We start from the raw sequence: 256,472 nt of genomic DNA, 5'->3' as shown, positions 1-256,472 counted from the left end.
CGATCCCTGGTTGGGGAACTAAGATCCCTCATGCCTCAGGATAACTAGAGAGAAATTAACACACTGCAACTACTAAGCCCTTGCATTTTAGAGCCCGTGCTCTGCAACAAGAGAAAAAAAAAAAAGAATGAGAGAGAGGCTGGATGCTTTTGAGTATTGGCTAGAGTAGGTACAGGATCTGCCTCCCTTCTTAAGCAAGTCTCTGACCCTCAGCAGAGAAAACTACAGAGAGGGGAGTTAGGAGGGGCTTTCCAGGTGGTACTAGTGGTGAACAACCCGCCTGCCAATGCAGGAGACATAAGAGAGGCGGGTTCGATCCCTAGGTCGGGAAGATCCCCTGGAGGAGGAAATGGCAACCCGCTCCAGTATTCTAGCCTGGAGAATTCCGTGGACAGAGAAGCCTGGTGGGCTACAGTCCATAGAATCACAAAGAGCTGGACACGACTGAGGCGACTTACCACACAGCACATTCTTCCCTGTGACTTTGGTTTTCCCTCCCTCGTTAAAGAGGCTGCGGAGGGTACCGGTTTCTTGCCACCCTCCCAGGTCTCTTGCCTGCTACTCCTGCAGGATCTGGGGGACTCCAGCACATGCAATTAACAACATCCAGCACCAGTCACTGTTCTAAGCGCTGAGCACATAGCAGTGAACAAGTCAATCTCCAATGCCCTTTGGATTACATTTGTTAACAATAAAACAGCCAAGTTATTTTTACCAGCAAAATGGATTAATCCAGGAGCAGCAAAAATCGCACTTTGGGATGTGCAACTGTTGCAGGAGAACGGGAGACAGAGAATGGTCACATTCCAGGTCTCAGGCAAGTTCCTGGGACCAGCCTCACGTGAGGGTCTTTGACTTTGCATAGAAGAGAATTCAAGAGTTAGCCATAGTAAAATGAGAGCAGGTTTATTTAGAGAGAGATACATTCCATAGACAGAAGATGAAGTGTCTCAAAATGCACCGTTTTTTTAAGAATAAGACAATGATGAAGTCTGCTGGCTCTTCCTTTCATGGAACGATTTCTCTGTAGCATGCAATCCTGTTTGATAGCACCCTTCCCACAGTGGAACTTCTTTCAGAACTGGAGTCAATTCTGTCAAACTCTTCCACTGCTTTCTCAACTAAATTTATGTAACATCCTAAATCATTAATTGTCAGGTCAACAATCTTCACAACACCTTCATCAAGAGCAGGTTCCCATCTCAAGAAACCACATTTTTGGCTCATTCAGAAAAAGCACCTCCTCATGCATTAAAGTTTTATATTGAGGTTGCAGCAATTCAGTCACATCTTCAGGCTCCACTTCTAATTCTAGTTCTCTTGCTCTTTCCACCACATCTGCAGCTACTTCCTCCACTGAAGTCTTGAACCCTTCAAACTTATCCATGAGGGTTGGAATCAATTTCCTCTAAATTGTTAATGTTGATATTTTAACCTCTTCCCACGAACCACAAATATTCTTAATGGCTCTAGAATGTGAATTCTTTCCAGAGGTTTTCAATTTCCCTTGTTCAGATCCATCAGAGGAATCACTATCTATGGCTGTTACGGCTATATTTCTTAAATCATAAGACTTGAAAGTCGAAATTACTCCTTGGCATGAAAACAATACACCAGTCTCATTGTCCATCTCCATCAGCACTCTTGGGTGACCAGGTGCAGTGTCAATAAGCAGTAATATTTAGAAGTGAATCCTTTTTTTCCGAGCAGTAGGTCTCAACAGTGGGCTTAAGATATTCAATATTTGTAAACAAATGTACTGTTATTCCAGGTTTTATTGTTCCATTTACAGAGCATAGGCAGAATAGATTTAGCATAATTCTCAAGGGCCCTAGGATTTTCAGAATGGTAAATGAACATTGGCTTCAATTTCAAGTCACCAGCTGTGTTAACTCCTTACAAGAGAATCTTTGAAGCCAGGCATTGACTTCTCCTCTCTAGTTATGAAAGTCTCAGATAGCGTCTTCTTCCCTGAGAAGGCTGTTTTGTCTACATTGAAAAATCTGTTGTTCAGTGTACCAGCTTCATCAGTTATCTCTGGTAGATCTTCTGGATAACTTGCTGCTGCTTCTATAACAGCACTTACTCTTTACCTTGCACTTTTATGTTATGGAGCTGGCTTGCTTTTTAAGACTGTATGAGCCAACCTCATCAAAAGAGCCTCTTGATGAAAGTGAAAGAGGAGAGTGAAAAATTTGGCTTAAAGCTCAACATTCAGAAAACTAAGATCATGGCATCTGGTCCCATCACTTCATGGCAAATAGATGGGGAAACAATGGAAACAGTGACAGACTTTATCTTTTGGGGCTCCAAAATCATGGCAGATGGTGACTACAGCCATGAAATTAAAAGACGCTTGCTCCTTGGAAGAAAAGTTATGACCAACCTAGACAGCATATTAAAAAGCAAAGACATTACTTTGCCAACAAAGGTCCAGGCAGTCAAAAGCTATGGTTTTTCCAGTAGTCACATATGGATGTGAGAGTTGGACTATAAAGAAAGCTGAGCGCCGAAGAATTGATGCTTTTGAACTGTGGTGTTGGAGAAGACTCTTGAGAGTCCCTTGAGCTGCAAGAAGATCCAGCCAGTCCATCCTAAAGGAAGTCAGTCCTGAATATTCACTGGAAGGACTGATGTTGAAGCTGAAATGCCAATACTTTGGCCACCTGATGAGAAGAACTGACTCATTGGAAAAGACCCTGATGCTGGGAAAGATTGAAGGTGGGAGAAGGGGAAGACAGAGGATGAGATGGTTGGATGGCATCACCGACCTAATGGACATGAGTTTGAGTAAACTCCAGGAGTTGGTGATGGACAGGGAAGCCTGGCGTGCTGCAGTCCACGGGGTCACAAAGAGTTGGATACCACTGAGCAACAGAACTGAACTGAGCTGATCCAACCTCTGCTAGCTTCAAATTTTTCTTCTGCAGCTTCCTCACCTCTCAGCCTTGACAGAACTGAAGAGAGTTAAGGTCTTGCTCTGTGTTAGAATTTTAAGGGAATGTTGTGGTTGATTTGATTTTCTAACCAGACTAGTGAAACTTCTTCCATATCAGCAATAAAGATGTTTTGCTCTCTCATCATTTATGTATTCACTGGAGTAGCAATTTTTTCTTAATTTATTTAACTGAAGGATAACTACAATATTGTGTTGGTTTCTGCCATACATCGACATGAATCAGCCATAGGTATATACATGTCCCCTCCCTCCCAACTCCTATCTCATCCCACCACCCTAGGTTATCATAGAGCATCGGATTTGAGCTCCATGCATCATACAGCAAATTCCCACTGGCTATCTGTTTTACATACAGTAATGTATATGTTTCAATGCTTGGAGAAGCAATTTTTAAAAATACTAATTTATTTGGCTGTGCCGGATCTTAGTTGTGACATGCAAGACCTTTTAGTTGCGGGGTGTGAACTCTCAGTCACAGCAAGTGGCATCTAGTTCCCTGAACAGGAATCGAGTCTGGGCCCCCTGTGTTGGGAGTACGACATCTTAGCCACTAGACCACCAGGAAAGTCCCTGGAATAGCCATTCTAATTTACTTCTAGAACTTTCCCTTTACATTAACAACTTGGCTAACTGTTTGGCTCAGGAGGCTTAGCCTGTAGCCTATCTTGGCTTTCAAAATGACTTCCTCACTAAGTTTAATCATTTCTAGCTTTTTTTTTTCATTTCTAGCTTTTGATGTAAAGTGAGAGACATGCCCATCTTCCTTTCACTTGAACACTGAGAGACCATGGCAGCGTTATCAGCTGGCCTAATTTCAATATTGCTGTGTCTCAGGGAGTAGGGAGTCCTGAGCAGAGGGAGAGAGGTGGGGGAATGGTGGTTGGTGGAGTAGTCAGAACACACACATTTATTAAGTACACCATCATACATGGGTGTGGTTTCTGGCACCCAAAACGATTACAATAGTCATATCAAAGATATCAAAGATCACAGATGGCCATAAAAAACATAATAATGAAATAGTTTGAAATATTTTAAAAATGAGCAAAACGTGGCACAGAGACACAGAGTTAGCAAAGGCCACTGGGAAAGTGGCACCAATAGGCTCGCTCCTTGCAGGGTGGCCATGCCGTGCCGTCTAAGTCGCTGCAGTCACGTCCAGCTGTTTGTGATCCTATGGGTCGTAGCCCACCAGGCTTCTCTGTCCATGGGATTCTCCAAGCAAGAATACTGGAGTGGGTTGCTGTGGCCACCAGCCTTCAATTTATTAAAAAAAAAAAAAAAAAGCACAGTATCTGTGAAGCACAATAAAGCAAAGTGCAAAAAAACAGGGTATGCCTATAATCTGTTTTCAGTTTAATTCTCAGGCTGCAGCCGCTGAACCTAAGAGGAGCAGAAGACAAGCGTTGTCTTGCCTACCCGGACTTCACAAAGGCACTCAAGGCCAAGAAGGCTTGCTCATGGGACTTCCCTGATGGTCTAGTGGATAAGAATTCACCTTCCAAAGCATGGGGCAGGGGTTCACACCCTGGTAGGGGAACTAAGATCCTCCATGTGGAGGGGCAACAAAGCCCACACCACAAAACTACTGAGCCCACGCACCTCAATTAGAAGCCCTCATGTCACAACTAAACACCAGCGTAGCCAAAAATTAATTAATTAATTAAAAAAAAAAAACTTGTCCATCACTCAATGTGCCCTTGTCTCCACTTGGGCCCTGTGTTCATGCATAGCCTTCTACATGTGTGGTACTCCTCCACCCAGCCAGTGAAAAGTCAGTGCAGCTCTGCCAGGGCCAATCCAGCCCCTCACATTACACTGAAACGTTAGCTCCACTCGGAAGGGTCTCACCTGTGTGGCTCTTGTGACCTCTGCCCCACTTTACACCTTTCTTAAGGCCCGTCTCCTGTTCCACTTCATATTCTTGTTCTTTATATATTTGTCCGGTTCTCCCCTATCAGTCCCATCAGATAGGAAGCTGCTGAGCTGGCAGATGAATTTTCCCCTGAAACACCCAACACTGTCTCTGGGCCCTTAAGAGGCCTTAAATGTTTGTTGGGATGGATTAAATTGAATGATGGGACGTTATCTCCCTGAAGAATAAACAGTTCACTTTGTTCTACATCTCTGTGATTCACAGACAAAAAATTTTTTTCTCTTTTTTAATTGGAAGATAATTGCTTTACAATGTTGTGGTCTCCGCTGTACATCAACGCAAATCAGTAATAATTATATATATTCCCCTCCCTGAAATTCTTTAAACTAGAAAAAAATTGGTGAGAATAGTACAATCAACTTCAGTATATATATCCTTACCAGGTGTCTGTTGAGTCATCATTTTGCTAACATATGTTACATTTGCTTTACTATATCTCTCTCTAGCTAGCTAACTATAATTATCACTATTTTTAGTTACTGAACCATTTGAGAATAAATTAGACATTGTGTCTTGCATCCCTTTACCCCTAAATACTTCATTGGTACCACCTAAAAGCAAGAACATTCTCTTCTTATACAATGATCCGATGAAAGAAATTCAACACTGATAGGATACTATTATCTGCATGGTCAGTCGCTTCAGTCACGTCCGACTCTTTGCAACTCCGTGGACTGTAGCCCTCCAGGCTCCTCCATCCATGGGATTCTCCAGGCAAGAACACTGGGGTGGGTTGCCATTTCCTACTCCATAATTATCTCCATGTACAGTACCTATTCAAATTTCCCCAGTTGTCCCAATTATGATCTTTAAGCTATTTTTTTTCATTCTCATTGTCTGTTGAACAAAAAAATGTATAACCTAAAAGTTGAGAATTATGTTTTATTCCAAGGACTTTCTGAACACTCAAGCCCAGGAGGCAGCCTCTCAGAGAGCTCCGAGGGACTGCTCTGAAGAGCGAAGAGCCAGGTTATATAGGAGTTTAGCAACAAAAACCAGGTAGTAATCAAAAGATTACTGTTAGCAGACCCCCTCTTGGTCTTGCCAGCAGCCCCCATGCAGTACACTTAATAAATCTCACTTTCTAACTTAAAAAAAAAAAAAAAGATGACTGTTAAATAAAGAAAATCAGACATCTCAATTAATCTAGTGCTTGTGTATATATGGGAAGATGCAAGAGTCTGGGCTCATTGAAAACATCCTTTATCTGCACCTTAGCTGTCAAGGGCCAATATCCAGTTCTTTCCCATCCTGGATTCCCTCAGGGCTCACCCCCGGGGATAGCTGTAACGTGAAGGTTGCAGCCTCCTTTGTTACTGATATGGCAGGTGATGTTTTCCATTCACATCATCTATGCATTGCATTTAGTTATTGTATCATTTAGTCTCATAATGTGGAACAGTTTCTCTCTCTTGCATTCTTGAGCCATGCTAGTTATTTGTAAAATAGCCTTCGACTTGACTTTGTCTGCTGTCCCAGGTTATGCCTTTGGGGGACAGGAAGGCTCTGGGAATGAGGTTGTGCCTTTCTCAGAACATGGCAGCAGGAACCCACATGAGGTCAATCTGTCCCATTGTCAGTCACGTTAATTTTTTTGTGGGAGGCTGCAAGGCTTGCCTGTGCCCCGTGGGTCCATGCTCAGTGATGTTCAACTCTTTGCAACTGCAGGGACTGCAGACTCATCTGTCCATGGGATTTTCCAGGCAAGAATACCGGAGGGGGTTGCCATTTCCTCTAGGGGATCTTCGCAGCTCAGGGATTGAACCCACGTCTCCTGAATCTCCTGCACTGGCAGACGGATTCTCTACCCCTGCGCCGCCTGGGAAGCCCAGCTGCAAGGCATGTGCTCTCTTAATTCCCCAAACAGAGATCGAACATGGGCCCTCAATAGTAGAAGTGCAAAGTCTTAACCACTGGTCCGCCAGGGAAGTCTGGGTTAGGTTAACTTTGATGATCTGGTTAAGGTGGTAACCGCCAGGTTTCTCCATGGAGCAGTTGCAGTTTTTCCTTTTGTGCTTATAAGCAATCTGTGGAGATGACTTCGTATTTTAGAGACTGTGGAAATACTCTGTTCCCAATCTGATGATGATTCCTGCCTGATGAGCCTGCCAGTCATTCAAGGAAAGTGGAGCTGGCCGGCAGCCTGGAGCTGGGGCTCTGGAGATCACAGCGCCAGGATGCGCAGAGAGAGAAACACCGCAGGGACAAAGAACTGTGCGGAGAGCAGGGCAGGCAGTCTGAGGGCTATGCTGGGAGCAGCTGCAGCTCACTGCGGTGTAGGTGGCGGGCACGCCACACCAGGCACCTCAGGACAGCCCCGAGGGTACAGGCCCTTCACCGGAATCAGGACTGGGAGAGGGACCAGTTTGCTGGAAGCAGGAAGACCATGCTATTGTCCTTATTCCCTGGTGGCCCCTGGTGCTCAGTGCAGGAAATGCCTCAGAGGCATTAGTTCCAGAATATTTCCAGGGGTTCCCAGTGAAGGTGAAGGGATCCAGACCTCTGGGCCGGGCCTGGCCCTTGCAGCCAGGCTCCCCCACACCCCACCCCCGCCCCTGACTGTTTGCTCCACTCCTGACAAATATTTGCTCTGCTGTGGTACACAACCCCGGGCTGGCAGTCACAGCGGCATGTAGGCAGTGCGTGCCCACAGGACACACACAGCCCCGGACCAAGTGGCCACGACTTGTGTGCTGGACAGTTCCTTTCCTGTGGCTGCTATAACCAATGGCCACGAGTGGGGTGGCGTAACACAACAGGGATTTATTCTCTTCCGGTTCCAGAAGTCTGAAATGGAGGGGTCGGCAGGGCCGGGCTCTTTCTGCAGACGGTAGAGGAGGATCTTTCATCTCCTCTTCCAGCTTCTGGTGACGGCTGGCAGGCCTTCGCTTCCTGGCTGCATCCTCTAGTTTCTGCCACTGCGGTCACTCTGCCTCCTCTTCCTTTCTCTTCTAAGGAAACTTTTTCTTGGGTTTTGGGCAGGATCCTAGGGACCCCCAGATGATCCAGGATGATCTCCTAGTGAGACCCTTATTTACATCTGCAAAGATCCTTTTTCCACATAAGCTCACACTCACAGTTCTGGGAGTTAGTGCATATCTTTGGGGGGCCACCAGTCACCTCGCTATGAAAGGAATTCATGTCTGCTCTTCCACTCTGCACAAATATTAGTTTTCCATATGTTTCTCCAACAAATTCTGTACTTTGTTGATGGTCAGGCATCATTAAAGTAGTCCCCAATGGCTGTTTCGGGCCTACCCAAATACTTCTGTCCTCCCCCTGCCACCCCCATACACACACACACACAATAACATTGAAGAAGGAAACAGACAGAACAGGCTCCATCTCGAAAGCAGGACTCCATCTTGGGCCGGACTGTGGACTTTGAGCTCTGTGCCCAGTACCTATGGAAACGACATACCAACTGGAAAACCAGGCCCCTGGATGGAAGAGCCCCAGGACTCATATCTAGACTCTCTGCTGCCTAAAAGAATACCTTAATTATCAGTGTAACCAAATAGAATCATACATTCTATTAAGCTTATTGGGGTATGACCACAGGCCTATTGATAATTGTCCACTGTTAACTACCTAGGCTTAAGGCATATGAATCACGGGTTAACTTTGATTGTATCTTTCTTTTCCTTTGTTCAGACTAGTTCCAGGGAATTTGGGGAGGTGGGTTTGGGCATGTACACTTAGGGTATATAAGTTTTTCAGAAAAACTGGTCGGGGTCCTTGGCTAAGAGGAGACTCTGCCTTGGGCCCGCCGCCGTAATAAACTGCACTCCACTATCTGCACTGTCCTTCTGAGTGAGTGTGTTTCCCAGAACGCGTGGCTACAACAACATATCTGCGCACAGGTGGTTGCACACTGTCCCCAGGTCCTTGTGTAGGAATGTGCGTGTGTGCTGTCCTTCACTTGACACGCATTTGTGCTGGGCCCTGCGGAGGCACTGGGAACACCGTAGGGAACGAGGCGGCAAGCCCACGCCTTGTTTACATTCTGCTGAAGTATTTACACGCATACATGATGATGTATGTAGACGCAGAGCCCACAAGGTTTTTCCATGCCCGGGGCTCCCAGAAGGACTAAAGTCAGCAATTCCAGGCCACAGGCAGCAAGGGGATGTGAAGGCCTTTAATGCAAATAAACCAAGTCACCAGGAAGGTCATTTTTAAAACAACAAATCCTTGATTAAGTGAAACACTTGTGGGCAAGGGTGAACTCCCCATTTCTGAAAGCTCAAAGCACTGTTATGGAGGCGCTTGGAGTTCTGGGGTGACAGATGGAGGAGCCTGAGCAGAGGAACCAGCTGGGCCTGGAACAGCCGGCACATGCTGGATTTGAGGTCAGCCCCAAGGACAAGGCGTGCTGGGCCACCTGGAGGGGAGAGAGCATGACCACAATAGACACAGCCGGGGCTCAGCCGTCAGCGACGATCTGCAGGGTAAGGTGAGACTAATGACTATCTCCTAGCATTATCCACCCAAACCGGCACGCATGCTAGTGCAGTGGATGCGTGATGTGGTCTACAGACTCCCAAGTTCCCTTTCCAGTGGGACTCCAGTTAGGGTGTGCTACCAGCGAGACTCTCTCATGAGTCAGAGGACAGAAGGAAGATAGGAGCTACTGTGTAGCTCACACACAGTTCTTACCTGTAATTCACTCAATTCTCTTTCCCCCTGGATCTTCCTTCCTGAGTGCCTGTGCATGAGCTTGTGCCTGTGGGGCTCTAGCTTGCTTGTGACCTTCCCTTCTTTTATTGAGTGAAAACTGTGGGTGGTATTCTGCCGGTTTTTCTTTATTTCTGACATTTTTTAGAAGTCACATCTTCAATGAATAAGAAGAGGATCATTTCATACCCCAGAGCTTCCAGAACTGGCTGATATCTTGACTCTTCTTGGCCCTTTATATTTTCATATAAATTTAGAATTAGCTTGTCAAGCTCTATTTAAAAAAACATGTTGAGAGACAGACTCACAGACACAGAAAACAAACTATAGGGTTTGTTACCAAAGGGGAAATGGAGAGGGAGAGGGGTAAATTCGGACTTTGGGATTAACAGATACATACTATTATAAATAAAATAGATAACCAACGAGGACCTATTGTATAGCACAGGGAGCTATATTCAATATCTTATAATAACCTATTTTGGAAAAGAATTGGAAAGATATATATATATGGGCTTCCCAGGTGACGCTAGTGGTAAAGAACCTGCCCTGCCAATACAGGAGACTTAAGAGATGCTAGTATGATCCCTAAGTCAGGAAGATCCTCCGGAGGAGGGCATGGAAACCCACTCCAGTATTCCTGCCTGGAGAATCCCCATGGACAGAGGAGCCTGGCAGGCTACAGTCCACAGGGTCGCAAGAATCAGACATGACTGAGCGACTATGTGCATGCATACACACACATACAAACACACGTGTATAACTGAATCACTTTGCTACATACCTGAAACCAACACAACATTGTAAATCAAATACACTTCAATAAAAAGTTGTTTGTTTTGGGGAAAAATAGAAATAAAAAAAACAGAAGAATATAATCATTAAAAATTATAAATAACCTTTACAAAATAAATAAAAATCAAAATATAAAAACAAAACAAATACAAAAAAAAAAGATTGAGACTTTGATAAGGATGTATATAACCTAGAAATCAATCTGGGGAGACTAAATTCATGAGTTTTCCAATCCATGAACATGCTGTATTTCTCCAGACTCATAGGTAGATTTAATGAAAACAAGAGAACACATCAAAATGGTGGGATGGTTGGCTCAGTGGATACCCCATGGGAACGAGTGGCTGGCGCTACTTGTTCTTGCTTCCTGCTTCCAGGCTGCCAGGTTTTCATGTGACCTTGTCCTCTGCCCACAGCTAACTGACTCAGGGGAGGGGAAGGCACCTGCCCCAAACTGATGCAGTGAGTGCTTTCTCCCAGAATTTTTGGACCAGAGACTGAAAGAGAGTTGAAACAGACTCTTTTTGGTGTCTGAGGCTGTGAAAACATAAAACTTAGGTGCTGTCTACAATCATGTTTCAGATCACGTGAACTGGAGGATTACAGGCAGCTGCATTGCTGAGAAAAAAAGAGTGGCACTCAGAGGGGTACAGAGACAAGACAGAGAGGCTGGTGGTGTTTGAATCTGTGGTTGCACAGAGTTTCTGAGTGCCAGCTGCACTTGCTCCTGGGTTCCAACAGACCCATGTTCCAAGATAGCCATTGATTCCAAGGGTCCATTGTTCCTTAAAATAAATCCATCTTCAGGCTTAAGCTATTTTGAGTTTCTACTGCCCACAACCAAGGTACCTACCTACTGCAGTTGAGTGGACTGAAAATGGGTGATTTCAGGTAAGCAAGCCTCAGCACCTGGACTTAACAGGCTCACAGTTCGGACTGCATTCTGGTGCCCCTTTCGAGCACTCTTTATTCCCTTCTTCTGCAAGAATGTTGCTGCCTCTCTTGGGATAATTAATCAGAGGCGAACGCTCTCCTCCTCTTTTTTATGCAGGATTTATCTATTCTAAATACTTGTCCTATTTTTATATATTGATGCCAAACTTTGGTTCGAATTTAATTACCATGTTTGTTCACTAAGATCACCTGGATGATCACTCTTGGGCTGTTATAGGCCTGACTGGCAAGTGTTGCATAGGTCAAGATGTCGAGAGGAGCCCCCTCAAATAAGATGCAAGCACCAGATGGAACTTCAAAAGAAATACTAAATATCTTAGAAATACTGAATACCACTTCTGCCTTTCTTGGTAAAGACCCTATTCACTACAAGGCAGGGGTTGTTATGATGACAGGAGAATAAGGTTCTGAGTTTTCAGGAGATTGAAGGAAGAATTTTGAAGATAACTGTGCTGCAGGGAAAAAGTATGTCATATATATATATATATAGACAGTCCACAATTTTGCTAATTTCAAGTCTTAGTCTACACTTTCGTATGTTTCATACACTATATTCTGACAGTCTGAATGCAACTTTCAAAGACTGAATTTGCATTGTATCTCTCAGCTGACTCTGGATGATTTCAGGCTAATTCCTGGGGTTGTTATATAGCTGCCAAGAGTTCCATTTCAGCATCACCAGTTGTCTTCAGTCTTAGAATAGCAACTGATGTCATTATTTAAATATTTAATTGAATAGAAAATACAATACAAATGACATTGTCGATCAGTGATAAGAAACAAAGATCTCATGAACCTGAGTTGAGACAAAAGTGGGGATGATTAGCTAAGCTAAAATTTGTGACTTTAGCTTCGAGTCAGGTGTTTACCACACTGAAACTAGATAATTGCATGTTTATTTGTGAAGGAAAATAACTAACTTTTGTAGGATGATAAAAGACCCAGTTGACTAGGAAAAATGTATTCTTTTGGACAGGGCCTGAAGTATTGTATGATCCACTTCTATGGCTCTGAGAAGCATAACAGAGATAGTTAAGGGACTTCCCTGGTGGTCCAGTGGTTAAGACTCTGTGTTTCCAATGCAGGCAGCTCAGGTTCAATTCCTGGTGGGGAACTAGGATCCTATATGCTGTGCAACATGGCAAAAAAAATTCAAAAAATAAAATGAGCCTAAAAAAATATATATATAGTCAAGTTTTCTTATGTTCTAAAAGGCAGCGTATTCTTGGCCTTTTCTATGTAACTTTGACAGCTCCAAGAAGGTTCTGGCCACCACACTTTCAGTTCAGTTCAGTCACTCAGTCGTGTCCGACTCTTTGCGACCCCATGAATCGCAGCATGCCAGGCCTCCCTGTCCATCACCAACTCCCATAGTTTACTCAAACTCATGTCCATCGAGTTGGTGATGCCATCCAACAATCTCATCCTCTGTCGTCCTCTTCTCCTCCTGTCCCCAATCCTCCCAGCATCAGGGTCTTTTCCAATGAGTCAACTCTTCGCATGAAGTGGCCAAAGTATTGGAGTTTCAGCTTCAGCATCAGTCCTTCCAGCCAACACCCAGGATTGATCTCCTTAAGGATGGACTGGTTGGATCTCTTTGCAGTTCAAGGGACTCTCAAGAGTCTTCTCCAACACCACAGTTCAAAAGCATCAATTTTTTGGCGCTCAGCTTTCTTCACAGTCCAACTCTCGCATCCATACATGACTACTGGAAAAACCATAGCCTTGACTATACTTTAACAGGTTTTTAAAAAATGTAACATGTTCCAAACTTTCTAAATCAAGGTTATATTACGTTTGCTAAAAACAAGATAAGACAACAGGTCCAAAATGGAGTCACTTAGGCTAAGCCCCATGTCACCTAATTGATACTTAATTCTAGTTTTGGCCTCTCCTGGAAATGGAGTCTTAAATCAGTCAACGAGGAATTACCTGGTCAGCAGTAGTGAGGACTCTTACTCTCCCCTAAAGAAAGGTGACCTTGTCACAACCAATCCACTCTTTGCTAGTTTAACTTCCTTACCCTGTTCCTTCTGCCAGGAAGTCTTCTATTTTGTACAGCTCCTGGGAGCTCCTTTCTGTCTACCAGGTGGGATGCTGCCTGATTCATGAATCATTAAATAAAGCCAATAAGATCTTTAACCTTTCCTCAGTTGAATTTTTTTTACCACTTTGTAATATAAAAATCTCTACAACTATCGATCTATATCTAGATGATGATAAGAGATATATAGATAGACAGGTGATAGATAGGGAGATATTCAATCAGTTAATCTTAAAGTAAATAAACCCTGAATATTCATTGGAAGGACTGAAGCTACAATACCTTGGCCTCCTGATGCTAAGAGCTGACTCATTGGAAAAGACCCTGATGCTGGGAAAGATTGAAGGCCAAAGGAGAAGGGGGCAGCAGAGGATGAGATGATTAGATACCATCACCGACTCAACGGACATGAATTTGAGCAACTCTGCAAGACAGTGAAGAACAAGGGAGCTTAGAGTGCTGCAGTCCATGGTGTTGCAAAGAGTTGGACACAACTTAATGACCAAACAACACGAAGGGAGATATTTTCTGAGACTAATTGAACCCTTTAGTCAATGATGTCTCGGTCTGATTCTCTAGGAGAAAAAGGATCCAGGACTGAAGACGGGGACTCTAGACTTTCTGAACCGAGGAGTTAAAATAGCTTAGGAATGTGCTGTCTGTTGGGAAATAGCCACACAAAGACACATTTTACTCATTAATGCTGATGCAGGCCAGATTGCTTTCCAAGAAAGCCTGCCCTGTCACTTTTTCCAGCCATTCTTGTCTGAGGACACAGAAGAAATTGAGAAAGGCTGGGTATTCTTGGAAGGAACGCTATGCCTGAATTTGGTGGCCAGAGTTTCTGCAGGGGTGTGTGCAATGCAGGGTGTGATGAAAGAAGGAGCAGCTCCCTGGGTCCTCTGGGCAGGAGAAGGGGATTCGGCAACTGGCCACTTCCAGAGACTACACTCCCCAGGTTTGGAGGCCTGAGAAGAATCCACTCCAGAATCCTAGCATGATCCTATTTCCCCTCTGCTTCTGAAACGTGGCCAGGGCTCACTTGACAGCCAACTATTCTATCTCAAGAGACTTTTTTTGGCCATGCCGCACGGCCTATAGGATCTTAGTTCCTGGACCAGGGATCAAACCCACACCCCTGCACTGGAAGCACAAGTCTTAACCATTGGACCACTAAGGAAGTCCCTATCTCAAAAGATTCTGCAACCTGAATAACTGATTTGGAAGAACTCAGTATCCAGTAAAGGTAGCCCAGGGGATCTTAACGGACAGCACATCACCTGGAGAGGTGTTTCAAAATTCATAGACACTGGATGGCCGATCTTAACCCACAGAATCAGAAAATCTGGGGCTTGGGCCCATGCAGTTTGAGAAAGGTTGTGGAGATTCTACCACAAGCCACAAGTGAAGGATTAATGCAAGAGAATATGGTGCCAGTAAGGCCAGGCCATGGCCTTGGTACCTTTGTCTTTTTCAGGACTTCCCTGGTGGTCCAGTAGTTAAGACTCCGTGCTTCCACTGCAGGGGTATGGGTTCGATCCCTCGTGGGGGAAGAAAGATCCCACATAACGCAGTGTACTAAACCAGGCTTCTCATTTGAATGAGCACACAAATCACACATCTTGTTCAAGTGTAGAGTGTGATTCAGCATGTCTAGGGTGGAATCTGGTAATTTACATTTCTAGCAAGTTCTCAGATGATGCTTATGCTAATGGTCCATGGTCTACACTTTGAGTAGCAAAGGGGAGGGGTCAGTGGTTCTTAACCTGAAGCAATTTTGCCATCAACACCCCCAGGGGACATGTGGCAGTGAGAAATGTCTGGAGATGTTTTGGCTTGCCAACTGGGGAAGGGGAGGGTGTTAACCAGCAAGCTGGTGCCAAGGATGCTGCTAAACATCATACAGAGGACAGGACAGAATTCACAGTGAAGAATTATCCACCAAAGTGTGATTCTGAGGTTGAAAAACCCTGGATTAGACCAAATGCAGAATTTATCAGGTCTCTGAAAAATAATCAGTCTTAACTCCGTGCCCCATCAAAGGTACAAAAAGGTTGGCAATTGGATTTAAGGAGGAAATTTTTTAGAGAGAATTTTCTAGGAGAGGTGTGTTTGCTCCACACCCAGTGACTGAGAAAAAGGATGCCTCAGAGAACTCATTCAAAGTACCCAAAGCTTCAAAGAAGGGACTTTGCACATCCAGTAAATCTGAAATCTACACACAGCAGAAATGTTCAAGTAAGAACTTTCCCACTTCCGTTTTCTCTCTTCCCAGTTTTGGGAAGCACTCAGAAGTTAGCTACTTGGAACTATTTCCCCATTTCGGGCTTCCCACCTGGGTTTTTGATGGACACTTGGGTTGTTTCCACCTTTTGGCTCTTGTGACTAGTGCTGCTGTGACCATTTGTGTGCAAGGTTTTGTGTAAACATGTGTTTTAATTTCTCTTGGGGACGAACCTGGGAGTGGAACTGCTGGGTCATATGGTGACTCAATGTTTAGTCATGTCAGGACCTGCCAGGCTGTTTTTGCTGTGGCTGCACCATTTCACACCGCCACCCACACCCTGAGGTTCCCACTTTCTCCACATCCTCAACACTCATGGATATGAAGTGGCATCTCACTATGCTTTCGATTTGCAAGTCTTTGATGGCTAGTGATGGTGAATATCTTTTCATGTGCCCTTTGACCATTTGTATTTCTTCCTTGGAGATGCCTGTTCAGATCCTTTGTCTATTTTTTAACTGGATCATTTGCTTGTATTTGGATTCCATGGCAAGAGTTCTTTACGTGTTCTGCAGATAAGTCTGCAAATCAGACATAAGATCTGCAAATATTTCCTTCCATTCTGTGAGTTAGCTTTTCACTTTCTTGAGAGGCAGCAAAGACAGCCCATAAAGGAATCTTAGATTTGGCAAAAAAATACCCAGGCTTTAGTATCCCTGTCATACATGGTCATGGTCTGGGGCTGCCCAATCAGAACTGGTCCCAGTGTGAAGGCTGAGTCAAGTCATGAGATGCAAAGAGCTGAAGGCTGCCAGCTATCTGTACTCCTGGCAGCTAAAAGACACATTTCTTCTTTTTTTTTTTTAATATTTATTTGACTGCCCCAGTTCTTAGATATGACACGCAGGGTCTTCAATTTCTGTTGCAACATGTGGGATCCTTAGTTGTGGCACGTGGGTGGGATATAATTCCCTGGTCAGGGATCGAACCGGGGCCCCCTGCATCGGAAGCACATCTTAGCCACTGGACCACCAGGGAAGTCTCAAAGGGCACGTTCTTTCTTGAGGGAGATCCACCTGTCACATCGTGGCTCTGTGTCTTTTATTTCCGAAAGGATAATCCCACAAAATATATTTCCTTTCTTTTTTCTTTTTTTCAGAAGCAAGATGAGGAGAGGCAGTGTTTCATCTTCAGCCTGGGTCCTGCGAGCCAAGGGTGTCTGGAATGTCCCCTGGTGGTGGTTCCAGGATGAAACTACACACCCAAGAGAGTAGCTTCGAATGGAGGGCAGATGGGAAACAGACCTGGAGTCCCAAACATACCAAAGGCTTTTAAGCACAGGTGCCTCAGAGCAGAACGTTTAAGAAAACTGCAGGCCTGGACTGTGGGTGAAGACAGAAGAGGACAGAACCAATCCCCACATAAACAAGACACTGTTTCCTGTCTTCTTTCCCACTGCTTCTTCTAGTATCTTCTTATCCCATCGTTTCCAAACTTCGTATGTGCATGCTAAGTCACTTCAGTTATGCCCAACTCTGTGACCCCATGGACTGTAGTCCGCCTGGCTCCTCTGTCCATGGGATTCTCCAGGCAAGAATACTGGAGTGGGTTGCCACACCCTTTTCCAGGGGATCTTCCTGACCCAGGGATCGAACCCATGTCTCTTATGTCTCCTGTGCGTTGACAGGTGGGTTCTTTACCACTAGCGCTACCTGGGAAGCCTGCCCAGCTCCATATCAACACACTATTCTGTAAATTCATGGTGGACGCTGGGATCCCCCAAAGGAAATGAAGATCCCCTTTCAGGAACGAAGCACATGTGACCTCAGAGTGACCCTCACAGATAAGCCTCAGCCACAGTCAAGAAGAGCCTCACTGAGGAGAGCCACCTCACCCAAGGTCACACCCTCACATCAGGCAGCCCACGTCTAAGGACTGATCGACATAGGAGTATAAAGGTCAAGCCCTCTCACTCCCCCTCCCACTTCAAACCAGCTCTGAAGGTTGGTCCCGGCTTCAGCCAGAGGCAGCTCAAGGCTTCCACGGAAATATCAGGAGATCCTGCTATTCTTTGTCTCACTCCATCCTGCTCCACATCAAAGGACTCTCCCATCAGCATAGTTCTCCAGTCTCAGAACTGGGTTTGGAATAGTCCATCCAAAGCTCTGGGTGAAGCCAAAACTGCAACACAGAAGCTTAGAGCAGAAGTCAGTTCAAGGGGATGCCAAACACAAGAACTGGCCTGGATGCTGCTTGTGGCGCTCTGCAGATCCAAGAGCCCAGGAGCAGGTGAGGAGGAGAGAGAGATGCCACCCAGAGTGTATTGCACTGCTCAGATTGCTCTTCTGGAAAATTTAGCCCCAAGAAAGCCACCAGCTTTCCAGCTGTAAATCAATTTCAGTTATTCCTTCTTTCCCTGCCTCAATTTCTCTCCCCTCCTCTCTTTCTTTCTCTCTTCTTCCCTCCCTCCCTTCTCACCTTTCTTAGCTTTCTTCCTGTTCTTCTAACTTAATTTTTTCCAATGATTAAAAAAGAAAACCTATTTATTATAAGCATTTTAGAATGCAAAGTATTAATATGGAAAGAAAACTATCACTCAGAGATAATCACTAGTAACAATCTTTAAAAAATTTTTTTTTCACATGGACCTTTTTTAAAACCTTTATTGAAAAAAAAAAAAAAACCTTTATTGAATTTGTCACAATGTTGCTTCTGTTCTATGATTTGGTTTTTTGGCCTGGAGGCATATGGGATCTTAGCTTCCCCACCAGGGATTGAGCCTGTATTCCCTGCATTGGAAGACAAAGCCTTAACCACTAGGCTGTCGGGGAATTCCCATCACTAGTGACATTCTGATAGTTCCTTTTGGCCTTACTAATGTACAATTTTTAAAAATCATAGATGAGAACATACTTAAGGTAGACTCTTGCAGCAAAGACCTTCCATTGGTGCCTGATTCCTTCTATCCAAGCCCTTGACTGATGCCCTTCCACGCTGACTTTGAGCTTGGTCATCCTGACTACTTTGGCTAACATTGATGTAAAGGCCTGGATCTAAGTCCTTTCCCCCAGTACACATATACATATATATATATGTAAATATGACAAGTATACCTCAAATATTTATCTATTCTCATTCTGGTATCACACATTATCACAGTTTGACGATGCATTTTCTACATCAGAGAGAATGTCTCTAGTATTACTCTTATTTTTTTGTAGATTTCTCAGCACTTAACAATGTTGATTCTTTCAAGTAACCGTGTGTTGGACACTTGCCACGTTTAGGAACTGCTTCTTTAGAGCATCTTTGCTTTATGAACTCTGCCTTTTCCCCATCTCCCAAGAGAGAAGCCAGGAAATGTGATTTCCCTGCCTCCCTTGCAGCTAAGGAATGGACATGTGACCAAGGCTCCAGCAATCCCACCCATTCGAATGAAACTTTAGAAATAAACAACATGAGCAAGTGTGCTCTGTGTGGAATCTGTTTGCGAGGGTGACAACTGACATCTAGCTTTGACAGCCAATAATAGCTGTGAGGTTGGGTTTCAGGCATCAGTGTGGCATTGTTGCTGGTGGCAGTACTGGTCACAGTTGGCATGCGTGCCTGGCATCAGTGCTGATGGGTTCAGTGCCCAGCAGTGGGAAGGCTGGTTCTCTCATGAGATCAGTTCTGCAACGTGTCTGGGCACTGTTCCTGGGAGCTCAGTGCCAAGGGGTTCTGAGAGCTCCCCAATGTTGATTCACAAATACCTTTTCTGTGCAGACAAGCTAGAGGGTGTTTTGATATTTGTAACTGAGAATCTTGACTGACACGCTGGGCAGAACTAAATTAGGGGGAGAGGGCACTGTCTCCAGAACGAATTGCAGAACTTTTCTGAAGTCTAGATTAACCCTTGACATTTAACATGTGACCTGTGTGGACTAGCAGCATCCGGAAATTTGTTGGAAATGCTAACTCTTACCTCTACTTCAGTTTAACTGAATCCAAACTTGCTTTATAACAAGATCTCCAGGGAAACTGTAAACACAGAATGAGAAGCACTGGTCTAGCAATTCCCAACACTGGCTACACTTTAATAAAATCACTTATTTTTTATATAAGGAGGAGGGCTTCCATGGTGGTTCAGTCATAAAGAATACCCTGCCAGTGCAGGAGACATGAGTTCAATCCCTGATCCAAGAGGAGCCCACATACCTCAGGGCAACTAAGCCTGTGCACCACGCCTATTGAGCCTGTGCTCTAGAGCCCAGGAGCTGCAACTATTGAAGCCCGCATTCACAAAAGCCTGTGCTCTGCAACAAGAGAAGCCATCACAATGAGAAGCCCACATATCTCAGCTAGAGAGTAACCCCTGCTCGCTGCAATTAGAGAAAAGCCCACCTAGCAACAAAGACCCAGTACAGCCAAAAATAAGTGAATAAGTAAAATTATAAAATTGCTCAGGGGCTGTTTTAAACACTGATGTCCAATTACATCCTACATGATAACAATTGATTCAGGAAAGAATCATCAATGGAGCCAAAACCACAGGGCAAAAGCTTGTTGGTTTTTCTGCACAGCTCAAAGAATTTCTCCACAGATGACTTATTAATTATAAAGTGGGGGAAATGACCTTTACAGCAGAGAAACCTGGCAGACACTATGTAAACAAGTGATAAAACATCACAAATAATTAGTCAAAATGACGGCACGAGCCTCCTAATAAGAACATGATATCACCTATGCACAATTCATGCCAAAAATGACTAACCTGAATCCCATACTGCAGTTGCAAACCCCAGACAAATCCAAATGGACAATCTGCAGAACATCTGTCCAGACTCTTCAAAAAAAGCTTCATGAGAGTCTAAAAAAACTGGGAGTGAAAGAAAAGTGAAAGTGATGTTGCTCAGTCATGTCCGACTCTTTGCGACCCCATGCACTGTAGCCTACCAGGCTCCTCTGTCCATGGGATTTTCCAGGCAAGAGTACTGGAGTGGGGTGCCGTTGCTTTCTCCAGGGGCTCTTCCTGACCCAGGGATTGAACCCAGGTCTTCCACCTTACAGGCAGACACTTTACCGTCTGAGCCACCAGGGAAATTACAAAAACAAAAAAAAAGACTGGGAACTATTCTAAATTGAAGGCAACTGAAGAGAGATAAGTAAATGCACTGTATAATCTTTAATTACAAACTGAATTGGGGGGGGAAGGCTAAGAAGATCATTTTCAGGACAATTTTGGGGAAATGTGGATGTTAGTCAGTAGAATTAGATCAGTGTTAAATACTCTAGGTGTGATCATTATAATGTGGTTTGTGAAATTAATTCTTAAAAACTCAGTTCCCCAGACCCACTACATTTCACTACCCATCACCCCTTTCAAGGAGGGTCAAGAGCAACATGCCAGAGCCACACCCAGGAAAAGTCACTATGTGTAGTTCCAGCTCGCAGCTTTACTGGCTGAGCTCAAGGCAGATTTTAAGGCTCAGACCACAAACTGGCTGCCTATGAGCCAAACGTAGCCTGAGGATTCACTTGTTTGGCTTGTGTGGCATAATTAAGTTCTGAATTAGGTACTAACGTCTTAAAAGAAGAGATTTCACATAAAAACATGTATGTCTGACTTAAAACAACCTCGCCTATCTGGCTAGGGGGGTCTCCTACTGACCATCTTTTTTTTTTTTTTTTTAATTTTTTTACCATCTTTTTAAAAAATGGTGTATCTCAAAACCTTTATTGAGGTATGGTATACATACCCAGGTGGTGCTAGTGGTAAAGAACCCATCTGCCAATGCAGGAGACATAAGATCCCTGGGTGGGGAAGATCCCCTGGAGGAGGGCACAGCAACCCACTCCAGTATTCTTGCCTGGAGAACCCCAAGAACAGAGGAGCCTGGCAGGCTATAGTTCATAGGGTCACAAAGAGTCGGACACAGCTGAAGCGACTTAGCACATACATACCATAAACTGCATATATTTTAAGTGTATATAGTTCAGTGTGACTTGACGAATGTATGCTTAGTCGTTCGGTTGTGTCCGACTCATATGACAAATGTATATACCTGTAGAACTTCCACTGCCATGAAGACAGAGAACATTCCTATCATTCCCAAAACTTCCTTGTGCCCCCCTCCCACTACTGGCCCAGGGAACCACTGATCCACTTTCTCAGTGTAGTTTTGCCTTTTCCAGAATGTTATATGAGTAGAATCACAAAATATGTACACTTCTGTGCTTAGCTTCTGCTCAACATGTTTTTACCCATAATGTTTTGTGTACTGGTAGTCTGTTCATTTTATGGCTGTACAAAATTTCATTGTATGGACATACTACAATTTGTTTATCCAAATTCCTGTTGATAGACTTGGCTTATTTTTATTTTTGTCTATTTATGACTAAATCTGTTATGAATTTATAATAAAGCCTCTTTATTAAAAAACAACAAACTTTGCTAAACTGGAATTGGGACAGGCCTGTAGGAGGAGCCCTCATGACCATGATGCATCATCAGTTACACCAGACAGGAAGAGACCTCACCTACATCTCTGACAGGAAGGTGCCTCTACATTATGATCCATCAAGAGGAAGAAAACATCTTTCCACTCCATGATGGCCCAGCTAATCAGACTGTAGAAGACCAACCAATAAGAAGCCACCATACTTTGGATTCCCAGCTTCTTCCAATGGACTCTTTGGTTATCACAGCCCCTCTCAACTCCCTCCTTTTCCCCATAAAAGCAAGTTCCTTTTCCTTGGGCTCTGCATTTGCCTATGGTGTGCTGTCATTCACTTATACCAAATTGGAATTCCTCTGCTATCAGTAAATAAACTCACTTTGGCTGCTAAAATAGCTGGCTACTGTATTACTAGTTGACATACTTGGTGTCAGAAGTGGGATCCAAAGGAGGTGGACATGAGAGATGATGGCTCCCAGAACTGAATGAGGTACCTGCAAAGTCCTTTATGCTCATTGGTTCTGTGGTCAGCACCTGCTTTCAGTCTGGAGTCTCATTTTGGGTTCCAAGCTCCACTCTTTTTGCACTTGGAGCTCCTGGACTTCATCTGGAATCTGGAAAGGTTTTGTTCTTTCTGGATCAAGGCTTCTTCATTAGTGAGTATTAAGTTGTTTTCTGGAGCATGGTAGTGAGGTTCTCTTTTGAGGACCAAGCTAAGTGGGATCTAAGAGTTTGTTTTATTCCTTTTGGAATCTGGGCCAGGACTGCAGCCTTAGAATTCTAGGCGAACTCAAGAAAATAAGACCCTGGCCATCTAAATGCCCTGAGGGCAGCCCTCCTTTGGGGATTCCAGTTGGTTTCATGTTAAAAACTACAGGCTCCCCACATGTGCATTTTTTAACAAAGTAGGCTGAAAAACCTAAAGGTTACTCAGAATTACCATGGCCATTATGAGGAATTTCCAATCTCCCTAAATTCATTCTTAAGATCACATTGGAGGATTGTGATTTTAAAATTAAAACAAACGGCATATTTATTTTTGTTAGTACCGATAAGCTTTCAAATACAATCAATACTCTAAAATTGGTTCTTGGCAAGGTACTCTTTCTAAATTGGCAGAAACAACCAAAAAACTAGATAAAAAAAAGAACAAAATGACTTCCGAAACCTCCTACTTCTTATGTTCCCCGCCCTCTGGCTTCTTTGTCTTAGGGCCCTCTTGTGTATCTTCCTTGGCTCTTCTGACTCAGGACTCCACCTTGTACTCTGGCCCCACCCCCGATGCCATCTTCCCTCTCTCCTCTGTGAAAACCAGCCCCTTTAAAACTGAACTATCATATGAGGATCCAAACATTAAACCCCCTAGTTACTGTTTCTAAGTTAACTGGAGCAAATACACAACAAGAAGGAAAGATTTAAATAGCAGTTGCCTTAGATTTTTGGTATTTCTGTCTGTTGAAGGGTTTTGGGAATTCATCCATCCTGTTCAAAAGGGGGAATCTTTGTTTTAAAAAAGTTCACCTTAAGGAGCACTCCTAAAAGAGAGAAGTCCAAATCCTTAGGGAGCCAATGTAATGCATTCTTTGATTGGTTTGCAGAAGCTTCTAAAAGGCAAACTGACTTCATAAAGAGCTCTAAAGCATCCTTACAGTATGCCAGAAACACAATTTGGATCTAACTATTCTTTTGAGTTTGATCTGAGACACGGCTGAAATTTAAAACAAACCTAGAAGGTCCCTGTTTCCGTCTGTCTGTGTTTTCATGTCTGTAAGTGTGTGTGTATATACATGTGTTATAGATGTGCTTTTTTCATTTCCTACCTGCTGGTGGTATTGCTAAAATTGATTTGCAGAAGAGCTCTATTTAATTGGCTTAAAAACAAGCAAGCAATGGGACTTCCCTGGTGGTCAATGGTTAAGACTTCAAGCTTTCACTGCGAGGGGTTGGGGTGGGGGGATGGGAGTTGATCCCTGGTCTGGGAACTAAGATCTCACAAGTCACAAATCACAGGCAACCAAACCAAACCAAACCAAAAACAGCCCAAAGCATTTATACCAGTTGAAATGTAACAGAGACTGGATCCAGAGCTTTTCAGGTTTACATGATCTGAGATTAATTCTGGTGTATTAAAGCAAGTTTGGAGTTTTTAAGTAAAACAAGCATGTCTTTAGAGCTATCAACACTGAAAATAATGCAGGCATACAACTTTTATTCTCCTTGAGTTTACTGGTCAGGTAAGTTCATGTTATCTTTGTTACAAAATTTGTTGGCAAGAAAAGTAACTTGGTATGATAAAAATTTTTGTGAGTGATCGTAAACTGGATGTGAATGAGATAGAGGTTAATAGGCAATGCTTTTAGGTAGCTTCCTCAAATCTTTTGGGGGAATGTTCTTATGTACTTTTTTTCCTACTTTTTTTTTGTTTGTTTTCAATACCTATGAGAAAATAGAGAAGAATTTTCAGCAATGATTTTCAAACTACAACTCGTAAATCAGTGAATCATGAGATTAATTGAATGGAGGCACAATCTGCTATCTGTTTAAAAGGAACAGACTAGAAAATAATGAGACAATATTGCACATAATAAAAATTGCATCATAAAACTTTTTTTCAGTTACATATATATGTCCATATGCTGTTATAAACTGTAGCTTTCGCTGTTTTAGTGAGAAAAAAAAAATTTAAGCTTTGACCCAGAGGACAGGATAGACTGAGGGACTGACAGCTCCCCATTCCCATTTGGACTCAAGAATGCTGACACCAAGGATGAAGGGAAACTTGTTATACTGGGTTGGTCAAAAAGTTCCTTTTTTTTTTTAATTAGTTAAATTTATTTTAAAAATTTAAAAGTCAAATTTAACATGTGCAAAAGGAAAACTAATTGAGGGTAAGAGTCATGAAATGATGGAGGAACTGCCTGGAAAAGGAGATAGAAATGCACTACTGCTTGCTTCAGGTGGCTACTGAGATGTCTACAATTCAGCACAAGGGAACACTTTACTGACTTTACTGTTGGCTAACTACACCTCAATTTTTAAAATGTGCAAAAAGTTGTATGTGCTTTTTCAAAATTGTTTATTGAGGTATGTTAGCAAAAATGTTGGATATCACTGTTCTAGGCACTTTACAAAAATAATCGTTTCTCTGAATCACACAACATAATCTACTTTATACATTAATTACTTGTTTTTTCATCGATAGCTTTAATATCTTTCTAACAGTCACCTTGGATTTTGATGCCCAAGAACATTCCCTACCAGAAAAGAACAGTAAGAAATTAAATTAAATAAAGAAATGATTCATCTTCAGGTAATTTGGTAAATGAAAGAACGAATGTATTTCTATTTGTACTGCTCCCTCCCAGAGCCTCATCTTTGGAGACAGAATGATTAACTTCTCTTTTAATGTTAATAGTCTCCATACTGATAATGTAGTTCTAAAGAACTTATTCTCAAATTCTATAAGTTTAGAGGTAAAAATGGCTTAGAACATAAAAGTTTACAAGAATAAATGAAAGTATGAAATGAGTCACCCTGCGTAGAGATGCTCAATACTGATATTTGGATACATGACCAGCTCTGTTAATATGTGTCTGTAATTCACCGATTCAGCTATGCTACGAAAACCTTAATAACCAACTGAATCTCTTTCTTGCAAATAGGACAAGAAGCCCCAGCCTTCTTTAGTCTTCTAGCACAATGAAAACAAGTGACAAGATGGCCTGTCCTCCCGTGAATGATGTTTCCGTCTCGTGGTCTTTTCTCACACAGACTACATGGCTTCAAAAGATTCTGGCAATCCTCCATGTTTTCTGTATCTTTTCTCTGTTCAAAAAGGTTATCTGATTGTTCTACCATGCTTGATATGGTCTCTTGGCTTTCAGAACTATGAGCCAAATCCAAGAATTCCACCGAGTTGCAAGGATCAAAATGTTCAGAGTTTTCTTCCTTTATGTATATATCTTTAGGTCTAACAACTGGAGCTGATACAGTTCTTCTGCAGTCAGGGACATCAATTCCTTCACTTTCTTGCTTTTCAGGTATGGCAGTGATAGCAGATGTGGAGAGAGAATGGGTTAACTTGGAACAATCTGAGTACCAATCCTTCCTCAAGGCCCAGCAACGAAAACAGTACCTCTTGCTTGGAGAGTTAAATTTCTTGCACTCAGTACACTGCCACTCATCCTCAGAGGTAACTTCTGTGTCGGTATCATCACTTATGGATTCAGGGTCCACCAGGTCATCATTTTTTCCCATGTCAACCACCTTTTTGTCTCTCACTTTCCCTACTTCTTCACTTGTTTGTTCAGGATCAGCAGCTTCAACTTTTATCCCAACACCGAATTGCTCTGACACTGATTCATTCAAAAACCACAAGTCATCTGTGGTGTCTGAAACAATGGCAGTACCTATATCCTGATTTGTCTGTAAATCAGTTTAGCCATTACTTCTAGGTGTATAGATATTTCTCAAGTTTCCCAAAAACCACCAAGGCAAGCCAGCTACATCCCACTCCTCAAACCCGAGATCCAGTCTTGACGTCTCTTCTTGAGTTAAATTTGCTACCAAGTCTTCATCTGCTCTAGAACTTCTGCATTTATACTGTGAGGTAGGCAGTGTGGGAATATTGCCTTCTTCAGTTCTTTTCCTGGAACTGAGGCTTTCCTCTACATTTTGCTTCAGTCAGTCTTGACTTGGAATATCCATACTGTGCTCCTGTGCGATAGCCAGAGTCTGAGCAGCATCTGTAGTAGCAGTAGCTAGTGTGACAAGATTCTTTCTTAGCATATCATAGAGAGGGCTTGGATCTTTCACAGAGAAGCTCTGATGACCCAGTAGTTCTCCCAAAAGATCTCCACCACAATATACCATATGCTGCTCCTGCTGATCATAAAGCTGCTTCACCATTATATACTGGCCTAGATAATGCATAACCTCTTTAACAGTGAACATTTCACCTTGTGCACCTGCTGCTTGCAAAATCTTCAAAAGAGGCAGTTTTGGTCGTACCTGATTGGTTTGTTCTGAAGAGATCCTGCAAGCACTGTCAGATGCTGAACACTGGGCAGAGGTGGAAAATGATGTCATTTTGGCAGTGAAGTGATGTGAAGTCTGCTCACGGCCGTTCCATGAGTCGCTTTCCGCCGAGCCCGGGGGTGAGGGGGCATCACTCAACTGTCCCTAAGGTCTTAGCAGCATTTTGAAACGGCGAGTAGTGAGAGTTCCTTTGATTTTTAAATAAAAATAAGACACATGTTCACTTTCACCAAGAACTTTATTGAATAACATATTCACTGTTTTGTTCCATAACCTGCTGCCATTTTTCAGGCAACTTCATAATTCCACCTTTCCCAAACTTTTTATCTTTTTGAGCAAAGAACTGTTACAGGTGCCTTTTACTATAGGGCACTGAAATTTTTTTGCCATTAAGATAATTTTGGAAAGACCAAAATAAATGGAAATCCAAAGGTGCAATGTCTGGTGAACACTGCAGATGAATCAGAACTTCCTAGCCAAGCTGACCAGTTTTTTTTGCCTGGTCATCAAAGAAATACGGAGTTTTACATTACCTTGATGGAAGATTGTGGGCTTTCTGTTGACTAATTTTGGACACTTTTTGTTGATTCCTGCTTTCAGTGGGTCTAACTGGGAGCAGTACTTGGTGGAAATAATTGTTTGGTTTTACAGAAGGAGCTCATAACAGAGGACTCCTTTCCAATCCCACCATCTTCCAACATCACTTCACCGGCCTCTGGTGAGGTTGGTGGTGGTTCATTTTGCTTGCCCACGATCTCTTCTGTTTCACGTTATTGTACGGTGTCTACTTTTCATTCAGGGCTTCCCTGGTGGCTTAGAGGGTAGAGCGTCCACCTGCAATGCGGGAGACCCAGGTTCAATCCCTGAGTCGGGAAGGTCCCCTGGAGAAGGAAATGGCAACCCACTCCAGTACTCTTGCCTGGAAAATCCCATGGACGGAGGAGCCCATGGGGTCGCAAACAGTCGGACACGACTGAGCGACTTCACTTCTACTTTTCATTGTCCATCATAATTTATTTTAAAAATAGAAAGTTTTTGTTATGTTTCAGTAGAATCGCATGTGGAAATATGGTCAAGGTTTTTTTCACTTCACTTATGGAGAACCCAAATTTATCAAAGCAATTAACACAAACAAACGGGTTAAAGTGATTTTCAATGCTTGATTTGACTATTTTGAGCATGTCAGCTATCTCTCAAGTGGTATAATGCTGACTGTTCTATTAATGTCTTGACTTGATCAGTATCAACTTCAACTGCTCTACCCAACTGTGGAGCATCACCCAGTGAGATCTCCAGCCTGAAACTTCACAAACCACTTTTGACATGTTTGATCACTCACACCACCTTCTCCATATACTGCACAAATCTTTTTTTGTGTTTCAGCTGTGTTTTTCCCTCTCTTGAAATAATAAAGCACAATATGCTGAAAATCTTGCCTTTTTCTTCCACCTTCAATATTAAAACAGCTATACAAAAATTTACTAATTTTGATAAATTTTTAATGCACACAAGTATGACAGGTGTAATAATATAACCTAACAAAACTGTTTCAAATGAAGTTAAAGACAACTGTTACTAGAACCGTCATACAGAAAAAAAAAAAATCAAAGGAACCTTTTGGCCAACTCACAGAATCTGGTCACCAAAGCATGACAAACATGACTGAATGGTGGACTGTCCCATCCTCTTTCCTGTGCCCCATCTTCCATCTAGGCTGCAGAGACAAGATATCCTAAAAACTCCATTTCCCTGACCCCACTGCAGCGAAGCGCCAGATGGGAGTCAGCACTCATCAGGTGTTATGGTAGATTCAAGATTGCTTGCATCCCTAACCCTAACTCTACTCCTCCCACTGAGAAAGTGAAAGTCACTTATTCGTGTCCGACTCTTTGCGACCCCATGGATTATACACTCCATGGAATTCTCCAGACCAGAATACTGGAGTGGGTAGCCTTTCCCTTCTCCAGGGGATCTTCCTAAGCTAGGGATGGAACCCAGGTCTCCCTCATTGCAGGCAGATTCTTCACCAGCTGAGCTATCAGGGAAGACTCCCACTGAGGGGTGGAATCTAATTCCTCTTCCCTGGAATCTGATCTGGCCTTGGATATTTGTTCAGCCACAAGAATGCAGCAGCAATGACCTTCTCAAACTCTGAGTGTAGTTCATAAGAGGCCTTGCAGCTTCCATCTAGGCCACCCTCTTGGAATGCTTGCTCTAGGGCATTTGCTATGTGAGAAATCTGACTGCCCTGGGACAGCCATGCTGTCTGCAACCCAAACATTCTGAAGACCCTGGAGGATGAGAAGTATGTGGAAGTGCTCATTACAGGCGTGAAGAAGCTGTCCTGGAAAGAAATCTTTCAGCTGTAGCTGCTTCCAGCACAGATCAGAACCACCCAACCAAACCCTCTCCTGACTCACAAAATTATGATCAAAATAAAACGGCTATTTACGCCACCAAGTTTTGAGGTACTTTGTTACATAACAATACATTAACAGAAAAGATTTTTCTTCTCAAAACTTGTGTTTGAAATTGTGTTAAACAGAGAGACAGTGGCATACTTTGCTCTTAGGGTGTCTTGAAGTAGATCTCTGATAAACAGGGTACTTTATTTCAGGCCTCCACCCTCACAGGTGTCAGAGTAGGGCAAGTTCTAGGATGGGACACATGAATCAAGAGCCATCACGCTGAGAGGATCCAAAGGCTAACACTTAGGACCACAGGAGAGCCAGGAAGAGCTTGGGTACAAGGTCAGAAATGAAGCAAGACAGACAAACTCAGACAGCTAACATTTGCTGGACACTGACCATGTCAGGAATATATTATAGCCCCCCCCACTACTATCCCAGGTTACTCTGATTACTCACATTTCATAAATGAAGAAATCAAGGCACAAGGAAGTTAAGTAATTTCACAAAGTCCTACAACAGGTAAATGGCAGAGCCTGGATTCATCTGGCCCAAAGCTGGTACTCCTGCTAGCCACTCACCAGTATGGCTCCCAAGAGCCAGGGCCAGGTCACTCAGAGGGCAAAAACCAGTTCTTGAAGAATGCAGTTTTCATCCGAGAGAGGGTTGGCAATCCTCCAGACGAGGAGCTAGGCGAGGTGACCCCAGCTGACAGGACAAAGGGTGAATCCCCGGTGATGGAGGTGAGTATGGGCCTTTTGGAGACGCCCAGTTGCAGCTGGAGAGGTGAGTGTCCATCGTGAAGCCTGAGCCAGTAGGGCACCCGGGACTGAGGCACACACCTGCCTCATGCATCCCCGCGATCATCCACCAGGCTTAGGCCGCTATCAGCCCTCAAAGTCAGCCTCCCACAGTGGAGAGCTGCAGATACAGGTTCAGCACCTCCTCCACCAACCTCATGTGATCCTAACCCAGTAGAGCTTGTTCGTGGCTCCATTTCTGACCGAAAACCCTCCTGTGGCCTCGCCCGCTTCTGGTGACTTCTCCCTCCTGCCGGCACTCAAACCATGGCTTCCCTCCAGGTTTTCTGGCTAAGCATGCCGTGCCCTGGCTCTGACTCCATGGTCTTCCTATGATTCAGGGCTCTGGCTTCCTGCCCAGGACCCCACCCTCCCTATGTTCTGCTCCTCCCAGCTAAGGCCTAGAGGAGAAAAGAATGGGAATGTTTACCTCAGAACTACTAGCTTACGAAGACCCTGCACCCTTACCACTGAACCAACAACTTGGGCCTTCTGGTTCTGTGAACCCAGCTACTGACCCAACCACACCTGCAGAACACTGTGGATACACAGTGACCCATGAAGCTGCAAGCAGGGGATCAGCCTGAGTAGCTGGTACTCCATCAGGGAATTGGCTCCTCACTGCAGAACACACCCAGCAGGTCACAGCCCACAGCCCTGAAGTCTGCCTGTCCTACCGCATCTCGAGGTTGCGGGTGTTCAAGCAAACAGGCTTGCTCAGAAACAGGCTTGCTCAGCAGATCTGATGCCTAGAGTCCCAAGTCTTTAGCTAACACTTGCTTCCCAAGCTCCAGCACATGAGCTTTAGTTCAGTCCAGAGTCTACGCCCATTTCTACTTACTAGGAGCCCTTCCAGCGTTGTATGACCTCTTCAGCTTCAGTCCCCTCATCTGTGACATAGGGAATAATGCATGGTAAACACCTAGGGCAGTATCAGGAACACAGCTGATGAACAAAAATAGGAGCCATTGATTCAAGAAAGAATCATCAACAGATGCTTAAGTTAATGAGTGAAAGTTTGATGAAGAACAAGATAGCTATATAATCTTAAAGATGTTGTTGTTTCGTCAACTAAACCATGTCTAAATCTTTTACGACCCTGTGGACTGTAGCCCACCAGGCTCCTCTGTCCATGGAATTCTCCAGGCAAGAATACTGGAGTGGGTTGCCATTTCCTTCTCCAGGGGATCTTTCTGATTCAGGGATCAAACTCGCATCTCCTGCATTGGCAGACAGATTCTTTACCACTGAGCCACTTAAGCCCAACTTTAAAGTATCTCTACACAAATTACTTATTAAAGGGAAAATAATCAAGAGAGCGAAAAAACCCACAAATGAGAGTAAATATTCGCAAAGCATACATATGACAAGGAGTTAATATTCAGAATAAAGAACTATATTTCTACAACTCAACAACAACAAATGCAATTCAAAGGACTCAAATAGACATATCTCCAAAGAAGAAATACAAGTGCTCAATAAGTCCATGAGAAGATACTCAACATCCCTAATTACTGGGGAAATGCAAATCAAAACTATAATGAGATACCACTTAAAACCCATTAGGGGAGCTATCGTTAAAACAAAAGCAAAACAGAAAACTACGTATGTTGGCCAAGGATGTGGAGAAACTGGAATCCAACTGCATAGCTGGTGGGAATATAAAATGGTGCTGCCACTGTGGAAAGACAGAAAAGTCACTGTGACAGTTCTTCATAAAGTTAAAAATTGAACTGCCATATAAATCCAGCAAATCTACTCCTACATTTATACCCAAAAGAATTGAAAGCAGAGATTCAGATACTTGTACACCAATGTTCAGAGGCAGAAACAACTGAAGTGTCCATCAATAAATAAAATGGATCAATAAAATATGATATACATACAATGGAATCTTATTACCTGTTACAACATGGATGTAGTAAACACTATGCTTGGTGGAATAAGGCAGACACTGAAAGACAAATATTTTATGATTCCACTTGCACTAAGTACTCAGAATAGGCAATTTCATAGAGACAGAAAGTAGAATAGAGGTCACCAAGGGCTGCAGAAAGAGGGGTAGTGGAGTGTATTGAGGTAATAAAAAATGTTCTCAAACTAAACGGTGGTGATGGCTGCACAACTGAATATACTGGGTTGTTAAATTTAAAATAATAAACTTTATATGTATATTTTATCATCATTTTTTAAACATAAAGGGTGCTCAGGTCTGAAGCAGTATGAAGTCCCTTTGAACTCTCTAAACTGACTGGTGAGGGCTTGCTTGACAGTGCCCCACACTGAGAAGACACATGTGGGATAGAGTTAAAATTGAGCAGAACAGGAACAACAGACAAAGAAAGAGAGGTCTAAATCAGGGTCTTAAAGGGCTCGGCAGTAACATTTGGGGCTTGTAGGCTATGGAGTCCACGGTGCAACTTCTCAATTTTGCAGGTTTGGCCTGAGAATACCCATAAACATACACAGATGAACGAGCAGGGCTGTGTTCTAATCAAACCTTGTTTATGAAAACAGGAGGCTTCTGCCAATCCTTGGTCTACATAAAAGTGCAGGAGGGGAAGAGGGTTGGCAAGGCATCATGTTTTTGAATATTATATGAACACAACAAAGAGGGAGCCCTGTGAGGTTAGGGAAACCATCCTGAACCACACAACTCCTTCTAAAAGTTCCAGGAAACTAATTTCATATACAAATAAACAGCAGAAAATTACTAAGGTCAAATCTCATTCAAAGTTATTATTTAAAAAAAAAGAAAAAAAAAGAGAAGTATAACATTTCTGTAAGATGAGACCACACCAGAAATATATGCATATAAAATAGCTCTAATTACAATCAACTATTTTAAAACCAGTGCTCGCTTCGGCAGCACATATACTAAAGTCTTTTAAAACCAGCTAAACATTAATAAGAAAATGATACATGACATGAAAGAACCACGGTAAATGAAATTAGAAAAACTCATAAGAGTTATACTTTACTCAAAGAAACACTTAGAAGTAAAAGGGGGAAAGACTAAGACTAAATTAGAAGAAACACAAGACCAAATAAATGCAATTTTAAAATGCCTTTAGCAAAACAGGAGGAAAATTTTTAAAGAAATCACAGAAGACAGTAAAATGACTTGAATGAAAATGACAATATGGCAGATTAGCAAAGAAGAATTGATACAGAATATAGAAGCTTCTGAAGCAGAGAACTGAAGCAAGTGAACAAAATACAAAAAAATCAAGAAAATATATATTAAAAAATCAAGGTATACATATCCTGGTATAAAATCAAGAAAATCTGTAAAAACTTACAGGAATGTTCTCAAATTGAGGAAAAAATAACTAAAACTATATATACACCATGTATCCATGTATCTAAGAATACTTAAACAACCAATACCAAGACACATTCTAGTAAATTTACCAGACTTTCAGGAGAGAAAAAATCCTTTATGCATCTAGGGGGGCGGAAAAAGAGGCAAGTGGCTTATATGAGAAACAAAAGGAGGATATTGTCAGGCTTTTTAACACCAATGCTTGATGCCAGAAGAAAATAATAGAGTAATTGAGTATCTTAAATCCAAGGGAAGTAAAATGTGACTCAAAAGACTTTGTATCCAACAAAACTGACGTTCATATATAAAAAGCACATGCTATTATCAACATGCAAGAGCTCAGGGAGGGCCTTCTGGAAAATGGCAGATATGAGCCCAAATCTTGAGTTAGAATCTGCGTACTGGAAGAAGGGGTACAGTATAAGCAGATGGCATAATATAAACAAAAGCATAGAGATGGGGAAACAAAGAATATTTTCAAGGATTGTTCTCTCTTTCACTAACTTACTCATCCTTCAAGTCTAAACATTACTTTCTCAGAGAACCTTTCCTGACCCTACCCGACTAGGTGAGGTTCTCTGTAACATGCTCTCTTAGCTCATTCTTGTTTCTAATTTGAACCACTGTTATAACAAAATAATGAATTGTGAAACTGGTCATTTACCATCTCCTCCCTTAGAACATAAAGCTTTCTGAAGGCAGGGACTCAGGATGACAGAGTCACATCATAACCCCACTGCCCAGCCCAAAGCCTTGCATCACAGTCACTCAATGTGCTGAGTTAATGAATGGGTGGATCCACTTAGCTGGAACGGAGGGTTGTACACGAGACTACAAAAATTGGAAGTTTTACTGGGAACCAAATTGTGAATGACCTAGAAAGCTAGGGTTAAACACTTGGATTTTTCTTCTTCTTGCTTTTTAAATTTAAAAACAGTGACGATTTAGCAAAGGATATACTGGGGAATTAATTCTCTCATCCCTCACTAGGGTAGAAGCCTTGATAGCTGGTGTGCTCACACAGTGATTGACTGGGAGAACACCCCCCATGATTTTATAAACAAGCCCTGAATAAATGGCAAGTTCTCTGAGGTGGGAGTGGGTACCATTTAAGCAAAAAGAGGCAAAGCAATTATTGGGTTGGCCAAAAAGTTTGTTCCATAATGTCTTATGGAAAAACCTGAATGAACTTTTTGGCCAAGCCAATATTTGGCTAAACCTCTAACAGTGAGTCAGCTTCATCTTTCAAGAGCTCAGTAGTACTTTCTTAAAAGATCAACTTCCCTCAGTGCTGTGTCTCCCAGAGTGACTACATTGGGTGTCAGTCTCTACGTCTGGGGACATAATTTAATTATGGACTATACCTTTAATAACTTTCAGAGGCCAAGGACAACAGGCAAATAAGCACAAATTTTTTTTCTTTTTAAAGAATAAAACAGCCACCCAATCAAAAACTGAAGCCGTACGGAAGGATATAAAGTGAAAAGCAAGTCGCACAGACTCTCAGCTCTCCTTCCCAGATGATCCTGGTTAAGTTCCTTGTGTAAATTTTTATTTCTAAAATGTGGATTATTAATGCAACAGGAGTACTACACAGTCCATATTTCTTATGAAGGTTCAATCTTCTAGATCCTGTTTGACTTAATCAGAGGCAAAATTCAGGTCCCAAATAAAGAAACTGAAAATTTTACTGAAATTCAACACAAAATTTAGATCTAAATAGATTCAACTTAAGGAAAAAAACCAAACTTAATAAGTATATATTAATTTTTAGGTCAGATTTCATTTTATCTCTTACTACCCATGGTAAAATAAACTCTTCTTAGATTTTTTAAAATAGTGTAAGTTGGTAGTCACCTGGAAACCATTTACTAACTAATTAAACCCTAAATCCATGAAGAAAAAGTACCAAATGCACTCAAGGTCAAAATGAAACAAGGACATAAACACCTGTATGCCTTGACAAAACAACAGCTCCTGGTAAAATTCCTGATACTCAAGAGAGATTTAAAAATAAATGTCCTGTTAATTTCAATGTTGCCTGTAAGTAGATCTCAACTGATCCTTAGATGATAAGGTTAAGGTAAACATAACTGCCTACTGTGGGGGCTGAAATAACCTGGGAATTGTAAGAGGTGGGAAGTAATCCAATTAACAGAAGCATTGAAAATATGTGATCTTACAACAAAATGAGTACGAATTTGAAAAATGTCTATGGGCATTTTATTCTCCAAATAGAGAGCAGAGTGAATATGGGGAATTAATTTTTAACAATACTTCTAGGATCTAAGGCAACCACATGTCTGGGGCTACTAAACTCTCCAAAGCTTGAATATTAACAAATTCCTTGCATGGTAATTATTCTAATATTTTAAATTAAAAAACTAACACAACAGTCAACAAATTCAAATTCTTATTAATCAGCCTCTAGTTCTTCATACTCCAGCCACAAAAAGAGCTACGAAATTGTGCCCTCTTTGTTTAGGGTTTCTTTTTTTTGGGGGGTGGGTGCCACAGCTTGCAGCACATGGGATCTTAGTCCTTACTACAGATGAAACCCACACCCCCTGCAATGAAAGCACTGAATCTTAACCCCTGGACCGCCAGAGAACTGCCCTTTTTAAAAGATGCAAACCATTTGCCCCCCCCTGTGCAAATGAAGCTCACCTGGTTGCAACAGGCTGCACCTGTCACAAGGCAGAAAACTGAAGGTGTTCAGAAAGGCAGGTGACACGGCCATTCAGTCTGCCGCTGCTGCTAAGGCGTTTCAGTCGTGTCCGACTCTGTGTGACCCCACAGACAGCAGCCCACCAGGCTCCTCTGTCCCTGGGATTCTCCAGGCAAGAATACTGGAGTGCCTCTTTCCAACTGCAGGGAGCTAGTGTCCTAACATTGAAGACTAACTAGTGAAACCGCTAAACAAAGCCCATGCCAGTAGAAAAGAGGGGCCTTTAGACCTGATGAAGAGTTGTCCAGGCCGTTCTTTTATTTAGTTATTTTTAAAATATTTATTTGGACACAGGATCTTCGATCTTCACTGTAGCATGCAGGAATCTTTTTTTTTTTTTTTTCTGAGTTGCAGCATGTGGGATTTAGTTCCCTGACCAGGGATGGAACCTGGGTCCCATACATTGGGAGTGTGGAATCTTAAGCCACTGGACCACCAAGTTCCTAGGCCAATCTTTTCCTATGTCTATTGTTATTAAGGAAAAGATTCCTCTAAGGTGAGCCAAGCTCAGTGGCTCATTATAACTTAGAGCAACTATTTGCTGCTTCAAGAGTTGTCAGCCATGTAACAGGATTGTCCTAAGTCAGCTCTCATTCCAGCAGTGCTCTGCATCCCTGCTTGGGAAGCTCTGAGGGAAGCAGATGAAATTAATTAGGATACAGCCCATTAAAGCCAAGGCAAGTATTTTACCAGCTGTGTACAGAGACCTTCCCACAACCATGGCAAAGGCCACAGAAGAAATATTTTTACCACTGAGAGTTCCACAGTCCTTGTCCTTTTTGACTCACTCCTCCTCTCTTTAGCTCTCTGCCCTGACCATCTCAGCCAGTACACCATGTTTGTTCTCCCAGAGGCACAAGGATTTCTTTTAAGATTATTTTTGTGGTTTACCCAACTAACCGGGAAATGAGGCCTGTTGGGACAGAAGGTAATATCAAATAAACAATCCTCTGAATGTCTGGGAAACGGCTGCTGGGCCTTCAACTTCAGGAGACACTCGGGCCAGCTGTGCTCTTCTACGCGGGGTCCTCCTCATCCATCGCCACATCGTCGCTGGTATTCTGCTGCTGTTCGGCCTCTGGCCCCGCGGGGAGGATGCTTGTGACAGTGTGGAGCAGAGCTTCGATCTGCTCCTCTGTCAGCCGTTCCTCACTCTCCTCCACCATCTGCAGAAGGAAAGAAAACCCTCCAGGACTTACAAAGAGCCTCACAGACTGAGCCCACCCTCCCCTCCCCATGTTGTTCCTGGTCTCGGCCCAGCCCCTCAGCACAGCGCTCAGGGGCTGGCTCCTGAGCCGCTCTGGGTCTCCAGGCCCTTTCCGCCTTAACTCCCCAGGAGGGAGAAGCCTGCTCAAATGCCAGGGTAAGCCAATGTGGCTGCTCCACACGAGTCAGTGAAAAAAGCAAGTTGCAGGTTAGCATCTTTTCTTTAAGAAAAAGCAAACCCTAACAGTTCTCTACCCATCCACATACACACAAAATACGCTACATATACAAAGAAAACTCACCTGAGTAAAATGGCATTTTATATACACTTTGGGGTATCACAACCAGCACATCTGTTAACTTATGTACTGTATCAGCAGCTCAGTCGATGGCTGCCCACTATGTGCCAAATAGTTTGTTTACTTTTTCTAATCCTTACTACTATCCCACTGACAACAGCTCCTGGGCCTGGCACTGTGTCTTGCACTTCACACCCATTTTCTCTTTTAAACCTCATGACAAGCTCAGCAAAGGGCAGATCTAGAATCCCAAGCCAGACCTGTCCATCTCTGACTCCTACAATCTAACACGTACCCTGGGCCATGGTCATCTCCTGGGGATACAGAACAGGAGCCTGAGGAGTGACGACTGGGAAACAATCTCTCACTGCCCCATCAAAGATCCACTTATAGCCCAGTTTCTGACACAGTCCTGGACATCTGAATGCACAGATGAGATCCGCACTTTCAAGCCTAACTCTAATCCTCCATGTTAATAAACACAAACACAATGTCATCAACCATCTTGTAAAAGCATCATGCAAGCAGTCCAGTTACTTAATCATGCTCACTTGCAGGCATTAGCCATCTGTCAAAACAGCTTTCTCAACTAAAGGTGTCCAGGGTCCTGTCCTATGGCATTTCCCAGTAACAGTCTCTGAAATCTGGCAACTAAGACCAAAAGGAGTTCCAGAAAGAAATCCTGGCAGATTTAAGTACAGCATGATGACAAGCTAGGCTTACAATCCTCAAAAGGACTTCAGTCTGACTGCCTAGCCGCACAAACAACAGTGCAGAAGCTAAAGAAGCCAGGTGACATGCCCAAGATCAAAGTTCTGGCAAAGCACTACCCTCTTCATTCACCTCAGTCCAAAAATGTTTCCACAACTAGAGAGTAACACTGGGTGTTCTAGAATAAAGATTCAGAGTGAGAAAAAAAAAAAAAGATCCAGAGTGAACCAATGGAGCTACTTATCATTACGTTGTGAAGTAAAACAACTACACTTTATAAAGATTCACAGGCTCCATGTAACTTTTCTACTGAAAAAGAAAAAACCCTCAAAAGCCCACTTTTAAAATCAGCCATGTAAAATTACAGTCTGTAAAAGGAAATATTCTAACATGCACTGCCTCCAAAGAATGAAGGGGGAGGAAGGAGACATATACCTGATTTGATAATTTAATCTTGAGGGAAAAATGATCTCTATTCGGGAGAACAATGTCTCCCAGCTCATGAATAACTGGCACACATAGTTGCTGATGAACTGTTTCCTGCCTCAGGTGAAGAATGTGAAAGAGACTGTTGCGAGACCAGTGACAACCTCCCATCATTATCAGCATTCCTTCTCACAATCACTGCACCAGAGCTTCTCAAGGCCACTGAACGTAAAGCAAGGACAATCAACAGACGGGTACAAGGAGGCTCAGCACCACAAGGAAACGGATCTGATCTCACAGCAAGCCGGGCAAAGTCTCTTGAGACTTCGAATCCCAGCTCCTTCTAGAACTCCATGGCCTCCAGTAGGACGTTTCAATCAACTCCTCTCTTGGAGACACTGGATGGCACACCAGAGTCCACTGGTTTGAAATGGTTTGGTTATATGAGTTCTGAGGGGTCTTTTTAGAAAACCAAACAGGGAGGATTTCCACAGGCCACCTTCCTGCATCCAGTCTCTGGGTCTGACAGATCTGGTTTCAGCTAGGTGTATTCTTGGCAATAGGGCTGACAAGCTTTACTAACTTTTGGCCAAATTTGCCAAGAGCAAATGCTTTTATTAGCAAACAACCCTCAGGAACAATTATAGTCAGGAAATTTTCTTTCCCAGTCACAGAAGAAAATATGAGCTGTATTAAGCAAAATGAAATATAGACAAAAAAGAAACTTGCAGGAACGAAAAACTTACTAACCCCCCTTGGATCGCTAGAGTAAAAAATAATAACACTACTCTTCAAATTTTCTCTCTAACACAGAAGTAACAGAGTTCAAATAAAGAAATGCAAAGCAGTGTCTACATTCCAAAATATCAAAGGGTTCAAGTTGTTCAGAACATAAGGGCAAATGAAATGTAAAAAAAACAGTATCTGAGGGGAGTCAACATAAACGATAAATTTTTTATCATACGTGAAGATTATATTAGTTACCAAGGGCTGTCAGACTGGGCTGCTGTACTCCAAAAATGTCTCTCACTCTAAGTTGCCAAGCCTAACTTCCTACTCTGCTCAAAACAACTAAAAACCTAGTAACAACAGGCACTTCTAGCTATTTGACCCAGAACAGTTCACTTTACCTCTATAAATTTCAATTTTCTCTAAAGTAAAATTAAAGTAATGCCTATAATAAGGACCAAAAAAGGACATACATTTCAGTGTTTCATAAAGCAGGAAACTATATGATTCAAGCCTTTTCATAATCACTAAACTACAACAGGCACTGATGGTAGCGCTGATTAGGACCGTGGTCTGTGAGGTCCGGGAGTTCACAGTTCTGTAACTGCGAGGCCAGTGTAACTGTGAGGCCTGACTCTGTCAGGCCAGAGGTCACAAACGGTCCCAAATGAAGACACAAAAGGGCATGGCAGAAGTCTCGGAGCTGGTGGCCTCCCATTTCCTCACACACAGCAGGCAGGCAGCTGTGGATCTGAGGATCACAACAAACCATGGCTGAAGGATTAACCAGGATAATCGAAAAAGAGAAGCTTTTCGGCCTCCAACACCAAATCCTGACAGATGCTGGATGTTGGGATTACTTCTGGACCTAGGGAGAACACACGGCTGTAAAGCTAACATGGGGAAATTCTCAAGTTCTCTGCACCTTCCCATCTAGGGAAAACCTCATTTCTTATCCCTTTCTGGTGAGAAGAGACATTGCTACACACCTTGGTAAATGATTTACTACCCTTTATGGCCAGATCCCTGGCTGGGAAAAATCTGGCCAAAAAATGCTGGGAAACAACATAGACAGCTTTTAACAAGGTCTATCTACCTGTGGAAAGGAGAAGAGGATGAACATAGCCTGAAGAGATGTCAGAGACGTTTCTCCTCACCATGCAGCAGCACAGGGCTTAGAGGAAGGATAGGGCTTCTGAATCAGACAGACCACTGGGGCACTCACTAGCCGAGACTACGGTGAGGGCATTAAAGGTGATACACACAAAGTTTCTGGCACTGAGTCTGGCATAGAGCAGGCCAACTTAATAGCAGCTAATCCTACCAAGTACTAAGAGCCTTCTGCAGGCTCCAGGATGAGGTCACGCTAATCCTCCTCATCTCTTCTCTCCATCTGTCATTAAGCCATGAATAACATATGTTGCTGATTAAAGTTGGAGGAGACATGACATGTGATCTTTAACCCAGAGGGATGGGGATTATTTTCTTGCTGTTTTGTTTTTTTCTCTTTTCTAAGCTGAATTTCCAATATAGTCGAAAGCATCAGAATAATTGAGGGTATTAAAAAAAAAAAAGTATCTCTATTTAGCCTGAAGACCAGTTCCCCCTAAAAGGCACCCTTTATGGAAGGAATTCTTCTAATTTAATTTTGGGTGCATTTTAAAGGGTAGAAACAAAATGTTGAGAGGACAATTAAACTTTTAGTCAAAAAGTAAATATCCCAGGACTCTCTTAAAAAGGGTTTGGTTTTGTACTTTTTAAGCGACTCTTAAATATCAGAGGTATTTTCTGCCATTTTCTTTCATATTTTTCTAAAGGAAATTTGACAAAGAGCTAAATACTTCTAAAAGTGACTTTGAAAACTGCTTTATTTTCATTTTATTAATTCTCCAGCCAAAGTTTTTCACTCGCAATTGAAGGGCCTGCCTAATATTTAAGAGCTTAACAGTGGCCTCCGCCAGGGACACGGAAGGAAAGTGCACCACACGGCAGGACGGCAACCGCTCAGCCTGCAGCCCTGGGCCTCCGCCTCTCATCCTCCTTCCATTACCTCTGCCGTCTGCCCTGGCCTGTGTGTGCGCGTGCTCACTCACTCAGCGGGGTCTGATTCTTTGCGACCCCATGGACTGTAGCCTGCCAGGCTCCTCTTTCCATGGGATTTTTTAGGCAAGAGTACTGGAGTGGTTGCCATTTCCTCCTTCAGGGTATCCTCCCAACTCAGGGATCAAACCCACATCTCCTGTGTCTCCTGCACTGGCAGGCGGCTTCTTTACCACTGAGCCACCTGGGAAGCCCTACTGTGGCTTCCCCAATCCTAAAACTTAATGCTGTGCTTGTGGTTTAGACTCTCTAAAGTATTGAACGGTTACATGCAAAGGGAAACTAGATGATCACATGTGTGGTTTTAGAAAGCAAACTATGATTGTGGTATGGAAGATGGGCGGGCAGGGGCTGGACTGGAGGGAGGAAAACAGTGAGAAGACGACTGTAAGAGCTGAGCAGAGAAATAACGACAAGAATTACTGCAGTGCAGCACGGGGAGAAGAAAAAGCAAGAGGCGGGAGAAGGAAGAGAAGCCGGGACTGACCGACTAGGAGCTAAAGGGAAACAAATGACTTCCAGGCGTCTAGCTTGGGACACTGGGCCAGGAGGGTGAGAGCGTGAGCCTGCGGAAAGTGCACACATGCTCCATTAATCGAGAGAAGAAACAGAGGAAGAGGAGGTCAAAAGTGTGTGTGGGGGGCTCTTCTCCGGTGGCTCAGTGGTAAAGAATCTGCCCACCAATGCTGGAGACTCGAGTTCGATCCCTGGTCAGGGACGATCCCACATGCCTCAGAACAACTAAGGCCACGCCCCACAACAATTGAGCCCGTGCTCTAGAGCCCGGGAGCTGCAACTACTGAGCCCACATGCCGCGACTACTGAAGCCCACGTGTACCCAGAGCAAAAGAAGCCACCCCAGAAAGAAGTCCACACTCTACAATGAAGACTAGCCCCAGCTCACTGTAACTAGAGAAAAGCCTGAGCAGCAACGAAGACCCAGTGCAGCCAAAAATAAATTTTAAAAATTCATTAAAAAAAAAAAAAAAAAAAGTGTGTGTGGGGCGGGGGCGGCGAAGGGGGAGGATAAACTCCACCAGAGCCATGCTGAATCTAACCCTACAGAGAAGCAATGGCCAGAACGGTGTAGGACATGGGGAGACAAAGAGCTGCCAAGTCAGATCCCCAAATCCTACAGAAGGATGACATTTCTCCAATCCTTCCTTTTCCCTAAGTCCATAGTAACTAGGATCAAACTGCTGAGGTTTCTTTTCACTTATAATATGGATGGTCTAGCAGTCCTTTTAAGTAATGACAGTTTCTGGCTTGTCTGAGGTCAGCCTTTAGAACCCATTTTACATCTCAAACCCAGAAACTAACCCATCCAAGTTCAACCCTCCTTCACTCACCAGCTGGATCTCAACAGCAGTCACAGGCCTGTGATTCAGCAGCTGAAGCTTTTCAGCTCTGTCAAAAGAAAAGTACAGAGCCTTCAAAACTCTTATACTCCTAAGGATTTTGAATCTTCACCAAGCAGTTTAGAGAACACTTTGTCAGATAACACATGGAAGAACAACTTGGAACATGGCCCCCAGTTTCTTCAACTGTGAAATGAAAGAATGAGAATAGGAGAGTCCTGGATCAGTGACTCTTACTCAAGAGCACAAACATGGATTAGAATCCTAAAGGGTCCGGAGGCTTGGGTTATAAGAAATGTAACAGACAGTACCGCTGCAGTTTTAATAAATTGTATTCGGGAAATCAAGTTAATTCAAATTATAGTAAAGATTGACAAAATCATCTTGGTTGTTCATCACTTACAAATGGTTGAAAATTCCTTTTTGAGGTTAAGACTAAATGTTACTCAGACTTGACCTGTTATCTTAGTAAACAAAACCAAAGACTCTAAGGAGGCAGGAGGTAATACACGGTAGTATAAGACAAAGTTTTCTGCCCTCAAAGAGCTTATAATCCAGTTGGGAAAAGAAGACAAATAAAAGCAAATTTTAACAAAAGATTCACAATGAAGACACCAGTTATCTGCCACAAGACAAAATATAGCTCATTGCTGCAGGGGTGATTGAAATGCATGTACTCTCAAAGATGACAGAATTTGTGAGAGGTATGCTCAAGAGGGAGGGGACATATGTATACCTATGGCTGGTCCACGCTGATGTACTGCAGAAACCAACACAACATTGCAATTATCTGTTAACTAAAAGTAAATAATGTTTTTTTTTTTTAAAAGCTAGGACTTGGAAAAAAGTGGCTTCAATGATTGCCACCCCCGTGCAGGTGACAATTTCTGCATTTCTCTCTCTGACCCTGGAGCTCTACAGCTTCCTCTTTTGAATTCAATTCAATAAACCTATTCTGGAATAAAGTGATGAATAAGCCACAATTTCCAGAGTCAGGTGTCTGGGGAAGCAGTAGTTACCCAGTTCTCCCTAAGCCTTGGTTTCATCACCTGTCAAACAGGTATGACTACAATACTTACCTGTCTCATGAGGAGGTTACAAGAGACAAAAATTTTACCATTTAGAGTGAGAGTGGCAACCACTTATTGCTTACTTTCCATATGGCAAGCACATTTAACCCTCAGACTTGACGCTGAGACGGTAAAGAAATAATTTGTCCATGGCTACCCAGCTAGTAAATGGCAGAGCTGAGACTGCTATCCTAGCTTATGTCCGGAACCATCTGCTTCCAAAAGTATTCAATGTTCATAAAGACGACTCACACAGTCATTTCCCCATAAACGGAAGCAGGATTAAGGCAATGCTGTCAAGTTCTACCCCTCACAAGCCCCCAGACATGCACTCTAGCCTTGAAGGAGGGCATGGCAGCCCACTCCAGTATTCTTGTCCAGAGAATCCCATGGACAGAGGATCCTGGTGGGCTATAGTCCCTAGGATCACAAGAGTTGGACATGACAATGCTTTCTTTCTTTTTCAGAGAGAAGTCTAGGGCTCTTAAGGATTTTCTAGGCAAAAAGGATGAGAGGAATGGGCAGTCAGGGCAGGAACAGCACATGCAAGCATCCAGAAGAACAAACATTCATGGAGTTTTAGGAAATGGCTGCAAGAGAGGCTGTGGGACTCAGGTTGAAAGAGTCAACTGGGACAAGACCACAAAGGGCCTGCACTACCAAGATGCTACTCTAGAGACACTGGAGAGCAACCAAGAAAAGGAGGGGACTTGCTGGGTCTGGAAAGCCTGGGAAAATGGAGGCAGAGACACTGTATAAAACTCCCGGATGAGAGAAAACAGAGCTGAGTACTTAGGTGGTGGCGGCGGCAACAGCAGGGATGGCAATGAGAGTCTTGAGCTGCTCCTGGTCACCCTCAGGCACAGTCAACAGGCCCTGACGACCGCCTGGGCTGGGGGTGTGGGGGGTGAAAGGAAGGGGAGAGCTAAGGTTTCCTGTCAGGTGTTTAGCCTGTCTGGAAATACTGTATTAACTGAAATCTGAATTTGAGTTTGTGGTACTTTGGCAGCCACAATGAAGAACTCACCCAACACTTTCTCTAGTCTTAGTTCTAGTTTGGTCTAGAACTGGAGAAAAAGATCAGAGCCGGCTTTATTATGAAGGAGTTATGTGAAACCAGGAGAGTGGATATCACAGTCCAGAGGCCAGCTGCGGAGGAAGTGAAGCCCCACGGCAGACACTGTAAGGCACCTCTACTCCCGGGGCTGGGAGAGAAGGCCGCACAGGAGAAAGGAAAAGTTCAGGACAGAGGCTATCATCAACAGTGTCAAATGAGGAAGAGAAGAAAGTAGGGTGATGGTAGAGAAGTCACTGGATTTGCCAAAAAGGAGGGCACTGGTGGCCTGGTCAGGTAGCTCAGTGGAACGATAGTTACGGTGACAACTGTACTGTGAGGACTGGGGAGTAACTGTGGCGGAAACTCCTTTTTCTTTGTAAAGCAATTCCATCACTTTATTCAAATCTTCCAAATAGTCTTTGGTCTACACTTTTAGTATAAAAACCCCACAAGATAGATGCACCACAGTACAGCTACAGACATACAACACAAGTTCCGCAACAGTCAAATATAACATGTAGAGAGCACAAAATTTAGGTGAACTGAAATTATAAGATAAAGCAAAATCCAATTTTGGAAAACAAAAATTAAAAGATTAAGGATCCCAAAATATTCTTAGCCCTAATGAGCTTTCACTGGACTCAAGTCATTTTGGAGGGAGGCGTTCACAATGTGACCCCATTAACCCAGCTTAGGAATTCTTGGGAGCCATGAGTGGCCACACCAGGCACTCTGACAATAAATGGTAACCAGTTTGTGATTTGAAAACTCTAAAAATTTGGCTCTAAATTAATTTTTCTCTAAAGTCACCAGGCTTTTGAAAGGCATCCTTCTTGTTGTCCTCATATTTCAAACTGTTTTCAGTATGGTTTATGTTGATATGCTTTGATATCAGACAAAGCTGTTTTTCTGGCACCAAAGCAAATCTGGGTTTGGTTCATGGATATGGAGATGGTCTCTGAAGAGGGTCCAAAGGCACTCTCCGCTTCTGTCTAAGGAGATCCAAAGTAGAAGTAGTGGAGTTGGTGCTCAGGGCACAGAGTGGGTCTCGGAGGATCCTTGTGAAAGACTAGGTAAAAGACGACAAAGGAGCTTCCCTGGCACTCCAGTGGTTAAAAATCTGGCCAGTCAATGAGGGGTGCACAGGTTCGAGCCCTGGTCTAGAAAGATTCCACACGACGCAGGGCAACTAAGCCCGTGTTCTGCGAAACGAGAAGCCCAAGCACCTAGAGAGGAGCCCCCACTCAACACAACTAGAGACAGCTAGTGTGCAGCAACGAAGACCCAGTGCAGCCAGAAATAAATAAATTTTAAGAAAGACAAGTGGGAGAAGTGCAAGCAGAGAAGGAAATGGGTCTGACTGCTTTCTGTCCTGCACCACAGAGTCAATGGAGACCGCTGGGAGGGAACACTAGACTAGGGTTAAGGGTGGGATTAGGGCAAAGGGTGGAAAGGAAAGGGCAGACAACCAATGTGTTTCATTCGTAACAAGCAATATAAACAAATATAAATCAAAGACTTAGAGGAGATTAAAGATTAACCAGAATAATCTGGCAACTTTAATTAGAAGATCGAAGTCCTCTGCAAACCTAATGTCATGTGTTATTACTAAAAGCAAAGACCAGTATGGTACAGTATTACTCCACAGGAACTAAAGGAAGATCCCGAGGGCTGCATCAGCCACATTCATTTTATTAACAGGTACCTCCTTCACCTCAACCTTCAGGGAGGTACTGCCACCACAACATACACGCCCCCTTATTAAGTTTGAAAAGTGACTTAATGTTCGGGCACCAGAAAGATACCCCAACAACATGTGTCTAAACCGCAACTGCAGGTTAACGTGACTAAAGAAGTTACATTATAAGAAGCTATGTGATGTCTTTTGCTGGCACAGAGGTGGCCTTGGTTCCTCACCAGATGGTGGAACCACCCTCTGAGCAACCCATGGAGAAACTTCCCGTCTGCTGAATTACAAGGACCCAGGCTCCCTTCAGGACTGCAAGCTGAGCAGCACGGGGCGGACTCTCTGGCAGTGGAGGAGGAACGCTGCCAGCAGTAGCCTCGGTATCGAATCTGGCACCTGAATGATACCCTCCTCTCACTGGCACGAAGCCATGGGGACTGTGGAGCCTAAAGGGCCAACAGTCACAGACTAGGCCACAGGCAGATACCACGAGGTGCCAGGAAAAGCAGCGGGCACAGCGGGGGCTGGGGCAGCCCCTGGTGCATAAAGGTCAGACGACAGACCTCGCAGCAGGCAGGTCAGGCAATCAGACCAACCAAGCAAGTTCTCTGCTCTGCACCCCAGGAGCTGAGCCCAGCTGAAGTCAAGTCATAGGACCACATGAACTGCAGGCACCATTTTCGGGGATGGGGGTTCCAAACATTCCCCAGACTTCAGAGGCTCATTTTTATCATCTCTACTTTCTCTCCTTCATTGAATTCACTGTACTTCAGCCCCTGCCCCAAATGATCACCAAAACTGTTCTCATTTGAGGGCCCAGAGAGCGCCACACCGATCACTCTAGAGGGCTTCTCTGCCCTGCCCTGCCCTGTCTCTGTGGCAGCCAGCACTGCTGGTCACTCCCTCCTTAAAACTACCCGCCCTTGCAGCTTCCACACACCATTCTTCCCTGATTCACCTATCTTTCTATTCCCTCATCTCTGTCCAGGTTTCCTCTTCCGGTTGCCTCTGTGGCATTCCCGTGGTACCATCTTTCATCCTTACTGAGTTCTTTATCCAAACCTCACAATCTCATCTGCTGTTACAGGTTAGAACCAAGAAATTCATGTCTTAATGCAGTGAGAGCTGATCTCCAGACCTTTGTAACCAACTGCCACCTGAACACCCCAGACATACCTCAAACTCAACCTATCCCAAAGCAATCTGACTACCTTTCCCAACAAACCAGTTCTCTCTCCATACCTCTCATCTTGGTGAAGAGCCAAATACACAGGCCAGAATCATCCTCGACTCCTCCCTCTCACCCACGGCCCATATTAAGACACCAAGAATTACTGATTCTGTTCCTTTCAAGGTGTCTGTCCCCAGCCCCACCCTCACCATTTCTACAAGCCACTTCAATTCTTCTTGGCTAAAGGGCAAAGGCCTCTGTCCTCAAGCGTCTGCCACTTTCAGTCTACCTTCATTCTTACAAACAAAGTAGATTTTAAAAGATAAAACTCTGGTCATCTCATCATCCTGCTTCTAATCTTCCCACTGTCCGCACAGTTTTTAAACTTTTTTAGTTCAACCTTCAGAACCCACTGAAATCTGGTGCTTGTCAGTCTCTCTAGGTTCAGATGCCTTCATGTCCCCTATGCATTCATATTCCAATTAAATGAAACTGCAAATATTACATAGGAACTACTTCCTGATTCCAGGCCCTAGCATATCTTGTTCCCTCTGCTCGGAAAGCATGTGCTCACTTATATCTAGCTGACTATTACCTTAAATGAAAACCCAGTGTCACCTCCTACAGGCAAAATGATACACTCAAATTCTGACACTTCAGTGTCTCTCTGCTATGTCCCAACTGCCACAGCACTTACATTGTAGCTATTCATCTTTGAATAGCTAACGAATAAGACAAACCTGGCATGAAATAAATATGAGTTGAAAAACAAAGAGCTAGAGTAGCACTGACTTGCAGGAGACGTTCCAGAGAGGAACTGTTGGGACAGTAGGGAGATGAGGGGAGAGATTCCAGGCTCTCTAAGCAGACAGAGTAACCACATTCCAGATGTTAGTGAAACCTGCACCCATCTATCTACTTTGAGCTTTGCTGCCTCCAGATTACTCTTGGACTTTGACACCCAGAGTCAAATAAAACATGGTTTCTATCAAACCCTCAAGAACTTTAGCAGTGGAGGTTTTTAAGCAAATTAATGGAGCTCCAGTTTGTATTACTAGAACAGGGTCACTGAGGGGCTATTATCTTGAATCTCCTCTTCCTGAGAAAAGGATAAGAGAAATACTCTAGCAGAGGATATTCAGAAAAAAGAATTAAAGAGTATTTCAGCAGTTTCTGTTACACACGTGATTCCTGTCTTAAAATGCACTGGCTAGCACAAGTGATCCAAGTCTTGATAGTACGTGGCAAGCAGCCCCCTGAGTCATAAGGCACTGAGGCCAAATGAATTCCAACGGGCTGCAGTTTGCCTGCTTCCAGAGGAGCCAGACCCAGCTACAGTGAAAGGAGCCTGCAGCCCCCTCTACTGGTTGTTTTCAGAACAACACTGCCTGGAGCTTTTGCAAGGGTATATCTGTTAGAACCCAGGCACGTTCACGAGTCTCAGGAAACAACCTTAAGTGAAAAGCAGGCACTAAAGGGTCAAGAAGGAGTTTACAAATCCGGTGTTCATTCCCCTCTCCACCTTTTTTCTTTTCTTTTCCCCTAAAGCTCATATGTAGGGAAAATCAGAGAGAGGCTGTGCATGCCTAGGGAAAGAGGCACACTCAGAAAAGACCTGAGAAGACCTTGAGTTTATACCTCAAGCTGATTCTCAGCACAGAAACAGCCCACTACAATACAAAAACAGTAAACACTAAACAAAACTCAGAAAGCCTAGGGAAAGGAAGAAAATCTGACTTTGAGCTACGATTTTATTAGATCAAATATCCAGTTTTCAACAAAGAACTCACAAGGTAAACAAAGAAACAGCTAAGTATAGCCCATGCAAATACATAAACAAATTAACAGAAAATGTCTGTGAAAAAAACCTGAAAGTCTACTAGACAAAGGCTTTAAAACAACGTTCTCAAAAATAAATAAAACATTAAAGATGCTCCAAGAATTAAAAGATGTGGAGAAAGTCAAGAAAACAATGCATGAACAAAATGGAAATATCAATAAAGAGACAGAAAGAAACAAAAAGAAATTCTGGAGCTGCAAAGCACAATGACTAACATGAAAATGACTAGAGGGATTCAAACACAGATCTGAACAAGCCAAACAAAAAATCAGTAAACTTGAACAGAATAAAGGATTAAAGAGAAGTGAATAAAGCCTAAGGGGTTGGTGGAACACCATGAAATGAACCAACATACACATTTTGGAAGTCCCAAAAGGGACTACGTGACCATCAAGAGACGAATGGTTAACGAAGATATGGTGTGTACACACACACACACACACACACACTATGGAATATTACTCAGCCATAAAAAGAATGAAATAATACCATTTGCAACAACATGGATGGACCTAGAGATTATCACACTAAGTGAAGTAAGTCAAAGACAAACATTATATCACATGTTATATCACACATTATATCACATGTGGAATCTTAAAAAAAAAGGCCCCAAATAAACTTATTTACAAAACAGAAAAAGACTCACAGACACAGAAGACAAACATATGATCACCAAAGGAAGGGAGGGGTAAATTAGGAATTTGGGGTTAAGAGATACACATTCACTATATACAAAACAAATAAACAACAAGGACCTCTTATACAGCACAGGGATCTATATTCAATATATTGCAATAACCTATAATGAAAAAGAATCTAAAAAGAACATTTATATAGATAGATAGATAGATGGATAACTGAATCAATATGCTGTACATCTGAAAGTAACACAACACTGTACATCAACCACACCTCAGTTTAAAACTTACGTTGTCTTTAAAAAACAACAATAAAAACAAAGCCTTAGGAATATGCAGAAAAATTATCAGAGTTCTAATAGCTGCGTCTTTGGAGTTCTGGAATGGAAGGAGGAAGAGACTGGGGCAGAAAAAAACATTTAAAGAAATAATGGCCTAAAACTTCACAAATTGGGGTAGGAAATAAAAATTTACATAACCAAGAAGTTCAGCAAAGATAAACTTGAAAAAAAAAATCATAATCAAATCATTCAAAGACCAAATATAAAGAAAAGGATTGAAAGCAGTCACAGGACTTCTTTTTTAAACTAACATCTTTCAAGAGCTGAAAGAAAAGATCATTCAACCCCATGAAACTATCCTTCCAAAATGAAATAATATATATAACATTCCCATTTGAAACAAAACTAAGAAAATTGTAGCCAGCAGGCCTGTTCTAAGAGAAGTGAGAGTAGAAGCTCTTTAGGCTGAAGTAAATGCTAAAAACTAAACATGAACAGGAATGAATGATGAGCAAAAGAAATAGTAAAATTCTAGGTAAACATAAAAGACTATTTTTATCCTCTTAATGTTCTTTAAAACATATATTGGGTTGGCCAAAAAGTTTGCTCTGGGTCTCCCATAACATCTTACAAAAAACTGGAACTAACTTTTTGGCCTACCCAATAGTGCTGGTGAGCATGTGAAGAAGTAAGAACCCTGTGCATTGCCGGTGGGAATGTAAAATGGAGCAGCCACTATGGAAAACAGTATGGTAGTTTCTCAAAAAATGAAAAATAGAATTAACCTAAGATCTAGCAATTTGGCTTCTGGGTATATACTCCAAAGAGCTGAATGCTGAATCTCCAAGAGGTATCTGTACACTTGTGTTCAACAGCAGTACCATTATGCCTAACAGCCAAAAGGCAGACACCACCCAAATATATACACTAATGGATAAATGAATAAACAAAATGTCATATATACATAAGACGGAAAAGTATGCAGCCTTCAAAAGGAAGGAAAACCTGACACACACTACAACATTAATGAACCCTAAAGACATTATAAATGAAATCAGCCAGTCACAAAAGAACAAATACTGTATAATTATCTTATGAAGTACTTAAAGTAACCAGAGATACAAAGCAGACTGGTGGTTACCAGAGGCAGAAGGGAGGATGGGGAGTCACTGTTTAATGGGTATACAGTTTTAGTTCTGCATGATGAAAAACCATCCTTTGAATGGACAGCAGAGATGGTTGTACAACTGATTCTATCTAATGCCACTAAACTGCACACTTATAAATGGTTAAAAACGGGGCTTCCCTGGTGGTCCAGTGGTTAAGAATCCACCTGCCAATGCAGAGGACGTGGGTTTGATCCATGAAGCAGAAAGATCCCACATGTCTCAGGGCAACTAAGCACATGTACCACAATTACTGAGCCCACGCACCTAGAGCAACAAGAGAAGCCACCGCGGTGAGAAGCCCACACACCACAACAGAAAGTAGGCCCTGCGCAGAGCAACTCGGAAAACACCTGTGCACAGCCACAGAGACCCAGCACAGCCAAAAACAAACATGTTTTTTTAAAAATGATTAAAATAAAAATACCACAATATTAAAAAATATTCAGATTTTGTGAAAAGACATACACTGTATGATTCTATTTATATGAGGTATTAAGAGTAGTCAAATTCATACAAACAGTACGGCGGTGTCAGGGGCTAGGTTAAGTAGGAAACGGGGAGTTGTTTAATTGGTATAGTTTGTTTTACAAGATTAAAAAGTTCTGGATGTTGACTGCACAACAGTGTGAATACTACACTTAATATAAATGAATTTTAGACTTAAAAGTGGTTGAAATGGTACATTTTATGCTATGTTTATCACAAAAGTAAAACTATAAATAAACATACATAAACACATACAGGCACACATTTGAAAAACATTTGTCTTCATAGAGAAGAGAAGCAAGGGAGAAGGGCACTCGTTTACTGACAATGCATCAGCTGTGTGCCTGAAACAATACCAAATGTTTCCTCCAAAAGAAAATTTCTGATTATTCTGAATGAATGACAAATGCCTTTTTTGGATTTATCAGCTGTGTTATTAATTCTAAAAGACTAGGGCTAGTTTTTTCTCATGGAAACTCTTGCTCTAATTCTTAATGATGCTTTTAATTTCTACAAACTTAACTTATTCAGGAAAGTCATCAAGAAAGTAACTGGACACAAGAAGAGCAGACAGAATATTATCAAGCCATTTTTGCCCCACAAACACAAATGTCCAATGACTTAATTCACCAACTTGATCAAAACCTCGTAATTTGTAAATCCCATTTTTCAACCAATTTAGTCTGAATGTTGAGAAGAGGTTAAGAGACAGATTTGGAGGAGATTTTTTGAGATTAAAAAGCCCACTGTGTTCTATTTCTGGCTCTAGAAGGATCCCAGGGTAAGTCTCAGTTGTCTTATATACAATCCTAGGATCCTACTATAAAAGTGCACTGTGTATTGATTATTAATTCAAAACCCAACTAAATATAAATACACAGTTGTGAAGGATGACTTTTGCAAGCTATTGTTTTCATTATATGTCAGTCTTTTCCCACTTAAGATTATTTTTACTTACTTGGTCAACTTGTGGCTTTTCATTGCTGTCAGAAATTCTCTCACAATCTCAGGACTCTGGTGCTTACATGGTGTTTTTGATATGTATTTTAATGTCTATGGAAAAAAAGGAAAAAGCAAGCATAAGACAAATAGCTCTGAATGAACCATAGATGAACTAAATAAAGTAAAAGAACATGATTGATAAATGAACTGTAGGATTCTAAACACATAATTAAATGAACAAAATCAGATGGGAAGGAATGGTGACAAAAGTGTTAATTCCCTTATTTTCCTTAAAAGAGATTATGATGACTTAAGGCAAGTTTTTTAATGTCTTTGAAAAGATAAATTAAAAGATAGTTAAATCCAAATCTTTATAAAACAAAATGAAAACTGAAAGCAAATAAATAACAAGAAAAAATATATTAAAATGACAGATACAAAATCAAACATATAACAGCTTAAATGCTCTTTTTTAAGAACAAAGCATAAGAATGGGAGAGAATGCAACAAACTATCAATTGGATATTAAGATTATAAATTACTTTTGATATTTTCTTTATACATTTTGGTACTTTCTAAGTTTTCTACCATAAAAAAGTATCACTTCCGCTGTAATAAAGAATTTGTCTCTGCCAAAACAGATGATCTGGACTTTGCCCTCTGCTTCCAGGAAGTAGTCTTCATACGCCTGGAACATTACACCTAATAGGAGTATCTTTGTCTGGGAGCCTGACGTCCTACTGCATAGTCTTAATAATAAGACTGAGAGTAGGGGCTTTGGGTCATGCAGTATCAGCCGACCTGGAGGCTGACATGAACTACGCAGGCAATCAATCATTCAATCATGCCTAGGTAATGGAGTCCCAATAAAAACTGGACACCAAAACTTGGTGGAGCTTCCTTGGTTGAAAATGTTCTGAGTGTATTAACACACACCGACTTCGAGAGAGGCATGTTCTAACTCCACATTAGAGAACAATGAAAGCTCTGCCTATGATATTTCTCCTGGCACCTGCCCCAACTGCTTTGTCCCTAGGCCAATTTTAATCTGTATCTTTTCCTTGTGATAACCTATAACTGTGAATATAATAGCTTTTAGCAAGTTTTATGAGTACTTTCAGTGAATTATTGAACCTGAGGGTTCTCTTGGGGCGCTCTGACTTGCAACTGGTATTAGAAGTGAGGGTAGGTTTTTGATTATTCCCTCCTCTAAACTTTGCAGTTGGCCAACACTTGCCCAACAACTTGGCCAACAATTGCCCAAACTCTTTCCACTTCTATAAACAGAATAAAAACTGAGTTACAGTAAAACTACTCAAATCAGATAATGGATAGTCATGATTCGGTGGCCAGTCAGCAGCAAGATAAACCAACCCCCTTCAATAGTAGTTTGGACAGACCCTCTGGAAACGTAGACTTACTTCATATGTGATAGTATTCAAGTTCTGTTGCCCAGAACTGTGTTTATTCTTTCCACTTTCTTTACGCTGCTCTTTCAAATCAGTTAGTAACTGGAACACCTAGGAAGAGAAATACAAAAAATTTTCATAAATAAATTTGAGAAATGTATCTATTCCAAGGTCAATGATCTTGAAGGATAAATAGAACATCTCTTTCTTCTCATAAACCCTCCCCCAAACTCTTGCATTAGAGCAAATGAATCCGAAAAGCATTTGACTTTTTAAAGATGTTCTTTTATCTAAGTCAAACAGTACAAATTCATTTGTTTACATAAACTATTTCAAGTGTTTCCTATCAATATAAACCATAAAACTCTAAACAAGGTAGGCAGAGTGAGAACATACCTTAACACAGTAAAGGCTGTACATGACAAGCCCAGAGCTAACATTGTACACAACAGTGCAAAGCTAAAAGCTTCTCCTCTAAGATCAGGAATAAGACAAGGATGCCCACTCTTGCCCCTTTTATTCAACTTAGTACTGGAAGACCTAGACAGGGCAATCAGTCAAGATAAGAAATAAAAGGCATCCAAAGGGATGTAAAGAGGAAATAAAGCTGTCATTATTTGTACATTACATGGTATTATTTATAGAAACTCCTAAAGACTCCACCAAAAAACTGTTAGAACTAAGAAGTGAATTCAGTAAAGTTGCAAGATACAAGGCCAACATACAGAAATCTGCTGTGTTTCTATACACTAATATAAAAAAAACCAAACAATTCTAATCATTATAATTGCAACAAAAAGGACAAAACACCTTGGAAAAAATTTAACCAATGAGGCAAAAGACCTGTCCAGTGGAAACTATAAGACACTGATGAAAGAAAAAGTCAAGACACAAATAAATGCTCGTGGATTAGAAGAATATTGTTAAAGTGTTTGTACTAACCAAAGCAAACCAGATTCAGTGTCAGTTCAGTTCAGTTCAGTTCAGTCACTCAGTCGTATCCGACTCTGTGACCCCATGAATCGCAGCACGCCAGGCCTCCCTGTCCATCACCAACTCCCGGGGTTTACTCAAACACATGTCCATCAAGTCGGTGATGCCATCCAACAATCTCATCCTCTGTCATCCCCTTCTTCTCTTGCCCCCAATCCCTCCCAGCATCAGGGTCCTTTCCAATGAGTCAACTCTTTGCATGAGGGGGCCAAAGTACTGGAGTTTCAGCTTCAGCAGATTCAGTGTAATTCCTACCAAAATTCCAATTGCACATTTCACAGAAATAGAACCACCCTAAAATTTGTATGGACCACAAAAGACCCAGAATAGTCAAAGCCATCTTGAAAAAGAACAACAACGCTAGAGGCATCACACTCCCCGATTTCAAACTATATTACATAGCTATAGTAATAAAATCAGTACAGTACTGGCCTAAAAGAAATACAGAGATCAATGGATAGAGTCCAGATATAAATCCACACATTTACAGCTAACTAATTTATGAAAAAAGAGCCAAGAATATACAATGGGGAAAGGATAGTCTCAGTAAATGGTGTTGGGAAAACTGGACAGCCATACAGAAAAGAATGGAACTAGATCACTACATATACCATGCACAAAAATTAACTCAAAATGGATTAAAGACTTGATGGAAGATCTGAAACCACAAACTCCCAGAAGAAAACACAGGCAGCACGTGCCTTGACACTGGTCTTGGCAATGAATCTTGGGATTCAACACCAAAAGCTAAGTCAACAAAGGCAACAATAAACAAGTGGGACTACATCAAATCAAAAAGCTGCTGTGCAGCAAAGGAAATCATCAGCAAAATGCAGGCCACTGAACGGGAGAAAATTTCTGCAAGTTATGTAGCTGATAAGAGGTTAACATTCAAAATATGTAAATTCATACAACTCAAGAGCAAAAAAATAAATAATCCAATTTAAAAATGGGAATTTTCCCAAAGAATATATACAGATGGCCAACAGGTACACAAAAAGATGTTCAACATCACTAATCATCAGGGAAATGCAAACCAAAACCACAGTGAGATTACCACCTCACACCTGTTACAACGGCTATTATCAAAAAGTTAAGAAATAAGTATTGGTGAGGATATGAAGAAAAGGAAGCCATTAAAAAAAAAAAAAAGAAAAGGAAGCCATTGCATATGATGGCTGGGAATGTTAACTGGTGCAGACACTACGGAAAACAGTGAAGGACTATCAAAAAACTAAAAACACAACTACCGTGTGATTCAGCAATTCTACTTCTGGATAACTATCCAAAGAAAACAAAAATACTAATTTGAAAGGATATATGAAGCATTATTTATAAAATCCAAGGTAAGGAAATAACCTAAAGTGCCCGTTTACAGATGAATGGATAAGGAAATGGAAAATGTGGCATATATATGTGTGTGTGTCGGTGTATATATATATAGATATATGCACACATACATACCAACAGAGGAATATTATTCAGTCATAAAAAATGGAATCTTGCCAACTGCAACATGAATGGAATTTGAGGGCATTATGCTAAGTGAAATAAAGCAGAGAAAGATAAATACTCTATGATCTCACTTACATGTAGAATCTTAAAAACAACAACACAAAACCAAAAATCAAGCTCAAAAACACAAAGAACAGATGGATGCCAGAGATGGCAGGGAGGGGGACAAAATAGATGAAAGTGGTCAGAAGTTACAAACTTTCAATTATAAAATAAACAAACCATGGGGATATAATGTACAGCATGGCAACTCTAGTTACTACTCTTGCATATTTGAAAGTTGCTAAGAGAGTAAATCTTAAAAAGTTCTCATCACAAGAAAAATGAATTATATAACTATGGTGTTAATTAATTACTTATTGTGAAAATCATTTTGCAACATACACAAATATCAAATCATTATGTCGTATGCCTGAAACTACTATAATATATTTGACTGTAACTGAATTAAAAAATTTTTCCTAAAACTTTTTTTTTAAAGGATCTTGCTTCTTCTCTAGCATGAAAATCTATTTTACTTCTGGAAAAGAAAAATTATGAGGCAAGTGATAAAAGTGGTTTACCAAAAAGAAAAAAGGGAGGGGGGCGGGTAGAAATGCTATAGAACTTTTGGTAGAAATGCTATAGAACTTTGCAAGTAAACTTTCCCCACAAGGAAGAAACACATGTGTATTAGTGCTAAGAAGGGTCAGGAGAGGAAATCTCTCTATTTTGGAGATTATGCCAGAAAATTGTCAGAAGCATAGTATCACAGACATAGTAATGACTAGATACAATGCAACCTGTCCCCTGCCTGTCGGTCCTTTCAGAAATAGTGGCTTGAGACCCCATTAATGCAATGTTCCCAAATGGATAAAACACTAAACACCTTGTCCAGAGATCTAACTGGACAAGGAGATTTCTAAAAGCCAATGGCTTGACCATTTTCTTCCTGTTATGAGTAGAACCCATTTAAGATGAACCTTTAGGAAGGAAAGAATATGGCCCACTGTGTTAATTCTACTACCTTCTACATATATCACACAATGAAGACTTAAATCTCCTCTAAGTCTTCCTGAGTTTAGACCCTGACATAAAAAAAACTGACGAATATATGAATTGTTCTTTCTGTACCCAGAGTTAACCTATCAGATGGTTTTGCTATTACCCAGGTATAATAGAAAGTAGGCAGAAAGAATGTTCTCTCTCCTCTGACCAATCTTTTTCCTTCCTTCCTTTCTTTCCCCAGCAACCCAACCCTCAAGCCCCCAAATTCCAAATCTGTTAGTTCCTACTAATTACTCATAATGGTGAGTCAACTAAACTCTCACTTCCAAAATGAAGGTGTTAATACATACCTATGAGACCATTATGAGGATCAAATAACTTACAAAAGCATTTTACAGCTAAAGAGTGTTAATTTGGAAAAGGCATACATGTTTTAATGGAAAATTTTTACAAACAGACACAGTTCCAAAATAGATGTTTCCATCCTATGAAGGCATCCCAAATGAAGATCTAAAATCTCTGGCATTTGGAGATGGTTGCCTACATGAACTTAAAGCCTTCTCAGCTTTCCTGAATTACTGTGTGTGATTTACCAAGCTAAGAGTATTCCAAAGTCCACTAGATGGTGCCACCTCTCTTATTTTAAATGGCAAATCCAAATGAATTCAGTCATTTCTAACCAAAACTAATTGAACAGCCTTCAGAAGCTGAGGGCAAACAATTAGAGAGGAAAACACAACAGTCTAAAGCAATTTACCTCATAGTTACTGAGCAGCGCAGCATTGGCATCCTTCCTGCAAAACAAAGTAAACTGTCATCAGTCAGGGTTCATGTCCCTTTGTGGGATTTTTTTTTCCTTTTTTTGTGGGAATTAAATATATAAAATAATCCCTCTGTTAAGATTCAGTAGTCCAGTTCAGAAACCTGGGGACTACAACCCCAAATTGAGAAATGTCCGAAATCTCACTGGTTTAGCTGGCGATGCACAAATTCAGAGCAAATTCTCCTCTTTAAAACTGAGGTATATCACAAATCCATCATCAGGTAGGTTACTAAAATATTCTGCTTATCCATGGTCCAAGTAGGCAGAAGTTAAGAGAAGCCAGACATCTAGAGGAAGTTAGTAGTAGGAAGAAACCGTGGGCCAGACCATAGGAGTAGGGGGATGGCAATAAACAGAGGGTGCTAGAATTCGCTGGAGAAACAGAGGGCCTCCTCACCCCACAGCCCTGTCCTCTCTCCAGCACCATCTGCCTTCCACCAGCTATCGACATTTTGGGCAGCCAAGTTTTCCTGCTGGATCACCAGAAATGAGACCCTTAACAGTAACATCACTCCTGGAAATCCCAGCTGCGTCAGGAATCCTGCCAGATAGGCACAAAACTCCCAAGGTGTTTATCTTCACTGTCGACTCAACAGGCAGAGTTCACGTGTAGGACAGTGGTCAAAACCCTGACCCCTGTGCAACTGTGAATCAAGGCAAAATGTCACTTTCACGTATGAATGAGCACAGCAGTGTGACTCGATTAAATGACCACTGATCCATTCTACAGTATCACATCAAAAAGCACATACTGTTCTTAACAGTATGCACTGTTAAGAATGCAGTTTTTTTTTAATTTAAAATAAAGCTTACTTTATTAAACAGTTGGCAAAAACCTTCCCTAGTGTTTATTTCTTCTTTTTTTTAAAAAAAAAAAAGAATGCAGTTTTATTAGTAACAATTAAGAATTCAGTTTTGATCTACTATATAGCACAGGGAACTATATTCAATATCTTGTAATAATCTATAATGGAAAAGAATCTGAAAAAGAATATATATGTATGTATAGCTGAATCACTTTGCTGTATACCGGAAACACTGTAAATCAACTCTACTTCAATTTTCAAAAACCACAGTTTTGAAATCAGACACATCTGGGTTCATATTCCAGCCCTGCCACTTACATGAGTTTTAATGAGTTAATTACCACCCCCCTAAGCATCCCCATACAAAACAAAAAGTGAGGATAAACTAGTACCCAGAAGTATAGCCTAGATTCTAAATCCAGCTCCATTGTCCATTAGATATATGAATCTGGGCAAGTTATTTAATCTTTCTACGCTTACATTTCCTCATCTATAAAACGGCAATTATAGTGCCAACCCCGTAAGATTGTTATAGGATTGAGCTGAAACATAAAGTACCTGGGAACACAGTAAGTGCTCAATAAAGACTATCTATTACCACTTCTACCTGTGCTACCACCACCACCTCTTCCTACTTCAAAAAGCTGTTCTAAGGATCAAAGTGAAGTCGCTCAATTGTGTCCGATTCTCTGCGACCCCACGGACTGTAGCCCACCAGGCTCCTCAGTCCATGGGATTTTCCAAGCATGAATACTGGAGTGGGTTGCCATTTCCTTCAGAAAACAACAAATTTTAAAAGTGTAACAGTTTGTGGTTTACTAGGATCACCCTAAAGGAAAGCTGTAAGACATCATTTCACTTTAATTCTCATTAAAAAGCCTGTGATGTAGGAGCTATTATGATTCCTTCCTTATGGATGATGAAACAGGTACAAAGATTAAAAACCATGCTCAAGGGCACACAGTTAAAAAAAAAAAACTAACTGAAGTGGACAATAACTATGGGATTGTAAAAAATAAAACTGGATGGAAATCAGTAATACAGAATCAATTCACCAAGGAGTTTGTATTTGACATAATGCACAACAAAATATTACTGTCTGTTCTTAAACTAGGAGATGGGCTGTAAGGTGAAAACAAGGACACAAAATTTCAAAAACATGGGACAAATAGATGGGTGGTTTCCCCAGTCAACAAATAAAGCAAAACAAGCAAGAGGTTGACACAGCATTCAGCCGAGACCTCAGGTCATCACACGGCGCTGTCAGCACAGTAATCAAATCAGCACAAGGCTTACCAAAGGTTACCAGTCATTCAGCGGAGCCAGGACTTCATCAAGCGCGGCTTTGCGCAAATGACCACAATGGCATTCATGTCACAAAGAATGTATTTAAAAGGAACCTGACACAGGAAGGATAGTGCATAATTAGGGGCCATGACATGGTTTATTTAAAACTGGAAATGACAAGTCAAGCCACGTGTCATCCTTGACTACTTAATCAGGAAGTCAGTCCAAGAGCCTTCCTATGATCTTTGCTGGAAATTGAATTACAACTCCCTATGTGCCATTCTGGGGTACCAAAACAGCCCTGCCTGGAACAGGGTGGAGAAGAATTACAAATGCTATTCTTCCTCAAGACCAGTGGACCCATCCCAGGTAGCACCGTGACAAGTTCATGTCCAAGCCCCGGCCCCTCCTCGGTCACGCAGACTATTTCAGGCCCTGGGAAATCTGTCCTGGCTCTTCACGTACTGCCCCACTGCCCAAGTCCCTGCTGTTAACTGAGAGAATCCCGAGAACATCTCCTGTCTTCTCTAGAGTCAACATACAAAGGACAGGTGCTCCCTTCCAGGTGTATCGTCATGAACCTGTTTTGGGGCTAGGAGAACAATGGATCTTTAAACAAATACTGCATCTTGCACTCTGGTGGGCACAGCTGATTTATCCATTGATATTTTATTAGGAAGACAGTAATAATTTTTTTTTACCCAGCTAAATACTAATGGAGTAAATGCAAAAAACTTCATTCCTTTAGTCAATAAAATATCGGGCTTCCCTGGTGGTCCATGGTTAACTCTGCAATTCCACTGTAGGAGGCACAAGTTTGATCCCTGCTCAGGGAAGTTTCACATGCCAATCGGTGTGAAAAAACAAAAAAACCCAATGAATATAGTGTCTGTTTTTATTAAGTCCTAAATGAATTGTGTGTATTGGGGAACTTTTTTTTAAATGCAGTTTTTATCCTGAAGAAGTTACTGTAACCACCACTAACTGGCAGGATGCTGAGAACAGGATATGGTGAGATTTGAGAGACATCTTAACCAAGTTATCTAATTTAACAGCACCAATGATGAAGAGGTGATGCACTGAGAAGGAAACAGGCCTCAGAGCAATCCAGTCAAAAAGTGGTTAATTTAAACCTAGTTAAGAGGATATAATCAGACAAATGCAACCTGAGGAACCTTCTTCAAATCCACTGGCCCAGATTCTTCAAATCTCACTATCATTTGTCCTGATACCAATGTCACAAAAAGAGGCTAGGAAACTGTCTTAGAGTGAAAGAGGTTAAAGAACCCTGGCAACAAAGGCAATGTGTGATTCTTGACTGGATCCTAATCGATGTTTTCCTAAATCTAGCTAAAACATTATCAAGACAACTGGTGAAATTTTAATATAGATTGCATTTTAATAACAGTGGTTACATCAGCACTGAATTCCCCCAGGTGTGACGATGGTGTTGCAGATACGTAGGAAAATGCCTTTTAAGACTGATAACATGACACAGCTATAATTCTGAAATATTCAGTAGAGAGTGAGAGTGAGTGTGTGTGTGTGTGTGTGTGTGTGTGTGTGTGGAGAGAAAATGCATGCATACGTGGTGACTCTAGGTAAAGGACATACAGGTACTTGTAATGCTCTTTTTTGCTACTGCTACATGGGTTTAAAATTTCATGAGGTAAAAAGTTGATAAAAATGGAGATGTAAAACTAAAACACTCCAGAAGGTTTTTTTAAAAAAGACATCAGTATAAATTGTAATTAAGGACCCTCTCTTCCAATTTTTTTTCCCTTCATACTCTATTGTAGGACTTAGAATAGCACTGATATTACTTATATTTAAAGCAAATATTGCAAGTGAATTTTAAAGACTGTGTGAATCTAGACTTACAGGACGGCAGTCACTTAAGCTCCTTAATGAATTAGCTGACTTGCTATTTGAAATTTAACCTGTAAAATCTGCTTAACTTGCTGAGTCAATTTAATGGACACAAACAACTACTCTGGAAAACCAAATACTGAATAAACAGAACAAAATGATCTATTGACAGATGTTCCTTAGAAGCACACACGCACAAAGAAATCCAAGCAAACAGTGCCCAGTAACTGTCACACACGCTCTTACAGACACAATGACGAACGGAATTGCTCAAATTCTCCTATGTTTAACCTATGTTACTGATTCAAATCCTGTTCTGAAAAACTAAACTCTGCTCCAAGAAAACTAAGCCACCTTAAAAGTCAATGAACAAGTTAAAGCGTAGCATTCACTTGGGAGCTAGCAAACAAATTATCCTCTTTCCAGCCCTGTTAATGGAAAGGACCTCTTAGCTAATGTCTTTAAACATCAGTATTTCCAGTTGAAAGATGAAAGAAATTCTGATACTCTTTCAAAAAGATGATACAAAAGAAAGTCCATTTTCCCTAACTCTGTATCTTAACTTCAAGAATACAAGGATGAATACAAAGTTTTCCAGGCATATAAATAACCCAGAGGCATTAGACAAAGTCAGTCAAACAACAAATACCTATGTATACAAATACTTAATCTTGCTATTAATATTTGGTATCCTTTTATCTGATGTGATGGTGAAAAAGTTTTCATTTTTAAACTCTACCTTTCAACCAAATAAAGCATAAATATTCCTTAACCTTAAAAAACTTCTAGTGTATATTATACGTATCATTCACATACACTAGGTAGTTAGGGAAAAAAAGTAAAAACTCATGGGAGTCTTCCATCCATGCGTCCTCACTGCAGGTCCTAGGACTGCCTGGTAGAGGTACAATACATTTGCCCTCTCAGAAACTCAGGGGTCTCCTGAAGATCCTGAGGACCACACTGTCAGAGATCACACCTCATACTGGAGACCAGGCAAGATCTGAAGTTAGGCTTCCAGACCATCCCATTCCAGGGGCCCTGCCACCCCCAAACCACATGCCTACCTCAGAAAACCACATTTTCCCAAAACTGCTAGCCACAAAATTCTTGATTGATCAATGACTTCTTAGAAGTTGTGGGCAGGTTACTACAGGAGAAAAAATTCTTGACTGAAATCATTTCACTTAGGAAAATCAGAAAATCGATATGCTAAGCAATCAAGAAACTAGCTAATTAATTTATATTAATTTAACTTCTTAAACTAATGAAGTACTATTAATTACTTCACTCAACAAGTACAGTTAGCCCTCTGTATCTGTGGATGTGAAACCCACAGATACAAAACTAGTAAATGCAGAAGGCCGACTATATTTACTAAAGGCCTACTGTGTGCCAGGTGCGGTGCTAAGTGCTAGGTGAACACACACTGGTCCCTGCCTTCATGGTGCCTACACTCTCACGAGGAAGACAAAACACTAGACAAGTAAACATACATCTATTATTGTAACTTGTAATTATTTAAGGGGAAAATAAACCAAGGTTCTATGAGAGACAAAAAGCAGGACTTATTTCAGAATTACCAAAGAGGAAAAACACTGAAAAAGGATACTCAACCTGAGATGTCAAAGAGGTAAGAAAAGGGCAGAACAGGAGGGAAAGTATACCAGGAAGAAGGAACAGCAAAGCAAAGGCCCGGAGGCAGTAACGGGCTTGGAGGGTTACCCGTTACTTGCCTACCAGTGCAAAGTGTGTGTGTTCAGGGGAGGGTATGTGACAAGAGACCACGCTGGTGAGTGCGTGAGGTTAAACAGCGTCTTGTGGTCCTAGTAAGAAATGCAGATATCCTGTAAGCACAACAGAAAAGCAATGAAGGATTTTTACACAGAGAGTGATTTGATCTAATATTTTAATTCACTTTGGCTGCTGTGTGGAAAGAGAATGGAGGGGACAGGGCAAGAGTGAAAACCAAAGGCTATTGTCTAATCCAAACCAGAGAAGACTGACAACAAAATTAGCAGTGGGGACAGTGAAAAGTTATTGCATTCAAAATTCATTCTGACGTTGGAGAGGACAGGAGTGGCCAATGGGCTGGGTTTAGCGGTGAGGAAACAGGGCTCGATTTCTGGTCAAGGCAAGTGTATGGCTAAGAGAGAAGGGCTGGAAATACATTCTAGGGAATTATTTTCATACTGATGGGTAAAAGGACCAGGGGAGAAAGTATGGAGAGAAAGGGTCCCAGGACTGAGCCCTAAAATGCTTCAACATTTAGAAGCCAAGCAAGGAAGGGGGTTCCAGGAAAGAAGACGGAGAAGTAGTCCTGGAGGCAGGAGGAAATCCAGGAGAGCATGTCACAAAGCCAAGAGTTTCTGTATCAATTACTGCTAAGGGATGGAGAGAAAGCTGAGGCCAGAAAATCAACTTCTGGGTTTGACAAGATAGGTAAATCTACGTAAGACCCATTTCTGTAGAGCAGTGAGGATGGAAACTCAAAGAATGATGGAAAGAAATAAAGAGTAAACGATACTTCTAAGAAGCTTTCTGGTGACAGGAAACAGAAAAGGAGCCACAGGCAGACAAGATGTGGGGACGGACAAGGGATTTTTTTCTACTCAGCAGCTTTTACCTTTATTCATATGCATACCAAGTATTAATTTGGAAAACTCAGCAGTAGCCACAGAACTGGAAAAGGTCAGTTTTCATTCCAATCCCAAAGAAGGGCAATGCCAAAGAATGTTCAAACTACTGCACAATTACACTCCTTTTACATGCTAGCAAAGTAATGCTCAAACTTCTCCAAGCTAGGCTTCAACAGTACATGAACCCAGAACTCCCAGATGTTCAAGCTGGATTTAGAAAAGGCAGAAGGACCAGAGATCAAATTGCCAACATCCACTGGATCACAAAAAAGGTAAGAGAATTCAAAAAAACCATCTACTTCTCCTTCAGTGACTATGCTAAAGCCTTTGTGTGGATCATAACAAACTGTGGAAAATTCTTAAAGAGATGGGAATACCAGACCACCTGACCTGCCTCCTGAGAAACCTGTATGAAGGTCAAGAAGCAACAGTTAGAACTGGACATGGAACAACAGACTGGTTCAAAATTGGGAAAGGAGTACGTCAAGGTTGTATATTGTCACCCTGCTTATTTAACTTATATGCAGAGTACATCCTGTGAAATGCCAGGCTGGGTGAAGCACAAGCTGGAATCAAGATTGCTGGGAGAAATATCAATAAACTCAGATATGCAGACACCACCCTTATGGCAGAAAGCAAAGAAGAACTGAAGAGTCTCTTGATGAAGCTGAAAGAAGAGAGTGAAAAAGCTGACTTAAAACTCAACATTCTAAAAACTAAGATCATGGCATCTGGTCCCACCACTCCACAGCCATTTTTATGGCTCTTGATACAGGTGAGTCTTCAAAAGAACTGAATCAAGTTATATTATCATCAGTAGTGTATGAGAATGACTGCCCCTGCCCCCTGGTCTGGCCCTACTTTTAGCATTTTTAAAAATGTGTATGTGTGACATGAAGTCTCAGTGTCACTCACTCATAAATTACTCCAGGTCACCATCCAGCCCTTTTCACCTGTCCATGCCTGCCTTGGCTTCCCAAGTGAGTCACAGCGAGAGGACCAGGACTGCCTCCATCCATGGGCAGAGTTTGGTAAGACAAGGGATCTTTTTTAAGACAGATAAATTAAAACAGGTTTGTATGCTGACAGGAAACGCTTAGTGAAAAGGGAAAAACTGATAATGGGTTGGACTAAAGTAATATACTTGCATGTTTTTTCACGTTTCATATTAAACCCCATTAGTGGACTGCAAAATCAATTTAGTGGGTTAAGATTCTATTTTAATAAAAGAGAAGACAGTATCAGAGTGTATGGTATTGTTTTAGGAAGCTTTCATTTACACAGACCTACTGTGCTTTTTTTTTAAGCCTGAAAAACACTAGTACATGTAGACATTAAACATGAGGCACAAAAACAAAAAGGAAAATATAAGTATTAATCAGTGCCAAAGAACACACAATATGGGGATGACTATAAGCTAACATAAAGGAAATCGACCCTGACTATTCACTGGAAGGGCTGAAGCTGACGCTCCAATACTTCGGCCACCTGATGTGAAGAGCCGACTCCTTCGAAAAGATCTTGATACTGCAAAAGACTGAAGGCAGGAGAAGGGGACGACAGAGGAGGAAGTCGTAGGATAGCATCACCGACTCAATGGACATGAGTTTGAGCAAACGCCGGGAGATGGTGAAGGGCAGGGAAACCCGGCGTGCTGCAGTCCATGGCGTTGCAAAGAGTCGGATACGACCGAGCGTCTAAACAACAAAATAAATTAATGTCAACCATGGAAAAATTCATTACACAATAGGCGTAAAAACTACCATTTGCACGCGGAACAATGAGCAGACACGGAAAAGGCTATGCGGAGTTAAAATTGTTAGAATGGCTTTTACCCTCGAGACACACACACACACAGGGCTAAACACACAAACTTCCCATCAAACTCGGAGAGCACTTCTTCCGACTAAGGCTTCCCCAGGAGCCCACGGCCCCTAAACAAAGCTCCCCCCCAGGATTTACCCATCTTTCCTCCTGGTACCTCCAGGCCGGACCCGGGGCTTTATACCTCAGTCTCGGTTCCGACACTGATCCTGGCTCCCCACGGTGACCCTTGCAACAAGAGTGAGTGGATGAGGGAGGGAATAGGCACTTAAAGGCAGCTGAGCCAACTGACTCGCGACCCCGCGACCTGGGCACGCGGTGGGAGTGGGCGCGAAGATCAGCGAGCCAGAGCGAGAGCCCCTTCCTCACGGCGCGCCGCGACGAGAGGTCGCCCCAGGCCCACGTCTCCCGGCTCCCAGGACCGAGACGTCCCGAGCTGTGAACGTCGGTCCAAAGCCGGCTACGCGCCCGCGAACCACTTACACTTCCATATCGCCTCCGCCTCTTCTCCTCGGGTCATCAGCACACGCCAAGCTCCCGGCCGCCTCGCCGCGGCTCCCGGCTCCACGCCGAACACCCTGGAGCCGGCTCCGCGAGCCGCGATGCACGCCGGGATCGCCGCGATGCACGCCGGGATCGCCGCGATGCACGCCGGGAGCCTGGAGGACCCCCGCGGGGCCGCGAGCTGGGCGGGCCCCTCTTAGCCGTTTGAATCCCTGCGCTCTTCGCGTGGCTCGGAATCAGAATGTTAAGCGTTTGCGAGAACATTAAGCTCACGTTTTCGTTGTCTAGTTTGTATAGAAATAGTATTAACTTACTTTAGTAAGTTACCAAAGACATAATCGGATTAGCAGGTCTTTCCGGCGTTAAAGACCCCTCGGATGGTAGCGATGGCGCGGGGCGAGGCGGTCCGGGGCTGCTGGAAACGCAGTATTTCAGGACCTGGGTGCTGGGTACGCGGTGTGTTCCGAACGAACCGTTTATGAAAATCCAGTGAGCTGCATGCATAGGTGCACTTTTCTGTATGTGTGTTATACTTGAATAAAACATTCTGAAAGGGGGGGGGGGGGCGGGAACAAACCTCAGCCTCCTTCTATTTCCCATTCATCGGAATTACTTAGCAGGGAAGTGTAAAGAACCTTAATGAGAAGCACAGTCTCCGACCTTTCGGCCTTTCTAGGCATTTGCTGAAAGGGAATTATCCTATACTTGAAGAAGGATCAATGTGTAACGATAATGTTCCTGAGATAGAGCGTAAATACTCAGCAATGAGGAATTGATCAATCTTGTTTCACGCATACAGTATAATATATGTAACATGAGAAATCATGTAGCATAATTTATATGCTGGGGAAATGCTCAAGATAGGATTTTTAAAAGATGGAAAATGATGTGGTATGACTAGTAACTTAAGGAAAAATAAGCATGGGGAAAAAATATCTAAGAGTATTGGCGCTAGAACCACCTAATCTACTAAGTTTTGTGCTCTTAAAAAAAGACATCAACAGAACCATCAGTGTCTATTATCTTCTGGATTTTTGCTATGTTTGAAATATTCCTTTAAGACTGGAAGGAAATATGCCAAAAATGAGAATGACAGGTGTCTTTTGTTTTTTTAAGATGCTATCTTTTAAAATTTTATTCATTCATTCATTCATTCCGCCTCTCTGGGTGTTTGTTGCGACATGCCGGATCTAGTTTCCAAACTAGGGATGAAACAAGAGCCCTCTGCACCGGGAACATGGAGTTTTAGCCACTGGACCACCAGGGAAGTGGGTGGGTGGTGTCTTTAGACAATGAGTCAATTGCTAATCTTTTCCCACTTTTATAGTTATAGCAATTACCATTTACTAAACATTCTCTTTGCAAGGTTCTTGATAAGTGCTTTGCTATTCCATGATTTTAACAGTTAACAGTGCAGGCTTTCCAAGCAGCCTGTGATTCTATTTACCTCCATCACTTTCTTAGGGGTAACCTTGGGAGTAACCTTGGTAGTTTATGTAACTTCTTCTAACCTTAATTCCCTAGTGTATAAGTCATGGATCTATTAGATAGCTAAAGTGCCTAGCACATACTGAGTGCTCAACAAATAATAATTACTGTGACAGTACAGTCATGACACTCTATTATGTAGTTTCCTTTGTTATCCAAATTTTACTGCTGAGGAAACTGAACCAAGCTTGGAGAGATTGTAATTTACCCAGAGTCACTCGTCTAGGCCTGTAGGGACTTAAACCCAGGCAAATCTGAACAAATACATGAAGGGTATTAAATTGCTAATAGTGATTAATGACTGGATAAACGCAACACACAGTATTAATACAATGGAATACTATTTAACAATAAAAAGGAATGGAGTACTTATACATGCTACAACATGGATGACCCTCAAATACATGCTAAGTGAAAGAAGCCAGACACAAAAGACAACATATTATATGATTCCATTTATATGATATGTCCAAGAAAAGGCAAAAAAAAAAAACCTTTAGAGAGGAAGTGGATTGGTAATTGCTGCTTAGGGTTGGGAGAGGGTAGAGGTGGTGATGGGAAGCTGATGAATACTGAGTTTCTTTGGAGAGATACAAAAATGTCCTAAAACTAGATTGTAGTAATGGTTGCACATCCCTGTGAATTTACTAAAAAAACAAAGTTTTTTAAATAGATGAATTGTAAGATATTTGGATTATATATCAATAAAGTTGTTAAAATGGTTTTTACTGGTATTTGCCTGTGACACCTGCATTGGAAGGGAAGTGAGGGGAATTTTTAACACTTAACTTTACATATTTGCAATTTTTAAAATGTCAATATACATGTTATTTTATTTTACTTTTTTACATGTTATTATAAAAACTACAAAATAGAAAAAAAAATTTTTTTGGCCAAGTCACATGGCTTGCGGAATCTTAGTTCCCTGACTGAAGATTGAACCCAGGGCCACAGCAATGAAAGCACTGAGTCCTAACCACCGGACCACCAGGGAACTCCCTACAAAAGTATTTTTAAAACAATTAATTTACTTTAAAAATCAACAAGTAAATAAAATGTCAACCCAAACCCAGATAGCCTAATTCATATGGAGAGTCCCCATTGTGTTATTCACTCAACAAACATGTACTGATGGCCCACTGGGTAGTGATTATACAAATATGAATGATACACACCTCCTGCCCTGGCTGGCTGCCAGCCTAGTTGGGAACGAGCTCTGGACATCAATAACTACAATACCCTGTGTTTAGACGCTATGGAACAGAGGAGGGGATGACTAATGAGGTGGAGAGGCGTCCCAAAGCCAGGGGTGTTTGAACTGGGAGCTGGGAAGAACACACAAGTCCAAGGCTTCAAGGATGGGCTTCCACAGAAGAGGCCTCTTAGCCCATGATAAGATGGCTAAACTTGTTTCTCCAACAGATGCTCCTCTAAGACTTTGGGGGCCATATGCAGCCACCCAATCTATCCCATGGGGACAGCCAAGTAGTCAGGAGAGAGGCCCAATCCCAAGGGAAGGCTGCCCAGAAGGAGACTGCATGAAAAGGTAACCCAGGCAACATAGCTGAAATTCCTGCCTGGCCTGTCCCCACTCAGAGCCTCCCTGCAACATTCCTAACTTGAGGCTGCCTATGTTCTCTCCCCCTGCCACCAAAGCACGTTACCCTAGAAAATAGTTTTTATTTTCTTAACAACTCACTTTTTAGGCAGAGGTATTAAGTATTGGATATACAAAGGGCTAGAACATGAGCTAAGCTTCATGTATGTCCTCCAAGGAGAAATATCCTGTTGAATATTAAAGCGTTCAGGTTTAGAGCTCAGAAGAAAATCAGAGATAGAGTTATTGAAGGTTTGAGTAGAAATTGAAGCCTTTAAAAGTGAAGTCACCCAGGGAGAGTCTAGAATCCTAAGATTTGCTAGCTGCCAGATTTACAAGCTGCCAGAGAGCTGATCTGAGCCTTTCACAACTGTACACTCATCAAATCCTCACTAAATCTCCTTCAGGATATGTACCAGGTGTTAGGTACATATCATTAGATACCTATCATTAGGTACATATGTAGGTGTTACCATACCAGGTATGGTGTTAGCATGGTCTTGTTAGGTAGTTAGAATAGGGAAAAGGAGTCCAAAATGGCGGTGGCTAAAAGACCTGGAAGGGAAAGCCTGCGAAAATAGAACAAAGGAAGGTCCGAGGACCTGAATGAGAACTTCAGGTAAAACAAACAACGCTCCTGCCTAAGCCCAATTTGCATAGGACAGGCCCAGGGGGAACAAAAAAATATATATATATAAAAAGAGAAGCCAAAGCCCTCTTCTCTCTCTCTCTCTCCCACACGATGGGGCGCTCTTCTCTTCCCGTCTTTGAATTGACGTGCCCTCATACCTCGAAGATGGATTTTCCTGCTATCATCTAAATAAATAGAGCTGTAACACTGATTTATTTAAGAGCTATAACACAGTCTGTCCTCCGAGAGCTGTGACCCTCCAAGGGGCTTTAAAGTCCGTCACTCCAAATCTTTGTTGTGACGAGACAAAGAACCGAGGAGCATACACTCGCCTGACAGTCTCATTCACTTCTCTCAGGAATTTCTGAGAATTAAGCACTATGATCGGCCCGACTCACAGAGAGGACAGTGAAGCTCACAGAGTGGTCAGGAACTGTCCGAGCCAGGATTCTCACTCTTCTCTGGTCAACTCCAACCCCGCCTGTCTCCTGCCAACATTAGGGATTTCTCCCTGTTCTACACTAAATTCTTCCAGACCCTTTTGCTGTACCAATGTGGACATTTCAGGGGAGAGAGATCAGACAAAGTTTTCACTCTCCCAAGGAAGGTAAATTCCATATAGCACTCAGCTCTCAGCTGAAAATGGGTATGATTCATTGTCTGAACAGTCCTGGACCACCCAGCTGGCAAAAAAAAAATGAACACAGATTTGCTTGGGGTCAAGGCTCCCCAGATGGATGCTGCCTGCACAGAACACAGGCTTTGTGGTCATACTCCTGAAGGTCATTCTCAGCTCTGCTACTTCCTAGCTGGGTGTTTTGTGACTCCCAGTCTCAGTATTCTCATCAGCAGAATGGGAATAATTATAGCATTGACCATAGAGGGTGGTTGTGAGGATCTAAGTACATAATCACTATAAAATATGTTCAGCATAGATAGAGCCTGGGACACAATTAGAAGTCAAGAAGTATTAGACAATTAGAAGTCAAGAAGTATTAGCTATCATTGTCATTTTGTTTGTTGTTCTATTTATATACTGGCAATGCTTCTGGCTATCTCCAAATTTCTTCCTTAACCTTTTCTTCCCTCAGGCGGGAGCCAGAGCTTTGTATTTCTGCAGATGCTCCAGAGATGTCATGATCTAAGAATGTTTCCTTTCCCTCCCAGTCTCCCTCTTTTCCTGGGAGCATACAGGAGCCCAGAGCTAGGCATCTAGATCAGTGGGGAGTCTTTCCAACACTGGCTGCAATATTGATGGATGAGAGTAGGAAGACAGGGAGGGAAGGGTTTTCCAGGCATAGGGAAGAGCATTTAGGAAACCTTGCAATAGCTTTATGCATTCTAGGAACTCCAAGTAATCCCACACTTTAGTGAGGGCTAAAAATCTTCAACCCACGAGGTATTCCAGCTATTGGTCCAAACCTTCTCAGTTGACTTTCAAGGCCGTTTACAAACTTGCCCCAACCTACTTCCCACTTCTCCTCCCGACCCCCATCCTCAAGCCCCAACCCTTTGTTATAGCCACTCTAATGGTTTCCTGTTCTCCAAGCAGATCTTTTACTTTCTGGCCTCTGGCCTCCAGAACTTTGCCCAGGCTGCCCATCCCCTAAAGGGAATGTTCTAACCCCTCCCCTTTTCGCTGAGCTAACGACTCAATGAACAGGAATTTGAGCAAACTCCGGGAGATAGTGGAGGCAGAGGAGAACTGCAGTCCGGAGTGTTGCAGTCCACGGGGTCCCAAAGAGTCAGATTTCGCAACTGAACAACAAACTCTCATCTTCCAAGACCCAACTCAGAGGACATCTCCTCCAGAATGTAGAACTTCCAGAGCAGAAGTTCGAGGCCCCCTAATCCCTAGAACCCAGGCTATCATTTCTGTTGAATAATTAATGTCAAGGAAATCTTTCCTGAATACTCCAAGATAAACGCCCCACTGCGCTGCCCCGCTGCACACCTTGTCCATGCTTTGTTATGAACTTCTTGAGGCAAGCATCATTTCTTATGCTCATTTTTTTTTCTTCAGTGTCTAATAAACTGTACCTACCACATAGGAGGTGCTGAGTATGAGTTTGTTGAATGAATGAAGAATTGGGCGTGGCTTTTCACCTTCCACGTCCAGTGAGCCCGCCAGGCGCGGCCCAGAGTCTTTACCTCTACCCCTATCCGGGATCTCCCTCCAGGGCCCGGAACAGTCTGCAGCCTAGAGCACCATCGCCCAGGCCCCACCCTCCCAGTCCCTTACGCTCTCACTGGGGCCGCTCAGCCCAAATCCGCTCCGGAGACGGTTCCGCCCACAACCAGGATTGGAGGGAGGAGGCAACGCCCACCTGGCGGGACAGCCTGGGATTGGTGAGCCCGCCGATGGGGGCGGGGACAGCGCCGGGCCGCTGTTGACGATTTCCCAGCCAGAAAAGCCCAGCCCAGTGGCTGGGCAAGAGACTCGCGGCGCGCCTGGGCGGCGTAAGTGTGCGGCGGCCGGACTGGCCCGACGGGCGGGAGCGGAGGACGCAGACGACCCGGGAGAGCGCGCTGTGCGCTGCCCACGTCCGCCTCCTCCACCGACTGCCCTTCGCCAGGCGCGGTGCCCCAACCCGGTGCCGGACCTGCCCGGGGGACCCCGCCCGGTGGCCTAGGAGGTCGTCAGTCCCGCCTTGTTTTTTAGACCCGGAGGACCTAGGCTCCCGGAGGACAAGGAACCGCCCAACATGGCATCGGAGGTGAGAGGGCCCTCGGGGGCGCCCGTCCTCCAAGCCTCCAAATGGGGACGAGGGGCGCCCTGGGAGCCAGCCGGGGCGTGACCTGCGCCTGCCGCCCTGGGGTACTGTCCTCTTTGGCTCCAGGCAGTGGGTACCCCCTGGCGCACCTGCCAGAGCCCGGAAGAGAATTTTGTCCCTTCTTCCTGGTGTCCCCACCGCCATCTGCTCTCCCCCGTCCCTCATCCCTCCCCAGCCTGTGTGGCAAACCCACCAACGCGCACTACTGCGGAAAGCGGCTCTGACCTCATCTGACCTGACAGCGCTCTGGGCCTGGCGGGGAAAGGTGCCTCCCACTCACTCAGCCTCCCCACGTCTTCACTGCTTTCTTCCCTCCCACTCACCCCTCCCCCCGCCCCACCCCTCCCGTCCTGCGCCCCTCCCCGGCCTTAGCAGCTGTCCCCGCGCAGCCAAGGCCACCGCACTCCTGTGTTTGTTAAGAGCCAGGAGGCAGGGAATCGTGTGCCCTGTGGCTCCGGTGCCACTGGCCTCTCCCCCTCAGAGCCAGAGGACTCCTGGGTTCTCTCCCTGACCGAGTGGCAGGAGTCTGGGGCACAGATCCCTTTCCTTGGGCCTCGATTTACCTGGCTGATGGGGAGAATATTAGCTGTCTGCTTCCTCTGTGAGGTACCGGATGGTGAGGTCATTGCTTTGAAACTTTCAGGTAAAAGGGGCTGTTTGCTTGATGCCGAGAAGGGAACCCTGGGCCTGGGAAGCACAAGGTGTGGGTTCCAGACCCCTCTGGCACCCATTAGCTGGCAAGTCACTTCCTCTGTGGGCCTGTTTACTGAATAAATGGGTTAAGACTGTCTGCCCTGCTAGCTTCTGGGTCATGGCAGAGGGCTAGCTTCTGGGTCATGGCAGCCAAACAGACTTGGTTTCTGAAGCAGTCACTCAACCGCCCTGAGCATATTTCCTCATTTGTAAAATAGGGATAACTTCATAGAGGGTATAACGGCATCTGGAAATGCCTAGCACAGGGCCAAGCAATAGTAGGTGTTAATAAACTGTGGCTAATGACATTAAGAGGGATAACACTGGTATTTCCTATGTGTTCTAAATTGACTATTGCTGGGAATTCCCTGGCAGTCCAGTGGTTAGGACTCCCAGCTTTCACTGCTGAGGGCTAGGGTTCAATCCCTGGTTGAGGGAACTAAGATCCCACTAGCTGCATGCTTGGCAAAATTAAAAATAATAACAATAGCTGTTGCTCTTTCATCTCAGCCAACCAACGTCCCTGCCCCCTCACCCCTCACATCCTTCTGGCCCAACTGTGCCCTGGTTCACAGCAGTGCCCTCTCCTGCCACCTCACCCCTCCCTCGGTGTGCAGGTGGTGGCATCTCTCTCTGACATCCCCCTGGAGTCCTTTTACGCCTGCCAGCAGGGTAGGAGTTTGGCCCCAAGCTCCACTGCAGAATGGGCTGCCTTCAGGAGACCAGGGCACTGGGCGACCTCTGCTTGCCCCAGGCTGTCCTGTGGGTTGGCACTAATTGGTTTGGCTGCAGCCCCAGTTGTTAAATAGCTGTTATTACTAACAACCCATGAAGGGAGTCCAGGGCCCTGCTGGGGAGGGGATGCCAGATGACGCCTAGCTGAAGGGCAGCCTGGCTCTGCATTCTGAATGGCTGGCCGAGGCCCTCAGGCCCCAGTGGTGAGGACTGGGGCCCCACATGGTGCTTTGCTGGAAATCTGGGCTTGGCTGGGCAGCATGAGGGCAAGGGGCGGGTCCAGCTCACAAGGAGGGCAGAGACTGCATCTGCAGAGCAGAGTCCTCTGGCAGCTGATGTTGCTGGGCACTGAAGCGTCAGCTCCCAGCCTGGGGTGGTCGTGGAGGGTCCAGGGGGACATGCAGAGAACAGGAGTGGAGCTAAGGCACACCCTAACCCCTGGTAGTCCTCGGCCCCTCCCTCAGTAATATCTAGAATTTACTGAGTACCAGGCACTGTGCTGTGTATGCAATTAGCTTAATCTAATTGAAAACTCACAACAACCCCACCAGATAAATACTATTATTATTCCTATTGTGTAGAGGGGCAACCCTGACATTAGAGAGGTTACATAAAGGCCTATGGTTAGGTGGCTAACAGAAGTCTGGGACATTGCAGGGGGACAGAGGAGAACATATGTCCTCAGTGGCCACTGTAAACCACCCCCGCAACAGAAAAGATGCCAGTGAAGTAACATGCCCCCTTCCACCCCGGACCACTCTGCTCCCATCCTTGGCAAACTGGGGTGTGCCCCTCAGGGGTTCTGCACCCTCTCCCCAATCTGTCCCATGTCCTGGCCTACACCCTCTGCCCCATCCCTCTACCCTTGACTCCTGGGACTCAGGTCAGCTAGTGACCTCCTATAAGGCCAGTGATAATGGGTGTATTGGGGGTGCCCTCCAGAGGTAAGGTGAGTTGGGACCTTAGGTCCCTCCCCAGGCGTGGGAGGGAGATACAGCTCACTGGAGACTGATGGAGCCCCTTGGGTGCCTCGTTACCTGTCCCTGCAGCGAATGTTCAGAACAGCAGAGCCAGCCGAGAGGCACTGGTGGAGTGAGTGTGGGGTTTAGAGCAGGGCTCTGACTTCCCGGTTGCAGGGCTGCGGTCCTGGCTCTGCCATGCTCAGCAAGGACAAATTACAGAGCTTCTCTGGGCCTCAGTTTTCCCTCTCTGTAGGAGGACAGGATGGGTACCCACTTCACACGGTTGTGGTTGGTGTGTGCCAAGCAACGAGAACGGTGCCTGGTACACAGTGAGAATGTGATGTATGTTACCCGGTATAATTGTCACTGTCCCTGATACATCAGAGCTGGATTCTAGAGTGACTTCTCACTTTGGTCACTGGCAGTCAGGGTCCCAGAAGTTTGCCTGTGGTCTCAGGGTGCCTGCCACCATCTCCCCAGAGCAGTGCGCCATGATGGGAAAGAACCCTAACTTCAGTGTCCAGTCATGTTCCCACATTCACCCCCTGAGTGACTCTGGGCAAGTTCCTGACCCTCTCTGAGCCTCAGTTTCCTTATCTGTCCAGTGAGAATAACCCTGCCCACTAGCTCCCACTGCCATCAGACTGGGTAACTCTCCTGAGGGCTCTTTGTGGGAGGCATTGTTCTCAAGGCGGGAGGAGATTAATCGCTTCTGCCCTTCTGGCCAGAGCGGGAAGCTATGGGGTGGCCGGTTTGTCGGCTCAGTGGACCCCATCATGGAGAAGTTCAACTCATCCATCACGTACGACCGGCACCTCTGGGAGGTGGACGTGCAAGGCAGCAAAGCCTACAGCCGGGGCCTGGAGAAGGCGGGGCTCCTCACCAAAGCCGAGATGGACCAGATACTCCATGGCCTGGACAAGGTACTCTCCACACTCCCAGGCCCACCCCAGAGCACGCCCCTCACCCCTTGCCATGGACCCAGGCTTTCACCAAATCCCTGAGTACAGGCTGCAGTAACATCCTGAGATGACAGGCTAGGGATCTCTGCTGGTAGTGATCAGGTGCCTAGAGAGGTGCCCTTCAACCACGTGCAGGGCTGACCGTCTCTCTTCATCCCTCAATGCCCCTGTGCTCCTGTGGCTCCTGAGAAAGGTGTTCTGGACCTGAGATACTCCCAAGGGAGGAGTGCTGCCAGGACTCAGCTGCCAATGCCCACCCTCCTGACCCACTGTGTTGCTGCCATCTCTGCAGGTAGCTGAGGAGTGGGCTCAGGGCACCTTCAAACTAAACCCCAATGATGAGGACATCCATACGGCCAATGAGCGGCGTCTGAAGGTGCGACACCCACTGTCTCATCCCCTACCCCTCCCCTCTCTGCCTTGCCTGGGGCCACTTGGAGCATAAACACCACCTCTGTTAGCTTCATCACTGGGACCTCAGAGCAGGAGGCATCAGCAGAGATGGCAGAGACTGGGCAGATCTGGGGGACCCCAGGCCAGGGAGGGAGGGTCACAGGCCAGGGAGGAACTGCAGCTGCCTGGGCTAACCCCACTGGGCTGTGAGCAGGCAGACCCCAACTGCATGCCTCCCTCCACTCCCAGGAGCTCATTGGTGAAACCGCGGGGAAGCTGCACACGGGACGAAGTCGGAATGACCAGGTGCCGCCACCTCCCTGACCCCCCACACCCGGGGCCTTCCCAACCTTGGGGTTCCAGGGAGCAGAATTAGGGCTGAGTCCCTGAGTGCCAGCTCCTCCTCCCCACAGGTGGTCACTGACCTCAGGCTGTGGATGCGGCAGAATTGCTCCACGCTCTCAGCCCTCCTCTGCGAACTCATCAGAACCATGGTGGATCGGGCAGAGGCGTGAGTCCCGGGGTCACCAGGTGGCAGAGAGGGCCAGGAGGGCAGCCAAGGTCTCTGCTCCCCCCAGATGGGCAGCCCGAATGCCAGACCTAAGTGGTGGGGGTGAAGAGGGCAGGGGGGGCCAGGCTCTGGGTTACTGGGAGCCCCAGAACTCCTGGGCCAAGTGAGGCAGAGCAGCCAGCAGAGGGCCATTTCTTTCAGCATCGCCTACCCCGAGCTGGCCCAGCTCGACAGGCAGGAGAGCTCACCCTTTGTGGATTCAGAGGCTGGAGGCTAAGGCACCAGGCAGGTGCCCTGAAGCCTGAGGAAGGGACTGGCTTGCTGGGGCACCAGAGTCCCTTCTCAGCTGCCTGAACCTCAGGTCCCCTGTCTCTGCCCAGCAAGGCAGGCAAAGGACAGAGCTGAGGGCTGCCTCCCACTGACCTCATCCCAAAGCTGACATGACTGCTGAGAAGAGTCTACTTGTGTCAGAGACGGGGTTGAGCCTTCCTTGTCCCAACTCCTGGTGACCCTGGTTTCACTGACTTCACAACTAGGGGAAAACAGGGGCCCAGAAATGTCATCCTGTGGGAGACAGGTGTCGGGAGAACAGGGAGTGACTGCTGATGAGTGAGGGTTTCTTTCTTGGGGTGATGGTACACTTTAAGTGGGTGATTGGTATATTAACTATATCTCAATAAAGTCGTTAGTTTTAACAAACCAGAACCATCACCCACAGCACCTCTGCTACTGTGCAGCCAATGATAAAGTGCTCCCAGCTTTTCTGGGCTCCTCCAGGGCTCCTCTCATGCTCACAGACTCAGCCTCTCACTGCCAGTGGTGCCGACCGTGCACCTTCCTCCCTGCCCTGGCCCCTGCCCAGATCTGCTGCCAAGGTGCAGAGGCGGGAGCTGAAGGTGTGATCTACATCTGGTCCTACACTCACCCCCTGGAGGCCCCCATAGCCACGACCCAGCACACTGCCTGCTTCCCAACCTTCACTGACACCATGTTTGTCTTCGGGAGGTCACCTGGTCCCTCGAACAGGCAGATCCTTGGCGGGCCTGCCCTGCTGTTCCCGAGAGGGGCCCAGGCCTGCAGCGTCCCAAGTGTGACAGGCAGGCCTCACCTGAATCTTGAGAGCCCCTCAGACACCCTGTCCTTGCTTTTCCCCGCAGGGAACGTGATGTCCTCTTCCCAGGGTACACACACCTGCAAAGGGCTCAGCCCATCCGCTGGAGCCACTGGATCCTGAGGTCAGAGGGGTCATGATGGAGATGCATGATGGAGGATGTGATGAGGGGGTGTGGCAGAGGGGAGGGGCCAGGCCAGGCTACCCTGACCCTCTGGCCTCCTGGCCTTCCACAGCCATGCCGTGGCTCTGACCAGAGACTCTGAAAGGCTGCTGGAGGTGCGGAAGCGGATCAATGTCCTGCCCCTGGGGAGGTGAGCAGGGTCCAGTGCTCTGAGAGTGGGGTGGGGTTCCTGCCACCTACTTAGCATAGTCCTAGGGGTTCAGCAGAAGAGGAGGAGCCAGGAAGGACAGAGGCAGACAGGAAGCCAGGCGATCAGCCTCCCTGCCCAGGGTGGGAAGGGGACCTCAGCTCTAAGATGAGGAGGACAACAAGTGTGTCAGAGAAAAGCCAGGGCTCTCTGGAGAGCCAGCCAGCTTTGTTTCCCCACCTGAGGGGACAGGTGTCTGGCTCCCAAGCTGACCAGGCTCTGGCCCTGGCAGCCAGCACTCAGCATGCATGTGCGTGTGTGTACGGCCAGGGCCCGCCTGCGGGAGCGCTGGTCACTCAGTACCCCACCCACTCTGCAGCGGGGCGATTGCAGGCAACCCCCTGGGTGTGGACCGGGAGCTGCTCCGAGCAGGTGAGGCACCCTGCCCCTCCTTTCCCGGGAGGCAACCCTCAGCACCTGCCAGGTCGCACAGACACACACCTAGAGAGGGCAGGGGTCTGGGTGAGGCTCTGGTCTGTTTCTGTGGACATGAGGCTAGAGAGGCCTGGGGAGGCCATGCTAGGGGCGCGTGGTGCCGGGGAGACTCAGGACTTCCGCCTCCCTCCTGGAGCCTGTACAAGAGACCTCCCCAACTCCTGCCCCTCCCTACTCTGCCTCCCTGGGAAGGGGTCCAGGGGGAGGTGGCTGGGCAACCTGGTTCAGGGAAGGGAGAAGTCCCCTCCCAGCCCTCCAGCCCAGCCCTATTGCCTTCCCTTTCCCACCTCGCTCAGAACTGGACTTTGAGGCCATAACTCTCAACAGCATGGATGCCACCAGTGAGCGAGACTTTGTGGGTGAGTCCTGGAAGCCAAGCAGGAGATTCGGGTTCAATCCCTAGGTCGGGAAGACTCCCTGGAGGAGGAAATGGCAATCCACTCCAGTATTCTTACCTGGGAAATCCCATGGACAGAGGAGCCTTCTGGGCTGCAGTCCATGCTTCCTGCCACCCCCGTATGGCCCACCTGGAGCCTCTCCAGGCTGGGTGAGCAGCAAGACAGGCCTGGTGAGCAGACAGCTTGCTCTCGCTTTTCTCTCACAAGCCGAGTTCCTGTTCTGGGCTTCACTGTGCATGACCCACCTCAGCAGGATGGCTGAGGATCTCATCCTCTATGGCACCAAGGAATTCAGCTTCGTGCAGCTCTCAGATGCCTACAGGTGAGGCTGTGCCCGCCCTCACCCAGCTCTGCACCCCCTGCAGGGCTGGCTTCCTCCCTATCCCCGCCCCGGGCAGAGCTGCCCAGCAGACCAGCCAAGTGGCGTGGGAGCCCCTTCAGCCCCAACATCTCTGTCTCCAGCACCGGAAGCAGCCTGATGCCCCAGAAGAAAAACCCAGATAGCCTGGAGCTGATCCGGAGCAAGGCGGGGCGAGTGTTTGGGCGGGTGAGCCAGGCAGGGAAGGGGGCATGGCCTCAGCACTGACCCGAGGGTCCAGAGGGAACTTCCCGGACAGGCTCCGAAGTGCTCCCTCTCCCCACAGTGTGCTGGGCTCCTGATGACACTCAAGGGACTTCCGAGCACCTACAACAAGGACTTACAGGTTTGGGACCCACCTGTTCTACCTCACACACCAGTTCTCGGGGTCCTGGCTCATCCGGGCAGGGGCACCACAGAATTGCCACCTCTCATTGTGTACACCCAGCCCTTGTCCACCTTGAGAGCTCTCTCTCCCTCAGTGCGGGGTTATAAGGTGCTGTGTGTTCCTAGTGGGAGGCAGTGGGGGTGCCTCCATGGGGACCCAGCTCCTGGGCCCTTACTTCCTGCCACATGTCTCCCAGGAGGACAAGGAAGCCGTGTTTGAAGTGTCTGACACCATGAGTGCCGTCCTCCAAGTGGCCACTGGCGTCATCTCTACCTTGCAGGCAAGATACACCTCTTCTCCCCGAGGCTCTTGAACTTGGGGGTGGTGTGCCAGGAGGGTGATCTTGAGAGAAGGCAGGGGTGGGTGGGTCAGGAAGACATGGGGCAGAGGGAGGGGGTATGTGCTTGGTCCTACCCTGGGAACAATGAAGAGACACACTTAAGCTGCTGCAGGAGAATGGAAGTGGGTTAGATCCAAGGAGCCCCCTCAACTGACCCGACCAGATTTCTTTTTTAACCACTTACTATGGGAGAATTCAACCTACAACAGTGGAGAGGATGTATGATGACCCTTGGGCTTCCCCAATGGCACAGCAGTAAAAGAATCCGCCTGCCAATGCAGGAGACCTGGGTTGGGAAGATCACCTGGAGGAGGAAATGGCAACCCGCCCCAGTGTTCTTGCCTGGGAAATCCCATGGACAGAGGAGCCTGGCAGGCTACAGTCCAAAGGGTTACAAAGAGTTGGACACGACTGAGCATGCACACATGCACACACCCCTACATAGTAACAGCATTCCACTTAAACAGCAATCAGCTCATGGCCATTCTCGATTCAACTATCTTTACCCACTACTTCGTCCACCATTATTTTTAAGCAAATCCCCCTCATATGATTTCATTTCTAAATATAGTTCAGGGTATGTCTCTAAAGTAGTGGTTCTCAAAGTGTGGTCCCAGAACCAGCAGTATCAGCATCACCTGAGAACTTGACAGACCTGCAATCCGAGGCCCCCCTGCAGACCCGCTGAATCACAGGCTCTGGGATAGGCCACACAATCTATAGTCTAATCAATCCTCCAGGTGATTCTGATGCATTCTAAAGATCAGCTAACACTTATCAATAGTTAGGAAATGGTGGCTCAAGCAGAGAGCAGGACAGGGTGGGTGAGAGGGGGTCTGCCCAAGGCAGGGGACATCCTGAGTGAGCAGGATGCGCCTGGAGCGGGCAGTTCTAGAACCCAGGGCCCCCGGCTTCACTGCCGGCCTGGCCTGCTGTCCCCAGATTCACCGTGAGAACATGGGACGGGCTCTGAGTCCTGACATGCTGGCCACTGACCTCGCCTATTACCTGGTCCGCAAAGGGGTGAGTGTGGGGCAGCCAGGGTGGAGGGGTCAGGGGACAGGGATGTTTCCCAGGCCAGGGTTGGGGGGCCATGGGGGCGCCCCATCAGAACAAGGGATGGAGAAAGTTGAGTCAGCACCACCCTCCTACCCGGCTCTCCCAGATGCCATTCCGCCAGGCCCACGAGGCCTCCGGGAAAGCCGTGTTCATGGCCGAGACCAAGGGGGTCGCCCTCAATCAGCTGTCACTGCAGGAGCTGCAGACCATCAGGTGCGCCCCCCCTTCCTGTCTTTCCCCCCATCTGCTGGGAGGCAAGCCCAGGCCCCCTGAGACTGGGTTGGCCGAGAGGTCCTGGCCCACCTCCTCCTTCCCCCCCAGCCCCCTGTTCTCGGGAGACGTGAACCACGTGTGGGACTACGGACACAGCGTGGAGCAGTACGAGGCCCTGGGGGGCACCGCGCGCTCCAGTGTCGACTGGCAGATCGGCCAACTGCGAGCTCTCCTCCGGGCACAACAGGCCTAAAGCCCTCCCCACGCCTCTCCCAAATAAAGTGAGTCCTAGAGGAGGCTGTGTGTTTCCTGCCCAGCCTGTCTGTCTTAGTGGTGAGCTCTGGCGGGTGGGGGTCTGTTGAGAGCACAGTAGAGGCCATCAGGGATAGACTCACGCATGCAGAAGGCCCAACGGGGTCTCACCGGCGCCTCCTCGGCCCTGCGCAGTCCCCGCCCTCACCGCCCCTGCGAAGGCCCCGCCCCTCATACCCCCCCCCCACCGCCCCGCGAAGGCCCCGCCTCTGTCACCGCCCCTGCACAGGCCCCGCCCCCGTCACCGCAGGGCCTCACAGTGATTTCCAGCCTTGGGTGTCTAGGCAGCACAGGCCTCCTTGGATCCGTGGGGGGACCTGATGGGCTTGGCTCACCCAGTCAGCCCCTGTCCATCCCCCTTCCTTCTGGGGCCCTCCCTAGGCTCCCCTGCTCCCATTCTCCTCTGGGTTAACGCAGCCCTTCCCTGGACCATCAGGCAGCACTGCAGGGTGCCCTGTAACCTTCTTAAAGGGAATGCGCTATCTGGTAGCAAAGTTGGTCATCCGGATAGTGAGTGATGCCTGGCGCTAGGTGAGCTCCATGCATGGGTAAAGACGACGCTTTCTCCACCCTGGAAAATAATGTACAAATTCACAGGCACTGACCTTGAGGTGAGGCCCACAGACAGGTGGTGCCGGAGGGGTCTGCCCATGCTGTGGTGAAGGGAAAGGATGGTCACGTTGAGGCTGCAAAGAGCCTGAGATGAGGTCTGGCACATGGTCAGTGTTCAATAACAGCGATCCCCAGAGCCAGCAGAGATGCAGAGACCTCTTCTATTAATACACAAATCTCACCAAAATCCTGATAATAAAACATGAATTTCAGACATTTCTTAACAACAAAGATAAGCTAAACACAAAGTATGAATAAGTCCTCCAAGTGAGTCTGGGAGCAACGAAAAGATTTTGTAAATTAAAGAACAAAAACCCTGGCATTGGGGGACACTACACCAAATTCCCAAAATGGTCAAAGCTATGGGTCACAGCCTCTTCTAGAGCAGTGTTTCTCAAAGCCGGGATTCCTGACTATTATCATCATCATCTTCAAACTTGTTAAAAATCAAATTTTCAGTCCCCACCAAGACCTGTTGTTCTTCAGTCGCTAAGTTGTGTCTCTTTTGTGACCCCATGGACTGTAGCCTGCCAGGCTCTTCTGTCCATGAGATTTCCCAGGCAAGAATACTGGAGTGGGTTGCCATTTCCTTCGGCAGAGGATCTTCCTGACCCAGGGATTGAACTCACGTCTCCTGCTTGGCAGGAAAGTCTTTACCACTGAGTCACCTGAGAAATCCCCAGCAAGACCTACTGAATCATTCTGGGTGGGGTCCTGCAATCTGTTTTAACAAGTGCTTCAGGTACTCCTGATGTGTGCTCAGGTTTGAGAGGCACTGATCAGAGGATGAGATGGCTGGATGGCGTCACCGACTCGATGGACATGAGTTTGAGTAAACTCCGAGAGTTGGTGATGGGGAGGGAGGCCTGGCGTGCTGCGATTCATGGGGTCGCAAAGAGTCGGACAGACTGAGCGACTGAACTGACTGACTGACTGACTGATCTTAATCTTGTTACACAAAGCTGCTGCAGACCAGCAACATCCTCACCCAGGGCCTGCCCTGATCTGCTGACTCAGAATCTGCAGTTTAACAAACTACCCAGGTGACTCCTGTGCACACTTAAGCTTCAGAAATGCTGATTTGTGGGTAAACAAGGATTTATTTTATAGTACAGGAAACTATATATTTGGTAACTTGTCATATCCTATAATGGGCTTCCCAGGTGGCTCAGTGGTAAAGAATCCACCTGCCAGTGTAGGAGATGTGGGTTTGATCCCTGGGTTGAGAAAATACTCTGGAAGAGGACATGGCAACTCACTCCAGTATTCTTGCCTGGAGAATCCCATGGATAGAGGAGCCTGGTGGGCTACAGTCCATGGGGTGACAAAGAGTCGGACACAACTGAGCGACAGCATGCATGCAATATCCTATAATGGAAGAAAATTTGAAAAAAATACATATGTATGTGTATGTGTGTATCTGAATCACTTTGTTGTATACCTAAAACTAGCACAGTACTGTAAATTAACTATATTTCAATTTTTAAAAATAAAAAAAATAAACCCAGAGGGGTCAAACAAACAAAATTGTAGGACTAAAAAAAAAAAAAAAGTGCTAATCTAGAGAATGCCTAAAACCTAGTTTTCAAAATGAAGGAGGGGCTTATGTCCATCCAACCAGACAGGATTAAAATAACTGCGATGCGCTTGCCACAGGGAGAGTGGGAATACACCGAGGCAGGAAGTTGCTGGGACACCTCCCTCCATCTCTCTCTACTGCCTCCATTGACGGGGGACACCTCAGCCTGAATGGAGACTCTGTTTCCAGGTGATCCTGTTAAGTTCTTCCTTAAGTGAATTGCTTTCAGCCTCATGGGGCTTCCCACTCATGAGCCTGGCCAGGTGTGATCCGACCTGACCAGAAAGAATGGCCTGTCCTAGCTCAGGGAGAGCAAGGGTTTGTGCAGCTTTTCTCCAGACTCTGTACTAACTGCCCAGGTCTGCCTCTTCCTGTTCTGCTACCAACTGGCTACATCCTTTCCTCTTGTCTATTTTTAATCTCAGAAGCTGTTTACACCAAAGCTCAGTGTGACCTTATATTGATTTCCTATTGCTGTAACAAAGTACCCAAAAAATCATGGCTTTAATAAAAATAACACTATCTTACAATTCTTGAAGTCAGAAATCTGAAGTGGGTTTTGTGGAAGCAAAACTGTATGTCAGCAGGGCCAGGCTTCTTCCAGAGACTAGAGGAGAATCTCCTTGTCTTTTCTAGTTTCTAGAGGCCACATGCATCCCTTGGCTTATGGCCCCTTCCTCCATTTTCAAGGCCAACAATGTAACACGGCCAAATCTCTCTTGGATCCTCTGCTTCCACTGTCATATTGTTATTTATTTATTTTTATTGACATATGGCACAGTGGTAAAGGATCCACCTGCCAATGCGGGAGATGCCAGTTTGATTCCAAGGAGGGGAAGATCCCCTGGAGGAAGAAATGTCAACCCACTCCAGTATTCTTGCCTGGGAAATCCCCTGGACAGAGGAGCCTGGAAGGCTACAGTCCATGGGGTCACAGAATCAGACATGACTTAGCAACTAAACAAAGATAATTGAATTACAGTGTTGTGTTAATTTTGTGTTAATAGTTGTGTATACTTTGTGTACAGCAAAGTGACTGTACATCTATATATACAACATATATATACATTCCTATTCATATTATTTTCCATTATGATTTATCACTGGATATTGAATATAGTTCCCCATGCTATACAGTAGGAATTTATTATTTTATTGATTCTACATATACCAGTTTGCATCTGTTAACCCCAAATTCTCAACCCAAACCTCTCCTACCCACTTTCCCCTTGGCAGCCACCAGTCTATTCTCTATGTTTCTGATTCTATTTCTGTTTCATAGACAGATTCATTTGCATTGTCATATCTTTTGACTGACCTTTCTGCTTTTTTATAAGGACCCTTGTGATTACATTAGAACCACCTGAATAAACCAAGATAATCTTGTCTCAATATCCTTAAATTAATCACATCTTCACTTTTTATCATGTTAAGTACCAGGGATTATTAAGTACCAGTTGCAAGTTCCAGGGATTATTAATCAGCTTACTACATTCTGTCTGGTTCTCAAAGATTTATGTCTGTCCCACATGCAATGTGCATTCACTCCATCCCAAGATCCCCCAAAGTCTCAACTCATTACAGCATCAGCTCAAGTTCAAAATTTCATCTAAATCTCATCAGCTCAGAAGTCCTATATCTCATCATTTAAAATGGGTATGAATGAGATTTTGAGTATGACCCATCCTGGGGCAAAATTCCTCCCTATCCATGAACCTGTGATTGTGGTGAGGATTAAATGAGTTCATACATAAAAATTCAAGAAATAAGAGGACTTCTGTGGTGGTTCAGTGGTTAAGAATCTGCCTTCCAATGAAGGGGATGTGCGTTTGATCTCTAGCCAGGGAAGTGAGATCCCACATGCCTCAGGGCAACTACTGAGCCACAATTACTGAGCCAGCGTGCTGCAACAAAAGATCCCCACGTGCCTCAGTGAAGATCACACATGCCACAATTAAGACCCAAGGCGATCAAATATATATTGAAAAAAGCCTTTTAAAAAATTCTAGAAATAAATTAATCTGCTACTAAAATATGCTGTTTCCCAAAACAGGAACAGGATAATGGTTACAGACATTTCATTTAAAAAAGACAAAAGGCTCAAAAATATATAAGCAACTCCTTCAGCTCAATTCCAGAAAAACAAATGACCCAATCAAAAAATGGGCCAAAGAACTAAACAGACATTTCTCCAAAGAAGACATACAGATGGCTAACAAACACATGAAAAGATGCTCAACATCACTCATTATCAGAGAAATGCAAATCAAAACCACAACGAGGTACCATTACACGCCAGTCAGGATGGCTGCTATCCAAAAGTCTACAAGCAATAAATGCTGGAGAGGGTGTGGAGAAAAGAGAACCCTCTTACACTGCTGGTGGGAATGCAAACTAGTACAGCCACTATGGAGAACAGTGTGGAGATTGCTTAAAAAACTGGAACTAGAACTGCCATATGACCCAGCAACCCCACTCCTGGGCATACACACTGAGGAAACTAGATCTGAAAGAGACACGTGCACCCCAATGTTCAGACTTTTGGACTCTGTGGGAGAAGGCGAGGGTGAGATGTTTCGAGAGAATAGCATTGAAACAAGTATATTATCAAGAGTGAAACAGATCACCAGCCCAGGTTGGATGCATGAGACAAGTGCTCAGGGCTGGTGCACTGGGAAGACCCGGAGGGATGGGATGGGGAGGGAGGCTGGAGGGGGGATCGGGATGAGGAACACATGTAAATCCATGGCTGATTCATGTCAATGTATGGCAAAAACCACTACAATATTGTAAAGTAATTAGCCTCCAACTAATAAAAATAAATGGAAAAAAAAAAAAAGGGAATTCCCTTGTGCTCCAGTGGCTAAGACTCTGCACTCCCAATGCAGGGGACCCAGGCTCAAACCTTGTTCAGGGAACTAGATCCTAAATGCTTCTACTAAAAGACCTGCATGCTTCAATAAGATCTAAGATTCTGCATGTTGCAATTAAGACTTGGTACAGCCAAATAAGTAAATAAATATATAGTTTTTAAAAGTCTCTGGGCTTTTCTTCAGGAAGGGAGGACAAAATAAACTTATGGGTTTGCCAATCTAATGTTCTGCTAATCTTGAAAAATACTGATTCTGATGAATTTTGGTATGAAGCAGAATTGTAGTTAAACACATTTAACTTAAAAGCATTGAGAGGCAAAATATCATATATTACATAATTTATATAAAACATCCAAGTTAGCTAAATCTGGAGAAAAAAATAAATTAGTGGTGGCTTAGGGCCGACTGGGAGGGGCAGAAGGATAGATAACTAAAAGGCACACAGGGTTTCTTTTTGAGATGATGAAAATATTCTGAAATTGGTCATAATGATGGTTGTACATATACATGAATATACTAAAGTCCATTTAATTATATGCTTTAAATGAAGGAATTAATTATGTGAATTATATCTCAATAAAATCATTTAAAGACATTATAAATCAACTATACCACAATAAAAATTTTTAACAAACTTTAAAAAATAAACCCTATGATGCTCTTTGCTGAATCTACCATAAGAAGACTATTTTCAGCAACTGAACTGTCGACATTCCAGAAAACATCGACATCACTCAGGAGGGACACACTGTCTTTGTGAAGGGCCCCAGACAGATCCTGCAGACTGACAACAGCAGGATAGAACCCAGCCTCCTGGGAAGGAATAGAAAGGGACTCGGGTTAACAGTGGAACAGAGAGGAACCAGTTCCAGTTCACACAGTCTCTGGCCCAACACAGCATGTGATCAAGGGTGTTCCACTGGGCTTCCAGCACAAGACAATGTCTGTGTATGCTCACTTCCCCATTCAAGCCCTTATTCTGGAGAGCAGGTCTCGCTGAAATCTGAAATTTCTTAGATGAAAAATCTGCAGGGCTCATATGAGGCCAGGGATTGCTTATTGGGTATCTCATGCCCTGAAAGTGATTTGCATTGACCTTAAATCAGATTCATCTGCTTTGATCCAACAAGCCACACAGTTAAAAAATGAGGATATCAGGGACTTTCCTGGTGGTCCAGGCTAAGACTCCATGCTCCCAACGCAGGGGACCCAGGTTCTATCCCTGGTCAGGGAACTAGATCCCACATGCCACAGCAAAGTTGAAAGATCCCATGTAGAATACTGACCTAAGACCTGGCACAGACAAATAAATGAAAATAAATATTTTAAAAAATAATAAAAATAAGAACATCAGAAAAATCTGGATGTTATCTATGAAAAAGATACCAGTCTTCAGGCTGTCAATAAGATCTAAGACTACTAAAAGATTCACCTGAACACTTTGTTGCTGGGACGGACAAATATTTTTCCACATTTCTAGTGGTCCCAGACTGTCCTCCTCCCTTATTGGGAAGAAATTTCTCCGTGCCTTCAAAATCTTGCAGCTACTGCAGTCCTGATAGAAGATGCTTTAAAACTCTCTTCTGGGGGCAAACTAACTATTTTTGCTAGCCACCAAGTGAAACAACTCCTAAATGGGAGAGGCCACTTATGGATGTCTGATCAAAGAATCTTCAGATATCAAGTAGTGCTGATGGAAAATCCAGGTCTCCCTATATCCCCTTGTGAGGTTCTTAACCCAGCCACCCTCCTGCCTACTCCCGAGGGCTCTCTCCCCTTTCCCTCTTGCCTAGAAACCTTGGCGCACTGGACAAAACCCCGAGAGGGATTGTCAGAAGACCCTCTGACCAATCCTGAGGAAATCTGGCACATTGATGGAAGAAGCAGCTTTGTCTTGGATGGAAAAAGAAGAGCCAGGTATGCAGTAGTATCCAATTTTGAGACCATAGAGGTTAAACCTTTGCCACCAGGTACTTCAGCCCAATTAGCTGAGCTCACAGCCCTGACTCGAGTTTTAGAACTGGGAAAAGGAAAAAGAGTAGCCATTTACACTGACTCCAGGTATGCCTTTCTGGTGCTACACGTGCAAGCTGCTATTTGGAAAGAAAGAGGCCACTTGACCATCCGAGGGTCCCCAATCAAATATGGTGATCAAATCCTTAGATTCTTGGAGGCAGTCCATCTGCCCGCTGAGGTTTCAGTCTCCCACTATAAGGACACCAAGAAGGGAGCACGGAAGTGGCACGAGGGAACCAAGCAGCTGATCAGGCAGCTAAGAGAGCAGCATTACAGAACCATGACTTAATAGGGTTGGCCACCTTAGTTCCACAGACTAATTTGCCAGAAACTCCTTCATATACTGAAGGTGACATTCTTAAAGCTAAGAGTGAGGACTTTCAAGAAGATCATATGGGGTGGTTCCAAAAGGAGGGACTCCTTTTTCTGCCTGGGAACTTCCAATGGAAGTTGATTAACTCCTTACTTGCCACCACTCATTTAGGGGAAAAGGCCCTCCAAAGATTACTAGAAAGGTTCTTCAGAGGAACAGGCCTCCAAACGACTATAAGGCAAGTGGTCTCCTCTTGTCCCACTTGCCAATTAAACAACCCCCAAGGAGCTCAAGACCCCAACTGGCCCAGCCCGTCCAATGACGTGGGACCTATTCAGGAGAGGACTGGAAGATGGACTTCACCCAGATGCCAGTTTCTCAAGGGTATAAATACCTATTAGTCATGATAGATACATTCACAGGATGGATTGAAGGGCTTCCCACCTGGACTGAGAGGACTGAGGAGGTGGTAAAAAAAAAACTGCTCCATGAAACCATTCTGAGATTTGGTCTGCCCAGGTCATTACAAAGTGACAATGGGACATCATTTACTTCTAAGGTCACCCAAAGGGCTCTAAAGCATTGGGCATTACTTATTATCTCCATTGTGCCTGGAGGCCTCAGTCTTCAGGAAAAATAGAAAGAGCCAACCAATTCTTAAAATCAGTGATAAAAAAGATAACCCAGGAGACCTCTCTGGGATGGAAGGAGACTTTACCAATAGCTCTCCTCCACACCCATATTGTCCCTAAGGAACAGATTGGTCTTAGTCCTTCTGAGATGCTATACGGGGGACCTTTTCTTTAGGTCAATGTCCTCTTCCTAGATCCAGAGTCTCAGACCCTCCAGTCTTATATCATGGTCATTGGTCAGTTCCAAAAGGATATACGCTTGTGGGGGGTCAACTAGGACCCAAAAGATTCTAAGGAGTCACTGCTATATGCCCTAGGGACTCAAGTCCTAATTAAAGTCTGGAAAGATGGGTCCCCAAAGGCTCAACTCCAGGCCACATGGAAGGGCCCCTTCTCTGTAATACTTTCTACCCCTACAGCAGTCAAGGTACCAGGACATGACTCCTGGATTCACTACTCACGAGTCAAGCAGTGGAAGAAAACAGAAGACGACACTTAATATACCTGTGAGCCCCTGGGAGATCTCAGATACATGTTCAGAACTACAAATGAGTGCCATTCTAATGAACACCCCCAAAATCTAGTTTCTGGAGATAAGATTTCTCAGGACAGCTCTAAAGAACCAACACAACTTGGCAGGGGTTGTACTCCAAAACAGACAGGAGATAGATCTTCTGATCCCTGAACAAGGAGGGACTTGAGCCATCCTAGCGATGGGAATCTGGAGTTGGCTAATGCCCCTACTAGCCCTTGTTATGCCATATTGCTGCTGCTTATGATTGCTCCATGTATTATCTATTATCTAACCCATTTTGTCTCTGCCCAGGTCAACAAGATACAACATTCAATGCCAGTTCAACAAGGATGTAGGAAATTACAGCGGACCATGGAAAATATTGTCCTTAGATGGACACCGCTATAAGGACTCTGAGGCTTGAGACTAGCAAGAGGCGGAGGCCCAATACCCCTCGTTGTTCCAGTTCAGCAGGAAGTAGCCAGAAAGACCTTGATGCCCCCATTCCCAAAGAATTGGGCCTCCCATCTCTTGAGGGGGGAACGTTAGGTAGTTAGAATAGGAAAAAGGAGTCCAGAAGGGTGGTGGCTAAAAGACAAGGAAGGGAAAAGCCCATGAAAATAGAACAAAGGAAGGTCCGAGGACTGGAGTGACGACCTCAGGTAGAAAAACAGCACTCCTGGCTGGCCCAATTTACACAGGGCAGGCCCAGGGGGAGGAAAAAAACATATAAAAAGAGGAGCCAAAGGGCCAGGGGTCTCTCTCACCCGCTCATGTGTGCTCTCTCGTGCTCTCTCTCTCTCTCTCCTCTTCACGTCTTTTGGGTCGGCATGCCCTCACGCTGCGAGGATGTATTTTCCTTTTATTTTCTAAATAAAACGGAGCTGTAACACTGATCTGTCCGAGAGCTGAGACATGTTCTGTCCAAGGGATTCAACATCTGTCGCTTCAAATTTTTGTTGTGACGAGACAGAACCGAGGAAATTACACACTGCCCTGACATTTCATAAGTAGTCTCAATTCTACATTTTATTCAGATAAGAGCCTTTAAATCTATTTTATATGACCTGGAGTGGTGTCTATCCTCTGTTGCTATAGAAAGAGGAAATTCCTGAAATTTTTTTTCTCTTGCAACATTCTCAAGACTCAATACCTGCTTCCCATTAGCACCTACAGAAAAGGAAGACCTGGGGACCTCAAAACCTGGCCTACAGAAAGGAAAAAGGCAGATGCTAGTTCTAAACCAGAGGAGTAAGGGACATGTAACTTCTTCTTTGAGGCACCGGATAGAAGTTAGCACCCTTGGTACTTTCCTGATGATCCAGTGGCCAATGGATCCCATGGTCCCAATGCCAGGGGCCGCGGCGGGGGCGTTTGCTCTCTGGTCAGGGAACTAGATCCTGAATGCTGAAACTAAGACCCAGTGCAGTAAATAAATAAAAAGAAACATTTAATTAATTTTTTTTTAAAAGTTAGCACCTTCAGGTCACCTTCTCACCTCTCCCTGATCTACCCCTGACAGTTCTCACAATCTGGAACAACCCTGTCTATTTCCTCCCAGGAATGCCTGGGGTAGACTGAATAACAAAGCACTGCCATCGGCATCCCCAGGAGAGGCATCCCCCACTCCCAGTCCTAGCAAGCCAGGCACAGCTGGGCACGAGCTTTGGCCAGATCCAGCCATGCTGACATGTATAGCTCTGCTCTGTCCATTTCAATGACTGGAGAGTAACCCATTGTGTGAATTACACCACACAAAGGTGTTGATTTCACCCTTTCCTTTGAGCATTTAAGTGGTTTCCCGTTTTCACTTTACCATCAGCACATTCCTCACATGCCTCCTGACCTTTGGCTCACACATGATACTTCCCCCAGGTGTTTCCTCAAGATGGAGCTGCTGGGACTTCCCCTTTTCGAGTTTCCTGTCCCTTTCCCTGTTCATCTTCCCCAGGCACTCTCCATGAGGCTGTGCACACTGGTATTTTTAGTCCCAGCTACTCCACATGAACTGACCCATTTGAAAAGACCCTGATACTGGGAAGATTGAAGGCAGGAGGAAAAGGGGACAACAGAGGATGAGATGGTTGGATGGCATCACCGACTCAATGGACATGAGTTTGTGTACACTCCGGAAGTTGGTGATGGACAGGGAGGCCTGGCGCGCTGCAGTCCATGGAGTCGCAACGAGTCTGACACGACTGAGCGACTGAACTAAACTGACTCTACATGAAAGCTAAAGAAAATCGCCCAGCCACCAGTCCCTCCCTGGACTCAGCCCTGGCCCGCGCCTCTCCCCTTTGACCACCTCTGCTTGTGTCTGCTTCACAAAGAGGTCTTGCTAATTTTCATCTTGACTAGCTCTTTCTGAATCCTTTCTCCTTATGTGTTTCATTCATCTTCATGGTATGTCTAAAGCATGGAGTCATGATGCTATTTGACTGTAAGTCTGCGACTTTTCTATGCATCTCCCCCATCCCTCAGTACACTTCTGTTACTGAGTCCAAGCTCTCTCTACTCACCACACACTAGTCCAGTTAACAGAGAGAGGTGTCGAGGCAAGGAATACAACTTTACCGGGAAAGCTGGCTGACTGACAAGATGGCAGACTAATGTCTCAAGATAACCATCTTTATCAGGGTCTGGATGCCAGGTTCTTTTACGGAATGTGGGGGGAGGGGAGGATTAAAGTAAAAACACCATTAATCTTGCAGCTATCTCTTAGAATGGCCAATCTTAGGGAGGGGATGAGTTAATTTCTTCCTTCCTGTAGCCATCCACAGGTGGACAGGGTCCTGAATAAAGGTGTTTCGGTTTAACATTCTGGCAGAGGGGCTGGGTTCCCTGAGGCAGGCTATTATGTATGGACAGTATCCTTTTACTGAACCGAAGCAATGAGAAGCAAAGGTTAAAGTAAAAGAAATAGATCTAACATGGAGTCAGTTCTTCCCTGTAACTTTAATACTGGTATTCTTGCTCCTGGGCCCCAGAAATACCTTCCCAGGCTTGTCTTGGAGGCTGCATAGTTCTTTCTCCTGTTCTCTGGGTCATGTTCCTAAGCTTGGCTCAGATGCCAACACTTTTGTTTCCTGATGGGACAAAACTTCCTCCTGGGATAGCAGCTGTCGACCCCATTTGCAGTCAAGGACCTGACCTGGAGGCCTGGCTGCCTGGCATGAGCCAAACTGTGAGTCTGGCAGCCAATCCTCCTTTCATAACCACAGTGACATGGACCTCGCCTCATAAGTGAGAGCATACAGGGTATCACTTGGGTAAAGGTGATCTGGGACCTTTAGAGTGCTCCCTGGATTCCTACTGCTTGATGGCATTAGTAACAGCACACTCTCCCCCTCCCCCTGCTCCCAGCAGAATTTCTGCTAAGAGATTCTTACAGGCTCTGGAAGAAAGTAAAGTGGACCTATTTGTTCTCTGCTACAGATGAGGAAACTGAAGCTGAATTGAGAGTCAAGGTGAAATGACTTGCTCAGGGAAACATACCCAAAGCTACATTGTCCTCTTTTTCTTTTTTTGGCACAGCTTGCAGGATCCTGTGGGCTTCCCAGGTGCCTCTTAGGGGTAAAGAACCCACGTTGCCAATGCAGGAGACATAAGACATGGGTTTGATCCCTGGGTCAGGAAGATTCCCCTGGAGTAGAGCATGGAAATCCACTCCAGTAATCCTGCCTGAAGAATCCATGGACAGAAGAGCCTGGTGGGCCACAGTCCATAGGGTTGCAGAGTTGACATGACTGAAACAACTTAGCATGTATACATGCACACAGGATCTTAGTTCCTTGACCAGGGATTGGAGCAGGGACCTGGCAGTGAAAGTGCCAAGTCCTAATAACTGGACCACTAGGGAGTTCCCTACATTTACCGTTGTTGACGGCACATCATCCAGAAGACTTTTTAATGTTTAGAACAGAAAATAATAGAACAAGCTCCGCTTAGTGGTGAGGTGCGTTACCACAAACTTCCGTTCCGTTCAGTTCAGTTCAGTCACTCAGTCGTTTCTGACTCTTTGCGACCCCATGGACAGCACTCCAGGCCTCCCTGTCCATCACCAAATCCTGGAGTTTACCCAAACTCATGTCCACTGAGCCGGTGATGTCATCCACCATCTCATCCTCTGTCATCCCCTTCTCCTCCTGCCTTCAGTCTTTCCCAGCATCAGGGTCTTTTCAAATAAGTCGGCTCTTCCCATCAGGTGGCCAAAGTATTGGAGTTTCAGCTTCAACATCAGTCCTTCCAATGAACACTCAGGACTGATTTCCTTTAGGATGGACTGGCTGGATCTCCTTGCAGTTCCAGGGACTCTCAAGAGTCTTCTCCAACATCACAGTTCAAAAGCATCAATTCTTCGATGCTCAGCTTTCTTTATAGTCCAACTCTCAAATCCATACATGACTACTGGAAAAACTAGACACACCTTTGTTGGCAAAGTAATGTCCCTGCTTTTTCATATGTTGTCTAGGTTGGTCATAACTTTCCTTCCAAGGAGTCTTCTAATTTCATTGCTGCAGTCACCATCTGCAGTGATTTTGGAGCCCCCCAAAATAAAGGCTGCCACTGTTTCCACTCTTTCCCCTTCTATTTGCCATGACATGATGGGACCGGATGCCATGATCTTAAGTTTTCTGAATGTTGAGCTTTAAGCCAACTTTTTCACTCTCCTCTTTCACTTTCATCAAGAGGCTCTTTAGTTCTTCTTCACTTTCTGCCATAAGGGTGGTGTCATCTGCATATCTGAAGTTATTGATATTTCTCCCAGCAATCTTGATTCCAGCTTGTGCTTCATCCAGCCCAGCATTTCTCATGATGTACTCTGCATATAAGTTAAATAAGCAGAGTGACAATATACAGCCTTGATGTACTCCTTTTCCTATTTGGAACCAGTCTGTTGTTCCATGTCCAGTTCTAACTGTTGCTTCCTGACCTGCATACAGGTTTCTCAACAGACAGGTCAGGTGGTCTGGTATTCCCGTCTCTTTCAGAATTTTCCACAGTTTATTGTGATCCACCCAGTCAAAGGCTTTGGCATAGTCAATAAAGCAGAAATAGATGTTTTTCTGGAACTCTCTTGCTTTTTTGATGATCCAGCAGATGTTGGCAATTTGGTCTCTGGTTCCTCTGCCTTTTCTAAATCCAGCTTGAACATCTGGAAGTTCATGGTTCACGTATTGTTGAAGCCTGGCTTGGTGAATTTTATGCATTACTTTACTAGCATGTGAGATGAGTCCATTTGTGCAGTAGTTTCAGCATGCTTTGGCATTGCTTTTCTTTGGGATTGGAATGAAAACTGAACTTTTCCAGTCCTGTGGCCACTGCTGAATTTTCCAAATTTGCTGGCATATTGACTACAGCACTTTCACAGCATCATCTTTTAGGATCTGAAATAGCTCAACTGGAATTCCATCACCTCTACTAGCTTTGTTCACAGTGATGCTTTCTAAGGCCGACCTGACTTCACATTCCAGGATGTCTGGCTCTAGGTGAGTGATCACACCATCGTGATTATCTGGGTCATGAAGATCTTTTTTGTACAGTTCTTCTGTGTATTCTTGACACTTTAATATCTTCTGCTTCTGTTATGTCCATACCATTTCTGTCCTTTATTGAGCCCATCTTTGCATGAAATGTTCCCTTGGTATCTCTCATTTTCTTGAAGAGATCTCTAGTCTTTCCCATTCTATTGTTTTTCCCTATTTCTTTGCACTGATCACTGAGGAAGGCTTTCTTATCTCTCCTTGCTATTCTTTGGAACTCTGCATTCAAATGGGTATATCTTTCCTTTTCTCCTTTGCTTTTCACTTCTCTTCTTTACAGAGCTATTTGCAAGGCCTCTTCAGGCGTCCATCTTGCTTTTTTGCATTTCTTTTTCTTGGGGATGGTCTTGATCCCTGTGTCCTGTACAATGTCACAAACCTCCGTCCATAGTTCATCAGGCTCTCTGTCTATCAGATCTAGTCCCTTAAATCTATTTCTCACGTGCACTGTATAATCGTAAGGGATTTGATTTAGGTCATACCTGAATGGTCTAGTGGTTTTCCCTACTTTCTTCAATTGAAGTCTGATTTTGGCCATAAAGAGTTCATGATCTGAGCCACAGTCAGCTCCCGGTCTTGTTTTTGCTGACGGTATAGAGCTTCTCCATCTTTGGCTGCAAAGAATATAATCAATCTGACTTCAGTGTTGGCCATCTGGAGATGTCCACGTGTAGACTCTTCTCTTGTGTTGTTGAAAGAGGGTATTTGCTATGACCAGTGCGTTCTCTTGGCAAAATTCTATTAGCCTTTGCCCTGCTTCATTCTGTACTCCAAAGCCAAATTTGCCTGTTACTCCAGGTGTTTCTTGACTTCCTACTTTTGCATTCCAGTCCCCTATAATGAAAAGGACATCTTTTTTGGTTGTTAGTTCTAAAAGGTCTCGTAGGTCTTCATAGAACTGTTCAACTTCAGCTTCTTCAGTGTTACTGGTCAGGGCATAGACTTGGATTACCGTGATACTGAATGGTTTGCCTTGGAAACGAACAGAGAGCATTCTGTCATTTTTAAGATTGCATCCAAGTACTGCATTTCAGACTCTTTTGTTGACTATAATGGCTACTCCATTTCTTCTAAGGGATTCCTGCCCACAGTAGTAGATATAATGGTCATCTGTTAAATTCACCCATTCCAGTCCGTTTTAGTTCTCTGATTCCTAAAATGTCAACATTCACCCTTGCCATCTCTTGTTTGACCACTTCCACTCTGCCTTGATTCATGAACCTAACATTCCAGGTTCCTATGCAATATTGCTCTTTACAGCATCAGACCTTGCTTCTATCACCAGTCACATCCACAACTGGGTGTTGTTTTTGCTTTGGCTCAGTCTCTTCATTCTTTCTGGAGTTATTTCTCCACTGATCTCCAGTAGCATATTTGGCACCTACTGACCTGGGAAGTTCATCTTTCAGCGTCCTTTTTTTTTTTCTTTTTTGCCTTTTCATACTATCCATGGGGTTCCCAAGGTAAGAATGCTGAAGTAGCTTGCCATTCCCCTCTCCAGTGGACCACGTTTTGTCAGAACTCTTCACCATGACCCATCCATCTTGGGTGGCCCTACACAGCATGGCTTAGTTTCATTGAGTTAGACAAGGCTTTGGTCCCTGTGATTAGATTGGTTAGTTTTCTGTGATTGTGGTTTCTATCTGTCCACCTTCTGATGCCCTCTCTCAGTGCCTACCATCTTACTGTGGTTTCTCTTACCTTTGATGTATCCCCTTCATAGCCTGTCAGAAAATCTGCTAAATACCTGACCTGTGCTCACAGTTTTCATTGGCTTGACCCTTGGCACAAATAAGATTAAGGAGAGAAGAATCCCCACTGGCTTGGGGAACAGCTACTGGGGCTCTGCAAATAGTGTCTTTCGGACATACCGAGGAGTAGCCTCCCTAGAGTCCCTCAATTGTGCCTACTGCCACTCGCCTGTTCATGGGGGGTTTGAGGAAACAAGAAACGAGAGATTGTAAAGGAATTCAGATTTTGTTAGGCATATGTTCTTCCAGTCATAGGAGCGAGGACCTCCTACCTTAACTGGAGGTCTTCTGGAATCTGAGACTGAGCTATATGAGCTTTCTGCTGAGTTTGTTATTAGCTGTCCCAGTTTCCAGCACACTGGGCTTGTCACTTCCCCTGCACTGGGTTTTCTTTGCATTCAGCTACCACCATAGGAGCTTTCGCTGAGTTGGGCTCCTGCTGTGTTAGGCCTCCTCCTTGGGGGGGCCACGCCAAGGTTGTTTCAGCCAGGTTAAATCCGAGCCACGGCACCAAAGATGTCAAGGGAGTGTGTGATTTCCTCAGTTCTGTCTCGTCACAACAAAAATTTGAAGCAACAGATGTTAAAGCCCTCGGACAGAAAGTGTCTCAGTTCTCAGACAGACCACGTTACAGCTCTCAGCTCTCAGACAGATCAGTGTTACAGCTCCATTTTACACCTCAGTTTTATTTAGAAAATGAAAAGAAAATACATCCTCGAGGCATGAGGGCATGCCCACGCAAAAGACACGAAGAGGAGAGAGAGAGTGCGGGTGAGCACAGGAGAGAGATAGACCCCCGGCCCTTTGGCTCCTCTTTTTATATGTTTTTTTTTCCCTCCCCTTGGGCCTGCCCTATGTAAACCAGGCCAGCCTGGAGTTCTGTTTGTTTTACCTGAGGTCCTCCTGTGGTCCTCGGACTTTCCTGTGCCCAATTTTTGCTGGCTTTTCCCTTCCTTGTCTTTTAGCCACTGCCCTTCTGGACTTCTTTTTCCTATTCTAACTACCTAACATGAAAGTTCTGCCCAGAGTTGAAACTTATTCTATCTCCTGTTACTAAAAACTGTTCTTGTGGATGAGATACTGTCACATGCAATAACATGGAGTATCTCAAAAACATGGTACTGAACAAAAGAAACAAGACACAAAAGGCACAGCATATCATTCTATTTATGTGGAATTCTAGAAAAGCCAGATCTACTCTGTGGTGACACTGCTGATCAGTGGTTGCCTGAGGCCAGGGGTGGAGGCAAGACAGACTGGGCAGAGTGGTGGAAAAGTTCTTTTTCCTTTGGTTGCACCACATGGCTTGCTGGATCATAGTTTCCAGAACAGGGATCAAAACTGTGCCCCCTACAGTGGAAAAGCCAGGGATGTCCAAAAGTTCTGTATTTTGATGGTGCTGGCAGGTAGTCAGGTATACACGTTTGTCAAGCCTTATCAAACTGTACCCTTAGAATAAGTGTGTATGTCATCATTTGTAAACTACACCTCAAGAGAATTTGTTTTAAACAACTGGGAAAAAAAGTCCTTGCAATTATTTCTACAAGGTGAGGAAGGGTCTTTTCAGACACTCAGACTTGTCTTTAGATCTTGTAAAAATAATCTTTAACTTCCAAAATATTTGTTATTTTAATTGGTTGTTATACTTGATCATTGTGGTCCTGGTTCTGACACTAAAATAGTAATTGATATTTCTAGTGACATCCCTGTATTCCTAAAATACACACACACTCTAAGGATGAAAGCTGGCAGTTCCCTATTCTCTATGTATGTATGAATGTGTAATGAAACCCATGACTGTGCAATTCCTTGTTTGAACATGAGTCTGAATGTCTTTGAGAGGTAGTAGAGCAGAGTGACTAACAGCATAAACCTCTTACCAGATTCAGATTCTACCTCTGTTCCTTACTTAACTTTTCTGTGCCTCAGTCACTCTAATTCTAACATAAGAATAATTACAGTTTTTGTTGAAGTGAATGAGTTAATTCATGTAAAACACCCAGGTAAGTACCTGGCATGATAGTCAGGCTAGTTATGCTGGAATAACTAACAACAATCTCAGCTGTTTGAAATAGTAATAAGTGTGTATTTTTTTTTGCCATTTTATATATTTATTCAATTAGAAATTACCAGGTTTATGGTGCACATTTCTCAAATAAAATTAGATTATAATCATTAGCATGATTTTAAATATGCTAATTTATAGGTAAAGTAATGCCAAAGTTAAATTTGAGACATATCATTGAGAAGAACTGGAAAAAAATTTTGAATTTATAAAAATGCAAGTTCTACTCCTTAATTTTGCTACAGGTTTTTCTCTGATCTTGGTAAGTCACTACTTCCATTTGTCTTTGTGTTCCCATCTGTAAAACTGTGGTCATTATACTTGACACTGCCTTTCTTTTTTTTTTTTTTAATTTAATTTAATTTTTTTTCCATTTATTTTTATTAGTTGGAGGCTAATTACTTTACAATATTGTAGTGGTTTTTGCCATACATTGACATGAATCAGCCATGGATTTACATGTATTCCCCAACCTGATCCCCCCTCCCACCTCCCTCTCCACCCAATCCCTCTGGGTCTTCCCAGTGCACCAGCCCCGAGCACTTGTCTCATGCATCCAACCTGGGCTGGTGATCTGTTGACACTGCCTTTCTTAAGAGGGTGTTATGAGGATGAATAAGGTAATGCATTGTGGTAGAAACAATAAAGGTTTATATCTCACTCATGCCACACACCCATCAGAGGTTGGAAGAGAGGCATTTATCACCCTAAGTCACTCAGGAATTTAGGCCAATGGAAGTTCCATTTGGACACATGCTTCTAAGATCACAAGGCAGGAATAAGGGATGTGGCAGGTTAGGCACTGGCTCTTAAATTTTCTGTTATCTAAATCTCCTCAGCGGGAATTCCCTGGCAGCCTAGTGGTTCAGACTCCATGCTTCCACTGCAGGGGGCACAGGTTTGCTTCTTAGTTTGGAAACTAAGATCCTACATGCCACAGCAAAAAAAAAAAAAAAAAAAAGAACCAATCAAGCAATCAATAAAGCTCATTTGGCAAAAACAGTCATATGGTCACACCCAACTTCCAAGGGGCATGGACCAAGTGTTTAGAAAAGGGCAACATCAGAAAAACACTTGGTGAAAAACACTAAAGATTACCATGGTTAACTATTATAATTCAAGTTTAAAGTAAGTATAGGAGAACTCAATGAGGAGGTAACATTTAAGCCAAGACCTGGATCACAGAGAAGAAGAAACTATGAGAACATTGCATGCAAAGTCCACAGAGCAGGAACGGGCTTGAAGCATGTGAGGAACAGGAAAATGACTCATATGTTTGGAAAATGGTGAATAAGAGTGAGAGGTGGCAGGGCTGGGACACGCAGGTTCTTGAGGGCCATGGTAAGAAGTCTGAATTTTACTCTAAGATGTACTGGGAAGTCACTGGAGGATTTTAACCAGATAACAAGGTGTAATTTTTATAAAGACCCTTCATTCTGCTTGCTCTGAGGGATGGGCAAGCATGGAGGAAGGGAAATCAGTTAAGAAGCAACAGTCCAAGTGAGAGATGCCTGTGGTCTGGACCAGCAGAGCAGCAACAGAGGTGGAAAGGAGCAAACATAGTCAGGATCAGTTTTGGAAATAGACCTGATGGTTGGCTTGCAGAGGGTGAGGGGAGGGAAGGAATCAAGAATGACTCCTAGGATTCCGGCCCAAGAAGCTGAGTGGCTCTTGAGGCGTAGATTTCTTCTGGAGTAGAAGCTGGTGGTAGTAAAGTTTTCTGAATCAAGAGTTTTAATTTGTCCATATTAATAATGAGGTGCTTTTGATATTTCAGGGTTGATACCAGGTAGTCATTGTTGTTGTTCGGTCGCCAAGTCATGTCTCATTGTTTTGAGATCCCATGAACTACAGCCCGCCAGGCTTCTGTCCATGGGATTTGCCAGGCAAGAACACCGGAGGGAGTTGTCATTCCCTTCTTCAGGGGATCTTTGTGACCCAGGGATTGAACCCAAGTCTCCTGCATTGGCAGGTGGGTTCTTTACCACTGAACCACCAGGGAAACTGATCATGGAGGTAGTACTTCAGTACATGAATTTGGAGATCTGTGGAGTGGAAAACGCTGGAGACATGAACTTGGGGATTGTATAAGTGTTCTACTGCTGCGTAACAAGAAACCCACAAATCTAGCAGCCTACAACAACAAACATTTATTATCTCATGGTTTCTGTTGGTCAGGAAATTGGGAGTGGCTTAGCTGGGTAATGTGGTTTGGGGTCTCATAAAGTTGTGGTCAAGATGTCAGCTGGAATGGAAGTCAACTGAAAGCTTAATGAGGGCTGGAGAATGGTTCACCCACACAGCTGTTGGCAGGAGGCTTCCATTTCTCACCCTGTGCCACTTCTCTAGGCTGCTTGAGAACATGGTAGCTAGCTTCCCCTGAAGCATGCGATCCAAGAAACAGCAATAGACAGAAATTATACAATGACCTTGTTTTGGAAGCAACATACCATCAATTCTGCCATTGTTCATCTCACATAGACCAACCCTCATATGATATGAGAAGAGATTATAAAAAGATACAAGTTTCAAAAGATTCTCTTGGCATATAGTGTACTAAGTCATGGAAATGGATGAGTTAATATGGTGGGGTGACGACATAGAACAGAGAACCCTGAGACACTCCCAACATCTGAAGATGGGACAAAAGAGAGGGAGCCAGAAGAGGAGGCAGAGAAATGGCCAGTGAGGTTGGAGGAAAAAGAAGAGGATGTAGCTTCATGGAAGCGAAGGCGCTTTTCCTTGAACAACCAAGCCAAAGGTTACCCAGAGTAAGATTGCAAGGGAATTTGGATCTAAGAACACATGATCATGCCAAGTACTGGGTTGGCCAAAAGCTTCATTCAAGCTTTTTGGAAAGATGTTAAAGAAACTTTTTGGCCAACCTAAATAGTTTCCATGGAGTGTTAATCCTGTTTGGAGTAGGTTAAGAGTAAAGAGGATGGAAGAATCTGGTGACCCAGAACATAGAAAATTCTGATAAACTGTGCTGTGGAAGGAAACTTGGGATGAGAGACTGTGCTCCATGATGGATGATTCTGGGATGTGTTGGAATACTTCACAATACTGACTTAATGGGATTCCCTGGCTGTTAGACAGTAAAGAGTCCAACTGCAGTGAAGATTCCCTGGAGAAGGAAATGGCAAACCACTCCAGTATTCTTGCCTGGGAAATCCCATGGATAGAGGAGCCTTGCGGGCTACAGTCCATGGGGTCACAAGAGTTGGACACGACTAAGTGACAAACATTGGACATCACATTTAGTGATTCAATAGCAGGGCAAATAGTGTCCACGCCAGAGGAGGGCTCACTGTCAGAACAAGTCCTTGCCCGGGGGAGTTTTGTCACTGTTTCTTCAGGCCATTCCACTCTATTGACAGCAATTTAACACACTATTTTGTTTGGAAGTATCAGACTTTCCAAAACAAGATGCACCAGCAATGCTAAGATGTGAGCTGATATACTGGGCTGTGAGTTCACAAAATAGATACAACCTCTGTTTAAGGTACTGGCACAGGTTTGTACCCTACAGACACAGGCATTGGAATAAATTCTATTACATGTATCTTCCGGAAAACAGGGTGTGTATATACATATGTATGTATAAAGTGAAGTGAATGTCACTCAGTTGTGTTCAACTCTTTGTGACCCCATGAACGCTGCAGTCCATGGAATTCTCCAGCCAGAAAACTGGAGTGGGTAGCCTTTCCCTTCGTCAGGGGATCTTCCCAACCCAGGGTTTGAACCCAGGTCTCCTGCATTGCAGGCAGAATCTTTACCAGCTGAGCCTCAAGGGAAGCCCATGTATAATGATGAGAGCATATTCTCAATTACCGAGGCTATTCTGTGTAAGGAATGATCCTGCATTATGACTACAGATCAACAAGCATGAATTATCAGCTTGGAAGTGTACTTATCTGTAACTTCTAGCCTTGTTTCTCCTCCACAACCCATATACATCCAGTGACAGTGTAGCAAGCGGTCATCTCTGGCCCTGCACCTGGGCATCAGGATAGCGGGTAAGCAGGCTGGCACAGTGAGTAGCAGGCACACCCCTGGAAGGCTCGTGACATTGGCCGACTAGTGACAACTTTGCAGGGGCCATGGAGGTGCACTGGAGGGGGATACAGTGGTGAACAGTGCCCTGCACACCCTGTCTTGGAAGGTGGCTCCACTCCACAGTTAAAGGGGGCAGGGGATGAAGTGCTGCTTCTGGTTACTATCTAGGAGGCTGCCAGGGCTTCCACTTGATCTTCGTTAATACTCCAAGGCAGTTCCAACATCCCCCCTCATTTAGTTCACCGTCACTGTGATGAAGATTGGAGGAACCTTTCCAGGAGTGTCATAGGATTGAGTCCGCATCTCCTTTCCAGAACATTACGTCCTTAGTCCCAGACCAGTAGGCTCACCCATTCTCAATAAACCCTCCTTATCTAGCTTTACCTCCACACTTCGGTCTCACAGACTGACCTCTGCTCTTTCACACACTTGCCCTTGCTATCAGGACATGTGCGATGGCTCCTACAATGCTCCATGGTTGAGCTCTTTGCTCACAGTGGTACCTCCCTGCTCATCCTGTGCTGAGACCTGACCCAGTTATTGGCCTGGGGCCAGATGGGAGGAGGGTTGCGATCTAGAGGAGGACGTCCTGTGAGGCAGCCTCCTCAGGTGAGATCCTTTTTCTTAAACCAAGTTGTTTATGTATTTGTCTGCTCTGGGTCTTAGTTGTAGCATGTGGGATCTAGTTCCCTGACCAGGGATTGAACTCAGTTCTCCCACATTGGGAGCGTGGAGTCTTGGCCACTGGACCAGCAGGGAGGTCCCCTCAGGTGGGATCTTCATTTGTGGTTTCTGTCAAAAGGAGGCCACTCTCAAGGCAGGTAGGGCTTCTTTAACTGGTTAGAGGATTCAGGTAAAGCTGGGGTTCAAGAGGTTCAGGTTCAACCACCCCAAAGTCCACATCAGTTCTGCTTCTCAGTCCTTCCCTATGAGCCTCACAAGACTCACGTCATAAGCTCTGGCATCTTATGGTTACATACCCGGCCCAGTTTTCAGTAGTTTTCCTACAACTGCAGGAGATAAAGGTCTCTGTAAACAGCACCATGTATGCCTTCTGGCTCACTGGGCCCTGGATTACTAGTTGGCTGGAGATAGCCTGTCATTCTTTTTCTTGAAGTGTCTCTGGGAATTTAGCAAACCCAGACAGCTTAAAATTACAGTCCTTAAAATTAACCTTACTCACATTTCATTCCAGTTCTATTGCCTGGCCTATTATTTCCTCTTCCACCTGTACCTTATCTCAGTTCATAACAGGTAATCTTAGTGATTCCAGTGTTAGGGCACCTCAGGAGCTACGGCCTCCACTCACTGGACTGACAGTAGGGCCCTTGTTGTTGAATGACTGGAAAGGTTGACTAGCTCCAGAATCCTGTTCTGAGGGTTAACTTCCCAGAGCCACTTCCAGTTGGGTTTTCTTGAAAGCAGAGCTGACGACAGAGGCCTATAATTACTATTGTTATTTTGGCCACCCTGTGAAGCATGTAGAATTTTAGTTCTTCAACCAGGGATGGAACCTGCATACTGGAAGGGCTGAGTCTTCCCCACTGGACCAACAAAGAAGCCCCAGGACAAACGTCTATTCCATGGAGGCACTGATGTGGCAAATGTGCCCTGAAGTATGGTAGCAGGAAGAGGAAGATAGAGAAGAATGAAAACCTTATATCAAAGTGCATAATCAAGGTCACATTTTGATAGTACATAGTATCTGCCAGATTTCCATTCTATTGCAGGAAAGGCTGAAACACTTATGCAATGGTTCCTATCTCTCTTTGAATGATGATGTCTCTAGATTATTACTACTCATTTCACCTCCACTTCTCAGCTCTATTAAAGAGGCAGAATTGAGCCATTCAGAGCCAGCAGGCGGTGAGCCTGTTTTCAGGGGTTTCAACTCAGTTCAGTCGCTCAGTTGTGTCCGACTCTTCGCGACCCCATGGACCACAGCTTCCAGGCCTCCCTGTCCATCACCAACTCTTGGAGTTTACCCAAACTCATGTCCATTGAGTTGGTGATGCCATCCAGCCATCTTATCCTCTGTCGTCCCCTTCTCCTCCTGCCTTCAATCTTTCCCAGCATCAGGGTCTTTTCAAATGAGTCAGCTCTTCCCATCAGGTGGCGAAAGTATTGGAGTTTCAGCTTCAACATCAGTCCTTCCAATGAACACTCAGGACTGATTTCCTTTAGGATGGACTGGTTAGACCTCTTTGCAATCCAAGGGACTCTCAAGAGTCTTCTCCAACACCACAGTTCAAAAGCATCAATTCTTTGCCGCTCAGCTTTCTTTATAGTCCAACTCTCACATCCATACATGATTACTGGAAAAACCATAGCCTTGACCAGACAGACTTTTGTTGGCAAAGTAATGTCTCTGCTTGTTAATATGCTGTCTAGGTTCATCAAAACATTCCTTCCAAGGAGTAAGCATCATTTAATTTTCATTGCTGCAGTCACCATCTGCATCTCCAAATCAATTGTGATTTGGAGCCCAGAAAAATAAAGTCAGTCACTCTTTAGGTTGTTTCCCCATCTGTTTGCCATGAAGTGATGAGACCAGCTGCCATGATCTTAGTTTTCTGAATGTTGAGCTTTAACCCAACTTTTTCACTCTCCTCTTTCACTTTCATCAAGAGGCTCTTTAGTTCTTCTTCACTTTCTGCTATAAAGGTGCTGTCATCTGCATATCTGAGGTTATTGATATTTTTCCTGTCAGTTTTGATTCCAGTTTGTGCTTCATCCAGCCCAGCATTTCTCATGATGTACTCTGCATGTAAGTTAAATAAGCAGGGTGACAATATACTGCCTTGACGTACTCCTTTTCCTATTTGGAACCAGTCTGTTGTTCCAAGTCCAGTTCTAACTGCTGCTTCCTGACCTGCATACAGATTTCTCAAGAGGCAGGTCAGGTGGTCTGACATTCCCATCTCTTTCCGAGTTTTCCAGTTTGTTGTGATCCACACAAAGGCTTTGGCATAGTCAATAAAGCAGAAATAAGATGTTTTTCTGGAACTCTCTTGCTTTTTTGATGATCCAGCAGATGTTGGCAATTTGTTCTCTGGTTGCTCTATGCCTTTTCTAAAACCTGCGTGAACATCTGAAGTTCACGATTCATGTATTGCTGAAGCCTGGCTTGGTGAATTTTGAGCATTATTTTACTGGTGTGTGAGATGAGTGCAATTGTGCAGTAGTTTGAGCATTCTTTTGGAGAAGGCAATGGCACCCCACTCCAGTACTCTTGCCTAGAAAATCCCATGGACGGAGGAGCCTGGTAGGCTGTAGTCCATGGGGTCGCTAAGAGTCAGACATGACTGAGGGACTTCACTTTCACTGTTCACTTTTATGCACTGGAGAAGGAAATGGCAACCCACTCCAGTGTTCTTGCCTGGAGAATCCCAGGGATGGGGTCGCACAGAGTCGGACACGACTGAAGTGACTTAGCAGTAGCAGTTCAGCATTCTTTGGAATTGCCTTTCTTTGGGATTAGAATGAAAACTGATCTTTTCCAGTCCTGTGGCCACTGATGAGTTTCCAAAATTTTCTGGCATATCGAGTACAGCATTTTCACAGCATCATCTTTTAGGATGTGAAATAGCTCAACTGGAATTTCATCACCACCACTAGCTTTGTTCGAAGTGATGCTTCCTAAGACCCACTTGACTTCACATTCCAGGATGTCTGGTTCTAGGTGAGTGATCAGATTGGTCACTGGTAATTGCATTTTCAGGGAACTCAGCTTGTACTGAAATCAGAGGCTGCCAAAGGGGATAGGACACAGAGCACCAGAGGCATCTGCTATATACCATGTGGTCAAATGCTCCCATTCCCCTGAGGACTTTAGAAGGGGCTCTAGATAGTGAGGAGCCCAAAAGCTTAAGCTTTTAGCTTCAGGCTTTAATCTGCCTTTGGAGGAACTCAACGTTTGTTCTGCAGACAGGATAAACTCAGGGAACTCACGTTCCCCTGAGGGGAACGACTGAGGCAGTCAGCCCTCCACACAAGGGTGTATCCTCCTTCCCTGGTCCCCCACTACTTGCGGAGTTCCAGTGTCTCTCAGGCACATCCTACCTGCTCCTCTGGCTCTCCAGTATTCCATGCGTGAAATGAAAGGCAAGCACGAGCCTTGCTGTGGGCTTTACTGGGATCTTGCTGAGTTTGAAGGCGGTTTACATGTCAGTTGTCTCTTAGATAAACTAGAGTGGGGGAAAAGCCTGGAGTTAGCAATTTGTAGACAGGAAGCAAAGCCCTGGGTGGGGAGGGGTGACTTTAGTTACCTGTCAAGGAAGAATCCCTTCCTCAAGACCATTTCAGATTTTTTAATAGTTCACCAGAGAGTAGATGACTTAGCCATCTGCTGGCTAATGCAGGCAAGTCCTCTGACAGATCTTTAAAGGAAACGTCTGGGGACTTCCCTGATGGTCTGGTGGCTAAGACTTCATGCTCTCAATGCAGGGGGTGGGGGTTTGATCCCCAGTAAACGATGAAGATCCCACATGCCACAACTAAGGCCTGGCACAAATAAACAAAAAATAAACATTAAAAAATAAGTAAGTAGAGGAAAGTCTCAAAAGAAAAGCAGCAACTACAGACCTGAGCCCATGAGAGATGGAACTCAGTAACTCCCCTGCATTGTTGGCGTGGTCTCCCCTTTCTGAGTGTGCAGACGCATCCTTAGGATAGAAAGAGTCCATGTGTGCCCACCTTCACGAGCAGCAGAGAGGAAGTTGGTTTCATTCCCATCAGGGTTGGTGGCTAGGGAGGAGAAGATTCTCCCAAGGGTGAAGTGGGTGGTGGCAGCAACTGAAGAGAAAAGGAGAGACAGGCGTGGAGAGGTTCCAGAAGAAAAGCTATAGAATGGTGGGTGACCCCTGTGAGAGTCAGGGTGTGGTTTTAGAATGGCTTTCATGCTGAAAAACTGGGGGAGGAGAGCTCAATTCAGAAAAATTGGGAGGACAGGGATTTCCCTGGCAGTTCTGTGGTTAAGACTCTGCCTTCCAATGCAGGCGGCACAGGTTCAATCCCAGGTTGGGGAACTAAGATACCACATGCCACCAGGTGCGACCAAACATTAAAAAAAAAAAAAAAAGAAGGGTGGGGCGGATAGAGAAAAACAGAGCTTGGATCTGGTAAAAGAGCAAATTTAGAATAAATGGGGATGATGAAAATTAGAGGAGATGGTAGGCTGGGAGGAATCTCAGAAGTCTTGGGTAACAGAAAATGAAAAGAACCCAGAACATGATCCAGTAAATGAGTCACCACAGGTAATGGAAAGGTAGATAAAGTCAAGGTGGTCACAGAACAAAGGCCCAGGATGGGAAGGCCACTGACAGGGACAGGAGGTATGATGGAGAGGGGACCTGAGCCAGGGACCAAATTGCTCAGTGAATCTGAGGCCTATGCACATGCGGAGGGAATGAACCGGAGGCCACGGGATGTGAACATAAAGGTATCTGGAAAAACAGAGAATTCCTTCATGATTTCATGGTTCAGACTCTGCCCTTTCATTGTTGAGGGCCTCGGTTCCATCCCTGGTTCGGGTTCTAAGACTCCAAAAGCCACATGGTGCGGCTAAAATTCAATCAAACAAACAAAACTCTGAATTGATCCCTGAAGAATGAGAGTGATGGGGGAGAGGGAAGAGTTAGCTAGTCAGGGCAGAAGGGCTTCCAGACAGAGGGAAGGTCCTAAGCCAGGGCCCAGAAGCCAGCAGGAGCATGGTGTTCTGGAACTCAGAGCCAGGGATCAGGGGGACCAGTCAGACCACAACAAACTATACTAAGGGGTCTGCATTTATCCTCAAGGAGATGGTGACCTGCTCATTCCTCCTCTTTGTCCCCTCTACTCATAACATAGCGTGTCTTAGGGCGACTCTTGGGATCTGTTATCCACCTGCCCTCCTTTCTTTGGTGACCTCATCCATTCTCACTGCTGGAAACTCCCAACATTTCATCTCCAGATTTAGTTTATGCACGGCTGCAAAATAAAGGGGTAAGGAAACTGGCAAATGGACTTCACCCTTCAGGGTCTGGTTTTCAGGGTCATGCATTCAGAAACCAACTTTTCTCTGATCTCTATCAAACAGTAGAAAATCAACTTTCAACTAATTATATACAGGTTGACTCTCAAATGGAAAATCAGTTTGTTAATTTATAGAAGCAGATCAACCTTTACTTATTTGTGCCCATTTGTAAGCTTTAAAACGGTTATTGTTTTCCTTCTTGGTGGTGCTAATGGGAAAGAATCTGCCTGCCGAAGCAGGAGACACAGGAGACGAGGGTTTGATCCCTGGGTCAGGAAGATGCGCTCGCATTAATATGGCAACCCACTCCAGTATTCTTGCCTGGGAAATACCAGGGACAGAGGAGCCTGGCGGGCTACAGTCCATGGGGTCACAAGAGTCGGACATGGCTGTGTGACAAACATTGGACATTGCATTTAGAGATTCAAACAGCAGGGCAAATAGTGCCCATGCCAGAGGAGGGCTCACTGTGAGAACAAGTCCTTGCCTGATGGGGAGTTTTGTCAGTGTTTCTTCAGGGCATTCTGCTTTATTGACAGCAATTTAGTACACTTTGTTTGGAAGCACCAGACCTCCAGAACAAGAAGCACCAGCAATGCTAAGGCAGAGCTGATACACTGGGGTGTGAGTTCACAGAATGATACAACCTCTGTTTAAGGTACTGGCACAGTTTTGTACCTTAGACACACGCATTGGAATAAACTCTATTACATATACCTTCAGGAAAGGAAGACAGGGTGTGTGTGTATATACACATGTACGTATAATGACAAAGTGAAGTGAAAGTCGCTCAGTCGTGTCCGACTCTTTATGACCCCATGGACTCTACAGTCCATGGAATTCTCCAACCAGAATACTGGAGTGGGTAGCCTTTCCCTTCGCCAGGGGATCTTCCCAACCCAGGGATTGAGCCCAGGTCTCCTGCATTGCAGGCGGATTCCTTACCAGCTGAGCCACAAGGGAAGCCCATGTATAATGATGAGAGCGTATTCTCAATTACTGAGGCTATTCTGTGTAAGGAATGATCCTGCATTATGACTACAGATCAACAAGCATGAATTATCAGCTTGCAATTGTACTTATCTGTAACTTCTGGCCTCGTTTCTCCTCCACAACCCATATACACCCATTGACAATGTAGCCAGCGGTCATCTCTGGCCCTGCACCTGGGCCTCATGGTAGTGGGTGAGCAGGCTGGCACAGTGAGTAGCAGGCACACCCCTGGAAGGCTCCTGACACTGGCCCGACTATCAACAACTTTCCAGGGGCCATGGAGGTGCACTGGAGGGGGATACAGTGGTGACCAGCGCCCTGCACATCCTGTCTTGGAAGGTGGCTGCACTCCGCAATTACAGCGGTGGGGGGATGAAGTGCTGCTTCTGGTTTACTATCTAGGAGGGTGGGATGGGGGGCGGATTGGGGTGCTGCCAGGGCTTCCACATGACCTTCGTTAATACTCCAAGGCAGTTCCAACATCCCCCCTCATTTAGTTCACCGTCACTGTGATCAAGATTGGAGGAACCTTCCCAGGAGTGTCATAGGACTGAGTCCAGGTATTTCCAGAAGGTTATGTCCTAGTCCCAAACCTGTAGCCCCACCCTCTCAGTAAACCCTCCCTGTCTAGCTTTACCTCCACCTTGGTCTCACAGACTGACCTCTGCTCTCACAGGCTCACCTCTTCTGTCAGGACACGTGTGGCAGCTCCCGCAATGCTCCACGGTTGAGCTCTTTGCTCAGAGCAGTGCTTGTACCTCCCTGCTCATCCTGTGCTGAGACCTGACCCAGTTAATGGTCTGGGGCCAGAGGGGAGGAGGGTTGTGATCTAGAGGAGGACGTCCTGTGAGGCAGCCTCCTCAGGTGAGATCCTTTTTCTTAAACCCAGTTGTTGATGTATTTGTCTGCTCTGGGTCTTAATTGCAGCATGCGGGATCTAGTTCCTGACCAGGGATCGGACCTGGTTTTCCCACATTGGGAGCGTGGAGTCTTGGCCACTGGACCAGCAGTGAAGTCCCTCAGGTGTGATCTTAATTTGTGGTTTCTGTCAAAAGGAGGCCACTCTCAAGGCAGGTAGGGCTTCTTTAACTGGTTAGAGGATTCAGGTAAAGCTGGGGTTCAAGAGGTTCAGGTTCAACCACCCCAAAGTCCACATCAGTCCTGCTCAGTCCTTCCCTATGAGCCCCATAGGACTCACGTCATAAGCTCTGGCATCTTATGGTTACATACCGGGCCCAGTTTTAGAAGTTCTCCTACAACTGCAGGAGATGAAGGTCTCTGTAAACAGTGCCAAGTAGGCCTTCTGGGTTCACTGAGCCCTGGATTGCTAGTTGGCTGGAGACAGCCTGTCACTCCTTTCCCTGAAGTCTCTGGGAACTTAGCAAACCCAGCCAGCTTAAAATTACAGTCCTTAAAATTAACCTTACTCACATTTCATTCCAGTTCTATTGCCTGGCCTATTATTTCCTCTTCCACCTGTACCTTATCTCAGTTCATAACAGGTAATCTTAGTGATTCCAGTGTTAGGGCACCTCAGGAGCTACGGCCTCCACTCACTGGAGTGACAGTAGGACCCTTGTTGCTGAATGACCGCAAAGGTTGTCTTGTTCCAGAATCCAGTTCTAAGGGCTGAGTTCCCAGAGCCACTTCCCAAGAGGAAAAGTTAAAATTTTACAAAACCTCCTTCTCCTCCTGCCTCTAACTTAGCTTTCCCCTTGCAAAGTCTAGGTCACGTAGGTCATGTAGTCTCAGAAAATCAGGACTTGCAATACTAGGAACTGGAGCTTATCTCACTCACCCTTGTCCTGCTGTTTGTAATCGCCCAGCCTCTGCAAACCTGCTTAATCAAGCCTGTCCAGGTCAGGCATCCCCCTTCCTATCTTGACCACTGTTCTTGCACACATGAAACCCCTCAGTTTAAACCAGCCTATTAACGACTAGTGTTGCCCACTATAGTCTGTCTATAAAGACTGTAATCCCTTTGTGTAGGGCTCAGAGCTTGGCGTGTTAACTCCTCTGGGCCCGCTGGCGTAATAAACCTGAGTTCTCCAACTCTCCGAGTGTGGTGCTTGGTTTCTCGAGTACTGGTTTCTGCAACATTTCTGGAGGCCCCAGCGAGATTCCAACCATGCCGGCCCCTTGAGCTACCAGACTGGTGGTGGGCCACGCTGAAGCGAAGCAACTCCGAGACGAAGGAGGAGGTGCGCCCCCTGATGGTATTCCGGGTTCTCTTTTAGACCGGTGTTCTGATTCTTCATTGGGCAAGCCCCAACTGGACTCATTGGAGGGACGGACCAACTCGCCAGGAAGGGCCACAGGATAAGGTAGGGCTCCGGGGCCAGTCCCCAGGCAGGAACCTACCCCAACAGGTAGAAGAGGAGACTGATCACCTCCTTGGGTTCCCAGGAAGGGAGCATCAGAAAAGGAGACCTGGGGACTTGGGAGGAAGGGAGGCATCTGAATGATAACCTTGTTGGGGCTTCCAGGAAGGGAGCAACAATTAAGGAACCCTGGGGACTCAGGAGAAGGGAGGCATCGTGAATGATAACCTCATTGGGGCTCCCAGGAAGGGAGCAACAGTTAAGGAAACCTGGGGACTCAGGAGAAGGAAGGCATTGTGATAGCCTCTGAATGATTGTTGAGTTGTGTGCTGATTGAATGGAGAGAAATTTTTTGGAAACTACAAAGCCAATTCTTTTGGCATATACAATAAAAACAGCTAACTTGTTAAAAGGCCTGCCCAGGGAAAAGCTTGAAGTTAACCCTTCCTGTGTCCTTGAAATACACAGCCAGCTTTGCCTGAGACCTTAGCCTTGGGAAAATTAGAACTTCAAGCGAAGAAAAAAAAGGGGGGGTCAAAGAGATATTTTAAATCTCAAACAGAAAACTATAAGATCTCTGTCAGTCTGTCTGTCTGGATTTATGTATGTCTCAGTTTATGTCTTTTTTCTGATAATATTGTTGAAGTGAAGTTGTAAATGAGTTCTAATTTAATTGACCTAAAGAAAAGTGAGTGCTTATGAATCAAACAATACAATACAATACAAACAATACAAGAAAAATTAACTAAATAAATTTCAGATTAATATGAACTGGAAAATATTCAATATTAAATACCTAGTATTAATGGTTGTTTGCTTATCTAATAAGAAAGTAGGATGTATGTTTTTAATAAAGAAGATATAAAAAATAAAATTGCATTTTATAAAGGGAAAAGAAAGTAGGTCTGACTTACAGGTGGCTGTTATAGAGAGTGATTATAAAGTTTCTGGAAGCTGGAGTCTGAAAAAAAAGTTTTGTGCATGGTTAGGACTAAGTTTAAAATAAATTTAATTACGTTTACCTAAATGAGTTTAAAGTAAGCTGGTGCAAAAATTTAAATTTGGCCTTTCTCTCTGTTAAGAGGACATACTTTCTTCAGATGTTGAACTGCTTTTAATAATAGATTTAAGTTTTTTTTTTAACCCCTCAATTGATCTGTTCTATATTTACCTTTAAAATCTTTTGTTAACTATGGCTACAGTGTTAATGCCCTCACAATGAGTTCTCCAAAAAAGAAAAAATTACTTTGGTAAACTAAATAAACATTATTTAAGATTATGGTACATGTAGACAAAGCTCATTCCGCTTCTACAAAAAATAATCCCTCATAGTTAGACTTTTGCTATCTTGATGTCCTTAAAACATGGCGATAGTCTGCTCTTAAATCAGGAAATTAAAAATAAACAACAGCTAAAAATTAAACAGCCAGGGCTATGGGAAATCCAAGAGGGCTGCTTGGCTTTTCCCAGCTCCCTGCCAGACCTCATTTTTATTTGATGGGTTAAAGCCTTACCTGGCTACAGTGTTAATGTCTTCAGAATGAGTTCTCTAAACAAGAAAACATGTTTCACTAAATATTATGTTCTAGTTTTGTTAATTAAGGTCTGTGGTTACTAAGATTCTGAGATAGTTCCTTGTTATGTTATATTGCTAAAAGGTTTAATTAAGTTATTAAAAAGGACACTCTTAAGATGGTTTCTAAAGCTTATCTCAGTAACCAGTCTTTGGATAAAGCTCAGATGCTCCATGAGGTACAACCAGCAGATTAACACCTGGCTACAATTATTTAACTGAGACAGATGACCTGGGGTATACCAGGCTATATGCAATGAAAGCTGACTTAAATTCTTGCTTGTGACCTTACTAATAACTACTAGCTATATTATTTTCTATGTAGCTTGTTTCAGAAGATTATTTCTTATGTCACCAAAGGTGTGGCTGAGCCTGTGATAAAATGCTGATATGCAGTTCCATATGAGATCAATAACTGTAATAATGTAACTCTAGATGTGGGAAGAAGCAACAAGAGGTAATATTTTCCTGGACCAGGAGGTTAGTAAGACAGGTATGGTCCAGAGACTTTTGCTACTTACAAGGCCTGGTCTAGTGACAACACATTGAGTGGCCTGTCAATGGAATCTTTGTAGACCTGGGAATGAGCCTTCCCAGCACCATGGGACACAATGACCTTGAAATGCCCCAAAATATGGTCAAATATGGCTATGAAGGGGCCCTGCTGACTGGAAGCTGGCCCTTGCCAGCTGCCTCTACAAAGATTAAATCATGACTACTATAAGATGTTGACCTTCAACACCCCCTTGAAAGGACTTCAGGGTGGAGACAAAAAATAAGGCACTCTGCTCTGGGAAAACCCAGAAAAACAGGCCTTCGATAGTCAGATGTTTTCAGATGAAAATTTTTATGAGTCCAAATTCTTGCATCTTCTCATGCCGAGAGAAACACTAATGTCGTGAACCAATGTCTGGACCTGGTTCTCCTAGCTAGCGCCTCAGCAGCACTCCTACTTCTACTCATCTTTGGGCCGTGTATCTCTAACTTTCTTGTTAAGTTTGTTTCTCCAAGCAGTAGTATGACAAGCATATCCCCCGGCCAACGCCCAGACAAAGCTAGAACAAGCCGCCTTTTTCTGTGGACTCTCACTGGCCTCCGTAAATGCACCCCAAGGTCCTCAGGCTGCTACTCTCCCTTTGAGATCTCATACGGGAGACCACCCCCAGTGATAAAAAAGCTCAAGGGAGATCACTAACAACTAGGTGGCCTGGAGATGTCCCAACACCTCCAGGTCCTGGGAAAGTCTTCTGCCATATTGCCCAAGAAACCTGAGAAAGGACACCCATTCCACTGGGCAACTGGGTTCATCCCTATCAGCCAGGAGATGAGTTATAGGTGTCATCCCTTGGATCCACCACACCAGAGTCAAGAAGGCAGCAGCTTCCTATAATGAGGACACCTGGAAAGCAGTTCAGGATCCCAAAAACCCCCTCAAGGTCTGGTTCCAAAAACAACGACCCTGACCCTCGAGGGACTCTAAGCCCTGCTCTAGGCACCCCGGGAGCTGACTCGTCGATGCATGGCAGAAGCTTGAGGACTCTTCAGCCTCGCTCCAGCCACGCTCCGGCAGCTGGCTGGGTGGTTAATACACGGCTGAAGCGTAAGGATCCAGCTATCAAAACATCAATGGATTTTCATTGTCAACCCTGTCTACCCCCGATTGCTATTACTTCTGTGCTCTTCACTACAGGACTAGCTTTAGTTGCCCCCCAGGACTGGGATTTCGGTCAGAAGCTACAGTTAGCTGTCTGTTATCTCACTGTAGTGGGAAGCCTCATTCTTATTAAGTGTCTCTTATGATCTAGTCTCCCTACTAACTAAACTGCCCCACAGTATAGCTGACCCCCTCTTCACAATAGGCTCAGTTGCTACAGCCGTGACAACCCAGAGATGGGGAGAAAAAGCTGGTGTTCAGTTACCTGTTAGGTTCAGGCTGCTTGGCAGCCTTTCGGTGTCCCTTGCTGTAACAGACGGTACCGCCCCATCATGGCCTTTTCTTTGTTTGTGGGACAGATGCTTACTTATGTCTACCTGTCAATTAGATGGTATCTGCATCTTAGCTTTCCTCACTCCCCAGATGAACATTGTCCCTAACAACCAGATTCTCATCATACCTCCGGCAGCACATACGTGGTCAAAAAGAGCCATCCAGTTTATATCCCTAATAGTTGGTCTGGGACTCACGGCTGGGCTAGGTATGGAAATAGGAGGAATTGCTTCATCAACCACCTTTTACCATACACTATCCAAAGACTTCACAGACGACACTGAGAGAGTGGCCAAATCTTTAGTGGCCTTACAGGAGCAATTAGACTCCCTGGCTGAAGTGGTTTTACAAAACAGGAGAGGGCTAGACCTACTGACAGCAGAAAAGGGAAGACTCTGTCTCTTCTTGAATGAAGAATGCTGCTTTTATATAAACCAATCAGAAATACTCAGGGACAGGGCCCAACAGCTAAGGGAACAAATCATAAAAAGGAGAGAAAAACTAGCTAATTCTTGGGGTAATTAGAGCAATATCTGGAGTGGGGCATCGTGATTTCTCCCTTTAACAGGTCCTCTCTTCATGCTCTTTGCAGCACTCTTGTTTGGCCCTTGTATTCTCAATGCAATTACCCGGTTCATAACCTCTCAGATTGAATCCATAAAGTTACAAATGGTAATAGTTCAATACAGCCCCCTAAACGATGGGGAGCTCTGAGTGTCCTACCAAAAACATGAGATGACGCTTTCTACAACGAGTGACAGAAAGAAGCATCAAGAGGGGAGAATGAAGAGGAAAAGTTAAAATTTTACATAACCTCCTTCTCCTTCTGCCTCTGTAACTCAGCTTACCCCTTGCAAAGTCTAGATCATGTAGGTCACATAGTCTCAGAAAGTGCGGATTTGCACTTCTAGGAACTGGAGTTTATCTCACTCACTCTCGTCTTGATCTTTGCATTTGCCCAGGGCCTGCAAACCTGCTTAATCATGCCTGTCCAGGCCAGGCATCCCCCTTCCCATCTGGACCAGTGTTCCTGTGCATGTGAACCCCTTAGTTTTAACCAGCCTATTAAGAGTTAGTGTTGCCCACTATAGTCTGTCTAAAAAAACCCTGTAATTCCTTTCTTCAGGGCTCAGAGCTTGGAGTGTTAACCCCTCTGGGCCCGCTGGCGTAATAAACCTGAGTTCTCCAACTCTCCGAGTGTGGTGCTTCGTTTCTCGAGTACTGGTTTCTGCAACACTTCCAGCTGGTTTTTTGAAAGCAGAGTTGAAGACAAAGCCCTATTATTATTATGGCCACCCTATGAAGCATGTAGAATCTTACTTTTTCAACCAGGGATGGAACCCATACCCTGTGTAGTGGAAGGGCCGAGTCTTCCCCACTGGACCAGCAGAGAAGCCCCAAGACAAAGGTCTATTCCACGCAGGCACTGATTTGGAAAATGTTCCCAGAAGTATGGTAGAAGGAAGAGGAAGACAGAAAAAATGAAAAGCTAATATCAACGTGCATAATCAAGGGCACACCTTGATCATACATAATGTCCCTATTGCAGGAAAGGCTGAAACACTTATGCAATGGTTCCTATCTCTCTTTGAATGATGATGTCTCTAGATTATTAACACCCATTTCACCTCCACTTCTTAGATCTATTGAAGAAGCAGAATTGAGCTATTCAGAGCCCGCAGACGGAGAGCCTCTGTTTTCAGGGCATTGCTCATTGGTAATTGCGTTTTCAGGGAACTCAGCTTGGACAGAAATTAGAGGCTGCCAAAGGGGATGGGACACGAGGCACCAGAGGCATCTGTTGTACCACGTGACCAACCGCTCCCATGCCCCTGAGGACTTTAGAAGGGGCTTTAGCTAGTGAGGCGCCCAAGAGCTTAAGCTTTTAGCTTCAGGCTTCAATCTGCCTTTGTGGAGGAACTCACGTGTGTCCTGGAGGGAACGGCTGAGGAAGCCAGCCCTCCACACAAGGGTGTATCCTCCTTCCCTGGTCCCCCGCTGCTTGGAGTTCCAACGTCTCTCTCCAGCACATCCTGCCTGCTCCTCTGGCTCTCCAGTATTCCATGCGTGAAATGAAAGGCAACTGAGGAACACCAGTCTTGCTGTGGGCTTTACTGGGATCTTGCTGAGTTTGAAGGCTGGTTCACACATCAGTTGTCTTGTTAAATAAACTAGAGTTGGGGGAAAAGCTTGGAGTTAGCAATTTGTAGACAGAAGCAATGCCCTGCGTGAGGGGGGTGGGGGGAAGGGGCCTTAGTTACCTGTCAAGGAAGAATCCCTCCCTTCTTCAAGACCATTTCAGATTTTTCAACAGTTCACCGGAGAGCAGATGAATTAGCCATCTGCTAGCCAATGCAGGCAAGTCCTCTGACAGATCTTTAAAGGAAACGTTTGGGGACTTCCCTGGTGGTCTGGTGGCTAAGACTTCATGCTCCCATTGCAAGGGGTGGGGGTTTGATCCCCAGTAAATGATGAAGATCCCACATGCCACAACTAAGGCCTGGCACAAATAAACAAAAAATAAATATTAAAAAATAAGTAACTAGAAGAAAGTTTCAAAAGAAAAGCAGCAACTACAGACCTGAGGCCATGAGAGATGGAACTCAGTAAATTTCCTGCATTGTTAGTGTGGTATCCCCTTTCTGAGTGTGCAGACGCGTCCTTAGGATAGAAAGAGTCCATGTGTGCCCACCTTCACGAGCAGCAGAGAGGAAGTTGGTTTCATTCTCTTCAGGGTTGGTGGCTGGGGAGGAGAAGATTCTCCCAAGGGTGAAGTGGGTGGTGGCAGCAACTGAGGAAGAGAAAAGGGGACATAGGAGTGGAATGGTTCCAGAAGAAAAGCTATAGAATGGTGTGTGACCCCTGCGAGAGTCAGGGTGTGGTTTTAGAATGGCTTTCATGCTGAAAAACTGGGGGAGGAGAGCTCAATTCAGAAAAATTGGGAGGACAGGGATTTCCCTGGCAGTTCTGTGGTTAAGACTCTGCCTTCCAAAAAAAAAAAGACTGCCTTCCAATGCAGGCGGCACAGGTTCAATCCCAGGTTGGGGAACTAAGATACCACATACCACCAGGTGTGACCAAACATTAAAAAAAAAAAAAAGAAGGGTGGGGAGGATAGAGAAAAACAGAGCTTGGATCTGGTAAAAGAGCAAATTTAGAGTAAATGGGGATGATGAAAATTAGAGGAGATGGTAGGCTGGGAGGAATCTCAGAAGTCTTGGGTAACAGAAAATGAAAAGAACCTAGAACATGATCCAATAAATGAGTCACCACAGGTAATGGAAAGGTAGATAAAGTCAAGATGTTCACAGAACAAAGGCCCAGGATGAAGGCCACTGATAGGGACAGGAGGTATGATGGAGAGGGGACCTGAGCCAAGGACCAAACTGCTCAGTGAATCTGAGGCCTGTGCACATGCGGAGGTATGAACCAGAGGCCTCGGGATGTGCAGATAAAAGTATTTGGAAAAACAGAGAATTCCTTTGTGATCTCATGGTTGAGACTCTGCCCTTTCACTGTTGAGGACCTCGGTTCCATCCTTGGTTGAAGAACTAAGATTTCAAAAGCCACATGGTGTGGCTAAAACACAAAGAAAAATCTCTGAAATGATCCCTGAAGAATGAGAGTGATGGGGAGAGGGAAGAGTTAACTAGTCAGGGCAGAAGGGCTTCCAGACAGAGGGAAGGTCCTAAGCCAGGGCCCAGAAGCCAGCAGGAGCATGGTGTGTTCTGGAACTCAGAGCCAGGGATCAGGGGGACCAGTCAGACCACAACAGACTATACTAAGGGGTCTGCATTTATCCACAAGGAGATGGTGACCTGCTCATTCCTCCTCTTTGTCCCCTCTACTCATAACATAGCGTGTCTTAGGGCGACTCTTGGGATCTGTTATCCACCTGCCCTGTGATCTTCGGTTACCTCATCCATTCTCACTGCTGGAAACTCCCAACATTTCATCTCCAGATTCAGTTTATGCACGGCTGCAAAATAAAGGGGTAAGGAAACTGGCAAATGGACTTCACCTTTCAGGGTCTGGATGTCAGGGTCATGGGTTCAGAAACCAAGTTTTCTGTGTCCTCTTATCAAACAGTAGAAAACCAACTTTCAACTAATTATATACAGGTTGACTCTCACATGGAAAATCAATTTATTAATTTATAGAAGCAGATCAACCTTTACTTATTTGTGCCCATTTGCAAGCTTCAAACGGTTATTGGTCTCTTTCTTGGTGGTGCTAATGGGAAAGAATCTGCCTGCCGAAGCAGGAGACGCAAGAGAGAACAGTAGATCCCTGAGTCAGGAAGAAGCTCTTGGATGAAAATAGCAACTCACTCCAGTATTCTTGCCTGGGAAATCCCATGGAAAGAGAAGCCTTGCCGGCTACAGTCCGTGGGGTCACAAGAGTCGGACACGGCTGCGTGACAAATATTGGACATTGCATTTAGAGATTCAATAGCAGGGCAAATAGTGTCCATGCCAGAGGAGGGCTCACTGTGAGAACAAGTCCTTGCCTGAGAGAGTGTTGTCACTGTTTCTTCAGGTCATTCCGCTCTATTGAGAGCAATTTAGCACAACTTATTTTGTTCAGAAGTACAAGACCTTCCAGAACAAGAAGCACCAGCAATGCTAAGGCAGAGCTGATACACTGGGGTGTGAGTTCACAGAATGATACAACCTCTGTTTAAGGTACTGGCACAGGTTTGTACCCTACAGACACAGGCATTGGAATAAACTCTATTACATATACCTTCCGGAAAGGAAGACAGGGTGAGCGTGCATATACATATGTATGTATAATGATAAAGTGAAGTGAAAGTCGCTCAGTCGTGTCCGACTCTTTATGACCCCATGGACTCTACAGTCCATGGAATTCTCCAGGGCAGAATACTGAAGTGGGTAGCCTTTCCCTTCGCCAGGGGATCTTCCCAACCCAGGGATTGAGGCCAGGTCTCCTGCATTGCAGGCGGATTCCTTACCAGCTGAGCCACAAGGGAAGCCCATGTATAATGATGAGAGCATATTCTCAATTACCGAGGCTATTCTGTGTAAGGAATGATCCTGCATTATGACTACAGATCAACAAGCATGAATTATCAGCTTGCAATTGTACTTATCTGTAACTTCTGGCCTCGTTTCTCCTCCACAACCCATATACACCCATTGACAATGTAGCCAGCGGTCATCTCTGGCCCTGCACCTGGGCCTCATGGTAGTGGGTGAGCAGGCTGGCACAGTGAGTAGCAGGCACACCCCTGGAAGGCTCCTGACACTGGCCCGACTATCAACAACTTTCCAGGGGCCATGGAGGTGCACTGGAGGGGGATACAGTGGTGACCAGCGCCCTGCACACCCTGTCTTGGAAGGTGGCTGCACTCCGCAATTACAGTGGTGGGGGGATGAAGTGCTGCTTCTGGTTTACTATCTAGGAGGGTGGGATGGGGGGTGGATTGGGGTGCTGCCAGGGCTTCCACTTGACCTTCGTTAATACTCCAAGGCAGTTCCAACATCCCCCCTCATTTAGTTCACTGTCACTGTGATCAAGATTGGAGGAACCTTCCCAGGAGTGTCATAGGATTGAGTCCAGATATTTCCAGAACGTTATGTCCTAGTCCCAAACCTGTAGCCCCACCCTCTCAGTAAACCCTCCCTGTCTAGCTTTACCTCCACCTTGGTCTCACAGACTGACCTCTGCTCTCACAGGCTCACCCCTTCTGTCAGGACACGTGTGGCAGCTCCCGCAATGCTCCACGGTTGAGCTCTTTGCTCAGAGCAGTGCTTGTACCTCCCTGCTCATCCTGTGCTGAGACCTGACCCAGTTAATGGTCTGGGGCCAGAGGGGAGGAGGGTTGTGATCTAGAGGAGGACGTCCTGTGAGGCAGCCTCCTCAGGTGAGATCCTTTTTCTTAAACCCAGTTGTTGACGTATTTGTCTGCTCTGGGTCTCAGTTGCAGCATGTGGGATCTAGTTCCCGACCAGGGATCGGACCTGGTTCTCCCACATTGGGAGCATGGAGTCTTGGCTACTGGACTAGCAGGGAAGTCCCCTCAGGTGAAATCTTCATGTGTGGTTTCTGTCATGAGGAAGGCAGATAGGGCTTCAGCTGGGGTTCAAGAGGTTCAGGATCAACCACCCCAAAGTCCACATCAGTCCTGCTCTCAGTCCTTCCCTATGAGCCTCATAGGACTCATGTCATAAGCTCTGGCGTCTTATGGTTAAATGCCGGGCCCAGTTCTCAGTAGTTTTCCTACAACTGCAGGAGATGAAGGTCTCTGTAAAGAGCGCCAAGCAGGCCTTCTGGGTTCACTGGGATTGCTAGTTGGCTGAAGATAGCCTGTCATTCTTTTTCTTGAAGTATCTCTGGGAACTTAGCAAACCCAGCCAGCTTAAAATTACAGTCCTTAAAATTAACCTTACTCACATTTCATTCCAGTTCTATTGCCTGGCCTATTATTTCCCCTTCCACCTGTACCTTATCTCAATTCACAACAGGTAATCTTAGTGATTCCAGTGTTAGGGCACCTCAGGAGCTACCGCCCTCCACGAACCAGAGTGACAAGTAGGGTACTTGTTGCTGAATGACTGGAAAGGTTGTCTAGTTCCAGAATCCTGTTCTAAGGGTTGACTTTCCAGAGCCACTTCCAGTTGGGTCTACTTGAAAGCACAGCTGAAGACAAAGGCCTATTATTATTATGGCCACCCTATGAAGCATGTAGAATCTTACTTCTTCAACCAGGGATGGAACCCATACCCTGTGTAGTGGAAGGGCTGAGTCTTCCCCACTGGACCAGCAGAGAAGCCCCAAGACAAAGGTCTATTCCATGCAGGCACTGATTTGGAAAATGTTCCCAGAAATATGGTAGCAGGAAGAGAAGACAGAAAAGAATGAAAAGCTAATATCAACGTGCATAATCAAGGGCACACCTTGATCGTACATAATGTCCCTATTGCAGGAAAGGCTGAAACACTTATGCAATGGTTCCTTTCTCTCTTTGAATGATGATGTCTCCAGATTATTAATACCCATTTCACCTCCACTTCTCAGATTTATTGAAGAAGCAGAATTGAGCCATTCAGAGCCCGCAGACGGAGAGCCTTTGTTTTCAGGGCATTGCTCATTGGTAATTGCGTTTTCAGGGAACTCAGCTTGGACAGAAATTAGAGGCTGCCAAAGGGGATGGGACACAGAGCACCAGAGGCATCTGTTGTACCACGTGATCAACCACTCCCATGCCCCTGAGGACTTTAGAAGGGGCTTTAGCTAGTGAGGTGCCCAAGAGCTTAAGCTTTTAGCTTCAGGCTTCAATCTGCCTTTGTGGAGGAACTCACATGTGTCCTGGAGGAAACGGCTGAGCAGTTAGCCCTCCACACAAGGGTGTATCCTCCTTCCCTGGTCCCCCGCTACTTGGAGTTCCAACGTCTCTCTCCAGCACATCCTGCCTGCTCCTCTGGCTCTCCAGTATTCCATGCGTGAAATGAAAGGCAACCGGGGAGCAGCAGTCTTGCTGTGGGCTTTACTGGGATCTTGCTGAGTTTGAAGGCTGGTTCACACGTCAGGAGTATTGTTAAATAAACTAGAGTTGGGGGAAAAGCCTGGAGTTAGCAATTTGTAGACAGGAAGCAATGCCCTGGGTAGGGGGGAGGGCAGGGGAAAGGGGCCTTAGTTACCTGTCAAGGAAGAATCCCTCCCTTCTTCAAGACCATTTCAGATTTTTCAACAGTTCACAGGAGAGCAGACGAATTAGCCATCTGCTGGCCAATGTAGGCAAGTCCTCTGACAGATCTTTAAAGGAAACGTTTGGGGACTTCCCTGGTGATCTGGTGGCTAAGACTTCATGCTCCCACTGCAGGGGGTGTGGGTTGATATCCCTAGTCAGGTAGGAAGATCCCACATGCCACAACCAAGTTCAGTTCAGTCGCTGAGTGTACAACTCTTTGCGACCCCATGAATCACAGCACACCAGGCCTCCCTGTCCAGCAGCAACTGCCAGAGTCTACACAAACCCACGTCCATTGAGTCGGTGATGCCATCCAACCATCTCGTCCTCTGTCATCCCCTTATCCTCCTGCCTTCAATCTTTCCCAGCATCAGGGTCTCTTCAAACAAGTCAGCTCTTCGCATCAGGTGGCCAAAGTACTGGAGTTTCAGCTTCAACATCAGTCCTTCCAATGAACCCCCAGGACTGATCTCCTTTAGGATGGACTGGCTGGATCTCCTTGCAGTCCAAGGACCTCTCAAGAGTCTTCTCCAACACCACAGTTTAAAAGCATCAATTCTTCGCTGCTCAGCTTTCTTTATAGTCCAACTCTCACATCCATACATGACTACTGGAAAAACCATAGCCTTGACTAGATGGACCTTTGTTGACAAAGTAATGTCTCTGCTTTTTAATATGGCTGTCTAGGTTGGTCATAACTATCCTTCTAAGGAGTAAGCATCTTTTAATTTCATGGCTGCAATCACCATCTGTAGTGATTTTGGAGCCCAGAAAAATAAAGTCAGCCACTGTTTCCACTGTCTCCCCATCTATTTGCCATGAAGTGATGGGACCGGATGCCATGATCTTAGTTTTCTGAATGTTGAGCTTTAAGCCAACTTTTTCACTCTCCTCTTTCACTTTCATCAACAGGCTCTTTAGTTCTTATTCACTTTCTGCCATAAGGGTGGTGTCATCTGCATATCTGAGTTTATTGATATTTCTCCCGGCAATCTTGATTCCAGCTTGTGCTTCCTCCAGCCCAGCGCTTCTTATGATGTACTCTGCATATAAGTTAAATAAGCAAGGTGACAATATACAGCCTTGACGTACTCCTTTTCCTATTTGGAACCAGTCTGTTGTTCCATGTCCAGTTCTAACTGCTGCTTCCTGACCTGCATACAGGTTTCTCAAGAGGAAGGTCAGGTAGTCTGGTACTCCCATCTCCTTCAGAATTTTCCACAGTTTATTGTGATCCACACAGTTAAAGGCTTTGGCATAGTCACCTGGCACAAATAAACAAATAAATATTAAAAAATAAGTAACTTGAAAAGCAGCAACTACGGACCAGTGCCCAGGAGAGATGGAACTCAGTAACTTCCCTGCATTCGTTAGCCTGGTCTCCCCTTTCTCCCTGTGTAGCCGAGTCCTTAGGATAGAAAGAGTGTGTGCCCGCCAGTCAGGATGGCTGCTATCCAAAAGTCTACAAGCAATAAATGCTGGAGAGGGTGTGGAGAAAAGGGAACCCTCTTACACTGTTGGTGGGAATGCAAACTAGTACAGCCGCTATGGAGAACAGTGTGGAGATTTCTTAAAAAACTGGAATTAGAACTGCTATATGACCCAGCAATCCTACTTCTGGGCATACACACCCAAGAAACCAGATCTGAAAGAGACACGTGCACCCCAATGTTCATCGCAGCACTGTTTATAATAGCCAGGACATGGAAGTAACCTAGATGCCCATCAGCAGACAAATGGATAAGGAAGCTGTGGTACATATACACCATGGACTATTACTCAGCCATTGGAAGCAACCTAGATGCCCATCAGCAGACAAATGGATAAGGAAGCTGTGGTACATATACACCATGGACTATTACTCAGCCATTAAAAAGAATTCATTTGAATCAGTTCTAATGAGATGGATGAAACTGGAGCCCATTATACAGAGTGAAGTAAGCCAGAAAGATAAAGACCAATACACTATACTAACACATATATATGGAATTTAGAAAGATGGTAATGATAACCCTATATACAAAACAGAAAAAGAGACACAGATGTACAGAATTTTTGGACTCTGTGGGAGAAGACGAGGGTGGGATGTTTCGAGAGAACAGCATGTATATTTATCTAGGGTGAAACAGATCACCAGCCCAGGTGGATGCATGAGACCTGCTCAGGCCTGGTGCACTGGGAAGACCAGAGGAATCGGGTGGAGAGGGAGGTGGGAGGGGGGATCGGGATGGGGAATACATGTAAATCCATGGCTGATTCATGTGAATGTATGACAAAAACCACTACAATACTGTAAAGTAATTAGCCTCCAACTAATAAAAATAAATGGAAAAAAAAAAAAGAAAGAGTGTGTGCCCACCTTCACGAGCAGCAAAGAGGAAGCTGGTTTCATTCCTGTCAGGGTTGGGGGCTGGAGAGGAGAAAATTCTCCCATGGGTGAAGTGGGTGGTGGCAGCAACTGAGCAAGAAGAAAGGAGAGACATGAGTGGAGAGGTTCCAGAAGAAAAGCTATAGAATGGTGGGTGACCCCTGCGAGAGTCAGGGTGTGGTTTCACAATAGCTTTCATGCTGAAAAACTGGGGGAGGAGAGCTCAATTCAGAAAAATTGGGAGGACAGGGATTTCCCTGGCAGTTCTGTGGTTAAGACTCTGCCTTCCAATGCAGGCGGCACAGGTTCAATCCCAGGTTGGGGAACTAAGATACCACATACCACCAGGTGTGACCAAACATTAAAACAAAAAAAGAAGGGTGGGGAGGATAGAGAAAAACAGAGCTTGGATCTGGTAAAAGAGCAAATTAGAGTAAATGGGGATGATGAAAATTAGAGGAGATGGTAGGCTGGGAGGAATCTCAGAAGTCTTGGGTAACAGAAAATGAAAAGAACCCAGAACATGATCCAGTAAATGAGTCACCACAGGTAATGGAGAGGTAGATAAAGTCAAGGTGGTCACAGAACAAAGGCCCAGGATGGGAAGGCCACTGATAGGGACAGGAGGTATGATGGAGAGGGGACCTGAGCCAAGGACCAAATTGCTCAGTGAATCTGAGGCCTGTGTATATGCAGAGGGAATGAACTGGAGGCCACGGGATGTGAAGATAAAGGTATCTGGAAAAACAGAGAATTCCTTTGTGATCTCATGGTTGAGACTCTGCCCTTTCACTGTTGAGGGCCTCCGTTCCGTCCTTGGTTGAAGAACTAAGATTCCAAAAGCCACATGGTGTGGCTAAAAAACAAACAAAGAAAAATCTCTGAAATGATCCCTGAAGAATGAGAGTGATGGGGAGAGGGAAGAGTTAACTAGTCGGGGTGGAAGGGCTTCCAGACAGAGGGAAGGTCCTAAGCCAGGGCCCAGAAGCCAGCAGGAGCACGGTGTGTTCTGGAATTCAGAGCCAGGGATCAGGGGGACCAGTCAGACCACAACAGACTATACTAAGGGGTCTGCATTTATCCACAAGGAGATGGTGACCTGCTCACTTCTCCTCTTTGTCCCCTCTACTCATAACATAGGGTGCCTTAGGGCGACTCTTGGGATCTGTTTTCCACCTGCCCTCTGTTCTTTGGTGACCTCATCCACTCTCACTGCTGGAAACTCCCAGAACTTCATCTCCAGATTCCGTTTAATGCACAGCTGCAAAATGAAGGGGCAAGGAAACTGGCCAATGGATTTCACCCTTCAGGGTCTGGTTGTTAGGGTCATGGGTTTGGAAAATAGGTTTTCTGTGTCCTCTTATCAAACAGTAGAAAATCAATTTTCAACTAATTATATACAGATCGACTCTCACATGGAAAATCAATTTATTATAGAAGCAGATCAACCTTTACTTATTTGTGCCCATTTGCGAGCTTCAAATGGTTATTGGTTTCCTTCTTTGTGGTGCTAATGGGAAAGAATCTGCCTGCCAAAGCAGGAGACACAAGAGACAACAGGTTGATCCCTGAGTCAGGAAGATGCCCGTGGATGAAAATGGCAACCCACTGCAGTATTCTTGCCTGGCAAGTCCCATGGAGATAGGAACCTGGTGGGCTATAGCTGGTGGGGTTGGAAAGAGGGGGACACGACTGAGCAACCGAGCGCATGTCACACACACATACAGAAGCAAATCAACTTTACTTATGGGTGCCCAGGTGCTAGTTTTAAGAAGATCATTAGTTTCTTTTTTTTTTTTTTAACATGGACTATTTTTTTTTTTTTTTTTTTAAATTTTGAAGGCTTTATTGAATTTGTTACATTATTGCTTCTGTTTTATGTTTTGGTTTTTGGCCTACAGGCAGGCGGGATACTAGCTCCCTGACCAGGGATCAAACCCACACCCCCTGCATTGGAAGGGAAGTCTTAACCACTGGACCTTCAGGAAAGTTCCCACTGTTTTCATTCTGATTATAAAATTAATGCATGTTCCTGATAGAAATTTTCAAAAACTCAGAACATATGAAGAAGAAAATGGAAATCACCTGTAACACTGATAATAACAGTTCACATCTATCTACAGCTGTGTGGATTTAATTTTAGCACTACTAGGATCACACAGTATAAACTTTTGCATCTTACTTTTTCTTCTTTTTATATTGTAAGCATTTGGGGAAAAAAAATCTTTAGGCCTTGCCAATTCTTGCAATTTATTTATTTGTACTGTCCCGGGATCTACTTTGTTTACAGTGTCAAGGTCTAAGCCAGAAGGTTGCTTTGGTGAACTGAAATCAGAGCAAAAATTAATAATTTAAAAAATCAAGTAACTGTAGGAACAAATGCACCCAGGCCAGGATCCTGGTACCATAGACTCCATCTCCTTGTATCTTTATGTGTACGTCCGCAATGCCAAGGAGCGCAGGGACCCTGGGTAGGGGTTCGGGGACCAGGGGACTGCTGGTGGAGGCCCAGGGTCAAGGCTAAGAGCCGGGTGATCACGCCTGCGGGCCGGGGGGCACTAGGCATACAGGCTTCGCCTGAGCTTACCGGTGTCCCGCAGGCATAAGCGAGTGGGGGTGTCCCCAGCCGGTCTTCTTGAAGAATCGGTGTGTGTTGGGCGGAACCCGGCAGCCTCTCAGGTCCGGCTCTGGCTCGCGAGCCTGGACGAGCGGCCTTGGGCGCGAGCAGCTGGGGACGCCAGGGTGGAGGAGGGCGGCGACCCGGCGGGTGCGGAAGCCTGCGACCTCCGACCTCCGCTCTTCCGGGTCCGGGCTGGCGCTCCTGCTCCCCGCGGGCCCTCCGCCGCCGCCGCCCTCGGGAAGGAAGGAGGGCCGGTCGCGACCTGAGGGGCGCGGGCCTCGCAGGGAGGGGGTGCCCCGACTGGCCAAGATGGCGCGGGGGCGGGGCACGTGACTCTAGGCCCCGCCCCGGCCCCGTTATCAGCGCGCGGCCGGGGACGCCCCGCAGCTGCTGTTCCCGGCCGCACTGCAACCATGCTCCGGGGACCGGCGGGCGTCTGGGCCGTGCTCGGCCCTCTGCTCTGGGGCTGCGGGCTGGCGCTGCTGCAGGGCGGGATGCTCTATCCCCGGGAGAGCCGGTCGCGGGAGCGCAAGGAACTGGACGGCCTCTGGAGCTTCCGCGCCGACTTCTCCGACAACCGGCGCCAGGGCTTCGAGCAGCAGTGGTACCGGGCGCCGCTGCGGGAGGTGCGCGCTCTGGGGACGGGACCTGGGCCGGGGCCGGGGAGCTCCTGGAAGCCGGGTGTGGGGGGCGTGGGGAGCCTTCCCTTGTGCCCTTGGAACTGATGGACGGCCCTGGGGGGCCGTGGGGTCGACCTACCCGGAGAATGACCTGCAGGAGGAAATGGGCGGGCCGGACTTCGGTAGGGGAGGCGGAGCCGGAGCGGTGTCCCTGCCGCGAGCTAGGGCCGGTGGCCGCCCCGTGGCTGGAGGGGAGTCTTTGGACATTTTGGGGCCGCACCTTTGTCCTGGCAGGAAGGACTCTGGGTTCCAAGGTTTAGGTAGAGAACGGGGCTTGGCATCCAGCCGAGCACCCCTTTCTAGGTCTCCCCTTTTGATTTGGGTCGGGTGGGCTGAGAACTGGGGCGGGGATCGGCCGTGAGCATCCAACGGTCACCTCCCTTACATCCTCTTTTTTCAGTCTTTGCCGCTCAGCCCTCATCAGAGGAGGAAAGGGGTGGGGGAGCCGGGCACGTGCCCCCACTCACAGTTTCCTTCCAGAGCGGCCCCTGCTCCCCGGCCAGCCTTCCTTCCTGTGGCAGTCAGTTGATCATCTTCCTCTTAGTCAGGGTCTGATTTCTGGATATCCTTCTCGCCCCAGGCTGGCTGTGGCCTTGGGCACACCCCTTTCCATGAAAACGCGGGTGCCCGCTGCCCTAAGAACTTCTGCTCCCAGCAGACCTCGGACACAAAGCATCCTAGCTGTTGGTGTCATCAGAAAGTTATCCATTCATTCAGTCAGTATTTACTGGGTCCTCACTGTGTGGCAGGGCTTGGGCCAGCCGCTGGGCATACAGCTGTGAGGGGCAGGGAATCCCGCTTCCTCTGAGTTCCTGTGTCTCATCTGTGTCTTCAGGAAGCTTTTCCTCAATCTGCTTCCAGACTCACTGAGCTGTCTGTCTGCTACTGCCTTGCCTTCTTCCTGAGGTGTTCAAGGGTCAAGAAGTTCAAAGGGTTCCCTATGGGGCTCAGGTTCTGCCAGGATGTCCAGAGGTTGTATCTCATGGGCCTTGGCCCCCAAAGGCCTTCCCTGACCCCAAGATAGCTCCCTGCCCCTCTGCACCCTCTCTACATAGAGCTGCTCACTGACAGCAGAGACATTGTCCAGTGTTCTATTCCCAGCGCCTAGAACACCATGTAGGTGTTCCCGGTGCACCCTTGACTGAGTGAGTGAGTGACTGACTGGGTCTGCTTCATGGAGTTGTAAAAATTAAATGAGTCCATAAAAGACATTGGTGAGTTGCTGGTAGGGTGGTCTGGAATCTGGGAGGGTCTGGGAGAAGTCTTTTTTCTTTTTTAATATTTTAACATGCAGCCAAATATAAAATAAATATTTGGCTGCATCCAGCCTTAGTTGTGGTCCTTGGGCTTAATTGCCCTGCAGCATGTGGAATCTTCCCAGACCAGGGATCAAACCTGTGTCCCCTACATTGCAAAGCAGATTCCTTATTGCTGGGCCACCAGGAAAGAACCTGGGGAGAAGTCATTTTGTCCAGCTTTGTCCTGCAGGCAGAATTGCTGGGGGACCTGGCCCCTTAGTTTCCCGGGTGGTCCAGACCTGATTCCCACCCTGGTCTCCTCAGTCAGGCCCTACTCTGGACATGCCGGTGCCCTCAAGTTTCAATGACGTGGGCCAGGACGGGCAGCTGCGGAGTTTTGTCGGCTGGGTGTGGTATGAACGGGAGATCACCCTGCCCCAGCGGTGGACCGAGGACCTGGGCATGAGAGTGGTGCTGAGGATTGGCAGCGCCCACTACTATGCCATTGTGGTCAGTGCAGTGGGCAGTAGGCAGGGCGGGTGGCCGGGCGTGGGGCGGGGCAGGGGGCAGGCTGTCCTGGGGTGCCTGCCTCTGGGGTTGCAGGGTGGGGGGCGGGGGCACATTTAAGGCCCCACACTGGAGTTTGTGCCCTGGGTGGAGGAGGGTGGTCTTGTCTATTCCCCTGGAGCCCCATTCTTCCACTCCCGAGGTCAGTGGCAGCTGGCAGAACCCTCAGCCCACCCGCTCCGCCTGCTTCCCCATCCTGCACTTGTGTGTGAGGGCATGCCGGAAACGGCCGGGCCCGCCTGCCCCGTCTCCTTGTATCTGCAGTGGGTGAATGGGGTCCACGTGGCAGAGCACGAGGGGGGCCATCTCCCCTTCGAGGCTGACATCAGCAAGCTGGTCCAGAGCGGGCCCCTGTCCTCCTGCCGCATCACCATCGCCATCAACAACACGCTGTCCCCGCACACCCTGCCGCCGGGGACCATCCTCTACAAGACGGACCCCTCCATGTGAGCAGCACCCTGCCCACCCCCCGCCCCCGCCCCCACTCCCCACCCTGCCCAGACGTCTGCCCACCGGGGACAGGGCGGCTTCAGCAGAGGTGAGGCCCTGGCTCTGGGAGGCCAGGGAGACATGTGAGTTGAGATCGAAGGATTCGGGACAAGGCCACTATCCCCTTGCTCCGTCCTAGGTACCCCAAGGGTTACTTTGTCCAGAACATAAAGTTTGACTTCTTCAACTACGCGGGACTGCATCGGACTGTGCTCCTCTACACCACGCCTACCACCTACATCGATGACATTACCGTCACCACCGACATGGACCAAGACATCGGTGAGGCTCCTGCCAGGATCTGCCCTCAGCCAGGCCCAGAGTGGCTTGGTTCCCTGTTTGGAAAGATCCCCTTGGAGACAGGCTCTCCCACCCACCTCCTCAGGGTGCTCTCACCTGTAGGACCCCAGGTCACATGCCCCCCTCTTCTCTCTCATCTAATCTCCTGTCTCCTGTAGGGCTGGTGAATTACCAGATCGTCGTCCAGGGCAGTGACCACTTCCAACTGGACGTGGGTCTTCTGGATGAGGAAGGCAAAGTTGTGGCCAAGGGGATAGGGGCCCAGGGCCAGCTGCAGGTGCCCAGTGCTCACCTCTGGTGGCCGTACCTGATGCATGAGCACCCTGCCTACCTGTACTCGTTGGAGGTAATGGTGGTGAGGATTGGGCTGGGGGAGGCTGTTTGCCCCCATCCAGCAGCCCTAGCTTTAGCAGGCCTGGTCCCCTCAGCTTCCTGGGCTGTTGGATTGAAGAGTCCCCAGCCTGATTTTTTCAGCCCTTGGTGGGCAGGCTGAGTTGGAAGAGGAGGCCCTGGGGCAGTGTGGGCAAAAGTTTCTTCTTGCTCACGGCAGATGTAATTTCTGCCTCTCTCCACCTGCAGCCCCAGAGGTGGGCCGCCGTGGTTTGCCAGGGGCTGTCCTGTGAAGCTCAGGCTGCGTGGGGCTCAGGCCGGTCAGGCTGCCTCATGCCCAGTGCTCGGCTTTCACAGGTGAAGTTGACGGCGCAGACGGCTGTGGGGCCCGTGTCTGACTTCTACACCCTCCCCGTGGGGATCCGCACCGTGGCCATCACCGAGAGACAGTTCCTCATCAATGGGAAGCCGTTCTATTTCCAAGGGGTCAACAAGCATGAGGATGCAGACGTGAGTAGGGGCTCCTGGGTCCCTGTTGCTCACCATCCCCTTCCCCGCAGCCCCTGGAGTGGCTGAGGGCAGCTCAGAGCAAACCGCTCCAAACCACTGCCTGTGCTTGGCCTGGAGAGCGGGCTGATGGGGTAACTCTGGGGGAGCCCAGCTCTCGAAGGAAATGTGTCTGGGATGGGGTCGAGGGCAGGGGCTCACCCATCTCTGCTGTCCCCCAGATCCGAGGGAGGGGCTTTGACTGGCCGCTGCTGGTGAAGGACTTCAACCTGCTTCGCTGGCTGGGCGCCAACGCCTTCCGCACCAGCCACTACCCCTATGCGGAGGAGGTGCTGCAACTCTGTGACCGCTACGGGATCGTGGTCATCGACGAGAGCCCCGGTGTGGGCATCGCGTCGGCGTGAGTGCCTGCTGCCTGCACTGCCCAGCCTTCCCAGCTCAGCAGCCTGTGTGTGCGTGCTGTCGCTCAGCTGTCTGTGACTCTGAGACCCCATGGACTGTAGCCCACCAGGCTCCTCTGTCTGTTGGATTCTTCAGGCCAGAATACTTGAGTGGATTGCCATTTCCTTCTCCAGGGGATCTTCCCGACCCAGGGATCGAACTTGCCTTTCCTACGTTGGGAGGCGGGTTCTTTACCACTGAGTCATCAAGGAAGCCCAGAGTTTCTACTAGAAGGAAAGAAAATCAGACTGACCTGCTCCCTTTCCTCCCTCGGCCCACAGTGAGAGCTTCAGCAACGTGTCTCTGCAGCACCACCTGGAGGTGATGGAGGAAATGATCCGCAGGGACAAGAATCACCCGGCCGTTGTAATGTGGTCCCTGGCCAATGAGCCCGCTTCCTTCCTGAAACCGGCTGGTTACTACTTCAAGTGAGTGCTCCTGCCTTGCCTGGGCCGGGTCCTAGGTGAGACCGCAGCCTGCTAGCCCAGCTCAACCTTGCCTGGCAGCCACGGGAGAGTGGCGGTGGGCCCTGGGGTGGGTGTGGGCTGCTCCCAGCCCAGCTGCATCCATCTCTAGTCAATTCAGGGGACAAGGTACCCACCCACCCAGATTATGATTTCAGCCAAGTGTCTCCTTGACACACCTGCGATGAAATCCAGAGATAACATAACCTACTTATACATAAAACTTCAAATTAAAGAAAAAAGGTAGTGACATGGCCTGACTGACATAAGGAAGAGACATTTGTCAAAGAATACATAAATGTGTGAGCCTGACACTCCAGAAGGGCCAGTGAAGGAGTCAGGCGCTTGCGCCTTCCGGGAAACTCCCTGAAAACACAGCTACAGAAGCTGATAACAGGGCTGGGAAGCATAGCCGGCGACTCTGGTGCTGCGAGCAGCATTTCCTTCCGTTCTGCTCTTTTCTAAGGGACTGAGCCATGGCCAATAGAGTTCCAGTCAAAACCAAGCCCTGCTGTTATTTAGTCGCTAAGTCGTGTCTGACTCTTTGCGACTTCATGGACTGTAGCCTACCAGGCTCCTCTGTCCATGGGATTTCCCAGGCAAGAATACTGGAGTAGGTTGCCATTTCCTTCCCCAGGGGATCTTCCTGACCCAGGAATCAAGCCCACGTCTTCCGCCTGGCAGGTGGGTTCTTTACCACCTGGGTCTTCCCTTGATTTTTATGGTGTCTCCATTCCTGGGAAATTTAGTACATGTTACAACTGCACAAAACCACTTTGCAATGCTTTTGAGTTCACCTGTAAAGGGAATTTAAGCTTTATAAAGCTGACTGACCTAGGCATATAATTATAAACAGATTTTCAATGACGTCCATATTCCAACTATCCTAAAGTTACGTTGTTGGACGGGACCAGGTCACCTGAAGTTCATTGTCTGTTCACTGCATACCAATAACTTCCCCCATCCCCCAGGCATTGCTGTGGGCAGAAACCTCACATAGGGGCCATCTCCCCACAGTTGGCCAGCCTCCTGGCGTGTTCCTCGATTCCTTCTCTTTCTTACCATCCTGCAGTTGTGGCGTAGCCTGGAGTGGGGAATTATTTCACATACTGCGGAGGCAGCAGAGGCCATGGAAATACTCCCTAGGAGACACTGCGTGCATCCCCCTGTTCAGGATGGAGGGTTTGGGTAGTGGACCTTCCTAGGCAAAGATGAGCTCTGGACACACAGCTGGAGGTCGGGTTGAGCAAAAAGTTCGTTTGGGTTTTATCATAACATTGTTCAAAAATTCGAATGAACTTTCGGCCAAGCCAATGCATGCCTATTTAAGTCTCTACTGAGTGCCCAGTTCACAGCTTGCCTCCCAGGACATGCTCCCTAGTGATATGTTAAATTAATACTCATCCTAACCTGCACCACATCCTAGTTTTGTCAGAGATGCGGAAAATTGCTTTTCGCAGCGCCCAGCTCAAAGATCTCAGCTGTGCCTCTCATCTCTTGAGGATGGCCCCCTTTGCGGGAGAGGTGGGGGGCTAAGATCTGGGGAGAGAGGAAGAGAGAATGATGTCAGGGAACATGATGTCTGGAGGAACACGTTTGCTTACCTGAAATACCCTAGAAGGCAGGGAGGAGAGCGTGTCTTGGGGGTTTTTTGTCTGGGAAGATGGGAAGGAGAGGATTCAGGAGGGGTACCTGAGAGCCCTCCCCAGACTGACAGCACCGTGTCTTCTGCCCTCCGTGGACAGGACGCTGACTGCCCACACTAAAGCCTTGGACCCCTCCCGGCCCGTGACCTTTGTGACCAGCACCAGCTATGAAGCAGACTTGGGGGTGAGCCTGGGGGGTCTCCGCACGTCTTCCCTCTGCCTGTCCTCTTGTCCTGCCCTGATGCTTGCTGACATGAGCTGCTGGGAGGGACCACGAGCAGCCAGTCTGACCATTTCCACAGATGGTCTTTGGGTTAAAGAGAACTGCCAGGCAGTCCTTTGCCAGGCAGTGTAGCTTCTTGAAGCTAAGGAGGTCAGGCGTAGGGAGGTCGAGTTCCTTCTCAGTTCGTTCTCAATTCATCGGTTTCTCCAGACCTTGATTTAATTTTATGCCCCCAGTTTAATATGCTCAGAAAAGGGCAGAGGTTTACGGGAGCCTAAAGTCATCATTGACTTGTGTTTCTCCAACTTGCCTGATCGTTGGAGCCACAAAGGGAAGCTTTTCGAAAGTACAGAGCTCTGGATTTTGTGATTCTGATTTGTAAAGTCCAGGGTAGGAATATGAGTTTTTAAAAACTCCTCATTGATTCCAGGCATCAGTCAGCTTTGGGAACCACTGCTGAGATCCAGCACTGGGGGGACTGAAAATTGAAGGGAGAGGCTTACCCAGCCGGTGGGACCCCATGGCTCCTTTCATGGTCCCTGGGTACAGCAGCTCGTCAGAAACTGTGTTGAGTTGTTGCACAAAAGCTGTAAAACACGGGAGCAAGAAGATGCTTCACTAGGGAACTGAGGCCAGTACTAAAAAGTGCTCCAGAAAGAGAAATCCTTTCAAGAAAGAGAGGATAAGAAAGCACTGCGTACAAGTGTAAGTTGTGAGCACTGTCATTTCCACATGGACCGGATGGTTTGCAGCCCTAGAGCTCCGGTGCCGTCCCTTCAAAGGAACACGAGTGTGGTGGAACACCAGTGGGGCACAGGCAGACCTGGGCGTCTCAGTCTCAGTGGCATCCCTTCCTGCTCTAGTGGGCAAGGGAGCCTGTACTGGTCGCCCCAGAAGGTTGCCAGGCTCACCCGCTGGGATGTGTGAGCTGTGGTCACGTGCCCACCCAGAGGTACCGCTTCCCACCTGCATCTTTCCGCCCCAAGTTCAGAAGGGCGCTGCAGTCCCTTGGGAGAGAGGGCCCACATGGGTCCCACTGCAGACTCTGCAGGCGAGCGTAGGTTCAGGTGAGCTTTGCGGTCCACCGAGCACCACATTGCTCAGATTCGTGGCAGTGCTGCCCCCCAAGCCGGGCTGCCCTCCTAGGAGGGAACTGTCCAGTCTCTTCAGGGCCCATGACAGTAGCTCAGAAAGGGGACTCGGGAGGGTCTGTGAGGAGAAAAACTGCCTTCGACCCTCAAGGGTCCAAGGGGATGACTAGTGACAGGAGCACAACCTAGAGATGAATGAAGTCTGGTCTGGATGGGCTCCCCTGGGGCCGGCGTGCCTGGCGCCAGCTCTGCCTCTCATCGCCCTCCCCGGAGCCCGGCTGCAGCCAGGTCGGGGTGCCGGGCCAGAACGAGAGACCTGCTCCGTTCACTCGCTCCATTCAGGTCCCTTCTGACTGTTACTTCCTACACGTGCGCATCTAGCGCACTTGGCGCACTCTCTTCTTACCTCCTCTGCCAGAGGCACCCCCGAGTGTGAGTGCTCCCCCCTGCTGGCTGGCGGACTCGCCCCCATGCTCTTGCAGGCGCCGTACGTGGACGTCATCTGTGTGAACAGCTACTACTCCTGGTACCACGACTATGGGCACATGGAGGTGATCCAGCTGCAGCTGGCAACCCAGTTCGAGAACTGGCACAAGGTCTACCAGAAGCCGATGATTCAGAGCGAGTACGGAGCAGATACCATTGCGGGGTTTCACGAGGTAAGTTGCATCGAAGATGGGGGTTATTTTTTTCCCTCTCTCAGACAGTGATGTCAGTCATCACTGCCCCAGGCTAGAGATCTGCCTCCTTCCCCGTCCCTCCCTTGTCCTGGCCACCTCCCACCTTACCAGGCTTGCCCGAAGCTGCCCCTCCACACAGCGGCCCTGGACTCAGCCTCTGATCCGTGTGCATGGTCCTCAGGTAGCCTCCCACAGGCTGTCCAGGTGGTCCGTGGGACAAATCCAAACCTTGTCCTGTCCCTGGCTACCCCTGACGAAGCCCTAATCTGTGGCCGGGGCTGTGCATGCCCTCTGCCCTCTCCCAGGGGATCCTGGTCTATTCTGTTTGGTGGCTCCTGTGCTGGCCTGGCCTCTTCCTTCTGCCCAGGAAGCCCTTCTTAGCTCCATAATCGCCAGCTAATGGAACTTGACTCAGCGTTCCTGCTTCAGCTCAGGTGTCCACTCTTGGGGGAGGAGGACCCCACCTACCTGGGCAGAGGAACACCGTGAGCAGTCATGCTCTCTTTGTTCTCTCCTTGACCAGACTGGGGGCTCCAGGAGGGAGATTAAATTGTGTTTCCATTGGCTTCGTAAGCCCGCCGCAGTTGCATCGGCACTGCATGCTGTGTAACAGCATTTTAATCCTTCTTGTCGGGAAGGAGGACCCAAGCCCACAGGGGTTGGTTCCCTTGGAAGATGACTGCAGTGCTGCACCCTTGAGCGTCAAAGACTCAGCACCCGCCACAAATTCCCATGAGATGAAAACTCAGACCTTATGCCCTAAGAACATCTCAAAGATCGTCATATCTTAGCACATGACAGACGTGAGCTCTTCACCGGAGACCGAGTCCATAAATGTGGCCTCTGCTTTTCTCCCTCCTCACCTGGCAGGTCTCAGCTTCAATGAAGCTTTCTGTGCCCCCTGCTAACCTCCTCCTACCCAGCCCCTCACACACACTACACGCTCCCAATTCACCCTTGTTACACTTAGAACTGTGTCTTGCCAGACTGTAAAGCCCATGAGGGCAGGGACCCTATCTTTCTAGTTTGTTACTTTGTCCCTAATGCCTGGCATATAAGCAGATGCTAAATGATGATTTGTTGAATGTCAATGGGCTGAACAGCAGCTCCTTACCTAGATGAGATACACGGGAATTGGAGGCAAGTTAAATCTGAGTCACACCAGTGCTCAAATTATGCATTGGCAGCTACTTCAGCCTTGGGTTTTAAATTTATTATCCAGAGACGTACTTTTATTCGTAGTATAGTTCAGTTGTAAGACTGCAGTGGGGAATAGAGGTGGGAAAAATTAAAGCAATTATTAAATTCTGTTTAATGGGAATTCCCTGGTTGCCCAGTGGTTAGGACTTGTGCTTTCACTACCGAAGGTCCAGGTTCAATTCCTGGTTGGGGAACTAAGACTCCACCAGCCGCTTGATGCAGCCAAAAAAAAAATTCTGTTTATAAACAAAGCAGTTACTAATTAAGGTGGTTGTTGTTGTTTTAAGCTTCTGTCTTTTTTTTTTTTTAACCCTGGGCTACATCACACTCTGGCTTGTCCCTATGCCAGTATCAGCAAGTCCTGCAGGCACCGTAGCCCACCACAAGGACAGATATTTTGGTCATCACCACATGGATCTTTATTTTTATCTAATGTTTACAGTTTTGCTGGTTCTGACTCCTAACTTCTCTCTTTGCCGTGAATTCCAGGATCCACCGCTGATGTTCAGTGAAGAGTACCAGAAAGGCCTGCTTGAGCAGTATCATGCGGTTCTGGACCAAAAACGCAAAGAATATGTGGTTGGCGAGCTCATCTGGAATTTTGCTGATTTCATGACTAATCAGTGTAAGTGGCATGTGGGTGCACTGGATGTACCCCTTCTCATTGTTTCTGGTGGGCGTGTTAGTTCAGGACATTTGGTTCTAAGAACCCTGGAAAAAAGCAGGGGAAGGCTGATGTCATCAAAGCAGGCTACACAGAGGATTTCCTAGGAAAAAGTCCGTTGTGTTGAGCAAGCAGCTGATTACTTGCATGCTGCAAGTAATAGAGATCATTTTCTGAAGTAAATGGGAGAGGCGACTGTCTCAAGGCAGAGGTGGCCAGCTTTCCTCTGTGTTTCACGATAGTATGAGGAAAAAGTGGATCTTGCACTGGATTTACTGGGATACACTTGTGATTCTAGGATAAGGTACAAAGCCTGAGAAACGTAAGATCATATAAAACCTGATGAGCCTGTGAAGTGGGGATAACGCCCACCACCTTGCAGGCTGACATAGGGATTCCACTTGAAGTGCTTGGCACGGTGCCTGGTATTTGCTTTTCATGGAAGAAATGATTGTTGTCTGGATCTTTTCAGTGGGAGAGGCCTTTCCATTTCACGGAAGGGGTGGTTTCTCTTGGGGGTGGAGAGATTTGCTGGGAGCATAGCTGCTCTTTCCACCTCCCTCTCTGGCGGACGTGCCTCCAGGGGTGGGGACCCAGGTGGAGGTTTGCCTGGGAGAACTTTAACTTCTACTAGTAGATCCTACTTGGGCGCCCGTGAGTGGTCAAGACTCTGGCTCCTACGAGGAGAGCAGTCCTTTCAGAGAGGGCTCCAGCCTTTCCAAGGGTAACCTTTGTCTCAGCCCCGCTCCAGTTATCAGGCAGCTGGGCACCCTAAATGTCTTAAACATTACCTTGCAAGAAAAAGATAAACAGTTTTAGATTCTTCCCCCAATGGATGAAAGCTGAAGTGTTTCAGGGAGCACTGGTATTTAAGTCTTTAACCCATTAAGCGGCCACTTCTGAGTCCACAGCAGGCCGAGCAGCTCTAAAGCATGAAGACATTGCTGAGGTCCCAGCGTGGCTCCAGGATGGTTCTGATTTTCCCCATCAGGAGTCATCTGAAACACCTTTTGCCTTGTTTTTAGCACCATTTCGGATGATAGGGAACAGAAAAGGGATCTTCACTCGGCAGAGACAACCAAAGAGTGCAGCATTCCTGTTGCGAGAGAGATACTGGAGACTTGCCAATGAAACCCGGTACCACCGGTCAGCTGTGAAGTCACAGTGTGTGGGAAACAGCCTGTTTACTGTTTAAAGCGAGAACTACCTCTCTGCAGACACTGGCTCGGTCAGCTCCTCCTCCCCAGGGAGGGGGTGCTACTTCCATCGCACACCGAGCAAGTGTTTCCTGTGCTGTGCATAGCAGACCTGGAAGCTTCTCACCTGGATTTTGTGGTCATTTGCTAGAAGGGAACATTAGAGGTGAAAATAAAGACTTGTAGGGCCTTCCCTGGCAGTCCAGTGGTTAAGACTCAGGACTTCCATTGCAGGGGGCCTGAGTTTGATCCCTGGTTGAGAAACTAAGATCCCACATGTTGCACAGCATGGCCAATAATAATAGTAATAAAGAAAATAAAGGCTTTTGTCATATCAGAATAAAGAGTTAGCTTAAAACTGACCATCCGTAAACTGAATGATCTATACTGCTGAAAAGCATCTGCATTTGTTTTTGGTGTCTCAGGCTGTTTTTGTAGCCTTCAGTTTAGTTCAGTCACTCAGTCGTGTCCAACTCTTTGTGACCCCATGGACCACAGCATGCCAGGCCTCCCAGAGTCTTCTCCAACACCACAGTTCAAAAGCATCAATTCTTCAGTGCTCAGCTTTCTTTATAGTCCAACTCTCACATCCTTACATAGCCTTGACTAGACGGACCTTTGTTGACAAAGTAATGTCTCTGCTTTTTAATATGCTGTCGAGGTTGGTCATAACACTCCTTCCAAGGAGGAAGTGTCTTTTAATTTCATGGCCGCAGTGATTTTGGAGCCCCCCAAAATAAAGTCAGCCACTGTTGCCCCATCTATTTGCCATGAAGTGATGGGACTGGATGCCATGATCTTAGTTTTTTGAATGTTGAGCTTTTAAGCCAACTTTTTCACTCTCCTCTTTCACTTTCATCAAGAGGCTCTTTAGTTCTTCGCATTCTGCCATAAGGATGGTGTCATCTGTATATGAGGTTATTAATATTTCTCCCAGCAATCTTGATTCCAGCTTGTGCTTCATCCAGCCCAGTGTTTCTCATGATGTATTCTGCATATAAGTTAAATAAGCAGGGTGACAATATACAGCCTTGACATATTCCTTTCCCGATTTGGAACCAGTCTGTTGTTCCATGTCCAGTTCTAACTGTTGCTTGCTGACCTGCATACAGATTTCTCAACAGACAGGTCAGGTGGTCTGATATTCCCATCTCTTTCAGAATTTTCCATAGTTTATTGTGATCCACACAGTCACAGGCTTGGTATAGTCAATAAAGCAGAAATAGATGTTTTTATGGAATTATCTTGCTTTTTCAATGATCCAGAAGATGTTGGCAATTTGATCTCTGGTTCCTCTGCCTTTTCTAAAACCAGCTTGAACATCTGGAAGTTCACGGTTCACATATTGCTGAAGCCTGACTTGGAGAAATTTGAGCATTACTTTACTAGCATGTGAGATGAGTGCAATTGTGCGGTAGTTTGAGCATTCTTTGGCATTGCCTTTCTTTGGGATTGGAATGAAAACTGACCTTTTCCAGTCCCATGGCCACTGCTGAGTTTTCCAAATTTGCTGACATACTGAGCGCAGCACTTTCACAGCATCATCTTTTAGGATTTGAAATAGGTCAACTGGAATTCCATCACCTCCACTAGATTTGTTCATAGTGATGCTTCCTAAGGCCCACTTGACTTTATATTCCAGGATGTCTGGCTCTAGGTGAGTGATCACATATTGTGATTATCTGGGTAATGAAGATCTTTTTTGTACAGTTCTGTGTATTTTTGCTGCCTCTTCTTAATATTTTCTGCTTCTGTTAGGTTCATACCATTTCTGTCCTTTATTGAGCCCATCTTTGCATGAAATGTTCCCTTGGTATATCTGATTTTTTTGAAGAGATCTCTAGTCTTTCGCATTCTATCATTTTCCTCTATTTCTTTGCAGTGATCACTGAGGAAGGCTTTCTTGTCTCTCTTTGCTATTCTTCAGAACTCTGCATTCAAATGGGTATATCTCTGCTTTTTGCTTCTCTTCTTTTCACAGCTATTTGTAAGGCCTCCTCAGCCAGCCATTTTGCTTTTTTGCATTTCTTTATCTTGGGGATGGTCTTGATCCCTGTCTCCTGTACAGTGTCATGAACCTCCGTCCATAGTTCATCAGGCACTCTATCAGATCTAGTCACTTAAATCTATTTGTCACTTCCACTGTATAATCATAAGGGATTTGATTTAGGTCACACCTGAATGGGCTAGTGGTTTTCCCCACTTTCTTCAGTTTAAGTCTGAAGTGAGCAATAAGGAGTTCCTGATCTGAGCCACAGTCAGCTCCCGGTGTTGTTTTTGCTGACTGTATAGTGCTTCTCCATCTTTGTAGCCTTAACAGAGTCTTGGGAAACCTCTGCTTCAGCACTCATGCCCCATTCAGAGTCGTGGCTTACAAACTGTGTCGCCACCAAACCAGCCCTGCCGCCTGCACTTGTGGGCAGCCTTGACTTGAGTGGGTGACAGTAGAAAACAGCTGCTAGGAACTCCCCAGAAGGGCTGAAGTTTCAGCAAATTCACAGAAAGTAGCATCATGCTGGAAGAAGGCGGCACAGGGTCTGTGAACCGGAGCTAAGCTGACGGAGACGCAGAAGGGAGGTAAGAATGGAGCAGTGTCGGAACTGGAAGGGAGCTCAGAGGTTACCAGTGCTTCTGGGACGTTCTTCCAACCGCAGCCATCATTCTGTCTGGACTGAAAGGGACAGACGGGTGTAGAAGCCCACTGGACCATCACAGCCGACTCCAGTGAAGGTAGAGATGTGGCCTCTGAATGCACGGGCTGCAGACAGGCAGACTTCCGTACCTGGTGCCGCCCCCTGCTCTGACCCCTAGGACGGTCTTTCCTTAGGAATCTGTCCTCCTGCCCCTCTTCCGCAGGCTCCATTAAGTAAGGTACGTTATTTGTAAAATGTCAGTGTTCATCAACCCTGATTTAAAGCTGAAAGCTTTGGAAAAATACTGTCCAATCAAATTGAAGACCATAAATCAATGTAGTTCTTAATACAGAGTTTGATCCACTTGTAGGGGATTTCATGTCTCAACACATGCCCTTTTTTAACCTTCCTTTCCAAGCTTCAAGAAGAAATGAGAGTGTCGTCCACCCAAATAATAAGTTAGGAATTTTAGGGGCTGTATATTTATTTTGTTACCACTAAAACTTCTAAGTTCCTTGAAGTAATCAAGTTTTATGTTCCAGTTTAATGTCAAGGAATAATATATAAAATTCTTTACCTGACAAACATTAAAAAAAAAAAGAAAAATGACAGACACACTTAAATGTTTTACAAATTAGAGGTAAGATTCTTTTCTCAAGTCCTAAGGTCCTAACAAAGGACACATTTGTTCTATTCAATAAAATATGGCTAACTGCATTTCCAATGAAATTATCTTTCTCGCAGATATTAACTTTTTAGGAGATTGTAAGAGTGGAGTATTCAAGGTGAGCTATAGTAAAGCAGTGAAAAAACATCTGATTAATACAGTCTATGTGCTCACAGAACTGTAAGCAGTAACATCTTCATTAATTCTTGACAACCACATAAATCATAAACCCACAGGAATTCCAAGAACTAGAATCTCTAAGAATTCTGCTTCTGTCTTCTATAAGTTACATATAATTTAAAAGAAAAAGAGTCAACTCTATACCGTAGAAATGAGGCTGTGGTATTAATTGTAAGGATCAGTTATAGGGACTTCTGATGGTCCAGTGGTTAAGACTCTGTCTTCCAGTGCAAGGGGCATGGGTTCAATCCCTGGTTGGGGAACTAAGGTCCTGACCTCAGGGTGTGACCAAAACTTAAAATCATTTCTAAGACTGAATTCATTTCTGCTGCTTTTTTGAAATGTAACACTGCAGTATAAGAATGAGGGCAGCACAACTTCCACAGGTAACTTCTACATTTATTTTATACCAAAAAAGTTATGTGCAACAAATAAACATTCTTACATATTTACATTTGTTTTTACCAGTTAGCAAAACTGTGTCCTAAATCTCTGATAAAGAATATATCTATCTATATTAAAGGGGAAATCTGCCCAGTGAACTCCATTTAAAATGAATGTTTACTCTGGAGCTTAAAGCACTAGTAATAAATATTTTTTGATGGAACATACTATACAGATCATACACCTAATACTTAGGCCATGCTTAATACAGTTTTATAACAAAACATTTTACCTTTTCTGGGCTAATATGTAAAAAAAAAAGTTTAACCAAGTCACCTGGACTCCCACCCCCATACCTTTGATTTATTGAAGGGTAGTTCTCACAAATTAGGACTCATAAGTGCTGCCTAAAATATATAAATAGCAGTGTTTCACCAGTACTTGCCCATTGGGGAAAAAATACACAAAAATACACGAGGACAAAGATTGAATATTAGGTATTCTTTCCCAAATAGGTTACCAAAAATGGGAGTGGGTTTCTTGTTGGCAGTTGTCCAGTACTGATGTTCAGGGTAAGATCTGTCAGCAGTTATTGGTGTCAAGCTTTGCTGAAGACAACTTTGTACTTCTGCTGATAGTCTTAAATGAAGTCTAAGAAAACTAAAGCCAACTCACAGTTTTAATTTCATTGTAGTCTTGGTCCTGTATTCTACGTAGGAGGTCCAAATATCTCTTGTATCAAATGAGAGATCTTTGTCTCTTTGAATGAAAATAGTCAATGCTATCAACATCTTTAAAAGTCATGGATTTAAGGAGGGGCTACATACACCCAGGGCACACAGCTAGTTAAACCTGACACTTCACCAGAAGTTGGCCCTCAACTGATAGCAACTAGTTGCAATGAGAAAAAAAAAAAAATCAAATGAAACCCTTCAAACCATCGAGCTTTCCTAAAATTTATCCTGTAACCATGACTTCTCTTATTTCTTCAAATGATAGGACTGTCAAATAAATAAGAGGCTTCATCTGTTACAAATCATTTTGAAAACTGAGAAGTAGAAATTCACATTTTCCCCAACCTGTTCTTCAACACTGGTAGCTAATAAAGTTGCAGTGCTTAAATATTCAGTCTGAAATAATCTTAATAACTCTCAGACTTTTATAACAGGGGGTTTTCCCCTTCTTCTAGGGTAGAATTGAGGATGTAGAGGGAAGCCTAAATTCTTCCCAGGGAAAAATACCAAATCACACATACCAGGGTGGGGGTCCTTTGCTTAGAGAGAGATGGGCATCACCACGTGGTATTTTAGGCAGCACATGTTCATCACTCAGTGAGAAGGACATGAATTCTGGGGTCGTAGGAATGTGGCAACAATTTTTCTACAACTGAAACAGTGGTGTCCCCAGGGCTTAGAAAAGCAAAGGAAAAACTTGAAGGGTCTGATTGAACACTCTGATGTTTTCTCACGAAAGAATTGCAGGCATTCGCAAGAACTCAACATCAAGACAAGCTTTAACTCTACTCCGCTGACCGATACAGAGGAGGGCAAAGAACAATTTTAAATGGGGACACAAGGAATTTGTTTAGCACGACCAGAGTTTATATATATATATATATATATACTACGATGTCATCACGGTGAAGCCGTCTCCAGACTAGTGGAGAAAAGAGAAGCAGTGAACTGCTGATCTGCTGGGTAGAGGGGAAGCTCTGCTGCCAGACGAGCTCATTGTGCAGTTCTCCAGAGAACTCATTTCTCCATAAATACCAGACATCTAATCAACACTTTCTAGAGTTCTTTAGAGAAACAAGAACAATACATACATAATAAAACAGACATTGAAATATTCACATTCATGGGAAAAAACATAAGCCTGGATGAAATCAGAACTAAGCTATCTTTTACAAAACTGTTTTAAACTGGTTAAAAGTACATTACAATGCAATTTGATACCTGCCTTGGGCTAGAAAAATACACTGCATCAATTATGACAGTTGGTTGGAAACTGCTGGACAGTTGATGACTCTACATGTTACGGTTTACAGAGCAGAGCCTGTCCCCTCCTTACAAAAGGCAGAACACTCAATAGTTACCAGTTTCTTCTTAACATAATCATGAACAGAATTGGAAGCAAAAACATGGCTACTCCTTCTCAACCTAAGAAATGAAAAGATCACACAGAACCTTTCTATAGATTGCAAGTTTCCTACTTCATGCTGAGAAAGGAAGGAAGGACACTTCTGCCCAAGTTCAACACACAAAATATTTGGTTTGAGATTTAAGACAGAAGGCACTTTGAACATTCTGATAGAAGATGTTAACCAGAGAAATGTACTGTCACTGTTTCATTTGGGTTTATTCAAATCGCTTTCAAAGACTCTGCATTGCGGTAGTTATTAGAAAGAGTACTATGTTCCACCTTGAGATACTTCTCCCTTTAGTACTACTCCCAGTTAAGCCAGTTGAGCAGCATGTCAGCCCTAAAGTCTACAAATGTCATATCTGACCCTAAAACAATTAAACTAGATGTCCGGTTAGTGAAGAAAGAAACAGGAGAAACACTATGGAGCTACCCAAGAGTAATCCTACTCTGGAGTGACTGGGGCTTATACTGATGGTTTTCCAAGCCAATACTGTTTGGTTGACTGGCACTACTGTGAAGGAAAATTACCTGCATGAAAATTCACCCGTTGTAAGAGACTATGAAACGCCATAGTACTATTTCCAGCTTTTTGCCAGAGAAATCTGCCCATTTCCCCACCTTTCGTGTCCTGAAGGCCTTGAAAGTCTGGTCACGTGACTCACGCTGTAAGTTTCTAATTGATCCAGTTTTATGACTAGGTACAAGCTTGACTTGAATGTCCAAATTTAGTTTCTTCCTTTCAAAGGAAGGAGATGAAAGGGAACCAGTCACCCTATTATTTTTGCTGTCAGTGCTGGACCCACAGTTGCCAGTCCTTTCTACAAGATGCTCTGTGTGGACTCAGTATTTTCAGTATGTCTTCAGTCAGCACTGAGCTGACTATTCCTCATCACTACACTCCAACTAAGCTGAACAGCAAGTTTCTGCAGGGCTGGATCCAATATCTCTACCTTTATTTACAAATATCACATAAATGGATTCTAGTTGAATCTACATGTTTAAATCCATTGGCTAAAAAACATATTACATATTGTAAACATGGCAATATTGAATACAGTATCTATTCTAAAATATTTTCATGTCATGATCACATTTGTTATACCTGAAATTGAATTTATACACATTAGAGAATTACTAGCAATGGTTGCTGACTTTACAACTGAGGGGAAGGGGCTCGGGCCACATTTTACCATTTCAGAAACATCTCCAAAGTAAAGTTAAAGCTTGTCTTTGATTGGCTCGGTGTATCCTTTTTTTGTATCCATATTTAAAATGAAGATTGACACAGAAAATAGCTAGAGCCCCTTCTAATTTACAGGATTTTTAAAAATCAGTTTAAGATTCTTAGGGAAAGTGTCTGTTGTGAAGAAGAAGAAGAAGAATAATTAAAAAAAAAAAAAAAAAACCAAACTGCTGCAAAATAAACTTAATGGAAAAAGGGACTTCAGACTGTCAGTTAAAGAGTTCGTCAGGCAGTCAGTCCTGCTTGGGCTGCAGTTGCCGTTTCCAGGCTTCGTTCAAGTAAACTAGTCGTTTGTAGTTGATGATAAGAAGAATGAAGTTCAGCACATATGTGATGACGCAGATGATGCAAAATTCCTTCAGCACAAAGTACAGGATGTAGGCCAGGTACAAAGACCCCACTATGGACATGATGGAGGATGTCATGAGGATTAAAGCTGCAACTGCACTTGCTGTCAGACCTGCAAGAGGAAGGGACACTTGGCTCAGTCAGACCTTGACACTGGAGAACAAGTTTCCGAGTTCAAAGGTAACATTTTGTGATTTGCTGCAGGGTTGGAACACTCATCTTAAGACAAAACACTGAAATTTGAGGACAAGACCTACAGGTCTATTTTCTTAAGTTTGATAGCTGCAGTGTTATTGTTTTAACAATAGCCGATTAACAATGTTGTGATGTTGTGATAGTTTCAGGTGAATAGTGAAGGAACACAGCCATACATATACATGTATCCATTCTCTCCCAAGGGCTTCCCTGGTGGCTCAGTGGTAAAGAATCTGCCTGCCAATGCAGGAGACACGGGTTTGATCCCTGGATTAGGAAGATCCCCTGGAGCGGAAATGGCAACCTACTCCAGTATTCTTGCTTGGGAAATCCTGCAGACAGAGGAGCCTGGTGGGCTACAGTCCAGGGGTTGCAAGAGTCAGACATGACTTAGTCACAACAACAACATTCTTCCCCAAACTCCCATCCCGCCCAGGCTGCCGCATAGCATTGAGCAGAGTTCCCCATGCTCTACAGTAGGCCTTTGTTGGTCATCCACTTAAAATATAGCAGTGTGTACATGTTCATCCCATAGCTGCACTATTTTTTTTTTTTTTTTAGCTGCACTATTTTTGACTGGTAAATATTCTGGATGAAATATTAAGTATTTCATAAACTAGCCTTAGTTAAGGCATGTAAAGAAAATATGCACTTTTGCAATCATATTATGCAATGAAGCAGATTTGTAAAACTGACACCCCTACCTCCTGTAATGAATAAAGTAATGAGAGGAGAAAAAAAAAGTAATGTGAGGACCACAACCTTCTCTTCCAAACAGGACACATTTGGTGAGATCATCCCAGACCTTTTTCACTATAGATGGGCTCCCCACCTGTGGAAAGTAAAATTTGCTTTCCTGTGTTTAGATCAAATTTATCAAAAATCCCATAATGGGAGATGATTACATCAACATGCTGTTGAAGGGAAAAAAAAAATTATGATAAACATTTCAGAAAGGGCTCACCCCTGGGGCATAAGGAAAACCACATTTGGCCAGTTGGCCACATGTGGGTCAAACCAGATGGAGAAAAAAGGCAGTTATATGTGCTAACCTGAGTTCTCAAGACAAACACTTGCCTGAACTCTTGATGCTATCATCTGACATCTTCACATTTGGTTTTGTAATTTCCTGTAGCCAACAGTATTGAGAACATGTGCATTTATTTTCAAGGACAAGAGGAGACAGCAGAGCATATTAAACCACCTATCCTCCTACCCAACAACTAATGGATAAGGATCACAGAAACAGGATAAAAATAAATAAGTGGTAGTGGTTTGAAGAGGTTAATTACGGAGCTGAGATCACACTACCAGTACCATGAGAAGTTGCATCTGGGCTCTAGCCTAGCCATGGGGACCGACTTGCCTAGAGACCACTTAATATACGTGTTTTTTAAAGAACTTTTTTTTTTAAAGCAGAGGAGTATTTATTAATTATTTGACCCCACTGCGGCATGTGGGATCTTAGTTCCCTGACCAGGAACTGAACCTGTGTCCCCTGCATTGGGAGTACAGAGTCTTAACTACTGGATGACCAGCGACATCCATGATGCTTTAACAAGGCTCTTTCCAGACTAAGATACCGTTGGATTACTTACATTACCTGCTTTTGTAAATAAAGATTTATCGTAATCCAGCCACACTCATTCATGTATGTAATGACCATGACTGCTTTCACACTACAGTGGCAGAATTGAGTAGCTGTGACAGTCAGCAAAGCCTAAATGATTTCCTATCTGGCCCTTTACTAACAAACAAAGTTGGCTGACCTCATTGATGCTAATATCTCAAACTTCAAAAATGAACGCTGGCACCTTAATTTTTGTCTAAGATAGTTAATTTCAAAATGATATAGGCAAGTTATTTACTCTCTCTGTGCAACTCTTTTCCTTAACTGTAAAAGTGGAATAATAATCATGACTGCCTCTTAAGACTGTTGTGCAGATTTAAAGAGCTAATAGGATGGGACTTCCCTGGTGGTCCGGTGGTTAGGACTCAGGACTTTCACTGTGGTGGCCTGGGTACAATTCCTGGTCGGGGAACTAAGATCCCACAAAGTTGCACAGTGCCGCCAAAAACAAAAAGGCTCTATCTTGAACAATTTAGAAGGGAGTGAACCTGATGTGCTCTGGAAAACCAAGTTTGGGGAGTTCAAATGTGCCTCCAGTGGTGAAGACACAAACACTAAAAATGCATGTGAATGTCTAAAATGTGACTACAAAAAATACATACAATACACATGATTTTAAATGCGTATATAATGAAATTAACAAATATTACAAAACAATAATTTGTTCAACCTCATCTCCCAAAATTAACAGTCAGAAGCTTTTCTTAGGTTATTTTATTGTGAACTTACACTTTATATTCTTCTTTAGAAATTCAAACAGAACAATTAAATGGAATAAAAGGTGAAAGTCTCAACCCCGCACATATATAAACACATACCTATCCTCTATTATACCACAATTGGCTTTTTTTTTAATTGCTAAACTAGGTTTTGATCTTCTAGGGTTTGTAGACCTACTTTTCCCTTTAATGGCTACATAGTATTTTCTAGCATGCTTGTAACCTAATTTATTTAATCCTTACAAGCTACTTCTAATTTTTTGCTATTTTAAACTGTACTGCTATGAATATCCTTGTGTGTGTTTTTTTATTTCTACAGGATATACAGATAACGGAAGGGAGCGAACTTGATAGGGCTATTGAGAAAAATGTAGGTGCACAGTTTGCCTTACAATAAATCTATTGGTGCTAGAAAGAAGACCTGCCAGATAACAGGATAAAATATTAACAATTGAAACGCAAGGACAAAGATGGATGCATTTAACTCTGAAAGTATAAAACCTTCTGTATAATCAAAATTCACAAAATCAGTATTTCTAAAACAAGAATAAAGAATGAGTAAAATGTTTGTAACAAAAATGAAATGTACTGTAATCAGGATCCCAATAACTAAAGTGGCAATAAAAGGAAATTAAAATACTATAAAATTAAAAATAAAATTAATATGGTTATTAATATGTAACTGCTGAATTAGAAATTTTATAGGAAAAAAAAATGAGGATGGTTGAAGCTTTGGGAAAACCTGACAACTGAGGGAAAATCAGTTTGTTTCTACCTGTTAAAATCCATACCCCCCAAAAATCTATGTATGTTGACTCATTCATCCTACATTTAGATATTTGTTTTGCAGAAATAATTCAAAGAGGAAAGGGAGTATGAGAAGAGGACTTTAAACAAAGTTAATCACTGTAGTATTATTTAGAACATTAAAAAATCTGAAGCCTTGACAACAGCAAGGCACTTAAGAGGATAGACAGTATAAGAGAGTTCACATAAATTTAAGTAAAAAAAGTAAGGAATAATGGCAATAGTGGCAATAAAGGTGATGGAATTATGAATGAATATAATTTACTATTAATGTTTTCTCAGTGCATAATATTTTAAAATAGCTACAGAGTATACAAAATAATAAGGAAACAAGGTTTCCCAGGCAAACTGTTTGGAGTAATAATTTCCCTGAATGGGACTTGTTTTTCTGAGCATCCTGGGATGCTCCTCCTAACCCTGAGTAAATACCAACAGATACCAAGTTCAGGCTGAGTGTCATCAAAATCTTAGTGAACAAGTTTTCACAACACAAAAATGTGTTACAAACTAGTGGTTCTACCATCAACATCTGCTTTTTATTTACTATAAAGACACATCAGGGCAGAGACAAAGTGAAATATAACAAACTTATTTATGTATTGCCATATAAATACTTACCAAGTAATAACTGTAGTATATAAAATATAAGTCCAAAGATACTGTTTGGCTGGTTTAATACACCATCCTTTCCAAAAATGGAACCCAAAAGACCAAATCCTCGACCCCATCTGTAAAATAAAGAAAACCAGTAACCCTATTTTTGAGTTTTCTATCTGAGCATTTCCTGCCCACATACCCATCTGAATCTCTAAATTGCCAGTTTCTATATAGTCTCTTTTCCAAAAGGTTGAACAAAGTGTTGTTCTTCTGATAGCATTAATATTTGCTGAGGAAGGGCTTTTTCAATTTAAGCCAGGGTCTCTTTGAAGCAGCGCCACTGACATTCTGGGCTAAATAATTCTTTGTGGTGGAGAAGCGTTCAGTGGGGGGCATTACAGGGTATTTAGAGGTCCCTGGCCTCTACACCCCGCTCTCCACCAGCTGCACCTACCAAAAATGTCTTCAGCCATTGCCAAATGTCTCCTGGGGGCAAAATCACCCCTAGTTCAAAGTCACCGATGTAAGCTGTCCTATTTCTTCACTCAAAGTACATAGAATGAAACTTTTCCTGACCCAGGACATGCATGAGGAGACATATCCTTGGAACATTATCTTTAAATGTAGACTATCCAAAACTAAAGTTTTTCCTAGAATCTTACCTCACAAGGAAAAAGTTGATGCCTTATTTGCCCCATCAGTTTTTAGTTTAACTGAAAATTTTGCATTTGACTTTCCATTTTCAGAATCTTATTTTCTTATTAAAAAATTATTAAATTCTGACTTAATAAAATTTGATACAAATAGTAGACTAACATTTACTTTGGATAAAAACCTTTAATGATAACTTTAACTCTTGCCAACTCCAAATGGGCACCTGCCCTCTACCTCTACAAGGAGTAAATCATGTGCTGCTGCAGCTGTTGGTTTTCAGGACCCCACAGGACAGGTTTTCAGATAGTCAGATGTGTTCAGGAGCTGACTTCATGAGCCCAATTCTTGTATCTCCTCATATCTAGAAAAACACTAAAATCCTTCGTAGTGACAACTGCTGCTCCCGACTAGAAGAAACCTGCAAGAAAATCCGTGCTTGACTGCATGGACTGCCCCCCACCAAGGTCATGTATATTTCCCCTGCTGATCTGAAATGCTGTCTGCGGGGCTACAGTCCTCACTTTGCCCCAAGTAAAACTTAACTTGCAATTCTCACATTGTGAATTTTTTAAAGTCAGCACTCTAAATGGAAGTGCTTTACAAAATACCAAAAAGAAAGTGTTTTCAGTCTGTAGCAAAGTGCTCAATAAAACCTAAACTTCAGTTCTGAAGACAAACTACCTGAAGATAAGGATAAATGAATGATTCTTCATTAGTTGCATGACTTCAGTAGTCCAAGAAATAGTGAATCTCTTCATAATGATGAGGGTGGGAGATAGTATGACCCCAATTATACAAATTAGTGAACACCATGAAGATTCTTGTACAGTTATTTCATTTAGGGAGAAGTAATGGACAGGTAAATGACCAGGTTATCTTCAGAAATGAGCTATTAACAGGAAAATTGAGAAGGGGGGTTATTCTAGATCAGAACTTTTGAAAAATTTACATTGCATACCAGAGGGATTTTGTTAAAATGCAGATTTTATTTCAGCAGGTCTGTAATGCATTTCCAAACAAAACAAAATGTTCCCACGTGATGCTCATGCCTCTGGTCTGAGGACCACTCTCAGCGCCACTGCTTTACATGGAGAAGGGGTGGAAGGAGCTACTATAGCTAGATGGTCAGGGGAGGCCTTTTTCAGGAATTAATTCCTGAATGAGGAGAAGCAGCCAGTCTCAGGAGCAATGGCAAGTATGAAGGCCTGGAGGCAGGCAAGAGCTCGGATCCAGCTGACTCTGAGGAGGGAGAGTGACAGGAAGATAAGGCACTGTCCCATCACTTATGTAATTTACAGCCTTGTCTGTGGGCCATGATGAAGAGTTTGAATTGTATTCTAACTGCCATGGGAAGCCACTCAGTGGCTTTTGAACAGGAGAGTAATAGAAGCTTTATAATGATCACTCTTGACTATGGTGTCAAGAACAAACTGCAGGAGGGCAGGGACAAACTATGCAATCAAACTCTGGAGCCCTCTGCATCTGAAGTAGGAATTCAAATGTAAATCACCAACTTTGGCAATGGAAATAACTGGGCATACTGCTGAAATTATAAGTAAACAGAATTTTTATTCTAAGTGTTGGTCTGTGCTTAGAATTAATACTAACTATCCACATATGATCTTGTGGATATGTTCCTCGAAAACAATGCAGTAATCCACAGAATGAATATACCATTTTATCCAAGGAATATATGCATAAGGTTTAAAATCAAATAACACTGAAAGCCTTAAAAAACAAAATCAAGATATTTCCTACTCCAGCCCTCTCTCCACTCAGTTCTGATCCCCATAGGCAACCACTTTGATGCCTTTTAATTATTTTCCCCTTTTATTTATTTCCACATTTCTAAAGAATATCTTTACATTGCTTTCTTGATTTATCAATTCTAAATGCTATCTTTTGACATTCTAATACGGTAGAGTAGAAAGCTGCTTAAACAAAAACATTTTAACATGGAAAGCTTCAAATGGACATACACAAAGTGAACAGAGCTGGGTAGTAACCTCATGTCCCTATCACACAGCTTTGAAAATTGTGCCTTTCTTGTTTCACTGCCACCTTTACCCACTAACCACTTGATTATTTTTAATTTTTTTAAGGTAAAATGTATATAAATGCACAAATCTTAACTGTATAATTCTGACCAATACAAATACCTGAGTAACCCTGGTAAACAAATTGTAATCATGGCATAGCAATTCTGGAGTGTGAAGTTATACAAAAGTTCTAAAAGTTATACAAAAGTGTATGTGCTAACTTTATACTTGGCTTTGTCTTAGTTTCTAACCATTTTCTCCTTGTCCCATCTATATTCAATATTCTATTATACCACTTATCCGCAGAGTTGCCCCAAGTACCTTATGGAACAAGATGGGATATTAACCGATTAAACAAAAAGAACTGTTTTCTGAAAGTACTACTTAAACAGCTGTTCATTTTGCTTCAGTATGATAACACAAAAAAAGAGATTATGCAATTGATAACTTGTCTTTAATCTTTGACTCTTAAAAAAAGGTTCATCTTTGATCCAAATATAAGTTCCTTGAATATTTTGTATTTGGGTTCAAAACAACCAATACCATTCCCTAAGCTATGATAAGAAATTGCTGAAAGGTTTTTAAACACTCCTAGTTTTGCCAGAAACAACAAATCCTAAAACCAACTGCTCTCCAACCTGGGTATCCTCAGTCAATGAGGATAAATCTAAGACATTATTTGCCTCCGTCCTTATCATTCTCTCACAAGTGTACAGGGGAGTTTTCCAAAGGCTACCTGCAGATCTCAGGACCTTATGTGAGAATCAACAGTCTTACCTTACAGCAGACATTAAAGAGATTTGCAATAAGAGAAACTATGCAAGTCTTTCCACTATTGTGTGTCCGTGGTGTGTGAGTGGCGGGGAGGGAGTATTATTCATAATATTTTGTTAACATATAATGGGTTTATTGTGTTTCAATGAATGAATGCATATTTAAATAATTTCTCAGTTTGTAACTTCTAATACAGTAAATACCAAAATACCAAATATAGATATAACCCACATAAACAAGGCCTTTTAGGGGTGACTCGGGTTTGATCCTTGGGTTGGGAAGATCCCCTGGAGAAGGAAATGGCAACCCACTCCAGCATCCTTGCCTGGAAAATCTCATGGACAGAGGAGCCTGATGGGCTGCAGTCCATGGGGTCACAGAGTCAGGCACGACTGAGCGACTAACACAACAACACAACAACAATAATTATTAAAAGTATAAAGGGGTTCTCCTATCAAAAAGCTTGAAAATCACTGCTTTTGACCAGTCCCCGCCACCCCCCCCCCGGCAAAAAACCCAAATCACAAATCAGACAAAACTTTATAAACTGGGGTGAGATAAAGTAGAAATAGAACAAACAATCCTAAAGTCTTCGTGGAATCACAAAAGACCCTGCATAGCCAAAGCAACCTTGAGAAAGAACAACAAAGCTGGAGGCATCAGAGTCTTTGATTTTAAACTCTATAAAAAGCTACAGCAATCAAACCAGTATGGCCGTTGCATAAAAAGAGACACACGGATCAATGGAACAGAACAGAGGGCCCAGAAATAAACCCACACATGTATGGCCAATTAATTCATGATAAAAGAGCCAAGAATACACAATGGGGAAAGAATAGTCTCTTCAGTAAATGATGTTGGGAAAACTGGACAACTGCATCAAAAGAATGAAACTAGACCACTATATACACCACACGTAAAAATGAACTCAAAATGGATTAAAGACTTGAATGTAAGAACTGAAGCCATAAAACTCTAGAAGAAAACATATGCAGTAAGTTCCTTGACATTAGTCCTGGCATTGATTTTTTTGGATTTAACACCAAAAGCAAAGGCAATGAAAGCAAAAATAAACAAATGGGACTACATCAAACTAAGCAGCTGCTACAGGGCAAAAAAAAAATTAAAAAAAATGAAAAGGCAACCTACTGAGTGGGAGAAAATATTTCCAAATCATAAATCTGATGAGGAGTTAATACCCAAAATACATAAAGAACTCATACAGTGCAACAGCAAAAAATCAAACAATCTGATTTTTTAAATGGGCAGAGGAACTAAATAGACATTTTTCCAAAGAAGACACAGTTGGCCAATAGGTATTTGAAGGTGTTCAACATCACTAGTCATCAAGGAAATGCAAATCAAAACCAGTGAGATATCACCTCACACCTGTTAGAATGGCTACTATCAAAAAGACAAGAAATGAGTATTGGTAAAGATGTGGAGAAAAGAGAGCCCTTGTATATTGCTGGTGGGAATGCTTTTTGGTGGAGACACTATGGAAAACAGTATGGAGCTTTCTTAAGCAACTAAAAATAGACCAATCACATGATCCGGCAGTTCTACTACTGGGTATTTATCTAAAGAAAACAAAAACACTAACTGAAAAAGAAAGTACCCTTTTCTTCACTGTAGCATTATTTACAATAGCCAAGACATGGAAACAAACTAAAATGTCCATCAGTGGGTGAATAAGTAAAGAAAACGTGGCATATAATAGGTTATTCAACCATAAAAAAGAATGGAAGTTTGCTATGTGTAACAACATGGATAGAACTTAAGGGCATTATGCTAAATGAAATAAGTCAGACAGAAAAAGATAGAAAATGTATGATCTCACTTATATGTGAGATCTAAAACAACAAAAAATAACAAATGAACAAAAAAACTGAGTTCATGGATATAGAGAATAGATTGGTGGTTGCCTCAGGGAGGGAGTAAACAAAATTGGTGAAGGGAGTCAAAAGACACAAATTTCCAGTTATAAAATGAATAAACCCTGAGGGTGTAATGTACAGTACGATGGCTATAGTTAAGAATACTGTATTGTATATTTGAAAGTAGCTAGGTAAATGGCTCTTCAAAGTTCTCATCACAAGAAGAAAAATATCATATACTTGTGTATGGTGATGGTTATTAACTGGACTTATTATGGTGATCATTTTGCAATATATGCAAATATCAAGTCAATGCATTGTACACCTAAAATTATATGTCAGTTATACCTCAATAAATATTATACCTTTCAGTAAATTATATTTTCAATTCATTTTAAAATAAATTATATTTTTAAAAGATTCCATGGCTGTAACTTCTTTTTAAAAGAAGAAACTAACACATGTTGGTGAGGATGTGGAGATTTGGGAACCCTTGTATACTGCTGGTGGATAAAAAGGTGCAGCCACTGAGAAAAACAATTTGTTGGTTCCTCAAAAAGTGAAACATAGAATTACTGTATGATTCAGCAATTCCACTCCTAGGTATATACCCCAAATATTTGAAAACAGGTATTCAAGCAAGTACAAGTACTTGTTTACAACAGCACTATTCACAATAGCCAAAAGGTAAAAACAACTCAATACATAAAATATGGTATATCCATACAAAGGAATGAAGTGCTGATACATGCTACAACACGGATGAACCTTGAATAATTATGCTAAGTGAAAAATGCCAGACACAAAAGATCACATCCATATGAGAGTTTCAGGACAGATCCATAGAGACAGAAAGTAGGCTAGTGGTTGCCAGAGGCTAAGGGGAGGGGGGCAGTGAGGAGTGACTGCTTAATGAGTACAATATCTCCTTTGTGGGTAATCAAAATGTTCTGTCACTAGATGAGGTGATGGATGCGCAACACTGCAAGTGTACTAAATGTCACTGAGTGTACTCTTTAAAATGGTTACCTTTGCATCAATCTTCCCCGAGGTCTTCCAAAATATGTGACGAGGCCAGACTCATCTTATGAGGCCAGCACGACCCTGATACCAAAGCAAAAAGAAAGACACTACCAGAAAACTACAGGTCAATACTCTGATGAATATCGATGCAAAAACTGTCAATAAAATACTAGCAAACCAGGACTTCCCTGGTGGTCCAGTGGGTAAGAAGGCTCTGAGCTCCTAATGCAGAGGGCATGGGTTTGATCCCTGGTCAGGGAACTAGATCCCACATGCTGCAACTAAAAAGATCTTGCATGCTGCAACTAAGACCCAGTGAAACCAAAAAAAAAAAAAAAACTACTAGCAAACCAAAGTCACCAGCATATTAAAAGGACCATTCACCATGAATCAAGTGGGATTTATGTTCAGGATGCAGGGATGATTCAATTTATGCAAATAAGTCAATGTGATACATCACATTAATAGCATGAAAAAAAATCATATACTCTCAATACATAAAAAGCTTATGATAAATTTTACTGCAAACAATCTCTTTCATCATGGAAAATCTACCAAAGCTCTAAGATCATGACTAAAACATTCAGGAATACAAAATTAGTAAAGAGAGGAAATGACTGAATATAAGAATATAAGAGCTCCCCTAGTATTTTCCTCACTCTGAGGAAGACTTTACTGAGATGCTTACTTACATACCTCACTTAAAAATATTCTTTTCGCTTATAAATATACCCAAGACAACTGGACTCTAGCTTTTTTTCCCCTCCTAAATTCCAGCTTGGTTAATGAAGTATATTTTGCCTACAATTTTCTAATTTTAGATCTTATGAGCATGATGTAAGCCTATTGGTATTAGTCTATTTTAGCATTTTAAACTGTATTTTTTGATGTTATACAACTCTGGGAAGTATACTTTACTGAAAAAAGCAACCAACCAACCAATCTACGTAAGCTGCAATCCACAGAAAAATGCAAGCGACTTCCAAAGTTGGCTGGGGGCATTATGACGTTATGAAGGGATATGGCAAAAAGTTGGGCATCTTCAAGAAAAATAAGATTGTCTTACAGCAGCTTTAAAATAATCCTACAAATGTAATTTACACAAAGGAAAAGTCTACCCACTGCGGACCTGCTTCCTGATAGGCATCCAGAGACAGCAGTGCCAAGAGCGAGAGTTTCAGAGTCAGACAAACTTGGTTTTACTGTCAACAGGTTTGATGACTTTCGGTGAGTCACTTAACCTTGAACTCTGAATTCCCTCATTTGTAGAATGGATATGATTATGGGAGCCAATTCATAGGACTGTTGTGAGAAATAACTGTGTTGAGAATAATTATGTAGTGGTTTACCGTTGAAAACAAAATTTATTGAAGCATGGTTGATTTACAATGTTGTATTTAATTTCTGCTTACAGCAGTGTGACTGAGTTATACATAAGACATTCTGCTACCTGGCATTCTCTCTTCAAGGCAGTTGTTTTGAAATAGAATTTATATAAAGCTTTTTTCCATCCATAAATATATGCTTACTTTATTGAAATTTTTAAATTTTGATCCTAAATATTATAAAATATTCTATATTTTATAGGTATATTTGTATTATAATTAACTGAACATATCCTTTTCTGGTAAAAGTTGGTGGGTTGTTTCTACCTCTCATAAAGACCATTAAATGAACATATTGTGCAAAATGTCTATCTGCATATTGCATTATTTCTATAAGATAAACTACAAAGAAAGAAATGACTTGATCTGGTGGCAGAAGCATCCTAAAAAGTATTGTGTTATTGAGCAAAAAGTTGTGCATAAAAGTTACACCAATTTATACCTCAGTCCCTGAAATTTATACATCAGTCCCTGAAATATCTTCTCTGAAACAACTAGAATTGAATTAAGGATATACCTGCCTTTACATTTAAACAGGAAAATATACTCCCAAGTTTAAACTTCTGATTACATTTACTTGCTTTACTGATATTTTGGAAAGTATATGCTTTTTTCTTAGGTATTTAAATTTCTGTTACCAATAAATGTGTGATCATCTTGCTTTTTAACAATATCAATATTCTTTAAAAACAATTTTAAAATTCTCTCTCTACACAAACACATACAGATATTTGAATTATTCCCTGTTCTTCAAATTTCCACATGGAGATGCCTCCATTTGGGTAACATTCCTGCCTTTTGTCCCAGTCCTACTCTCCTGTTTCCTCTGAGTTCTTCAGTGGATGTCTATGTGTGTCTGTCTCCCATACTGAAGACTTTTCTCAAATGTCTGAGGACCCTTTAGCTCACTTGTAGACAGGCATTAAAAATGTGAATGCCAATTTCAGTGCTGGGCAAAAGAGATTAAGCCCACCACAACCTGTCTCCTTCACTGATTACATCTGAAAATTGGAAAGAATACAAAAACCAACTACCTGAGGACTCTAAAAAGTAAAAACCAGCAAGGGGACAGGTGAGAGACGTTGAAACTTGAAAAATCAGTACAGTGGAGTTTTCTGGGGTTTTTCTTCTCTTTTGCCATCTGCCTTTGAACCAAGAGTAGCTCAAGCTGCAGAACTGACCAGGGGTGGTAGACCGTCCCAGAGCCTTTCTTTCCGGCTAGAAGATGAATAAAAAGGACCCATGTGAGCTGAATAGTGTGGGGGCAACTACAGTTTGCTTCCATATTTATTTTTTTTCTCTCCTAGCCTTGCTTAAAAGTGAGCAAGAGTTCTGAAACTGAATCTCAGGGATGACAGTCCACACACCTCAAATTGACAGAAAACCTGTCTCTGCTTGGAAGAAATGAGAAAAGGGGCCCCCGTGCTCTTAAGCAGGGAAAGGCAATCCCTGTCATTTTTTTCCTCTTTGTTCTCATTACTTCACCCCGAGGGTGAAATCTGCCACATGGAACTCTAAGACAGCGAGCGAGCTAAAATGCTCTGTGAGAAACCTGTCTTTCTAGCCAGAGGAACTAGACACGGAGTGGGGAGCCAGGCGGGGTGTGGGCGGGGTGGGGGGGGAGGTGGCTGGAACCAGAGGTTGGGAAGAACATCCCAGCAAGGGGCGAGTCAGAGAAAGGAGCTCCTGATGCTGTGTAACAACTACAAAAGTACCGGCCTCACCCTTGAGTTGCACATGCGTGGAACAGAATCAGAGAAGCCCAGCCAAGTCTTTGAAACCTAAACTGCCTACCACTCAAGAGGCAGACTGACTACTGGGTGGGGCGTGTGAGGGCAAAGGTTTTAAAAATGGAAGTGAGACTGAAACCATCACCCACAGAGGAGACAAAACTTGTAGGTTTAATCTGCAACTTGATTATCTGTTTAAACAAAACAAAAGTCAGCATCCTCAGAAGATCTGAACAGAATCCAGAGTCTAAAAGCAAAATGTTCAAAATACAATGAGCTAAAGATACCTTTCAAAATCACGTGACATACAACGAACAAAAAAATCCAAAAACAAAACAAAACCCCCCAAACTGATCAATTCTCAAGGGAATAAAAAGTCAATCCTAAAACGGCTCAGATTCTGGAGTTACCAGAACAAAAGATTTGGAACAGTTGTATCTGTGTTCCCCAGGTGAAGGTAATGAGAAATGGCTAGAAAGATGGAAGTTCTCAGAAGAGAAAGAATAACTATAAAACAGAAGCTAAACTGAAATTATGTAACTAAACAATGCACTATCTTAAATTAAAAATCTACTAGAAGAGGTCAAAAGCAGAATGAAGATGACAAAGGGGAAGATTCAGTGAGCTAAAAGATTAATAGAAATTATCCAATATTGGGGGTCTTCCCTCCTGATACAGTGGATGGGAATCCACCTGCCAAAGCAGCAGACACGGGTTCAATCCCTGGTCCAGGAAGATTCCACATGCCAAGGAGCAAGTTAGCCTGTGTGCACAACTACTGAGCCCGCGCTCTAGAGCCCTCGAGCGAGCCTACGCGCTGCAGGCCCTGTGCCTAGACCCCGTGCTCCACAACAAGAGAGGCCATGCGATGAGAAGCCCGTGGGCTGCAACAAAGAGTAGCCCCTGCTCGCTGTAACGCAAGAAAGCCTATGCGCAGCAATGGAGACCCAGCAAAACCAAAACAAAATTTTAATTTAAAAAAATGGTAAAGGGGATTTCCCGGGTGGTCCAGTGGTTAAGAATCCACCTTCCAATGCTGTGGACTCGGATTTGATCGCTGGTTAGGGAACTAAGATCCCACATGCTGTGGGGCAACTAAACATGCCTGCTGCAACTACAGAGTATGTGTGCTCTAGAGACTGAGCATTGCGATTAGAGAGAAGCCCATGGTCCACAACAAATAGCCTGGGCACCACAATGAAAGATCATGCGTGCCACAATGAAGATTCCAGGTGTTGTAACTTAAGACCCAACACTGCCATAAATAAATAAATAAATAAATAAAAATTTAAAAAGGAAGGGGAAAATGAGATTAGATCAGAAATCAATGAAATTGATACAGAAAAACAATAAATGGAATAAAAAGCTGGAAGCTTAGTTGGTCAAGAATCCATCTAAAATGCAAGAGACCCTGGTTTGATTCCTGGGTCAGGAAGATCCACTGGAGAAGGGATAGGCTACCCACTCCAGTATTCTTGGGCTTCCCTTGTGGCTCAGCTGGTTCTTTGAAATGATCAATAAAATTGATAAATCTCTAGCTACACCTGACGAAGAGAAAAAGAAAGAGAGAGAAGATTAAAAATATCAATATCAAGGAATTCTCTGGCAGGTCAGTAGTTAGGACTCTGTGCTTTCACTGCCAACGGCCTGGGTTTGATCCCTTGCTGGGGAATTAAGATCCCACAATTTGTGTGCTGTGGCCACACACACACATTACAGCATCAAAATCAGAAATGAAAGAGGGTATATATCATTATTGGGGCTTCCTAGATGGCTCAGTGGTAAAGAATCTGCCTGCCAATTCAGGAGATTCAAGAGATGCAGGTTGGATCCCTCCATTGGGAAGATCCCCTGGAGGAGGAAATGGCAACCCACTTCAGTATTCTTGCCTAGAAAATTCCACGGACAGAGGCGTGGCAGGCTATAGTCCAGGGTGTTGCAAGAGCTGGACACAACTGTGCGACTGAGCACACACTCATGTATCTCTACAGACAGGTAAGACATTAAAAGGATGCTACCAACAACTCTATGCCTATAAATTTGACAACTTAACTCTCCACATCTAGATGGCTGTACTATATATATATGGAAATTCTATCATATATAATACCAACTTATATCAACACCAATTCTATACACTCTCTTCCAGAAAACAGTAGAGGATGCAACATTTCTCAACTCAATCATTTTATGACTAGAATTACCATGATATCAAAGTCAGACAATAACATCACAACAAACAGACCAAAAAAACACTACACTCCTGAAAACAGACTCAGAGATCCTCAACAAAACACTGTAAATTCAATCCAGCAAAATACATGAAGGATAACACATCATGTCCAAGGGGGATGAATTGTGAGAATGGAAAGCTAGTTCAACATTCAAAAATCTATCAGTGTGATTCATCATATTAACAGACTAAAGGGAAAAACCACATGATGATCTCGGTAGATGCAGATAATGCGCTTGACAAAACAACATCCATTCATGATTTTTTAAACAATTATTTTATTATTCTTATTTTACTTATTTTTTGGCCATGCTGTGTGACATGAGGGGTCTTAGTTCCCCGACCAGGGATGGAACCCTTGTGCCCTGCGTTGGAAGTGTGGAGTCTTGAACACTGGACCACCAGGAAGTCCCCCATTCATGATTTTTAAAGTGCCTAACAAAGTAGGAAGAGAAGGGATTTTCTTTTATCTAATAAAAGTCACCTACATAAAACCTACAGCTAACATCACATTCAATGAGGAAAGACTAAATTTTTTTCTCTAAGACTAGGAACAAAATCAAAGACATCTGCTCTCAAAGCGGGGGGGGGGAGATGTCTGCTCTCACCACTCCTATTCAACATTGTACTGGAAGTCCTAGCTGGTACAATTAGGGAAGAAGATAAAGGCATGCCAATTAGAAAGGAAGAAATAAAACTCTATTTGCAAGACCACGTGATTGTCTACATAGAAAATCCCAAGTGAGAGACTGAATATACAAAAGGACAACAGCAAGATCACATCTAAAAACAACTTTGACCCACACCCTCTGCAACAACCAGTCCAGGAAGGCAAACCATAGCTTCTGTAGCAACTATTTCCAAACAACCAGGCCTTGATCAATAACTGCCAGCTTCCCTAACTTTTGCCCCCACTTCCAATTTAGGACCAACCAAAGTCAAATAAGCTCCCCCAACCAACCACACAGGATGCCCTACTTCTAGTTAGGCCCTCTTCCAGCTTCCCCATGCCAACAACTTCCAATTAAGGCAACCTGAAGCTTTCCCTTCAGGTTCATTATAAAAGTTTTCATACTCTCCTTGTAGATTTCCTTCTGATTCTGTGCCAAATGTGAGAAACGGTGGCTGATGCCCTACTTTTTCTTTTGGGTGGTCTTCATTTATTTCCATATCAGGAGTCTACTAAAGGAAATTCCTAGAATTAACAGGTGAGTAAGTTTATGAGGTTATACAACACAAGATCAAAATTAAAAAAATCAACTATTTCTATACACTGTGCGGTGCTGTGCTCAGTCACTTCAGTCATGTCCGACTTTACGACATATGGACTGTAGCCCGCCAGGTTCCTCTGTCCTTGGGGATTCCGTGATATCAAAGCCAGACAATAACATCAAAACAAACAAACCAAAAAACCACTACACTCCTGAAAACAGACTCAAAGATCCTCAACAAAACACTGTAAATTCTATCCAGCAAAATACATGAAGGATCACACATCATGACCCGCCGGGCTCCTCTGTCCATGGGGATTCTCTAGGTAAGAATAGTGGAGTGAACTGCTGTGCCCTCCTCCAGGGGATCTTCCCGACCCAGGACTTGAACTCTTATCTCCAGCATCTCTTGCACTGCAGGCAGGCTCTTTACTCACTGAGAAGAAGCCCATATTGCTATATACTAGAAATTAATTATTGGAAATAAAACATTTAAAATGATCATTTACAATAGTACATACACAAAAATAAAGTACATAGGTACAAATCTAACAACATATGTGTATTAATAGTACCTGTATGCTGAAAATTATGATAAAATAAAGAAGACCTTCCCTTGTGGCTCATCTGGTAAAGAATCCACCTGCAATGCAGGAGACCTGGGTTGGATCCCTGGGTTGGGAAGATCCCCTGGAGAAGGGAAAGGCTACCCACTCCAGTATTCTGGCCTGGAGAATTCCATGGACTATATAGTCCATGGGGTCACAAAGAGTCAGACATGACTGAGCAACTTTCACATGCTGAAAGTTATGATATAAAGTAGACCTACATAGATGGAGAAAGACTGGAAGACTCAAAACGGTTAGGATACTAATTCTGCTCAGACATTAATGCAGATTCAACTCAATTCTAATAAAAATAATAATAACAGTGAGATTTTTTTTATAGATAGTGACAAAAATTTATATAGAAAGGTAGAGGAACTAGAAAAAGCCAAAATATTTTTTAAAAATAATGCAACCAGAGAACACACACTAATTTCAAGATTGTTATAGTTTAGTTGCTCAGTCATGTCTGACTCTTTGTGAGCCCCATGGACTGTAGCCCACCAGGCTCCTCTGGCCATAGGAATTCTCCAGGTAAGAATACTGGAGTGGGTTGCCATTTCCTACTCCAGGGGGATCTTGACTCAGGGATCGAACCCAGGTCTCCTGACTTGCAGGTGGATTCTTTATCGTCTGAGCCACCATGGAAGCTCAAGAATACTGGAGTGGGTAGTCATTCCCTTCTCCAGGGGATCTTCCCTATCCAGGGATATAACCAGTGTCTCCTGTAAAAAGGGAAACTCTTTACCATCTGAGCCATCAGGGAAGCATGGAATTTCTATTATTGGGTATGGTTTTGTCAACATGAGATGTTACTATAGATGGGCTATAAAACAGAATTAATCATATCATTGTTGTTCAGTCACAAAGTCGTGTCTGGCTCTTTGCAACCTCATGGACTGCTGCAAGCCAGGCAGCCAGGCATCTTCACCATATCCTTACTAGCAATAGGAGACTGGAGGAATTTTTTTTTTTCTAAAGAAACATTTTTTTCCTAATATACTTAGGAAACATTGAAAAAAAAAATTCCCCCAGTCTCCTATTGCTAGTAAGGATATGGTGAAAATGCCTGGCTGCTAGTGTTCTTAGAGCTGTGTCTATTTCCCCATTCTTTCTGTCCTTGTGGTTTTATATTTCTTTTATTCCTTTACTCTCCTTTTCTTGGAATTCTCTGAGGGTATAGAGATAAACACATGTGTAAAATACATCATGTTTATCTGGAAATCTATTCACTTACTCAAATTTTATCAAATACATATATGCCAAGCAGCAGGTGTTTGAAGCAGCAGGGGGTGTGAAGTTAGACATATAAATGCATGAAGCACAGTCCGTACCCTCAAGAAGCTTTGTCTTAAAGAACAGAGAGAGAGACTTTCCTGGTGGTCCAGTGGCTAAGACTCCACGTTCCCAGTGCACGAGGCCTGGGTTTGATCCTTGGTCAGGGAACTAGACCCCACGTGCAACAAGTGGGCGTTCACATTCTGCAACTAAGACCTGGCACATAAATAAATACTCAAGAACAGAGAGAAAAATGACATCCAGAAACATAATGCAAAGTAATAAACACTGTAAAGTAACTATGTAGCTAGATGAAGAGGGTTTAATTCTGTCTGGGAGGGTTAACAAGGGAGAATGGCATTGGTATACAGCACCAATCAAAGATCAAAGGGGTCAGAATTGAAAAGAGTAAGGCCAACTGGCAAACCACTATAATAATCTAGGGGAAATATGGTGTGAACTAGGACTCAGAGCACTGAAGATGGATCCAAAAGATAGTTAAGAAGTACAATTGAAAGGATTTGATAATGTACTAAGTTATGGAGGAAGGATGACTGACTCCCAAGTTGCCAGGATGACTGGATATATGGTGAGGCTGTTTATGAGACAAACACAGGAGTGAGAACAATGGAGGACTGAGTTTAGTTTTGACATTCTGAGTTTTCACGTATCTCGGAGTCACAGAAATAATTATGCTTAATAAGCAGCCAAAAGTAAAAATCTGAAGGTTTATAAACTGGTCTAAAATGTGGGTTTAGAAATGTGGTTCTAAAACCCACTGCCACAAGTAAGAAAGCTCAGGGAGAGCAGTCAGAAAAAGAGCACAGAGAAGAAATCCATGAGGGTGACTGAAAACGGGCAAGAGTGGTAGGAGAACCAGGCGAGTGCAGTAACAGGAAGACAGAATTGAAGGGAAATTCAGTATCAAATCGTGAGGAAAAGATTAGCAAAATACAGAGTAAAAAATACTGCCTAGAGTTGGCAATTAAGCAAGTGAGTAACAATGACTGAAAAATAACGGGTAGGTGCAGCTGTCAATCACCACCCAGCAATTTCATATACATAAAACCAAGCAGTTGAATATTTGTCTGTTACCACATTTGCAAAAATTACTAGATAGATTTTCACAATATTTGAAGACCACATGGCACAAAAAATTTACTAAAGTGTACTGTCAAAGTGACAGTGGTTTCAATGCAAAATATCCTTAGAGGTTTCATTTGACCAAATGCTGGAAGACTACAACCCAAGGGCCAAATTCAGTCCCATTACCTGTTTTTGTAAATAAAATTTAATTAGAACATGACCACTCTCATCTGTACTATTTCTTGCTACAGAGATATGTGGCCCATAAAATCTAATATAATTGCTATCTGGCCTTTAAAGAAAAAGTCAGCCACAGGAAAAGACAAATACTGTAATCTAAATATACATATATGTACACATATACTGTATACTAAATATATGTATATATATACATATACTATATATGTGTGTATATATATACATATACTATATATGTGTGTATATATACACATATACTATATATAGTATATGTATATATACTATATACTAATACTATATATACAATACTGTATACTAAATATACATACATATATAATATATGAACTTATTATATAATATAAATGAACTTATTTACAAGAGAGGAACACACACACAGATTTAGAGAAGGAAATTATGGTTACCAGGAGGAAGGAGAGTGTGGGATAAATTGTTCGGGATTGACACATTCACACTGCTATATTTAAAACAGATAACCAACAAGGGCCTACTGTAAAAGGAAGAAAAAGCCAATCTTTGTCACTTTAACCAGAATAATGTCACTACTGATAAAGATCATACAGTTATAGAATGTAAAGACAAATTGTCCAGATTAACAAAGGGTAAAGACTAACCAAAAAAAGAAAAATGCCAATCATGAGGCTGCCAGACATCTCACAAACTGGTATTTAGCTCGGTGTATTGGTCATAGCCAAGGGTCTGGCTTTCACTGGTCATAGTCAAGGGCCTGGCTTTGGATTTCAAAATCTCAAAGCCTTGAGAAGCTACTATTTCCAACCTCAGTGAGCCACATATGAACATATTAGCACACTGAGTCTCTACTGGATAGCCTGCCCTGGCTAAGTCACCCTATCCAAAAAGCTCAGAGAACTGATATATTAAGAACCATCTCACTTCTCCATACCTGAAGGGGAAGCCTTCATTAACAGGAGAAAAAACATGATAGCCCATCTTTATCTCAGAAACTCTCAGGACCCTTCTCACTATGCCTCTTGTACCTGTCAACCCTTGTACCTGTCAGTGGCAGAAGGTCAAACTTCCTAAATCATCACATGAATCTCACACTGCTCTGTACTTCCCATTAAAATCTAATTTCTCATTCTTCTCCCCTACCTCCCAAACCTCTCAAATTATGACTTCTGAAATCCTGTTCATTGACTTTTAGAAGACCCTCTTCTGCCTTCTTTAGCTCTTCTCTGACAACACAAATTCCTTTACAGCCCATTCAAGTGTTGACATCGTTTAGTCTCACATTCATTGTTAGAGCCAGGAAGGAAAATAGGCTCCTTTCTTCTAATTTTTGCCTTCAGGGCTGTGCTTCTCTTTCCCTCTTCCAAAACTCCCTGCTCCTTGCAGTTGTGTTTCAATGCACAAGCCCAGCCATTTCCGCCCACCAACCTTATAATCATACGGATGGTTGTGCTCTCACACCCTTATAATCAAGGGAGGCTTTGGCTCCTGGTTCATAGTCTTTCTCTCCTCCCCAGCTCCTATCATCTTTTTAAGAGACTTGGACACCACATAGGTGAATCATCCCACCACATCAACTACCCACTCAGCAACCCCAAGTCAGTTGTCCATCCCCATGATCAAACCTTCCACTTTGCTGTCACCAGAGACAGAGGAGAAAGTGGAACAGAAACAATATTTGAAGAATAGATAATTGTTAAGAATCTTCCAAAACTGAAGATGGATACCAAGCCAGATTCAAGAGGTGCTGAATTCCAAGCAGGACATTTAAAGAAAAACACATGCAGGAATATTATAGTAAAACTCCAGGAATGAAAGAAGCAGCCACAGAAGCGGGGGAAACAGACACATTACTCTTAAATCAGCAACAATAAGACTGACCGCTAACACCAACAGAATGGGAAGCTAAAAGACAATGAACTGCCAACTTACAATTCTATATCTAGTCTAAATATTATTTGAAAACGAAGGGAAAATACTTTCTGAGATGAATAAAACCTAAACATGTTCACTAGAAGGCCTACACTAAATTGAGTTCTTCAGGGAATTCCCTGGTGGTCCAGTGGTTAGGACTCCATATTGTCACTGCCGAGGGTCCAGGTTCCAGCCCTGGTTGGGGAACTAAGATCCCACAAGCCACGTGGCATGACCTAAATGAATAAATAAAGAGTTGGTTGGATGTGCAGTGTGTGATAAAAATGGCCTAAGGTGATACCAAGGTTTTGACTGGAGCTGCTAGAAAGCCCAAGGCTATTAGGAAAAATAGCTTAGGCTATTTTCTGAGATGTGAAAGAGAAGGCTTTAGGGAAATAATCAGAGAGAGACTTCAGCTCTGGAAACATCAAGTTTGAATTGCCTTTTATATATCCAAGTGGAGACATCAGGTAGGCAACTGGATTTATGAGTTTATCGTTTAAGGAATTTGGGAGATGTCAGCACATACGTGGCATTCAAATTCATGAGACAATGACATCACCAAGTGACTTCTGACATAAATGAATCAATTCATCAATCAGTGACTAATAAACATGACTGTTAGTCATCAGAGCCGCCAAGGATGAAAGTGGTAGCTAACTTGGAGACCTGAGCTTCTGTTAGAGTGGAACAACTATGTTGTTTGGGTTTTTAAACCTTCTTTCTTTGCCTTCAGATATTCTCAAATACTACCTTCAAGGAAAATAATGTATAGGTAAGATGGACAGGGAGGCCTGGCGTGCTGCGATTCATGGGGTCGCAATGAGTCGGACACAATTGAGCGACTGAACTGAACTGAACATTCAATGTGAGGCAAGTTTCTTATTTGTCCTCCAAAGCTGGTAGGTGTCCCTTTAACTGGCATCATGTTATCTGCACTGTGTATAGACCTTGAAATGGATGCTGTACATGTCTTGTCAAATCCTGCCCGAACAAAGTACCCTTCATGGGGAGTATCTGAAGATGATCCCAAACATTCATCTAAGGGTTTTAATTTGAAATCAAACTATTAGAAATCTATGTCTTTGGACAATATTGTCTCTATGTAAAGCTGCTTGCACTGAGTTTCATGTTGGCATTATGTCTGAAGGGAACAGTCATGTGAACTCCTTTACAATCAACCCTTGAACAACATAGGTTTAAACTATGCAGGTTTATATGCAGACATTTTTTCAATAAATACATAGAGTACCATATGATCTGAGATTGGTTGAGTCTGAGGATGTGGAGCATGACTGCAAAGGGCTGACAGAGGGACTTGAGCATCTGTGGGTTTTACAGTCTATGGTAAGTCCTGGAGCAAATCCCCTGTGTATACTGAGGGAACACCTGTAATTTGTTTCTTATAGGCATGTTGCTGAGAATATTGTCTATATATCTCTGTGTCCTTTGTGTAAAATCCTACAAAAGATTTCTTTTATAGTTAATGGGGGAAAAATTACCTCCCTTGATGAGTTATAGGCAATGTTTTGTGTTATTTTTTATTTTTGTGTGTGTGTGTGTGTTATTTTTTTAAGGCAAGACTGCCATGAAGTATATGATGTTTGGTCCCATTTATATTGATATTCTAGAACAAGTAAAAACTATAGTAAGAAAAAAAAACACCCACACCAATGATTATTACTGGAATGTTGGGGGTGAGGGAAGGGGTTGACTGGCCAGAGACATGATGAAACTTTCCAGGGTTGGGGTAATGCTCTACATGATTTCTCAAATGGGACACTACTGACAAAGAATTGTGAGTGGACTCTACCCACTAGATGTCAGCACTACGCAGCCCAGCCTGGACAACCAAAAATAACTCCAGAAACCGTCAAATCTCCCCTTGGAGGCAAAATTGCCACTAAATGAACACAACTGCCCTATATCTTGACAGATTTGACTTACATAGACATATACATTTGTCAAAATTCAGAGACTATCCATTTGAAATCAGTGTATTTCACTGTATGTGTATTTTAGCTCAAAAGAAAACAGACTGTAAACAATGAATTTCAGTTTATGATGTGTGTGAGGAAGTTTTTAGGAGAAAGGTTTTAGTGAGGGTTGGATAGAAGTGTAGACATTTGTACAGGCATGTAATAAATACAAGTATAGTAAAATGTTAATGGAAGAATCTAAGTGGTGGGTATACAGGCACTCTAAGATTCTTTAACATTTTCTGAATGCTTGAAAATTCTTGTAATAAAATGGTGGGTTATTCTCACCCATTTCTTCACACATTCTTATCGATTACATAAATCAGAACACACCCAGTGGGGCCAGCTCAGAAACATGGGGGTTAAGTATGCACTAAAAAGGGTCAGCTGTAAGCACTGTGATCTTGGCAAGAGCCACAGCTTACACCACACAGTGGTTCTTGATGGCTTCTTGGGGAAGAAACAGTACCCGGCAGCTCCACCAACATTAAGAAGTTACATCTGCAAATTCATGCCTTATAAACAGCTCACAGGACTTCCCTGGTGGTCCAGTGATTAAGAATCTGCCTGCTAATGAAGGGGACTTGGGTTTGATTCCTGGTCCGGGAAGATCCCACATGCCACGGGGCAACTAAGCCCATGAGCCACAACTACTGAGCCCGTGTTCCACATCAAGAGAAGCCACCACGAGAGGCCTGCACACCGCAGTTACAGAAAGCCCATGGGCAGCAAAGAAGACCCAGCACAGCCAAAAGAGAACAGCTCATATCTACTTTCAAGTGTTCTGAAATTCCAGTTAAAACAAGAGATGCCTGCACATTTTTTCATGAAAGCACTGCAAATTTTGAAAATTAAAATATAATAATCACTAAATATAAAGTACAGTGTTTCTTGCCTTAATATTACCTTATTATGGAATTACATACCTCAACAGTGTGTGACAGGGCTTCCCTGGTGGCTCAGCTGGTAGAGAACCTGCCTGCAATGCAGATGACTCAGGCTGGATCCCTGGGTGGGGAAGCCCTGCAGAGGCTGTGGCTGCCTGCGCCAGTGTTCCCGTCTGGAGGGTCCCACGGACAGGGGGCGCCTGGCAGGCTACAGTCCAGTCACAAGGAGTCAGACACAGCCGAGCAACTAAGCACATACAGTGCATAATATGCTCTGTTGTGCCATGTAACGGGTACAAATCTTTAAAAAGATGCAATGAAGCTGGTTATTTCCTACAGATTTAAGTATCGTGCACATAAAGCCTACAGCTCTACTAGAGGTCCACTGCTACTGAAAGCATGGATCACACATCAGTGATGGTCTATGAACTGTCTGCTATGGATCTGTGATGAGATCAGTTTAGAATCTGAAAGTAAGCACTTAGAAATTTTTATAGACATTTGACATTGCCATGACATCAGAGTACATGATTAGCGGATTTGTCTTGATGAAGAAAATACACACAGCTCCAAGTGTTGTCAGACTTACATGATGAATTGCATCTGGCATGACATGCACTAGTGAAGCACAGTATAACAAAGTTTCATGTGACATTTTAAGGTTACTTTGTCAACTATCTAAAAGGTTTATAAAAACCTGAGAAAATACACAGGTTTACTCATTTTTATAACTAGCTAATTTTATAACAGTTTATTCTTAATCATGCTTTTTAAATTATAATATCATTAGCTAAATGAGAGAAGTGAAATTTATATGATTTTTGACCAAATTTACACATGGACAAACAAGCTTCAGTAGATTTTTCAGCAACATTTTAGTGGAAAAGACACCTCTTTTCTGAATGTGTTCGTATCTGCAAAGCAAATGAGGGTAAAGGAGTGATTCCAAACAGATGTAGATCAAAAGAGGCCTTCTTTCACTCAGGAGTATGATCCCTTATATACTGAGTTCAGTTCTGTAGTCTTTTTTTAAGTCACTGAGTTGTGTTCGACTCTTAGCGACCCCATGGACTGCAGCCTGCCAGGCTCCTCTGTCCATGGAATTCTCCAGGCCAGAATACTGGGAGTGGGTAGCCATTCCCTTCTTCAGGGGATATTCCCAACCCAGGGATTGAATCTAGGTCTTCTGCATTGTAGATGGATTCTTTACCATCTGAGCCACCAGGGAAGCCCCGTATCATCAATTTGTAGCCATAACTGATGGTAAAGTGTTATCGTCATGTGTGTTAACTGCAGAGATATACTAGTTAATGGAGCAACAAAAATATCAAAATGTAAGGAGCACTCACAAAGTCGGCGAAGAGCCAACTCTGGAAAAGACCGTGATGCTGGGAAAAGACTGAAGGCAAAAGGAGAGGGCAGCAGAGGATGAGTTGGTTGGACAGCATCACCGACTCAATGGACGTGAACTTGAGCAAACTCTGGGAGATAGTGGAATGTCAACAGGGAAGCCTGGCTTGCTGCAGCCCATGACTTTTTGAGAGTCAGACATGAATTAGTGACTGAACAACACTTACAAAAATACATAAAAATAAGCTCAGAGCCAAAAGAATTTTCTGAAAGAAAGAGTACTGAATTAGGCTAACAAAAGCACATATTCAACATTCTCTCAATAAATGTTGGTTTTAGAGGCATCCTATTCTTGCACTTTGGATTGCAAGGCTAAAACGCTAAATACAATTGTTAAAAGACAAATGAACAATTATATCAAAGATATTTGCTTGGAAATGTTGCCTCAATCCACACTTTCCAATGAAATTTTGAAATTTAACTTTCCAACCCAATAGCATCCATAGACAGTGAGTGTAATAGAACTAAACCTATTTCTTTCATTTAAATACAATCTAACTGTTCACCACATACACTACTGGAATTGGCTCCTCTCGAATGGTAAGGGATACATTTGAGACTACAGCACTTGTTTTGGGATGAAATTCTAAATGAATATCCTGAGCTTGATGACATTGCCTTCGGTATCTTTTCTTCCAGTCCCATCAACATAACTCAGTAAAGATGGTTTCTCTACTTGAGTGTTGTTAAATCAAAGCACAACAGATTAGCTATATGTTATTACCTGAAAATAGTGCTGTCTTCAACCTAGATAAGTTAACAAGCAAGAAGTGAGCTTATCACATTAGAACTTTAAACACTGGACTTCTCTTGTGGTCCAGTGGTTAAGAATCCACCTGGCAATGTAAGGACATGGGTTCAGCCCCTGGTCCAGGAAGGGGTGATCCCACATGCCATGGGGCAACTAAGCCCGTGTGCCCCAACCACTGAGCCCGTTCACCCTTGAGTCTGTGCTCTGCAACAAGAGAAGCCACTGCAACGAGAAGCCCACGTACCGCAACTAGAGAGTAGACCCTGCTGGCCGCAGCTAGAGAAAGCCCACGGGCAGCAACGAAGACTCAGCTCAGCCAAAATCAATAAATAAAAATTTTTTAAAAAACTTTTAAAATATTGATAAAACAGTGTTTGTTCAAGGTGTATGTTAGGTATTTAGAATACCTCATAGCTATTGCATAACTTTTTTTAGTTACAACCACAAAATTACATTAAGAATATAACAGAGAAATTCACCACATTGACTACACAGGTAGTTTTTTTTTTTTTTTTTTTTACAGTTTTTGCAACTCTCTGTATTCTGTTGTTTACTGCTTATATTAATCATTAAAATGTAATTTTGTAAGATGACTAAACTACATGAGCTTGTATTTAGCATGTCTGTTGTTTTGTTGCTTTCACCTACTTTTTAACAATTCACTTTGCACAAATATTGGCCCATAATTGACTGGAAATCTCACTCTTCCTTCACCACAGTTCACAAAACATTGGGCTAACTTCAAATAGATACTTGTGTCCTGAGTCTGTGTCAACAGAGTAAATTCACGTAAATTCTGAACATATGTTTATTGAGATTTTGTGAACACCTAAAGTAAACCTTAATTTTTAAATATCTTGAAATCTGATGGGTAGAGGAAAATATGTTATCCAGCTGTGGGTATTTATGTGCAAAGTACTCATGGACCCCAGGTAGCAGAGGAGTTACTAGGCCTGACATATTGCTTGCTTGTTTTCACAATAAATAATGAAAGCATGGACTGGAGCACATTTTCATATTTAATCCAAAATCCACTGAAACTGATGTCTCTGATGGCGGGGTGGGGGTGGAGGGGAACAAGAAAGATTCTCTATAGAACAAAACCTATCCAGTTTAGTGTAACAAGCTAAACAAAATTGTCTTTGGAAATATCAAAGTGTTCTGATTTTAATCTCAGACTCCCTGAAGTTTAAGTGAATTTGAACTTGAAAACTAATTAAACACCTGGTTCAGAGATTGGTACACCATTAGCCTAGCTAATATTGATGAAAATATTAGACCTTTCCACCACGATTAAAATACAAAACAAAACCAAAACCTGTAGTGTTCACAGTGGCGGATGTTGCCAGTCATCAAAACTGAACACCAGGGTGTGTTCACTCTGTAACAAACTATGGGTCATTCTGTGATGTGAAAGCAAAGCCAGACAGTAATCAGGATTGGGAAGGAGGATGCCTGAGATCATTAGAAATACTGCTACCAGGAATAGTTTTCAGGTATGAGGAAAAACATTTTAAACTTCCATTCTAACTTGAGGCTTTAGCAATTAATTTCACATTAAATATGCAAAGTAACAAGGATTCAAGTGTATACAAAACTGAGTTTGTCAAGCACTTGTTGCTCAGTCCCATTCCCTTCAAATTACCTTTAGTCAATTTTACTGTCGTTTCTACCCTTATGTGAGGACTCATACCAAGAAAAAAATTTTTTAATCTTAATTTGTAATTTTTTCACTCATCCCAGGTTCAAGTCTATTACTCCAAAATGCAATCTCACTCTGCATGTCTCCTGGCTTCTCTCAGAAGAAAACAGAGACCAGGAACTGTGGAGCTCCTACACCATCCGGTACATCACCACCACCACCACCCCCACAATTCTGTCTAATGTAAGACACAGGTGAGGGGCTCCTGGAGGACAGGAACTCTTATTCATTTCTGAGTTCCCAAGGTCAAATTCCAAAGTGTATGTAATTAAGGAAAGGAATAATTCCCACTCTTTGAGTTCTGAATTTGTGGTCTTCTCAAGAATAGGTAGTTTGTATTCAAACTTTGATTACCTGTTTCTTTGATTCAGCTCTCTACCTTTGGAGGTCTCAAAAAATAGCTCAAGAAGTAGGTGTTTTCTAGAATAGACCCACATAGCACTATTTGCTAATAACCCTTGAGTCTAAATTTCTACTACTAAATATCTTGTGATACCACATTTAAATTGTGTGTTGAAGTGGTTGAGGTAAAGAAACAAATGACAAAACTAATCAACAAATGGACACTCCATTTTCTTTTATTTCCTACTGGTTTAAATTCCCTAGAGGTAATAAAAAAAAATAAAAAAGATATAAAAAGCTAAGAGTCTAAAAAAGCTGGTATAAATTGAGGTGAAAATTTAATGTTTTAAAAGAATTTGAGACAATTCTGCATATGTAAATAATCACAAAGTGAGAATAATCTAAGATGAGGAACGATTTCACAGAGATGAAAAAATTTTCTGAGATGAAAAACATGATTTGCCAAATTTGAAATAGCAATAGAAGCAGTGAACAGCAGATGAAGTATTACCAAATGAAAATTAATGACATGATAACACAAATGGACAAATGATCCCACAACTCTAATCAAAAGGACAAAACAGATCAATGAAATTTAAAAGTTAGAAATATTATACAGATCAACTTTTACCAATAAGAGCTGTAGAAAGGAAAAGAGTTCATTATTCTACAAGTTTATTGAGCATATAGTATAATATAGTCAGGCAGTGAGGAAACAATAGTGAACAAGATAGACATGGAAAAGTTCATCTTCTAGAACAAATGAGGCTGAAGCAATAACCAAAGAAATGAAAACAATATACTGCTGAAGAATGGAGAAAGGAAGAAAAGAAGGAAAAAGAGGAAGAAGGAGAAGAAGGAGAAGGAAAAACAAATGTACAATTTTGTCTTCTGGCCAAATTTAATACAAAGACATTCTGGTAGAATTTTCGAACTTCAGAGAAACAGTATCCTTATAAGCCTTCAGAGTGGAAGTCAAGTTACCTACAATTAAAACAACTGTTTTAATGCTTCATGTTAAACATTTAGGCAATGTTTAACTACTATTACAGGTGGACAAGGATGACGTTAATTCGGCATTCCTATATGCTATAGAGGGAACATAAATTGCTATAATTGTCTAGAATTAAATTTCACAATTCTACCTCCAGGAATATAGCCTGAAAATGGTTGGTTATAGAAAAATAACCAATGAGGTAAAGGTTTACATAAAAGTGTACAAGGATGCTCATCACAGCATTTAAAACAGCAAATTGAAAAAACCTACACGGGAAACAATCTAGGACGAAACAAATTACATTTTGGCCATTTAGTGGAATTCTATACACACATCAAAAGCTGCTTTCAAATACTTTATTACAAGTCAAAATGCTTACAATTCAAAATTAACTGAAAACAAAGAGCACAGTCTCAATTTTGTTCTAAAAAAAAAAAACACACAGGGACTTCCCTGATGGTGCAGGGGATGTGGATGGATCCCTGGTTGGGGAACCAAGACCCCACATGTCATGGGACAACTAAACCTGTGCATCGCAACTAGAGAAGCCCCCAGTTTCTGGTTCTTTGCTTGTCTGGTAACTTTTGATTCGATTGTGAATTTTATGCTTTGGGTGCTGGATTTTGCTATACTCCTTTAAATAGTGCTTGACTTCATGCTGGTGTGCAGTTAAGTTTCTTGAAATCAGTTGGATCCTCCAAGGCTTGCTTTTGTGCTCTGCTGGAGTGGGTCCAGAGCAGCCTCAATTTAAGGCTAATTGAGCCCTATTACCAAGGCAGTACCTTTTTAATGCCCGTACATACTCTGGCAAGTGAGGACACAGACATTCCCAACCTGGCTGAGTTCCGGCTCACCACTTTTCCAGCACGGTTCTTTCTCTGGCCTCAGACGATCTCCTCTCATGCATGTGCAGATCAGTACTCAGCCAGACTCAAGGGGACACCTCTGCATATCTCTGGCGTTTTCTGTGCCACTTCCTCTTCTTGTCTGCCCCACAAATTATAGCTGCCTTGGCCCCTTCAAACTTCTCTGTCTTCTCAACTCAGTGAGATCACCGGGCTCTATTTGGGTTCCCCACTCCTGCTGTGCAGCCCAAAAACTACCTCCAGATAATAAAGTGGGGCAACCACAGAGGCTCCTTAGATTTGTTTCCCTTCCTTCAGTGATCACATTCCTGTGTTTGTCTGTTATTTCATATATTGCCTAGTTTTCTAATTGCTTAAGGTAGCAAGGTAAATTCAGTCCCTGTTATTCCATACAATGCTGGACAGAATCAATATGGTAAAAATATGGTATATCAACTATCGATTTTACAATTTCCTAAAGCCTTTGTCTTAGTCTTCATCCAGCACTCCCTCTTTAAAAAAAAAAAAAAAATCTATTTTTTCCTGGAATTTGCTCCACTCTCAATCTGACACTACACTCTCTTAATTCTGCTTCTCTGATTATGATTTATTCTTGAATCCTCAAATACAGGCAAGTTTCCAAAGTCCTGTGCTTGCCACATTTCCTTCTCCATCTGTGCAGGATAGTACCATGTGTAATTTCAACAAGCCTCACAGTTTCATTCGTGACCTCTTCTGCTGCTGACTCTTAACACAAGAGAAGCACCATATGTAACTGACCTTGGACTTCTTCATTCACGAATAGAACACACACACAAGAAAGCAGAATACAAAATGCAAAATCTCAACTACATCTTGAAATTTGAGTTTATATATGTACATTTATATGTACGTAACCACATACACAAAAAAAACAGAAGTTAATTCAATGTTAATAACTGTTTATGAATACTTTTTATTCTATATATTTTCTGTATTTTCATTATACATATACATACACAAACACTAAATTTACAATGAGAAGTTTATTTTCTAAATCCCCATTTCTATGTCAGCTCCTGCTGTTTCATAGGCCAGCATCTCAAGTCAATATTTCCCCAAACCATATATCTTCCACCTAGGACCTGCCTGTCCCCCTCTGATCTATTTAACGGGACAAGGTCCTCCCATAAACTTCAAAGTCATTTCAACTTGTTCTTCTATCTCCACATCAATTCCCCCAGTCAAAGGTTCCAATGAAACATTACTACAGAAGGCTCCAGACTAATGATCTCAAGCAGTACTGAATACCTAGCAGAATGAAAACCCCCTTTAAAATAGGTCAGAAATAGTGGAGAAAGCTGCCAAGAGAAAGCAATTCCCTTGGCACAGAACCAAACTGTGCCTGGGGTGAAGAGGTAGATTTTGAGAAGACCCAAGTTGGACAGTAAGGCCAGGGGAAAAACTACTGAGCAGGCTGATGGTCAAGAGACAGAACTTCATGAGCCTGTAGTTTGGTTGGCACCTACAGATGATAACAGGAGAAACATGAGGTGAGATAAAGCTTCAAATAGCACTTTGGCATAAAGTGCTTTTGCTGCCAAAACTGGTGTTAAATGTTGGTTAGGTGAGTAATACACAGGATCAACTTTTTACTGTCTGATTAGCCATCTCTGAACAATACAGTTTTAACTTTTTACTTTAATGACCTCTTAAAACTAAGTAATAAATGAACAAGGTACAGAACACAAAGGTCACAAAATAGTTTAAATGCACTTTGAGGATGTTATGCTAAGTGAAATAAGCCAATTGCAGAAAGACAAATACTTTATGACTCTACTTTTATGAGGCATCCAGAGTAGTCAAAGTCATAGAAAAAACAAAAGTAGAATGGTAACAGCTAGGGATCAAGGTGAAGAGGAAATGGGTAGGAAATTTTAGAGTCACTTAATGGGTACGAAAGGCTCTGGAGGTTGGGTGCACAACAATGTATATAAACTTAACAGTAAATACTGAACTGCACACTTAAAATGGTTAAGATAGTAAAATTTACGCTTTGTGAATTTTGCGACAATTTAAATTTTTTTAAATTTAAAAGTCACAAAATAATAATAGGAGGGTGTTTCCCATTATGTCCCCCACTCACCCACTTCTCAAAGAGTAAAAAAAAAAAGTATACACACACACACATATTTTTCTGTCCATATACATATATATGCATATTTTCTATCCTAGAGATATTCTATATAAGTCTGTATGTACGTGCCTTAAAAAATACACACATGGAAATGACAGCAAACTACATATAGTGTTCATGCACCTTGGTCTCTTCATTTAATGTACCTTAGAGACATTTCTAAAGGAGTGCATATAGAACTTTTGAGAGCTACTACTAATTCATTGTATGACTATAACCATTACTTATTCTACCAGCTCCCAACCGATGGGTAAATAGGTTTTGTCCAAAATTTTGCTGTTATAAACACAGCAGTGATTATGTTCATACTGTTTCATCCCCATAAATACAAATGTGTATGTTTCATCCCCATAAATACAAATGTGTATGTTTATGTATGTGTGTACTTACGAGCATAGAAGATTGCTAAAACAAAGGCATGTGCTTTATGCCTATGTATATACACTTTTTAAAAATTATTATTAAAGTATAGCATACATTCAGAAAAATATACAAATCCTAGATTTATGGCTTGATGAATTTTCCCAATGTTAACACAACTGTGTAACCAGCACCCACATCAAGATATAGGACATTACAAGCCCTCACACCCTTCTTGTGTCCCTTTCAGTGAGCTCCATCAAGGGTAACACTGCCCTGATTTATAACACCATAGATTAATTGTGTCTGGTTTTGAACTTTTGTGTCTAGCTCTTCCACTCAATCGGAGAAGGCAATGGCACCCCACTCCAAAACTCTTGCCTGGAAAATCCCATGGACGGAGGAGCCTGGTAGGCTGCAGTCCATGGGATTGCTAAAAGTCGGACACGACTGAGAGACTTCACTTTCACTTTTCACTTTCATGCACTGGAGAAGGAAATGGCAACCCACTCCAGTGTTCTTGCCTGGAGAATCCCAGGGATGGAGGAGCCTGGTGGGCTGCCATCTATGGGGTCGCACAGAGTTGGACACCACTGAAGCGACTTAGCAGCAGCAGCTTCCATTCAATAATATGTTTGTGAGAATCATTTATATGATGTGTGAATCATCATTCATTCATTGCTTTTTTTTCTTTCTGCTGGACCACATGGCATGTGGGATCTTAATTCCCAGACCAGGGATTGAACCCATGCCACCCGCATTGGAAGCATGGAATCTTAACCACTGAACTGCCAGGGAAGTCCTATAAATCATTCATTCTTGCTCTCTGCAATATTTCATTGTTTAATACCTCACAACTTATCCATACTACTCTTGAGATATGTGCATTCTTAATTTTAATGGATACCATCTTCTCTCCATAGTTTAGAATCCTGCAGTACTATATGGAAGTAGCTATTACCCTACATGTTAGCCAAATTAAACTTTTTTCTCTTTGCCAATCATATTTATTAAAAATGCTTTCAATATACTTTCAGTTTGCTTTTCTCTTATTATCTCTGAAACTGAGAATTATTTCCTGTTTAAAAATTGTTTTTACTTTCAACCGTCTTTGAACTGTGCATGCATGCTCAGTTGCTAAGTCGTGTCTGACTCTGTGACTCCATGGACTATATGGTCTGCCAGGCCCCTCTGTCCATGGGATTTTCCAGGCAAGAATATTGAAGTGGGTTGCCATTTGCTTCTCCAGGGGACCCTCTTGATCGAGGGATAGAACCCACATCTTCTGCATCTTCTACATTGGCAGGCAGATACTTTACCACCTGGGAAGCCCCTGAATGTCCTGTGTCTACTTGTCTACTGAGTTGTTGGCTTTTTCTATATTGATTTAAATGGATTCCCGGTTTTTTTTTTTTAAAGAAAATTAGCTTCTTAAATCTCAACATCCAAAAAACTAAGACTATGGCATCTGGTTCTGTTACTTCATGGCAAATAGATGGGGAAACAATGGAAACAGTGACAGATGTTATATTCTTGGGCTCCAAAATCACTGCAGACGGTGACTGCGGCCATGAAATTAAAGGACGCTTGCTCCTTGGAAGAAAAGCTATGACCAACCTAGACAGCGTATTAAAAAGCAGAGACATTACATGGCCAACAAAGGTCCATATAATCAAAGTTATGGTTTTTTCCAGTAGTCATGAATAGATGTGAGAATTGGACAATAAAGAAGGCTGAACACAAAAGAAATGATGCTTTTGAACTGTGGTGTTGGAGAAGACTCTTGAGAGTCCCTTGAACTGCAAGGAGATCAAACCAGTCAATTCTAAAGGAAATCAGTCCTGAACATTCATTGGAAGGACTGCTGCTGAAGCTGAGGCTCTGATACTTTGGCCACCTGATGCGAAGAGCCGACTCACTGGAAAAAACCATGACGCTGGGAAAGACGGAAGGCAGGAAGAGGAGGGGACAGCAGAGGATGAGATGGTTGGATGGCATCATCAACTCAAAGGACATAAGTCTGAGCAAACTCCAGGAGATGGTGAAGGACAGGGAAGCCTGGCGTGCTGCAGTCCATGGGATCACCAAGAGTCAGCACAATTGAGTGACTGAACAACAACAAGCTCCTTAAATATGATGCATGGCAAGTTTTTTTCCCAGTATGTCTTTGGAGTTCTAATTTTATTTATGTTAGTTATTGCCATGCATAGGTTTTATTTATCTTTATGCAAACTTATCCACTTTTTTTCTTTGTAGTTTCTGGTGTTTCACAACACTTGGGGCAAATGGAACTCTCATACTTTGCTGGTGGGTATAAGCTGGTAGAATCACTCTGGAAAACTGTTTGGCAATATATACTAAAATTAAACATACACATATCCTATGACACAGCATTTCCTCTTAATTCCAACAGAAAATGAACACTTGTGCTCTCCCCACAAACATGCATAAGAATGTTCTCAGCAGTTTTACCCCCCAAAATATAAACAACCAAAATTTCTATCAACAGTAGAATAAAGTGTGACATATTAACACAATATAATTCGACACAACACTAACAAAGAACTATTACTAAAATGGAAGTAGCTATTCCCCTACATGTTAGCTAAATCAAACTCTTTTCACCAATCATACATATTAAAAATGCTTTCATTATGTTGCTATGTGCAACATAAATAAATCTCATACATAATGTCAAGCAAAAGAAACTAGACCCAAAAGACGTACCATATGATTCAATTTATGTGGAGACCAAAACCAGGCAAAACTAATCTATGGGCAAAGGTCAGAATAGTGGTTATCACTAGGGGAGGTCATACTGACTGGGAAGAACACAAGAAAGAATTTCTAAGTGTTGGAGATAGTCTACATCTTGATCAAGGCAGTGAGTACTTTGTGTATACATACATAAAAGTTTGTTGAGTTGATTCCTTAAATATGTGTACTTTCCTGTGAACTGCATTTCAATAAAAGTTTTTCTCTTTCATTTAAAAAAATGTTTATTTTCTGAGAGGCAGAAAGACCAAGTTGTTTGTGGTTTTGTTGTTGTAGTTTAGTTGCTAAGTCATGTCTGACTCTTTTGGGATCCCATGAACAGCAGCCCACCAGGCTCTTCTGTCCATGGGATTTCCCAGGCAAGAAACTGGAGTGGGTTGCCATTTCCTTCTCCATGGTGGGTTGCCATTTTCTTCTCCAAGGTTTTTCTCTTTTAAAGTGAGATCAAAAGCTAGCTTTTTTTTTTTTTCCAAATGGCTACTGAGTTTACCCAATATTATTTATTGAAAATTTGTTTTCATCTTTATCACATTTGACATTTCTATAAATGAGGCCACTTCAGTCCTCTCAACTCTATCCAGTGTAACTTGTCCACTCTGGTGCTCTTAATTACTTCAGCTGTAACACAGACTCTAATAGCATTAATCCCTTCTTCATGAACACCGGCTTTTCCATGATTTTTATGAAAAATTCCACTTTTGTCCTTTCATATGAACTTTAGAATCAAGTTTTGAAAATTTTGTTTGAGATATTATTATTACACTGGGTTTACAGATTATATTTCATGAACTTCAAGATACCTTCAATATGAAACTAAGACAACACTATAAATCAAGTATACTCCAACAAAACTTTTTCTAAAAAGATACAATTATATAGCACTAAAAAAAAACATTGCCCAGCTATGGCATAATGTTGACGATTTTTATTTTATGCCTATTGTTAAATTATTTTCTATTCAAAAATTCCATTAATAAGATATGCAATACCTCTAGAAGTCTATAAAACATTATTGAGAAAAAAACAAAAGAAGATCAAAACACAAGGAGAGATAATATTCATGAACTAGAAGACTCATTGCTATGAAGATTTCAATTGTACCTAAACTTATGATTGCGGAATCTTACAAGCTGATTTTAAAAGGTATATGCAAATGCAAGGAGCCCAAAATAACCAAGAATTATCTATTGCATATCAAGATTTATCAAACTAGAGTAGTAATTCTCAAACTTTTTAGTCTTATACTCTTACAAGTTATTGAAACTCTAAAGAGCTTTAGTTTATGGGAGTTTATTTTTTACCTTTGAAACTAAACAGAAAATTCATTTTAAAATAACAAGAAACTTATCACATGCTAACAGAAATAAATTTATGAAAAACAACTGTTTTCCAAAACAAAACATTTAGTGAGAAGAGTGGCACGGTTTTACATTTTTATAAATCTCTTTAACATCTAGCTTAGTAGGAGATGGCTGGATTCTCAAATCTGCTCCTTTATTCAATCAACTTCAATATCACACGTCACACATTCTCTGGAAAACCTACTGTATACTCATGAGACAGTGAGTGAATAAAGCAAATAACATCTTATTATTACTATGAAAACAGTTTTGACCTCAGAGACCCCTTAAAGGGTCTCAGGGACTCTACATGGTCCCAGGAGAACTACTGAAATAGACTACTAATGCAATGGCATTTTGGCATAAGGACAGACAAAACAGAAATGGAATAGGAGGGCCCAGACAAATCCTTGTCTATACAACCAGCTGACTCACGACCAAAGTGACTCTACAGAGCAGGGGAGAGCAGACATTTTAAAAAGCAGTGCCACAATAATACTGGGTTGGCCAAAAAGCTTGTTCGGGTTTTTCTGTAAAAGTAATGGGAAAAGCCCAAACACTTTGGTCAACCCAATAGTAATTGGATATTCATATAAGAAAAGAACTAAATTGATCCCTATCTTACACCATTAAAAAAATCCCACATAGACTATTAATCTGTGAATAGCAAAACCTAACAGAAAATAATAGCAAATATATCTTCATCACCTGGATAAAAAAGTTTTAATTATAAAGGAAAAGATTAATGTACTTAACTATATTAAAATTGAGAAACTGTTGGCTTCCCTTGTGGCTCAGCTGGTAAAGAATCCGCCTGCAATGCAGGAGACCTGGGTTCGATCCCTGGGTTGGGAAGATCCAAATGTTAAAAATAAAAACTAAAATTGAGAATTTGTTAATCCAAAAATACCCTTAAGAAAACGAAAAGGTAAGGCAAGCCATAAGTGGAAGATGAAATCTGCAATATAGGTATCCGAAAATACACACACACACACACACACACACACAAATAAGAAAAAGACAAAACAGCAGATAGGAAATTGGGCAAATGATTTTAATGAGTCCTTCTAAAAGATGATGGTCAATAAATAAACGAAAGGCTGCTCAATCACAGTAGTAATCAAGGGAATGCAAATTAAAACCAACGAGGAGTGTTAAATAGTACAACCACTTTGGGAAACTATTCTGTAGTTTCTAATAAAATTAAATGCCTGCCTGATGACCCAAAATCCACTCCTCAATACATACTCAAGAGAAATGAGTATGTATATATAGAAAGATGTGCACGAGAATATTCACAGCAGCTTAATTCAAAATAGCCGAACTTAGAAACAACAATCAATAAAAAAAAAATGATAATCATAAAATGGGACTAAGCAATAAAAAAAGAATAACTGATAAAACCAACAAATTGGATAAATTGCAAAAAACATTATTATGATGGGCAAAAGAAGTCTGACACAAAAGAGTGCATACTGTTATGAGCCCACTGACATGAAGTTCAAGAACAGGCAAAACAAATTTATACCAGTAGAAGTCAAAGCAGTTTTATCAGAATACAGATTCTGTAAGCAAAGGAGTATGAGAGAACTTTCTCGAGTGATGGAAATGCTCTACATTTTCATGTGAATATGGTACATGCATATGCAAAATATTCTTCAAGGTGTACATTTAAAATTTTTGCAACTTACTGGATATGACATATACCTCAGAGTACACACAAAAATCCATCATATATCAACCAGAATAGTTAACTGAACAGATTGACAATTCCAAGGCTTGGCAAAGAGGTAGAATAATAGGAATTCTCATACAATGCTGATAGAACTCTAAACTGGTGCAACTCATTGAAAAAAAGGGCAAAATAATCAACTGTGATATATTTGTATAACAGAACATCCCACAATGATGAACCAACTACAGCTCCATCACACACAGATGAATCTCACAAAATAATGTTGAGTGAAAAGAGCCAGAGTGAAGTATACAAAATAAACGGTTCCATTTGTATAAGGTTGAAAAAGCAGGCAAAACTAAACTACCAAATTTGGGTGCACCCTTAGGTAGAAAAGTAAGAAAGTGATTATGATATCGTAAGAGTCAGGGCAGAGGGCTTCCCTGATGGCTCAGTGCTAAAGAACCCGCCTACCAATGCAGGAGACATGGGTCCAATCCCTGGTCTAGGAAGAGCCCACATGCCTTAGAGCAACTAAAAGCCCGTGCCCCACAACTACTGAGCCTGCGCTCTAGAGCCCATGAGCTGCAACTACTGAAGCCAGTGCTCTGCAACAAGAAAAGCCACCACAATGAGAAGCCCACGTACCACAGTGAAGAGTAACCCTGCTCACTGCAACTAGAGAAAAGCCCGTACAGCAGTGAAGAGACAGCACAGCTAAAAACAAATAAATAAAATTAGATCTCTGTCCTGACTTGTATATATATATGTGTATGTTACACACACATATATATATACAAGTCAGGACAGAGATCACTCTAGTGAAGGAGCAGAAGTATAGTTCATAGGGAGGAATTTTAGGGAGGGCTTTCTGCGATGCTGACAAATACTTAGTGACCTGAATGTTGGTTACAAGGCTTATGCTTTTTAATCACTACATCAAAGAAAGATGCACAGACCAATGATTTTTCTGTATGTATCAGAACAAAAGTGAAAAGGTTACAAATCAGGAAAAAAAAAAAAAAGATGTAAAAAAGTCAGCTGGACTTAGTTACTGATGGGGTTTGCTGGGGGAAGAGAGGAATAAAGAGACAGCCAAGGGAAACTGCCAGATTTCTGACTTGCACACCAGTTTGGGTGGGCATGCCTTTCACTGAGATAAGGAAACAGCATTTTCAGGGGAAAGATATGAAATAAAGCTTGGACATGGTGAATTTATAGTACCTTTGAGACATCCAGGCAGAGATGTCCAGTGGGCAATTAGATATGTTGATCTCGAGCTCAAAGGAGAGGTCCAGAGGAGAGAAATTTTGGATTCACCTGTCAGGGAAGTCATGGACAGGAAGATGACTGTTGAGGGAAAGAAGACTGACAAGAAGGTATGGGGCTGATCCCGGGTATGCCAACATTTAACAGGCAGGTACAGGAGGAGAAGCCAGTAAAAAAACCCAAAACACTGGGAAGGAACCAAGTGGTGGGAGGACTATCAAGAGTGTGTGGTAAACCATTAAGCAAAGGAAGAGAACGTCTCCTGAGTAATCCAGTCACTCACTGCAGGCTGGTGCATAGTTTAGAAAGCATACGGGTTATGCACAATACTCAGTGAGCCAGTTTTTACTCCATCTCTCTCTGGCTGATTTGGGAAAAGCAACAACCAAGAGAAAACCAATGCTTCTGAAAACGGTTGTAAGTTTTCATGTTGTCTTTGGAAGTGAGAAACGAAGGCCCCTCTCACTCTTCTCCCTGATTCTCAGGACGGAAGAAGATAGAATGGAGAGAACTGTTAGGTCTGCACCACTGGGCAGAATCGCCATGAAAAGGTCAGCACACAGGTGCAGGCTCACTTTTACGTGTCTTCCATGTGACTGAAGTGGCATGAGACGCCTTCAAGAGAGGACTTCTGCTACTCCAAGGGAGAGCCAGAGCTAAACCTACTACTTGGGCAGAAAAGGCCAGAGGCAGGAGGCCAAGGCCAGATCAGCAGTCAGCCGGGGCAAATGGGCTCTCTCTGGTTACAAGGCCCTGAGCACTGATACGAATGAGTCAGACCAGCTTTGCCCACATCACAAGGGAAAGATCTAGCTGTGCTCGAAAACAGGGGAGATGGAGGGCATCCACTCATGGCCTGGGTCAGTTTCAAACAAATGAAGCTAAACTAAATTGAGAAAAGCATCAACTCCACATAAAGCAGTGGAGCTCATTTGAGTCTTCTGTCTTGGGGTTTGGTGCCCAAGTCCTAGTCAAGAATAAGAGGCAAAGTTTGGGGGTTTTTATTGCCAGTACAAATACTTAATATAAATCTCTCCCTTAGGAACCCCAAAGACTTGAAAACAGTGGCTGTGGACTGGAGAGAATTCTAACACTCCTGGATCACACCAGAATACCATCATAAAATTTCTCAATTTCTAGTACCACATCAATCACATACAAAACAAAACACAATGGACATCTAGGTTAAATTTGCATGAGATTTAGCAACTCCAGAAGAAGCAGAAAGTCAAAATGTTTGTTTGTTCCTTAATAAAAAGATTTTAGTGAAGGCTGTCTCCTTCCCAAATTCACCTATAAAGTCAGTACAACTCTAATAAAAATTTCAATGGGATTTTTTTTTAGAGCTTATCAAAATAAATTATAAAATTCACCTGAAACAATAAATGCATAATAGCCCAGAAAAAATTGAAAATGAGCATATTTGCTCTATCTGGTATCAAACTGTAGTATATAAAGCTGCAGGGGAAAGGGGCACTGTGTAATAGAATTCTGCAGAAACATACACAAACACACCAGGGGAAATGAACAGAGCATCCAGAGGCCCTACGTATATAAGGAAATTCTTGCAGCACTTCAAACATGAACAAGTCAGTAAGTGAAATTAGGAAAAGCTTGTCAGTTGAGAAAAAAGATCTCTACCCCTACATCAGACAAAACAGTAAATTCCACACAAAATGAACAAGTTAAATATGAGATGAAAAAACAAATTTCAAACACATGAGAATTAAAAAAAAAAAAATCTTGGGATGGTAGAGATTTTGTTAAACAAGATTAAAGGAAAAAAAAAAACTCAAAAGCTACAAAGAAGTCAAAGATGGGACCACATAAAAAGTTTAAACTTCTATATGAATAAAAACACCATAAGTGAAATTAAAAGACAAGTGAGAAGAAATTAGGTGAAAAATATGTGTAATGCATATAACAAAGGATTAGCTACTGTAAACTACTGTATATCTGAAGAATTCCTGCTAACCAATAAGAAAAAAAAAAGAAAAAGACAACACTGAAGGGAAAAAAATGGTCAAAGACATGAACAGGCAACATCCAGAAGGAATATGAATGCCCATTAACCATATGTCTGCACAAAAGTTAGGTTACAGACTCATCTAAAGCCTGATAAGCTATATTTTAGATGATTAAGAAATTAATTTTTTCAAAACCAAAAGAAATTATAAATATACATTCATCTGATGTCAGAATGAGAAAAGCCCTTCTAAATTTAAAACCTAACAAAAACAAAGAGAAATAAATTTTATATACTTTAAAAAACCCCTAGTACTGCAAAAATTAATGAAGTAGAAAATGGCAAAAATATTAACAAATATAATAACTTATTTATGTACTTTAAATATAGAAAGCATTATCTAAATCAATATAGAAATTCTTAGATCTATACAAGCAAGACTGGAGAAAAAAATGCAAACAGTTAAAACAATGTGAAAACCATGAAACCTTGCTTATACTTGGGTGGGGGGAAGGAAGTCAAAACAATGAGATGACATTTTTCACACATGAAATTGATAAAGGTATAAAAAAATGAGAATGCCCAATACTGTCAGAGGTACAGGGCACCTGATGTTCTCCTATTTACCTTACAGGTGGAATTTTTAATGACATGAGAAGAGTTGTGACTTGTTAAATGAGGAAAAAAGATATAAAATATACACAGTATGATCTCAACCATATTTTAAAATAATAGCTAAGTTTTATGGACACTTTCTTCTCTGCCAGACACTGAACTAAGACTGTCTACAGGTTATTGGTGCATTGGTGCACTTCATATTTACAATAACCCTGAGTTAGACACTTTATTATCCTCATTTTATGGAGAAACTGCGACAAGAGAGACCAAGTCATGGAGCCAAGGTTTCAACCCAGATACATCCGCTCTAGTCTGCGGTGTAACTACTAGTACAATGGACAGGGGGAAATAAAGCAAACTCCTAAGAGTTGAATATACTCCTCTTACTTCCTATTTTGTCATGGATATTCCATTATTTTACTTCTAAATACAATGCTGCTTTCAAAAGGTCAATAATCACAACAGTGACAACAGCATCCTTGAAATGCTACAATTTCAGGTGCTGATGACAAAAGAAACTTTATAGATCATAATCCAGGGGATTTAAAAAAATTTTTTAAGCAAAGGAACGCTTTTCTAAGTGAAATTGTATATGCACCTACAATATGAGAAACAAATTAAAGCAGCATTTTATTCTGTTAGTGTATTTGAAAAGCTCAAATTTATAATATTTACAGTGAAACTCTTCTGATGAACACAAACTCTAAGTTCTGGAAGACTGGGACAAATCTGTTTTGTTTATTGCCCAGTATAAAAAAAAAAAAACACCTGATTCACAGAGGTTAGCAGTTACAAATAAGTCTTTGTCATTCTTTTAAAAATAGCACATTATTGCTATCTAAGGATTTATTACACCTGTCCAGAAGTCCAAGTAGAAAAATTCTAAGTTAAACCTCTAATAATATCAATGAGAATATGTGGTAACCACAAATATTTTGGTAAAACAAATATGAAACTTAAAATATATACTAATCTGACATCAAGACATTATATACACAAAACAGTCACATTTACTGCACAATGCAATGAAAGGTGTTTATAGGAGTAAATTTGTTCCTATAATCTTACATGAACAAATAAGCAGTGGTCTGAATTTTTAAAAGAACAATATAAAGCTACAATTTTTCCAATCAACAGAATTTTTAGAAATTCAAGTACATGCACAAAGAAAGCAAGAAATGTCATTATAAGAATTGTTACCTGGCTGTTGGCATTATGGATAATTTTAGTTTTTTTCATTTTGTTTATTTTTCCTCAAATATCTTAAATACATTGCCTTTTCCTTCTTTTTTTTTTTTAATGTTTCATTTAAAAATAGTTATAAATCACAGGAATTTGCAAAAAACTATACAGGAAGGACCCAATGGCCCTTCACCTAACTTCCTTCAATGGTAATATCTTACATACTTCTATGCAAGATCACAACCAGGAGACTGACCATGGTACAATCCACAGAGTTTATTAATATCTTCAGCACTTTTACATTCATGCGTGTGTTCTATGCAATTTTATCACATTTGACACTTGTAGCTTTGAGTAACAACAGCTAAGATACAGAACAGTTCCCTCCCCACAAAGCTCCCTCATGCTGCCTCCTTAACCACACCTTCCCCCATTCCTAACTCCTGGCAACAACTAATCTATTCTTCATCTCTATCATTTTGTTATCTCAATAATGTGATATAAACGCAACTGTATAGAATGTAACCTTTAACGACTGACTTTTTTTTTTAACCTAGATAACCTGGCAGTACAAATCAGCAGTCTCATTTGTTAAAATTTAGCATGATATAACATTTGAATGTGTATCAGTGTTTGAAGTGAAGTGGAAATCGCTCAGTTGTGCCCAACTCTTTGCAACCCCATGGACTGCAGTCTGCCAGACTCTGTTCATGGAATTCTCCAGGCCATAATACTGGAGTGGGAAACCGTTCCCTTTCTCCAGGGGATTTTCCCAAAATAGGGATCTAACCCAGGTCTCCCGCATTGCAGGTAGAAATAGGTGGCTTCTTACTGTCTGAGCCACCAGAGAAATCCAAGAATACTGGAGTGGGTAGCCTATCCCTTCTCCAGCAGATGTCTCCAACCCAGACATCAAACTGGAGTCCTGCAGTGCAGGTGGATTCTTTTCCAGCTGAGCTACGAGGGAAGCCCTGGTTTACAACGTTTACAGTGTTTTAAAGTTTACAATGGTAAAAATGTGACTCAAATGCTTATGAAATCCTTGTTGTACTACCATAAAACTAGGATTCTGGGGAATGAATTCTTTAAATTAATAATCTGGTACAAATCTAGTGCAATCTAGTACAAACACAGTACAGAAGAGAAACCCATGGCACAGTGCTTCTAAGTCTTATCTATGTTTACAAGAACACGTGGCTTACAAGAATGCCTGGCTGTGCATTTTTCTGGCCAGCCTCTAGATTCCAGTCCTTTCCTGACCCAGGTAAGTTTCTGTTACGTGACAATATGACTGTTTGCTTCCCCCCCACAGAACGGTCACCATTTTTGCCTTTCCACATATTTAGAATTCTTTCAAATCAGCCAGGAAATGAATCCCTCTCAAATTCTTGGTTCTGGAGATTTACCTACACCACACCCCAGGCCTAACTCACAAGTCTCTAAGTCCTTATGAATCAACGCCTCTCTCTGAAAGGAATACCCCACCCTAGTACAAATTCAAACTAACTCTTTTCCCCTCCCCTCTATACCTCCAGGTACTTAGATTCACCTTATGTTTCTTCTCTCAGCTATTCTGTTAGGTCTTCCTGATCCTCACCCCACTAGGAATCTGTTCACTAACTAGGTGTGACAAAAGCCGTTATCTTTACAAGTTTAGGCTTAGAAAGCAAACACTCCAGGGACTTACTTCTTGAACATCATGCCTTCATAGTAATGTCCTTGCTCTTCCAGAAAGATCACTCTCAATAAGTAAAAGCTAAAACACTAAACTAGGCATTTTTGACACACAGATGAAAAAAAAAAAAAAAGCATAGATGTGTGTATATTTTTTAAAATTTGGCTCATATTGGTATCACTGTATCACTATCAGATTAAATGGAATTTAAAGTAGAGGTAAAGAGGGACTTCCCTGACAGTCCAGTTAAGACTGAGCTCCCACTGCAGGGAGCACCAGTTTGATTCCTGGCTGGGAAACTAAGATCCCACAAGCTGCATAGCAAAAAATTTAAAAATAAAGTAGTGGTAAAGAGCCAGATTGCCTGGGTAAAAATGTGATCTCTGCCACTGTATTTTTAAATCAAGTTTCATTTACCTTCTGCGTAAGGTTACCTTCAATTACCTTTCATTTACCACCTCAATCTTCTCATCTGTAAAATGGTGAAAAAAGTGCCTCACAAGACAGTTTTAAGAATTAAATAACATATGTAAAGCATTCAGAACACTGCCTAGCATTATCCAAGTATTAACAATTATCTCTAACACATGGCAATCCAGGTTCACCTCTTTTGTGATATCTATTCCACTTACACTCTGATGTTCATACTGCTTCTGAAATTTCCATCCCAAGAAACAATGGTCACATAAGAATCTGTGTTTTCTTTATTAAATTCATCTTGATCAAAACTAACTAGCAGAACAAATTTTCTCTTACACAGAAGCAGTTACTATCAACATTCCACCAAACATGAATGTAAGCACTTAAAAGTATAGTGGTGATGGAAAGAATGCTAGCAAAGAGTAAAGTACAGATCAGAACACAGAATATGGCAGCTTTATGTTTAAAAAACTGGGAGACTACTATGTCATATTTATGCTTGTATACACATAAGAAGGCTCTACAAAGTTTAATGTCTGATTAAGGAAAGGAAGAAGTACAAGCCTGGGAGAAGGATTATGAAAGGGGTGATTCACTGTATATACTTTAGTATCTTTCAAATTTAAAGCAGTGAATATATTATTTATGTGTGTGTTAGTTGCTCTGTCATGTCTGACTCTTTGCAATCCCACCGACTGTAGCCTGCCAGGCTCCTCTGTCCATGAAATTCTCCAGGCAAGAATACTGGAGTGAGTAGCCATTCCCTTCTCCAGAGGATCTTCCCAACCCAGAGATCAAACCCGGGTCTCCTGCACTGCAGGCAGATTACTATCTGGGCCACCAGGGAAGCCCATATTATCTATATAAGAACCTAATTTTAAAAATGGAGGTGGCGGGTGGTGGTCCGTCTAAACATGTACTCTGAAAGCTAGTCTTCTAGTCTCAAGTTGCCACTAACTCTGTTACCCTGGGCAAGTCATTTACCTGTGAGTATAGCTGGACCAAGCCAGGGACAGCAAAGATTTCTAGGTTCTAATCTAATTTCAAAAATGTATCTCAAAGAGGAGGGTAGTAAATAGATGGTACTATCTTTAAGATATGAGGGGGTACTAGTTCAACATGTTGCAAAGTAAGGCAACTTTTTGAGAACATGAACTGTCAAGCTTATTAATCTTTCAAGATTATTTCTGTCTTACATAAAAGTTCTTCTTAGAAGAAGGGGTCTAATGCAACTTACAGGAAACACCTTTAAAGAATATTCTGCACATTATTTTGTGTCTCTTGCCATACCTTTGGAGCTGTTTAAATGGATTTTATTAAGTTTTGTGTTTTTTTTAACATGGACCATTTTAAAAAATATTAATTGAATTTGTTACAATACTGCTTCTGTTTTATGCTTTGGTTTTTCGACCCCAAGGCATGTGGGACTTTGCTCCCTGATCAAGGGATTGAACCCATGCCCCCTGCACTGGAAGGCGAAGTCTTAACCACTAGACTACCAGGGAAATCTCTGGACTTTAAGTTTTCATACTAAAGTCTTTATACTATGCCATGGAGTGAGCAATAAAGTGCATGTGTGCATGCTCAGTTACTAAGTTGTATCTAACTCTTCATGACCTCATGGACTGCAGTCTAACAGGCTCCTCTGTCCATATTAGATTTTCTAGGCAATAATACTGGGTTGCTATTTTCTTCTCCAAGGGATCTTCCCAACCCAGGGATCAAACCAGCATCTCCTGTCTCCTGCACTGGCAGGATTCTTTACCACTGAACCACCTGGGAAGCCCCAGCAACAAAATACACTAGAACAATTTACATCTAAAATATAACAAGAAACTTATATCATAAAGGCATTTATGATGAGACACTGCAAAAAAATAATCATTCCACCTCCAGTCAATAACAGCTGTAACTGAGTGCATACTTTATTCCAAGTATCATCCATTTATTCATTCCGTGTATCCTTTTTAATCCTACCATTCATATGGCAATGTAGGTTTTAATATCCCCATATAAAAGGAGAAGCGACTATGGCTCCATGAAGATGACAACTAGCCTGAGGTCATAGTCTAACAAGTGAACAGCTAGGAGTCCACCAAAAATCTTTGGATCTGAGTTCAGTGCACTCTAGACAAGGATTAGCTGGCAGGCTGGTGCAGACTTGCAATGATGTTTTTTTAGTAATTTAAATATAAATGAGGAAAAATAAAAAGAAAGTAAACTTTTCAATAAAGCTAACTGATTCAATTTAAAGGTCTTTCATGCTGAGATTCAGCTCTAATTATTTGAATTAAAATATCCTTACTTAAAATGACAGTGAGTGTGTAGACAGTGCATCTCTTTTGCCTCCTGCATTAGTAGGTGGGTTCTTTACCACTAGGAAGAAGCCTGGCACGTCTCTTGCAGCCTCCCAATTTGGCGGGGAATACTTCTGAAATCCAAAAAATTGGGGAACTACTTCCTTAGATAATGATGCCTCCCAAAATAACAGAGGACTTCAGTCACACACACACACACACACACACACCTCAAGACTCTCTCATTAATCTCTATTTTACTTGGATTGGGACATTGAAGGATTGAGAAATGGGAGTAAAGTGAGTTTCAGCAATCCAAAATTATATGAGTTAATGTAGGGTTTGGGCAGAGAACTTTCCTCAGGATTTGTTTCACTGGTTGATTTTTCTCATTCTTTATCTTCAATTCTACTCACTCAAACCTGGGCTCAAACTTTCTGTTCCTAAAATAGTCACATTCTTTACTACTACTGCTAACTGGCAATCAATACTTAAGTCAAATAATAAGAGCTACTACTTGAGGCCTCCAATAATTTGCTTTTATTTAAAGCCTTTTTCACTATGACAAAATAAAAACTTTCAATTAGGTCTAGTCTACTACTTCCAAAAGAAAATTGGTCTATAAATCAGACTCAAGCAAATTTCCAAATTTATCTATCTCCATGTATATAGATAGATATAGTGTGTATATATATATATATATATATATATATATATATATACACACACATATGGCTTTGCAGGTAGTTTACAAACAAGTTGGTCAAACTAGATAAATTTCTTGAATTTTACTGTATACATGGCAAATAAGCTACTTATTTCTCTTATTAGCATGTCTTATTTCTTACCTCTTTTGGTGAGCGAATTTAAAATAGTCTATGTACACAGCTACACAAATATTAGTTTCAGTCACAACATATTAAATTCACATTTAAAATCATAAAGAGATCCAGATTTTTCAGTCTTACACATAAACTTTTAATCTCACTTGATGCTATTTATATTATTTTATGGTGCCTTATTAAAATGAAATCAGAGCACAAAAACCTGTATCTCGCAGGACACATAACTGAAAATATTTAAAATCTGTACTTACTACATGACTCAAACCACTCTTAAAAGGAGAGCCAATTTTAAGAACTTAAACATGCAGTCTGGATAACATAAATCACTCTTTCCATGCCCAAAACTTAAAAGATCTAGTAAAATTTATTACACACTATAATGTATCCAAAAGCTAAAACTGGTAATAATTCTGCTTAAATTCCATGTTAATCTAATATCAAAACTTATTTTATTCTCTTTTCAAACACCTGATATATACTGCTGCACAGTCTTTTCATTATATACTTATTCAGCTAACTTTGGGTGCAAGGTACTCTAAGTATAAAAGTCCTTTCCAATGGATAGTGAAAATAATATACAAATGTTTACATAAAATACACTCAGTGGTCCTCAAAAGGGTATCTGAGAGTCTGTTACATCTATTAACTTGGTTCAAAATACCCAACAACAAATGTAAACTTTTTGTCACTTTGTTGTATTTTAACTGTTAACTGGTATCTACATTTTAAACACATTGTATCTAATGTGGCAATAATAACTATTTTCCCACTAAAAAGTTACAGATGAGAAAGAGTACCTGGCTCACTAAGAACATTAAGTGGAAAAGATCCTCAGCCTGGAGCTTGTAAATAGTAACAAGACAAACTCCAAAGCTAGGTTGTTCATATAATCACCAATATGTAGGTCAAAATAACTAGTGAGCTATATACATACTGTCTGCCTAGTAAGTTACAGATCAACAGGAGAGGAAGAAACTGCTCAAACGTGACTACCGCTAACAAACTGAAAATATTAGGCATAGTATGTCTCTATTAACAGTGCAACCTGTATAACCTTTTACTTTTGCTACTTTTTAAAAAGGAACCCTCCTCAAAAAAAGGAAAAAAAAAGAGCCGCCCCTTTAAAGATGTAAATTCCTCTTTTTTTTTCAAAGTAATTTGCCTAGGAAAATCTAACGTATAAAATAAACTGTAACAGATAAATCAACTACAACATGCTTAAAAACCTAAGATTATCAGTAAAACAAACCAATCCCTCCAGTTTAGCAATCTATGTATTTTTAATCTTCGGTGGGTATTTCATTATAATAACCGTCAACGTTTAAAAGTCACCCTTATTCCCCAAACAACGTCATTACACAAGACATATTTTACTGAAATTAAGCTGAAACTAGACCCAAACTCAGGTCACCAGGCACCCTGAAATATACGAGGGGGAAGCCAAGAAATCAGATATGTTGAGTGCCGGTATCTTCTTCCAGAGTAGGGTCAAATTCGTGTTTGCCCGCAAATGTCACTGTCTCAAGAAGTCTGCAAAATTCCCATCAGCGCTCCAGAGTACAAAGAGGCCTGACCACGGAAACACCTGTCCTAGCACCGGGAAGACATTGGGAAATGCAACCTCCGAGCCCACGCCGGCCGCACAGCCTAGGGCAGCAGCGGCGACCCCGGACGAGGGGTGGACACTGACCTCACGGCTCCCTCGGGCAGGGTCCCGCACCCCCGACCCGCCTCCCGGGGCGAGAACCAGGAAATCTGTCATGCCGGCCGGGACCCACCCTCCATGAACCCCACTCGCCCCTTCCCAGCCTCCCCAACTGCTCCCGGTACGCTCCGGCCTCCCCGGCTGCACTCTGCCACCTCATCCCTCCCTCCTCGTCGGTCTCGCAGCACCGCCACCTCAGCCCCGGCGGCCTGCACTCCGGCCGCCCCCCACCCCGGGCCGCCGCTCCCCCCCGGCCCCGGCCGCGGCCCCCTGCCCGGCTCCCGGCGCCGTCGGTCCCTTCGCGGCCCGGTCCCCGCCGCCCCCCCAGGCCCGAGCTCCAGCCGCGCGCTCCCCACCCCCAGCCTCCGCCCTCGCCCCGCTCGGCCGCTCCCGGCCCGCTCCCCCCAGCCGGGCTACCTGGAGGCAAGGGCGGCGGAGCACTTCACCCAGGGCCCCAGGTCGCAGAGGGCCCGGTGCTCTGGGTCCCGCTCCTTCTCTCGCTCCACGTGGTAGGCGTAGATGGAGAGCAGGATCCCGGCGGCGCACACTGCATACCGGGCCACCCGCTCCCAACGCGGCACCGACACTCTCAGCAGGACGGGCGCCGCCATCTTCCCCCCTCCGCCGCCGCCGCCGCCGCCGCCGCCGCCTCCTTCACCGCCGCCGCCGCCGCCGCCTCCCTCCGCCTCCACCTCAGCCGCCGCCGCCCGTCGGGGCCCGACCCAGCCGCTGCCGCTACCGCCACCGCCTCCGCCGCCGCCGCCACCGCCGCCGCCGCCGCCTCGCCCCATTGGCTCGACCGCCTCCTCCGGGCCCCGCCCCCACAGGCGCGCGGCCCAACCGCCCCGAAAGGAGAGAGCCTGACCGGGCTGGGAAGGCGCGCGCGGGCGCGGAGGGAGGGGGCGGAGCGCGCAACCGCCCGAGAGGCCGGCCGGCGGGCGGAGCCAGAGGCGGTGCGGCGCGCGCAGCGGGCGGGGCCGAAGAAGGGGCGGGGCCATGAGGTGGGGGCGGGGCTTTTGGGCGGGAGGGGCGGGGCGAGCAGGGGTGGGGAGGGGCGAGCAGGGGTCGGGTGGGGCGAGCTGGGGCGGGGCGAGCAGGGGTTGGGTGGCGCGGGCGGGTCGTATAGGGCTGGGTGCGAGCAATAAATTTCAAAGATATCAACGTGTGTGACTGGATAAGCCCTTGGCCCCACCTCCTGGGGGTCTAATCAATGGCCATACTTTCCGCCTTTTTTTGTCCATCACTTGATATTTTCTCACCCAATCCAAATTAACCTTGGCCATTGGCCAGAACTCCAGAGCCAAGCTCTACAGCCACGCTTACATTCCCTAATGTTCTCCATCACCACCTCCACGCACTTCGTATTCAACAAGTGCAAACTGAACTATTTTTTAAAATTATTTCTGAATGCCTTGCTTCCCTGTGAGCTGAATTTGAGATGGCTCAACTAAAGAAGTCTGAGAGCAGAAGAATTGATGCTTTTGAACTGTGGTGCTGGAGAAGACTTTTGAGAGTCCCTTGGACTGCAAAGAGATCAAACCAGTGAATCCTAAGGAAAATCAACCTTGAATATTCATTGGAAGGACTGATGCTGAAGCTGAAGCTCCAATACTTTGGCCTCCTGATGCGAAGAACCGACTCATTGGAAAAGACCCTGATGCTGGGAAAGATTGAAGATAGGAAAAGAAGGGGATGACAGAGGATGGGATGGTTGGATTGTGTCACTGACTCGATGGATATGATTTTGAGCAAGCTCTGGGAGTTTCTGATGGAAAGGGAAGCCTGTGTGCTGCAGTCCATGGGGTCCCAAAGAGTCAGACAGGACTGAGTAACTGAACTGAACTGAAAACATAGAAAACAATAGTTCCTACATCAAATGTTGTTGTCAGAATTACATACAGGTTAAGAACTTGAGAACAAGATGGCAGGGGTGGGGAAAGTCGCCAGCATTCATGAGCTACTGAACAACAACATACTTCATATAATACAGTAAAATATAAAAATGAACTAAAAAATTAGGATGAAGAAAAAGCCTATTCAAAATATGAGGAAAGACCAGGAGTAAGAACATAGACAAGCAGGCCATAGAGTATCATATAATAATTTAAAACTGAGCCACAAATCTGGCTCTGAGCTTCCTGGTAGCCAAAACTAAAAGAAAAACACATGTATGTTATTCTCACTGTCTCTGAGAAACATATTGTTCTGCTAGCTTTTTCCTGGTTGTAACTGCAAGGAGATCCAACCAGTTCATCCTAAAGGAAATCAGTCCTGAATATTCATTGGAAGGACTGATGTTGAAGGTGAAGCTCCAATACTTTGGCCACCTGATGGGAAGAGCTGACTCATTTGAAAAGACCCTGTTGCTGGGAGAGATTGAAGGTGGAAGTAGAAGGGGATGACAGAGGACGAGATGGTTGGATGGCATCACCGACTCAATGGACATGAGTTTGAGTAAACTCCGAGAGTTGGTGATGAACAGGGAGGCCTGGCATGCTGCAGTCCATGGGGTCGCAAAGAGTTGGACACAACTGAGTGACTGAACTGAACTGAACTGTCCAAGAGATTTGTTTTATATAGGGATTTTGACTAACTGATGTCCTTGTATTATGTATTAATCAGTAACAAACTTCCCCAAAGTTAGTAACTTAAAGAAAGTGAAGTGAAATTCACTCAGTCATGTCCTACTCTTTGCAACCCCATGGACTGTAGCCTGCCAGACTCCTCTGTCCATGAAATTCTCCAGGCAAGAATACTGGAGTGGGTAGCCATTCCCTTCTCCAAGGGATCTTCCTGACCCAGGGATTGAACTCAAGATCTCCTGCATCGCAGGCAGATTCTTTACCAGCTGAGCTACCAGGGAAGCCCAAAATAAAGGAAAATACCTCTTATTTCCTCGTAGTTCCTATGGGTCAGGAATTGTTTAGCTGGATTCCCTGGCTTAGGGTCTCTCACAAGGATGCCATCAGGATGTTCGCTGGGACTGCAGGCATCTCAAGGCAAGAGAATTCTATTTCAAGCTCACTCACATGGCTGTTGACTGGATTCATGAGTTTCTGGCCACTTGCATTTCTCCATAAGAAGCTGCTAACTTCCCTTAGAGCAAGGGATAAGAGAGAGAGAGAGAAAGAGACAGCCCACCACTTTTACATATTCTATTACTTATATAACCAAAGTGTCCTTGGATGAATGAATGGATAAAGGAGATGTGGTAAGTATCTACTATGGAATATTATTCAGCCACAAAAAAGAAGGAAATCCTCCCATTTGAGACAACATGGACAAACCTTGAGGGCATTATGCTAAGTGAAATAAATCAGAGAAAGTCAACTACAGTTGACCCTTGAATAAGGCAGGGTTTAGGGGCACTGACCCCAACACAAAGTCAAAAATCCACACATAACTTTACAGTTAGCCTTCCATATCTGAGGTTTCACCGCCACAGATTCAACCGAGGATTGTGTAGAACTGTATATGTATGTATTGAAAAAAATCCACATACAAATGGACCTGTATAGTTCAAACCTGTATTGTTCAAGGGTCAACTGTACTATATAATCTCACGCATGGAAAATAAAAAAGCTGAAATCATAGAAACATTTATTGATGGTTGGCAGGGGCTGGCAGGTAGAGAAAATGGGGAGATGCTGGTCAAAGGGCATAAACTTCCAATTATAAGATGAATTAGTTCTGGAGCTCTAATGTACAGAATGGAATCTGTAGTTAATAATATGTATTGTATATGTGAAAATTGCTTAGAGAGTTGCTAAATCTTAAATGCTCTCATTTCCTCCCTCCAGGCAAAGGTAATTAGATACGGTGGTGGATGCATTAACTAATCTTACTGTGGTAATCATTTCACAATATATACATGTATCAAATCATGTTGTTTATCCTAAACTTAGCACAATGTTACATGTCAATTATATCTCAGTAAAACTGGGGTGGGGGGGAAGCCCCTAGGTCCAGTCTACACTGAATGGAAGGGCATTACGCAAAGGCATGAATACGGGGAGACAGATCACTGGGATCATCTTAAAGGCTGCCTGCCACAGTCCTCAAAAAGATCACCACTCTAACTCTCTGGTGGTTTTCATATAACTGAATGCACTCATTCTCCTGGTAGCCCCTCTCCTTCAGGATTCCTCTACTCAATGAGATCTATTGACTATCTGGCTTCTTTGATTCATCATTATGTCTGAGAGGTTTATCCATGTTATTGTACACAGCTGTATAATAGTCTATTATACGACTAACCACAATTGATGGACATTTGGCCAGTTTTTAGCTATAATGAGTAAAGCTGCTACAAACATTTTGTAAATGTCTTTTGGTGGCTATATGCACTCTTGTCTATTGAGAATACATCCAGGCGTGGAATTAGAGTCAGACAGTGTTAGTAAATATTGTGTAGGTTAATTCATGTCCTCTGAAGAGGTGATGCCAAGGTGGAATCAGATGTGTAAGAGATATTTACAGAAGGCGATGTCTCTGAAGGATAAAAGGGTCAGGGAAGAAGAGCAGGCATGGAGAGCCTCCAGATCACAGGGCAGGTCTGTCCACTGTGAAAGTTCTGCAGTCTTAGCCAGGCTAACAGGGAGCAAGGCCGGAGTGACCCAGATCTAGTGATCCTGCCAGGCACAGTCATTGGCTGGGAGCAGCCTAGGGAGAGCACGGGCTCGGCATGAATGCTGTGATGGATCCAAAGGTGTGGAGCAAGGGAACCTGTTGCTTGTTCTTGCTCCCCACTGCTGTAGCAAGGGCCCCAGTAAAGCATTGCTTGAGAATTTCCCTGATGGCACAGTGGTAAGAATCTGCCTGCCAATGAGGGGATACAGGTTTGACCCCTAGTCAGGGAAGATTCCACAGACCACAGAGCAACTAAGCCTCATGTGCTACAACTACTGAGCCTGTGCTCTAGAACCTGAAAGCCGAAACTACTGAGCCCATGGGCCGAAACTACTGAAGCCCATGCACCTAGAGCCCATGCTCCACAACAAACTAAGCCACCGCAGTGAGAAACATGTGCTCAAAAGCGAAGAATAGCCCTCACTCTCCACAACTAGGGAAAGCCCGTGTGCAGCAACAAAGACACAGCGCAACCAAAGTAATAATAATAAATTTGTTTTAAAGACTTACTTTAAAAAAAAGCAAAACAAAAACCAAAGGGGTGTCAGCTGGAGGCTACTGGCCATCTAGCCTCTTTGCAGCAGATTCTCTTGAAGGGAGACTGACTGAATTGACCTAGGCAGTATTTACTAATACTGTATGACTCTAATTCCATTCCTGGATATATTCTCAATAGACATGAGTGCATACAGCCACCCAAAGACATTTACAGAATGTTCTTGGCAGCTTTACCAGGGCCACCACACTGTTAAAAAGTTTTCCAAAGTGGTTGTACCAATTTAAACTATTAGCAAAGAATGAGAGTTCTGGGTACTCCACATCCTCACCAACCCTCAGCAAGTTCAGTGCCTTAAGTTTTAGAAAATGTGGTTCTCTAGAGGGATCGTGGTGGTTTTTAAATTGCCTGTCCCTGAAGACCAATGAATCTGAGCACCTTTCACATGCTTATTGATTACCTAGATTTTTCTCTTTTTCGAAGTGCCTATTTAAGCCTTGTTCGCTCTTTAAAAAATGGGTTTTCTTTTTCTTATTGGTTTATACAAGGTCTTTATACTTTCTGGATACAAATCTTTGTCAATATGTGTATTGGAGATACTGTTTCCAATACTTTGGCTTGCCCTTTTCCCCTGTTAATGGTGTTTTTTGCCAAATAATCAAAGAGACTTCTTTGAATTCCTCATACACATTCTACTATCTTCACCTTGGAGCTTTCATACTCTTAACTGACGCACTACTTAGATATTTTTTTTTCTCTTGGAAGACTTTCCCATTTCTATTGTCATAATTGGGACTCTGGTGACACAAACCCAGCTCATCAGGCTGGGGATTCAAACCCCAACAAGACTCTCTCTGTCCACTTTCAGCTCTATGTGTCAATTTTGTGCTCTCAGGCCAGTTTTCTGCCTATAGAAGAAAAAATGGTCCCATTGTTTCTCCATTTGCACATTCCGCGCCCCCCCCCCCTACCAGGAAAGGACTGCCTTTCCTCCTTTAAATTCAACTTTGAAAATTCTGATGTGGGACTTCTCTGGTTCAGAATTCATCTTCCAATGCAGGGGACACAGGTTCGATCCCTGGTCAAGGAACTAAAATATCCCACATGTGGTAGGGCAACTAAGCCTGCTCGGTACAACTGGAGAAGCCCACACACTGCAACAAAGACTCAGCCCTGGCTAAATAAATACATAAAATAAGATAAAATCCTGATGAAGAATTCAGACAGCTCAACCAGACTCGGATCACTCACGAGCCCTGTGGCTAGAAAGAAAGAGTGCTGGAGACCTTAGCCCCCAACAGCCCTAGAAGAGAGTCTATGAAAACCTGTTCTCCCAAAAACACAAGAAAGTGCTGTTCCCAGAAGCAGGAAAGGGTGGCTGGGCAGACCCAGCAGGAGGAAGCTACTGTGGGGAGTTGGGTGAGGCTGTCACTGTTGGAGGCTCACCGGGAAGAGCCCTTGTCTCTGTACAGAAGAAGCTCCTCTGTCTCGTAAGTGGTTCATCAACCTTTCTATAGTGTCGAGTGGTAACTGACCTTCTATGCTTGATGGGCACAACTCTGGGAGGTCACTTTGTGCCAGTCCAAATATGTAAGCTTCAAAACTTGTATATAGGGAATTCCATGGTGGTCCAGTGGTTAGGACACTGTGCTTCCACTGCCAGGGCCCAGGTTCCATTCTTGGTTGAGGAACTAAGATCCTGCAAGCCACATGATGCAGCCAAAAAAAAAACCACCACACTGTACACAGATGGAAACCATATCAATACATTGTTGGGTGTAGCCTTTCAGAAAACAGTTTGACAATTTCTCAAAATGTTAAACATAGTTACTAGTTACTATGTGACCCCAGAACTCCACTCCTGGATATATTCCCAAGAGAACTGAAAACATAGGTCCACACAAAAGCTTGTCCATGAGTGTTCATAGCAGCATTATTCATAATAGCCAAAAATGCCCATCAACTGATAAATGAATAAACAAAATGTCTCATACAATGGAGTATTGGTATTCAATCATAAAAAGGAATGAAATACTGACATATGCTACAATATGGATGAACTTTGAAAACATTATGCAAAGTGAAAGACCCAGATATAAAAGCCTAGTATTGTATCACTCCTTTTATTTATTTTAAATTATAGTTGCTAATGGGCTTCCCAGGTGGCACAGTGGTTAAGAACCTGCCTACAATGCAGGAGACACAGGAGATGCAGATTTGATCTCTGGGTCAGGAAGATCCCCTGGAGGAGGAAATGGCAACCACTCCAGGATTCTTGCCTGGAAAATCCCATGGACAGAGGAGCCTGGCAGGCTACAGTCTCTGGGGTCACAAAGAGTCAGACACGACTTAGCGACTGAGCACGAACGTACACATAGTTGCTAATACAGTATTATATGTTACAGGTGTGCAATATAGTGATTGACAATTTTTAAAGGTCATACTCCACTTAAAATTATTATTAAATGTTGCCTATAGTCCCTGTGTTATGCAATATATTCTTCAAGCTCATTTTTGTATCATTCCTTTTATGTGTTTTTAACATTTTAATTATGCATTTATTCATTGGGTTCACTGGGTCTTTGTTGTGGCACACAAGCTTAGTTGCCCTGTGGCATGTGGAATCTTCCTGGGCCAGGGACTGAAACTATGTCCCTTGCATTGGCAGGCAGATTTTTAACCACTGGACCACTAGGAAAGTCCTATATCATTCCTTTCAAATGAAATGTCTAGAACAAGCAAATCCCTAGAGAGAGAAAATAGATTACTTGTAGCTAAGAGCTGGGGTGATGGAAAATGTGAGTGATTGCTAATGGGTACAAGGTTTCTTTTTGGGGTAATCTAACATTCTGGAACTAGAATGGTGGAAGCACAGCTCTATGAATAAAACCACTCTAAAAGGGTAAACTTTATGGTATGTAAATTATATCTCAGTAAACCTTGTTTTTAAAAGATGTACACAGAGCTCCTGTGTTATAAGTGCTGACTTAATGTCTGCCTCTACCAACTGCAAATTCTGTGGGGAAGGTGCCTGGATCTTCTGTATTCCCAGCAGTAGGAGGTAGTACCTAGAACAACAATGGGCTTCCCAGGTATCACCAGTGGTAAAGAACCCACATGCCAAGGAGACTTGAGTTCGATCCCAGGGTCAGAAAGATCCCCTGGAGAAGGAAATGGCAACCCACTCCAGTATTCTTGCCTGGAAAGTCCCATGGACAAGAGGATCCTGGCAGGCTACAATCCATGGCATCGCAAAGAGTCAGACACAACTGACCACTCACGTATTGTGTTGTGTTCTGGCACAATAACATGTGCTTAAGAATTATTTGGTTAATGGGTTACTGAATGAATGGGACCAGCTTAAATACCACCTCATTCTGGAAACTTCTCCCCCTCTGTGCTCCCAAAGAGCCACCCACAATTCTCTTTCATGAAAGGACAGACTCAGGTTGGAAGGAGTCTCTAGTTTATCATTACAATTTCTGGAGCCAGCATCCCATGCCATATGCCCTTCAGACACTACAGTTACAGCACTTCATTTTTAGGGCTGGTTTTAAGGTCTCTTTCATCCACACCTGGAAATCTGTCTTCCTATTGAGTTCGGCTATGCATTTAAGCTTTTTTTCTTTCCTTTTTTTTCTCCTAAGCTCTCCTATTTATTTTTTTGTTTTTGTTTTTGGCTTATGAGATTTTAGCTCCCCAACCAGGGATCAAACCCAGGTCCTGGGCAGAGTCCTAACCACTGGACCATCAGGGAATGCCCTCAGCTTTTTTCCTTAGAAGGTTTTATCTTATGTTTCTGTATTTTCTATGTTGGCTTAATTCATCATACCAGAACCAGAAATCCCAGAAGATTTCTACAAGCTTGTTCATGACCCCAAACTTGCTCTGCTGTGTTACAACACTGTATATTTTCCGTCCAAGTTTTGAGAAAGGTCACAGCAAGGATACCTGTCCAAGTGTCCAAGTGTTTTTTTTTTTATTATTATTTTTATTTTTAAAACAATTTTATTTATTTATGGCCTTACTGGATCTTCATTTTTACACACGGGCTTTCTCTTAGTTGCAGCGAGTGGGGACCACTTTCTAGTTGCCGTGCATGGGCTTCTAATTGCAGTGGCCTCTCCCACTGCAGAGTATGGGCTCCAGGACACACAGGCTTCAGCAGCAGTGGCAGAAGGGCTCAGTAGTTGTGGTTCCTGGGCTCTAGAGAACAGGTTCAACAGTTGTGGTGCCCAGGCTTAGCTGCCCCAGGGCATGTGGGATCATCCTGGATCAGGGGTCAAACCTGTCTCCTGCATTGGCAGGTGGGTCTTTCACCACTGAGCCACCAGAGAAGCCCTGGGACAGTTCTGAACTGAAGACTCTCTCGGGAGGCAGGATCATCTCACGGGGTCCTGGCACTGTGCTGAGACCCCTGTTAGGTCAGGTCAGCCTGTCCAAGTTTTGAGAAAGGTCACAGCAAGGATACCAAGGGACCCTTTAGGTGTGGCAGTAGCTGACTAGAAATCTTTTTTTTTTTTGGTTGTGCCCCACAGCTTTTGGGTCTTAGCTCCCCGACCAAAGATCCAGCCTGTGCCTTCATGAGTGAAAGCACAGAGGCCTAGCCACTGGATCACCAGGGGATTCCCTAAGAATCTTTTTATAGCAGAGTCTGTGAAATCCCAGGCCTCTCAGTGTCCTTCGGGAAAATCCCACTCACAGTGAATATCCTATTGAGATCAGATGGATGTGCCATTTTTCTTTCAACGGATAATGGATTCTGATATCATTTCATTATTGCTGGTACAGAGGAAATGCTCTTTCTTAAACACTGGGTGAAGGGCTTCCCTGGTGGTCCAGTGGTTAAGACTTCATCTTCCAACATAGGGATAGGGGTTCAAACCCTGGCTGGGGAGCTAAAATACCGCATGCCTCATGGCTGAAAAACCAGAACACAAGCAACAGAAACTATATTGTAACAAATTCAATAGAGACTTTAAAAATCATTCACATAAAAAAAATATTAAAAAAAATAAAATAAATACTGGATGAGGAGTGGACGAGGAAACATGCTATGTGCACAGATGAGATGCCGACCCACCAAAGATGCCGTCCTCTAAGCACACATCTACATGCCCAGCACTGTGCTGGCTTCTTGATATATTATATATTTTCATAAGCTCTATGCAAGGTCGGTATCATTATCCGCAGTTTCCATGAGAAAGAAGTAAGTCTCAGAGGGCTAAGTTCCGGGCCCAATTACTGTAAGAGGTAAACCTTCAATTAGTACCTATGCCCATCTGGTTTACGTGTTCCCACCTTTCCACCAGGCGATGTGGCTTCCTTCTGAGAAAGCATCTCTCAATTTGACATGGAAGCTCTTTTTTGCCCCCCAGAATGGATGGATTATTCACCAACCCTCCTCTTCCATCTACTCTCTGCATGTAACCAAGTTTCTAGGTCTTTTCCCGCTCCTGCTTCACTGTAAGAAACAATATAGCCCTGTGATATGAGGTAGGCTGGAGTGCTGGGTAAGTTGCCTCAGTCGTGTCTGACTCTTGGCGACCCAATGGACTGTAGCCCACCAGACTCCTCTGTCCGTGGGATTCTCCAGGCAAGAATACTGGAGTGGGTTGCCATGCTCTCCTCTAGGGGTTCTTCCAAGAACACATGTCTCCTGTGTCTCCTACACTGCAAGCTAATTCTTTACCACTGGGCCACAGAGGGTACCGCTGAGCTACTGGGGAAGCCCCATGGTAGGCAGGACCCAGGATTAAATGCTGAACTCTGCTGAAATCCCGTCTGCTCATTGCTATCCCAGACACCGCCCTGGGGCACCCTGAGGCCCCCGTGATGAGATCCTTCCTTCCAAGATCCATGAACCCCAGGATGGCCACCCTGACCACCCAGTCTAAGCATGGTCCCAGAGCTCCAGTAGGAACCCTGATGTTGGTGACTTGCCCCTCCCCTGCCATCTTCTTCTCAAGTCCTTAACCTGTATGTAATTCTGACGGCCACATTTGATGTAGGAACTGTTGTTATCTATGTTTTACAGATAAGGAAACTGAGGCTCAGAGAAGCTAAATAAACTGCCAAAAATCACATAGCTAATAAGTTGCCGAACTGGGATTCAAGCTCCAGCAGGCTGGCTTCCTGATCCATGCTCTTAGCTCCTGTGCTATGAGCTAATACACATACAGAGAATTAAGGCTTCTTTTTCCTTAGCATTTACCACTATAAGACATAATATGTGAGCTTCCCAGGTGGTGCTAGTGGTAAAGAACCCGCCTGCCAGTGCAGGAGACCTAAGAGACGTGTTCGATCCCTGGGTCGGGAGGATCCCTTGGAGGAGGGCATGGCAACTCACTCCAATATTCTCACTTGGAGAATCCCGTGGACAGAGAAGCATGGCAGGTTATAGCCCATAGGTTCGCACAGAGTTGGACACGACTGAAGAGACTTACCACGCACACAACACATGACATAATGTGTATTATTTTTAAAAAATCTTTTTTATGTCAGTCTCTCCCACTAGAATATAAGGCCCCCAAAGGCAGACATCTTCTGCTTTGTCAACTGCTGCATCAGCATCTCAGACAGGACCTGACCACAGAGGAGGTATATGCAGTAAGTATGCATTTGGAATGACAAATGAATGTATGAGCATGAAAAAATGTTAGCTATATTTGCACAAGCTACCAGCCTACAGCAAATATCTTTTTCCAAATAAAAAAGAAGTTCTCCCCACCAGAGATTACTTTTTTTTCACCACCTGGGAACAAAAGGCAAAAACTCAAGAAAGCCTTTACCATAGCATCTGACCTTTCTGCCTTTGGCATACCTCTCTCAAGTCCTGTTTTCCCAAGGATGTCAGTGTCCTTGTAGATGGCCACGCAACTCCCCTGACTAGTTGTCCCATATCTTCCTCAACTGTGATGACCTTTGCTGCCATTCCACCTCAACTGCCCACAGGAGTGGTCCTTGTTGTCCTTTTGAATGGCCAGGTTTCTGACATCTTAAACACCTATATTCTGCCCTTTGTTCTTCCCTGTTATGGCAGATTGCATTTTCCAAGATGGCGGCAAAAAGATCTCCCACCTGACAAGCTCTTCTGCAACGTGATATTGGCCCTGCTCCCATCCAGAGTTTGGGGTGATGTTCCTTCCTCTTAAATCGGAGAGAGTCTAACTGGCAAAAATGATGCTCTGTATCTTTTGAAACCAGATCATGAACCCACTTCTCCATGGTCTTCTTGAGGTGCTTGCTGGTTGAAGCCAGTCACCATGCTGTGAGGAAGCCCAAGCCACACGGAGAGGCCAATAGCCTCAGGTCTCAACTGACCGCCAACATCAGTCACCAGACACGGGACTGAAGAAGCCTTTCTGATAACTCCAGCCCCAGCCATAGCAACAGCATCAGAGACCCACATGCTAACCACCTAACTGAATCCAGTCGTAAAAAAAAAAAAAGAGATTATTGTGTTAAGCCTCTAAAGTTTTCAAGTGATATATTATGAAGTAAGAATAATTGAAACACTCTTCTCTCCTTCTAGCTCTTCGATTCTTTCACTCACCAAACCTAGTCTCTCCGTAGAGGCCTGCTGTGTCTTAATCAATGTTTTCTGCATAGTCCCAGCACGAGACAGGTTGGGACATCTCCTTGATCTTCATGCCAATTTCAAGACCAGTTTTTCATCCTGCTGGGTTAACCTGTATATCTGTGTATTCTTCTACATTCTATCACCTTGAATACTCAATCTATGTGACTGTAGAAAGCCCTGGCTTTACAGGATCCTTCTCTAAGAATTTCTGAGATTCTTCAAGGGGGATCATGTGCCACCCATAAAGAGATGAGTTCATTTCTCATAAGCCACACTGCAGTCAGCACTGAAGCCAAATACAAGTTGCACCTGACCCTTCTTACACACTACACCACACTTTCTCTTCTTCTTCTTCTTCTTTTTTTTTTTTTTTTTTTTGGCTGCATCACGCCTCTTGTGGGATCTTAGTTCCTTGACCAGGGTTGGAAGCCTCGCCCCCTGCAGTGGAAGCACGGAGTCTTAACCTCCAGACCACCAACAGGTTTCCACACACTTCTCTTCTTGCATGTTTTCTACACTCTATGAGGATGAGAACACGTTTGAGCTAATCAACGTGCATGCTTTCGGTTTAAAGGAAAACATAATAAATAAACTCATGCCAATTTGCCAAATTCCTAGTGGGACTGAAATCCAGCCCCTCTAAAAGTGAGTTCCCTTACCGAGTCTGTGACTAATCTCTCTCCAAAACTTAACCCCCTTTCTTGTCCCCTCTGACCTCAATTCTCTGCTAATTGAACACTCATCAGAGTCAGATGATAAGAATGAAAGTGTTAGTCACTCAGTCATGTCTGACTCTTGGTGACCCCATGGACTTTAGTCTGCCAAGCTCCTCTGTTCATGGAATTCTCCAGACAAGAATATTGGAGTGGGTGGCCATCTCCTTCTTCAGGGGGTCTTCCTGACCCAGGGATTGAACTCAGGTCTCCCACACTGAAGGCAGATTTCTTACCTTCTGAGTGAGCCACCAGGGAAACCCGATGACAAGAATGGCAATTGTCAATAACATCGTTAATGTGCTAAAATTGCTCTTATAGATATCATCTTAATGTACAAACTAGGGTTGGTTCTCCAGAACAAGATAACCTAATGGGCCCCAAGACACAGACCACTTGGCCGGAGATATCCTGACTTCCAAAGATACTATCAAGAAATGTCACAGAAAGCAACCAACTGAGCCAGCTTTATTTGTGAAACAAGGAAATAAAGGCTTACTTGTCTTAAAAAAGGAAAGACAGAAAGAAAGAAATCTTGCAGAAGATTGGTGTAGCCACAAAGGAAAGCAGTATGGAGGAGTCCTTTAAAAACTAAATATAGAGTTACCATATGATCCAGCAATCCCACTCCTGGGCATATTTCCAGAAATGATGAAAACTTTAATTCAAAAAGATACATGCACACCAATGTTCATCACAGCACTGTTTACAAAAGCCAAGACAAACAACCAAAGTGCCCATCAATAGATGATTACTTTTTAAAAAAAATAGATGATTGGTTTAAGAAGATGTCACACACACACACACACAGGAATATTACTCAGCCATAAAAATGAACGAAAGACTGCCATGTGCAGCATGTGGATGGATATAGAGAATATACTAACTGAAGTAAGTCAGACAGAGATGCATATTATATGATATTACTTATATGTAGAATATAAAAAACAATACAAATACAAATAGAAGCAGACTCAGACATCGAAAACAAACATATGGTTGGTTACCAAAGCGGGGAAGATGGGGGAGGGATAAATTAGGAGAATGAGATTAAGAAATATAAACTATTATAAATGAAGTAGATAAGTAACAAGCATTTACTGTGTAGCAGTGGGATCTGTATTCAGTATCTCATAATAACCTATAGTGGAAAATAACCTGATATATATATATGTATTATATATATATGTATTATATATATATATAAAATAACCTGATATATATATAAATATAACTCAGTCATTTTGCTATATACCTGAAACTAACACAATACTGTAGATCAACTATACATCAGTTTTTATAATGTCACAGAAATGTCACAAGATGATGATTAATTCCAGCCTCTTTGTTTTTCCCCTTTAAAAAATCCCCAGTCTCAAAGCCCAGGATGGAGTGGATCTGAGGCTTGTCTCCCATGTCCTTGCTTGTTGCCCTGTAACTGCAGTCATTCCTTACTTTACTGCAAACTTCCATGGGCAGTTTGGCTTTCTGCATAAGCCCTTTGCTCGGTTTCAGGATTAGGTGTTAAAAAACAGTTGCCTTCAACGATAACTCTATAAGTGTTCATCATTTTGTATATTTTAAAACTTCCTAATTAGAGGTTTTCCAAGATACTCTGTGACACTCAACAATTCAGAAGAATCTCAAGAATAAATCATTCAAAAATAATTAACTAAAAGTGTGAATGTGTTAGTTGCTCAGTCATGTCCAACTCTTTGTGACCCCATGGACTGTAGTCCACCAGGCTCCTCTGTTCACAGGGATTCTCCAGACAAGAATACTGGAGTGGATTGCCATTCCCTTCTCCAAGGAGTCTTCCCAACCCAGGGATCGAACCTGGGTCTCCTGCATTGCAGGCAGATTCCTTACCATCTGAGCCACCAGGGAAGTCCTACAAAAGGCTTTACCCTCTCATAATTTAAACTGGCAAGCTTTTCTTGCTGGTATAGAAAATATTTTTTTTTTAAAGAGGCCTCTATGTGTTAGGAACAAGGTTTCTAGCAATCTTTTAGCTGTGAGTCACACACAGCACAAGGTAAACCTTCTGTTTTATATAAGAAATACATTTCACAAAAGCATATTGAACAAAGACGTTTTTTAAATTTTTATTTATTTAGTTAGTTTTGGCTTAGTTGCTCTGTGGCATGTAAGATCTTAGTTCCCTGACCAGGGACTGAATCCACGTTCCTTGCATTGGTAGGCAGATTCTCAACCCCTGGATGACCAGGAAAGCCCCAAAGGCACATTATGAACATCAGGTGAATTGGTCTGGGGTAAGGGGAGAAAGGCAGTATTGCATGGGTCAAACACATGGATTGGAATCATAGCTCTAACTTCTCAAGCTGGGTGTACCTGAAAAGGTACATAACCTCCCTCTGCCTCAGAATCTCCATCTATAAAACAGGGATAGTGGGACTTCTCTGGTGGTCCAGTGGTTAAGACACCATACACCCACTCCCTGGTGGGGGGACTAGGATCCCACAAGCTGTGTGGCTCAGCCTAAAAAAAAAATAAAATGGAAATATGGATAGCAATACTACCTGCCTAAAAAGGTTTGGGGAGGATCAAATGTATGGTGCCCGGCACATAGTAAGTGCCCAACAAATACTAACCGGGTGTGTATGTGCTAGGTTGCTTCCGTTGTATCCGACTCTGTGGGCCCTATGAACTGCAGCCTGCCAGGCTCCTCTGTCCTTGGGATTCTCCAGGCAAGAAAAATGGAGTGGGTTGCCTGTGCCCTCCTCCAGGGGATCTTCCCGACCCAGGGATCGAACCCACATCTCTTAGATCTACCTGCATTGGAAGGTGGGGTTTTTTTGACACTGGCACCACCTGGGAAGCCCAGGTGCTACCTATTGTCATCTTAATCCTCATCTCTATGGATAAAAGAAAAATAAAGCATTCGGTGAAATTTAATTCTTCCAGAAATGATGGCTTAAAATACACTGCTATTTGAAAACTAAAATTATCATTTTGGGTAAGTGCTATCCAAAATCTAGCTGATCTATATTTCAATAACTCTATGGAACACATAAATTTGTGCAGTTACTTAGAAGAACATTGAATGACTTTTTTTTGGATCACACCGAAGTTCTCGTGAGATCTTAGCTCCCTGATCAGGGATTGAACACGTGCCCCTGGCAGTGAAAGCTAACCACTGGACCACCAGGGAATTCCCTTAACAACTAATATAAAGTTCAGATTCCTAGGCTTTGCTTCTCAGTTTCCCAGCAGAGACCTCGGAATGTATATCTTTGTCAAATCCCCTAGGTGATCCTTACAATCAGGTAAATTCAGGGAGTTATATTGATTGAAGGGTTAGTGATTGCATGATTTTCCTGGAGAGGCTAATTAGGAAGGCCTACCTTGAATATTCTCCAAGTTAAATGATGTTGGCCACAGAGCAGCTGCTTTCAAATTCTAATATGCTTAAGAAGCACCTAGAGAGGGATTTCCCTGGTGGTCCAGTGGCTAAGACTCTTTGCTCCCAATGCAAGGGGCCCAGGATCCATCCTTGGTCAGAGAACTAGATCTCATGGGCTGCAACCAGAAGGCTCCATGTGTTGCCACTAAAGATCCTGTGTGCTGCAACTAAGACCTGGCATAGCCAAATTAATAAAAAAAAAATTTTTTAAGAGAAAATAAAAACAGAACCACCTGGAGAGTTGTTTAAAATTCAGATTCCTGATCCTACCACCAAGAGAATCAGATTCAGAGATCTGGGTGGCACACAGGAATCTACTTTTTTTTCAACCAGCCCTTCCCTTCCAGGGCTAGTCTTTGAGAAGAACTCTGGTCATTCACGTGCTAGAGAGAAGTCAGACATGTTTTAAAAGAAAAAGTATGACTTTGCTGTGTAATTTGAATCTCTCAGACCTCATCAACGTGTGCAAACAAAGTTATGCTAAATTATAACTTAGCCTTGTGGATTGTGAATGCCAGATGAGTGTGCAATAACCAGTTCTCCTAGCTATACCTGAAGATTAAAAAAGGTGTCTTTATGTATGCATGTGTTGTCTTTTTATTCACGGCACTGACAGCTCAAATCTCAGCTCTATGACTTAATAAGGCGGTGGGGGGGGTGGCAAGTTACTGTTACTTATCTATCGCTACATCACAAATTATCCCAAAACAGTGGCTTAAAACAGCAATAATCATTTTGTTATATTTCACAGTTTTTATGGGTTGGGAGTTTGAGAAGGACCTGGTTGGCTTAGCGTCTCCCCATGTGGTTGAAATCAGAAAATGTTTAAAAGAGGAGCAGCAGGGGGAAGCAGCAGCAGGAGCTGGCTGGTACCTCTCACTCTCCCTCTTCATGTCGTTTCATGAACTCTCTCTGAGGTCACTCCATGTGGGTTAGTCTGAGCTTCCCCACAACATGGTGGCCTCAAACCACTCCTTCTATGGCAGCTCAGGGCTCCAGGATAAGTGTTCCAGTAAACAAGTTGAAAAGCACACCGCCTTTTGTGATCTAGCCTGAGAAGTCATGCTACCTCATTTTGGCTGCATTCTGAAATTCATTGTTTATTTCCATTTTATATCTATATAAGGAGAACCCCCATGGACAGAGGAGCCTTCCATGGGGTTGCAAATAGTTGGACACCACTGAGTGACTAAGCACAGTATATACTATATATATATATAGTTTCAGGTATATATATATGTATATATTTGATGTATACATACATCAAATATATATATACATACATCAAATAGATATATTTATCTACTTGTTTTTTAAAAGAACAAACTTTTTCATGTCTTTACTTAACAGCAAATGATACAAGAAGATGACATAAAGAGAGGGAGAAAGGAGCAGAAAATAGGGGAATTAGAAAGAGGGGGAAAGAGGAGCAGGATGAATTGGGAGATTGGGATTGACACTTATACAGTATTGATGCTATGTATAAAATAATAAAACTGAGAACCTACTGGACAGCACAGGGAACTCTACTCCGTGCTCTGTGGTGACCTAAACGGGAAGGAAATCCAAAAAGAGGGGACATATGTATACGTATAACTGGGTACGGTAGAACCCAGTTGTAAAGCAGTTATGTTGTTGTTCAGTTTCCCAGTCGTGTCCGACTCTTTGCGACCCCATGGCTACCTACCAGGCTCCGCCGTCCATGGGATTTTCCAGGCAAGAATACTGAAGTGGGTTGCCATTTCCTTCTTCAGGGGATCTTCCCAACCCAGGGATCGAACCTGGGTCTCCTGCATTGCCGACAGGCACTTTACCGTCTGAGCCACCAGTATAGGCCTTGCTATACTCCAGTATAAATTAATTTAGAAGAGAGAAAAGGAAGAAGAGAAAATAGTTTAAAGCTGACAATATCACTTTCATAGAACTCTAGAGAATTTATGGAGCAGCATGAAATATTCAAGTCAGAGGATTCAGGGTGTGCTGGTAGCAACATCAGCATTCTAAAGAGGCTTAGAGTTCCTTTTTCAGTGAAGGTAGGGGTGCGCTGCTATATGGAGGGAGATGTCAGGATCTGGCCAGGAGTGGGCCACTTAACCTGTCTTTGCCTCCATGTCCTCAAAGAAGGGAAGGGAGGACTCAGGCATTCGTTCTCAGAAAAAGAAAGAAGAAAGGCATTTTAGAGGTATCTCTAACAATGCTGGAACTTCCCTCGTGGTCCCATGGCTAAGACTCTGAGCTTCCAATGCAAGAGACTGGGTTTGATCCCTGGTCAGGGAACCAGATCCCACATGGAGCAACTAAGACCAGGCACAGCCAAATAAGTAAATAAATACGTAATTTAAAAAATGCTATGGGTCTTCCCTCGTGGCTCAGTTGGTAAAGATTCCGCCTGCAATGCAGGCCCAGGTTTGATCCCTGGGTGGGGAAGATCATAAAGAAGGACATGTAACCCACTCTAGTATTCTTGCCTGGGAAATCCCATGAACCCCAGGAGCCTGGCAGGCTACAGTCCATGGGGTCACAAAGAGTTGGCCATGACTTAGCGACTAAACCAACCATGGGACAGGAACCCACAATACGACCAAACTGTCAAGTGAGTCAGAGTCCACGCAGAGTGGGAGAGGGGTGGCTGACCCTGAGAACCCTGAGTTTCTCCAGAGGGTGAAAGTTCAAAAGAGCTTGTGTCACAGCTGCACACCCTGCCCCTGAATCCGCTCACACCAGCAGCTGTCTGCACAGCCAGCCAATTAATCTTGTGCCAGCAAGATTGTGGCCACTTAAGACTTCTTATTTCCTAAGGATGAAAAAAAAGAATGTTTTGTTCTTTGGAACAAAGAATTTGTTGTTGAAATTTGCAGCTGAGGGGCACTTTCTAGATGACTGATTCCAACCCCTTTGATAATAAATTTCAGTCAAATGAAATCTAAAAGCAAAACACTCGCTACACTAAAAGGAGTTCTCGTCAATAAAACGTTAAGAGAGTGAGGGTTTTTGACAATATTGAATGATGTATTGGTTATTTGCTGTGCATCACAAATTAGCCCCCAAACCTTAAAACTTTAGTGACTTAAAACAGCAATAGTGGGATTTCTCTGGTGATCCAGTGGTTGAGACTCTGTGCTGCCAATGCAGAGGCGTGGGTTTGATCTTTGGTCAGGGAACTGAGATTCTGCAAGCTGCAGGTGTGACCAAAAACAAAACAGCAACAAAACAACAACAAAAACCAATAGTTATTGTTTCCCACGGTTTCTCTCAGTCAGGAACCTGGATTTCCAGGAATCCACAGCCCAGCTGGGTCCTCTGTCTTTGAGTTTCTCGAAAGGCTGTGCCAAGGTTTCAGCCAAGGCTGCAGTCTAATCTGAAGCTTGAATTGGAGAAGGGGCTGATTCAAAGCTCCATCACACGGTTTTGGCAAGATTCACCTCCTCACTCGTGGTTGCACTGGGAGCCTTAGTTCCTTGATGACTGCTATCCAGAGGTCAACCTCAGCTCTGGACTATCTGAGTCTTTCCAGGTGGCAGCTTGCTTCATCTGGGTAAGAAAGCAGAGACAGGAAGAGAGAGTACCAGCAAAGCAAAGTGGTAGTGAGATGGAAGTCCCAGTGTTATAAGTAACCTAATCATGGAAGTGACATCTGATCATCTCTGTGCATTCTGTTTCTTAGAAACCAGTCATCAGAGGACTTCCCTGGTGGTCCAGCGGCTGGGACTACATATTCCCAATTCAGGGGGCTAGGTTCAATTCCTGGTCAGGGAACTATATCCCACATGCCCCAACTAAGACCTGAGACAATCAAATAAATAAATACATATTTTAAAAATTCCAGGTTTCTCTGGTGGTTCAGTGGTAAAGAATCCACCTGCCAATGCAGAAGATAAGGGTTCGATCCCTGGTCTGGGAGGATCCCACATGCCACGGAGCAACTAAGGCTGTGTGCCACAACTTCTGAGCCTGTGCTCTAGAGCCCAGGAGCTGCAATAAGAAAAGTCACCACAGCAAGAAGCCCTCGCACTGCAACTAGAAAGTAGCCCATGCAGCAGCAAAGACTCAACGCAGCCAAAAATAATAAATAAATAAAATTTTTTTAAAGTCATAAGGTTCAACCCACACATCAGAGGAAGATATTACCCAAGGGAGTGAATACCAAGAGGCACGGTTATGGAAAGTCATGTCAGAATCTGCCCACTGATGGTGTGTGGAAGGTAGGGAAGGAGTTAGCATCACAGAAATGTAGAATTTTCTGGTTGAAAGGAAAAGGCCCTGTAAATCCCGCCACCCACATGATGCCTGAATTCCCAATATAGCTCGCTGCCAAGTGGCTTTTCGTTCTACATCTGCCCAGTGACACGGTTAGAAATGGTATCCCAGCCATTCTGGGCAAGAAGCCGTCTGCTGTAATGTTCACCCTTGCCCATGCAGGCAACCCGTAACCTGTGAAAATGGGGGAAAGGTCAGAAAATACTGTTTTCTTTAAATGATGGCTAACCACTTTCATGAAAGCTGAAAAGTAAATGGTAAATAAAGCTTTGGTCTAATTTTTAAAGTAACCTGGAATATGTAGCATGTTTCTGCAATTATTAGTCCATGTATTCTTTGACATATAAAACAGCAAAGATTTCTCTCAGGAGCTGGACCAATCAGGGAGTTTTAAAGGAAACAGCAGTAGGAGTGTCTGGTACAACCAAATCAGACATCAAAATCTGCAGTTAAAAATTCCAGAACTGAGAAAAGACATGGATCCAGAGGAAGCCCCGGTGCTTCACTCCTTCGACAGGAAGGATATTTTTCATGTGCGATTCTGAAGTTGGCAAGAAGTCTGAACTGTGGCCCAGTGACTCGCAGACAGCATTTCAGAATTTGCAGCACGCTCCCTGGGAAACTCTTACAGCCACAGTTATGGCATCGTGTTTGACCCTCCTTTATCCACAAGACCTGACTCAAATGGCTGTTTACAACTGCTAACTCTAGTCTCAAAAGACATATGATTGAAGAAGGTAATTAAGGCTATAAAAAAGCAAGGAAGCCACGAAGGAAGGAAGGAAAAGAGGAAGAAGGGGAATAAGATCTCTTTTTGCAAGTACTTCCTCCTTATTGGGGGTGATTACAAAGTTATAGGGGCTTCCCAGGTGATGCAGCGGTAAAGAATCCGCCTGCCAATGCAGGAGACCCAAGAGACATGTGTTCAATCCCTGGGTCAGGAAGATCCCCTGGAGTAGAAAATGGCAGCCCACTCCAGCATTCTTGCCTGGAAAATCTCATGGACAGAGGAGCCTGGTGGGCTATAGTCCATGCGGTCACAAAGTCAGATAAGACTGAGTGACTAAGCATACAGACACACGCACGTACAAGGTTATAGGAATACATTAAGGCCTACCTTAAGGATCACAGCACTGTTTTGAGTGTTTGCTCACTAGAAAACCAATCTCGCTAATTATCTCATAGAATGGCCAAGATGGAAAGGATCTTGGAGAATTCCCTGGCGGTCCAGCAGTTAGGACATCACATTGTCACTGACAAGGGCCCTGTTTAATCCCTGTTTGGGGAATTAAGATCCCACGTGGAAAGAAAGAAAAGGATCTCAGGGAACTTGTGGTCTTATCCCTAATTTCAAAGATGAGGAAATCAAGTTCAAAAGAGCCTAATTAGTTCACCAAGCGGACAGAAAAGAGGAAGGCTTAGGTCAGCCGTTCCATAAGGGGTCACCTATGGGAGACTGTCTCCTCCTAAAGGGTCTGTCAGTCCCCTTTGCGTCCGGCACTCCCTCCAGCAAGCAGGATTTCTCAACTTCCAGCTTATGCAAACCCTTGAGCAGTGCCAGCTCCTCAACCAGGTGACGCTCCACTCTGCTTGCCATTGAGGGCAAAGGCTGTGATGGTTCGGCCCACTCCCAACTCCCTCCTGAGGCCTTTGCTGTTCCCAGTTGGGTGAATAGAGACCAGGCTCCTCGAGGAGGGGCAGAAATGGACAGGCCAGCCTCAGGGACTGTGAGGCCCTGTCTTGGTCCCTCTGAGGGCTGGAGTGGGCAGCGGGGACCAGGGCATCCAGAATGACTGCCCAACACCACAGCCCGCAGGTCCCCGGGGGTCTGACCCAGGAGGCACCTGCCAGTCCTGACTGAGTGTTCGGGGAGGCTGGCCGTGCCAAGTGGGGGCCTCCACGGCGCCCCCCAACTCCAGGGTGAAGCCGAGGTCAGCCTCAGCCCCACACAGCGTTGGCACATGGGACCGGAGTGGAAGAGGACAACGTCTGTCCAGATCTGTCCCGGGGTCGGTGGGGACGCTGTGGGCCAGGAAGAGACCTCAGGGAGATGCCAAAGCAAGAGCGGGCGAGGCTCCGGTCAGCCGCCTCCCTAGTGCGGGGCCTGAGCTCCTCCTGCTTGCTCTCTGCGCGGAGCGGATTCCTCTCACGGGAGGGATCCCGTGCCTACCCCTCTTCTCCTGCAGGGGCTTCTGTCACCTTGTGTCAACCTGGATTTTTCACAAAAAAAAAGGAGGGGGCAAAGGTTACTTTCTTCTTGAAGTAAAAGAGAATATTCAAATGCTACTAATCTGGGGGGACTTCCCTGCTGTTCCAGGGATTAATACTCTGAGCTTCTACTTCTGGGGGTGTGGGTTCAATCCCTGGTCAGGGAACTAAGCTCTCTCATGCCACGTGGTATGCCAAAAATAAATAAATACCACTATATATCTATATCTATATCTATATTTTTTAAATTTGACTGCACCAGGTCTTAGCTGCAGCATGTGGGATCTAGTTAGTTCCCTGACCAGGAACTGAACCCAGGTCCCCTGCATGGGGAGAGCAGAGTCTTAGCCACTGGACCATGAGAGAATTCCCAGTACCACTATTCAAAAATTTATTTATTTATTTAATTTATTTATCTTTGGCCATGTTGGGTCTTCACTGCCGCGAGTGGGCTTTCTCTAGTTTCAGCAAGCCGGGGCTACTCTTTGTTGTGGTACACAGGCTTCTCATTGCAGTGGCTTCTCTTGTTGCAGAGCACAGGCTCTAAGGCAGGCGGGCTTAAGTAGCTGCAGCTTGTGGGCTCTAGAGCACAGGCTCAATAGCTGAGGCGCAGCACCTTAGTCACCCAGAGGCATGTGGGATCTTCCCAGACCAGGGATTGAACCTGTGCCCTTGCATTGCAAGATGGATTCTTAACCAGTAAGCCACCAGTGTTAGTTGCTCAGTTGTGTTCAATTCTGTGCAACCCCATGGACTGTAGCCTGCCAGGGTCCTCTGTCCATGGGATTCTCCAGGCAAGAATACTGGAGTGGGTTGCCATTCCCTTCTCCAGGGGATCTCCCCAACCCAGGGATCGAACTCCGGTCTCCCACACTGTGGGCAGATTCTTTACCGTCTGAGCCACCAGAGAAGTCCATAAATACCATTATTTAAACAAACAAACAAATGCTACAAATCTGTAGAAGAATTCACTGGCCACAGGCAGGGAACAGATGAGAAAGATCTTCAACGTTAATGCTGCTTGAAGGTTGAAATAATTTGTCTGCTTCTCTATACATTTTCTCTCAGCTCAAATGAAACCTAACTTTTAGTTCTAGATGCAAAATTAAAAAAACAAAAACAAAAGCACTGAAATACAAGACAACACGTTGAAAAGACCAAAGAGTCGAAGGAAGCCAATTGTGTTCAGAGGGGTTTAGTGAAATCTGGGGCTAGAGATCAGGAAAGGAGAAAGTGGAGGGTGAAGAGGGAGGCATTTCAAGAGATGAACAGATTATTTTTTTTATCAGAAATAGTGTTTATTGGACTCTCCTCCATTAAAATATTGCCCATGGAAATAAGATTATTCCCTACAGTTCCCAGAATACCAAAAAAGTGGGAAGAGAAGGATGGGAAAGGAAGTTAGAAAAAGAAGGAGGGCTTGAGGGAGAACCAGGGAAATCCTCCAGAAAGTTAGGGGCAGGTGCAAGCCCTTGCTTCACTGCTCTCCCTTCCAAGCCTTCTTGTTTTTCCCTAATTTGTCCGCACTGAGTCTTGGTTGCGGCAAGCAGGTTCTTTAGTGTGCAGTGTATGGGATCTAGTTCCCTGACCAAGGATGGAACCTGCCCCCCTCCCTCACCCTGCACTGGGAGCTCAGAGTCTTAGTCACTGGACCACCAAGAAAGTCCCCTCTCCTCCACTTCTATATTAGCACCAGAAGGGATTCCAAGGCTCATTTTGGCTTATCTCTCATATCCCTCAATCCATGCTTGTTCCTCAAGTATTTAGCTAGGGAGGAAAGCTATGAGCTAGTACAATCTGCTCCCTCACCACCTCTGGAATTTTCCCCTTGGAAATAGGACACAATAAAGTCAGACAATGAAAGCATTCACTCCAGGGCAACCCGGGATGCCTTTGTTCTGGTGAACCAGAATGAAGCTTAACCAGAATCAAGTATGTCAGGGAGCAACTTAAAGTGGAAATGGAAAATTATTTTCCACTTGGAGATAGAATAAAACACATTAGCAAGAGCTTTGGGGTCTAAGAACATCCAATGAGTTACAAAGGATCATTTTCATTCTGTCCAATGAGATTGAGGTAAGTCAGTAACAAAGTTTAAGAAAAATGCCAACATGTTTCCTTTTCTTTAAAGTTGTATTCTCCCTACCCACTTTATTGAGGTATGATTGACATATAGACAGTTGTATATATTTAACACATACAACTCAATGTGTTTTGGGGGTAAAACTGTGTCCTCTTTTGGATCATATTGTACTTAGGGTGCTTAATCATTTAGACACACAGAAACGATATCTGAATCATTTAAAAGGCAATGCAAGATAACACTAGAAAGTGTCTAAATGTAGCCATTTGGGAAAGAGTTCCATCTTTGATTAAAAGACAGAGCTTAGGGGATTTCTCTGGTGGTCCAGTGGTTAAGATTCTGCACCGCCAGTGCTAGTGGTACAGGTTCGACCCCTGGTCAGGGAACTATGATTGGGCATGCCACAACTAAAATATCCCGCATTGTGCAACTAAGACCCAGCAGAGCCAAATAAATTAATATTTCTTAAAATATAACTTGAGAATTTTTTAAATAAATAAAACAGTCCCCCTAAAATAGTCACACTCTAGCCCCGTGCCCTGATTCATTTTTCTTCATAGATGTATCACATCCTAACATTATATCTTTAATACTAATGGTTTGTTTACCTCCTCCTTCTGAGAGAAGGAATCTTGTGCTTAATGAATGAATGAGTGAATAAAAAAAGTGATGACAGCAAAAAAACAGATTATTCTCTTTTAATTAGTCCAGACTCAGTACTAGGAAATGACATGAGAGGGAACATTTCAACACTTTGCTTGGATTTCCACATAAAGGAAGTAAGCCACAAAGTCTCCCTCCCTTCATATTCATTCTAAAGATGAATACCTTTATTGCATGCCTGCTATGTGTCAATTACTCTATTAGGTTCTGAGAATGAACAAGATGAGACCCCTGCCATGTGTCGCTTATGTTCTAATGCGGGGCGGGGGGAGGGAGAAGACACAATTTTTTAAAATAAACAAATAATAAGCCAATTTTTGAGTGTGGCATCTGCTGAGGAAACTAAGCAAGGTGCTGTGACCAAAAGGAGGATGGGTGAGAGAGGTGATGCTTGAACTGAGGTCCGGAAGATGAGAAAGATCCAGCCATGGCGAGAGGTATGAGAAGTGTTTCATGCAGAGAAGAGCATGTGCAAAGGTCCTGAGGAGAGAACGCACTTGGTGTTTACAGGGCTGGAGCACAATGAATAAGAGGGAAGAGAGATGGCAAGGCAGGACCAGATCATGCTAGGATTTGGTTTTTGATTTTACATTAAACTCAATTCTAGGAAATTCCCTGGTGGTCCATTGGTTAGGACCCTGGGTTTTCACTGTTGAGGACATGGGTTCAATCCCTGGTCAGGGTACTAGGATCCTGCAAGCCACGCAGTGAGGCAAAAAAAAAAAAAAAAAAGTAAACTCAATTCTAAAAGAGTGAATGCTGTCAAGTGGGGAAGTCACACAATATCATTTATATTTGAAAGTCACTCGGTGCATCAGTTATCTATTGCTGTGTAACAAACCATCCCAAGTTTAGTGATGTAAGATAATAGGAACACACACTATCATTCTCACCATTCTGGGAGTTGACTGCACTCAGCCATGTGGTTCTCGATCAAGCTCTCTTCTGTGGTTGTCTTTTTTTAAAATTGGAATATAGTTGCTTTACAGTGTTGTATTCGTTTCTGCTGTACTGTGGTTGCCTTTAAACAATAGCTGGGCTGGCGTGACCTCAGTGTTCCCTTGCTCAGAGATCTATTAGTTGTGACCTCCCCTGTCGCTGTCCAGTGCAACACCTACACGTAACCTCTCCACGTGGCCTGGACTCACTTAAGGGATGGAGAATGGGTCCCAAGAGCAACCACCCCGGGAGAGAGAGGCAGGTGGACACCTTATCATACTTTTATGACCTGGCCTGGGAAGGCATAGGTATTCGGTTTTCTATTCTTAGAAGCAGGTAACTAAGTCCATATTCAAGCAAAGGGGAACTGGATTCCACCTCTTGATGAAAGATACATCAAAGAATTTGCAGACAGCTTTTAAACTACCACATCCTCGTTCCTAAGTGAAGAACAAATCCCTGAGGGGGCAACAGTGGAAGAGAGGCCAGTTAGGAGTCAGTGGAGTACCTAGACAAGAGGTAAAAATGGGGTGGAGATGAAATAGGTGCAGAACTCTGGGGAACACTGAGGAGGTAGATATAAGAGGATTTGGTCGTGGACTGGTTGCGGGCCATGAGGAGAAGGATGTCTATTAAGCCTTAGACTTGAGCAGTGGGGTGAATATTGGTGCCATTTACTCTAACAGAGATAACTGAGGGAGGAAAACTGGGAGGTGGGAGATAAAAACTAACAGATTCATATAAGACATTTGGATTCTGAGATGCATATTAGATGTGAAGATGTCAAGGAATCAGTTGAAGTCTAATCTGAGTTCAACAGATAGGTGTGGGGACTTTCCTGGTGGTCCAGTGGTGAAGAACCCTCCTGCCAATGCAGGGGACATGGGTTCGATCCCTGGTCTGAAAAGTAATATCCTACATACCACAGGGCGATGAAGTCCATATACCACAACTACTGAAGCCCAGGCCCCCTAGAGCCCACGCTCTGCAATGAGAGAAGCCATCGCAATGAGAAGCCTGCGCACTGCCACTAGAGAGTAGCCTTCACTTGAAACAACTAGAGAAACCTGGCAGGCAGCAACAAAGATCCAGTGTCCTGTATCAAAGGCCCAGCACTGCCAAAAATAAAGTAATTGATTAATTTAAAAAACTCACTCGAAGAAATAGGTGTGGACTAAATGGGTAAGTTTGCCAGTCATTAGCATCTACATGGCATTCGATCATAAGACAGAAGAGACCCTCTAGTCAGAGGATGTAGGCAAAGAAGGGAGAAGGACCAGTCCTAGAGGTGCTAAACATTTAGAAACCTGTATGAAAGAAAATGCATCCCACACTTAGAAGAAAATGCCCCTACAAGTGCTTTATAGATGAATCATGAAATAAGAGCACAAGCTCAAGAAAATGACATCCGGAATGAGATGGAAAGGGAAATTACAGAACTAAGGAAGTGAAGAGAAGACCAAAACACCACCATGAACATCTAATCAATTAGACACGAGGAAGAGAACCAGCATGGTCAAAAATCAAGATTGTTAACAGAGGAAATGCTTGAGACAATCATAGTGAATGCAGAGAAGAAAAGAAACAGGTGAAAGCACCTGGGGGGAAATTCATAATTGTGGAAGTTAGAAAGAGACAATCCAACACTTGGTTGTAAAGGATGAGTCAGAGGCAGAGAATCTAAAAAAAAATCAGACAGGAGAAGTATGCAGAGATACAGTAGGAGGTAATCAGCGGTCAAAGGGCACACCAAATACCTCGAAAAATTAATAGAGTGACTGGCCTAGAGCCAATCCTGGCTAAGCTATTAAACTTCAAGGCAAGAGAAAGCATTCTACAGGCTTTCAGGCAGGAAAGTGTAATCTACATATGAGAAGAAACTTTATCTAGCCTCAGAACTTTTCATAGCTTCCACCAGTTCAAAGGAAGGGTCCAAGACGGGAAAAAATGAGTCAAGACTATTCAGTCTTGACTATTCTCTGATGGCCCAGTGGTTAAGAATCCCCCTGCCAATGCAGGGGACATGGGTTTGATCCCTGGTGCAAGAAGCTCCCACATGACGCGGAGCATCTAAGCCCGGGAACCACAGCTACTAAGCCTGTGCTCTACAACAAGAAAGGCCACTGCAGTGAGAAGCCTGCCCACTGCAGCTAGAGAACAGTCCCCGCTCGCCACAACTAGAGAAAGCCCTCACACAGCAATGAAAACCCAGCACGGCCAAAAGTAATTAATTTTAAAAAGGAGAAAAAGAATATTCTGACAGAGAACAGACTTTTGGACGCAGTGAGGGAGCTAGGGTGGGAAGAAGAGGGTGGGATGAATTGAGAGAGTAATATTGATATAAACGGACTTCCCAGGTGTCGCAGTGGAAAAAAAAAAAAAAAAAAAATTCACCTGCCAATGCCGGTGATATCAGAGACATGGATTTCATCCCTGGGTCAGGAAGATCCTCTAGAGTAGGAAATGGCAACCCACTCCAGTATTCTTTTTTTTTTTTTTTTTCATTTATTTTTATTAGTTGGAGGCTAATTACTTCACAACATTGCAGTGGTTTTTTGTCATACATTGACATGAATCAGCCATGGAGTTACATGTATTCCCCATCCCGATCCCCCCTCCCACCTCCCTCTCCACCCTATTCCTCTGGGTCTTCCCAGGGCACCAGGCCCGAGCACTTGTCTCATGCATCCCACCTGGGCTGGTGATCTGTTTCACTATAGATAATATACAGTATTCTTGCCTGGGAAATCCCGTGGACAGAGGAGCCTGGGCAGGCTGCAGTTCACGGGGTCGAAAAGAGTCAGACATGACTGAGCACAACACAGCAGCAGCATTGACATATACACGATGCCACGAGAAAAAGACAGCAAGCGGGAAGCTGCTGTAGGTCACAGTGAGCTCAGCTCAGGGCTCTCTGATGACCTAGAGGGGTGGGATCGGGGGAGCTGGGAGAGAGGCTCAAGAGGGAGGGGATACATGAATATGTACAGCTGATTCACATTGTACAGCAGAAACTAACAGAATATTGTAAAGCAATTATACTCCTATTACATTTTTTTAAAATTTTTTTAATTTAAATAAAGAATATTCCTTCCAGGGGGAAAATATTGGATCTGTGAAAATATCTGCTGTTCTCCATCACTGGTATGCTCATTCAGCTCTTTTTATCTTTATATTCCAGTAAGTTATTTCACTCTCACCGTTTAACAAAAAAAAAAAAAAAAAGAGCAACATAAAAATCCTTGCATACCTTGTTTAATTGGAGAATTTAAACTTTTTATCATTGTAAAACCAAGGAATTTTGTAACATTTTTGTATGAAGCTATTACATGTAGGGCAATCTGCCTTTGTTGTTATTTAGTTGCTAAGTCATGTCAGATTCTTTGGGACCCCATGGACTGTAGCCCGCCCAGGCTCCTTTGTCCATGGACTTTCCCAGGCAAAAATACTAGAGTAGGTTGCCATTTCCTTCTCCAGCGGATCTTCCTGATCCAGGGGTTGAATCCTGTCTTTAAGTAGGGATAAACCACTCTCATAGAAATGAATCTGAAACAATTTTCCCTTCAAGTCAAGCATTTTGTTGTTTAAATAAACTTCTTGTTTAAAAAAAAAAAGAACAATATTCCATCCAAAAGGATGTGATCCCAAGTATAAAAGCATTAAGCAGAAACTCTCAAACATGCACCAGTTCAGGAAACAGATATGAGCTAAATGGGAACTGTAATTTAAAAAGAATTACTGTATTTTGTAATTATCTTTTATTCATAAGCTTAATGAATCTCAAAGAAACAAATATCATTAGTACATAAGCATTTACCTGAAGTTCAGGAAATCTTTTCATCTTACTTTAGCTCCTGTTACAGTAAGCAAAATTAAAGTTCACATTTTCATTGAAACCAAGATACAAATATGTAAAGCTATTTTTTAATAATTTTATTTATTTGTATTCATTTATTTCTGGCTGTGCTTGGTCTTTGTCGCTGTGCGGGCTGCTCTCTAGTTGTGGTACTTCTCTTACTTCAGAGTAAGACAGTAACTACTTCGGGCTTCTCTTACTGCCGAGCACAGACTCTGGGTGCGAGGTCTTCAGGAGTTGTGGCACATGATCTCAGGAGTTGCGATCCTCAGGCTCTAGTGCACAGACTCAATGGTTGTAACGCACAGGCTTAGCTGTTCCTCGGCATGTGGGATCCTCCTGGATCAGGAATCTAACTCACGCCTTCTGCATTGACAGGCGGATTCTTTATCACAGCCACCAGAGAAGCCCCTGTAAAGTTATTTTTAATCCACTTACTCATCCAACTACCTATTAAACTACTTATTTGCACAGAAAGAGGTGTGAAATGATTATAATCTAGTGTTAAAAATAGTTATTTCTTGGTGGTAGGAAATTGCATGATTTGTTACTTTCTTCTTTGTGCTTTTGTATTTGTTTTGAATTTTTTTTTTTTTTTTTTTTGCTGTTCCACAAGGCTTGCAGAATCTTGCAGACCAAGGATTGAACCCAGGCCCTCAATGATGAAAACGTGGAGTCCTAATCACTGGACTTCCAGGGAATTCCCTATGACTTAAATTTTATATAATCACAAATTATTTTTTCAAGAACAATAGTCATTTAAAAAAAATTTAAGTTAAGCAGTCATTAAGAATGAACTATAGGAAACACTTATTCAGCCTTTATTATGTACTAAGTACTTTGCTCATATTGGCTCATCTAATCCACATATAACTGATCAAGGGATGAATTATCATCTTCATTTTTCAAAAGAGGAAACTGAGGCTCACAGGTATTTGTTAATTTTTTAGAGTCACATACTAGGAAGGGCATCGTCCGAACTTTGCCTCAATGTCAAAGTCAATGTCCCTTCTAGCAGCCTGCCTCCCCCTGGTTTTATCAAGTTTAACCCCCACCCCCACTGAGTGTTCACACACACACATTTCTGCAATAGTCCACCTGCCTGAGCCAGGAACTTGTTATGACAAGCCAAATGCAACACCCATTTCCTAACCAAGGCTGTTATCCAGTATCTCTATGATTTGGGAAATAGCTGGTGATCTCACCCTGCAAGGGTCATATATAGGTCTTAACAGAAGTTGTCATCACAGCTCTATGTGAAAGGGTATGATGTTCAGATATAGCCAGCCCTTTGAGATGCTTTGCTGGAAAATGGTTGAAGTACAAAGTACTATTGACTCGTGGTCACTTTTGTCCACTTTCATTAATAATGATACTTTGTACTTCTTCAGTGTTTGCCATAAGAGTGGTTTCAAAACCCTGAGGAAGCTTATCATTTCTGGGTACTTCAAATATCTTTCTTAATGACCGATGAAAAACAAGTGGCAATATGGGAATTCCCTGGCGATCCAGTGGTTAGGACTCTGTGCTTCCACTGCCAGCGCTCGAATCCTGGTTGGGGAGCTAAGATCTCACATGCTGCGAGGGGCAGCCAAAGCAAAGCAAAAACAAACAAACCAAAAGCAAATGGCAATAAACGTGTCACCCACGTTTCCCAAGTCTGGCTAACACTAGCCTAGAGATGAAAAACGAGGCCACCACCAGAGTCATAAGAGAATGTCATTGGTTCTGGTCCTATCCCACCTTCTATCTGGGAACTCCATCGCATAAAAGCCTGAGTTGCCCAGGGTGTGTGTTGCATGTGTTCTTGGCTACCCCGTTTGGACCCTCCTCTGAGGCGGCATGCTCATGACCATGTCTCCCAGCATCGTGAAGGCCCAGAGTAGCAATGACTGCCAGGGCCATGGCCCCCTTGAGGTTCCATTGCTTCCACGAGGACCCGTATGCAAAGCAGACCCTATTTCCTCATGTCCCTCTACAATCTTGTTTCCACAAGACAGTAGGAGTGGTGTGTGTGAAACATGAATCAGACCAGATAGTTCTCTGGCTCCAAACTCTACAATGGGGTCCCACCACATACCAGGGCCTGAGAGACACAGCAGGGTCTGGCCCCATCTGCCTCTCTAACATCCCCTCTATCTGGGCTATGGGCTGGAGGATGATGAAACAGCCTGAAAAGCAACACTGAGCCACTATTCCCATGACCGTGGCCCATTACTCTTGTCGAGTGTGCCTTGGTGCTCTTTCTTCCTGATGACTCCCCTGTAAACAGATCCCAACAGCCCCACCCCAATCCCCGGGTGTGCCAACGGGTAGGTGCTGGGGGTCTCCAGTGCAGTATTCTCATAATTTTCAACACCCCCACTAAAGTCACACCAAAAAATGTCCCTACAAGGGGGTTCCCTGGCAGTCCAGTGGGTAGGACTTGGCCTGTCCACTGCTACTGGCCCGGGTTCAATCCCTGGTTGGGCAACTAAGATCCTGCAAGCCGTGCCATGCAGTTAAAAAAAAATTCAATACCATCTAAGCAAAAAGAGTGTGTTTGATAGTGAGACAAGTCAGGGAGCTGCAGCACCCTCCAAACCCAACTACCCCAAACCCAATTTCTGCCCCTGCATTTTCTGAGGTGGAGATTCTGCAGCTGCCGCTAAAGAGAACACTACGGTAAAGATATGGGAAAAAAGGACTATGGGATCTCAGACAGAAATCTCCAAAGTCAACTGGGAAAGTAAGAGAAGGTGGCACAGGTGAGAGGTCGCTTTTAAGTCAAGTTCTAATGTCAAGTAAAAGACATCATGGGGCTTCCCTGGTGCCTCAGTGGTAAAGAATCCACCTGCCATCGAAAGAGACAAGGGTCCGATCCCTGGGTTGGGAAGTTCCCATGTGCTGTGGGACAGCAAAGCCCATGCCCACATGCCACAATTACTGACGCTCTCCTGCCCAAGAACCCATGCTCCGGAACAAGAGAAACCACCACAGTGAGAAGCACATGCACTGCAACTAGAGAGAGCTCCCACTCATGGAAACTGGAGAAGGTCCAAGTTCAGCGATGAAGACCCAGCACAGCCAGAGATAGATAAATAAAATGAATCTAAAACAAAGCAAAACAAAAAAGACATCATGAAGGCTTGGTATGCCAAGCTAAGCAGTTCATTTGTCCAATGAATAAGTGGTATTCAAAGTGGGCAAATCCTCCCCAGGAGATTCCAAAAATAACTATTGAGATATGGAAAGAAAATACCAGAACTTCTATTTATTTTTACCTTGCACATTTTCATTTCTTTCTTTATATATTTTATCACATTTATAATTTATTACCCACTAGAATGTATTTAAAAATTTTTTATGAAATATAGTTGATATACAGTGTCTCAGGTGTAGAGCAAAGGGATTCAGTTTTAATTTATATATATATATATATATATGTATTCTTTTCGAGATTCCTTTCCATTATAGGTTATTACAAGATATTGGATACAGGTTCCAGTAGGTCCTTATTGCTTATCTATTTCATACCTGATAGTGCGTATCTACTAATCCCAAATTCCCAATTTATCCCTCCCCCCTCCATATTCATAATTTTAAGTAGAGCAGAATACGTATGTAACTGAAGGTACATAGACTGTGGTTGAATGCTCAAAAATGTGTCACTGATGTGTTGTAGAAACAAAGTTGGAGACTACTGTTAGAAACAATGGGAACCCATTTGAAGAATTTAAGCTGGGGAATGACAGGATCACTTTACTTTAGCAAAAATCACTCTGCCTGAAGTGTGGAGAATGAGTTAACAGAGGTGAAAATAGAGGCAGAGGCTATAGGCTAGGAGTTATTCGAACCCTCCAAGCAAGGCTTGAACAGAAGCGGTGGGAGTGGGCATGGAGAAGGGAGTGAGGGAGGGGAGTAGGGGGAATGAGACATATCCCGCAGACTGAATCCACTTGACCTGGTGATCAGTATGGGGGACAGTGGGGGAACAGAAGACTCAGATGACTCTCGAGTTTCTAGCCTCCATCAGTGAGTGGAACGAGCATCCAGGATAAAGAAATTACCCATAAAGCAAGAGCTAGGTACTGGAGAAGCGACTAAGATCACCAGAGTGCCAACAGGAGCACATCAGAAGCAGTAAGGAAAACCTCCTCCTGAAATGTCTCCGCAGTACCTCTGCTGATAGACCCGGACATCTTACTAGCTGACATAGAAAACATATTTAAAGGACCCATCTTGGGACTTCCTTGGTGGTCCAGTGGTTAAGACCCTGCACTTCCACTGCAGGGAGTTCAGGTACCATCCCTGACCTGAGAACTAAGATCCCATTTGCCATGTGTTGCTGTTGTTCAGATGCCAAATCGTGTCTGACTCTTCATGACCCCATGGACTACAGCATTCCAGGCTTCCCTGTCCTTCACCATCTCCTGGAGTTTGCCCAAGTTCATGACCATTGAATTGGTAATGTCATCCAACCATCTCATCCTCTGTCGCCCTCTTCTCCACTCCACATGTCATGTGACCCAGCCAGAAAAAAAGATCCATCTTTACTTCTGCAGAGCTGACAATGAAGAATGGATCTGGATCTGAGAAGCAATAAATTAGTAACGATAATCCACCCCTTTGACTTTTCAGCTTCTAGGAGAAATTGTCACTTTTATCTGGATCCAAACATATGTTCCCATTCCAGGTTTTGGAACCTCAGTTTTTAGCAATTCATACTCTAACCTTCATGTGAGAAACTTGGTGAGACTTTGAACTCAACTCTACTATAAGCAACCTGGATATGTAAATAATTTAATTTTGCGCTTGATTTTCAACACTATCAGCCCTATGAACACAAGAAAGAAGAGATTCTTTCAGGGCTATCATGGAAATCTCAGATTCTTAAACCATGACTTAAGCTGAGAGTTAAAGAGCTTGTGGTTTTTCTACCTGTAAGTGCTCAAGTGCACACTCAAGAATCCATCTCACGGCAGTCTTCAAAGTCATCATTACTGTCGTAACTGTCAAGTGCAGCAGCTGCTCTGCCTCCAAGGCCATGTACTTCAGTTGGCATTTCACCACAATAAGCAACAAATAGCTTGATTAATTGTGATGTCACTTGATGTGATAAATTACCAGCATCCCATTGTCCACTGACAAGGTGTTCAGTGCTGCACTCAAAGCCATGACCGAACCTGTCCCCAAATCCCATCTTTGTGGGTCTATTTCCTGGTACCACTCTTGGTACCAGTCCTGTATCTGCCAGGGTCCAATCAAGAGACATGGACCACACAGAAATTCAATAAAGAATTATTCTAACAGAGGACCTGAGTAACCAAGGACTAGTTAGTAAGAAGAGAACTCTAAAGAATATAAGAATAGCAGATGTAAGGAGTAGCTATTTTCCCCCAAATTGAGATAGAGTGTCCAAGGTAGGGCCCCCCTTCCTTCAGGGCTGAGATGCAGACCACCTTGGGTGGGCACAGTCATGAATAAGTGGAAGACAGAGTTGTGGTGCTAGAGAAGACTCTTGAGAGTCCCTTGGACTGCAAGGAGATCAAACCAGACAATCCTCAAGGAAATCAGCCCTGAATATTCATTGGAAGGACTGATGCTGAAGCTGAAGCTCCAATTCTTTGGCCACCTGATGCGAAGAGCCGACTCACTGGAAAAGCCCCTGATGCTGGGGAAGACTGAGGGCAGGAGGAGAAGGGGGCAACAGAGGACGAGATGGTTGGACGGCATCACCGACTCGATGGACATGAGTTTGGGCAGACTCCAGGAGATAGTGGAAGACAGAGAAGCCTGGTGTGCTGCAGTGCATGGAGTCACAAAGAGATGGACATGACTGTGTGACTGGACAACAAGAGTCACAGTGGAGATTGCTAGAAATCCACACCCTGGAACTTGCTGGAAATTTCTTCAGGGTTCTAGAATAAGCTGTTAATGAAGAGATGTCTCACAGGAGGCTCTCCGTTATAAAATCACCTAAGTGGTGTGCTGCAGCAAGCTGCTGGCCACCGGGAGCTGCTAACCACTATCCATTGCAGATGTCTGAATGGTACCCCGTCTTCCTGCAATGTCTCTCCAGCGCCCTCTACTGACAATATTTAATATTGCATCAGCTGGAAAGGAAACAAAGGACCCATCTCCACCTTTGCAAAGCAGACCATGAAGGGTGGGATGTGGATCTGAGTAACTGGTACACAATACATCATTTCCATCTGCCAAGTAAAGAAGGAATGGAGGAAGAAAGGGAGGGTGAGGGAAGGAAAAGAAAGCTGGCCCTTTCAGGTTTGCAGAGCCAGTCTGAGAAGGACATGACAAAGACCACATAAGCCACTGTTAACTTCATGACTACCACCCTCCACTGGACCCTCGATGCTTCCAAGTTATTTACATGTTTGCCAACTTTATAGCCCTCATGTTTTCCAGATGCTTCTCTGTGCTCATCTGTCCCTTACTTGCAGTCAATGACCCCTTTCTCTGTTTCACAGAAACCTGGAAAGCATCAGACAGAAACTCTTAACTTTTTGCCTCTAAATCTACACACCATCCTGTATTCTGCCTTTCCTCCTTCCCTCATATTATAAAGAAAGTGCTATTCCCCCATCTCAGGGAATTTCCTCTCTGCCGTCTCTGAACCCTCACATCAATTTCCTTCCCACTTTCCTGTATCTTTAACCTGTCCCTGTTTTTTTTTTTGTTGTTGTTGTTGTTCCTTCTCATTAGCATTTCAACTACTCATGATTCAGGAATTCCCTGGCAGTCCAGTGGTTAGGACTCTATGCTTTCACTGCTGAGTGTTCAATCCCTGGTTAGGGAACTAAGATTATGCAAGCCCACTTTGCAAAAAAAAAAAAAAAGTATGAAAGAAAATGGATTCTTTCCTAGAAATTCCAGAGAAGAAAGCTGCCCTACCAACACCTTGTTTTTCACCCAGTGAGACCCATTTTGGACTGCTGCCCTCCAGAATTGTAACAGTAAATCTGTGTTGCTTTACACTATCAATAGGAAACTAATACAGTTACTCATTCATTCAAGGAATATGTATTGAATTTCTGCTCCTTGTCAGGTGCTGTTTAGGCACTGAGAATACAGCAATGAACAAAGGCTCACACCCTACTAATGGACAGAGTAGAGCTCATCAAACTGAATGAAGAAAGGATTGGGCAGGTTCTACCAGATAACAGAGGATTATATTCTTAAGCAGAACAGAAGAGTACCAATTTCCTTTCTTTAGACTAGAAGCAAAAAAGTTAACTGCTGCCATTCCCATTTTATGAAATAGAATGCAAGGGCACCCACGAGGGCTGAGCTGGGAACTGGAGAGTTATTCCTCAGCTAGGAGTTGTTCAGTTGTGATGATGGAAAACTCAATTTATCAAAAGAAGATGAACTGGCCTAGTAACCAAGAAGCAAGGACTGCCCTGTGATTCAAAGTGCCCTTTCTCTCCATCTCTCCACTCTGCCTCCCACAGTGATGGCTTCATTCATCCTTAGGACCCTCACAGTGAGGGTCCCCCATCCCCACCTACACACAGTCAGTCAGCCTCCTCAGCTGCAGCGGCTGAACCTCATATAAGCTGTCAAGGGAGAGACAGTCCAGTCCAGGAGCCAAGCTTTCTCACTGGACCACACTGGTCTCATGTTCATCCTTGAACCAATCATTGCGGCCAAAAGGATAAGACAAGCCAATTGGGAAATGCCACTGCAGGGGAATGGAGGCCTTTTTGAGACAGGTCATGAGAGTAACAGGAGCGCTGGCTGAGCAGGGACCTAGGGGAGGTTCAGGCCAAGGAAGTACAGAGGATAGAGGGCTGGCTGATGCTGTCCTCTGTGGTTTTCTCACCTGAGAAGGGCGTGTGGGTGATCTAATCCAGGGCTGGGCATCTCCAGAGCAGGGGGGCCTCAGGAATACCAAGAAGAGGAAGAGTGGTGGCTCATGAGACCAGGAGGGTCTTGACTAATGGGCCAGGCCAAGGCATTGAAGGTGTCAAGGAGGTTGAAGGGTAGGTGGGATTAAGGAGTCAGAGAGGAAGATGGACCTAGAAAATAAGATTCACATTGCAGTTCAAGGCTGGGGTGGAGGAGCAGTCCTACTCAGAGGTGTGACTCAGGGTGTGGTTATGGAAACCAGTTGCTCAAAAAAGTAGTGAGGAAAAAGATCATAATGGTCATCATGACGTAAAGAGTACTACTAGGAGTTATTTATTTGTTTATGCCCAATCAGAAAGGACTTAGGAGGACTTCCTTGATGGTCCAGTGGCTAAGCATCCATGCTCCCAATCCAGGGGGCCTGGGTTCAATCCCTGGTCAGGGAACTAGAATCCCACATGCCACAGAATCCCACATGCCACAGCTATATGCAGTGTTGCCATATAAATAAATACACAATTTTTTTTTTTAAAGAAAGGATTTAGGGTGGCTTCCAGAGATACACACAATATGTCAAGAAGAAAAAAAAAATTTAAGAAAGAAAAAAATGGAAATTAAAAAACAAAACATATCAAGACACAACCACCTAAGGTTGGGTGAGATGATGATAAAAGGAAAAAATCAGAGTGGGCAAGTAAAAAGGAGAACAGGAGTGAAGTTAATACACAAAATCCATCCCACCCATTCCTGCACACTCCACAGTGATGACTGTAGGCTTTCCATTAGTCGTAGAGAAGAAACGAACAAAATAAGCAGTTCCCTGAGTGCCCTAAGGATTAAAAAAAAAAAAAAGATACTAAAGCAGAAAGCAATAAGAAATATAATCAGCACTGGTACTGACTTCAGATAAAGGTTTGTGAGTAGGTCCTGGAGGAGAAAGTCCTCAGGACATCACAGGGGCTTGTGAGTCTGACAGGCCTCACTTCTTCACATCCTGGTTCTAGCACTGTAGGTGCTCAGTTATCCCGTCAGTTAAGTGTAGCAATTCTCATCTTCCTTGGGCTGTTGTGAGGGTAAAACGAGGGCATGTGTATGTATGTGTTGAATGTGATCAACTCCCAGTAGCTATTGTACCCCCAAATCAATTCTCAGGTCTGCATCTTAAAGCCAGGTGCTTAAAAAGGACATTTACACTGCTTCCTACTGTACTTTTGGGGACTTCTCTGGTGGTCCAGTGGTTAAGAATCCACCTTGCGATGCAGAGGACATCTTTGATCCTTGGTCAGGGAACTAAGATCTCACGTGCTGCAGAGCAACTAAGCCTGCAGGCTGCAAGTACTGAGCCCATGCACTCCACGTCTCGTGTGCCACAGCTAGAGGACCTGGGCACTGCAAAGAAAGATCCCTCATGCTGCAACTAAGATGTGATGCAGCTAAATAAATATTTTTAAAAAGAAAAAACAGCAGTCTCAGTTCATTTTGGGCTTTGGAAAAAAAAAAAAAATCAGTCTGCCTACCCAGACAGACTTCGCTGGACCAGAGCTGCTCCTGGAGGTGGGTCTGTTAACACTGGATGGTGGGTCCTCTCCCATCCATCTGAGTCTTCCCCAATTGTGGGTCTTTCGTATAGGATGGTAAATAATGGACCCAATCAATATCCAAAGGAAGGCTGATGATGGAAAACAGAGAGAGAGAGAGAGAGATAAAGACCCCAAGAACAACAGAGTAGCTAGCTGGAGACTAGAATTCCTTACAAGAAGTCTCGAAGTCTTCAAGCTCTTCCTTGCAGCCTGAAAGGGCCACATAGAGCCTGTGCCTCAGAGAGAGGGCATGGCTGTCCCTCTCCACCGCGTCCTGCTCTGTGTGGGGGAGAGGTGCAAGGCCATATCAGGAACCAGGCTTTGTGTAGACAACTGTGCGCCCACTGCAAAGAAGATGTTATTCATCCCATTTCACAGATGAGGACACTCGGGATCAGAAACAGTAAACAATAGTGGCAGAATCCAGATTTATTCAGTTAAAACCTTGAGTTGTAATGTACAGTATTTGCCTTTATATCCTTCTCCTCTACCACACTGTGAATTAATTGAGGTCAAGCCCAGTCCTATTATAACTGTGTGTTTATAGCTCCTGGCACAAAGCCTAGCACATGGTAGACGTCCACAAAAGGCTGAATTAATTAGTCAATGAATTATCAATCATATATCAGTGAATTTTACAATTATATAATACATATAATATACAACATGTAATAAAGTTGAGGAATTATAATAATCATATATCCCAAACAGATACATACAAAGTCAGATGACCCTTAGGAATCCTGACCCCAACCTCCCTGAAGCTTCTAAAGAATACTAGGATCCCATGAAGCATATCTAGAGACTCTCCTTGCAAGAAAATGCATTACCAAGAACGTCAGTCCCTTGTGTTGGGACTTTCAATATCATTTCAGGGCAATGCATGCCTAAACAATTCAGGTCATGGAATGGTTAAGCAGAATTTTTGTTTTACCTAGAATTATCCCTTTCTTCCCCACACACTATGGATGCTTCCAGTGAGAAGCAGGACTTTTTTGAGTCCCAAGAATCAAAGTGTTTCATGGCCACTGGATGTGCTGTGTTCTGTGTCTTGCTGGTAACCTATGAGCCAGCTGCTCCCTGGGGCTGGCTTCATGCTCCTCCGTATCAGAGCTGATGGGCTCTCTTCACCATGGCCAAGCATTCCCAGCGTGCACTGGTCTACATATTACAAATCATTAATGCTGTATTTCAAACTAAGTATTTGTTTCTCTAAAGGCCCAGTAAGCACATTTATGGGCTTCCCAGATGGTGCAGTGGTAAAGAAACTGCCTGCCAATGCAGACGACACAAGAGACATGGGTTCAATCCCTAGGTTGGGAAGATCCCCTGGAGAAGGAAACGGCAACCCTCTCCAGTATTCTTGCCAGGAAAACTCCATGGACAGAGGAGTCTGGTGGGCCACAGTCCATGGGGTCACAAAGAACTAGACATGACTGGACATGCAAGCACGTGTGTAATTGTCTTGTTTTTGCAAATTCTCAAGAAGCCAAGAACACAAAACCGTGTTTTATTTTGTTTTCCTTTGTTACCAGATACTCTTAAAAATAAACATTGAGGGAATCCCCTGCTGGTCTAGTGTCTAGGACTCTGCTTTCACTGTGAAGAATGTGGATTTGACTCTGGTTGGGGAACTAAGGTCCTGCAAACCATGCACACTGCCAAAATATTTTTTTAATTTTTAATAAAAAATAAATGGATACTTCTGCACTAGTGAATTACATTATGGTTTATTAGAAAGTATTATCCCATATATAATTTTATTTGGTCCTTGGAAAGTATGATTATCCCTGTTTTACAGGTGTGAAGTCAGAGGTTCAAAGAGGTTTTGTAATTTGCCCAAGGTCACACAGCTAATAAATGGCAAAGCCAGGACTAAAATCCAGGTCACTGGATACCATTCTCTCTATACTGGAAAGAACTTCAGTGACACTTAACTCTAAGCCCAAATGAGAAACTGTAGCTCAATAAGGCCAAGTGACCTTCTCCAGGGCACTGTCTGGTAGGCTTATTTATGGCAAAGAACAGTCTCCATTCTTCACAATTTACCCTAAGAGTCTGCCATGTTCAAAATCACTCATATACCAAGAGGGATAGAAAGGACTTAAATTAGTAATCATTTAGTGATTAGGTTGAATAACCAGAGAGACATTGGTCATATTCTATTATCAGAAACCTCCAACAGACTCTCCAAATAGTTCAGTTCTACTTAAATATTGTACTAACCAATACTTTGGGCTTCCCTGGTGGCTCAGTGGTAAAATAATATGCCTGCCAAGCAGGAGACGCAGGTTCGATCGGTGGGTTGAGAAGATTCCCTTGAGGAGGAAATGGCAACTCCAGTATTCTTACCTGGGAAATCCTATGGACAGAGGAGTCTGGCAAGCTACAGTTCATGGGGTCCCAAAGATTCGGACACAACTTAGCAACTTAACTAGAACACCAACAGGCAGTGCTTTAAAAATGTGGGGACTTCCCTGGTGGTCCAATGGTTGAGAATCTACCTCCCAATGTAGGGGACACAGGTTTGATCTCCGGTCCGGGTAGATTCCACGTGCTGCAGGGCAACCAAGCCCATGCACCACAGATCCTGACGTCCATATACCCTAGAGCCTGTGCTCCCCGATAAGAGAAGCCACCACAGTGAGAAGTCCCAGGCATCGCAACTAGAGAAAGACCTCGCACAGCAACAAAGACCCAGAGCAGTCAAAGATAAATAAATAAATAATTTTAAAAAGTGAACTAGGACTTCCCTGGCGGTCCACTGGTACAGGCCGCACATGCCGCACTGTGCAGACAAAAATAGGAAAAAAAAAAAAAAAGTAGGCTGAAATTATCTTTGGATGGCACTATGATATTCCTCTGATGGTCAAGTAGTGTATATTTTTCCGGATTTTGGACAGTGAAATTTATACTCTAGGGATTGTGTGACCGCTATGCCTGCTGCCACAGTAGATATGATCCATGAGAGTAAAATCTAAGGACGTTCAGAAAAGGAGAGACCTAAGTAAACTTCTCTGATAGAAGCACAATGAAAAAAAATAAAGGAAATACAGTGAGTATAATTCTGATGAATGCTACGGAAATTCAAGAAACACTACCTTCCTCCATTCATTCTAAACTGCAGCTACCACTTAAAGAGCACTCACTTTGTGCCTGTCACTGACCTACGCACGTAATGTTTTTTTTAATGTTCTTTTTAAAACAATTGTTTTTTATTTCTGGCTGTGCTGGATCTTGGCTGCAGTGCAAGGGCTTCTCATTACAGTGGCTTCTCGCTACAAAGCATGGTAGAGCCCAGGCTAGAGCTGGGCTCAGTAGTTGTGGCATATGGGCTTAGTTGCTCTGTGGCATATGGGATCTTCCCGGGCCAGGGAGTGAAACTGCGTCCCCTGCATTGGCAGGCGGATTCTTATCCACTGTAACACCAGGGAAGTCCCAACCTATGCACTTTAAATGTATCAGATAAACCCTATTTGCCCCATGTCACACCCTCTCTCACATGGTAGAGCAATTTAGGATGATCTGGTGGGGGTTTGGGCCGAGTGTCACCATGCTCTGTGCTCAGCTTCCACCACACGCACTCCCACTGCCAGCTCCGGTGGGGGCTAGACTTTCTCAGGAGCCATGAGGCAGTAAAACACAGGTCCCAGACCCTCACTGAATCCAACCCCAGAGGCCATCTCCAATAATCTAGCTCTGTTTTCCCAGGTTCACTTCCTCCAACCTCAGTACAGCATTGATGAAGTGATCTGTACTCCCCCAAACAAAAGCCTTACAGTCCAGTGGTTAAGACTCCAAGTTTCCCATGCAGGGGGTGCGGGTTCAACCCCTGGTTGGGGAACTAAGGTCCCACGTGTTGTACAGCAAAGCAAAAAAAGATTGAAAAAAAAAAAAAAAAACCTATGGGTGGGAGAGGAGCAGGGTTCCCTCCACTTAGGACTGTCCAATTGAGAAAATACAGATACAAGATGCTAAAAAATAAAAAAAAAAGCCTTACAGGTGAGAGGGGAACAGGGTGCTCAGCTAAATTTGTGTGTCAGATAAACAAGAAATAACTTCGGGGCAGAAGGGGGATATACTTATACTAAAAAAACCATTGGTCATTTATGTGAAACATAAATTTAACTGAGGATCTGTATTTTACCTGGCAGCCCTATTTGCACTCCACCTTTTCCCAGCTTCACAACATAAAAGCCAGCAGGAACCCTCTTAGGATGGGGAGACCCATACCCAGAACACAGAGGCTTCTTGGATGGGGAAGCAAAGAGTATAAAAATATCTCCCCTTCGTTTGAATCTTCTCTGCAGGGAGACTGAAGCACAAATGAACAGCCACCTCAGTGATGACTCTGCCACTGAAGCAAGGTGATAGCTCATGGTAAGATTTTTAGAATACTGTCTCTGTGACAAGGCAAATTTGTTATCCTAACCTAGGTATTCACAGGTCTAGTCCTGAGACCTTCCCAAATCCCCAACTACTACTTTAATGTAAAGTGCTGCTGAAAATTTTAAATTACCCTTCAGACTTTTAATGATTCCCATACATACATGATTTGAAATAGCCTTCAAATGAAATAGCCTTCTGGTTAAAAACAATTAGATGCCTCAGCTTTTCCTTAACTTCAGTCACCAGATTTAGCACTGACTTTCATTTCAGACCTTTTGCATTAAGAAATATGTTTTATCACTTCACACACACTAGGATTATAGAATAAGCAAGATAGATAATATTAATAACAAATGTCCTCCAAGTAAAACAAATAATAAAATTTTAAAAAATAACAGATGTTGGTAAGGATATAGAGGAAGTGGAACCCTTGAACATTGCTAGCAGAGATGTAAAATGGCGCAGTCACTTTGGAAAACAATATGGCAGTTTTTCCAAAGGTTAAATGTATAGTTACCATATGATGCAACAGTTCCACTGCTAGGTGTATACCCAAGAACAATGAAAACATATGTCCACACAAAAACTCATACATTAATGTTCATAGCAGCATTTTTCATAATAGACAAAAGGTGTAAATAAACCGAATGTCCCTCAACTGATGAATAAACAAACTGTTATAGCAATCCAATGAGATATTTTTCAGCCATAAAAGGAATAAAATACTGATACTTGCTACAACATGGAAGAACACTGAAAACATTATGCTAAGCCAATTACAAATGACCACGTATTTCACAGTTTATTTGAAATGTCCAGATTAGGCAAATTTATTTACAGACAAAAAGTAAGTTTGTGGTTGCCTAACACAGAGGAATGGGGGAAATAGGAGGCAATGGCTAAGGGGTGTGAGCTTCTTTATTTTCTTCTACTTTTAAGTCGCTCAATTATATCCTCTTTGTGACCACATGGAATAGTCCATGGAATTTTCCAGGCAAGAATACTGGAGTGGGTAGTCTTTCCCTTCTCCAGGGGATCTGATCTTCCCAACCCAGGGATCAAACCCAGGTCTCCTGCATTGCAGGCGGCTTCTTTACCAGCTAAGCCAAACTGGAAGCCCAAGAATACTGGAGTGGGTAGCCTATCCTTTCTCCAGGGAATCTTCCCGACCCAGGAATCAAACCAGGGTCTCCTGCATGCAGGCAGATTCTGTACCAGCTGAGCTACCAGGGAAGTCCCAGCTTCTTTATAGGGCAATGAAAAGGTCATAAAATTGATTGTGGTAATGGATGCACAACTCAATATTCTAAAAACCACCGAACTGTACACTTTAAATAAGTGAATTGGATGGTGTATGAATTACAACTCAACAAAGCTGCTATTAAAAAAGCAAAGCAAGGGAGTTCCCTGGTGGTCCATTGGCTAAGACTCCACACTCCCAATGCTGGAGGCCTGGGTTCTGTTCCTGGTTGAGAAACTAGATCCCACATGCAGCAACCAAGGATTTGCATGCCACAACTAAAGATCCCACATGTTGCAACGAAGATCTCAGATCCCATGTGCCATAACTAAGATCCAGTGCAACCAAATAAATAAATATTAAAAAAAAAAAAAAGGCAAAGCAAGTTCTTATCACTTCATGAGAGTGACCAAGGGGAGTACAGAAGAACAAAAGAGCACTGAGACATGATTTTGGGGGTACTGGTTGGGTTCAATCATGAGCTAAGTGGCTTTTGAAACTTGTAACAACTCTGGAGGGGAGTCATGCAGATACAATCTAAAATCCATTTCGAATGACAGTAATCTAATTTATGTGCCCTCTAATAAAAAAAAAGGCAAAGGGCCTAAATAGCAAGTGGTCTGAATGACAGCAGCTATTTATTAAAGATTATTTTTTAAAACAGCATGTTCTTTAAAATAACACCCATGGAAGTTCCATGCTAAAGAAGCTCTAATTTCACATTTGCTCAAGCATTGATTTGATGTAGTCAATATGACTCCAATCTTGAATAAAGATGTGCAAACAACATATTTTTTATTTCCTCATTTATCAAAATGGATTATGGGAAAAATTAATGAGGGAACCAACAAGATGTTACAAGCTGTTCAGAGGATTCTCAAGACTGCATGTATACAAGACTATCAAAAATGATAAAGACGTGAAATCTAAAATATTGATACACATGGGACTTCACTGGTGGTTGGTGATTAAGAATCTGCCTTGGGCTTCCCTAGTGGCTCAGACTGTAAAGAATCTGCCTGAAGTGCAAGAGACCTGGATTCAATCCTGGGGTTGGGAAGATCCCCTGGAGAAGGGAATGGCAACCCACTCAGTATTCTTGCCTGGGGAATTCCATGGACAGAGGAGCCTGGTGGGCTATAGTCCACGGGGTGGCAAAGAGTCAGACATGACCGAGTGCCTAACACTTTCACACTTTTGCAAATTCAGGGGATGTGGGTTCCATCCCTGGTCAGGGAACTAAGATCCCACATGGAGCAGCTACTGAGACCTCAGGCCACAACCAGAGAGTCTGCACCCGCAATGAAAGATACTGCATTATTCGAGGAAGATCTCGCATGCCACAACTAAGACCCAATGACGTCAAATAAATAAAATGATCATAGATGTGTTAGAACACCAGATAAGGGCAATTTTTAAAATTTTCTTGTGTTTTCCAAACTCTTGATGTCATATACTGTCATATACATCTATAATTTTAAAATAAATTTTAAAAATATTTTAGCCCATTATTCACCTAGCTTCCAGCCCAAATTTAGAAAGTCACATATATCTCCCCAAATTAATATAATAAAAATAAGAGAACTATATTTTTAAAAAGTTCAGAACCTACTAAAGAGACATTTAAAGCTTTAGTGAGTTTATCACCTGCTCACCTGAAGAATAAAATTACTTCCTGAGAATCACTCCAGTAAATATTAACACAATGAAAGCTACTTATGAAAAAAATGTAGCCTTAGCCTAAGAGATTTTTTGAATTGTAATGGAATCTTGAGAAACACCTGAATCCAAATAAGGTGACTAGAAACAAGTTGCATGTGTAGATGAAAAAAGTTATAACTGAATTAACTTCCTGAAAATTGGACAAAGACTAGAATGGCAGAAATGTGTGCGTTGGTTAGTGATTCAGACTTGAGCAATGCACTTACATCTTGTAAAGGAAAAATTATGATCCTCATATGTTAAGGGGCTTCCCTGGCATTCCCATGGTTAAGACTCCTCACTTCCAATGCAGTGGACCTGGGTTTCACCCCTGGTCAGGAAACTAAGATCCCACATGTCACATGGGTCAGCCAAAAAAAAAAAAAAAAGTTGACCTATATTATTTTTATTATGATGTTACTTGAACACATAAAAACCAAAAAGTAGATATAAATGTCTTATTCTAAAAAAATAAAATAATTAAATGGCTTGATGTTATAGCTCCTTCTATAAGGATAAAGGGCTTCCCCGATGGCTCAGTAGTAAAGAATCCTCCTGCCAAGCAGAAGACTTAGGTTTGATCTGTGGGTCGGGAAGATCCACTGGAGAAAGAAATGGCAACTCACTCCAATATTCCTGCCTGGGAAATCCCATCGATGAGGAGTCTGGCAGGCTACAGTCCATGGGGTCACAAAGAGTTGGACATGACTTAGCAACTACAACCACCACAGAAACCACAAGGATAAAACCAAAGCAAGTCTGAAAATTAAATATAATTGTACCAGTAATATAAATATATTAAAAATGGTTAAATTCAAATGAACAGCATTCATTTAACATAATGTACAATGCTTTCTGAAAAGGAAATTCAAATTAAACCCATGAGGTATCATTTCCTGCCCACTAGAATGGCTAACATTTAAAACAATGAAATGCCTACCCGGTTGGCAAGGAAGTGGAGCAACTGAAACATTCACACGTTGTTGGAAAATGTAGGATGGTAAAACACTTTGGAAAATTTGGCAGCTACTCATAAAGCTAAATGTCACCTACCATATGACCCAGCAGTTTCATGCCTAGATAGTTTCCAGAAGAGTAATGAAAACATATGTCCACAAAATATATATGTCCGCAAAATACATATGTACAGAGTCTTTTTATTCATACCACCTTTATTCTGAACAGCTAGAAATTGGAAACAACTCAACGTCCACCAACAGGTGAATGGATAAGCCGAGTATGGTATATTCATACAGTTGGCTTGTACTCAGCAACAAAATACAGAAGAATACCAAAGCCCGGCAGTGCAAAGCCAGTTCCTGACTGTCACAAATGACTTTTTCTTTCTCATTGGGTGGTTACCAATGTGCCCACGCATTTATCCAACACATCAATGAATTTGCAAAACCCAGTGCATGACAACCGCCTTACACTGTTGGTGGGACTGTAAATTGGCGCAGTCAATTGGTGCAGAAAAGCAGTATGGAGGTTCCTCAAAAAACTAAAAATAGAGTTATCACATGACCCAGCAAGCCCACTCTGGGGCATATATCCTGACAAAACTATAATTCAGAAAGATACATATATCACTATCTTCATGGCAGCACTATTTACAACAGCCAAGTCATGTTCATTGACAGATGAATGGATAAAGATGTGATATATAAACATACACACAGACACAGGAATACTGTGAAGCCATGAAAAAAGAACACAATAATACCATTTGTAGCAACATGAATAGATCTAGAGATTTTCATACCATGTGAAGTAAGTCAAAAAGAGAAAGACAAATGCCATATCATATTACGGGGAATCTAAAAATGATACAAATGAACTTATTTATAGAACAGACCCACAGACAGCAAACAGACTTGTGACTGTCAAGGGAGAGGGTGAAGAGGAGGGAATCACCTTGCTGTAGACCAGAAAGTAGCATGACATTGTAAATCAACTATGCTTCAATTTAAAATAATGTTTTAAAGTGCACACATAAGCTTCTTGTGTGTTATCGCATGTAAACTTTACCTAAAATATGTATAAACATATAAACCTTAAGAAGAAATAATATTTCAGAGAATCTGAGTAGAACTAATGAACTGAATGTTTGTGTGACTGTCACTTGAAGACAAGTCACTCTGACAGCATGGTTGACCAGCTGAAGGGAAAAGAGATGGCAGAACTGAAAGAAGCTCTCCACTATTTGACAAGGATGGTGATAAACATCCAAAAATTGAAGAGTGTAATGAGGTCTCTTGGGCAAAATTCCCTAGAAGCAAAGTTTCAGAGTAAATTAATGAAACAAATGGTGATGAAAATAGTGCAATTAACTTTCTGGACTTTTTGATAATGATGGCAAGAAAAATGAAAAACAGAGAGTAAAGAAGGAATCAGAGAAACATTCCTTGTGTTTAATAAGGATGACACTGTCTATGTTGGTGCAACAGAACTACATCACATGATAAAACACCTTCGAGGAAAATTAACATGAGGAGGTTGATGAAATAGTCAGGGAAGCAAATATTGATAATAATAGTCAAGTAAACTCTGAAGATTTGTATAAATGATGTCAGCAAAGTGAGACCATTGTACAGAATATGTTTAAATTCCTGTACAAAATTAATTTGCCTTTTTTTTTCCTTTTTGCTGTCAAAAGAATATGCATGACTAGTGATTAGGGCTTACTCCTCTAACTTTTTCTCCCTTATCTCACTATCACTGTCTGTCCTGTACCTCATTTTTTAAAGTGCATCAAGTAGCAAGTTGCACGTGGCTTACTAAATTACTGGCTCTCAAATTTTGGAAGCTCAATATCCCTTAGCATTTTAAAATTTTACTGAAAATATCTAATATTTTTTATTTAGGAATTATATATGTTAAAAGCTTGCAGATGTCCTTGGTGGTCCTGTGGTTAAGACTCCGAGCTCCCAATGCAAGGTGTGTGGGTTTGATCCCTTTTCAGGGAACTAAGATCCCATGTGCCAAGTGGCATAGCAAAAAAAATAAAGTAAAATGAAAAATAAAAAGATTAAAGTTTCCATATTAGAAATTAAAACAGAATTTTAAAATATTTAGTTGCTCATTACTAAATAAAAACCATTACATATTGACATAAGTGTTTTTTAAAAATTATATTTTCCCAAACAAAAAAAAAGATTAGTGAGAGAAGTGGACACATTTTACATTTTTACATATCTTTTTAATGTCTGGATTAATAAATAAATAAGAATAAACAGTTATCGAGCAAGAGAAGTAATAATAGCAAAGATAGTGAAAGTCACTCAGTCATGTCTGACTCCTTGTGACCCCATGGACTGTAGCCCACCAGGCTTCTCTGTCCATGGAATTCGCCAGGCAAGAATACTGGAGCGGGTTGCCATTTCCTTCTTCGGTGGATCTTCTCAATCCAGGGACTGAACCCAGGTCTCCTGCATTGCAGGCAGATTCTGGGTTCAATTCCTGGATTGGGAAGATCCGTTGGAGAAGGGATAGGCTACCCACTCCAATACTCACAGGGCTTCCCTGTGGCTCAGAGGGTAAAGCATCTGCCTGCAATGTTTCATCCCTGGGTCAGGAAGATCCCCTGGAGAAGGAAATGGCAACTCACTCCAGTACTCTTGCCTGGAAAATTCCACGGACGGAGGAGCCTGATAGGCTACAGTCCATGGGGTCCCAAAGAGTTGAACACGACTGAGTGACCTCACTTTCTTTCTTTCTTTCTTTCCAGTATTCCTGGGCTTCCCTTGTAGCTCAGCTGGTAAAGAATCACCTGCAATGTGGAAGACCTGGGTTCGATTCCTGGGTTGGGAAGATCCCCTGGAGAAGGGAATGGCTATCCACTCCAGTATTCTGGCCTGGAAAATCCCATAGACTGTATAGTCCCTGGGGTTGCAAAGATTCTGACATGACTGAGCAACTTTCATTTTCACTTTCTTCACCATCTGAGCCACCAGTGAAGCCCCAGTAAAGACAATAACTCCCAGTTCTGCTTCAATGGTAAAGACTAGCATGAAGCTTTCTTGAGATGTTTTGCAGAATTTAAACTCCCCAGGCACTTAACTACCAGGTCAATTGAAACCTAAGGGATGATGTTGTTGACATTTTCTGATTCTTGAAACTTCAATCAACTAAAGCTTGGACTCTGGACAGCCCAGGCCCTTTCATGAATATGCATGTACTCTTAGCTTAAAAATTTCCCAATTTTGCTGTTAAGGGAGATACACTGCTTTGGGAAAGATCTTCTGTGTTCTCTTTACTTGCTGCAAGTAATAAAGGAAGGAAACCTCTTTCACTCTTTGGCTTGATTATGACTTTTGGCTTGATACCTACCAAGAAGCAAATCCAGTTTTCAGGTAACAGCAGCGGCCCACTGTCTCTATGGGGTGCTGTGTCTATGGCTGTCATTTCCCCCCCAGGAGATGCTGTATGGTCCAGCTTCTTCTTACATTTTATATCCCCCACCACTCTGGTCTTGCAATATGGCAAGCTGCTGAGTCAGTGTTGATCTACTGCAGCTATGACTTCAGAATTCATCAGGGCACTTTGTGTTTCAGAAAGCAAACAGGTGAAGGTAGACGCAGCTCATCACTGGCCAACTTAGCGGGTTGAAGACACTAGCTGTGAGTCTGCCTTTGCTTCCAGGACTCTTTGAATAAAACAAATTCACTTCTCCCAAGGAATTCTCAAAGTACACCCCCACCAATGGTGAATCTGAAACTGTGTACCTCAGACTGGGACTTGAACCTACTGGTCAGGACTCAAACCCAGCCAAAACCTTTGGTTTTCCAACTGAGATCACACACCTGGTTTCAACACCTAATGAAACTCAGGTTCTTGATGTCTCATCACGGAAAGAATTCAGTGAGAGACAAGTGATAGGTAAGAAGTGGATTTATATAGAGAGAAACACACTCTGCAGTGTGGGTAGTCTCAGAGGGAGAGAGCAGCCTCAAAATACAGCAAGGTTAGTTTTTACCAGCTGGGTAATTTCATAAGCTAATAAGAGGATTATTTCCACTATCTCAGGGAATGGGGTGGGGCTTTCCAGGAATTGGGCCACGACCACGCCCACTTTTAAATCTTTGATGGTTCTCTGAACTGTGCTTGTGGGTGTGTCCCTTAGCTAGGTGATGTGCTACAATGAGGGTATGATGAGGCTCCAGGTCTAGTTGAAGTTGACTGATCCACCATCTTGGACTTATTTGGTTCTAATCAGTTTATGTTGTATTCTAGGGTTATGTCATTCTTTAAAGTTTGTGCCCTGCCCCCTTCCCTCCTATTTCAGATCTGTCTTTCTAGAAGTCCTATTTTAAATCCTCTTCTTATATTCTTTCCCTCCTTAAATTACCTCTCACACATCTGCAGGGATAGCAAACCCAGATCTCAGTGGGACTGGCAGCTAGCTTCAATGATGAAAGGAGGCCCTAATGTGGGGACCAGTGGGAACTGTGACAAACTGTCATTCACATTCAAAGGTTATTAAAACTGCTAGTCAAACCAAACATATGAACAGGAAGTCCACTTCAATCACCAGCAGCCAATGTGGGGTGTTTAATTTACATTTTATAGTACCAATTGCTTGGAGAAGGCAATGGCAACCCACTCCAGTACTCTTGCCTGGAAAATCCCATGGATCGAGGAGCCTGGTGGGCTGCCATCTATGGGGTCGCACAGAGTTGGACACGACTGAAGTGACTTAGCAGCAGCAGCAGCAGCAGCAGTACTAATTGCTTAGTATTATTTACAGGGCCCTTCAGATCCAGCCACTCCTACCAATTATTACAGGGAAGAACTGACTCCATGTTGGATCTGTTTCTTTTACCTTAACCTTTGCTTCCCATTGCTTTTGTTCACTAAAAGTGTTACAGAATCCAAGCTCACCCTGCTCGCCTGTCCACCTACGGATGGCTACAGGAAGGAAGAAATCAACACATCCCCTTCCCAAGGCCAGTTGTTCCAGGAGATAAGATTAATGGCCTTTTTTACTTTACCTCCTCACCTCCCTGCTCTCTGTTCTATAAAAGAACCTGGTATCCAGACCTCGATAAGACGGTTATTTTGAGATGGTAGTCTGCTGTCTTCATGGTCAGCCAGCTTTACTAGTAAAGTCATATTCCTTGCTCCAACACTTTGTCTCTCAGTTAATTGGCCTGTCATGTGGTGAGCAGAATAAGCTTGGACTCGGTAACACCATATCCCCACACTCTGATTACATGACATACTTTCACATATTGTCCCTGTCACCTTTGCTTACTCATTCTTTTTGTCCCCCCAACATTTACTGAGCCCCTAATATGTATCAGGCACTATAATAGATCCTGAGGTAAAAAGGGTGAACAAGAGTTTCTGTTCTCATGTCTGTCGATGAAAAATTTATCAGTCCTAGTGGTGCTAGTGGTAAAGACTGCCTGCCAATGCAGGAGATGCAAGAGATGTGAGTTTGATCACTGGGTCGGGAAGATTCCCTGAAGGAGGAAATGGTATCCCACTCCAGTACTCTTGCCTAGAAAATTCCCTGGGCAGAGAAGCCTGGAGGGCTACAGTCCATGGGGCTGCAAAAGGCAGACACAACTGAGTAACTGAACACATACAAACATCTATGAAAGAAATCAAAATTTTTACCCAAGTCATACTGAGAATTATAACCCGGGAATGGTCTCTCAGAAAACTCTGAGAACTGTTCTGCCCATTAGAAGTCAAAGCCCAGTTAAGTAAGTTCTTCGGGACAGAGGGCTATACATTAAATGATATACTACTAATAGTTTACACAATCCTGATCTGCAAGTGCACAGTGATGGGTCATCATAATGCCTTACAAAATCAGGAAGGAATGTCATATTTTAAGAAGCTGCTGTGTTGGTGTTGGGAGAATGCTGTTCTTTATGGCTGAGCAGGTATGTCTGCCTAAGGGACGGTTTGGTCGAAACATAATGCAGATACACAAGGCACAGTAGAGGGCA

The 256,472-nt window shown here is 43.5% G+C and overlaps 5 protein-coding genes across 9 annotated transcripts; 2 read left to right on the top strand and 3 right to left on the bottom strand.

The window, feature by feature from the left end:
- Positions 1 to 25,224: 25,224 nt before the first annotated feature.
- LOC122433413 (protein Mdm4-like) lies at positions 25,225 to 27,982 on the bottom strand. Of its 2 annotated transcripts, XM_043456311.1 has the most exons (2): positions 26,772 to 27,982; positions 25,225 to 26,703 (listed from the first exon to the last, which is right to left on the bottom strand). In XM_043456311.1, the coding sequence occupies exons 1-2, from the start codon at positions 27,112 to 27,114 to the stop codon at positions 26,663 to 26,665; spliced, it is 384 nt and encodes a 127-aa protein (XP_043312246.1). In that variant the 5' UTR covers positions 27,115 to 27,982; the 3' UTR covers positions 25,225 to 26,662. The 2 variants fall into 2 exon arrangements, with proteins under 2 accessions (XP_043312246.1, XP_043312245.1); XM_043456310.1 differs by having other exon boundaries at positions 25,225 to 27,982.
- Positions 27,983 to 36,559: 8,577 nt separating this feature from the next.
- On the bottom strand, positions 36,560 to 126,647 carry LOC122433412 (CGRP receptor component). Of its 2 annotated transcripts, XM_043456308.1 has the most exons (10): positions 126,393 to 126,647; positions 126,054 to 126,298; positions 121,421 to 121,519; positions 120,654 to 120,899; positions 84,490 to 84,685; positions 59,159 to 59,195; positions 54,919 to 55,017; positions 53,514 to 53,608; positions 43,145 to 43,202; positions 36,560 to 37,490 (listed from the first exon to the last, which is right to left on the bottom strand). In XM_043456308.1, the coding sequence occupies exons 5-10, from the start codon at positions 84,600 to 84,602 to the stop codon at positions 37,341 to 37,343; spliced, it is 552 nt and encodes a 183-aa protein (XP_043312243.1). In that variant the 5' UTR covers positions 84,603 to 84,685; positions 120,654 to 120,899; positions 121,421 to 121,519; positions 126,054 to 126,298; positions 126,393 to 126,647; the 3' UTR covers positions 36,560 to 37,340. The 2 variants fall into 2 exon arrangements, with proteins under 2 accessions (XP_043312243.1, XP_043312244.1); XM_043456309.1 differs by lacking the exons at positions 84,490 to 84,685; positions 120,654 to 120,899; positions 121,421 to 121,519; positions 126,054 to 126,298; positions 126,393 to 126,647 and adding an exon at positions 68,133 to 68,382.
- On the top strand, positions 74,229 to 86,302 carry ASL (argininosuccinate lyase). Of its 3 annotated transcripts, none has more exons than XM_043456304.1 (17): positions 74,229 to 74,329; positions 74,532 to 74,586; positions 77,762 to 77,956; positions 78,288 to 78,371; positions 78,638 to 78,694; positions 78,802 to 78,899; positions 80,057 to 80,134; positions 80,247 to 80,324; positions 80,614 to 80,753; positions 81,113 to 81,175; positions 81,422 to 81,536; positions 81,677 to 81,761; positions 81,859 to 81,918; positions 82,157 to 82,240; positions 83,243 to 83,323; positions 83,466 to 83,572; positions 83,681 to 83,868. In XM_043456304.1, the coding sequence occupies exons 2-17, from the start codon at positions 74,575 to 74,577 to the stop codon at positions 83,823 to 83,825; spliced, it is 1,482 nt and encodes a 493-aa protein (XP_043312239.1). In that variant the 5' UTR covers positions 74,229 to 74,329; positions 74,532 to 74,574; the 3' UTR covers positions 83,826 to 83,868. The 3 variants fall into 3 exon arrangements, with proteins under 3 accessions (XP_043312239.1, XP_043312241.1, XP_043312242.1); XM_043456306.1 differs by adding an exon at positions 86,153 to 86,302 and having other exon boundaries at positions 74,285 to 74,586; positions 83,681 to 83,853; XM_043456307.1 differs by having other exon boundaries at positions 74,286 to 74,586; positions 80,701 to 80,753.
- A 4,798-nt stretch (positions 126,648 to 131,445) lies between the features above and the next one.
- On the top strand, positions 131,446 to 143,508 carry GUSB (glucuronidase beta). The gene is made up of 12 exons (XM_043456303.1): positions 131,446 to 132,056; positions 133,673 to 133,858; positions 134,180 to 134,361; positions 134,544 to 134,686; positions 134,863 to 135,050; positions 135,392 to 135,544; positions 135,763 to 135,941; positions 136,264 to 136,410; positions 138,192 to 138,276; positions 139,889 to 140,065; positions 141,776 to 141,911; positions 142,976 to 143,508. The coding sequence occupies exons 1-12, from the start codon at positions 131,844 to 131,846 to the stop codon at positions 143,143 to 143,145; spliced, it is 1,959 nt and encodes a 652-aa protein (XP_043312238.1). The 5' UTR covers positions 131,446 to 131,843; the 3' UTR covers positions 143,146 to 143,508.
- A 3,496-nt stretch (positions 143,509 to 147,004) lies between these two features.
- Positions 147,005 to 202,648, bottom strand: VKORC1L1 (vitamin K epoxide reductase complex subunit 1 like 1). The gene is made up of 3 exons (XM_043455316.1): positions 202,323 to 202,648; positions 154,716 to 154,825; positions 147,005 to 150,858 (listed from the first exon to the last, which is right to left on the bottom strand). The coding sequence occupies exons 1-3, from the start codon at positions 202,514 to 202,516 to the stop codon at positions 150,632 to 150,634; spliced, it is 531 nt and encodes a 176-aa protein (XP_043311251.1). The 5' UTR covers positions 202,517 to 202,648; the 3' UTR covers positions 147,005 to 150,631.
- Positions 202,649 to 256,472: the final 53,824 nt, after the last annotated feature.

The sequence above is a fragment of the Cervus canadensis genome, chromosome 32 (assembly GCF_019320065.1).
Source record: "Cervus canadensis isolate Bull #8, Minnesota chromosome 32, ASM1932006v1, whole genome shotgun sequence".
Lineage (NCBI taxonomy): Eukaryota > Metazoa > Chordata > Mammalia > Artiodactyla > Cervidae > Cervus > Cervus canadensis.
This window is presented reverse-complemented; position numbering and strand designations above follow the sequence as displayed.

What these genes read in the sequence shown, in the direction of transcription:
- LOC122433413 (XM_043456310.1), bottom strand. Translation starts at nt 27,114, where the DNA reads ATGACATCATTTTCCACCTCTGCCCAGTGTTCAGCATCTGACAGTGCT.
- ASL (XM_043456306.1), top strand. An exon ending in TGGAGCCACTGGATCCTGAG is followed by an intron (nt 80,135 to 80,246) that starts GTCAGAGGGGTC and finishes GGCCTTCCACAG; the next exon opens with CCATGCCGTGGCTCTGACCA. An exon ending in CGGGGCGAGTGTTTGGGCGG is followed by an intron (nt 81,762 to 81,858) that starts GTGAGCCAGGCA and finishes CTCTCCCCACAG; the next exon opens with TGTGCTGGGCTCCTGATGAC.
- LOC122433412 (XM_043456308.1), bottom strand. Translation starts at nt 84,602, where the DNA reads ATGTGCCAGACCTCATCTCAGGCTCTTTGCAGCCTCAACGTGACCATC. An exon ending in TGAATACTATCACATATGAA is followed by an intron (nt 53,609 to 54,918) that starts GTAAGTCTACGT and finishes TTTTTTCCATAG; the next exon opens with ACATTAAAATACATATCAAA. An exon ending in CTGCTGTTGAGATCCAGCTG is followed by an intron (nt 37,491 to 43,144) that starts GTGAGTGAAGGA and finishes TTCCTTCTGCAG; the next exon opens with ATGGTGGAGGAGAGTGAGGA.
- GUSB (XM_043456303.1), top strand. Translation starts at nt 131,844, where the DNA reads ATGCTCCGGGGACCGGCGGGCGTCTGGGCCGTGCTCGGCCCTCTGCTC. An exon ending in CCCACTACTATGCCATTGTG is followed by an intron (nt 133,859 to 134,179) that starts GTCAGTGCAGTG and finishes TTGTATCTGCAG; the next exon opens with TGGGTGAATGGGGTCCACGT. An exon ending in GGTGTGGGCATCGCGTCGGC is followed by an intron (nt 135,942 to 136,263) that starts GTGAGTGCCTGC and finishes CTCGGCCCACAG; the next exon opens with TGAGAGCTTCAGCAACGTGT.
- VKORC1L1 (XM_043455316.1), bottom strand. Translation starts at nt 202,516, where the DNA reads ATGGCGGCGCCCGTCCTGCTGAGAGTGTCGGTGCCGCGTTGGGAGCGG. An exon ending in TCCGCCGCCCTTGCCTCCAG is followed by an intron (nt 154,826 to 202,322) that starts GTAGCCCGGCTG and finishes TTTATTTTACAG; the next exon opens with ATGGGGTCGAGGATTTGGTC. An exon ending in TATACTACAGTTATTACTTG is followed by an intron (nt 150,859 to 154,715) that starts GTAAGTATTTAT and finishes TTCCTCTTGCAG; the next exon opens with GTCTGACAGCAAGTGCAGTT.